Source organism: Misgurnus anguillicaudatus, chromosome 18 (assembly GCF_027580225.2).
Source record: "Misgurnus anguillicaudatus chromosome 18, ASM2758022v2, whole genome shotgun sequence".
NCBI lineage: Eukaryota > Metazoa > Chordata > Actinopteri > Cypriniformes > Cobitidae > Misgurnus > Misgurnus anguillicaudatus.
The window spans coordinates 1,033,250-1,321,607 of record NC_073354.2 but is presented as its reverse complement, the minus strand read 5'-3'; the positions used below and the strand labels follow the sequence as shown (position 1 = coordinate 1,321,607).

The 288,358-nt window shown below is 40.7% G+C and overlaps 2 protein-coding genes across 9 annotated transcripts; one reads left to right on the top strand and one right to left on the bottom strand.

Moving 5' to 3' along the window:
- Positions 1 to 104,102: 104,102 nt before the first annotated feature.
- Positions 104,103 to 273,570, top strand: LOC141350397 (brain-enriched guanylate kinase-associated protein). 7 transcript variants are annotated; one of them, XM_073855486.1, is made up of 8 exons: positions 104,105 to 104,558; positions 188,306 to 188,505; positions 234,502 to 234,575; positions 235,827 to 235,893; positions 236,608 to 236,638; positions 259,674 to 259,781; positions 259,895 to 259,975; positions 269,877 to 273,570. In XM_073855486.1, exons 2-8 carry the CDS (start codon positions 188,435 to 188,437, stop codon positions 271,257 to 271,259), a joined length of 1,815 nt encoding a protein of 604 aa, XP_073711587.1. In that variant the 5' UTR covers positions 104,105 to 104,558; positions 188,306 to 188,434; the 3' UTR covers positions 271,260 to 273,570. The 7 variants fall into 7 exon arrangements, with proteins under 7 accessions (XP_073711588.1, XP_073711587.1, XP_073711586.1 ...); XM_073855487.1 differs by lacking the exon at positions 188,306 to 188,505 and having other exon boundaries at positions 104,103 to 104,558; XM_073855483.1 differs by lacking the exon at positions 236,608 to 236,638 and having other exon boundaries at positions 104,112 to 104,558; positions 234,502 to 234,663.
- Positions 214,113 to 225,130, bottom strand: LOC141350396 (uncharacterized). 2 transcript variants are annotated; one of them, XM_073855481.1, is made up of 3 exons: positions 222,633 to 225,130; positions 220,951 to 221,010; positions 214,113 to 220,832 (listed from the first exon to the last, which is right to left on the bottom strand). In XM_073855481.1, the coding sequence occupies exon 3, from the start codon at positions 217,873 to 217,875 to the stop codon at positions 215,059 to 215,061; it is 2,817 nt and encodes a 938-aa protein (XP_073711582.1). In that variant the 5' UTR covers positions 217,876 to 220,832; positions 220,951 to 221,010; positions 222,633 to 225,130; the 3' UTR covers positions 214,113 to 215,058. The 2 variants fall into 2 exon arrangements, with proteins under 2 accessions (XP_073711582.1, XP_073711583.1); XM_073855482.1 differs by lacking the exon at positions 222,633 to 225,130 and having other exon boundaries at positions 220,951 to 222,231.
- Positions 273,571 to 288,358: the final 14,788 nt, after the last annotated feature.

The window sequence follows — 288,358 nt, the reverse complement described above, 5'->3', positions numbered from 1 at the left end:
ACATCCCGACCACAACCTATTTGACGTAAAAACTCCGAAGCAATTTAAGTTACGACCAGGATCTTGTATCCCAAATGAATTAAAAGAACAGACCCTCTGCTTTTAAACAAAAAATCTGTTTCATCCTACCTTCATGTGTTCTGTTTTTATCACCTCTCAAATATGTGTAGGTTTCATCAAAAGCACCAAATTTTGAGCAAAAAGCTGAGATAATTCCATTTTTGTGAAGGACTTTTCATAGAGATCAGATGCAGAGCGATCTTTAAAACATACACGGACATACAGCTGTTTGCCCTAGGGCAGGGCACCCCCAGGGGTACGCGAGCTGCCACCAGGGGGTGCGCGAGAGGAAAAATTTAATGGCGGTCTGTTTCTTTAAATGGGATTTTCCATACAATAAAAAAATAAAAAATGAACAGTAAACATTTCCTTTGTAATCGCTTTTATTTTAAATAAAAAACTATAATAAATTAGTTTTTGATAGAAACGTAGAAGACAGCTGCTATCTTTTTCTACGCACTGCTCTTCTGTTATGCACTGCAGCCACCATATGCGTGCCAACTCGTTTCATTCATTCCATATATTTTATAAATATGCTCAACTGGCTGAAATCAGGGAAACTGTCAAGTGTGGGACATCTTATGATAAAGTTGTTAGTCACGAAGGAGGAGAGGGACCAAGAGAGAGAGAAGTTTTTATGGCAAAAATAGAAATAATGAAATGTGACGAGACATGGGCACGTCTAATGCACGGGATACGCGAGCAATGTGTTTTCATGCATGGTAAAGAGACCGCCAATTAATTATATAATAAAATACATAAATACTTACAAAGACACTGTAGAGAACTTATTAAAAGCTTTCATTTAATTTTGTTTTAAACTTGAGCTGTTATAATGAATCTGCAAACTATTATACACCTTTTGTGCGAACAGTAAAGGCTTTCGTGAATGATGGGTCTGCACATTACGCACGCATCTAAAAGGAGAGCGCACTGCTAAACATGAGGAAACTCTCATATATCTTCTATTAGCTGATGGCAGTAAGTGTAAATTTTTTACCATAGGAAACTCGAATGGCATCTAAATATCACAGTGGTTAAACGCATACCCAGGGGCGCGCATCTACGCTGAGCATAGCTGCGTCAAAAAATATCCGCATGGCTTCTTTATGTTGCCAGCCCCAAGCTGTCGGCTATAGGCAGGGATGGGCAGTATTTCAAATACATGTATTTAAAATACGTATTTCAAATACAAAATAGTATTTTGTATTTTAAAGCCTTTGAAAAAAATGAAATGTAATTTGTATTTAAATACATTTAAGATGAGTATTTTTGTATTTTTAAAATACTCAAAATACTTTGAGCCAGTCAACCAGTCAGGGTGCTGTTTTCATGCATCAACTAGTTCAAACCAGACACCAGAGTTCAGGTAAGCAAATATATCTGTGCAGCTTTTAGTGGGCAATAATTGAAATGTTGGAGTGGGAAAAAAAGCAAGGGCGATTGAATTATTGGGCGTGATGTGATTTGTGTTATTATAACTGTCGCGAAAGGAAATTCAAATTCACACTTGCACGTTGGCAGACAGTTGCACTTGCACGACTGAGACATGTGGAACGCTGACAAATAGGCCTACACTTTTGACTTAAAGGAAACTACCATTTTTAATATTTTACTATGTTCTTACCTCAACTTAGACAAATTAATACATAACTATCTTTTTCAGTGCATGGAGGAAGAGCACATAGTTTGCAGCATTTCGACCTCGGCGCGCAGTAACATCTTCACATGAGTAATGATGTTACTGCGCCAGAGGTCAAAGTGCTGCAAACTAAGTGCTCTTCCGCCATACAATATAGTTTACTTAAAAATCACGTGTTATTTTGTGCCACCATACTTACTCGTGTAACTACTCATGTAAACAGTCTTTGAATGGGGAAAACATGGAAGTGTTTGGTGGCTTCTAAATTCTTCCCTGTTTAGATCCCAAGGAATAAATGGGACAAGGCTAAATGCTAACACATTCATGACACACTGTGCAAAGATGAAGTGCACATATTGAAGAAAGATGGGCATGTGTTCGTTCATCTAGGTTGAGGTAGGAACATAGTAATATATTGAAAAACTCTGGTGTTTTCCTTTAAAGGCCCTTTCACACGTGACGCGGCAAGTGGTGGAATCAGCACACAGTTGCTGATTTCTTTTTAGCTTTGCGCAGTTGAAGCCTTGTTTACACTTTTGCAATTGGCATGGCTCTACCCTACGGCGTGAACCTGCAGGCTCCTCAGTAAACCTACTAGATTTTTATGCTTGACGTGCTCTCCGTTGTATAGTTCTGTAATTGACAGAGGGCGACTTGTGAGTAATTATTCTCAAAACCATCAAAAAGCAGCGATGAGAGAAAGTAGTTTGCAGAATAATTTAAACACTTCAAACACTCGTCTCATGAGAAGTAAATACTTGGATTTCTTCACATATAAACTGTTTAGGTTGTTGGTCGACGACACATGAAAAAGTTTTTATGATGTTTTTATAAAACATCACTTTACTTGAATGGGTGTTCATAAAGCTGACATGACACATTCATAATCATGACATGACACGTGTCATGAATATGAAGGAGATTTTATGGACGTTTATGACAACTGTCATTGGGTGTATTTGTTCAATTATGTCATTTTTATTGCAAATATGACATTGTTTGAAATGCCTTTGTAATGACAACTTGACATTAACAAATACATTATAACTTGTCAAGACAACTTGACATTAACCAAGACAACATAACTGACCACTTTTTACCAGTGATACAAATTGAATTTGTCATTAAAATGTCATTAAATATTAATACTCTGTTAAATAGTTTTATAACAGCATCATGAATATTCTTCAGTTCATAATGTTTATTTGACCGAGTATTAATAATATTTGATATAGTATTAACACTTAATGACATTTAAATCACAGTTTAATGTAATGTTAACCTACAAAGCTATAGGTAGTTTCTTAAGTTTGATAATTATTGTTTATGATTTAGAACAAGTTGTGTTGTATTGGTTTATGTGTCAAGTTGTCAAAGATATCTCAAACAATGTCATCTTTGCATTAAAAATTACATAATTGAGTAAATGACACTTAATGGCAGTTGTCATAAATGTGCCTAACATCTTCATGTTCATGACACATGTCATGTCATCATAATGAAGATGTCATGTCAGTCTTATGCACACCCCTTCAAGTAAAGTGTTACCAAGTTTTTTTGTAGTTTTTTATTTCCTACAGGGCAGGGGAAATCAAGAGGTACGTAAAACAAAATGAAAGTTTTTTAAGCAGTTGCACAAATCTAAATGCTTTTTGGCGTTCAGAAATAGACCCAGATAGATTTCAGCCTAATAGGGATACTTGCACTGAATCACCAATTTCACATGTATTTTGTGTATTTTCAAAATACAAAATATTGTATTTGTATTTAAATACAGTTTTCCTCACAGTATTTTGTATTTGTATTTAAATACATTTTTCGACACAGTATTTTGTATTTGTATTTGAAATACATTTCCATGTATTTATGCCCATCTCTGGCTATAGGTGCGTCCCACTGGCGGGGATGAAACTTTTGCCGCCAAATACGTCACTCTCATTTGTTGCGAGATGCTGCCAGCATGCAGCCGGCGGACCGACTGCTTAATTTATGCAAAAGCGGCTGCAGCGGCGGTCCGCCGTCAGACCTGTTTGCGATTACGCCCTTATGACGCTTACTGCCGCCAGAGCACTGCCGGTGGTCCGCCGACTCATTGCTATCTGGATAGTTTCAGATGGTGCAACACGTGTAAATATTTTTCACAATGTCAGACGTAGTTGCAACCGGCCCCTGGTTATTTGCGCAAGATTAAACATGAGTCTTTAAAAACAAATCTTTTTAGCTTTTTTTTGAAGTTAAATTCAATTCAATTCAATTTTATTTATATAGCGCTTTTCACAATTGGTGATTGTTTCAAAGCAGCTTTACATTAATAGAAGCAGTGGAAAGCACAGAAAAACGACAGATAGCACAACATAATACACGATAGCACAAGCAGCTAAATTTGCTGCGGCTATGAATCAACATTATAAGCGTGCGTATTGCTAATGTAACGTAAAGAAGAGGGTGCTAAGTTAAGCCCAAGAGGGCTGCCTCCCCGGGTTGAAAAACCCCCTAGGAGAAAAAAAAACCCAGGCTCAGCCGGGGAAGTAAAAAAAAGTCATAGGAGGGAAAAACCCTTGGGAGATATATTTATATATACATTGAAACGATTAAGGATATATTTATATATAATTGAAACGATTAAGGAGATTAAGGAGATTAGGCGGAGGTTAAGCGGGTTCTGCCGGTGGTCGTTGGTCATGCATCAGCTGGGCATCACGTTGAAGGTCTGCCGGTGGGTCAGAGGTGTGCCGACTTTCACATTTACCGGAACTGGGTCTGTTTGTCTCATTGTCCTCGGAGAGAAGGAGGAGACATAAAGAAAGAAAAACAAAACCCAATTAGCGTAGGGGCCATTCATATGTATACACATGTACATATACACAAACATATATCCATATATATCTATATATATCCACACATATCCATACATACATATATACATACATATATACATACACACACACACACACACACATACACATATACATGGCAGTGACACCCTTTTAAGGACTGAAGTCCCGCCCCCGACTAGTGGGCTTAACACCACAAATCTATACCCATCGTGCTTTATTGAAATCCGGACGAGCAAGGGAGTAAAGGGGAGATGGGGACGTGACTGCGCCAGTTATCTCCCTGATGCCTGTCTGGGCTTCACAGTACTCCCCTACTCGACTCAGAAACCTCAGGAGAAGGGCCGAGCAAGTGATAACATAATGCCATACATAACTTTCAATCACTCCTCTGCGCTTGGCAATTAATGGCCCGATTCGGGGATTTATTGGTGTAGTTTTGAAGTTTTGGCCTTGTATTGTGGTTTGTATGTGCACAGAGTAGCGTTTCTTTTCCTTGTATGTAGCCTTTTCTATTTTATACGTGACATTTGTTTTTAAAAGTTTATGCCCGGCTCATGGTTTGCTGCACATATGTAAACGAGTAAGGAGAGATTAAACATTTTTCTTAAGAATATTAATAGCATTTACCATGCTTTGAAGTGTTGACGAAAATGAGGATTTAGTTTATTTATTTATTAGGTTGTTCAAGCTATCTATTGTGAGATGAGTACCATTAATAAAACAATTATGTAAATGCCTTGTTAAAGAGAAAAGTTTTAAGTCTAGCTTTAAAGGTATCTACTGTGTCTGATTCTCAGACAACGGTTGGTAAATCATTCCAGAGCTTAGGGGCTAAGTAGGAAAAGGATCTTCCACCTTTAGACACTTTTGATATTTTAGGGATAACTAAGAGACCAGAATTTTGCGAACGCAGTGCACGTGATGGATTGTATTCTGATAGTAATTCTCTAAGATATGAGGGTGCTAGGCCATTTAAGGCTTTGTAGGTGATAAGTGATATTTTAAATTGTATGCGATAATTAACTGATAGCCAGTGTAAAGATGCCAGAATTGGACTTATGTGGTCATACTTCTTAGATCGAGTAAGCAATCTTGCAGAAGCGTTTTGAACTAGCTGCAGCTTGTTTACCTGATTTGCATGGCATCCCCCAAGTAGCGAGTTACAATAGTCTATTCTAGAGGTCATAAAAGCATGGATAAGCTTCTCTGCGTCAGATGTAGACAGCATGTGGCGAATTTTTGAGATATTTCTAAGATGGAAGAATGCTGTGCGGCAGACGTTGCCGATATGACTATCGAAGGATAAGTTGCTGTCGAACATCACACTTAAGTTCCTAACCGAGGAAGATGGCACCACAGTGCAGCCATCTATGTGCAACTTGTAATCTGACATATTATGTTTGTAGCGATTCGGTTCAATAATAAGCATCTCTGTCTTATTGGAGTTGAGCTTAAGAAAGTTATGTGCCATCCAGTCACTAACATCGCTAATGCAGTCTGCTAGCTTAGAAAACGTGTGGGTTTCGCTGGGATGTGAGGAGATGTAAAGCTGGGTATCATCCGCATAGCAGTGAAAACTTATGTTATGTTTCCTGATAATGTCTCCTAGGGGTAACATATATAACGAGAACCGGATAGGACCTAAAACTGATCCCTGCGGTACACCATATTTGACCAGGGAGTGATATGACTCCTCCTCATTTACATAAACAAAGTGATAGCGATTGGTTAGATACGACCTAAACCAGGCTAATGCCTGACCACTGATACCAACATAGTTTTCTAGTCTATTGAGTAAGATTGTGTGATCTATTGTGTCAAAGGCTGCGCTAAGGTCTAGTAATATAAGGATTGAGATTTCACCACGATCGGATGTTAACATGAGGTCATTTGTAACTCTAAGCAGCGCTGTCCTGTGCTATGGTGGGGCCTGAATCCTGATTGGAACTTTTCATACGTACTATTATTTGTCAAGAATGTGCGTAACTGGCTTGCCACTACCTTTTCTAATATTTTCGAAAGAAAAGGGAGATTTGAGATTGGTCTAAAGTTATTAAGCTCTCCCTGATCAAGCTGTGGTTTTTTAATCAGCGGTTTAATAACTGCTAGCTTGAAAGCTGTTGGAACGTATCCTATTTCTAGCGATGAGTTAAAGATTTGTAGTACCGGGGTTGACACTACAGGGAATACCTCTTTAAGTAGTTTTGTGGGAACGGGGTCTAATATACAGGACGATGATTTGGATGATGTGACTAGTTTAGAGAGCTCATCTATTGTAGTAGGTTTAAATGAATCAAGATGTTCATATGGTAATCTAGTGTGTAGTGAACTAATGGGTAGAGTGATGGCTGCTTGGGTAGTTACGATGTTTTCCCTAATAGCCGTAATTTTGTTAGAAAAGAAGTTCATGAAATCGTTACTATTGTGTTGAAGTTTACTATTGGTTTCTGTTTGTTCTTTGTTTCTTGTCAGTTTTGCGACTGTGCTAAAGAGCAAGCGAGGGTTGTTATGATTTTCTTTAATAAGCGTACTGAGATAGGTTGATCTGGCCGTTTTTATAGCCTGTCTGTAGTGTTTAACACTATCTGTCCAGTGTGGATTGGGGGTGCGCCAACCCGGTTGGGGCATAGAAGGGGGTGCGCAGGAAAAAAAGTTTGGGAACCCCTGCCCTAGGGCAATACTTCCGGGTTTTATAAGTTGCGCCACCTGGTGGATAATAGAGGTATTGCAGATTGACGAGATAACTCGTCAATGGCGGGGAAAGAGCTAATGGGGCCTAAATAGGCTGTTCCTGGACAGCTCGTTAAAAAGAGTGTTAATTCGTCAAAATTCGTAAATGCAATGGTGTTTTTTCGGTCGTACGCGTACAGGAAGGCGTGTCTAACACCATAGGGTAATTTGCATATGTAAATTATGCATAATTAGGCTAAAAACTGCATGTCCAGCAACAGCCTATTTAGTCCCCATTGAATAAGTTAAGTTTGGGATGTACAACAACAGCCTATGTTGGTCTTGTCAAATAAGTTACAGTTGGGATGTACAGCAACAGCCTAGGCCGGTCGCGTCTAATAAGTGGAAGGCGTGTCTGACATCATAGGGTAATTTGCATATGTAAATTATGCATAATTAGGCTAAAAACTGCATGTCCAGCAACAGCCTATTTAGTCCCCATTGAATAAGTTAAGTTTGGGATGTACAACAACAGCCTATGTTGGTCTTGTCAAATAAGTTACAGTCGGGATGTACAGCAACAGCCTGAGCCGGTCGCGTCTAATAAGTGACAGTCGGGATGATTTTTTGAATTTGTATCCCAAATGCAACTTATTTGACATGGTCGATTACGTTGTCATTGGACATCCCGACCGTAACCTATTTGACGTGGCCGAAATAGGCTATTGTTGTCAGTGGCGGATTTAGCAAATTGGGGGCCCAAGGCGAAGGTACGTATGGCCCCCCATCCAATCTATAAAATTATTTTTTAACTCCAAAAAGAAGATGGAAAGCAGAGGTCACACAAAGTAAATGGGGCAAAAACAGCCACGAACAGTAAATGAGGGAGAAATAATTTAAATCTGATGCTGCACAAAAACTTGCAATGCATCAAAGACTGTGATAAAAGGTAAAAAATCCAGTCTACAATCACTTTTTATATTAAAAATATGTTGTCTTTGATGTTTTCTTCACAAACATAAAAAAAGGGTTGTGAATTTCCCCACAGTGTATTGTTGAGTTTTTGAAAAATGTTCAATGCATTTTCCCAAAATATGTGTCAACATAAGATTTTTCACCAAAAATCATTCCATTTGCTGAAAGTTGTGGCCAAATTAAGACTCAACAGCACCCCATAGTGGACAAAAACATCCCCAAAATAACATCAGCAGGGCTCCAGACTAACATTTGAGAGAGGTTGCACTCAATTTGGTGGCACCAGTCACTGGGTGGTGTAAAAACAAAAAATAAACACTAAAACTAAGTCCAAACATGTTTAATGCATTAATAATTCATTAAAACCTAAGTCCCAACATTTTTAATGCATTAATAAATTAATTACAAATACAAATAATTGTATTCTTTATATACATTCATTTTCTTAACTTTAACATACTTTTATTTTTAACATATATTTGCCTTACTGTAAACCATTAAACTTACAATCAACTTTTTATTACTTTGTAAAAGCTTTAGGCTACTTTAACATGGACTTGAGTAATCACTACAAAATGTTTCCATGCACTCTGAAGATATCATTTGGCCAGGACTTGTAATCTGAGGTACTGAGCACAATGTATTACATTTTGTCTGACTTCTAGCGTGAATACGCAGTGTACAGCGCTATTTTTAGGCTTTCATTGATTAAACTAAAGTAGCTGATCTCCGCCTCTTTTATTAGTGTCATTTTGCGAGCGTGTGGAGGTTGTGGGGAGATTATTTCATCAACTACGCTGAAATATCAGAGAAAGCTCTTACATACACATAAAAAAACACTGTGCAGCATCGTTAATTACAACACAAGCACCGGACTCTGACATAATAATATTAGTTCACGTCATTTTAAACCCGTAATTTCTCCCGAAAACGAGAGACTGCTCTCGCCTGCAGTCTCCATAGACCACCCCTCAAAACAATCAGGGCAGAAGCGGTCGAAAGTGGACAAAAGAGACGGATTTAGAGAGGTGATATGCACCTGAGCTGTGATAGAAAGGCGGTGGAGCGGGCAGCAACAGGAAGAGTGACTGGATGCGCTGCAGACGTAATCGCCTGCGCATTATATTAATATAATTGTATTTAAATTTCACAGTTGCGCCAGTGCGACATTTAATAAAAAATAGTCGCATAGGCAGGGAAAATACGACTATTTACTCGCAGTCTGGAGCCCTGTAGGGCTACATTAGTTTTTTTTCTGTAGTAACATTATTTACTTCACCACAAACATTTTTTTATCAATGTAAGTTAGGGCTATTACTAGCCGGTTGACTTACCAAAGCCCAATTTTCGCATTTATATTTATCTTTACGTGTCTGTTCGTGTACTTTCCCAGTCCCCGTGTCACTTTGTGTTTATCTTTCGCGCCGCAGCGCACACCGTTATGGACTAGTCCATTTCATTGTGAAAGAAGGGGGTGTAAGTGTTTAGTGACAGAACATGAACTGGACATTTTAAGTACTATTTCAAAGTTTCAGCATATTTCTTAAGAATATTAATACAATTACAATGCTTTTGAAGTGATCGTGATAAGGGTTTATTTATTTATGTAGAATATTTATTAGGTTGGTTGGGCCGCCTACTTATGCCTCTATGGTAAGACCGCCTCTGATTGTTGTACATCCCGGCTGTAACTTATTCTAATGGGGCCTAAATAGGCTGTTCTTGGACAGCTCGTTAAAAAGTGTTAATTCGTCAAAATTAGTAAATGAAATGGTGTTTTTTCGGTCGTACGCGTACAGGAAGGCGTGTCTAACATCATAGGGTAATTTGCATATGTAAATTATGCATAATTAGGCTATAAACTGCATGTCCAGCAACAGCCTAGTTTGGCCGCGTCAAATAAGTTACAGTTGGGATGTACAATGACAGCTTATGTAACTTAAGCTGAATAAGTTATGACTAGGATGCTGTTTTGGACTTAAGAGCTTTGTTGCACATCATGTACATTTGCAGCTTATTTAAGCCATGACTGGGATGAGTTTTTCAAGTAATCATCTCAAGTAGTAACTTATTAGCCAATAACAAACAGGCTTGTAAAGGGCCAGGAGCCGCGGGACTCCGGGCCCCGACTCGGGGGCCCTCGCCGTTACGCCGTGCTGAGTTTCGGGCCCCTGTGACTTTCGACCCCTGAGATATAGCCCGTTCCGTCTGCCGCCTAATAAGTTACAGGTGGGACTTCCTGTCGCACCTGGGGCTGCGGAACTCAGGGCCCCGACTCAAAACAGGAAACTCCCACCCGCGACTTGTTTGACGCCGAACAGACACGGCTCCCGCCCGAAGGTCTCCAAACTTTACAGAAAGTTGCGTCGCGTGGCCCTCAACGGCATACGGCGGGGTCGCGTCCCGGAGGTGCAAAAGTATTTTTTATTATTTTCCATACGTCTCTCTGCCTTACATAGGCCTCTATGAGACCATGTGCTCGTGTAGGCCTCAAACAGCAGTTTTCTATGAGGTACAAAACAGGCTCGGGAAGGGCCGGGAGCTGCGGAACTTTGGGCCCCGACCCGAGGGCCCTCGCCGTTACAGGCCCCTGCGACCTTTGACCCCTGAGATATAGGCCTTTCCGTCTGCTGCCTTATAAGTTACAGGTGGGACTTCCTGTCGCACCTGGGGCCACGGAACTCGGGTCCCTGACGCTGGGGCCCTAGGCGGTACGCCGCGCCGAGTTCCAGGCCCCTGCGACCTTCCTGCCAAACAGGAAACTCCCAACCGCAACTTGTTTGACGCCGAACAGACATGGCTCCCGCGCGACCCCCGAGGGCCCGACGGCCCCAAACTTCACACAGGTATTCGACGCGCTGCCCTCGACGAGCGGCAGGTGCGAGAAAGCGTCTCTCGTTATCCGCTCTTACACCTCCGCACCACATGGTCTCCGTAGCGCCATGTGCTAAAGTAACACTTTTTTTTGCCACGAGACGCGCTCTGGAAGGGCCAGGAGACGCGGGATGCTGGGCCCCGGGGCGGGGACCCGAGTCGATATGCCGTGGCAAGTTTCGGGCCCCTGCGACCTTCGACCCCTGACATATAGGCCTTTCCGTCTGACGCTTAATAAGTTACAGGTGGGACTTCCTGCGACACAGGAAGGGCACCTAGAGCCGCGGGACCCAGGGACCCATCTCGGGGGCCCCAGCCAACGCGCCGTGCCAAATTTCGGGGCCCTAGGGCCGCCCGAACCCTAGCCCTACCGTCGACGGCCTACCGTATAATGGTATAAGTTGGGCGCGTCCGGGGGTTCCCGTACAAAGAAATCTCTCGTGTGGTCTGACTGCCTAAAGCCTCTAGACCCTTTTGAATGGGAAATTTTCTCAAATTTTAATTTTTCTTAAGAGGCCAAAAATCACACTCGGGGGCGATGCAGACCGACCCGAATTCTGGGGCCCCGCGACCTTCGACCTCCGAGTAACGGAGTGTGACGTCAAGTGCCTAAAATTAAGCTGTTACTGGCTTTTGGGGCCCGACGAACGCTTAACGAACCCGAGGGGCGGCGGAACTTCTGAGGCGTGGTCGGGGGCCCGTGACAAGAAATACGAGCCGAGTTTCGGGCCCCTGCGACCTTCGACCCCTGATATACGGAGGTTTCCCGCCTGCCGCATATTAAGTTACGGTCGGGATCCGCCCCTGACTTATTTGACGCCGAGCGGGAAGTGGCTCCCGTATGGCCCCCGAGGGCCCAACGGGCCCCAAACGTTGCACGGGTTTGCGTCATGCGGCCCTTGACGAACTGCAGGCGCGAGAAAGTGTTTTTCGATAGCCTTTCTTACACCTCCGCACCACATGGTCACCGTAGCACCATGTGCTCGAGTAGCGCTTTTTTTGCCGCGAGACACGCTCCAGAAGGGGAAGGAGCTGCGGGACGCCATGCCGAATTTCGGGGCCCGGTGACCTTCGACCCCCGAGATACAAAGCTTTCCGTCTGCCGCCTAATAAGTTACGGACGGGACTTACTGGGTCACAGGGAGGGCTCCAGGAGCCGTGGAACTCGCGACGTGCCGAATTCCGGGGCCCGAGGGCCTCCCAAACCCTAGCCCTACCGTCGACCGCCTACCGTATAATGGCGTAAGTTGGGCGCGTCCGGGGGTCCCGTTCTGCCCTCGAGTGCCCCGAGGGGCCCCCGACTTTGCGCCCTGGTTCGGCTGGGGCCCCCGCCCGTCATACCCGAGTGCCGGCCTTCTGGAAGCCGGGCGAAAAAAGTCGGACCCGTGCAAAGAAATCTCTTGTGTGGTCTGACTGCTTATACCCTCTAGTCCCTTTTGAATGGCAAATTTTATGGCGTCCGGTGACTGCCTAAAAAAATAGGCTGTTGCTGGCTTTTGGGGCCGATCGAGAGCTTAACGGGGCCCAGGGGCCGCGGAACTTTGTAGGCGGGGTCGGGACGAGAAAAACGAGCCCCGTTTCGAGGCCCAACGATCTACGGCCGCGTAGTTACGCCGCCGTATGTCCGCCGCTCGTTCGACTGTAGACGGGAGTGTGGGGGATGGGTAGGCGGTCAGGGGGATGAAATAGGACGTCTGCGGACCGAGGAAGACTCCAGTGAGGCTAGGGGGTCAGGGGGATGAATAGGCGCTCCCTGGACGAGATGAAGAAAACTAAGCAGCAGGGGGACGAATAGGCTTGCAGCGGGAGTACCCCGAATGACGAGAGCTCCCCTAGTGGTGTCCTTACACAGTGCCTTTGCGGTAAATCGGCCCCTTGCCCGCTGCAAGGGTAAAAAAGCCCGGTCTTAACTTAATTTAGCGCTCCATGGACGTACACGAAAGGTCTACGAGTCCTCCGAGTGACTACGGGTACAATGGCAATCTATATGAAAAGGCTCAACCCCCTACGAAAATGCTAGTTTCCCTTGCACATGAAAGCACCAAAATTGCAACCCGGCCATACGTGCCAACCCATTTGACTAAGGCCGGAAGCCCCACTGTCATGGTAATGCAGGTTCAGTGGCAAACGGGTCTGTATGGCATACTATTCGCAAGAAACAAGAAAGTGCCAAAATCGCAACCCAACCATACGTGCCAACCCGTTTGACTAAGGCTGGAGGCCCCACTGTCATCATTAATGCAGGTTCAGTGGCAAAACGGGTTTGTATGGCATACTATTCACAAGACACATGAAAACGCCAAAATCGCAACCCGACCATACGCGCCAAACCGTTTGACTAAGGTCGTTAATGCAGGTTCAGTGGCAAACGGTGGCAAACCATTTAATGCAATTCATTTTTAAGTGTTCATGCAGATAAGGTTTTTATTTATTTATTTGGTTGGTCTGTGTTATGACCGTGAGTGCTACCTTTACTAGACAAATTATGCGAATGCTTTGTTGAAGAGAAAAGTTTTAAGTCTAGATTTAAAATGATCGACTGTGTCTGATTCTCGGACATCGGTTGGTAAATCATTCCAGAGCTTAGGGGCTAAGTAGGAAAAGGATCTTCCACTTTTAGACACTTTTGATAGTCTAGGGATAATCAATACACCAGAATTTTGCGACCATAGTGTGCATGATGGATTGTATTCTGATTCTAATTCTCTAAGATATGAGGGTGCCAAGCCATTTAAAGCTTTGTAGGTGATTAGTGATATTTTAAATTGTATGCGATAAATTGTATAACTGGTAGCCAGTGTAAAGATGTCAGAATTGGGCTTATGTGGTCATACTTCTTAGATCGAGTAAGTACAACATCAATTATTCTGGTCCCACTTTAGGGTTCATTTCTCTCTATTAATTAACTATTAACTACTTTTGCCTCAATATACTCCAACTACTGCTTATTAATACTAAAGTAGTTGGTTATTTTAAGTATTTGTAGAAATGGGGAGGGTTAAGGGTGTAGAATAAGGTTTTGCAGAATCAGGCATTAATATGTGCTATTTAAGTAGGCCTACTAAAAAACAGTCAACATCTCAGTAATATTAATGCTAATAATCAACCAGTTAATAGTGAGAATTGTAAACTAAAACCATGTTAAATCCACTATTTATTATAGTATACATAATTGTTCTACAGTCCATAGACAGTATTTAGTTACATCAGAAGTAACTGTAATTCGATTACAAGAAAAATAAGAGTAATCCCTTGCATTACTTTTTCAAGTAATTAAATTACAGTAACAAATTACTTAGTAACTAGTTACACCCAACACTGGACAATACAGAGAACACTTAGATTAAAAAATAGTTTATAAAGCTGCCGTTAATGGAGAAAAAATATCAACAGGGGACCAAGCTTTGAAACCCCTAGATTTGGGCTAAGCCCCCAATGTCTACAATGTCTGGCTCCGCCCCTGATAAGTGTCAGAGAGATGTTTTTGCATGCTGCTAATAAATATATCAGTGGCGATATCTCATAACATGTTTTAATAGTCACGTCATGATAAAATAAATGATCAATGTCCACATTTAAAAGGTGCGGTGCTTACCTGCAGTTCCACGGTGTTTAAGAGATATAGCTCCAGAAAAAATGAGTGTTTACATTCCTCTTTCCAAGTGTCCACACGATGTGACAAGACATTAATCCCATTAAGTTTAACGTAACATCCAAGAGCGCTGTTCTTTGAAGGAATAATAACTTCCGATTGGGATTCACAGACTGATTTACGAGCTAGTGAACTAATGAGACACACGGAGAGTGATTCAAAGCAGCGCGTTTGTGTGTGTCCGTGTGTGGGTGCAGTTTTTCCATAGAGATGAGCCTGTTTAGAGGACCTCCATTCACTAGGTGGCGGAATGATACGAAAGGTGAAGCGGTTACTGTGCCGTTATCAGTAGAATATTGCACGCCTCTTAGCCAATCGGATTCGAGAACCAGACAGAAATTATGTGTAGTGCCACTCTGAGCTTTAGCACCACGTCTTATCATTTTGGGTAACCGCGGCTTATTTAATGCTTAAATCTCACTGGACGGGTGCGTTTTATTGCACTGCCATGAGGTAAAAGTCATGGCAGTGCAAAAAACCCCTCAGGTCTGACCGTCTGACCTCGCGCCAGTCTGATGCGCGCAAAAAATCACCAATCACTGTTTGTGTCAATCTTACATCAGTTTAAAGAAACAGTAATATATATTTTAAAAGGGACTCATGTGGACTTGAGAGTAAGTCAGATTCCAAATGTATTCGAGTACGAGTCAAGAATGCTCACGAGTCCATGACAAAACCAAGACCATTAAAATATGGTCTCAAGACCGAGTCTCGATTACTACAACACTGCAAAGATTGCTGCCGCTGGAGGATTAAGATATGAATATTCTGTAATCAAGTCTATTCTAGAAGATATCAACAGCGCATTGATTTTAAAAGAGGAACACAAAGAAACGCGATCAATACATTTGTTGATCGGAAAGATGTTTTTTACCGTCCCTCCTCCGGGTTTCGGCAAAAGTTTAATTTATCAGCTGACTTCGATGGTCACTAAGAAGATGGAACACAATGAAAATGGGCAACGTGGCGTGCACAACAACATGGGCTCAAGCCCCTGGCCCTTTTGTCTCAAAATGTAATGTGCCCCTCTCCAGTAATAGTAAGTAACAATGATTATTATTATAAATATTATAATGAATAACAATACGCATCTATATACAACTGCCACTAACATTAATAATACAAAAAAATAATATAAATATGTTTTATCCTTTGGCGGATGTGGAGTGGTAGGCGGAGTTTCCTTTGCAGCACGCACTACGTAGCAGTTAGCCACGAGTCTTCAAAAATAGCTATACGAGCAGCAGGGCAGCAGGTAAGCTAACAGGGAAAATATACATTTATCCTACATGCTGCTACTGTAAAGGTTGCGACAGGATGTGAGTTATGCTAATTAGTAAAACTAGATTTCAGCTGCTTTCTGTAAATGTTCTCATCATTTCTGTAGTGTTTTCATCAAAGGCCAATGTTACGTTACATCCTCGTGTTATTAGTTTGGAGAAATTCATCTAGTGCAATGAAATCTAAGACCATGTCCATCTCTAAATTGTGAGGAATTTATCTTTGATTTCATGGTAATGCTTAAGTGAATGCTGTATAAGCGCAGTTCTTAGGTTCATGATAACATGTAGTTAAAAGCTCTTACTGATGATCAAATATCCTCGCGAGTGCAGCCTGATTCTTGTTGTTTACTTATTTCATGTAAAAGATTATATCACAACAAACAATACATCATTAAAAAGGGCTAAGGCTCAAGTGCTTGTATTTGACCTTTATTTTATTTTTTTTTTTAATTTAGAGACAGTAATGTCTTAATTTGTGTCACAAGTTATGAAAATGAAAATTGGACTCCATACCTGTAAAATGAAATAAGACCCGCAGTCGCTGTCACTGAAATAAATCTCATGCATGGTCGTCATGAAAGCACTTCACAAAACAACATTCCTCTGGGCTTCTGGTTCAAAGGCATGCATGTTTGGAAACATATTGATTGATTTTATATGTTTACTTATAATTTCTAAAGAAAAGAGTAATATTTATTCCATTTTTATTCCAATCGCGGTGATATGCCACTGGTTCTTAAACGGACCTTTACACGAGTCTGTTCATTCATACGTAAAGCCTGAGGGCGCCCTCGTGCACGATAGCGCAGAGACACTTTAGAATTGACACACGAAGAACGCTTGGGTCCGATTCAGAATTTACTCTTTTAATGGCATTTATCCTGCTGCTAATAACATGCAAATAAAGATGTTCTGATGGATAATACAAGAAGACAATAAACCTAATTAGGATTATATATGGTATATCTGTGTTGTTCCGGTCATGTTGGGTATTTTCATAATACAGTATATTTATTTATTATAATGCAACGCTTTAGCACTGTGCAGAATACCATAAAGAAGGAGTGTATTTTCTGTTTCATTTTGCGATCTGAAGCCACATCAGCTCAAAACACTCGACTTCTGCTATAAAGTCAGTTTGGAGCAAAAATATTAATCCCAATATCTGTCGTGTTTTGATGGTGTGCTAAACTAACAAAGCAGTGTGTTTTAGCTATGAAAAATAGGTTTTAGGAATAATTTCAAATGGTTAAGCCTATTGTAATGGAGGGGCGTGACCTCCCACAATTTAACTGGTTGAGGCGGCAGATATGGACTTGACTCCGGTCAGAGAATCAGGCTCCAGAGGATGTATGTTTAATTAACAGAGCTTTATTTAGTTGCATTGGTATTTGTTTTGTGTTTGAGTTTGTGGTCTACAAGAAAAGATAAACATATAATAAGGTTATCAATTTAAGCTGCAAAACAATGATGTGAAGATAAATGAACTATAGCAATAAACATTATAGCAATACCATATAGCAATAATATATTAATCAACAGTGGTTAATATAGTCACTAATAGCAGAAACAGCAGCTTTTAACTTAAAGTGCACAAATATTAATTGTAGCTGTTACCAATATTACAAATAGACTACAAAATGGAGTATTGAATAAATCACGAGGTGATTAACTGCACATAGCTCAAGGAGAACATAAACAGAGATTCACTTCACAATAATCTCCTACACTATATTGTAACAGTCAACTATAAGATATAAACACTCATAGAACACACAAAGTGATATATACAACAATGTTATCATAAATTATCGGCGATAATTAGCAAAGTAATCTCAATCGAGTGCGCCGCGAAGAAAGGAAAATTAGGCTTTAATGACATCTCTTACATAACTTTGATTCAAATAATGAAACTATACAGTTAAATTAACACACATATTGTTCCTGTATGTAATAATACAACAAACTCTTGTAAATGTTCAAAATACTCACTTTTTTCCTCACGAACGCACAAACCAGACAGAATGATGAGAGGAATAACTAAAAAGTCCGCTGCCTTTCTAAACAGACCTCAAAAACGCAGTAGCACTCACTCAACTGACATCAAACTGCAGTAGCGCCGTCCACCAGCAGGGGGCGTAGACAGGCTTTCCAACACAGCCGCCCCCAAATGTCCATCAGGACATTTGATATCATGAGGAAAGTCTGTCAGCAGGTCCGTCTTCGTCTTCTAATTTGGGCAGTTTTACCAGTCTGGCCACAGGACGTACATAGGTCCTATCTTGACCTGAACAGCAGCAGTCCGGATGCAGCCATCCGATCCTGAATAAGTCTCTGTAACCGTGCCAACTGGCCAAAGGGCATGTGGTAGTTGGGGATCCACAATAAGTACCACTTGTCCATTACTTAGCTCTTTGCTGTCCATCCTCCACTTTTGCCTCTCCTGTAGACTGGGCAGGTAGTTGCGTATGAACGCAGACCAGAAATTGTCAGCCAACACCTGACTGTGTCTCCATCGTCGCTTCCCCAGCAGGTTGTGGGGGTCGTATAGAGCTTGAGGAAGTGATGCATCTCTGCGTCCCATAATCAGGATGTTCGGCGTAATGGGATTCAGGTCAGCAATGTCAGCAGACACGTAGCCTAAAGGTTTCGCATTCATAATGCCCTCAACTTCAGTGAGGACTGTCCGCTGTCTCTGGCACGGACTGCTCTTTGAGGATGACCTTCAAGGCTGTCTTAACTGACTTGACTTCTCTCTCCCAGGTCCCACCGAAGTGAGGAGCACTTGGTGGGTTGAAGCGGAAAGAGATTCTCTGCTCTGCCAATTGTTGCTGCAACTGTGGGCCCATGGTGTTGAATGCCTCTTGCAGCTCCCTGTCCCCTCCGACAAAGTTTGTGCCATTGTCTGACAATAGCTCAAAGGGCTTCCCACGTCGAGCAATGAAACGTCGCAGGGACATCAAGAAGGCATCTGTATCCAGAGATTCCAATAAATCGAGGTGAACACATCTCGTTGTCATACACTTATACACAATGCCCCACCTCTTCTCGTTCCATCGGCCAATCTTTACAGTAAATGGGCCAAAACAGTCCATTCGTGTTGAGTAGAATGGCGGCTTGTAAAGGCGTAAACGTGCTTGCGGGAGGTCAGCCATCTTTGGGATTTCCGGCTTTGCCCTCCAAAACTGGCAGTCTTGGCAAGCGTGCTGGTGTTTCCGTACAGCTTCCCGTCCCCGCAGTATCCAATACTATCGACGTAACTCCGCTAATACCCTCTCTGGTCCAGGGTGATGAAGCTTACAGTCAAACTCTTGGATCAGTAGCTGGTTAATGTGATGCCTGGGATCCAAGACAATAGGATGTATGGCGTCCCTTTCTAGGTGTTCAGTGTGGCGCAGACGACCCCCAACTCGTATGAGTGATGTGTCTTGGTCATATTCCGGAGAAAGAGAGCCAATCCTACTGCCGGGCAGGACAGGTTGATTGGAAGTAAGGGCCTTAACTTCATCTGGAAATTAATCCATTTGGGCCTGTGCCAGAACGATCTTCTCCGCCTTGATGAAGTCAGCTGCATTACAGGACTGACTGGAGTCAGTGGGGGCCGCCCCGTGAAAGGACTGAACAACAGCTTTAACAAGGTCTTTCCAGGTGTCAAATTGACCTGAGTCAGGCAGTTGAGATTTAGATGCCATTGACACAACGCCAATGAAGGCAGACTTCCTGAGCTCACTTTCCTCAGTCTCTGTACTGGAGGTAGGCATGACTGGCCACTCATCTTTAGGTCTATGCAGAAAGTCTGGTCCCTGAGTCCATCTGTGGGGACATGCCAACTCCTTCAAAGTCAGACCCCTGGTGATATCGTCGGCCGAATTTCTTGCTGAATCCACATACCTCCAGTTTGTCACCTCTGTCAGAGTTTGGATTTCTGCTACACGAGTCCCGACGAAAACCTTGTAGCGACACGAATCAGACCTTAGCCAATGTAGCGTCGTGGTAGAATCAGACCAAAGAAAGACTTGTTCAATGGGCAAAGTTTATATTATTATATACTGTGTGTATATACACACATATAATTATTATTATTATATTTTGCTTTGTTTTTATTTTCTGCAGGACATTTTTAGATGTAAATTATGTCCTTGTTTATTTTAATGTGTGCTTTTCACTGGTGGCATAATATTTTTCCTTTGTGAATAATAAAAAATAAATTTCTTCATCTAACCCTGTCTTTTGTACACCAAAGTTATACATTATAGACTTGTGGAGGCGGAATGATTACTGTTATTGTGATTTAGCTGTCATTACTTACTTTACAAAATCATTCGGGTTAAAAATAAAGCTAAACATTATGTTTGTTACAAATTTAGACTTAAACTTAAAAAAAATGCAAGAAATTGCAGTCACTGTTTCTTTAGGCAAATACTATAATGTAGCAACAATAACACAAACCACAAACAATGTGAATTTTAACTTTTTATTAAAAAACATAAACAATTCACACTTATAGCTCATCCTGAGCTTCATCCGTTTCTTTATAGCCGCTTTTACCCGTGAGGAGCTGGATATCTACGTCTGATGTCCTGGGGCCTATACCATGAAGGTAGCTGAACAAACTCGGGGTTACAGGATTGGTTTTGAGTTGACAAAACCAAACCGATGGGTCCGTGTACGTTTTGATAGTTTGTTTTTTCGTTTAAACCAAAAAAACAAAATAACGAGAAACCACACGTTTTTCGTTTGCCGTTTCAAACAACAACAAAAAAAAAAACGCTAAAAAGAGCCGTTCTTCCGTTTTTGGTTTCTGAATCTAAAAACGAAAAACGACTAAACCAAATTCAAATAACGGTCCGATTTTGGTTTTTGGAAATTCCTTTTTTCATTTCTCTGTTTTAAGAACTACATTAAAAGAAAGACAGGTTGGCCCACTGATCTATATAAATGACTGGATTGCGCATGATGTCACAACTGTGAAGCCACCGCGCCGCCATATTGGTATACCCAAATATTCTATCAAATCAATGGACGCGATCAAATTTTAATAATAAAACATCACTTTACTAGTCTTCGTTTTTATATCTGAAGTTACCCTGTACATTATTACAACACAAACGTCCTAAGCATGTACATAGTTATTTACTGAAAGTTGTACATTTTAGTTTTTAATCAGTTATTATACATTCATCTTCATTACAGTATCAGATCAGCAGACAGACCGCAGCATATTTAGTATTAATGACAAACGTGCTCATTCTGAAATCTAAATAAATAATCATACTTTGTACCGTATGTGCATGCAATAATTTGCTGGTTTTATGCTATCTAAACTTACAAGTTACCTAAACTTATGTAAAGAAATAATGCTGACCGTGTAGCTGAATGTCAAAAAAACTTTATTAATACCCGTGTCATTAACAGAACGCAGCAGACACACTTACCTTAACAGTGTTTTATAAATCCATTTCCTGCTCGATTAAATAAACATTGCAAATAACATCAGAATTAACAGTTAATTTACGTACACATATCCTAAAATAATCTTGCATGACTGATACGCTGTAAAGCGGGTGAATTTAAAACATGATTTTGAATGGAAGCCAATGACGCCCTCTGCCGGTTGGGTATACCAAGATGGCAGCTCGAACTCTGCGCTGGCTTTACCTCACGCTGTTACGTTAAAGAGACACAAGGCAGCATTTTTATGTTAATAAATCATCTTCGTACGTCTGTATATGGTTAAATGACTCATTACATGACGAATGAAGACTCTCTTGCCCGCCCCTACCGTCTGTAGGAAGAATACCCCACTTGCAAGTTCGCTGTATCCGACCCGGTGTCCTTCAGTCTCGTCAAGTCTCAGATATAGAAAGCATTTACTCCCAGACACTAGGGGGAGCTAGTAGAGAAATAATACTCAGACTTGCTTTGTGTCCCTTTAAGCGTTCTATGCGCAATCTAGTCATTTATATAGATCAGTGGGTTGGCCACGTGACATGGAAGTTATAGTAAATACAGCCTATCAAAAAAAAGCCAAGGTTTTAAAACGGTCATAATAATATGCAGCACTAACAGAGTAATGTTAGAAGAAAAAAAATCAATAAATAAATAGGCTTATATAAACCTGAACCGAAAGAAATATGTTAGCAACAATAGTTTATTACAGTGATTTAATATCGTGCCTATCCACGTACACATCACCATTCACGTTTAATGAGGGCATTTTTTGATTCAATACAGTACTAAGAACTTATTGTGTGTGCAGAGTTGTTACTGTTAGCGCTATATTATATAATTAAATTAATATTTAATGTGGTTTCCACCGTAATGAACCAAACTGTTCCCCCTTTCTACCAGCAGGTGGCAGTATTTAAACGACTGACTGTATTGTGTCTTTGGTTACAGTGATTTAAATCAAGATTACTGATACAGATGTATTTATTGTTGTTCATTTCATTACCTAGTTATCATTATCGCTATTCACCCCCAGCCCAGAGTTAAACCTGCATGCCCTTTTTGACACGACTGGGATGCAGGAGTGAGGAAGTTAGGACGCATGTGCAAAGTTCAGATGAATAAATAACATTTATTAATCAACAGAAACAAAACACGAGGAGTAAAACAACGGGCAGGTAGGTAACACAGGAACACTCAAACAGAGAACAACAGGAACAGACGTGGAACAGCGACAATGATCCGGCAATGACTGTGACACAAACACTGGTATAAATACACAAAGACTAATGACACACAGGTGGAATGAATGATGTGATAATTAACAAGTGTCCAGGTGATGACAATATAGAACAGACACAAAACATGACACGGATCACCGTGACATAACCCCTCCCTCTACGAGTGGCTACCAGACACTCACATAAACACAAAACAAAAACAAAGTCTGGTAGCGAGAGTCCAAGGGAGGGGTGGAGGGCTTGGGGACCCTGGCGAAGCCGGCAGCCGCCGGGATGAGACCAACAGGACGGTTGGCCAGACTGCGCCAGGAGAACCGGAGCGATCGCTCCGAGAACCGAGGAAGACGAATTACCCCCCTCCTGGGAATCGTCGACGATCAGATGCCCCCGGAAATCAATCTCCCATCCCCTCGCGGAAACGGAGACCCTCCCTCGGTAGCCACCCCGGGGAAATGATCGGGCGTGGTCCGTTCCGGATCCCCCTGCGAGCAGGATGGTGGTCCTCCAAGGGACCGTCGATGACGACTCAACCGTTGGGGGACCGCCTGGGCCGATCCTCCTCACGCAGGAGCGAGCGATCGCTCACGGTGGTCCCCAGAGACATCGGGGCTGATGGGGAACGAACCCCGATGTCACTACTCCCCCTTGACGAAACTCCTGGGGGAGCCGCCCTCCGTGAACCTGCTGCGTCCAATATGGCCGGATCATTCTGTCACGACTGGGATGCAGGAGTGAGGAAGTTAGGACGCATGTGCAAAGTTCAGATGAATAAATAACATTTATTAACCAACAGAAACAAAACACGAGGAGTAAAACAACGGGCAGGTAGGTAACACAGGAACACTCAAACAGAGAACAACAGGAACAGACGTGGAACTGCGAAAATGATCCGGCAATGACTGTGACACAAACACTGGTATAAATACACAAAGACTAATGACACACAGGTGGAATGAATGATGTGATAATTAACAAGTGTCCAGGTGATGACAATAAAGAACAGACACAAAACATGACGCAGATCACCGTGACACTTTTGTTTTAACATTTATTCAACATATACACATATGCTTTCAATGACATTGCATGTGCAATCATATAACATTCACTGTGAAGCCCTAAGGTAAGAACATTTTACAAGGTCCTCAAAAGAAAGTCCAAAAACATAATTGCATTAATAAAAATGCTTAGCGCTCCCCACGCTGAGTACATCAGCAATAATTGCAACAAAACGTTTCCAGTAACTTTTGAACAGTCCTGCTTATTGACTTATTTGCCCATTCCTCTGTACCAGTGGTCTCAAACTCCCGGCCCGCGGGCCATTTGCGGCCCGCCCTCTCCCTCTCTGCGGCCCGCGTCACCTTTCAAAAATATAACATAATCTGGCCCGCAGAACAATTTTCATTCACTTTGTTTTATATTCGTTTGATTTTTGATTTAAACGTTCTAGTGTTCGTTCACATGTCGCGTCTAACAACGCGTTAAAACGAGTCAAAGCATTTACTTTCCAAAGTGCTCGGGAGCGGAAGTTGCGCTCCGTGGCGTGGGTTGCGTCACCCGTTGCTACGTAGCCATGAACCACGCGCTCCGTATGTCGAGGATAACGGAATGCGTGATCGGATTTTAATTCCTCAACTGAACCTCGCGTCAATCATATCATTGTCACCATGCGATCATGTCGGGTCGGGTCTTTGTAGTGTTTGTCCAGAGAAGATTTGTTACTTCCGGGTGGATACTCAGCTGTTACTCAGAGAAGATCGAGCTGCGGTGGGGTTAGTTCACATCAACAAGTCACAGCATCTAATGGAGACACCGCATATGGAGGCAGAGCGGTAGATGTAATGCAACACATTTTAAACTACAGATAAGAAAAGAGCCATCAAAGTGCCCAGGTTAAGAAAAGAGAAAAGATGTTGAGAAATGTACAGAAGATAAAAGTATTTATACTGCTATATATAATGAAGTATAATATATTATCATGTAGTTTACTATTCAATTACACATAGAGCAGTATTATTATAATTTTTTTATCCAACTAGCTTATATAACATGGACTACCCATTCAAAAGTTATGGGATCACTTTCACTTATTAATATTTTCCCACATATAATAGAAAATTAATTAAAACTGAAATAACAAAGAACATAATGAAGTCAATACTATGACTGAAAACAATCCAAAATAAATCAAAAAAGAAACACTTACTGGTGGTAATTTTTTATAATAGTTTATAAATGTATACAGAAATTTAATTTGTTAGTTTAGTGCAAGGTTATAATAGGTCTTAGTTAAGATAAGGTCAAGAACAGATTTACGTACTTTTATAAAGTAATGTATATTAAAAAGATAAAACCACTGCTTATATATTTTCAAGTATTATTATACATTAAATAATAGAAATTAAACATGACATTTACAGAAATATTGTACTTTGAACGTTAAAATAGCACTGCGGCCCCCCGATGAAATTTCTGTCTTAGAAATGGCCCCAAGCCATTTTGAGTTTGAGACCCCTGCTCTGTACAGAACAGCTTTAACACCAATATTGGTGGGTTTACTCACATGAGCTGCTTGCTTCCTCATCCTTCCACAACATTTCAATCATTTTAATGTCAGAACTTTTGACTTGGCCTTTCCAAAACATTCACTTTATTCTTCTTTAAAGTAGGCGGGTAGATTGATTTTGTCACAATATAACAGGTTAAAAGTATAAAAAGTATAATTTTAAATTATAAAATTTAAATTTAAATTTAGTTTGTAACTCCCTTCCGCTACATAGCAGACAATAAACATTAATATAGAAGCAATTATAATAAACCGAAATAAACTATAGTTCATCCTCAGCACTGCTCCACTGGTTAGAGTTTACCAATCTGATAACTTGGGGGGGAAAAGCTGCTCTGCAGTCCGGCAGCAGAAACTTCTATATCTCTTCCCAGAAGGCAGCAGGGTGAACAGGCTGTGGCTGGGTGGGTACTGTCCTTTAGTATTTTTTGGGCTCTGTGTAAAATGAACCATGGTTTTACTACAGTTAAAACTAAAAACCATTGTTACTGTAGTAAAACCATGGTAAACACAAATTACCAAAAAACAGTTAAACCATGGTTAGTGTAGTAAACTCATGATTTTGCTTATAGTAATCATCAATACACCAAAAAAACAACAACACAATAAAACCATGGTTAATTTTTGTAAGGTACAGCACCTCACAACATCACAGATGCTCGGGAGATGGGTAATGATCTTCTGAACAGTTTTAATTTCCCTGAGTAGACTAGGAGGAGTGAGAATATGTGGGAAGGGGGGGGGGTGGACAATGATGTGGAATTGAAAACTGGGGTGGGGGGTATTTGGTCATATTTCAGACCTCTGAATGAAATGCATGGTTGGTTGTCTTCTCTGGTCCAGTAGACTTTCCTCTTTCACATCTGCATACACGCATCGCCCAAATATTAATTCAAATTGTATAATGTGAGGAAGCTAAACTAGACAGATAACATTTTATAGCTATATAGAAGCAATTATAATAAACAGAATTAAGCCTTAGGGCTTCACAGAAAATGTTCTGCAGCCATAGATTGCACATGTCATTGAAACCATGTCTGTGCTATATATGTTGAATAAATGTTTAAGACTTGTATGAATTATCTTCACTTGCATGACACAATGGGGGTGTTGTATGTTATACACACTGGAATGTGTATAGAGGAGAAAGATCAACTTATCAACTTTCTCTGTCAACTCAGGCTTTGATCTTTAGGCTATGATTACTCCACCCGCGCGTGCACATAAAAGAGTGTTGTCGGCACCGAACAACCAATCGGAATAGAAAATAGAGAGAGCACGTACGAGCAGTGTATTTTTTTAGAGGAGGAGCATGAGCTAATTATACAAAATTATGAAGATTATAAAAATGTATTTCAAGAGTGAAATAATATTGCCTCTGCTCTTTTTAATATATAACATGTACATTAACATGTACTTCATTGTATAATTTATTTAGGTACCCAAAGTGAAACATGCTTTTTTTAAGTTAATTTACATTGTTACATTTGTTAATAATCTTACAGGGAATTTTATAAAAGCCCTCTTTTAAAGACATGGTCAGGAAATGTCCGTGGAACACGATGAAGCTCCTAATGTAGGCTTTCTTACAGTGCGAGGACCACATTGCGCATGGTTCGACAAGCCGTGTTTTTCCCACCGACTACATACAAGTATGTACCACTTGCAAAAAAGCGCAAAGCAATACACATTACTGGGCAAGGGAAAACTAAAAACTCTCTCTACGAAGTGCTCTTCTAACAATTTGTGCAGAGACCCCTGAGACTTCTTTCTGCTTTGGATGTTTAAGATTAAGACCCTCACCCTCCTTTCCTTTTTTTTTCTCTTTTTTTTAATGTGGTATCAACACGGAAATAGTGATTGATGAATATGCCTTAATGTTTGTATTTTAATATGTTCAATAAAAAAATACAAATAAATAAAATTTGAGCGGAGACGCTAGTAGTTACTTCACATATATATTTCTTTGCTAGCAGCTGATTGGTCAAACTGCAGTCTCAGATCTCGAATCCAGAACATAACCTGCCCCGGGGCAGGTTAGCTGTGCAGCGTAAGATACCATGGCGACGAACACCGATTAAAGCCGCGCTACTTTCATGGTACCTAAAACCCAGGGTTGGCGCAAACTAATCTTAAACTTACCTGGCTATCCACTTAAACCGGCTTCATGGTATAGGCCCCTGAACAACACAGGCAGGCAAAACAAGTGGATGTCCTTTCCCCAGTCTTTCGCCTTGCAAAACACATTACATGAAATGACGATAGGATGTAAGTCAATATTGTCTAAAAACAGTAAGCACGACGTTAGCAATGCAAGCTATTTTCACATACAATAGGCTAACATAGGTGTAAATATAACAACTATAGCTCAGCTGACGGACATGAGAAACAAAATACTCACTTTATACCTCTGTTTCTCCCTGCGGGCTTTGGCTGGCGTTTCCAATTCACATTCGGAATCCTGAAATAAGTCCATAGGCGCACAGCGAGAGCACGTAAATAACCACACCGCTCCAGCTCGAGTCTGACTGGGCTCTTTCTCCTGACCGCCAGGCAAGTCTCGCACCACCTTGGCTACAGCAGCTGCGAGGCGGCCTCTTGTTCCTCGATCATCCGTAACTGTTCCTTGTCGTATTGCGGCTCGTACAGGTAACCACGACAATCAGATTTGAGCAACAGGTCATCAAAATCCCCTTCTGCCATCCGTTTTCAAAACTACACTCTGCCGTCGTGATTTGTTTACTCGGCTTTCTCCACAAAGCAAGATCCAGGCTAGCTTAGCTTAGCGAAGATTAAAAATGGCTGACTCTCGTTTTGATTCGGGCTTTTCCGAATGGACTCACAGTCCAACCCCTATGGGTGGGGAGAAAACATGCGGAAGTAGCTCGTAATACTGGCTGTAGTCTTTGCCTCTGGCCAAAAACTCCTCCGATGATGCAAAAATCGTCATTTTGCGTCATCGGAGGACTTTTTTGCACAACCAGAATGCAGATATCTCTCCTCTTACGGGGACATGAGGGAGGGAAACACTGTCATTCAGAAATACTGCCAGGTTTCTACTGATACAAAGCTGAATGCTAAATCGGTGAAGTATTCCTTTAAATGCAACTTTAATGAGGCTCAGTGGAGTGCCGTCAGCTGACACCACGGGTGTTTGAACAGAAACTGTCATGTGAGACAGAGGTAGTGATAAACGCGATGTGCAAACATCTTTGTGGTGGCCAATTTTAATTTTGTGGCAGACTGTAAATTCATTAAATCGTAAGCTGTTTACACACAAAAGCAGTTTTGCAGTCAACATATAAAAACTTCCCCTCTATTTACGTCCACTAATAATATGGCCTCTGTTCTCCTGCCCTGTGTAGCCTACTGCAGCGTAGTGATGTGTTGTTCATGAACGATTCGTTCATTTTGAACGAATCTATAATATGACTCGGGACTACCGAGTTGTCTCAGAGAGTGATTCGTTCATTTTGTGTTGACCGCGCATGCGCATTGCGCAACATATGGGTTCTGAATCTGAAACAGAAATGATTAGTTCATCATTCTCTTGAGTCTCGAGTTCGGGACAGGTTTGAGTCTTTTGTTCTTCCTGTCAGTCCCATAGAGGCATGCTACCAGTACCGGAAAGAGAAATGATTAGTTCACCTTTCGAGTTCGGGTTCGGTCGGGTCTGAGTCTTTCGTTCTTCAATAAGATGGAACTTTTATTTTTCAAATAATGTTTTGCACATATTTTGTATTTTAATTACTAAATATAAAACAATATAGGATACATTCAGATGCAATCAATAATACGAATCTAATGTTGTATTTAATGTGATATACCAGCGGTCACGTGACCTTTACTCCCTTGCTTGTCCGGATTTCAATAAAGCTCGGTGGGTATAGATTTGTGGTGTTAAGCCCACTAGTCAGGGGCGGGACTTAAGTCCTTAAAAGAGTGTCACTGCATCCATCTCCAAAAACATTCGCCGTCCCGTGCATTTTTCTCGTTCTCCCTAAACCAAACTGTGCAGAGTCTGTCACTTGTCTGACACGTTGTATCTTCAATACGTATATACAGGGTGCGATTTTTGAAAAAAAACAGAGGGGGGGATGTTTTCATAGGCGTCGATTTCGGCGACGGTGGGCACCCACCATATTTCGTCATGAGTTATTTTGTACCCACCACTAGTTTTTACTTTTTTTTACTGTTTTCAGTGGTTATGAAGAGCAATATGAGAGAGAAATGTGGTAATCATTGTCTGACCTAATAAAAATCCATTATAATATTATTATTATTTTTTATATATTTCTAATTTAAATATTTCTAATATTCAGAAATGCGCTCTCCGCTCACGAGCTCTGATCGGAACAAACCCGAACCTCACTGTCTGCTGAACTTGCGCAGAAACATCAAAATATAACCAGCTTTTTAAAATGGTTTTAAAACTTAACATTTAGACTATTTTAGAGCAAATTATGAGCTTATTGACGATTTTTTATAATTCTTGACATAATGCGTCTCTGTCCACAGCACATTTCAAAACATTTTAATTCATAAAAATAAATAATGAGAACATGAACTCATCACTGCATTTGCAGGAATTGTAAAATCTTTTTTCTTATTAACTCATGAAGCAGCCTAACGCAATATTTTTATTCTAATAGCTTATCTTTCCCCACACATATGAACTGTAGTGTCAACTTAAACATAAATATGAACAATGTCTTGATTGCAAAGTTAAACCATTACAGTAGAAACAGTTTTACTGCTGCTTTTAAAGTAATAATATTAACTTTACACAGCAATGCGGAGCTACAGTGAAATGATAGAAAAGACAGATGCATTATGTGTTAGTCACTTAGCCTCATTTGCGCAAACTGGACGCGCCCTCGCCTCGCTAAACGCCTCATCTGCGTGTAACTTCGGCCATTCTCAGTTGTGTGACTGGGACACTAACTCTGCTTGTCATCATAAACAGATAATCAGATTGTGATGTTTATTCCCGCTTTATTAATATGCGGATGAATATGCTGCCTTCCATCGTTTCGACACACAGCTCCATAACCATCTCGCAAGTGTTGATAGGCTATTACTCGTGAGGTGTAACCAATCAGATAGCGCCGTGGGCGGGACATTGAGCAAGTCTGCAGAGTGGTGAATACAGAGAGGCTGCGCGCGGCAGCTGTATCAGAGCCAGCTAAAGTAGCGCATTTTAAAACAAAATTGACTTTAATCAAACCACGGATCAGTGATAAGTTTTGTGATCCGTCTCGCCACAAGTGTAGTAGCACTGATCACTTTGAGAGGGGGATAAATTTATCCCCACCGGGGATAAAAATAATTAAGCAGAGGCAGGGATACATTGACCAGAAAGGGGGAAATCCCACGCATCCCCCCCGGCAAATCGCACCCTGCGTATATATATATATATATATATATATATATATGTTTGTGTATATGTACATGTGTATACATATGAATGGCCCCTACGTTTATTGGGTTTTGTTTTTCTTCTTCATGTCTCGTCCTCGACCCCGAGGACAATGATACAAACAGACCCAGTTCCGGTAAATGTGAAAGTCGGCACACCTCTGACCCACTGGCTGACCTTCAACATGATGCCCAGCTGATGCATGCTCAACGAACACCGGCAGAACCCGCTTAACCTCCGCCTAATCTCCTTAATCGTTTCAATGTATATATAAATATATCTCCCAAGGGTTTTTCCCTCCTAGGACTTTTTTTACTTCCCCGGCTAAGCCTGGGTTTTTTTTTTCTCCTAGGGGGTTTTTCAACCCGGGGAGGCAGCCTTCTTGGGCTTAACTTAGCACCCTCTTCTTTAAGTTACATTAGCAATACGCACGCTTATAATGTTGATTCATAGCCGCAGCAAATTTAGCTGCTTGTGCTATCGTGTATTATGTTGTGCTATCTGTTGTTTTTCTGTGCTTTCCACTGCTTCTATTAATGTAAAGCTGCTTTGAAACAATCACCAATTGTGAAAAGCGCTATATAAATAAAATTGAATTGAATTGAATTGAATAAGGACTCGGACCCGGCCGAACCCGAACTCAAGACTTGAATGAACTAATCATTTCTTTTTCCGGTACCGACAGCATAGCCTCTATGGGACTGACAGGAAGACCAACAGACTCGGAACCGAAAGATGAACTAATCATTTATCTTTCCGGTACTGACAGCATAGCCTCTATGAGGCTGACAGGAAGAACGAAAGACTCGAACCCGTCCCGAACTCGAGAGAATGATGAACTAATCATTTCTCTTTCCGGCCCTGTGCTGTATATCACACGGCACAGCCTGGCCGAACACAGAGAGTCAGTAAGACAGTGACGAGTTAACAACTAACATCAGTAGACACGAGAGGAGGCGTACAAATGTGATAAATATGAAGTTCAGTTTCTTATAATTTGGCTTTGGTTGCATTACCCTGACTTGTACACGAGGACTGACAGGAGGTAAGCTAATCATTTCTATCTCTTGTGCAGGTTTCAGTTGTGTCAAAAAATAATGAAATAAGGATTTTTATTTCTCATAACTTGTTAGAAATGTCATAATTGTTTGCCTAAGTGGTTATTTTGGGGTAATTTGTGAAATTATAGGTATGAACGAAAAGAACGAAATGACTCAAAAAAAGATTCGTTCATTTTGATGAACGAGATTCAAAGATCCGAATCAGAAAAATGATCTGAACTTCCCATCACTACTGCAGTGTTATGCTTTTTATTCTAACTTTGTGTGCATGTCTTAAAGCAGCTTTGGTTTTACATAACTAACACAGACGAACATGTGTGCTGCTATTAATGTCATGCTGAATTGGTTTGATCGTGTACCTTTTTCATTATTAAAAACATGAAATTAATCAAATTTTCTTATATCTTAAATATGTTTAGCTGTTAAATTTGCGAAGATTCATTTGTAAAAAAAAAATTAAAAAAAAAAATTGTTTCCTATATTTATTTTCTTATGAAATGCAGTCTTTGCCATCTCCTTAGCAACTGCTTGAAAAAAGGTGGGCGGTGAGGGGGATGTGTGTGTGTGTGTGTGTGTGTGTGTGTGCCTGTCAAATAAACCTGCTATGCTCACTTGCCATTTGTAAAAGTGAGGTTTTTAGTCATTGCCAGAAACAACCTTCATTTAAACGCTGAGCTGTTTATTAGAATCAGGGTCCTGGTCAATGTCTTAATAAAGACATTGTATATGATAGTTCAATCTGTCCAACATGTATTACAACATAAGCACCAATATTTTTTAGAACCCATGAATTTGGACTCTTTCATATCATGTATGTGCCTTCCCAGCAAACACGGAACGTTCCCCTAATGTTCCCATATGGTTCCTGTGGAAAACTCCCTGCTGGACTAATGAGCTGACGTCATGGCAAGCTGTTTTAACGTTTATTCGTTGAGTTCTTGATATTAACAATTCAATTTTCACTAGTTACAATTGTAATTCTTGACATCAGAAATTACATTTCTACTAATAACAATAGCAATTGTTGATATCAATAATTACATTTCCATTTGTAACAATGTTAATTCTTGATATCAAAAAATGTATTTCTAATAGTAACAATTGCTATTTTTGATATCAACAATTTAATTTTCACTAGTTAAATTTCACCGTAGGCCACCATTAAAATACATTTTTTGATATCAAGAGTTATATTTCTGATATCTGAAATTAGAATATCTGATATCAGAAATACAATTCTTACTAGTGCAAACCTTTATTTTTTATATCAATAATTACATCTTGATATCAACAATTCAATTGTTACTAGTTAAAATGTTAATTCTTGATATCAATAATTCGATTGTCACTAGAGACAATGATAATTTCTGTTATAATGAATGGGATTGTTACTAGTAAGAATACATTTTTAGATAACATTAATTAGTGATAATTAACATTATCACTAGTGACAATCGAATTATTGGAATCAAAAATTACCTTTTAACTAGTAACAATTAAATTCTTGATATCAAGAACTCGATTGTTGATATCAAGAATTGAATTGTTTATATCAACTAGAAAATGCATTTCCGGAAGAACTGCAAAAGTGTGCTTGCTCTGGTGCCACTGATTTAATTTGTGCATGCTCACATTGGAGTCCCAAGTTCATGTACAAAGTTTGGTTTCAATACGTGAAAGCGTTCCTGAGATATAAACTACTTCCTGTTTGGCGGCGTAAAATTTTAGAAAAAAAATTGTTCTTTTGATGTTGTGCATCCTCACATTGGAGACCCAAATTCATGTACAAAGTTTGGTTTCAATACGTGAAAGCGTTCCTGAGATATAAACTACTTCCTGTTTGGCGGCATAAAATTTTAGAAAAAAAAAGTTCTTTTGATGTTGTGCATTCTCACATTGGAGACCCAAATTCATGTACAAAGTTTGGTTTCAATACATGAAAGCGTTCCTGAGATATAAACTACTTCCTGTTTGGCGGCGTAAAATTTTAGAAAAAAAAAATTATTTTGATGTTGTGCATCCTCACATTGGAGACCCAAATTTATGTACAAAGTTTGGTTTCAATACGTGAAAGCGTTCCTGAGATATAAACTACTTCCTGTTTTGGCGGCGTCTACGCACATTTAGGAAGCAAACGCTTCCGAAAATCAAAAATCCTTCTAGTAACTTTTGTGAGGCTTGGTCCAAGGATCGTGTATGTGGAGTTTCGTGAAGTTTGGACAAAATATGTGACCTGTGAAACTTTTTTAAGGTTTTGTGTTCTATCCAATATGGCGGACGAACGACATGGATCTGTGACTTCATCTTCTCAAGCAACTTACACGGTACTGCCCGAACATTTTAAAGTTTGAACGGTGTCTCTGTGTCAAACGGTCTAGTCGCTAGAGTTGACATAAAATCTACCCGGGAATAAAAATAACTAGAAAATGCACTTCCAGAGGAACCGCAAAAGTGTGCTTGCTCTGGTGCGGTCACTAACGTGATTTGTGAAATGTAACATTTTAGAATGTTTTTTTTATCTTGTGCATCCTCGCATTGGAAATCAAATCCTTGCAGTGTGAAAGCATTGCTGAGACACATTGAAGGACATCCGGGGCTTAGCCCAGACCATTTTATGTAAATACAGGGATCACTAGCCTACACCACCTGCTCTAGCTAGCCTAGAACCAATTATAACGGCTGTGCGGCACATGTTCAGTGTTTTCATATAAAAAAAATTAGAATTGTAATTTAAATAATTTTAATTTTGGGTTGAACAATCCCTTTAAAGTGCCCTATTTTCACACACTAGTTTTGTACATAATATACCAAAATTTCTTCTTTAGTACTTAAGATAATCTTAAAAACATAGGTGTCCTTATCTGTGTTATTTTTAGATGTCATGAATATCAACAGAAATGCATTTAACATACTACACACTAAAAAATACGGGGTTGTTTTTAACCCAGGGTTGGGTAACTATAGGACAGAACACATTTCTGGGTTAAAATTACCCAAATAATAGGTTGTTTTAACCCAACTATTGGGTTGTTTCAACATGGTTGATTAACAATAACCCAGCAGTTGGGTTAAAACAACCCATTTTTTGGGTCATTTTAACCCAGAAATGTGTTCTGTCCTATAGTTACCCAGCTCTGGGTTAAATATTTTTAGAGTGTATCTCGCATTTCAAAAATGTATACCAGTTGAAGTTAACTTGTACTAATCTTTCATACAAAGATGGGTTCAAATTTATTACAAGTGGTACCTAAATACATTTTTAAATTATATTTTAGCATATTTGATATGAATGTACTAAAGAACAAAAAAGTAGGCTATATTAAGTACATGAAAATAGAGCACTTTACGTAGATTATGGAATTGTACTTTTTTAACTTGAGCTTGAGTACATGTGCTCCTAAATGAAAAATGTAGGAGCACACAAAGAAAAATAGGAGCACAGTGAAAAAAGTTGATTAAACTGCCCAATTCATAAACATATTCTATTCCCGCGCTATATGCAGATTTGATGTAGGCCAGAGTTCACGTCACCAAAAGCAGCAGATATTCACCTTATTTTTCACGACAACAAGGGCGGCGCTAGGGCTGGGACAAAAAGGCGGCGCCGTAGAATAGTAGCAGCGCGAGTGGCTTCAGTCCACGCCGGTTTCACACAGCAAGTGTGAGCAGTACGGTAATCACGGTTCGGTGCGTACCCCGGTTTTGAAGCCACGGTTCGGTTCATTTTCGGTACAGTAAGGGAAAAATGCAAACATTAAACTGCAGGTTGTTTATTACTATAAACTTTTTTACAATTTGTTTACACTTTTTTAAACACTTTTTATTAAAATATAATATATATATAAAATGAAAAAATAATAAATAAAATACTACTGCAAAGTTCTTTTTTACATTATTTTATAACAGTAGGTAACTCTTTTCTTAACCTTCTCTTAAACTTTTTCTACTAAAACCTTGAACTAACAAATTCAATTCCTGAATACATTTATGAACTATTAGCCTACATTTTTGCCAACAAAAATTTTCGGTTTTGATTTATTTTGGATTGTTTAACTCACAGTATTGAATTGGCTATGGACCATCTCTGTATAAAAATAATATTACTGCTCTATGTGTAACTGCATAGCAAGCAAAATGATGATATACTTATTATACACTCATTTTGAGATTAGTGAGTTGCATACATAGCCATCTTTGATCTTTTGCACGTTTCTCCTAATCTTTGCTTGTGTTGTCAATGTAAGCTGTGACTTCACTAAAAAACCCCTCCGCAGCTGAGTAAGCCCGGGTAACAGCTCTTCTCTGTCCCGACCAGCTGATCGCATTGTGACAATGATATGATTGACGTGAGGTGCAGATGAAAAATCTGATCACACATTCCTTATTCTCGCTGTCACAGAAAGCCGGTCTCATGATTGCGTAGCAACGAAAGACGCGCAACCTCTCACGCACTTTTGAAAGAACAAAACAGCGCCTTGACACGCGTTTAACATGCGCTTTTAGACATGACACGTAAACGTTTACATCAATAATCAAACGGATATACAACTAAGTAAATAAAAATCTTTCTGCGGGCCGAATTATGTTATATGTTTGACAGAAGACTTGCGCTGAACGCGGAGACTTCCACCACTTAATATGTTCGTGTGGAAATATTATGTTCCGCACAGGTGCACACAAAAGATTGCATTCGGCCTTTCAGTGCACATGTGCACCGTGCCGAAAGCCCTGAACCGAAACGGTCCGGTACGAATACACGTACCGTTACTAGAGATGCGCGGTTGGCGGTCACAGCCGCGGATCGGGCGGATGACGTGACGAAAAATAATATTTTAATTAAATTCGGGCGGGTGGCGGATCGACTGCTTGTTACTAGTTGTGTCCTTCTAAGCATGCGACCTTAAAAGGTGAGCACTCTGTCTTTCAAGGTGGCAGGCTCAGAAGTTCGCGAAGAGAACTGAAATGAGACGGTCTAGCCTTCTGAGGACCCATAATTTGCGTCACCTGTTGCACGCGCCCCCAGTAGCGCCCACCGCGCCTGTCAGCAATAAACAGCGGAGACATTTCTGACTTATTAAAATAAATATGTAATCAGAAAAATATTAATTAATTTTAGAAAATATGACACTGATGTAGATTAAACTATTCAACAGTATATCAAATAATCAACCTTAGAAATATACGCAACATAAACCGAATAATATTAACACAAAACATAACTTATAATACTAAAACAGTGACAATAAAAAGTTTTCTAATACACTTTTATTTAATAAAGGTTTTAATTGTTTGGGATAGCCTCGGCTGTTAAGGATCCATTCGTTCTATCATTAACAGCGCAGAGAAATGAGGACGCATTTTGACATAGCTCTTATCAACGCCGGCGAAGGAGGTACGTGGCAAATGCAAAAAATGAGAATTAAAAACAAAGGAAATATTAGGTCAGAAAAAGGTTGCCTGGAATAAGTTTTACAAAGTGGTAAATCAGGATGACACCAGTGCAGACTATGTAATTTGTGCGTTTAATTTAGGCTATTTATTTATTTATTTTTGTCCCATGTGCGCCGATCGGAGACTGAGTTCACTGCTGATATTCTAGAGCTCTAGTCTCGCGGCTGTCATCAGCAGCGCCTTGCATCGCCCAGTCAGCAGCGGGTGCGGTTTTGAAAACTGGTAAGAAACGTTGGTGCGGATGAATGGCGGACGGATGATGAGTTTTGTGATGCGGTTGCGGATGAAATAATAGCCCATCCGCGCATCTCTAACCGTTACACCCCTATCAGACATGTAAATCAACATGTATAAATTGCTATTAGTTAATTAATGGGGAGATAATCGAGAATCGGACTGATAAAATGAATCGTTAGATTAATCGATGCATCGAAAAATATAATCGCTAGATTAATCGTTTAAAAAAATTATTGTTTATCCCAGCCCTAGGCGGCGCCATTACGCTCATTTTGTCAACGTACTTCCGGTTGCATAGATCATGAGCAGCTGAGGCAGTGGCTGAAGGCGACGCTTTAAACTTAAAGGTCACATATTTTTTAGCTTTCTAGAGTTTTATTTTAGGTTATGATGTCCTTAAGAATATATATTTGCAGTTTAAGTACTAAAAACAATCTCTATATATTTTTTACAGCTCCTCTTTCAGGAGCTCTGCTAAAACCAGGTCGTTTTGGCCTGTAATAAGTAATATTAATGAGCCTCTCTTCTGATAGGCCTGTTATTTTATGAGTGAAATACGCAGTTGAAATAAAGTTACCCATGGAATTACACTAAGTGTTAGTTTCTGGACACTAAATGTTAGGTTAGTAAACCAATAGACACAGAGACTAAGAGATTTTAACCTTACCATGTTTAACTCAATAAACAAACAGACACCAAAAGGGCTTGTGTCTGTAACTTAAGAATACAAACAATGTCTGATTTCCAACAAATATTCTATCAAAACCGGTGGCTACCAAAGACTTTAACGTTACAAAACAACATGTAAGCATCTAGTTAGCAAACACGTTAGCATGGTATAACTGTTTACAATATATAATTTCAGTTTTCTCTGGCTCCATAATGTAACTTAAAAGTTAGGACTGCTGATAAATTGCATGCGATTGTCTCGCTCACCTCTTCAGTAAAGGCGGTTCATAGTAGTAAATCACTATCAGCTGCTTTCAGAAGCGGCAGCCGGTTCTGAGAGCAGGTGATGCCGCTTTACTACTAACAACGAGATTCGTGTGACAATCGCGTGCAAGTTATCGTGCAGCCCTGCTTAATATGTATTTACTTACGGGTTGTGGATTTGAGGTCGGATCCAACAATGTACAGACTGCAACATCTTTCCTGGAGAAACCAGCATTGAACTGAACACCGAAGCAGTCACTTGTGAAAGGTTTAGATCAGACGGCTAAAGTTGAACTAATTGTTGAGGAATTTCTAATTAAATGAATATTAGCCATTGTTCTCGTATATTAATGTTTTCAGAAGCCTTTGCAATGATTTAGTTTCCTGACATCCATCAATTGAACAGCATTTTCTCACGTGGTGTGACATAACTTCGGAGTTTGTTTAGCAACAAGGGGGTGGGGCAGTGGATGGTGGACAGTGCTCGGGGTGGAGACTGAAGGCGGCGACTGTCTCACGGTGACGTAGCAACTTCACGGAAGTACAAACAAAGATTTTAGCTCACAGCTACTTCAAGCAGGCTGTGTGAATTTGACTCTTAAAAGACTGTTTTGAAACTTAAATGGTACTTACATAGCCCCTAGACCTCAGTTATAATGAAAAAAGCCCCAAAGTTTCAGTTTTGGCCATATGTGACCTTTAAAAAGCTCACTCAAGCGCCTTTATGTTTGTTTCTTACCAATGTTAACGGACGGGAAGCCAACTGAGGAACACCCTTATCCCAAGAAATGGTTCAACTATGTTGTTCTGGTAACTTTAAACCACGCCAGGTGTTGAAAAGGTAGCCAGTTTCAGGTAAGCTATCTTAGCTAACTATGAGCTCGTTCGCCTAAAGTTAGATTTGCGAAGTCCGTTTTAATTGTCCACCTATATTTTTACATTTACGATAGTACAACGAGAAATTATAGTACATTACATTCCTAAAGTTAGATTTGTGAAGTCCGTTTTAATTGTCCACCTATATTTTTATGTTTTCGATAGTACAACCAGATATTATAGTACATTACATTCTTACAGTAGCCCACGTGATACCTACAAGTTACTAAGATTTCAGATGCTAGAATGTCAGTTCATTCCTCATTCAGATATTGATAATGACCTATTAAACAACGTATTATTTAACACTGAAGTTAAAGGTTGTGTGTATAATGTTACCGTCTCTTTTTAATGCATCTCTCTAACACACTGTTCTGTTTAAGTATGGGTGCCATTTATATATTAATTCTCATGATGCAAGTTTATTTTAAATACTAACATAAAAATGTTTATGGTTATATTGTTTTCACAGATGCATTGATGTGATGCAGTGGACAACTGTGAGGATGATACCTGTTCCTAAACTGTGATGCAGAAACACAATGGGAGGATCCATCCGTCTCTGACCACAACTACACTTTAAAATCACAACTCAACCTGAAGTAACCTACATCTGATATGGGAAAACAATGGTGCAGTTTCCCGGACAGAGCTTATCCTGGTCCCACGCTAAAATGCATATTTGAGCTACAATAATTTAAAAACACCTTGTACTGACATACCTCAACATGTATGAGTGCCATTGTTTTGTCACAAGATGCGCACCAGTCTTGTTTTTTTGTAGGGATTGTTTGTAAAAACTAAAATGTCCTAATATAATTAAGGCCTAGTCCTGTAAACCTGTCCGAGAAACTGCTCCAATGTGTTGAGCTGGCACAATTGTACATATCTCTGCTGAGAAACAACCATCTTTGTCAGCTTTTGATATTGCATCCATTACACAGTCGCCAAGCACTTTACCAGTACATACACCAACAGCTTCCAGATATACGCTTGGGATCAGCTCCTGATGACTCTGATAAAGCTGTGTCTTAATTTATTGCAGGGTGGTATTGCTGAAAGGTTAAATGTTTCTTAGTCCATAGTTATTTTTATAAACCTTTACAATGTGACCTGATTTTACATGTTGTAAAGTTACATTGAACCTTCATATGTGATCAGATGTCATGCAGTGATATTAAACATTTACAATGTGATCTGTTGTGCATTTATATTAAACCTTTACAATGTGATCAGATGTTACCTGCCATGCAGTTATATTAAACCTTTACTATATGATCAGCTGTTACCCGTCATGCAGTTATATTAAACATTTACATGTAATCAGATATTATCTGTAAGGAATTTCTTAAACCATATGTGAGCTTTTTAGATTCCACTTAAAAGGATTTTAGTCTCCTGATTTGAAGGAATAAGTGTTGGCAAGTTTGCAAATGAATTCTATCATGGTACATTACCACATAAAAACTAAATAGGTGCACATTTGCTTTAAAAAAAAACGAAATCACTGTGTAAATATTGGTAGGCATAAGTACTTTAATAATTTCCAATGCTGCTCCATCAACTCCTGACAGGACGAGGTAATATGTCCCATAGGTTACTTGCCGCGGCCGCTTCATGTCGTCTAACCACGAGACGATTGATGGGACAATATAAGACTATCCGAGCGTCATATGAAGTTTTAACCGTGCTCCTAATTTAAAAAATTTACAGCAGTAAAGAAGTTATCACTGTGCTCCTAAATTATTTTACAAGTTCGCACATAACTATTTTTAGGCGCAAATGCGAGTGAAATACTCGCACTGTAGAGCCATGTTAATGAAATGCATCTCTATTACATGAAAGCTGACTGAAATGAGCCCAGGGGCTTGGTTCGAGGCTGGCGACGCCTCTAACAACTGTTTCTCTGAAATATACGATAAAAGAAAATATTTAACTCAGTGATTGACAGCATAATGCAATCAATCGTGTTCCCCTTCAACAGTAGTTAAGCATACGATTTAGATATATGTACTGTATCTTCTTACCCGAAGATTATGTAAATGGCATATACACAGTCTTCTGGAAAGCTGTGTTTTTAAATGTGCCATAAATTTCTCAAAGTCATGACTGTTTAAATACACTTGGCATCACAGGCATGATTTAAGTTAAAGTGACACTTTTTCGCGTCAATTCACAATCATTTAAACCATGCAGCTGTCATAGAGCCGACGCCAAACGATCACTGCTACGCGAGCGAGGACGCGATCGTACTGACGTGCGCGGATCCTACGCGTCTTTAAAAACTAATATGTTTATAGTGTATTACATTGATGAAAAAGGGAATTAAACTTGTCATGCCATATGTCACTGAAATAAAAGAAAGGGTTTTACGTCTGAATCCCTGAATCATATCATTCCTACCTGTATGTGAAACTGCGCGTTCTCCAGAGAGCTCGCGTTGATTCCTGCGTTCAGAAAATAACATCCATTTGCAGTTTTGTGCTCAAACGTATATGAGAAATATTAATATTCCATCGGATTTAGTATCAAATAATCCTCAGTGAATAATACTCAGGGTAGTTTCTGAGGGAAGTTTCTGTCTAGTCACGTGTGAAGGCAATTAAACACGCTTGGGCTGCCCTCTTGTGGTAAAGTCTAATTTAAATTTCTATTTGTACACAGGTTTCAATTGGACATTTTAAAGTGGAAAAAACATAATATAGACATGTTACTGCAATGTTTTTTTATCTTGGGCATTTTCACATTGGAGTCCAGAGTTCATATAAAACATTTGGTTAAGAAATGTTACAGACAATCTGAGATATGAACTACTTCCTGTTTGGCGACTACGGCACAGGTATATTTTGGGCTGTGATGGGCAAATGTTTCTGTAAATCAAAAATCCTTCTAGGAACTTTTGTGAGGCTTGGTCCAAGGATCGTGTACGTGGAGTTTCGTGGAGTTTGGACAAAATTTGTGACCTGTGAAACTTTTTTAAGGTTTTCTGTTCTATCCAATATGGCGGAAGAACGACATGGATCTGTGACTTCATCTTCTCAAGCAACTGACACCGGTACTGCTCGAACATTTTAAAGTTTGAACGGTGTCTCCGTGTCAAACGGTCTAGTCGCTCGAGCTGGCCAAAAAAATCTACCCGAGAAAGATAATAAAAACTAGAAAATGCATTTCCGGAGGAACTGCAAAAGTGTCTGGTGCCGCCGATTTAGTTTGTGCATCCTCACATTTGAGTCCCAAGTTGTTTCAAAGTTTGGTTTCAATACGTAAAAGCGTTTCTGAGATATAAACTACTTCCTGTTTGGCAACGTAAAATTTTTGAATTTTTTTTTCTTTTGATGTTGTGCATCCTCACATTGAAGACCCAAGTTCATGTACAAAGTTTGGTCTCAATACGTTAAAGCGTTCCTGATGTATAAACTACTTCCTGTTTGGCGGCGTAAAATTTTAGAAAAAAATGTGTTCTTTTGATGTTGTTCATCCTCACATTGGAGACCCAAGTTCATGTACAAAGTTTGGTTTCAATACTATAAGCGTTCCTTAGATATAAACTACTTCCTGTTTGGCGGCGTAAAATTGTTGAAAAAATGTGTTCTTTTGATGTTGTGCATTCTCACATTGGAGACCCAAGTTCATGTACAAAGTTTGGTTTCAATACTATAAGCGTTCCTTAGATATGAACTACTTCCTGTTTGGCGGCGTAAAATTTTAGAAAAAAAAGTCTTTTGATGTTGTGCATCCTCATATTGGAGTCCCAAGGTCATGTACAAAGTTTGGTTTCAATATGTGAAAGCGTTCCTGATATATAAACTACTTCCTGTTTGGCGGCGTAAAATTTTAGAAAAAAAATGTGTTCTTTTGATGTTGTGCATCCTCACATTGGAGACCCAAATTCATGTACAAAGTTTGGTTTCAATACATGAAAGCGTTCCTGAGATATAAACTACTTCCTGTTTGGCAGCGTAAAATTTTTGAATTTTTTTTTTCTTTTGATGTTGTGCATCCTCACATTGGAGACCCAAATTCATCTACAAAGTTTGGTTTCAATACATGAAAGCGTTCCTGAGATATAAACTACTTCTTGTTTGGCGGCGTAAAATTGTAGAAAAAAAATGTTCTTTTGATGTTGTGCATCCTCACATTGGAGACCCAAATTCATGTACAAAGTTTGGTTTCAATACATGAAAGCATTCCTGAGATATAAACTACTTCCTGTTTGGCAGCGTAACATTTTTGAAATTTTTTTTTTCTTTTGATGTTGTGCATTCTCACATTGGAGACCCAAATTCATGTACAAAGTTTGGTTTCAATACGTGAAAGCGTTCCTGAGATATAAACTACTTCCTGTTTTGGCAGCATCGACGCACATTTAGTTTCGGCTGTGACGGGAAAACGCTTCCAAAAATCAAAAATCCTTCTAGTAACTTTTGTGAGGCTTGGTCCAAGGATCGTGTACGTCGAGTTTCGTAAAGTTTGGACAAAATTTGTGACCCGTGAAACTTTTATAAGGTTTTCTGTTCTATCCAATATGGCGGAAGAACGACATGGATCTGTGACGTCATCTTCTCAAGCAACTTACACCGGTACTGCCCGAACATTTTACAGTTTGAACGGTGTCTCTGTGTCAAATAGTCTGGTCGCTAGAGCTGACACAAAAAATCTACCCGGGAATAATAATAAGAAATATAGCTGCAAGCAGCGATGGCGGGCCCTCGCACGTTTTTTACCGCTACACGGTGCCTCCGAGAAAACGACGCAAAGTGGGCACGTGCATCAAGTGGGTAGATATCAGTGGACTATTTTATGTTGCTACTGACCAATTTGTGTACTGTAGGTAAAAAACCCATATTTTAGACAAACGGGGGCGCTAGTGAGCCACTAAATAGACACGCCTTTATCTGACCTTTTTGTCAACACTTAACAGCCGACAACTCTCATGTGTGTGCCAAATTTAAAGTTAATCTAAGCACGCCAAGAGCCTTAAATATGCCTGAAATTAAAGTAAAGTTTGAAGCGTTGCCATGGGAACAGCGTTCGAGATATCAAAAATCCCTTCGCAATTTATCATCTACTATGTTTCAGCATCATGTTGACCACTTTTGGTGTCAATCCCATTAATATTCTTGGAGGAGTATTTAAAAGAACATTACATGGAACTGTCAAAAAAAAAATCCACCTTTGTGACTGACACACTTCCTGGCGATAATAATCCGATAACGATCGGATTAAATTGCTAGGAGGAGTTCGTTAAAGTACGACGCTTGGAAATGTCAAAAAATGTTTAGAGCTTAGCTCCAAGAGACTTTTTTGTAGGTCTTGGGGCGCTAGATGATCCTACCAAATTTCGTATCTGTACGTTTTTCGTAGTGGGGGGCTGTTCTCTTGAAATTTTGCAGGTGGCGCTATCGAGCCATTTCTACACGCCCACTTCCGACGCCTATACTACATGTAAATTTTCACCACTTCTGACGCGTGTGCAAATTTTCATGAGTTTTCAGGTATGTTTAGGCCCTCAAAAATGCGATCCATTTCGGAGAAGAAGAAGAAGAAGAAGAAAAAAATAATAATAATAATAAACGGAGCAAAAACAATAGGGTCCTCACACCCTGGTGTGCTCGGGCCCTAAATATAGCTGCAAGCAGCAATGGTGGGCCCTCGCACGTTTTTTTACCGCTACACGGTGCGTCCGAGAAAACGATGCACGGCGGGCAAGGGCATCAAGTGGGTAAAATATCAGTGGGCTATTTAATGTTGTTTCTGAGCCATTTGGGGACTGTAGGTAAAAGAAACCCCACATTTTAGACAAACAGGGGCACTAGTGAGCCACTTAAGAGACACACCTATGTCTGACCTTTTTGTGCACACTTAACAGCCGACAACTCTGATGTGTTTGCCAACTTTTAGGTTAATCTAAGCACGTCAAGAGCCTTAAATATGCCTGAAATAAAAGCAAAGTTTACGGCGTTGCCATGGGAACAGCGTTCAAGATATCAAAAATCCCTTTGCAATTTATCATCTACAATGTCTCAGCATCATGTTGACCACTTTTGGTGTCAATTGCATGAAAATCCTAGGAGGAGTATTTAAAAGTTCATGACTGACACACTTCCTGGCGCCTAGTGGTGGCGCTATACCTGAGACTCACAATAGGCACATCGATGCGATTTGAATCTTCAGACGAACACATGCCCCGCTTGGCATAACAATAAGACATTTTTTGCCTTAGATATTACACACTACCTGTTTCTCTGATTTCGCCACAACTTTGTTGCCTCGCCATGGCAGGACCGTTCGAGATATCAAAAATCCCTTCGCAATTTAGCAAGTACAATGTCTTTATATCATGATCACCACGTTTGGTGTCATTCGCATGAATCCCCTAGGAGGAGTATTTAAAAGTTCACTGCATGCATTTTTTAAACAATGCAAAATAGCCGACTTCCTGTTGGGCGGAGCTTAAATGTTAGAGGGCGAAAGTTGTTCCGGTTGATGAGATCTATAAGCGTACCAATTCTCGTACATGTGCGTACATTTTTGCCCGATCTGTGCATCAATGTTTTTTTCTGCATTACAGGGGGCGCTACAGAGCCCCTGTGCCACGCCCGTTGTCCCGCCTTTGGTTTTCTGCAATGACGGACGACTCTGACGTCTGTGCCAAATTTCAAGAGTTTTCGAGTATGTTAAGGCACCCAAAATGCCCAAAAGTGTTAAAAAAATAAAAATAAATAAATATAGCTGCAAGCAGCAATGGCGGGCCCTCGCACGTTTTTTTACCGCTACACGGTGCGTTTAAGAAAACGATGCACGGTGGGAAAGGGCATCAAGTGGGTAAAATATCAGTGGGCTATTTAATGTTGTTTTTGAGCCATTTGGGGACTGTAGGTAAAAGAAACCCCACATTTTGGACAAACGGGGGCACTAGTAAGCAAATTAAGAGGCACACCTATGTCTGACCTGTTTGTCAACACTTAACAGTTGACAACTCTGATGTGTGTGCCAAATTTGAAGTTAATCTAAGCATGCCAAGAGGCTTAAATATTCCTGAAATAATAGTAAACTTTGATGCATTGCCATGGCAACAGCGTTCGAGATGTCAAAAATCCCTTCGCAATTTATTATCTACAATGTCTCAGCACCATGTTGACCACGTTTGGTGTCAATCGCATGAATATCCTAGAAGAAGTATTGAAAAGTTCACTGCATGCAACTGAAGGGCTTAAATATGCCTTTAAAATGAAAGTAAAGTTTGACGCGTTGCCATGGGAACAACGTTCGAGATATCAAAAATCCCTTCGCAATTTATCATCTTTGGTGTCAATCGCATAAACATTCTAGGAGGAGTATTTAAAAGAACATCACATGGAACTGTCAAAAAATCAACCTTTGAGACTGCAACACTTCCTGGCGCCTGGTGGTGGCGCTATACCCGAGACTCACAATAAGCACATCGATGCGATCGGAATCTTCAGACGAACAAACAACTTGCGTGTCATCACTATAAGACATTTTTTGCCTTAGATAATAGACACTCCCTGTTTCTCTGATTTCGCCATGACTTTGCCGCTTCGCCATGGCAACACCGTTCAAGATATCAAAAATCCCTTCGCAATTTAGCAAGTACACTGTCTTGACATCATGATCACCACGTTTTGTGTCATTTGCATGAATCCCCTAGGAGGAGTATTCAAAAGTTCACTGCATGCATTTTTTAAACAATCCAAAATGGCGGACTTCCTGTTGGGCGGAGCCAAAATGTTAGAGGGCGAAAGTTGTTCGGGTCGATGAGATCTATATGTGTACCAACTCTCGTACATGTGCGTACATGTTTGCACGATCTGTGCATCAATGTTTTTTTTTCATTACAGGGGGCGCTACAGAGCCCCTGTGCCACGCCTGTGTTCCAGCCTTTGTCTGTTCGCAATGACGGACGACTCTAACGTCTGTGCCAAATTTCAAGAGTTTTCGAGTATGTTAAGGCACCCAAAATGCCCAAAAGTGTTAAAAAAATAAATAAATAATAATAATAATTAAAGCTGCAAGCAGCGATGGAAGGGCCCTCGCACGCATGTGCACCGCTACCCTATGGCATTAGTAAAGCAGTAAACCAGGGGGGTATGATTTAAAGTGGATAAATACAGGTGGATATTCAAAGGGAAACTGATGTGCCACACCGCCTGTGTGCAGCAGGTGGCGCTATGGCGGTACCTGATTATTGTTATATTGACGTGTTCAGGCCGGGACCCTTATCAAACTTGTGAAGTCGCGGGCAGATTGGATAATGTATGCCTGAATTACAACAGCTTCCTGTTTCATGCAAAATATCACACTTTGCCAGGCTGCCACGGACACGCCCTTCAACGAAAAGTCAAGATCTTCGCAATTTATCACCGCAAAGGGCTTAACATCAGTCTGACCAAATATGATGATGATTTGATTAAATCTCTAAGAGCAGTAAATCACAGAGTAAAACATGGCATTTCCTGCTACCTCTAGGTGGCGCTATGACTGATGTTGAATATTGGCATTAAAATGTGTTCAGGCCAAGACTCTTATCAAACATGTGAAGTGTGTGGCAGATTGGACATTGTATGCCTGAGTTATAACAACTTCCTGTTTCATGGCGAAAATGCCGAACTTTGGCAGGCCGCCACGGACACACCCTCCAGCGAAAAGTCAAGATCTCCGCAATTTAGCATCGCAAAGGCCTTTAGATGAGACTGACCAAATATGATGATGATCGGACTAAATCTCTAGGAGGAGTTCGTTAAAGTCCGACGCTTGGAAATGTCAAAAAATGACAGAAAAAATTCAAAATGGCCGACTTCCTGTGGGGTTTAGAGCTTCGCTCCAAGAGACTTTTTTGTAGGTCTTGGGGTGCTAGATGATCCTACCAAATTTCGTATCTGTACGTTTTTCGTAGTGGGGGGGCTGTTCTCTTGAAATTTTGCAGGTGGCGCTATCGAGCCATTTCTACACGCCCACTTCTGACGCCTATACTACATGTAAATTTTCGCCACTTTTGACGCGTGTGCAAATTTTCATGAGTTTTCGGGTATGTTTAGGCCTTCAAAAATGCGATTCATTTCGGAATATAATAATAATAATAATAATAATAATAATAATAAACGAAGCAAAAACAATAGGGCTTTGCACCCACGGTGCAGGCCATTCTGGCCTGCTCCTCGGTGCTCGGGCCCTAATTAAAGCTGCAAGCAGCGATGGAAGGGCCCTCGCACGCATGTGCACCGCCACCCTATGGCATTAGTAAAGCAGTAAACCAGGGGGGTATGAATTAAAGTGGGTAAATACAGGTGGATATGCAAAGGGAAACTGATGTTCCACACCGCCTGTGTGCAGCAGGCGGTGCTATGACGGTACCTGATTATTGTTATATTGACGTGTTCAGGCCGGGACCCTTATCAAACATGTGAAGTCTGGAGCAGATCAAACAATGTATGCCTGAATTACAACAGCTTCCTGTTTCATGGTGAAACATCACACTTTGCCAGGCTGCCACAGACACGCCCTTCAACAAAAAGTTAAGATCTTTGCAATTTATCATCGCAAAGGGCTTAAGATCAGTCTGACCAAATATGATGATGATTTTATTAATTCTCTAAGAGCAGTAAATCACAGCGTAAAACATGGCATTTCCTGCTACCTCTAGGTGGCGCTATGACTGAAGCTGAATATTGGCATTGAAATGTGTTCAGGCCAAGACTCGCATCAAACGTGTGAAGTGTGTGGCAGATTGAACATTGTATGCCTTAGTTATCACAACTTCCTGTTTCATGGCGAAAACGCTGAACTTTGTCAGGCCGCCACGGACACACCCTCCAACAAAAAGTCAAAAGCTCCGCAATTTAACATCGCAAAGGCCTTTAGATGAGATTGACCAAATATGATGACGATCTGATAAAATCTCTAGGAGGAGTTCGTTAAAGTACGAAGGCTGGAAATGACCAAATTTGCACAGAAATCACAGTGAAAAATCAAAATGGCCGACTTCCTGTGGGGTTTAGAGCTTCGCTCCAAGAGACTTTTTTGTAGGTCTTGGGGTGATACATGATCCTACCAAATTTCGTATCGGTACGTTTTTCGTAGTGGGGGGGCTGTTCTTTTGAAATTTTGCAGGTGGCGCTATTGAGCCATTTCTACACGCCTACTTCTGGCGCCTATGCCAAATGTAAATTTTCGCCACTTCTGACGTGTGTGCAGAATTTCATGAGTTTTCGAGTATGTTTAGGCCCTAAAAATTGCGATTCACTTTGGAGAAGAAACGGAATAATAATAATAATTAAAACTGCAAGCAGTGATGGAAGGGCCCTCGCACTCATGTGCACCGCCACTCTGTGGCCTTAGTAAAGCAATAAAACAGGGGGATTGAAATTTCCGTGGATAAATATAGGTGGATATTCAAAGGAACTTTGAAGTACCACTACTCCTTTATGCAGCAGGTGGCGCTATGATTGTAATTGATTGTTGTAACATTGATGTGTTGAGGCCAGGGCCCTTGTCAAACGTATGATGTCTGTGACAGGTCGGACATTGCATGTCTGAGTTACAACAGCTTTCTCATGGCGAAAAATCAAACTTTGACAGGCCACAACGGACATGCCCCTTTAACGAAATGTCAAGATCTTCACAATTTATCATTGTGAAGTCCCTAAGTTCAGACTGACCAAATATGATGATGATCTGAATACATTTCAATGAGCAGTAAATCACAGTGTAAAACATGTCATTTCCTGCTTCCAGCAGGTGGCGCTATAACTTTTACTGAATATTGCCATATTGATGTGTTCAGGACAGGATACTTATCAAACTTGTGAAGCGTGGGTCAGATTGGACATTTTAAAACTGAGTTAGAACAACTTCCTGTTTCATTGAGAAACACAGAAATTTGGCAAGCCGCCACATACACACCCTCCATTGAAATGTCAAGATCTCCGCAATTTAGCATTGCAAAGCCCTTTAGATGACACTCACCAAATATGATGATTATCTGATTTAATTTATAGGAGGAGTTTGTTAAAATACGAAGGCCAGAAATGGCAAAATTTGCACTCAAATTACAGAGAAAATTAAAAAGCTGACTTCCTGTGGGGTTTAGAGCTTTGCTCCAAGAGACTTTTTTGTAGGTCTTGGGGTGATACATGATCCTATTACATTTCGTATCTGTGCGATTAACGTAGCGGGGGGGCTGCTCTATTGAATTTTTGTAGGTGGCGCTATAGAGCCATTTTAACACCCCAAGTTCTGAAGCCTATATCACATGAAAATATTTGCCACTTTTGACACGTGTGCAATGTTTCATGACTTTTTGAGCTCGTTTAGGCTGTCAAAAAGGGGATTCATTTAGCGATACTTTGCGAGGCCGCAACGGACACGCCCTTTAACGAAAAATCAAGGTCGATGCTATTTATCATCACACAAGGTCTTGAGATTAGACTGATGAAATATGATGTTGATATGGTTAAATCTCTAAGAGCAGTAAGTCACAGCATAAAAGGTGGTATTTCCTGCTGCCTCTAGGTGGCGCTATGACTGATACTGAATTATGCCATGTGGATGTGTTCAGGCCAGGACCCTTATGAAACGTGTGAAGTTGGGGGCAGATCGGACTATGTATGTCTGAATTACAACAGCTTCCTGTTTCATGGCGAAATATCACACTTTGCCAGGCTGCCACGGACACGCCCTTCAACGAAAAGTCAAGATCTTCGCAATTTATCACGGCAAAGGGCTTAACATCAGTCTGACCAAATATGATGATGATTTGATTAAATCTCTAAGAGCAGTAAATCACAGCGTAAAACATGGCATTTCCTCCTACCTCTAGGTGGCACTATGAGTGAAGTTGAATATTGGCATTGAAATTTGTTCAGGCCAAGACCCTTATCAAACGTATGAAGCGTGGGGCAGATTGGACATTGTATGCCTGAGTTAGAGCCACTTCCTGTTTCATGGCGAAAATGCAGAAATTTGTCAGGCCGCCACGGACACACCCTCTGACGAAAAGTCAAGATCTCCGCAATTTAACATCGCAAAGGCCTTTAGATGAGATTGACCAAATATGACGATGATCGGATTAAATCTGTAGGAGGAGTTTGTTAAAGTATGAAGCCTGGAAATGACCAAATTTGCACAAAAATCAAGGCAAAAATTCAAAATGGCGGACTTCCTGTTGGGTTTAGAGCTTTGCTCCAAGAGACTTTTTTGTAGGTCTTGGGGCGATAGATGATCCTACCAAATTTCGTATCTGTACGTTTTTCGTAGCGGGGGGGCTGTTCACTTGAAATTTTGCAGGTGGCGCTATTGAGCCATTTCTACACGCCCACTTCTGGCGCCTATACCACATGTAAATTTTCGCCACTTCTGACATGTGTGCAAAATTTCATGAGTTTTCAAGCATGTTTCGCCCCTCAAAAATGCGATTCACTTTGGAGAAGAAGAAGAATAAATAATAATAATAATAATAATAATAATAATAATAATAATAATAATAATAATAATAATAATAATAATAATAATAATAATAAACCGAGCAAAAACAATAGGGTCCTCGCACCCCGGTGTGCTCGGGCCCTAATAATTAAAACTGCAAGCAGTGATGGAAGGGCCCTCGCACACCTGACACCGCCACGCCGTGGCATAAGAATTAAAGGGAACAGTAGTAAATAGGCATTTAAGCATGTAAACATAGATGAACCATTTAAAAGTGTAGTATAATGTGCCACATTTCCTGTTGCTAATTACAAATGACAGCGAGGTAGCATCATGTAAGATAGCATGAGAGAGAGAGAGAGAGAGAGAGAGAGAGAGAGAGAGAGAGTGAGCGAGTGTGTGTGAGTATGAGTGACTACATGTAAATATTGGCACGTAGATGTGTCAGGACTCTTATCAATCATGTGAAGTTTGGGACAAATCCGACATTGCATTATCATTGTAAACATGTTACTTCCTGTTACCAGCTGGTGGCGCTATGACCATAACTGACTATTGGCATCATAAGTGACTATCAGTGATGGGAGTAACGCGTTACAAAGTAACTGTAACTGTAACTCCACTACTTTTAGCAGTAACGAGCATGTAACGAAGTATTTTTTTTTAATCAAGTAACGCAATTACAATTACTGAAATTTAAATGAGTTCGTTACTCGCGTTGCTCTATTTTGTAAAAAATAGAGAAGACATATCTGACGTCACAGGACCGTAGTTGGCGGCGCACTGATTAATTACACTTTATCATAGCTGACAGTGCATATAGAATGAACATTAAAAAATCTAAACGGGACAACATACCTTTGTTTAAAAAAAGTCATAATCCATCCGTTCTCATGTTTGTAAATTATCTTCACCAAGCAATCGCAGTATGACATCAACTTGCATTTGTAGTCCACAAAGGTAATAAATCTAAGAAATGTTCATATATTCTTAGATGTTTACATCGGCTTCATGGCAGAGAACGATCCACGATTGTTGTTTCCACAAAAATATTCACACTGCACTGTACACCCGTGTTAAAACTCCATAGTATGTGTGAGCTCGCTTTTAGTTTTAGTTTCAGTCTCTCTGTATCCGAACAAACAATCCACTCGCTCTGTGTCTGTCTGACAAAACAATCCACTCGCTCTGTGTCCGTCCGACAAAACAATCCACGTAGCCTACTCCGTTTTCTGATTAAATATCTTCCTTTAATCCTGTGTATCATTTAAATCCAACAGAAAACAAACAATATATGACCAAAGAGCGCAGTCCCTGTGTTCCAATGCAAGGGCTGCACCCTACTAAGCATGCGATAAAAGGTGAACACTCTGCCTTTCAAGGCGCTCAGAAGTTTGCGACGAGAACTGAAATGAGACGGTCTAACCTTCGGAAGACCCATAGTTTGCCTCATCTGCTGCACGCGCAATCGCGCCTGTCAGCAGGACACAGCGGAGACGTTTCTAACTTATTAAAATAAATATGAAATCAGAAAAATTATAATTTATTTTAGAAAATATGACATGTTGACACAATTGTCTCCAAGTTTTTAAAGAGACACTACACAATTTTAACACATTATATATTTTTGTAAACATGCAGAATATTTGTCTAAATGGTCTAAATGATATACATAAATAAACTAAGTTTACATATTAATATAATTTCTAACAAAAATATTCAAAGGTTGAATCTAAAGCAAAATAGGCTCCTACAGTATGTGATATATTAGAGTCTTACGTGTAAAATAGCCCATCCATATCATTTTATTGTTTGACTGTTCAGTACTGTTCATATTTACATTTAAAAAGCAGACATAAAAGTAACTTAAAAGTTACTTTTCTAAGTAACTAATTACTTTTGATATACAGTAACTGGTACAGTAATTCAGTTACTTTTAAAAGAAGTAACTAGTAACTGTAACTAATTACTAATTTTCAGTAACTTGGCCAACACTGGTGACTATTGACATGTAGATGTGTTCAGTCCAGGACTCTTATTAATCATGTGAAGTTTGGGACAGATCAGACATTGCATAATCAGTGTAAACATGTCACTTCCTGTTGACAGCTGGTGGCGCTATAACCATAAGTGACTATTGACATGTAGATGTGTTCACTCCAGGACTCTTATTAATCATGTGAAGTTTGGGACAGATCAGACATTGGATAATCATTGTAAACATGTCACTTCCTGTTGCCAGCTGGTGGCGCTATAACCATAAGTGACTAATGACATGTAGATGTGTTCACTCCAGGACTCTTATTAATCATGTGAAGTTTGGGACAGATCAGACATTGGATAATCATTGTAAACATGTCACTTCCTGTTGCCAGCTGGTGGCGCTATAACCATAAGTGACTATTGACATGTAGATGTGTTCAGTCCAGGACTCTTATTAATCATGTGAAGTTTGGGACAGATCAGACATTGGATAATCATTGTAAACATGTCACTTCCTGTTGCCAGCTGGTGGCGCTATACCCATAAGTGACTATTGACATGTAGATGTGTTCAGTCCAGGACTCTTATTAATCATGTGAATTTTGGGACAGATCAGACATTGGATAATCATTGTAAACATGTCACTTCCTGTTGCCAGCTGGTGGCGCTATAACCATAAGTGACTATTGACATGTAGATGTGTTCAGGTCATGACTCTTAGCAATCATGTGAAGTTTGGGACAGATCGGACACTGTATGCCTGAGTTCCAGCAACCTGTTTCATAGCGAAACATCAAACTTTGGCTGGCCGAAATAGACACAAATTTTAATATAGAATCAAATCCTTCGCAATTTAGCATCACAAAGGCCTTAAGATGACACTCGCCAAATATGATGATAATCCGACGAAAACTGTAGGAGGAGTTAGTTAAAGTATGACTGCTGGAAATGAGAAAAACTGAGCCAAAATCTGAGAAATAATTCAAAATAGCTGACTTCCTGTCTGATGTAGGGCGTTGCTCCAAGAGACTTTTTTGTAGGGCTTGTAATAATACATGAGCATACCGAAATTCGTACATGTAAGTTAAACACAGTCCAAGGGCTGCTTCATTCAATATTTGAAAGTGGCGCTAAAACATGTTCCTTCAGGTTGCCAGCTGGTGGCGCTATGGCTATAAATGAAAATTGTTATGTAGATGTGTTCAGGTCAGGACTCTTAGCAATCATGTGAAATTTGGGACAGATCGGACACTGTATGCATGAGTTCCAGCAACTTCCTGTTTCATTGGAAAACATCAAACTTTGTCGGGCCAGAACCGACACAAATTTTTAAGTAGAGTCAAATCCTTCGCAATTTAGCATCACAAAGGCCTTAAGATGACACTCACCAAATTTGAAGATGATCCGACGAAAACTGTAGGAGGAGTTAGTTAAAGTATGACGCCTGGAAATGACAAAAACTGCGCCCAAATCACAAAAATAACTCAGAATAGCTGACTTCCTGTTTGGTTTACGGCTTCGCTCCAAGAGACTTTTTTGTAGGTCTTGTCATGCTACAGACGCGTACCGAATTTCGTAATTGTACGTCAAACACAGTCCGAGGGCTGCTTCGTTGAAAATTTGTAGGTGGCGCTATAGAGCCATTTTCTCACGCCTAATTCTAAAGCATACACCACATGTAAATTTTCATCACTCTTGACATCTGTGCAAAATTTCATGAGTTTTCGAGTATGTTTAGGCCCTCTAAAGTCCCGCTGAAGTCGGAGAAAAAGAAAAAAAATAATAATTAAAGCTGCAAGCAGCGATGGAAGGGCCCTCGCACGCATGTGCACCGCCACCCTATGGCATTAGTAAAGCAGTGAACCAGGGGGATATGAATTAAAATGGGTAAATATAGGTGGATATTTAAAGGAACTTTGATGTGCCACAACGCATGTGTGCAGCAAGTGGCGCTGTGACTGTAACTGATTGTTGTTATATTGATGTGTTCAGGCCGTGACCCTTATCAAAAGTGTAAAGTATAGGGCAGATCGGACAATGTATGCCTGAATTACAACAGCTTCCTGGTTCATGGCGAAACATCACACTTTGCCAGGCTGCCACGGACACGCCCTTCAACGAAAAGTCAAGATCTTTGCAATTTATCACGGCAAAGGGCTTAACATCAATCTGACCAAATATGATGATGATTTGATTAAATCTCTAAGAGCAGTAAATCACAGCGTAAAACATGGTATTTCCTGCTACCTCTAGGTGGCGCTATGACTGAAGTTGAATATTGGCATTAAAATGTGTTCAGGTCAAGACCCTTATCAAACATGTGAAGCATGGGGCAGATTTGAAATTGTATGCCTGAGTTAGAACAACTTCATGTTTCATGGCGAAAACGCTGAAATTTGTCAGGCCGCCACGGACACACCCTCCCACGAAAAGTCAAGATCTCCGCAATTTAACATCGCAAAAGCCTTTAGATGAGACTGACCAAATATGATAATGATCGGATTAAATCGCTAGGAGGAGTTCGTTAAAGTACGACGCTTGGAAATGTCAAAAAATGACACAGAAAATTCAAAATGGCCGACTTCCTGTGGGGTTTAGAGCTTAGCTCCAAGAGACTTTTTTGTAGGTCTTGGGGTGATAGATGATCCTACCAAATTTCGTATCTGTAAATTTTTCGTAGTGGGGGGGCTGTTCTCTTGAAATTTTGCAGGTGGCGCTATCGAGCCATTTCTACACGGCCACTTCTGACGCCTATACTACATGTAAATTTTCGCCACTTCTGACGCGTGTGCAAATTTTCATGAGTTTTCAGGTATGTTTAGGCCCTCAAAAATGCGATCCATTTCGGAGAAGAAGACGAAGAAGAAGAAGAAAAATAATCATAATAATAAACGGAGCAAAAACAATAGGGTCCTCACACCCTGGTGTGCTCGGGCCCTAATTAAAGCTGCAAGCAGCGATGGAAGGGCCCTCGCACGCATGTGCACCGCTACCCTATGGCATTAGTTAAGCAGTGAACCAGGGGGATATGAATTAAAGTGGGTAAATATAGGTGGACATTCAAAGGGAAACTGATGCGCCACAATGGCTGTGTGCAGCAGGTGGCGCTATGACTGTACCTGATTATTTTTATATTGACGTGTTCAGGCCGGGACCCTTATCAAACTTGTGAAGTCGGGGGCAGATCGGATAATGTATGCCTGAATTACAACAGCTTCCTGTTTCATGGCAAAATATCACACTTTGCCAGGCTGCCACGGACACGCCCTTCAACGAAAAGTCAAGATCTTCACAGTTTATCACGGCAAAGGGCTTAACATCAGTCTGACCAAATATGATGATGATTTGATTAAATCTCTAAGAGCAGTAAATCACAGCGAAAAACATGGCATTTCCTGCTACCTCTAGGTGGCGCTATGACTGAAGCTGAATATTGGCATTAAAATGTGTTCACTTCAAGACCCTTATCAAACATGTAAAGCGTGGGGCAGATTGGACATTGTATGCCTTAGTTATAACAACTTCCTGTTTCATGGCGAAAATGCCGAACTTTGTCAGGCCGCCACGGACACACCCTCCAACGAAAAGTCAAGATCTCCGCAATTTAGCATCGCAAAGGCCTTTAGATGAGATTGACCAAATATGATAATGATCGGATTAAATCGCTAGGAGGAGTTCGTTAAAGTACGACGCTTGGAAATGTCAAAAAATGACAGAAAAAATTCAAAATGGCAGACTTCCTGTGGGGTTTAGAGCTTCGCTCCAAGAGACTTTTTTGTAGGTCTTGGGGTGCTAGATGATCCTACCAAATTTCGTATCTGTACGTTTTTCGTAGTGGGGGGGGCTGTTCTCTTGAAATTTTGCAGGTGGCGCTATCTAGCCATTTCTACACGCCCACTTCTGACGCCTATACTACATGTAAATTTTCGCCACTTCTGACGCGTGTGCAAATTTTCATGAGTTTTTGGGTATGTTTAGGCCCTCAAAATTGCGATCCATTTCGGAGAAGAAGAAGAAGAAGAAGAAAAATAATAATAATAATAAACGGAGCAAAAACAATAGGGTCCTCACACCCTGGTGTGCTCGGGCCCTAATAACTCCTTGAAGAACAATAGGGTCCTCACACCCCGGTGGGCTCGGGCCCTATTAATAATAAACCGAGCAAAAACAATAGGGCTTTGCACCCACGGTGCAGGCCATTCTGGCCTGCTCCTCGGTGCTCGGGCCCTAAATATAGCTGCAAGCAGCAATGGCGGGCCCTCGCACGTTTTTTTTCCGCTACACGGTGTCTCCAAGAAAACGACGCAAAGTGGGCACGTGCATCAAGTGGGTAAATATCAGTGGACTATTTCATGTTGCTACTGACTAGGGATGCAGCGATTAACCGGTTTCACTATTAACCGCGCTTTAAAATGTCACGGTTAAGTAACCGTAAAGCCTTCGCTACACCGCGTGTTTTTGTTTCACGCACGCAGACACAAACCAGATCCACGAATCACCAAGAGGCGCGTGCGTCATGATGCACTGTATGACAAAGCTCGGCGTTCAAAAGAATATGTGCGCGTGACGCGTCTCTTGGTTTGTCCGTGCGTGACGCGTCTCTTGGTTTGTCCGTGCACGGACAAACCAAGAGACGCGTCACGCGCACATATTCTTTTGAACACGGAGCTTTGTCATACAGTGCATCATGACGCACGCGCCTCTTGGTGATTCTGCTTTGTATGTGTGTGTGTGTGTGTGTGTGTGTGTGTGTGTGTGTGCGCGCACGCACCTGCACGCGCACGTGAAAGAGCCACACAGCATTAAAAACCTCCTGCTCGCGGATCAAACCCGGGCGGGGCTCCTGGTGTTCTGACTGCATTTCATTACGTTGAATTATTTTAACGCGTTAATGATTAATTAATGAATAGCACGAGTTAACACGTTAATCTTGCCACCCCTAATATTTATATTTGATTTTTGTGTAATATTAATCTACACCTGTCAAAATGACTCTCAGTACCCAGTCCAGGATGACCCTGTGTTATTATTCGTTTTGAGAGGCTCTTATCATTTTTACTAATACTTCAAACAAACCAAAATAATATAACTTTATTCAGTCCAAATGTAAAATTACATTTATTCAAAAGATCATTAAAATGAATAGCCTACAGGTTTCAAAGGCACCTATACTGTTTAAGTCAAAGCCAGCTAAGTTATTATTATTATTATCTTTTGACCAAGAATTGTAGAAAAAAATACACAAACTGAAAATACAGAAGAATTTAGCAATTGTTCAAAAATTTATTCATGTGATTTTATACATTAATGTTGTAAAATAAATGAATCCTTAATAACCGTAATAACCGTACAATCGTGGTTATTTATCAGACTATAACCGTACCATCAAAATCTATAATCGCTGCATCCCTACTACTGACCAATTTGGGTACTGTAAATAAAAGAAACCCCACATTTAGACAAACGGGGGCGCTAGTGAGCCACTAAATAGACACGCCTTTATCTGACCTTTTTGTCAACACTTAACAGCTGACAACTCTCATGTGTGTGCCAAATTTAAAGTTAATCTAAGCACGCCAAGAGCCTTAAATATGCCTGAAATTAAAGTAAAGTTTGAAGCGTTGCCATGGAAACAGCGTTCAAGATGTCAAAAATTCCTTCGCAATTTAGCATCTACAATGTCTCAGCATCATGTTGACAACTTTTGGTGTAAATCGCATAAACATTCTAGGAGGAGTATTTAAAAGAACATCACATGGAACTGTCAAAAAAATCAACCTTTGTGACTGCAACACTTCCTGGCGCCTGGTGGTGGCGCTATACCCGAGACTCACAAAATAGGCACATCGATGCAATTAGAATCTTCAGACGAACAAACACCCCGTGTGTCATCATAATAAGACATTTTTTACCTTAGATATTAGACACTTCCTGTTTCTCTGATTTCGCCATGAATTTGTCGCCTCGTCATGGCAGAACCGTTCGAGATATCAAAAATCCCTTCGCTATTTAGCAAGTACAATGTCTCGGCATCATGATCACCACGTTTGGTGTCAACCCTAATGAATTCCCTAGAAGGAGTATTCAAAAGTTCACAGTATGCTTTTTTGAAACCATCCAAAATGGCCGACTTCCTGTTGGGCGGAGCTAATAGGTTTGATTGTGAAAGTTGTTCGGGTCGATGGGATCTATATACGTACCAACTCTGGTACATGTGCGTACATGTTTGCCCGATTTGTGCACCAATTTGTTTTTTGCATTACAGGGGGCGCTACAGAGCCCTACTGCCACGCCCGTGTTCCAGCATTTGCCCGGTCCTAATGGTCGATGACTTTGAGGTCTGTGCCAAATTCCCGGTGTTTTTGAGCATGTTAAGGCACCCAAAGTGCATGCCAAGTGCTTAAATATGCCAGAAAATGAAAGTAAAGTTTGACGTGTTGCCATGGGAGCAGCATTCGAGATATCAAAAATCCCTTCGCAATTTATCATCTACAATGTCTCAGCATCATGTTGACCACTTTTGGTGTCAATCGCATGAAAATCCTAAGAGGAGTATTTAAAAGAACATCGCATGGAACTGTCAAAAAATTCACCTTTTGTGACTGCCACACTTCCTGGTGCCTGTTGGTGGCGCTATACCCGAGACTCACAATAGGCACATCGATGCAATCGGAATCCTTGACCGAACATACACACTGCGTTTCATTCCAATAAGACATTTTTTGCTTTAGATATTAGACACTTCCTGTTTCTCTGAATTCGCCATGAATTTGTCGCCTCGCCATGGCAACACCGTTCGAGATATCAAAAATCCCTTCGCAATTTAGCAAGTCCAATGTCTCAGCATCATGTTCACCACGTTTGGTGTGAATCGTATGAATTCCCTAGGAGAGGTATTTAAAAGTTCATGACTGACACACTTCCTGGCGCCTGGTGGTGGCGCTATACCCGGGAGTCACAATAAGCACATCGATGCGATCGGAATCTTCAGACGAACAAACACCCCGCATGGCATCACAATAAGACATTTTTTGGCTTAGATATTAGACACTTCCTGTTTCTCTGATTTCGCCATAAATTTGTCGGCTCGCCATGGCAGAACCGTTCGAGATATCAAAAATCCCTTCGCAATTTAGCAAGTCTAAAAATTTATGCTGCTACTGACTCATTTAGGTACTGTAGGTAAAAGAAACCCCACATTTTAGACAAACGGGGGCGCTAGTGAGCCACAAAATAGACACGCCTTTATCTGACGTTTTTGTCAACACTTAACAGCCGACAAATCTGATGTGTGTGCCAAATTTAAAGTCAATCTAAGCACACCAAGAGCCTTAAATATGCCTGACATACAAGTAAAGTTTGACACGTTGCCATGGGAACAGCGTTAGAGATATCAACAATTTAGCGTCTACAATGTCTCAGCATCATGTTGACAACTTCTGGTGTGAATTGCATTATTTCCCTAGAAGGAGTATTAAAAAGAACATTGCATGCGACTGTCAGGCTTAAATAAGCCTTTAAAATGAAAGTAAAAAGTTTGACGCGTTGCCATGGGAACAGCGTTTGAGATATCAAAAATCCCTTCACTATTTATCATCTACAATGTCTCGGCATCATGTTGACCACGTTTGGTGTCAATCGCATGAATATCTTAGAAGGAGTATTGAAAAGTTAACTGTATGCAACTGAAAGGCTTAAATATGCCTTTAAAATGAAAGTAAAGTTTGACAGGTTGCCATGGGAACAGCGTTTGAGATATCAAAAATCCCTTCGCAATTTATCATCTACAATGTCTCGGCATCATGTTGACCACTTCTCGTGTAAATCGCATGAAAATCCTAGAAGGAGTATTTAAAAGTTAACTGTATGGAACTGAAAGGCTTAAATATGCCTTTAAAATGAAAGTAAAGTTTGACGCGTTGCCATGGGAACAGCGTTTGAGATATCAAAAATCCCTTCGCAATTTATCATCTACAATGTCTCGGGATCATGGTGACCACTTTTGGTGTCAATCGCATGAAAATCCTAGGAGGTGTATTTAAAAAAACATTGCATGGAACTTTCAAAAAAATCCAGCTTTGTGACTGACACACTTCCTGGCGCCTGGTGGTGGCGCTATACCCGGGAGTCACAATAGGCACATCGATGCGATCGGAATCTTCAGACGAACAAACACCCCGCGTGGCATCACAATAAGACATTTTTTGCCTTAGATATTAGACACTTCCTGTTTCTCTGATTTCGCCATAAATTTGTCGGCTCGCCATGGCAGAACCGTTCGAGATATCAAAAATCCCTTCGCAGTTTAGCAAGTCCAATGTCTCGACATCATGTTCACCACTTTTGGTTTCAATCGCATGCATCCTCTAGGAGGAGTATTCAAAAGTTCACCGCATGCATTTTTTAAACAATCCAAAATGGCGGACTTCCTGTTGGGCGGAGCTAAAATGTTAGAGGGCGAAAGTTGTTCGGGTCGATGAGATCTATATGTGTACCAACTTTTGTAAATGTGCGTACATGTTTGCCCGATCTGCGCACTACTGTTTGTTTTTGCATTACAGGGGGCGCTACAGAGCCCCCGTGCCACGCCCGTGTTCCAGCCTTTGTCTGTTTGCAATGACGGACGACTCTAACGTCTGTGCCAAATTTCAAGAGTTTTCGAGTATGTTAAGGCACCCAAAATGCCCAAAAGTGTTAAAAAAAAATAAATAAATAAAATAAAAATATAGCTGCAAGCAGCGATGGCGGGCCCTCGCACGTATTTTTACCGCTACATGGTGCCTCCGAGAAAACGATGCATGGTGGGCAAGTGCATCAAGTGGGTAAATATCGGTGGACTATTTATGTTGTTACTGACCCAATTGGGGACTGTAGGTAAAAGAAACCCCACATTTTAGACAAACAGGGGCACTAGTGAGCCACTTAAGAGATCACCTATGTCTGACCTTTTTGTCAACACTTAACAGCTGAAAACTTTGATGTGTGTGCCAAATTTAAAGTTCAACTAAGCACGCCAAGAGCCTTAAACATGCCTGAAATTAAAGTAAAGTTTGATGCATTGCCATGGGAACGGCGTTTGAGATGTCAAAAATTCCTTCGCAATTTATCATCTACAATGTCACGGCATCATGTTGACCACTTCTCGTGTAAATCGCATGAAAATCCTAGAAGGAGTATTTAAAAGTTAATTGTATGCAACTGAAAGGCTTAAATATGCCTTTAAAATGAAAGTAAAGTTTGACGCGTTGCCATGGGAACAGCGTTTGAGATATCAAAAATCCCTTCGCAATTTAGCATCTACAATGTCTCGGCATCATGTTGACCACTTTTGGTAACAATCGCATGAAAATCCTAGAAGGAGTATTTAAAAGAACATCGCATGGAACTGTGAAAAAAAATCACCTTTGTGACTGACACACTTCCTGGCGCCTGGTGGTGGCGCTATACCCGGGAGTCACAATAGGCACATCGATGCGATCGGAATCTTTAGACGAACAAACATCCCGCATGGCATCACAATAAGATATTTTTTGCCTCAGATATTAGACACTTCCTGTTTCTCTGAATTCGCCATGAATTCGTCGCCTCGCCATGGCGGAACCGTTCGAGATATCAAAAATCCCTTCGCAATTTAGCAAGTCCAATGTCTCGACATCATGTTCACCACTTTTGGTGTCAATCGCATTCATCCTCTAGGAGTATTATTTAAAAGTTCACCGCATGCATTTTTTAAACAATCCAAAATGGCGGACTTCCTGTTGGGCGGAGCTAAAATGTTAGAGGGCGAAAGTTGTTCGGGTCGATGAGATCTATATGTGTACCAACTTTCGTAAATGTGCGTACATGTTTGCCCGATCTGCGCACTACTGTTTGTTTTTGCATTACAGGGGGCGCTACAGAGCCCCCGTGCCACGCCCGTGTTCCAGCCTTTGTCTGTTCGCAATGACGAACGACTCTAACGTCTGTGCCAAATTTCAAGAGTTTTCGAGTATGTTAAGGCACCCAAAATGCCCAAAAGTGTTAAAAAAAAAAATATATATAAAAAATAAATAAATAAATAAATATAGCTGCAAGCAGCGATGGCGGGCCCTCGCACGTTATTTTTCCGCTACACGGTGCGTCCGAGAAAACGATGCACGGTGGGCAAGGGCCTCAAGTGGGTAAATATCAGTGGGCTATTTAATGTTGTTACTGACCCATTTGGGGACTGTAGGTAAAAGAAACCCCACATTTTAGACAAACGGGGGGGGGGGGGGGGGCTAGTCAGCCACTAAATAGACACGCCTTTATCTGACCTTTTTGTCAACACTTAACTGCCAACAACTCTGATGTGTGTGCCAAATTTAAAGTTAATCTAAACACGCCAAGAGCCTTAAAAAAGCCTTAAATAAAAGTAAAGTTTGACGCGTTGCCATGGGAACAGCGTTCGAGATGTCAAAAATTCCTTCGCAATTTAGCATCTCCAATGTCTCAGCATCATGTTGACCACTTCTGGTGTCAATCGAATGAATATTCTAGAAGGAGTATTTAAAAGTTCACTGCATGGAACTGAAAGGCTTCAATATGCCTTTAAAATGAAAGTAAAGTTTGACACGTTGCCATGGGAACAGCATTCGAGATATCAAAAATCCCTTCGCAATTTATCATCTACAATGTCTCAGCATCATGTTGACCACTTTTGGTGTCAATCGAATGAATATCCTAGAAGGAGTATTTAAAAGAACATCGGATGGAACTGTCAAAAAAATCCACCTTTGTGACTGACACACTTCCTGGCGCCTGGTGGTGGCGCTATACCCGAGACTCACAATAGGCACATCGATGCGATCGGAATCTTCAGACGAACAAACACCCCGCGTGTCATCACAATAAGACATTTTTTGCCTTAGATATTAGACACTTCCTGTTTCTCTGATTTCGCCATGACTTTGTCGCTTCGCCATGGCAGAACCGTTCGAGATATCAAAAATCCCTTCGCAATTTAGCAAGTACAATGTCTCGACATCATGATCACCACGTTTGGTGTCAATCCCATGAATCCCCTAGAAGGAGTATTCAAAAGTTCACCGCATGCATTTTTTAAACAATCCGAAATAGCCGACTTCCTGTTGGGCGGAGCTTAAATGTTAGAGGGCGAAAGTTGTTCGGGTCGATGAGATCTATATGTGTACCAACTCTCGTACATGTGCGTACATTTTTGCCCGATCTGTGCCCCAATGTTTGTTTTTGAATTACAGGGGGCGCTACAGAGCTCCCTTGCCACGCCCGTATTCCAGCCTTTGCATGAGCCTAGTGGCACGCGACTCTGACGTGTGTGCCAAATTTCAAGACTTTTCGAGTATGTTAAGGCTCCCAAATTAGCACAAGTGTTGAAAAAAAAATAATAATAAATATAGCTGCAAGCAGCGATGGCGGGCCCTCGCACGTTTTTTTACCGCTACACGGTGCCTCCGAGAAAACGATGCACGGTGGGCATGTGCATCAAGTGGGTAAATATCAGTGGAATATTTCATGTTGCTACTGATCCATTTAGGTACTGTAGGTAAAAGAAACCCCACATTTTAGACAAATGGGGGCGCTAGTGAGACACTAAATAGACACGCCTTTATCTGATGTTTTTGTCAACACTTAACAGCCGACAACTCTGATGTGTTTGCCAAATTTAAATTTAATCTAAGCACGCCAAGAGCCTTAAATATGCCTGAAATAAAAGTAAAGTTTGACGTGTTGCCATGGGAACAGCGTTCGAGATGTCAAAAATTCCTTCGCATTTTTGCATCTACAATGTCTCAGCATCATGTTGACCACTTCTGGTGTCAATAACATTATTTACCTAGAAGGAGTATTTAAAAGAACATCGCATGCAACTGTAATGCTTAAATAAGCCTTTAAAATGAAAGTAAAATTTGTCGCGTTGACATAGGAACAACATTCGAGATATCAAAAATCCCTTCGCAATTTATCATCTACAATGTCTCAGCATCATGTTGACCACTTTTGGTGTCAATCGCATGAAAATCCTAGAAGGAGTATTTAAAAGTTCACTGCATGAAACTGTAAGGCTTAAATATGCCTTTAAAATGAAAGTAAAGTTTGACACGTTGCCATGGGAACAGCGTTCGAGATATCAAAAATCCCTTCGCAATTTATCATCTACAATGTCTCGTCATCATGTTGACCACTTTTGGTGTCAATTGCATGATTTTTCTAGAAGGAGTATTTAAAAGAACATTGCATGGAACTGTCAAAAAAATCCAGCTTTGTAACTGACACACTTCCTGCCACCTGGTGGTGGCGCTATACCCGGGAGTCACAATAGGCGCATCGATGCGATCGGAATCTTCAGATGAACAAACACCCCGCTTGTCATTACAATAAGCCTTTTTTTGCCATAGATATTAGACACTTCCTGTTTCTCTGATTTCGCTATGACTTTGCCGCTTCGCCATGGCAACACCGTTCGAGATATCAAAAATCCCTTCGCAATTTAGCAAGTCCAATGTCTTGACATCATGATCACCACTTTTGGTGTCATTTGCATGAATCCCCTAGGAGGAGTATTCAAAAGTTCACCGCATGCATTTTTTAAACAATCCAAAATGGCGGACTTCCTGTTGGGCGGAGCTAAAATGTTAGAGGGCGAAAGTTGTTCGGGTCGATGAGATCTATATGCGTACCAACTTTCGTACATGTGCGTACATGCTTGCCCAATCTGTGCACCAATGTTTGTTTTTGCATTACAGGGGGCGCTACAGAGCCCCTGTGCCACGCCCGTGTTTCAGCCTTTGCATGAGCCTAGTGGTACGGGACTCTGACATGTGTGCCAAATTTCAAGAGTTTTCGAGTATGTTAAGGGACCCAAATTAGGTCAAGTGTTGAAAAAAATAAAAAAAAAAAAAATATAGCTGCAAGCAGCGATGGCGGGCCCTCGCACGTTTTTTTACCGCTACACGGTGCCTCCGAGAAAACGACGCAAAGTTGGCACGTGCATCAAGTGGGTAAATATCAGTGGACTATTTCATGTTGCTACTGTCCAATTTGGGTACTGTAGGTAAAAGAAACCCCATATTTAGACAAACGGGGGCGCTAGTGAGCCACTAAATAGACATGTCTTTATCTGACCTTTTTGTCAACACTTAACAGCCGACAACTCTCATGTGTGTGCCAAATTTAAAGTTAATCTAAGCACGCCAAGAGCCTTAAATATGCCTGAAATTAAAGTAAAGTTTGAAGCATTGCCATGGCAACAGCGTTCGAAATGTCAAAAATGTCTTCGCAATTTAGTATCTACAATGTCTCAGCATCATGTTGACCACTTTTGGTGTCAATCGCATAAACATTCTAGGAGGAGTAATTAAAAGAACATCACATGGAACTGTCAAAAAAATCAACCTTTGTGACTGCAACACTTCCTGGCACCTGGTGGTGGCGCTATACCCGAGACTAACAATAGGCACATCGATGCAATCAGAATCTTCAGACGAACAAACACCCCGTGTGTCATCACAATAAGACATTTTTTACCTTAGATATTAGACACTTCCTGTTTCTCTGATTTCGCCATGAATTTCTCGCCTCGCCATGGCAGAACCGTTCGAGATATCAAAAATCCCTTCGCAATTTAGCAAGTACAATGTCTCGCCATAATGATCACCACGTTTGGTGTCAATCCCATGAATTCCCTAAAAGAAGTATTCAAAAGTTCACCGTACGCAGTTTTGAAACCATCCAAAATGGCCGACTTCCTGTTGGGCGGAGCTAATAGGTTTGATTGTGAAAGTTGTTCGGGTCGATGAGATCTATATACGTACCAACTCTCGTACATGTGCGTACATGTTTGCCCGATTTGTGCACCAATATTTTTTTTGCATTACAGGGGGCGCTACAGAGCCCTACTGCCATGCCCGTTTTCCAGCGTTTGCCCAGTCCTAATGCCCGACGACTTTGAGGTCTGTGCCAAATTTCCTGTGTTTTCGAGCATGTTAAGGCACCCAAAGTGCATGCCAAGTGCTTAAATATGCCTGAGAATGAAAGTAAAGTTTGACGTGTTGCCATGGGAGCAGCATTCGAGATATCAAAAATCCCTTCGCAATTTATCATTTACAATGCCTCAGCATCATGTTGACCACTTTTGGTGTCAATCGCATGAAAATCCTAGGAGGAGTATTTAAAAGAACACCGCATGGAACTGTCAAAAAATCCACCTTTTGTGACTGCCACACTTCCTGGTGTCTGTTGGTGGCGCTATACCCGAGACTCACAATAGGCACATCGATGCGATCAGAATCCTTGGCCAAACATACACAATGCGTTTCATCCCAATAAGACATTTTTTGCTTTAGATATTAGACACTTCCTGTTTCTCTGAATTCGCCATAAATTTGACGGCTCGCCATGGCAACACCGTTCGAGATATCAAAAATCCCTTCGCAATTTAGCAAGTCCAATGTCTCAGCATCATGTTCACCATGATTGGTGTCAATCGTATGAATTCCCTAGGAGAAGTATTTAAAAGTTCATGACTGACACACTTCCTGGCCCCTGCTGGTGGCGCTATACCCGGGAGTCACAATAGGCACATTGATGCGATCGGAATCTTCAGAAGAACAAACACACCGCATGGCATCACAATAAGACTTTTTTTGCCTTAGATATTAGACACTTCCTGTTTTTCTGAATTCGCCATGACTTTGTCGCCTCGCCATGGCAGAACCGTTCGAGATATCAAAAATCCCTTCGCAATTTAGCAAGTCCAATGTCTTGACATCATGATCACCACGTTTGGTGTCAATCCCATGAATCCCCTAGAAGGAGTATTTAAAAGTTCACTGCATGCATTTTTTAAACAATCCAAAATGGCTGACTTCCTGTTGGGCGGAGCTAAAATGTTAGAGGGTGAAAGTTGTTCGGGTCGATGAGATCTATATGCGTACCAACTCTCGTACATGTGCATACATGTTTGCACGATCTGTGCACCAATGTTTTTTCTTGCATTACAGGGGGCGCTACAGAGCCCCCGTGCCACGCCCGTGTTCAACCCTTTGCCCGTTCGCAATGACGGACGACTCTGACGGCTGTGCCAAATTTCAAGAGTTTTCGAGTATGTTAAGGCACCCAAAATGACCAAAAGTGTTAAAAAAAATAAAAATAAAAAAAAAATAATAAATTCGAGCAAAAACAATAGGGCTTCGCACCTTTCGGTGCAGGCCATTCTGGCCTGCTCCTCGGTGCTCGGGCCCTAATTAAAACTGCAAGCAGTGATGGAAGGGCCCTCGCACTCATGTGCACCGCCACTCTATGGCCTTAGTAAAGCAATAAAACAGGGGGATTGAAATTTCCGTGGATAAATATAGGTGGATATTCAAAAGAACTTTGAAGTGCCACTACTCCTTTATGCAGCAGGTGGCGCTATGATTGTAATTGATTGTTGTAACATTGATGTGTTGAGGCCAGGACCCTTGTCAAACGTATGATGTCTGTGACAGGTCGGACATTGCATGTCTGAGTAACAACAGCTTTCTCATGGCGAAAAATCAAACTTTGACAGACCACAACGGACACGCCCCTTTAACGAAATGTCAAGATCTTCACAATTTATCATTGTGAAGTCCCTAAGTTCAGACTGACCAAATATGATGATGATCTGAATACATTTCAATGAGCAGTTAATCCCAGTGTAAAACATGTCATTTCCTGCTTCCAGCAGGTGGCGCTATAACTTTTACTGAATATTGCCATGTTGATGTGTTCAGGACAGGACAATTATCAAACTTGTGAAGCGTGGGTCAGATTGGACATTTTAAACCTGAGTTAGAACAACTTCCTGTTTCATTGAGAAACACAGAAATTTGGCAAGCCGCCACATACACACCCTCCATTGAAACGTCAAGATCTCCGCAATTTAGCATTGCAAAGCCCTTTAGATGACACTCACCAAATATGATGATTATCTGATTAAATTTATAGGAGGAGTTTGTTAAAATACGAAGGCCAGAAATGGCAAAATTTGCACTCAAATTAAAGAGAAAATTAAAAATGGCTGACTTCCTGTGGGGTTTAGAGCTTTGCTCCAAGAGACTTTTTTGTAGGTCTTGGGGTGATACATGATCCTACCACATTTCGTATCTATGCGATTAACGTAGCGGGGGGGCTGCTCTATTGAATTTTTGTAGGTGGCGCTATAGAGCCATTTTAACACCCCAAGTTCTGAAGCCTATATCACATGAAAATATTCGCCACTTTTGACACATGTGCAATGTTTCATGACTTTTTGAGCTTGTTTAGGCTGTCAAAAAGGGGATTCATTTAGCGATACTTTGCGAGGCCGCAACGGACACGCCCTTTAACGAAAAATCAAGGTCGATGCTATTTATCATCACACAAGGTCTTGAGATTAGACTGATGAAATATGATGTTGATATGGTTAAATCTCTAAGAGCACTAAGTCACAGCATAAAAGGTGGTATTTCCTGCTGCCTCTAGGTGGCGCTATGACTGATACTGAATTATGCCATGTTGATGTGTTCAGGCCGGGACCCTTATGAAACGTGTGAAGTTGGGGGCAGATCGGACTATGTATGTCTGAATTACAACAGCTTCCTGTTTCATGGCGAAATATCACACTTTGCCAGGCTGCCACGGACACGCCCTTCAACGAAAAATCAAGATCTTCGCAATTTATCACGGCAAAGGGCTTAACATCAGTCTGACCAAATATGATGATGATTTGATTAAATCTCTAAGAGCAGTAAATCACAGCGTAAAACATGGTATTTCCTCCTACCTCTAGGTGGCGCTATGAGTGAAGTTGAATATTGGCATTGAAATGTGTTCAGGCCAAGACACTTATCAAACGTATGAAGCGTGGGGCAGATTGGACATTGTATGCCTGAGTTAGAGCCACTTCCTGTTTCATGGCGAAAATGCAGAAATTTGTCAGGCCGCCACGGACACACCCTCTGACGAAAAGTCAAGATCTCCGCAATTTAACATCGCAAAGGCCTTTAGATGAGATTGACCAAATATGACGATGATCGGATTAAATCTGTAGGAGGAGTTCGTTAAAGTATGAAGCCTGGAAATGACCAAATTTGCACAAAAATCAAGGCAAAAATTCAAAATGGCGGACTTCCTGTTGGGTTTAGAGCTTCGCTCCAAGAGACTTTTTTGTAGGTCTTGGGGTGATAGATGATCCTACCAAATTTCGTATCTGTACGTTTTTCGTAGCGGGGGGGCTGTTCTCTTGAAATTTTGCAGGTGGCGCTATCGAGCCATTTCTACACGCCCACTTTTAGCGCCTATACCACATGTAAATTTTCGCCACTTCTGACATGTGTGCAAAATTTCATGAGTTTTCGAGCATGTTTCGCCCCTCAAAAATGCTATTCACTTTGGAGAAGAAGAAGAATAAATAATAATAATAATAATAATAATAATAATAATAATAATAATAAACCGAGCAAAAACAATAGGGTCCTCGCACCCTGGTGTGCTCGGGCCCTAATAATAATAAATTCGAGCAAAAACAATAGGGCTTCGCACCTTTCGGTGCAGGCCATTCTGGCCTGCTCCTCGGTGCTCGGGCCCTAAATATAGCTGCAAGCAGCAATGGCGGGCCCTCGCACGTTTTTTTACCGCTACACGGTGCGTCCGAGAAAACGATGCACGGTGGGCAAGGGCATCAAGTGGGTAAACTCGCACGTTTTTTTACCGCTACACGGTGCGTCCGAGAAAACGATGCACGGTGGGCAAGGGCATCAAGTGGGTAAAATATCAGTGGGCTATTTAATGTTGTTTCTGAGCCATTTGGGGACTGTAGGTAAAAGAAACCCCACATTTTAGACAAACAGGGGCACTAGTGAGCCACTTAAGAGACACGCCTATGTCTGACCTTCTTGTCAACACTTAACAGCCGAAAACTCTGATGTGTGTGCCAAATTTAAAGTTCAACTAAGCACGCCAAGAGCCTTAAACATGCCTGAAATTAAAGTAAAGTTTGACGCATTGCCATGAGAACAGCGTTCGAGATGTCAAAAATTCCTTCGCAATTTATCATCTACAATGTCTCGGCATCATCTTGACCACTTCTCGTGTCAATCGCATGAAAATCCTAGAAGGAGTATTTAAAAGTTAACTGTATGCAACTGAAAGGCTTAAATATGCCTTTAAAATGAAAGTAAAGTTTGATGCGTTGCCATGGGAACAGCGTTTGAGATATCAAAAATCCCTTCGCAATTTATCATCTACAATGTCTCGGCATCATGGTGACCACTTTTGGTGTCAATCGCATGAAAATCCTAGGAGGAGTATTTAAAAGAACATTGCATGGAACTTTCAAAAAAATCCAGCTTTGTGACTGACACACTTCCTGGCGCCTGGTGGTGGCGCTATACCCGGGAGTCACAATAGGCACATCGATGCGATCGGAATCTTCAGACGAACAAACACCCCGCGTGTCATTACAATAAGACATTTTTTGCCTTAGATATTAGACACTTCCTGTTTCTCTGATTTCGCCACAACTTTGTCGCCTCGCCATGGCAGAACCGTTCGAGATATCAAAAATCTCTTCGCAATTTAGCAAGTCCAATGTCTCGACATCATGTTCACCACTTTTGGTGTCAATTGCATGCATCCTCTAGGAGGAGTATTCAAAAGTTCAACGCATGCATTTTTTAAACAATCCAAAATAGCTGACTTCCTGTGGGGCGGAGCTTAAATGTTAGAGGGCGAAAGTTGTTCGGGTCGATGAGATCTATATGCGTACCAACTCTCGTACATGTGCGTACATATTTGCACGATCTGCGCACTCCTGTTTGTTTTTGCATTACAGGGGCGCTACAGAGCCCCCGTGCCACGCCCGTGTTCCGGCCTTTGGCTTTCGGCGATCACGGACGACTCTGATGTCTGTGCCAAATTTCAAGAGTTTTCGAGTATGTTAAGGCCCCCAAAATGCCCAAAAGTGTTGAAAAAAAAAATAAAAAAAATAAAAATAAAAATAATTATCCGAGCAAAAACAATAGGGCTTCGCACCTTTCGGTGCAGGCCATTCTGGCCTGCTCCTCGGTGCTCGGGCCCTAAAAATATAGCTGCAAGCAGCAATGGCGGGCCCTCGCACGTTTTTTTACCGCTACACGGTGCCTCCGAGAAAACGACGCAAAGTGGGCACGTGCATCAAGTGGGTAAATATCAGTGGACTATTTCATGTTGCTACTGACCAATTTGGGTACTGTAGGTAAAAGAAACCCCACATTTTAGACAAACGGGGGCGCTAGTGAGCCACTAAATAGACACGCCTTTATCTGACCTTTTTGTCAACACTTAACAGCCGACAACTCTCATGTGTGTGCCAAATTTAAAGTTAATCTAAGCACGCAAAGAGCCTTAAACATGCCTGAAATGAAAGTAAAGTTTGAAGCGTTGCCATGGCAACAGCGTTCGAGATGTCAAAAATTCCTTCGCAATTTAGCATCTACAATGTCTCAGCATCATGTTGACCACTTTTGGTGTCAATCACATAAACATTCTAGGAGGAGTATTTAAAAGAACATCACATGGAACTGTCAAAAAAATCAACCTTTGTGACTGCAACACTTCCTGGCGCCTGGTGGTGGCGCTATACCCCAGACTCACAATAGGCACATCGATGCGATCAGAATCTTCAGACGAACAAACACCCTGTGTGTCATCATAATAAGACATTTTTTGCCTTAGATATTAGACACTTCCTGTTTCTCTGATTTCGCCATGAATTTGTCGCCTCGCCATGGCAGAACCGTTCGAGATATCAAAAATCCCTTCGCAATTTAGCAAGTACAATGTCTCGACATCATGATCACCATGTTTGGTGTCAATCCCATGAATCCCCTAGAAGGAGTATTCAAAAGTTCACAATATGCATTTTTTAACCCTCCAAAATGGCCGACTTCCTGTGGGGCGGAGCTAATAGGTTTGATTGTGAAAGTTGTTCGGGTTGATGAGATCTATATACGTACCAACTTTCGTACATGTGCGTACATGTTTGCCCGATTTGTGCACCAATATTTTTTTGCATTACAGGGGGCGCTACAGAGCCCTACTGCCACACCCGTGTTCCAGCGTTTACCCAGACCTAATGGCCAACGACTTTGAGGTCTGTGCCAAATTTCCGGTGTTTTCGAGCATGTTAAGGCACCCAAAGTGCATGCCAAGTGCTTAAATATCCGTGAAAATGAAAGTAAAGTTTGACGTGTTGCCATGGGAGCAGCATTCGAGATATCAAAAATCCCTTCGCAATTTATCATCTACTATGCCTCAGCATCATGTTGACCACTTTTGGTGTCAATCGCATGAAAATCCTAGGAGGAGTATTTAAAAGAACATTGCATGGAACTGTCAAAAAATCCACCTTTTGTGACTGCCACACTTCCTGGTGCCTGTTGGTGGCGCTATACCCGAGACTTACAATAGGCACATCGATGCAATCGGAATCCTTGGCCGAACATACACACTGCGTTTCATCCCAATAAGACATTTTTTGCTTTAGATATTAGACACTTCCTGTTTCTCTGAAATCGCCATAAATTTGTCGCCTCGCCATGGCAACACCGTTCGAGATATCAAAAATCCCTTCGCAATTTAGCAAGTCCAATGTCTCAGCATCATGTTCACCACGTTTGGTGTCAATTGTATGAATTCCCTAGGAGAAGTATTTAAAAGTTCATGACTGACACACTTCCTGGCGCCTGGTGGTGGCGCTATACCTGAGACTCACAATAGGCACATCAATGCGATCGGAATCTTCACACGAACAAACGCCCCGCTTGGCATAACAATAAGAATTTTTTTGCCTTAGATATTAGACACTTCCTGTTTCTCTGATTTCGCCACAACTTTGTCGTCTCGCCATGGCAGGACCGTTCGAGATATCAAAAATCCCTTCGCAATTTAGCAAGTACAATGTCTCGACATCATGATCACCACGTTTGGTGTCATTCGCATGAATCCCCTAGAAGGAGTATTTAAAAGTTCACCGCATGCATTTTTTAAACAATGCAAAATAGCCGACTTCCTGTTGGGCGGATCTTAAATGTTAGAGGGCGAAAGTTGTTCGGGTTGATGAGATTTATAAGCGTACCAATTCTCGTACATGTGCGTAAATTTTTGCCCGATCTGTGCATCAATGGTTTCTTCTGCATTACAGGGGGCGCTACAGAGCCCCTGTGCCACGCCCGTTGTCCAGCCTTTGGTTTTCTGCAATGACGGACGACTTTGACGTCTTTGCCAAATTTCAAGAGTTTTCGAGTATGTTAAGGCACCCAAAATGCCCAAAAGTGTTAAAAAAAAAAAAATAAAAAAAAATAAAATTATAAAAAAATAAATTCGAGCAAAAACAATAGGGCTTCGCACCTTTCGGTGCAGGCCATTCTGGCCTGCTCCTCGGTGCTCGGGCCCTAAATATAGCTGCAAGCAGCGATGGCGGGCCCTCGCACGTATTTTTACCGCTACACGGTGCCTCCGAGAAAACGATGCACGGTGGGCAAGTGCATCAAGTGGGTAAATATCGGTGGACTATTTATGTTGTTACTGACCCAATTGGGGACTGTAGGTAAAAGAAACCTCACATTTTGGACAAACGGGGGCGCTAGTGAGCGACTTAAGAGGCACACCTATGTCTGACCTGTTTGTCAACACTTAACAGTTGACAACTCTGATGTGTGTGCCAAATTTGAAGTTAATCTAAGCATGCCAAGAGGCTTAAATATTCCTGAAATAATAGTAAACTTTGATGCGTTGCCATGGCAACAGCGTTCGAGATGTCAAAAATCCCTTCGCATTTTATCATCTCCAATGTCTCAGCATCATGTTGACCACGTTTGGTGTCAATCGCATGAATATCCTAGAAGGAGTATTGAAAAGTTCAATGCATGCAACTGAAGGGCTTAAATATGCCTATAAAATGAAAGTAAAGTTTGACGCGTTGTCATGGGAACAACGTTCGAAATATCAAAAATCCCTTCGCAATTTATCATCTACTATGTCTTGGCATCATGTTGATTACTTTTGGTGTCAATCGCATAAACATTCTAGGAGGAGTATTTAAAAGAACATCACATGGAACTGTCAAAAAAATCAACCTTTGTGACTGCAACACTTCCTGGCGCCTGGTGGTGGCGCTATACCCGAGACTTACAATAGGCACATCGATGCGATCGGAATCTTCAGACGAACAAATACCCCGCGTGTCATTACTATAAGACATTTTTTGCCTTAGATATTAGACACTTTCTGTTTCTCTGATTTCGCCATGACTTTGCCGCTTCGCCATTGCAACACCGTTCGAGATATCAAAAATCCCTTCGCAATTTAGCAAGTCCAATGTCTTGACATCATGATCACCACGTTTGGTGTCATTTGCTTGAATCCCCTAGGAGGAGTATTCAAAAGTTCACCGCATGCATTTTTTAAACAATCCAAAATGGCGGACTTCCTGTTGGGCGGAGCTAAAATGTTAGAGGGCGAAAGTTGTTCGGGTCGATGAGATCTATATGTGTACCAACTTTCGTAAATGTGCGTACATGTTTGCCCGATCTGCGTACTACTGTTTGTTTTTGCATTACAGGGGGCGCTACAGAGCCCCCGTGCCACGCCCGTGTTCCAGCCTTTGTCTGTTCGCAATGACGGACGACTCTAACGTCTGTGCCAAATTTCAAGAGTTTTCGAGTATGTTAAGGCACCCAAAATGCCCAAAAGTGTTAAAAAAAAAAAAATAATAAAAAAAAATATATATATATAGCTGCAAGCAGCAATGGCGGGCCCTCGCACGTTTTTTTACCGCTACACGGTGCCTCCGAGAAAACGATGCACGGTGGGCATGTGCATCAAGTGGGTAAATATCAGTGGACTATTTCATGTTGCTACTGACCCATTTAGGTACTGTAGGTAAAAGAGACCCCATATTTTAGACAAACGGGGGTGCTAGTCAGCCACTAAATAGACACGCCTTTATCTGACGTTTTTGTCAACACTTAACAGTCGAAAACTCTCATGTGTGTGCCAAATTTAAAGTTCAACTAAGCACGCCAAGAGCCTTAAACATGCCTGAAATTAAAGTAACGTTTGACGCGTTGCCATGGGAACAGCGTTCGAGATGTCAAAAATTCCTTCGCAATTTATCATCTACAATGTCTCGGAATCATGTTGACCACTTCTCGTGTCAATCGCATGAATCGCATACGAGGAGTATTTAAAGGTTCACAGCATGTAACTGTCAGCCTTAAATATGTGTAAAAATGAAAGTAAAGTTTGACACGTTGCCATGGGAACAGCATTCGAGATATCAAAAATCCCTTCGCAATTTATCATCTACAATGTCTCGGCATCATGTTGACCACTTCTCGTGTCAATCGCATGAATCGCATACGAGGAGTATTTAAAGGTTCACAGCATGTAACAGTCAGCCTTAAATATGCTGGAAAGTGAAAGCAAAGTTTGACGCGTTGCCATGGGAACAGCGTTTGAGATATCAAAAATTCCTACGCAATTTATCATCTACAATGTCTCACCATTATGTTGACCACTTCTGCAGTCAATCACATTATTTCCTCAGGAGGAGTATTTAAAAGTTTACCGCATGCAGATGTAAGGTTTAAATATGCCTTAAAAACGAAAGTAAAGTTTGACAGGTTGCCATGGGAACAGCGTTTGAGATATCAAAAATCCCTTCACAATTTATCATCTACAATGTCTCGGCATCATGACGACCACTTCTCGTGTCAAACGCATGAAAATCCTAGGACGAGTATTTAAAAGTTAACTGCATGCAACTAAAAGGCTTAAATATGCCTTTAAAATGAAAGTAAAGTTTGACGTGTTGCCATGGGAACAGCTTTTGAGATATCAAAAATCCCTTCGCAATTTATCATCTACAATGTCTCGGCATCATGTTGACCACTTTTGGTAACAGTCGCATGAAAATCCTAGAAGGAGTATTTAAAAGAACATCGCATGGAACTGTGAAAAAAAATCACCTTTGTGACTGACACACTTCCTGGCGCCTGGTGGTGGCGCTATACCCGGGAGTCACAATAGGCACATCGATGCGATCGGAATCTTTAGACGAACAAACATCCCTCATGGCATCACAATAAGATATTTTTTGCCTCAGATATTAGACACTTCCTGTTTCTCTGAATTCGCTATGAATTCATCGCCTCGCCATGGCGGAACCGTTCGAGATATCAAAAATCCCTTCGCAATTTAGCAAGTACAATGTCTCGACATCATGTTCACCACTTTTGGTGTCAATCGCATTCATCCTCTAGGAGGAGTATTTAAAAGTTCAACGCATGCATTTTTTGAACAATCCAAAATGGCCGACTTCCTGTTGGGCAGAGCTAATATGTTAGAGTACGAAAGTTGTTCGGGTCGATGAGATCTATATGCGTAACAACTTTCGTACATGTGCGTACATGTTTGTCCGATCTGTGCACCAATGTTTTTTTTTTCCTTACAGGGGGCGCTACAGAGCCCCCCTGCCACGCCCGTGTTCCAGCCTTTGGTTTTCTGCGATGACGGACGACTCTGACGTCTGTGCCAAATTTCAAGAGTTTTCGAGTATGTTAAGGCACTCAAAATTCCCAAAAGTGTTGAAAAAAAAAATAAAAAAAATAATAATAATAATAATAATAATAAAAATAATAATCCGAGCAAAATCAATAGGGCTTCGCACCTTTCGGTGCAGGCCATTCTGGCCTGCTCCTCGGTGCTCGGGCCCTAATAATCCGAGCAAAAACAATAGGGCTTCGCACCTACGGTGCAGGCCATTCTGGCCTGCTCCTCGGTGCTCGGGCCCTAAATATAGCTGCAAGCAGCGATGGCGGGCCCTCGCACGTTTTTTTACCGCTACACGGTGCCTCCGAAAAAACGATGCACGGTGGGCAAGGGCTTCAAGTGGGTAAATATCAGTGGACTATTTAATGTTGCTACTGATCCATTTAGGTACTGTAGGTAAAAGAAACCCCACATTTTAGACAAACGGGGGCGGTAGTGAGACACTAAATAGACACACCTTTATCTGACCTTTTTGTCAACACTTAACAGCCGACAACTCTGATGTGTGTGCCAAATTTAAATTTAATCTAAGCACGCCAAGAGCCTTAAATATGCCTGAAATAAAAGTAAAGTTTGACGTGTTGCCATGGGAACAGCGTTCGAGATGTCAAAAATCCTTCGCAATTTAGCATCTACAATGTCTCAGCATCATGTTGACCACTTCTGGTGTCAATAACATTATTTACCTAGAAAGAGTATTTAAAAAAACATCGCATGCAACTGTAATGCTTAAATAAGCCTTTAAAATTAAAGTAAAATTTGTCGCGTTGCCATAGGAACAACATTCGAGATATCAAAAATCCCTTCGCAATTTATCATCTACAATGTCTCAGCATCATGTTGACCACTTTTGGTGTCAATCGCATGAATATCCTAGAAGGAGTATTTAAAAGTTCACTGCATGAAACTGTAAGGCTTAAATATGCCTTTAAAATGAAAGTAAAGTTTGACAGGTTGCCATGGGAACAGCGTTCGAGATATCAAAAATCCCTTCGCAATGTATCATCTACTATGCCTCAGCATCATGTTGACCACTTTTGGTGTCAATTGCATGATTTTTCTAGAAGGAGTACTTAAAAGAACATTGCCTGGAACTGTCAAAAAAATCCAGCTTTGTAAATGACACACTTCCTGCCGCCTGGTGGTGGCGCTAGACCCAGGAGTCACAATAGGCGCATCGATGCGATCGGAATCTTCAGACGAACAAACACCCCGTGTGTCATCGCAATAAGATATTTTTTGCCATAGATATTAGACACTTCCTGTTTCTCTGATTTCACCATGACTTTGCCGCTTCGCCATGGCAACACCGTTCGAGATATCAAAAATCCCTTCGCAATTTAGCAAGTCCAATGTCTTGACATCATGATCACCACGTTTGGTGTCATTTGCATGAATCCCCTAGGAGGAGTATTCAAAAGTTCACGGCATGCATTTTTTAAACAATCCAAAATGGCGGACTTCCTTTTGGGCGGAGCTAAAATGTTAGAGGGCGAAAGTTGTTCGGGTCGATGAGATCTATATGTGTACCAACTTTCGTAAATGTGCGTACATGTTTGCCCGATCAGCGCACTCCTGTTTGTTTTTGCATTACAGGGGGCGCTACAGAGCCCCCGTGCCACGCCCGTGTTCCAGCCTTTGCCCGTTCGCAATGACGGACGACTCTGACGCCTGTGCCAAATTTCAAGAGTTTTCGAGTATGTTAAGGCACCCAAAATGCCCAAAAGTGTTAAAAAAAATAAAAATAATAAATATAGCTGCAAGCAGCGATGGCGGGCCCTCGCACGTTATTTTTCCGCTACACGGTGCGTCCGAGAAAACGATGCACGGTGGGCAAGGGCCTCAAGTGGGTAAATATCAGTGGGCTATTTATTGATGTTACTGACCCATTTGGGGACTGTAGGTAAAAGAAACCCCACATTTTAGACAAACGGGGGGGGGGGGGGGGGGCTAGTCAGCCACTAAATAGACACGCCTTTATCTGACCTTTTTGTCAACACTTAACTGCCAACAACTCTGATGTGTGTGCCAAATTTAAAGTTAATCCAAACACGCCAAGAGCCTTAAAAAAGCCTTAAATAAAAGTAAAGTTTGACGCGTTGCCATGGGAACAGCGTACGAGATGTCAAAAATTCCTTCGCAATTTAGCATCTCCAATGTCTCAGCATCATGTTGACCACTTCTGGTGTCAATCGAATGAATATTCTAGAAGGAGTATTTAAAAGTTCACTGCATGGAACTGAAAGGCTTTAATATGCCTTTAAAATGAAAGTAAAGTTTGACACGTTGCCATGGGAACAGCATTCGAGATATCAAAAATCCCTTCGCAATTTATCATCTACAATGTCTCAGCATCATGTTGACCACTTTTGGTGTCAATCGAATGAATATCCTAGAAGGAGTATTTAAAAGAACATCGGATGGAACTGTCAAAAAAATCCACCTTTGTGACTGACACACTTCCTGGCGCCTGGTGGTGGCGCTATACCCGAGACTCACAATAGGCACATCGATGCGATCGGAATCTTCAGACGAACAAACACCCCGCGTGTCATCACAATAAGACATTTTTTGCCTTAGATATTAGACACTTCCTGTTTCTCTGATTTCGCCATGACTTTGTCGCTTCGCCATGGCAGAACCGTTTGAGATATCAAAAATCCCTTCGCAATTTAGCAAGTACAATGTCTCGACATCATGATCACCACGTTTGGTGTCAATCGCATGAATATCCTAGAAGGAGTATTTAAAAGTTCACTGCATGAAACTGTAAGGCTTAAATATGCCTTTAAAATGAAAGTAAAGTTTGACAGGTTGCCATGGGAACAGCGTTCAAGATATCAAAAATCCCTTCGCAATTTATCATCTACTATGCCTCAGCATCATGTTGACCACTTTTGGTGTCAATTGCATGATTTTTCTAGAAGGAGTACTTAAAAGAACATTGCCTGGAACTGTCAAAAAAATCCAGCTTTGTAAATGACACACTTCCTGCCGCCTGGTGGTGGCGCTATACCCAGGAGTCACAATAGGCGCATCGATGCGATCGGAATCTTCAGACGAACAAACACCCCGTGTGTCATCGCAATAAGATATTTTTTGCCATAGATATTAGACACTTCCTGTTTCTCTGATTTCACCATGACTTTGCCGCTTCGCCATGGCAACACCGTTCGAGATATCAAAAATCCCTTCGCAATTTAGCAAGTCCAATGTCTTGACATCATGATCACCACGTTTGGTGTCATTTGCATGAATCCCCTAGGAGGAGTATTCAAAAGTTCACGGCATGCATTTTTTAAACAATCCAAAATGGCGGACTTCCTTTTGGGCGGAGCTAAAATGTTAGAGGGCGAAAGTTGTTCGGGTCGATGAGATCTATATGTGTACCAACTTTCGTAAATGTGCGTACATGTTTGCCCGATCAGCGCACTCCTGTTTGTTTTTGCATTACAGGGGGCGCTACAGAGCCCCCGTGCCACGCCCGTGTTCCAGCCTTTGCCCGTTCGCAATGACGGACGACTCTGACGCCTGTGCCAAATTTCAAGAGTTTTCGAGTATGTTAAGGCACCCAAAATGCCCAAAAGTGTTAAAAAAAATAAAAATAATAAATATAGCTGCAAGCAGCGATGGCGGGCCCTCGCACGTTATTTTTCCGCTACACGGTGCGTCCGAGAAAACGATGCACGGTGGGCAAGGGCCTCAAGTGGGTAAATATCAGTGGGCTATTTATTGATGTTACTGACCCATTTGGGGACTGTAGGTAAAAGAAACCCCACATTTTAGACAAACGGGGGGGGGGGGCGCTAGTCAGCCACTAAATAGACACGCCTTTATCTGATCTTTTTGTCAACACTTAACTGCCAACAACTCTGATGTGTGTGCCAAATTTAAAGTTAATCCAAACACGCCAAGAGCCTTAAAAAAGCCTTAAATAAAAGTAAAGTTTGACGCGTTGCCATGGGAACAGCGTACGAGATGTCAAAAATTCCTTCGCAATTTAGCATCTCCAATGTCTCAGCATCATGTTGACCACTTCTGGTGTCAATCGAATGAATATTCTAGAAGGAGTATTTAAAAGTTCACTGCATGGAACTGAAAGGCTTCAATATGCCTTTAAAATGAAAGTAAAGTTTGACACGTTGCCATGGGAACAGCATTCGAGATATCAAAAATCCCTTCGCAATTTATCATCTACAATGTCTCAGCATCATGTTGACCACTTTTGGTGTCAATCGAATGAATATCCTAGAAGGAGTATTTAAAAGAACATCGGATGGAACTGTCAAAAAAATCCACCTTTGTGACTGACACACTTCCTGGCGCCTGGTGGTGGCGCTATACCCGAGACTCACAATAGGCACATCGATGCGATCGGAATCTTCAGACGAACAAACACCCCGCGTGTCATCACAATAAGACATTTTTTGCCTTAGATATTAGACACTTCCTGTTTCTCTGATTTCGCCATGACTTTGTCGCTTCGCCATGGCAGAACCGTTCGAGATATCAAAAATCCCTTCGCAATTTAGCAAGTACAATGTCTCGACATCATGATCACCACGTTTGGTGTCAATCCCATGAATCCCCTAGAAGGAGTATTCAAAAGTTCACCGCATGCATTTTTTAAACAATCCGAAATAGCCGACTTCCTGTTGGGCGGAGCTTAAATGTTAGAGGGCGAAAGTTGTTCGGGTCGATGAGATCTATATGTGTACCAACTCTCGTACATGTGCGTACATTTTTGCCCGATCTGTGCCCCAATGTTTGTTTTTGAATTACAGGGGGCGCTACAGAGCTCCCTTGCCACGCCCGTGGTCCGGCCTTTGCCCGGACCTGATGGCCGACGACTCTGACGTCTGTGCAAAATTTCAAGAGTTTTTGAGTATGTTAAGGCCCCCAAATTGCCCCGAAACGTAAAAAAAAATAAAATAAAAAAAAAAATAATAAAAATAATAATCCGAGCAAAAACAATAGGGCTTCGCACCTTTCGGTGCAGGCCATTCTGGCCTGCTCCTCGGTGCTCGGGCCCTAAAAATTCGAGCAAAAACAATAGGGCTTCGCACCTTTCGGTGCAAGCAGCGATGGAATGGCCCTCGCACGCATGTGCACCGCTACCCTATGGCATTAGTAAAGCAGTGAACCAGGGGGATATGAATTAAAGTGGGTAAATATAGGTGGACATTCAAAGGGAAACTGATGTGCCACACCGCCTGTGTGCAGCAGGTGGCGCTATGACTATACCTGATTATTGTTATATTGACGTGTTCAGGCCGGGACCCTTATCAAACTTGTGAAGTCGGGGGCAGATCGGATAATGTATGCCTGAATTACAACAACTTCCTGTTTCATGGCGAAATATCATATTTTGCCAGGCTGCCACAGACACGCCCTTCAACGAAAAGTCAAGATCTTCGCAATTTATCACCGCAAAGGGCTTAACATCAGTCTGACCAAATATGATGATGATTTGATTAAATCTCTAAGAGCAGTAAATCACAGTGTAAAACATGGCATTTCCTGCTACATCTAGGTGGCGCTATGACTGAAGCTGAATATTGGCATCAAAATGTGTTCAGGTCAAGACCCTTATCAAACGTGTGAAGTGTGGGATAGATTGGACATCGTATAACTTCCTGTTTCATGGCGAAAATGCTGAACTTTGTCAGGCCGCCACGGACACACCCTCCAACGAAAAGTCAAGATCTCCGCAATTTAGCATCGCAAAGGTGTTTAGATGACTCTGACCAAATATGATAATAATCGGATTAAATCGCTAGGAGGAGTTCGTTAAAGTATGACGCTTGGAAATGTCAAAAAATGACAGAGAAAATTCAAAATGTCCGACTTCCTGTGGGGTTTAGAGCTTAGCTCCAAGAGACTTTTTTGAAGGTCTTGGGGTGATAGATGAACCTACCAAATTTCGTATCTGTACGTTTTTCGTAGTGGGGGGGCTGTTCTCTTGAAATTTTGCAGGTGACGCTATCGAGCCATTTTTACACGCCCACTTCTGACGCCTATACTACCTGTAAATTTTCGCCACTTCTGACGCGTGTGCAAATTTTCATGAGTTTTCGGGTATGTTTAGGCCCTCAAAAATGCGATCCATTTCGGAGAAGAAGAAGAAGAATAAACGGAGCAAAAACAATAGGGTCCTCACACTTGTGTGCTCGGGCCCCAATAAGAGTAAGAGTAAACGGAGCAAAAACAATAGGGTCCTCACACTGGTGTGCTCGGGCCCTAATAATTAAAGCTGCAAGCAGCGATGGAAGGGCCCTCGCACGCATGTGCACCATCACCCTATGGCATTATTAAAGCAGTGAACCAGGGGATATGAATTTAAGTGGGTAAATATGGATATTCAAAGGAACTTTGATGTGCCACACCTCCTGTGTGCAGCAGGTGGCACTATGACTGTAACGGATTGTTGTTATATTGATGTGTTCAGGCCAGGACTCTTGTCAAACATATGAAGTCTGTGACAGGTCGGACATTGTATGCCTGAGTTACAACAGCTTTTCATGGTGAAACATCAAACTTCGCCAGACCGTCACGGACACGTCCTTCAACGAAAAGTCAAGATCTTCACAATTTATCATTGTGAAGTCCATAAGTTCCGACTGACCAAATATGAAGATCTGAATTCATTTCTATGAGCAGTAAATCACAGTGTAAAACACGTAATTTCCTGCTGCCAGCAGGTGGCGCTATAACTTTTACTGAATATTGCCATGCTGATGTGTTCAGGCCAGGACACTTATCAAACATGTGAAGTGTTGGTCAGAGTGGACGTTTTAAGTCTGAGTTAGAACAACTTCCTGTTTCATTGTGAAACACAGAAATTTGACACGTCCGCCACGGACACACCCTCCAACAACATGTCAAGATTTCTGCAATTTAGCATCGCAAATGCCTTTACAAGACACGGACCAAATATGATGATGATCTGATTAAATTTCTAGTAGGAGTTTGTTAAAGTCCGAAGCCCAGAAAGAGCTAAATTTGCACTCAAATTACAGAGGACATTCAAAATGGCTGTATTCCTGTGGGGTTTAGAGCTTGGCTCCAAGAGACTTTTCTGTATGTCTTGGGGCGATACATGATCCTACCACATTTCGTATCTGTACGTTTAACGTAGCGGGGGGGCTGCTCTCTTGAATTTTTGTAGGTGGCGCTATAGAGCCATTTTTACCTCCCCCGTTCTGAACCCTATATCACCTGAAAATTGTCACCACCTTTGACATGTGTGCAATGTTTCATGACTTTTTGAGCTCGTTTAGGCTGTCAAAAATGCGATTCATTTAACAATATTTTGTGAGGCCCCCACGGACACGCCCTTTAACGAAAAGTCAAGGTCTTCGCTATTTATCATCACACAAGGTCTTGAGATTAGACTGATGAAATATGATGTTGATATAATCAAATCTCCAAGAGCAGTAAGTCACAGCATAAAAGGTGGTATTTCCTGCTGCCTCTAGGTGGCGCTATGACTGTTACTGAATTATGTCATGTTGATGTGTTCAAGCCGGGACCCTTATCAAACATGTGAAGTTGGGGGCAGATCAGACCATGTATGTATGAATTACAACAGCTTCCTGTTTCATGGTGAAACATCACACTTTGCCAGGCCGCCACGGACACGCCCTTCAACGAAAAGTCAAGATCTTTGCAATTTATCACCGCAAAGGGCTTAAAATCAGTCAGACCAAATATGATGATGATTTGATTAAATCTCTAAGAGCAGTAAATCACAGCGTAAAACATGGCATTTCCTGCTACCTTTAGGTGGCGCTATGACTGAAGCTGAATATTGGCATTGAAATGTGTTCAGGCCAAGACTCTTATCAAACGTGTTAAGTGTGTGGCAGATTGGACATTGTATGCCTTAGTTAAAACAACTTCCTGTTTCATGGCGAAAACGCTGAAATTTGTCAGGCCGCCACGGACACGCCCTCCAATAAAAAGTCAAAAGCTCTGCAATTTAACATTGCAAAGGCCTTTAGATGAAATTTATTTGTTGATATCAACAATTGCCATTGTTACTAGTAGAAATGTAATTTATGATATCAAAAAAATAAAATTTTAACTAGTGAAAATTGAATTGTTGATATCAAGAACTCAATGAATAAAAGTTGAAAGGGTTTGCCATAGACTTCACTCCTTAGACACATACGCAATTTCGCCATTTTACTTTATACTGTAGTTCGCTGCAGACATGATTACAGCTGCTCCTAAGTTGCATGTTATTTGTATAGCATTCTGTTGCATTGCGGTGTGCATTATTGAGAACAAAACCACACTCACACAAACACAAAGCAATGTATTTGCCTTCTAGAATGGGATGTCAATAAATCTGTTGAATGAAAACCAAGGTTGCAGCTACTCCCTTACTGGACTACATAGCCAGCTTGGGTAGCCCCAGCAAATAACGCACATGCACTTCACAGTTCCCATTTGTTTTTTGTTTTTTTGGGGACGCAAATAAGGACGTTCTAGGAACGTTCCCTCTAAGTAATTTTTTTTAGCCTAAAGAGAACCTTCCCAGAACGTTCCCTGTAGGTTATTTTTAGGTAACCTAACGGGAACCTTCCCAGAACGTTCCCTGCAGGTTAATTTTAGGTTTTATTTTATAACCTAACGGGAACCTTCCCAGAACGTTCCCTGTAGATTTTATTTTTATTACCTAATGGGAACCTTCCCAGAACGTTCCCTGTGGGTTTCACTATGTGGTAGTGATGAGCGAGTCACTCGAAACTCGGATCATTTAACCCGATCCCTAAAATGACTCGAGAACCATGAGTCCTTAGTGACCATTAACCCGAGTCAGTTGAGTCCTCTCAGATTTTGCTTTAAAAATGAGAAATTGGATCAAACACAAAGCTCTTCAAATGTTTACAACAGAATCACAACACATAACTCTACATAAGCTGCCATATGTTCTATAACTTGCAACAACGAGTTAATTTACATCACCAAATGTCGACTGGGGTTACCGTAATTTTCTGCAGCTCCGAGTCCGAGTACAAAGGGATGCATGCGCGCGACAATGAGTTGGTCGGCGGCTCGGGGATTCAAACAGAGAGTGACTCAACTCATAGAGCTTGAATCCGACGAGCCTTGCTCGTGTTATTAACCCACTGACTCATGTAGGCTAATCTGTTGCAATATTTGATTGGCACAATGTTTTGGGTAGAAGCTGCAAATGTTTAAAAATTTTAAGTACGAGGACTGTTGCAGCAGTGCTGCTGTAAAGATACGCCACCGACGGACGTACACGGCTCCTCTTGTTGACTGAGTCACTCAGAGTGACGTGAGTGGTTCACTCACAGGACCCGTGCAGGAGCGGGCGAGCGGCTCTGTCTGGGACTCACTCACAAGATCATGTTCTTACGCGGATGAGTGATTGTGTGGCTGCATTAACGGAAGCCTATCATGGATCTTTATCATGTTCCTCTCATGTCCCAATTCAACAAAGCCTCACATCTTTTAAACGTGGTGTTGATATATTTGTCGTTATGAAATGAAACTAAACACACACACCGAACTTTTACAATTATGTTATTGATAATGTTACCAGTCCGGACATGCATGTTTTTTTTACAAGTTCCTCAGGTCACATGAGCCCTTTTTTGCGAGCAGAGGAGTCGTAGACTCGTAGCTGCATGCGTGATCTGATTTGCTTGGTTGCATTAGTATTAGCGATTGGAACTGGGAGATTTTGACCAAGTGATTCAAGTGACTCAAGTGACTCGCACAACCCGGATCATATTAGTGAGTGACTCAGATTAACCCGAATCCTTAAAAAGATCCGGGTTGACCATCACTACTATGTGGGTCACACTATGTGGGTCACATATAGGTATGCCCATGTTGGATGATAATATCGGACACTCATAAGACCTATGTGGGCAAAATAATTTCATCCTTGAAATACATCTTTATTGAAATAATTACTTTTGGTTGAATGTCACAGATAAGACGATCAGTGTAACACTTATTTAAAATAAACAAGAAATAAGAAAAAAGAAAATTTAATTTTAATAATGATAATGTTAATTATAATCTTCACCTGCCTATGAATTTTAAAATATTAATTTTATTTTAACTTGCCCAGCTAAAAATGACAGAACATAAAAAATGTTAGAAAGGTCATCAGTTTGTTAGTGTGTAAATGAAACATTTAAAACATTCTGGAAGGAGCCTGATTAGTGGAGTTTCATATAAGGAGACATCATTATGACCTGCTCACTGCTACAATACATTATGCTTGACATACAGTAATATCCTGCTTTAATTGCAAATTACTTCACAGAATATAATATCAAATTTCATATAACATTTGCTTATTAACATTTAAACTACAAGAATTTCCGCCCAGGCGCAGGGATACAGTTTCTACCGGAGCAGCAGGAGTCCGTCACACCCTGGAAACATTTGTAGCCTAATTTATTCCCAGTTTTGTTTTTAGAAAATGTAAAACTATGGGGCACGTTCACAGTCGGCAGCAATAAATCAAAGCAAACCTGCAAGGGCATTTAAAGGCGCTCTAAGCGAATTCACACGTTTTAGACCATTGTAAGGTTTTGTCTTGTATTTTTTTGTATTTTGTGTATTTTTGTTATTTGTTCTTGTATTTTGATTCTCTGCTTTGTTTGGACTTTTATTTTGAAACTCATCATGCCATGTCACGCTTCACACTTCCTGTTTGTTTTGTATATTAGTCACTTCCTGTACACCTGTTCCCGGCTGTATATTACATCCGTATGCCCAGCCTGTTACCTGTGTTCGTGTTCTGTTAAATCTGTTACCTGGTTCTGTTTTTGTTATCTGCCTATTACCTGACCCACGCCTGTTTATTGGATTATTTGCCTGTCTGCCGCCTGCCTTGATCTATCGCCTGTTTACCTGGATATATGATTGTGACTCTGCCTGCCTTGACCTCTCGCTTGTATTTGGATTACGATTACTGGATTTACCCTGTTTGGATTTGGTTGCTGGCCCTTTATGGGATTTTACTAATAAACACCTTTTGCACATGGATTCACTTCTCACTCGCATCATTTAGAGCATACGTTACAGAATATACAGCCTACACCGGAATCCAAACTTTGCACTATTGTTATGTGGTTCACCGTTCACTGTGGGTGTTGGGGATACACCTCCGGTGAGCACCCATAACATACCTAGCCATGATCTGCCCGTTCAGCCCAAGTCAGTAAATACCATGCCTGTTCATAAAATGGCCGCCACCCTGCCTGTTCCCAAAATGGCCGCCATCCTGTCTGTGTCTGCACCTGCACCTGTTTATATGGAAACCACCGTCATCCCAGCACCTGTTATTCAGAGGGCCATCGTCACCACCACACCTGCACCTAGGAGAGCTATTTTTCACCCTGCACCTGCCGTTAAGATGGCCGCCATACCTGAATCTACCGCTGAGGTATGTCTTATGGACTATAGACTTTCAGAGTTTGCCTTAGCCCTGTGGTACGTTTGGTCTGCCTGCTGCTCGTTTGTCTCTTGTGTTTCTCAAGGCCCTGAACCCGAACCCCTGGACTCATATGATCTGCCTGATTCATCTTACTCATCCGATTCATCTGATTCATCCAACTCATCTGATTCATCCGACTCATCTGATTCATCCGACTCATCTGATTCATCCGACTCATCTGATTCATCCGACTCATCTGATTCATCCGACTCATCTGATTCATCCGACTCATCTGATTCATCCGACTCATCTGATTCATCTGATTCATCCGACTGCTCTGATTCACTCGACTCCAATCATTCATCTGATCTGCCCGACTCATCTGATCTGCCCGTCTCATCTGATCTGCCCGTCTCATCTGATCTGCCCGTCTCATCTGATCTGCCCGTCTCATCTGATCTGCTCGACTCATCCGATCTGCCTGACTCATCTGATCTGCTCGACTCATCTGATCTGCTCGACTCATCTGATCCGCCTGACTCATCGGATTTGTCTGTCCGGCCTGATTCACCATCTGAGACATCGCCACCTGGGACAGTGGGAGCTTTCCCAAGTTTTTTTTTGGGGGGGTAGTACCCGGACACAGGGAGAAGGCAGAGGACACCAAGGCGGAGGCCGAAGTGTGCTCGGACCCTTCCTCTCCTTGTGTGCCAGGTCTATTCCTGCCCTATGATATAGGTCCCAGCCTGCCCCATGACCAAGGTCCCAGCCTGCCCCATGACCCAGGTCCCAGCCTGCCCCATGACCCAGGTCCCAGCCTGCCCCATGACCCAGGCCCACACCTGCCCCATGACCCAGGCCCACACCTGCCCCATGACCCAGGCCCACATCTGCCTCATGATCCGGGACCATGCTGGCCCCACGACCCTGGACCATCCTGGCCTCATGACCCAGGACCTCTTACGAACTGCCCTGCCTTGCCAAGAGGTCCTGGCCCGCCCGCCCACCCTCTATTTGGACTTTGTTTTGTGAATGTTGGGCTCCGGGAGTCGCCCTTTTGAGGGGGGATTCTGTAAGGTTTTGTCTTGTATTTTTTTGTATTTTGTGTATTTTTGTTATTTGTTCTTGTATTTTGATTCTCTGCTTTGTTTGGACTTTTATTTTGAAACTCATCATGCCATGTCACGCTTCACACTTCCTGTTTGTTTTGTATATTAGTCACTTCCTGTACACCTGTTCCCTGCTGTATATTACATCCGTATGCCCAGCCTGTTACCTGTGTTCGTGTTCTGTTAAATCTGTTACCTGGTTCTGTTTTTGTTATCTGCCTATTACCTGACTCACGCCTGTTTATTGGATTATTTGCCTGTCTGCCGCCTGCCTTGATCTATCGCCTGTTTACCTGGATATATGATTGTGACTCTGCCTGCCTTGACCTCTCGCTTGTATTTGGATTACGATTACTGGATTTACCCTGTTTGGATTTGGTTGCTGGCCCTTTATGGGATTTTACTAATAAACACCTTTTGCACATGGATTCACTTCTCACTCGCATCATTTAGAGCATACGTTACAACCATACATTTTTTTTTGTTACATACAACAAACATCTCCTCACTATCTGCTTGCTGCCTGTCTGTTTTTAACTCATTCACCGCCAGCCTTTTTGAGAAAAGTTGCCCACCTGCATTTTTGTGATTTTAACAAAAGTTTCACAAAATTCCTTGCAGGAAAAATCATCTTCTATAAATATATAAACATAAAAATTATATCAAATTAAAGAACACACCCTCTGCTTTCAAACAAACAACAAACAAACAAACAAACAAACAAAATGGGGAAAAAACGTTTCATTATATATTTTTTTCCACTTAATTTGACCACTGAAATATGGATATTTCTCTTCAAAAATACAACATTTTGAGCAAAAAGCTTAAAAAAATGCGTTTTTGTAAAGGAATTTATGTTAGAGATCAGACTCAGATGATTTAAATCTTTTTAACTTCCGTTTTTGATAAATTGGCGGTTTGGCACCATCCAGTGGATAAAAGCGGTATTACACTTTCACTTTGAAATTCGTCCAGAAAGGCATGTTTATTAGTTAAATATTAACTCATAATTGACGAGATAACTCGTCAATGGCGGTGAATGAGTTAAGATGGTTACTGCCTTACCTGCACCTGTTACCCAAAGAGCCATCGCCACGACCACAACTGTCTTGAAGAGGGCTGTTGTTACCCCTGCACCTGCTATCAAGATGGCCTTCATACCTGCACCCGAGCCACTTCACAAGATGACTGTCACACCCGAGCCACTTCACAAAATGGCTTCCTCACCAACCTCTCCAGTTCATCCCAAAACCCGACTATTGAGGTCAAGTCTGCTGGATACCCAGATGGTGTCAGTACAGACGTCTAGGATCTCAAGTCAACTTTTGTCCAGTTCTGTGGTCCCTACAGCAACAAAGGTATGTCATTTGAACTCTGGCCCTGTGGTGTGCGTGGTCTGTTTTCTGCTCCTCTGTTTCATGTGAGGATTCTCAAGCATTTGAATCTGAATAATCTCATACACCTCCTGTCATGGCTAAAAGGTTCAAACCTGTCTCCCCTGCACTTGTTACCACGACTAGAAGGTCCAAACCTAAGCCTCCTGCACATTCCGTCAAAAATTAATTGCCTGGCTTACCTGAATTGCCTGGCTTACCTGAATCTCCTGTTTCACATGAGTCACTTGGTTAACCTGAGTCGCCTGTTTAACCTAATTCATTAGAGTCCTCTGTACTTTCTGTTATGGCTGAAAACTTTGAATCTGAGTCCCCTGAGTTATCTGTTTCGACCAAGTCTGCTGAGCCTATATTTCCTGCATTTCCTGTCATGACCATAAGGCCTGTTTCTGAGTATCCTGATTTCCCCGTGTCCTTTAGGTCAGCTAAGATGGTCACTCCCCAGCTCCATAGACTCTCTGCCCTTGCCAAAAATGGCCGTGTTTGACTCTGAACTCTCTGTCCTGCCCAAGATAACCAACTCTGAACTCTCTGCCTGTTTCAAGATAGCCAACCCTGAACTTTCGGCCTGGCTCAAGATGGACATTAATGAACTAAATTAATTACGTTTATATGCCTGTTTTTTGCTAACCTGGCTATGCCAGCCTCTCTCTCGTCTGTCTCTGTCTCCAGGTCCAGAGCGCCTCCAGCCCCCCCCCTGGTGTCCTATGTCACCTGTACCCTGGTCTGCAGAAGCTCCCCCAAGTATTTTTTTGGGAGGGTAGTACCCAGACACATGGATGAGGCAGAGGACACGGAGGATGAAGCCGAGGTGTCCAATCTTCCACGTCTGCCTCATGACACTGGTCCATTCCTGCCTTATGTTCATGGTCCTCGATCCCGATCTAGGCCCACTGCTGCCTCATGATCCGGGCCCGCTGCTGCCTCATGATCCGGGCCCGCTGCTGCCTCATGATCCGGGCCCGCTGCTGCCTCATGACCCAGGTCCACGTCTGCCCCATGACCCAGGTCCACGTCTGCCCCATGACCCTGGTCCATCCTGGCCACACGACCCAGGACCATCTCTGTTACCTGTCTGTGTCATGCCTCTGCAAGGTCCTGGCCCATGGACTCTGTTATTATGGTTTTGTCTGTGTTCTGTTTTGTGGCCTCCGAGAGTCGCCCTTTAGAGGGTTTGCCAGCCCTACTGGGATTTATAAATAAACCTTCTTGCACATGGATTCTCCTCTCTCTTGCTTTGTGTAAGCAGCCTACATTACATAAACATGTTTACATGTTGTTTGGATTATGGCACAGCACACTGATTTTGCTATTAAAATATTCTGGTATGGACAGTCTGTTAAAGTCATGAAGAAATGGTTGATACTGTATTTTTCATGGGGAATATGTAAATCTAATATTAGTTAGCCAGGAAAGTTTTCTTAACTTAATAGAACATAATAATAATAATAATAATAATAATAATAATAATAATATGTTTATTTTATATAGCGCCTTTCAACAATTTCAAGTACGCTTTACAAAGATGTGAAATACAATCGTACAGAATCAAAAGGAGTAGAAAACATCATTAGACGAATACAAAAACATGTACATAGACGATAGAAAAGGAAACAACCAGTGTTGGGAGTAACGCATTACAAAATATAATATATTACAGTAATATATTAGTTTTTGCTGTAACCCAGTAATATAACGCATTACTAATAAAATTTTGGTAATATTTTACTCGTTACAGTCTTAGTAACGAGCGCGTTACAACAATGCATTTCAAAATTAGACCGTGTTATTTTAATTTTTTTATTTTTGACCAATGCGCGACCAGCATCCACACAGGAAAAAGCTGCGTGGCTGCGTCCCAAACCGCATACTTCCATACTATATAGTGGGCGAAAAGCACTACTTCTCGTACTCTTTGCCTACTATATAGTATGGAAGTAGGCAGTTTGGGACGCAGCGTATGCCTGTTTCCACGTGCTGTATGCAACATGTTCATTTTTACTTTAACTTTGTATTTGAAATGCGATTTGGACGCGGTGCGCGTCAAATATAGACATGTTTCTTAAAGAGCTGAATCTGGGAACTCCGCGGCTTTATAAGCATTGACTAAAGTGGTCGCAATCAGGTCCGGTAGCGCGCATACGCATAATTTTGCGAATAAGAGCACTAAGTAAAAGCAACAGAACGTTTCTATCGGTCTCCTGTGCTGCTTGAACCTCAGAAGTAAAGATACTTTTACAAATCTTGCCAGTAAAATCCATATCACACCAGCAATGACAAGGTAAGCTAAAGTTGCTATGGTTACAGTCCATATACATAATAGATTGCTAGGCTATTCCTATGCTATCTACACTTTTATTACAAACAGCAACCTAAACTAACATAGTGAAGACTTAAACATGGTTATCTAAATAGAACATTTAAACATCACTGGTAAGTTTTTACCAGCCTTTGTATGGGAGCCTATATTCATTGTTTGGCAAAAAGCAGTGTTCCTCTGTTTGTCTGTGTTTTATATGTTAGTCTACATGTAATCCTTATATTGTACTGAAATGAGCTGTATTCCTTGAGCCCTAATCCTCCAATAGCACTTTTTGATAAGTTGTGTCAACCAAGTGCATGCCAGGTTTGTGCTGTGAAATTTGTGAATCTGAATTAAAAGTGAATTAAAGAATAGAAATGAAAAGAGGTTGCGTGTTTTGCCATGTTATTAGGCTATAGGTTGCATTATAGTGGGCTCTAGCTCTATTGTGTTTGGTATGTGTACCATAATTTACCAGACTTTTACCAGATCATTTTATCATCAACATGTTTATGATTCTGACAGTATTGTTACTGCATTTTGCCATAAGTCTTCACTGTGCCTATTCAAAGGTCGAGGCAAACACATAACTTCTAGATTTATAAGCAGCAACAAACTACATTTTAACATTTTATAATGCCTAGTCATACTTCTGTTATTTTGATGAAAGTAACTCAAAAGTAATGCAAAAGTAGTGTAACTCATTACAGTTCAGAGACAGTAATATTGTAATGTAACTAATTACTTTCAAGTGACAGTAATTTGTAATATATAATGTATTACACTTTTGAAGTAACTTGCCCAACACTGGAAACAACATATCAAAACATCCCAACAACAAACATGTAGCTAAGAGCCAAACATTCTAGTAGAAAAAACAGATTGTACATACAGAAAAGAAAACAATAAAAAGAAAAGAACACAAAACCATGTCATTGGACTTAAGAATCAGAATAACAAATTGAAAAGATAAGTTTTCAGTTTAACGTTGCCTTTAGGTTCCGGGAACGTTCTGGGAACCTACCGGGAATGTTCTGGGAGCCTACAGGGAACGTTCTGGGAACCTAAAGGGAACCTTCTATGTACGTTAAGAACTTTCCTGGTTAACCAGCAGGGAACCAAAAACGTTCTGGGAACTAGAAATTAGTTTGCTGGGTTAGACCTTAAGGTGACATACCATGAAGATCTGACTTTTTGGTAACACTTTACAGTAAGGTTCATTAGTTAACATTTGTTATGTATTAACTAATGTGAGCAAACCATGAGCAATACATTTGCTACAGTATTTATTAATCTTTGTTAATGTTAATAGAAATAAAGCTTTTATTTGTTTTTTCATGTTAGTTCACAGTGCATTAACTAACGATAACAACAATTTATTAAAGCATTAGTAATTGTTAAAATTAAAATTACCTAAGATTATTTAATGCTGTATAAATGCAGTTCATTATTAGTTCATGTAAAATAATGTAGTTAAACTAATGAACCTTATTGTAAAGTGTTACAGACTTTTTCAATGTTTAAGTGCTATAATTGGGTCCCCAGTGCTTCTATCAACCTAGAAAATGTGGAAAAGAACAACACAGTACCTTTGCTTAGGTAAACCATTCTCTGCAAGCAATGTGAAAAATCAGGCCATTGAAATTTGTCTCCCTTATGATGTCAGAAGAGGATCTTATTATAATAATACTACCCTTAAATCCAACCACAGCACTTCTACCAGCAGCAACACCTCTACCAGCAGCAACACCTCTACCAGCAGCAACCTGGCTTTCCAAGGTGGTCTCCCATCCAAGTAAAGACCAGGCTCAGCCCTGCTTAGGTTCAGTGGGCAAGCTGTCTTGGGCTACAGGGTGAAATGACTGCTGGATACAAGGGGGTGCTAGGATAAGCCAAAGTCGGCTGTCTCCCGGGGTGGAGAAAAACCCAATTGGAAAAGTCCTGGGAGGAAAAAGCCCTTGGAAGATATATAAATGGATAAAGAGATTAGATGGGTTCAGCCGGCATCACACTTGAAGGATGGCCAGTAGATCAGTGACGTGTTGGCCGTCACTGCAGCTGGAACGGGGTCTGTTAGTCTCATTGTCCTTGGGATTGAGGATGAGACAGGGAGAGAGACAAAATCCTATCAACGTAGGGGCCATTCGCATGTTATGCAATTGTCACACAGTGTTGTGGTTTAATATCTGCTTGGTTCCAGACAGGCTAGCTATTGTGGCATTCGTAAATTACCCAGACGAGTGGTGTGAATGCTTTGTTCCATACAAGCTAACTATTGCAAGATAAGTATATTTTCTAGACAAATTATGTGAATGCTTTGTTAAAGAAAAAAGTCTTAAGTTTAGACTTAACTCTTTCCCCGCCATTGACGAGATATCTCGTCAATTAAGAGAAAACGCTTCCCCGCCAATGACGAGATTTTCCGTCTTTCCGCAATACCGCCATTATCCACCAGGTGGCGCCCTTCCGCAACTTTTTAAAACCGGAAGTATTGCCCTATGGCAAGCTGCTGCATGTCCGTGTCTGTTTAAAAGATCGCTTTGAATGGGATCTCTATGAAAAGTCCATCACAAACATGGAATTATCTCTGCTTTTTGCTCAAAATGTGGTGTTTTTGCAGAAACCTACCCATATTCAAAAGCTGATTACAAAAGAACTACTAAAGGTAGGATGAAACATTTTTTTTTTTTGTTTGAAAGCAGAGTGTCACGACCGGTTACACACCGGGAAGTGAAAACAAAAGGAGAACCCAAACGCAAAGATGTATAAAAATATAACTAAGATTTATTTACAAAATAACAGAAACACCCACAAGGGGGTAAAAACAGAAAGGAACCAAAACACTATGATGAAACACAAAATAAACAGAACACGAGAATAACTCGGATGGGTAACTGGGGAACATCAACACAGTAACTACAACAACGCACGCACACCACACAGAGAACATGAGGGCATTAAATAGACAGCACATCAATGGGGAACAGGTGAACATAATTAATCACTTAAGACACGAGTACGTAAGGGAGTAGGGTAAAAGTGACAAGACACTGGGTGTGAAACACAATAAACACAATGCTGCCCTGGTCTTGCCCTCTGGATAATAACCAAAGTCAGGCAAGACCATGACAGCCACAAAACACTGGGAACACGTGTCACACAGATATGATGTGAAACACACGTGTTCCCACGTAAACACAATGCTGCCCTGACCTTGCCCTCAGAACATAGACCTGAACCTATACTAAGGTCTGGCAAGATCACGACAGCAACAAGACACCGGAAACATGTGGAAGCCACACACACAATGTGATTCCACATGCCCCCACACAGAACATAATACTGCCACGGTCCTGTCAGATGCACTCAGACCTACATCTAGCACAGATGTCTGACAGGACCGTGACAGTACCCCCCTCTTTAAAGACGGATACCAGACGTCACAACAAGAACAAACAAAAACATTAAACACAAGGAACGAAAGACTGCACAACAGAAGACAACCACGACAACATTACCACAAACAACAAAGGTAAACAAACATATGTGACAAACGAATTAGGGTGATTTAACAAAAACAATATATGATGAAGGGGAGGTGGGGCAAAAACAGGGGGAACAAAATGTCCAAAGTTATGAGACTTAAAGTCCCGCGGCTGAAAAGCCGCCTGGTGACGTGTCTCCGGCTGCGCCGGACGTGTCCCCGGCTGCGCCGGCGGGTGACGTGTCTCCGGCTGCGTCGGCGGGTGACGTGTCTCCGGCTGCACCGGCGGGTGACGTGTCTCCGGCTGCACCGGCGGGTGACGTGTTGCACCGGCGGGTGACGTGTCTCCGGCTGCACCGGCGGGTGACGTGTCTCCGGCTGCACCGGCGGGTGACGTGTCTCCGGCTGCACCGGCGGGTGACGTGTCCCCGGCTGCACCGGCGTGTGACGTGTCCCCGGCTGCACCGGCGTGTGACGAGTCTCTGGCTGCACCGGCGTGTGACGTGTCTCCGGCTGCACCGGCGGGTGACGTGTCTCCGGCTGCACCGGCGGGTGACGTGTCTCCGGCTGCACCGGCGGATGACGAGTCTCCGGCTGCACCGGTGGATGACGAGTCTCCGGCTGCGCCGATTCCGAGGCCCTCTTCGTCATCTTCCTCCTCCGTCTCGACGCAGGGAGTGCAGGACCGAGACTGGCCCCGGGAGTAGTCTCCAGCACGGGGAGACGGGAGTCGACCTCTCCAGCCTGGTAGCCCCGGTCCTAATGCCCCTCAAGCTGGCCTGAGTCTGGCAGGATCCGGCAAGTCCGGTTGGTCGCCGCCTGGCGTAAACTTCGGGTCCACATACGAGTGGGTCATAGAATTCGTAACCCGACTCGTATGCGGGACGTGAACCTCTTCCCCGTATCGCCAGGCGGCTACCGGCAAACATCTTCGCTGGGTTCTGTTTTGGTGCGTGCGTTCTGTCACGACCGGTTACACACCGGGAAGTGAAAACAAAAGGAGAACCCAAACGCAAAGATGTATAAAAATATAACTAAGATTTATTTACAAAATAACAGAAACACCCACAAGGGGGTAAAAACAGAAAGGAACCAAAACACTATGATGAAACACAAAATAAACAGAACACGAGAATAACTCGGATGGGTAACTGGGGAACATCAACACAGTAACTACAACAACGCACGCACACCACACAGAGAACATGAGGGCATTAAATAGACAGCACATCAATGGGGAACAGGTGAACATAATTAATCACTTAAGACACGAGTACGTAAGGGAGTAGGGTAAAAGTGACAAGACACTGGGAACACGTGTCACACATACATGATGTGAAACCCACACGTGTTCCCACGTAAACACAATGCTGCCCTGGTCTTGCCCTCTGGATAATAACCAAAGTCAGGCAAGACCATGACAGCCACAAAACACTGGGAACACGTGTCACACAGATATGATGTGAAACACACGTGTTCCCACGTAAACACAATGCTGCCCTGACCTTGCCCTCAGAACATAGACCTGAACCTATACTAAGGTCTGGCAAGATCACGACAGCAACAAGACACCGGAAACATGTGGAAGCCACACACACAATGTGATTCCACATGCCCCCACACAGAACATAATACTGCCACGGTCCTGTCAGATGCACTCAGACCTACATCTAGCACAGATGTCTGACAGGACCGTGACACAGAGGGTCTGTTCTTTCATTTGGTATATTGTATGTTTATATATCTGAAGAAGAACATTTTCTGGAAGGCATTAAACTTTGGTGAAAATCATGAAAAACGCTGGCGCTGACTGGCAACTTTTTTAAAAAATGCTGGCGGTGAAAGAGTTAAAGTGATCGACTCTGTCTGATTCTTGGACATCAGTTGGCAAATCATTTCAGAGCTTAGGGGCTAAGTAGGAAAAAGATCTACCACCTGTAGACACATATATTATAGGTATTCTAGGTATTCTAGGTATAGTTAAGAGACCAGAAATTTGCATGGCATCCCCCGAGTAACGAGTTACAATAGTCTATCCTAGAGGTCATAAGAGCGTGGATAAGCTTCTCTGCATTTGATGCAGACAGCATATGGTGTATTTTTTAGATATTTTTAAGATGGAAGAATGCTGTGCGACATGACGTTGGAGAATTGACAATTAAAGGATAAATTGCTGTCGAACACCACACCTAAGTTCTTAACCGTTGAAGATGACACCACAGTGCAGCCATCTATGGGCAACTTCTAATCTGACATATTTTGTTTGGAGCTATTCAGTTCGATAATAAGTGTCTCTGTCTTATTGAAGTTTAGCATAAGGAAGTTATGTGCCATCCAGTCACTAATATCGCTTATACAGTTTGTTAGTTTACAGAACTGGTGTGTTTCGCTAGGATGTGAGGAGATGTAAAGCTGGGTATCATCCGCATAGCAGTAAAAATTTATGTTATGTTTCCTGATAATGTCTCCTAGAGGTAACATATTAAAGAGAATAGGATAGGACCTAAAACTGATCCCTGCGGTACGTCATATTTAAATGGGGAGTGTTATGATTCTTCCTCATTTACATAAATAAAATTATAGCGATTGGTTAGATACGATCTAAACCAGCCTTAGCCTGACCACTGATGCCAACATAGTTTTCTAGTCTATCGAGTAAGATTGTGTGATCTATTGCAGGGGTCCCCAACCTTTTTTACACTGCGGATCGGTTTCAGCTTTAAAAAAAATCCGCGGACCGGGGGGTGAGGTTGAGGGGGGGGGTGTTGGTCGCTGAGTTGCTGTTCAAACAAAGTGCTGAAAATTCTCTTTTTGAAATGTATAACGTTTTAAACGGAATAAACATAACCTTGCATTAGGAAAATGAATAATTGCTTTATTTATAGTATATTTTCTATAGATGTGTTAAACCATATTTTGGCAGATTGTTTTTTTACTTTCATTGTTTCACTAGTTTACCTGTCCATTTAGTCTTAATAATTAATGGTAAATGAACTTGGCTTGCTGTTCTCGGAGGCAGTTCGAATCTTGGTCGGGCTCGAGCCCCAAGTCCAAGTAACAGAACAAAAAAAAATGCAGTGAAGGAGGAGAGATGCCAGAAGAATTGCGGCTGGGCGCAGAGGCTCATGTTTACCATATGATTTTAATGATGATTGACAGTTTAGGTTCCTTTTCAAACCTACGCTAAAAGCACAGCCGTTAAAATATGATTACTAGTTTATTATGATCATGGTGCCACGATCGCTGGATAATTCTGAAGTTGTTTTAAAGAAGAATAAAATAATTACTTTTCAGTCATTTGCGATGCCCATGTCACACAGTTGAACGTCTCCGCGTATTTACATGATTTGCGAGGTACATTTGCAAATTATTCATAAAGTTATAACTCTGCAATTCTTTGATCGATTGTGTTTTAGAAGTACTTTATGCTCAAAACTCTTATGACAGCAATGTGATCGCTGATGCGCTGGTAGAGAGAGAGAGACCAAGAAAAAGAGAGAGCGCGACTCTGTACAACAGTGGAAATGATCGATGTTATTTGAAGTCGGCTCTTAAAGTACAAAATACCCAATTAAGCTATTACGTGGCTATTATAAAAAAAAATCCGGGACGTTCTTGCGACCCGGTGGCAACTTGTCCACGACCCGGTACTGGGTCGCGACCCGGTGGTTGGGGACCTCTAATCTATTGTGTCAAAGGCTGCACTAAGGTCTAGTAATATAAGAATTGAGATTTCACCACAATCGGATGTTAAAGGGAGGTCATTTGTAACTCTAAGTAGCGCTGTCTCTATGCTGTTGTGGGGCCGAATCCTGATTGGAACTTTTCATATGTACTATTATTTACTTTTTTAGAAAGAAAAGGTAGATTTGAGTTTGGTCTAAAGTTATTAAGATCCCCCTGGTCAAGGTGTGTTTTTTTAATGAGCGTTCTAATAACTGCTAGTTTGAAAGCTGTTGGAACGTATCCTAATTCTAGCGATGAGTTAAAGATATTTAGTACTGGGTTTGACAATACAGGGAACACCTCTTTAAGTAATTTTGTGAGGACGGGGTCTAACATCCAGGACAATGATTTGGATGATGTGACTTATTTAGAGTAGGTTTAAATGACTCAAGATGTTCGTATGGTAATCTAGTGTTAAATGTACTATTGGGTAGAGTGGTGGCTGCTTGCGTAGCTTCCATGTTTTTTCTAATTACCGTCATTTTGTTAGTAAAGAAGTTCATGAAGTTGTTACTATTGTGTTGGAGTTTACTATTGGTTTCTGTTTGTTCTTTGTTTCTAATCAGTTTCGCAACTATGTTTAAGAGGTTGTTATGATTATGTTATGAGGAAGGCAGATTTACAGTAAACAGACGGTAAGCAAATGCTAACTTCAGCCGGCACCGACTGGTGATGCTAGTGGGCTATATGCTAACACTGGGTGTTACTAGTAATAAATCATTTCGCTTAGTAATACAATTCAGTAATTGTCCAGGTAAAGTATTCCTAAGATAAACTAATAAGTATTATTATATAGATAGGAATAAGATAGTGAGAAAATAGGATTTAGACGATAAGCTCAACGGAGCTCTGGGCTAGCGACTCAGTGTCACTCGTCACTCAGCGTTACTCGTCACTCAGCATCACTCGTCACTTAACGTCACTCTAACTGTTGTAAACAGTTTTTAATGCTGCCCTACCCTGGATTTGAACCCACGATCACTGAATCTGATGCCTTATTTGGTTAAGCTTCTGGGAAGGCATACAATCCCTTATTCAGATGTACTCAATAGAGTTTTTGTAGATCAAAGTGATCAAAAGTTGTAACTGTTTGAAAAGTGCATTTTTGAACTGGTGGTGGTGCTTGGTTCACCAAATTACTGCAAGAAGTGCAGAACGTGAAAAACAATCAGGTTGAAAATAATAGGTAAGAATGAACTCAAAACAAAATGTTAATACATAAAAATAACAAACACATCAGACAGGACTTGAACCCACAACCTTTGAGTTTTAATGCTTGTGCTTTATTAGATTGCACTACTCAGTTGACGAAGTTTGTAATGTAGCCACATATGGAGTAGAACTATTTATTAAGGCTGTCAAAAGATTTATCGCGATTAATCGCATCCAAAATAAAAGTTTGTGTTTACATAACATATGTGTGTGTGCTGTGTGTAAATATTATGTATATATAAAAACACACACATTCATGTATATATTTATGAAATATTTGCATTTAAATACTGTATATACATTTATATAATTTCTATTATATATAAATATAAATATTTTATATATAAATATAACCATTTTTTCTTAAATATCTACATGATTGGGAGCGTTTTTATATATAAATAATAATTATACACTGTACCCACACATATGTTATGTAAACACAAACTTTTATTTTGGATGTGATTAATCGCGATTAATCTTTTGACAGCCCTACTATTTATACGCTGTCATAATATTAGCATGTGTTAAATGTCATATAATCTCCACCTGTGCTGTTGATGTCCCTTAGTTGAGCGTTTTACAGTTACTTCCTATTTCTTCATATATGTAGCAGGTTTCGGTGTGAAGGACAGCGTGATTTTCAAATTTTGATTTTATATTTAATATCTATTTAATTTTTTTCCTACTGTACATTTACTAAAATTTTTTAAACATACAAAATGTTTAAGTTGATGTTAAATACAAATAATACTGAATTTAAAAAATTAAGAATTATAGTTTTTAAAACGTAACTATAAAAGTGTGGCATTCTCAAATATATTGATTAAAATTTACACACACACACACACACACACACACACACACACACACAAATATCTGTTCAATTTTTAGTTATTTATTTTGGTTTGTCCAACTCAGAAATCACATACTTTAAGTGGCATTAAGATTTCATTGTTACTTTAATTTCAATGATATTTACAAAGCCAGTGAATCTATTTTACAATGTGGGAACAGGCCATGGTTACTGCTGAACACTAAATCTGAATGAGAATGTGACATAATCTTACTCTTGCATTATTCATGGAAAGGGAGGGGGTAGGAGGTGTAGCTGTAACACACAGTATATTTGAAAACTGGTGTGATTGCCCATCCCTCACCCAGGTTTTTCATCAACAGATGAGCCCACCTGTTTCCCTCCTTAATTTCTCTCTTTTCTTTCTTACCTTTTCTCTCACATTTTTTCTCACCCTCTTGCTGGTCTGCTCTCTGTCATTACATCCTGAGTTAATATAGGGTAGAAGAAAATGGAGAAGAGTAGGTGGTGACAGCATGTATGATATTGTGTATCTGCATTCAGGCTGTGACTGTGCCTACCATTCACACTTAATGCGGCAAGATTTTTCCTTTTTTTTGCACATGACATCGACGCAGAAGGGTACTGGCACTGTGGGTGAGAGAGAAAAAGAGAGAGAGTGAGAAAAAAATTATGAGACAGATGGAGAGAGAGCCATCGAGAGAGAGGGGGAGAGTGTGCCTGTATTTGCCTCAGACTGCGCAGTAATGCCTTTGCAGCTTCAGAACCCAGCCGCTCCTTTGTTTCAGTAAAACCTTTGTTTCTTTTCCACACTTTGGATGAGGGGATGCAGGCCATAAGGTGAGCAGCTTCACTTTCTATAATTTTCTGCTTTTTTACCCTTCTTGTTATCTATCCTCAGTTTCTGTTCATTTTCTAAATGGTTCTAGCAGCAATTTTAAGATGTACTGCAGCTGGGATTTACCCTCATTGTGTTGTAGCAGCAAGATTTCATTCTTCAGTGAACAAACAAATATAATTTGAGAATATATCAGTTGGTGATTAAAAGACACTAGCCTTCTATGAAATCAAAATGTCTTGTTTGGTTATGTGTTGTGAAGCATATCCAAATGTGTTTTTGTATTGTTCATGTCCTTCCCATTTTACAGAACATAAGCTCTCATTTTTGTAGAATGGTTTATCAAATAAGAAACATGGAGTTTTTATCCTGTATTGCTCATCTCTGAATTATCTGGCATCTTTCTATTCACAAGACAATGTTTGGAACATGTGTGTGCTGTCATATGACTGCTGTTCTATAAGGAATGGATCATCAGAGATTATTTATGCGAATGTGAGTGCTGCTGTATATCCTAGTATACAAGTCATGTGGTGGTATGGTATGACTCAATGTCTGTGGGGAAGGCTAGATTAATTTATTGGGGGGGTTCCCCTTCTTCACATGAATTATTAATAGATTACAGGCATGGGCGTCAATTTTAGCTAACAGTGTGTGTGTGTGTTGGGGGGGGGGGGGGGCAATAAACATAACATTTCGCCATACTTGCAGGGATATGTGTACAAAGAGAAAAGCCTAATATTATTCTTCAAAACTTGTTTACAATCAAGCCACCAACCTGATCATGATCATGCCTGCAAAATAATAAAGCTTAAAGCTTAATGTCAAGCGATATATTTTATTGAACAAAATTCGCTCAAGGACTACAGAGAAGGCCAGTTTGGACTACAGCCCTCTACCTTTCGGATGTATACGTTTTTGATTAACTTCCACCTACAGAAATATGCCAGCTAGGCTAAGCTGCTATCGAATCACAACACACTGTACTAGAAACACAATCAGAGCTCGTTACATATTTCTGAACACTGAAAAAAATGATTCATTCAATTTACTCAATTTTTTAAGGTAAGCGGTTGCAATCAATTTATTTAAGCTACATTTAAACAAAAACATTTCGTTGAACTTAATCAATTTTATTTAGTCACCCTAATATAAAAAATTCTTAAATTATTAGGGGTCAAGCACCGAAGGTGCTGTGACACCTATTGGAATTGTTAGTATTATTATTATTATTCTGCTTCTTCTTCTTCTTCTTCTTCTTAGCCATAGGCGTCTATGGCAGCCCTATGAACCGTACATAGGAAAATGATGAAATTTGGCACAGTTGTAGTGGTGGTCTTAAAAAGTCATGTGACCAAAAATGGGGTCTCTAGTACTAACTCTATAGCGCCACCAGCAGTGCAAATATTCAATGTTCAAATGTTTATAACTGCTGATCCGCTTGATCTATGAAAATTCTACTTAGTACCATGTGGACCATGAACTTGGGGCTCATGCCAAATTTGGTGACAGCGCCACCTATGGGTCATGAGATATGAAAAATGGCTTTTTTTGCCCATAACTACCGAATTGTTTGTCAGAAAATTATGATGTTGGTGTTTACGGATTCCTTGGCTCATGCCGAATCTATCTATGTGTATTATGTCGGGTTTGACCACACCACCTGTCTGCCATTTTGAAATTGATCATAAATTGTTATATCTTTTGAACTATTTGACATATTCGTGCAAAATTAGTCATGGAGCTTCGGCATGATGTCCTGAAGGTACCTGGGAAGTCAGAGTACAGCGCCACCTAGGGGTTATAAACTATAACAGTTCTTATAGAACTGCTTATATCTTCAGAATACTTTGTCTGATATACATTTTCTTTGTGACATTTTATTTACTGGTTTTTGCCGATCGCAACAATACCTTGTTTGTCATTTTCCATCATTCTGTTCATGTGTTATTGTTAGGCATATGGTAAATGATTTTTTCGCTACTCCTTTTGCAAATTTTGTTTATTTTATGCCAGGTTCTGCTAGTATAATGTTTGGAGCAATCCGCACAGACGTGACTGAACAGATTTTTCTGCTGCGTGTCAAATTTTTGAGAAATACCTCTGTAAAGCAGACCGTGCCTGTCATGCTGTCCCTTTGTCATATTAAAAAGAATCTGACAAAATTTGCCCATGTTGTTCATTATTGTACAAAATGTTCTTCACGAATTTAGTGCCATTTAAGTTATCTGATTGCCCTACACTTTGTATTTCTGTTTATTTTTGCTTTGTTGTGTTATTTCTGCACTTTCAGTGATTGGCATGTCAATGTTTGCAGCTTTGAAGCCTCTTTTCCACAGCCTTTCGACCCATGACTACTCAGTGGCGCATGCGGAAACTGCCGTGCTTTGGGAACCTGAGTTCATGGGTTCGAATCCCATGTGCAGTGGTTTTTTGTCTTAACTTTTTTTCTCACTTAAGTTTTGTGATTTTCATACTATACATTGTATTTCAGTTATTTGTGCTCTATGTTGTCATTTCTGCACTTTTGGTAATTGCTTGATATCAATGTTTACAGCTTTACATCTCTATTCTATAGCTTGGACACACCAACTCAGTGGTTTAATCGTTTGCTCAGTGGTGCATGCGGTTTGTGCCGTGCTTTGGGAATCTGAGGTTATGGGTTCGAATCCCAGCTCTTACTTTCACTTATTGACATTTGCTTTTGTGTTCCCTTTAACACGTTCTTCTCGACCTGTCTGGTTTTACACACGTGTTATATTTTTGCCATCTTTACTGTTGTCGTTCCGCACTGCGGTGGTTCTGCTCTGCATTTGCTTTGCTTCGGGTTTGGGCTCTGTATTGCACGCTTTCTGCGCTTTGTGAATTTGCTGCGTCGTGTGGTTTTTGCTGTGCTTTGGGTGCTCATTGCGCTGAAGGTGCTTGGCCCCGCAATTGCTGCTTGCAGCTATATTTTATTTATTTATGACTGATGAAAAATTATTATCTGGATTTACACATTTTTTTAAGGTAAGTGGTTGCAATCAATTTATTTTAGCTACATATAAATAAACACATTTCATTGACTAACTTTCAACATTTTAAGGAAGTTGTTTGCAATCACTAACCTTAAAAAACAATATATAAAAATGACCCTTAAATGGCTTTGCAAATACACCAAGTAGTAAGTTTAATGGTTTTTTTTAATGTCAGCAAATGTAGTGCATGTTCAATAACAATTTCTTTGTGTGTACAAGTGTTTAAAACAAGTGCTCACTGCACATTCACAAAATATAAAATAAAAAACCACAGGTGGAAAGAGGCCACATTGTTTGTGAATCAAGAAAACAAACATATTAAAACAGCACAAAAGTCAAAAACAGTAGTGCTGACTTCACACTTTGCACAATAATTAATAAAAAAAGTGTTACATCTTTACAAACAACAGCTATGAATCATTAAAAGCATTATTAAAATGTTTAAAACTACTAATTCCCAGGTCTTAAATGAAAAACAGAGTAGGCTGTGACATCTGGACTAACATTTCATGCTGAGAATGCACATACATGTCTGCTGCAAAATTTCAGTATTAAAACGTTTTTCAGTCCTTGAATTTTTTGGGGAGAGCTTTAGAATCCATCTGCATAATGAATTTTTAAAAATTCATAGTAGTATTTTAGTTCTTTTGGGTACGGCAAATTAAGCACATAGATTGTACCCAGCATCAATGCAGGGTTGTGCCACATATTTGAGCTGCTCAAGAATCATCACTCCATCAACGATTCCAATATCGTCATAGTCTCCAAGAACACCTTCTTTCTTTTTGATCACACATATGCCCATGGTGATGTTTTCCAGGTCTTTTAAGAAGTCATCTTGTTGACTATCCTACACTTAAATAAAAATAAGCTGTTATTAGAGATTGTTCTGATTATTAACACTTTGACAAGTCTACAGGCAAGGGTAATTACAAAAACTATGACACCCCTTTCCCCATATATTATACAGTGCCCTCCATAAATATTGGGACAGAGTGCACACTCTGAGTTTTATTTAGAGGTTATTCACAAATCTCAATTTGTCTTTAGGATTTAGGAAATACAGTCGTTTAAATGGGCCAAACGTAATGGGACAGGTGACTTAAAAGCTGTTTAATGGACATGAATTTTGTATTTGTTAAATAATTTCCTCATAAATGAAGCAAATGAAGTTTGGCATTTGGACACTGTGGCTGTGAACCCACATCAGGTACACAATTCATGTTCATAAAACAGCTTTTAAGCGAACTGTCCCATTACATTTGGATCTGAAATACACTTTTACATATATAATAACATATCCCAATATTTATGAAGGGCACTGCGTGTGTACATATATGTGTGTGTTTGTATAAGCAACTCCGAGAAAGCGAAAACACAGTGGAACTGCAGGTAAGCACTGCAGTTTTAAATTTGGACAATTGATAACGAATTTATTGTGACGTGAATATTAAAACACGTTATGAGATATCACCACTGATATTTTTATAATCAGCATGCAAAAAACATCTCTCTGACACAAAAAAAAGTTTATAGTAGGCTACTGACAAGAATAAAGTCTAATAATAGGCGTGTGTTCGTATCGCGTTAAGATTAAATGGGAAAGCAATAGTGACGTTACATAAATATGGTTTTATTAACTTTTACCTCGCGCAACACAAAACACACTAAATATAAATAAGAAAACAAGTAATAGTTTCATGACACCAAATACTACTGATTTGATCTCATTTCTGACCATTAAAAACAGACAGGGCCAACATCAGAGCAGCGGGGTGAGTGAACACTGACTTCCTAAGCAAACGTTCAAACAGGCGCTATCTTTACTAATCGACTGCATATTTGAATATTATACATGTATATTCTCGACTGAACTAAGCTTTAAATTACACCTTGTGACCAAGAAACTGTAATATTAAAGGTGCAGTGTGTAAATTTTACTGGCATCTAGTGGCGAGGTTGCGAATTGCAACCAAAGGTTCAGTCCACTGCTCACCTCTTGCTTTTGAAACACATAGAGTAGCTACGGTAGCCGCCACAAAGTAAAACAGTTTGTCCGTTAAGAGCTTCTGCAAAAACATGGCGGCACAAAATGGCGACTTCCATGTAAGGGGACCCTCGGTGTATGTAGATAAAAATGTCTCCTTCTAGGGTAATGAACACATAACGGTTCATTATGAAAGGTCTTTATACACCCCTGATAATACAGTTTTGTATATTATTTTGCATTTCTGTCAAGAGATCTTTCTAAAAATTACACACTGCACCTTTAAGAAACGGCTATTCTGTCCATCGAGTTATTATTATGAGATTCAAAGGAGCCGAGTGTTACCTGTCATTTTGGCCGCCCTCAAATCTGTGGCGGAAGGAAGTAGTTCCCAAACAAAGAGGCTTTTAAAATAACTCTGTTGTTGTTTTCTAGTTTTCGTTTTTCAAACTTGTGCCGTCGAACTTTTGTATAAAAGCAATTTCGCTCTCGGAGTCGTGTGGTATTTGTTTACGTTATATCGTAACGGCTGTGATTGTCTCGGGCTGGAGGAGCTCACTTATAAACAGCGTATTTTAAGTTTATAAAAATATTCAATGTAATAAAAGGTGCTGTATTACATGAAATATTACTTACTGTGAAAATAGACCGACTGAGCAAAACTCCAGGGCTGAAATATCCCAACTTCAGATCGACCGTAAACCTGACTGGAAACTTCTTGTAGCACCAGGGAAAAATGTGCATTTGTGCACATGCGCAAAGAACCAACCTATTTTTTTTTACTGAATTTAATTAATTGACATGACTTGGATTTAAAAGACATGCAATTTGCTGAAAACCTATTAATATATATTAATTAAAATCAAAAACTAGCTAAATTGAACTAGAAAATGCACTTCCAGAGGAACCGCAAAAGTGTGCTTGCTCTGGTGTGGTTTTTTAAATTGTGCATCCTCGCATTGGAGTCCCAAGTTCATGTACAAAGTTTGGTTTCAATACGTGAAAGCATGTACTAGTTTGTATATAATATACCAAAAATTCTTCTTTAGTACTTAAGATAATCTTAAAAACATAGGTGTCCTTTTAAGGTGTTATTTTTAGATTTCATGAATATGAACAGAAATGCATTTAACATACTATCTTGCATTTCAAAAATGTATACCAGTTGAAGTAAACTTGTACTAATCTTTCTTACAAAGGTGGGTTCAAATTTATTACAAGTGGTACCTTAATACATTTTTTAATTACATTTTAGCATATTTCATATGAATGTACTAAAGAACAAAAAATGTAGGCTATATTAAGTACAACATTAGTAAATGAAAATAGAGCACTTTAAGTAGATTATGGAATTGTACTTTTTAACTTGAGCTTACTGTACACATACAGTATTGCAGAACATTTAATGATGAAAGGGCAATAATACAGTGCTCTACGCCAGTGGTTCTCAAACTGGGGGCCGGGGCCCCCAGGGGGGCCACGAGATAGTGCCAGGGGGGCCCCAGTTTTATGACATTTCATAAAGTACATTAATTTATCATGAATTCTGTGTAATTAAAACAAAAAAAATAAGGCTATTAACCAACAGCACTAATTTGTATACTTTAATATGTTTTGTCTTTTCTTTTCTTTTTTATTCATGCTTTATCAGATACAGGCTTTAACAGTTCAAGTACCGAGAGCCTATCATGATCTGCAGCTACTCAGGATTGAATATTTAGGATAAGTGACATAATGCATCAGGAAATTACAGTTTTTATTTTAAGGAGGTGTCGTATTAAAATGTTACATTTTAGAACAAATTTGTTATAAAAAATTTGGGGGGCCGCGAAGGAATGCACCATATACAAGGGGGGCCGCACGCTGAAAAAGTTTGAGGACCACTGCGTCTACGCTAACCTTTTTCCCAAGGAGTACATGTGCTCCTAAAAATTAGGAGCACAGTGAAAAAAAAGATTAAACTGCTCAATTCATAAGGATATTCTATTCCCGCGCTATATGCAGATTTAATGTAGGCCAGAGTTCACGTCACCAAAAGCAACAGATATAAGCTGCATTTTATTGATCATTTTTAAAATAAGTGATAGGAGAGAGCGACGGCAGCACTGATAGCCTAATATCATTTCATTTCTTTACTATTAATGAATATGATTGTGTGTTGAGCATCTACAACAGGGCTATTCAATTAGTTTGTCATGGGGGCCAGAGATATATCAGTGATGATGACTACATTTTCCTACATTTAAACATACTCATGTTGTATTTTGAAACTGCATAACAACAAAATCAGTGCATTGTACAATAGTTTTTTTCTACAAACATATATTTTCAAACCGCATACAACAAAACTTGTGCATTGTAATATGACCAAGAAGGCTTTATCTACATCCAGACATGTTAGTATTTTGTGTTTTAAAACTGCATAGCAACATAAGTGCATTGTAAGATACCCGAGTAAGCTTTATTTTACATTTAAAGGGGTAAATAAGAGCCATATCACACTCATTGAGAATTTTACTTATTTAGTCACTTAAGTACACATAACCAAAAGTTTATAATATGGAACATAACATTGTTTTATGCTGTTTTTTGTCAAAGCGAATTATTTCACTACCTCTATTTAAACTACAACCGCCATCTTAATAAACATTAGGCTAGCTTCTAATAAGAGAAATTATACCTTTAGATTTTGCAAGAGCAGTAAAATCAGGTGTATGTATGTCAGCGCGATACACATACACTGTAAAAAATTAGCTGTAATTATGCAGCTGGTTGCCAGTAACTTACTGTAGAAGATAAAAACTGAAAATGTTTCATGTTCATTTAACTTGAAACAAACTGTTTGCAGTAAATAACATAAATGTAAAATCTACAGTAAGTTACTGGCAGCTAGTTGCCAGTAATACCCAGTAATACTGTAATTTCTACAGAAATATTTTACAGTGTACAGAGGTGCGGGTGCTGGGCTGTGAGCGATGGGCGATTAACTGTTACTCGTTTAAATTGCATTCTTGTGTGAGAACGATGACTCGCATAATATTTGAGCCTTTGTCTGCTTTGAACTTCTGAGAAACGCAAGGGTCTTTTTCTCTAGTTCACAAAATCGTTTCAATGCATTTGCTTTATTAAGACATCTAATGTCATTGTGGATCAGCAAGTGATCATTGAGCCGACATATCAGACAACAACTGTCGGAAAAGGTGGTGTTGTAAGCTGGAAATACAATAAAATAAAGTTAAAACAGCCATAGAGTCCATGGTCTCTTAATTCACTACTGTCAATCTTCGTATCTTGACGCGGGCGGACCAAAACGTGAATACGCGTGAAGGGGTGACTTGCGCTCTGCATCTCATGCTGTATGAAACAGATGCACGCGCATCAAGATTGCGACCCTGTCCTCTTGCATGCTTGGCTGTTGTTCAGTGTAATGAGAACAGCCCGTTACTCGCGCACTGTGCTCCTAAATTATTTTACAAGTTCGCACATAATTATTTTTAGGCGCAAATGCGAGTGAAATACTCGCACTGTAGAGCCCCGTAATTATGAAATGCATCTCTATTACATTAATTTCAGGAAGCCTCTAGTTCTTTCCTAAAGCTGACTGAAATGAGCCCAGGGGCCTGATGTATAAACGTTGCGTATGCACAAAATGGGCATAGAAATATCCGTACGCATTTTTCCACGCACATATCGGGATTTATAAAAAACAAACTTGTTGTAAATAAGTGGACACCGTACGGATGCTCTCCACTGTGCGTATGCACTCTTTTTGAGCGGAGTGAAAGAACACAAACTCTGTTCTTGTTTTTATACACATTTAGTTTTAATATTCCTGTTTCATTCATAAAGATGAGCACTCAAATTGCATCTAGGAGTCGTACCTGCCTATGAGTAGCAAATATTTAACAGATGAAAAGCATTGAAAAGACGAAGCCTCTACGGTGAATGGAGTGCCACACACATCTGTCATGAGCTACCCAGTCTCACAAAGTTTCGTGATATAGTCACGTATTTTTTTGATTCTTTTTTCGTGCTATTATCACGAAATTTCGTGTTTTTTCGTAGTCGTATAACGAATTCCTGTTTTCGTGTGATTATCACGTATTGGTTACTCGACTGTTTTTTCCTATTTTTAAACCATTGTCGCTTCGGTTTAGGGTTAGATTTGGTGCTTGCATTAGAATGTCACTTAATATATTGATCTATACTATTTTTCCTGATTTATTTTTTTATATGTCGCCTGGCGTTAGGGTTAGAGTTGGGTTTGGTTAGGGATGTCATTTTATGTAAATCTAACCCTAAACCGAAGCGACAATGGTAAGAAAATAAGACAAAACTGTCAAGTAACCAATACGTGATAATCACACGAAAACAGGAATTCGTTATACGACTACGAAAAAACACGAAATTTCGTGATAATAGCACGAAAAAAGAATCAAAAAAATACGTGACTATATAACGAAATTTCGTGAGACTGGGCTGAATATTGCAGTCTTAAGGCATTAAGTCGCGTTCAATGGTATAATTGATGCACTTGCCGCCTTAGAGAAAGACGAACATGACCCAAAACAATCTCCACCATCCGCTGGTCAAATCTCCCTCTGAGTTTGTTTTTCATTAAACATTTTATGAATATAATGACACGTGTCTGGCCATATGTGAAACCAGTATCAACTTTGATAATGCCAGTTTTTAAGCAGTGTTTTTATAATTTCATAAAAACCCATAAGGCAAAAAAAAAAATTCTCTGGCCAAAAGTATATTTTAAACATATGCTAAATAAGTTAATTTTCTAAAGTATATTTTTTAAGTTGAAACTATTTAATTTTAATCTTCTTAAAACTGTTTTGTTTACAAGTTCGTAACAAAGTTTTTCTTCCAATGTGACGTGAATATATTTCCTTGAATTCAAATATAGGGCTAAAAAACTGTTTTGTTTACAAGTTCGTAACAAAGTTTTTCTTCCAATGTGACGTGAATATATTTCCTTGAATTCAAATATAGGGCTAAATGTATGTTTTAATGCTTTAAAATGTATTTACTTGTGGAAAATATATTTTTGCAAGCATATTTCAAAATATATTTCAGCAAATATATATTTTGGCATTTTTTTAATGATTTTGAATTTAAAAATATATTTCTACAATATTTTCCTTGTGTTTTGTAACGTCAATCCATATTAAAATGATATGCATACCACATTATGCCCAGTAAAACTAAGGGTTGTACGCTCCATATAGGGTTGTTTCGGGGAGGAGATGGGTTTTATACATGAGGCCCCAGGTCATTACATTTCATTACGACGCCTCTGCTTGTAATAACTGTTTTTCTGAAATTTACGATAAAAGAAAATATTATTTCACTCAGTGATTGACAGCATAATGCAATCGATCTTGTTCCCGTTCAACAGTATAAGCATACGATTTAGATATATAGATTTCTTATCTGAAGATTATGTAAATGGCATATACGCAGTCTTTTGGCAAACTGTGTTTTTAAATGTGTCATAAATTTCTCAAAGTCATGACTGTTTAAATACACTTGGCGTCACATGCATGATTTAAGATAAAGTGACAGTTTTTCGCGTCAATTCACAATCATTTACACCAAACCATGCAGCTGTCATAGAGCCGACGCCAAACGATCACTGCTACGTGAGCGGATCCTACGCGTCTTTAAAAACGTCTCCGTTACGGATGTAACCCTCGTTCCCTGAAGGAGGGAACGGAGACGTCACGTCGTGACCGACGAATTGGGAACTCGCTTAGAGAGACCAATCTGCTTCAAATACTACTAAAACGCCAATGAACTTGGGATTGAGATATTTGCATAATGCTGGCGCCGCCCCGCCATGTGCCTTTATAAGCAGCAGGTGCAAACAGGGAAATTAGCTTCTTTTCACTGAGAAAGCCGGGAGAATGTGACCGGCCGACAGCAGGGAGCAGCACCTGTGGCGACGTGACGTGACGTCTCCGTTCCCTCCTTCAGGGAACGAGGGTTACATCCGTAACCGAGACGTTCCCTTTCAGTCGGTCACGTCGTGACCGATGAATTGGGAATCCCTACCAAAACGCCACTAGGGGCTGACCTCTTCCAGTGTCTGCAAAAAATGCTCCAAATTCCCTCAAGGAAATGGAGAATAGGATAAGGCAGAAAGGCCGGGCACTAGATGTTCCTTTAACCCCACAGAGTGCCAGCGACTGAGAAGCGCCCTACCTGAGCGGTATAGGAACACTGCGGAAGCCACCGCCCCTCTTAAGGGCTAATGGTGGACTAAATAAACAGTAATAAGGACAGCCGTGGCTGTGTAAGCAAAGCAGTGCTCTGCTAAGGGAAACGTGGGCTGGTAGGATAACCCCACGGAAAAATACTCACAAAGGAACCCGATGGGACACAATGTGGAGCCCTAGCCAAACACGTAGGTTCGTAAGAATACAGCTAGTGAAAGGCTGACAGCCAATGCTCCGCATCAAAGGCTGCCAAGGCAGCGGAGGAAGAGCAATTCAAACCATTATGCATTTTGCTCTGATGGCCTTCCATACTGAAAACTCAATTTGGAGCCTCAGTCGGAGGCTGCAAGCCGACTTGCGAGTCTGCTCTCCGTGCCCTCCCTGGTGAGGAAAGAACACGAGAGGATACAGGCTTGATACGAACACTGTAAAATCTAATGAACGTATTAGGTGTCCCCCAACCAGCAGCTCTACAGATGTCTGTTAGCGAGGAACCACGAGCAAGAGCCCAAGATGAGGCAACACTCCGTGTGGAGTGCGCTCTCAAATTAAAGGGGCAAGGAATACCCTGAAGATTGGTGGGAACTTTGGGCACGTAGCCTGGTCTGGGTCGCAATGTTACACTCGAGACAGCAGGGCCAAACTGAAGGCACGAATCGTCAACAGTGAATGTATGTAAATCCCCTATTCTCTTCACGGAGGCCAATGCTAGCAGGGTCAGAGCTTTCATTGATAAAAGCTTCAGACTCGCAGACTGCAAAGGCTCGAATGGCGGTCCTTGAAGTGCTTTCAGCACCATGGACAAGTCCCAGGGAGGAATAGAAGGAGGGCGCAAGGGGTTTAGCCTACGAGCACCTCTTAGAAATCTAATAACCAAATCATGCTGGCCAACTGATCTGCCGTTGATAAGTGAGTGATGAGCAGAAATAGCGGCGATATCAACTTTAATGGTGGAGGGTGACAGCCTACCGTCTAACCTATGTTGAAGATATGAAAGCACAACGTTAATAGGGCATTCTCTGGGGTCCTCGCGTTGCGAAGAGCACCAAGTGACGAAAAGGTTCCATTTAAGTGCGTAAGCCCGTCTCGTGGACGGAGCTCGTGCCACGTCGATGGTGTTAGATACCACCTGGGGTAAATCACTTAAACCTTCAACAACCAAACGTGGAGATCCCACAGGTCGGGGCGCAGGTGCCATAATGTGCCCCCTCCTTGAGAAAGAAGGTCGTACCTCAGGGGAATCCGGCAGGGAGGGGCTGTCGCGAGGAGCATTAGTTCCGGAAACCAATTCCTGGTCGTCCAAAATGGGGCGATCAGTAAAAGGCTTTCCTCGTCCTGCCTGACTGCACAGCGTCTGTGCTATTAGGCTCACTGGGGGGAATGCGTATTTGCGCATCCCCCGAGGCCAGCTGTGTGCCAACGCATATACGCCGAGGCTGCCCTCGGTTAGTGAATAAAATAGGCGACAATGGGTATCGTCAGGCGACGCAAATAGGTCTATCTGCGCACGACCGAACATCTTCCAAATCAGCTGGACCGTCTGGGGGTGGAGTCGCCATTCGCCGGGGCGCGCAGCTCGAGAAAGCGCGTCTGCCGCTGTATTGAGCGAGCCCGGGATGTAAATGGCACGAAGGGACCTTAGATGCTTCTGACTCCAAAGGAGGAGATGACGAGCGAGATGCGACAGGTGACGGGAGCGCAAACTTTTTTTCAATTCAATTTTATTTATATAGCGCTTTTCACAATACTCAATTGTTTCAAAGCAGCTTTACATTAATAGAAGCAGTAAAAGCACAGAAAAACGACAGATAGCACAACATAATACACAATAGCATAAGCAGTCAAATTTGCTGCGGCTATGACGCGACATTATGAGCGAGCGTATTACTAATGTAACGTCTAGGAGAAGAAGCTAAGTTAAGCCCAAGCAGGCTACCTCCCCGGGGTAAAAAACCCCCTAGGAGAAAAAAACAAAAACCCCGGGTTGTTTAGCCGAGGAAATAAAAATAAAAAGTCCTAGGAGGGAAAAACCCTTGGGAGATATACATGTATACACACACATATAAACGGATAAGGAGCTTAAGCGGAGATTAAGCAGAGATTAAGCGGATATTAAGCGGGTCCTGCCGGTGGTTGTTGGTCAGGCATCAGCTGGGCATCACATTGAAGGACGACCAGTAGATCAGAGGTGTGCCGACTTTCACATCTACCGGAACTGGGTCTGTTTGTCCCATTGTCCTCAGGGTCAATGGGACCCAGGGACGAGACCGGGAGAGAAAAACAAAATCATATTAGCGTAGGGGCCGTTCACATGTAATGCAAGTGTCACACAGTGATGTGGTTTAATCAGCTTAGTTTCAGACAGACTAACTATTGCGGCATAATTATATTATCCACAGTTGAGGATTTTTGCAAATTGGGGGCCCACTGCGACGGTATATATGGTAACTAAGGGTCACCTTCCGATTTTTAAGAGAAAATGAAACCTGTCGACCCGTTTGACTAAGGCCTGTAACCCCACTGTCGTCGTTAATGCAGGTTCAGTGGCAAACGGGTCTATATTGCATACTATTAACAAGATCACGAAATAACGCCAACATCGCAACCTGACCATACGTGCCTACCCGTTTGACTAAGGCCTGTATCCCCACTGTCGTCGTTAATGCAGGTTCAGTGGCAAACGGGTCTGTATGGCATAGTATTCGCAATATAAAGAAAGCGCCAAAATCACAACCCAACCATACGTGCCAACCCGTTTGACTAAGGCCAGAAGCCCCACTGTCGTCGTTAATGCAGGTTCAGTGGCAAACGGGTCTGTATGGCATACTATTCGCAATACAAAGAAAGCGCCAAAATCACAACCCAACCATACGTGCCAACCTGTTTGACTAAGGCTGGAGGCCCCACTGTCGTCGTTAATGCAGGTTCAGTGGCAAACGGGTTTGTATGGCATTCTATTCACAAGACACAGAAAGCGCCAAAATCACAACCCAACCATACGTGCCAACCCGTTTGACTAAGGCTGGAGGCCCCACTGTCGTCATTAATGCAGGTTCAGTGGCAAACGGGTTTGTATGGCATACTATTCACAAGAACACGAAAGTTCCAAAATCGCAATCCGACTATAGGTTAAGATAAGGTTTTTATTTATTTATTTGGTTGGTCTGTGTTATGACTGCGAGTGCTTTGTTCCGTACAGATAACTATTTCGAGTTAAGTACTTTTACTAGACAAATTATGCGAATGCTTTGTTGAAGAGAAAAGTTTTAAGTCTAGATTTAAAATTATCGACTGTGTCTGATTCTCGGACATCGGTTGGTAAATCATTCCAGAGCTTAGGGGCTAAGTAGGAAAATGACCTTACACTTTTAGACACTTTTGATAGTCTAGGGATAATCAAGAGACCAGAATTTTGCGACCGTAGTGTGCGTGATGGATTGTATTCTGATAATAATTCTCTAAGATATGAGGGTGCTAGGCCATTTAAAGCTGATTAGGTGATTAGTGATATTTTAAATTGTATGCGATATTTAACTGGTAGCCAGTGTAAAGATGCCAGAATTGGGCTTATGTGGTCATACTTTTTAGATCGAGTAAGTACCCTTGCGGAAGCGTTTTGAACTAGCTGAAGCTTGTTTACTTGATTTGCATGGCATCCCCCGAGTAGCGAGTTACAATAGTCTATTCTAGAGGTCATAAAAGCATGGATAAGCTTCTCTGCGTCAGATGTAGACAGTATATGGCGTATTTTCGAGATATTTCTAAGATGGAAGAATGCTGTGCGGCAGACAAAGGCGATAAGACTATCGAAGGATAAGTTGCTGTCGAACATCACACCTAAGTTCCTAACCGTGGAAGATGGCACCACAGTGCAGCCATCTATGTGCAACTTGTAATCTGACATATTATGTTTGTAGTGATTCGGTTCAATAATAAGTATCTCTGTCTTATTGGAGTTCAGCTTAAGAAAGTTATGTGCCATCCAGTCACTAACATCGCTAAGGCAATCTGTTAGCTTAGAAAACGTGTGTGTTTCGCTGGGATGTGAGGAGATGTAAAGCTGGGTATCATCCGCATAGCAGTGAAAACTTATGTTATGTTTCCTGATAATGTCTCCTAGAGGTAACATGTATAACGAGAACAGGATAGGACCTAAAACCGATCCCTGCGGTACACCGTATTTAACCAGGGAGTGATATGACTCTTCCTCGTTTACATAAACAAAGTGATAGCGATTGGTTAGATAAGACCTAAACCAGGCTAGCGCCTGACCACTGATACCAACATAGTTTTCTAGTCTATTGAGTAAGATTGTATGATCTATTGTGTCAAAGGCTGCACTAAGGTCTAATAATATAAGAATTGAGATTTCACCACGATCGGATGTTAATAGGAGGTCATTTGTACCTCTAAGCAACGCTGTCTCTGTGCTATGGTGGGGCCTGAATCCTGATTGGAACTTTTCATATGTACTATTATTTGTCAAGAATGTGCGTAACTGGCTTGCCACTACCTTTTCTAATATTTTCGAAAGAAAAGGGAGATTTGAGATTGGTCTAAAGTTATTAAGCTCTCCCTGATCAAGCTGTGGTTTTTTAATCAGCGGTTTAATAACTGCTAGTTTGAAAGCTGTTGGAACGTATCCTATTTCTAGCGATGAGTTAAAGATATTTAGAACCGGGGTTGACACTACAGGGAATACCTCTTTAAGCAGTTTTGTGGGAACGGGGTCTAATATACAGGATGATGATTTGGATGATGTAACTAGTCTAGAGAGCTCATCTATTGTAGTAGGTTTAAATGAATCAAGATGTTCGTATGGTAGTCTAGTGTTAAGTGAACTAACGGGTAGAGTGGTGGCTGCCTGGGTAGCTACGATGTTTTCCCTTATAGCCTTAATTTTGTTAGAAAAGAAGTTCATGAAGTCGTTACTTTTGTGTTGAAGTTTACTATTGGTTTCTGTTTGTTCTTTATTTCTAGTCAGTTTTGCAACGGTGCTGAAGAGGAAACGAGGGTTATTATGATTCTCATTTATAAGCTTGCTAAGATAGGTAGATTTGGCGGTTTTAATAGCCTGTCTGTATTGTTTAACACTCTCTTTCCATGCTGCACGCCATACCTCTAACTTTGTGCTTCTATAATTTCTTTCCATTTTCCTAGTTGCCTTTTTGAGTGCTGCGGTGTGATGATCATACCATGGAACTGGCGGTTTTTCTTTGATTCTCTTTTTTCGAATGGGAGCAACGGCATCCAATGTGTTAGAACAGACATTGTTTAGGTTTTCTATTACAATATCTAGATCGTCACAGTTATCTGCTACATGTTTAATTTGGGACAGGTCTGGAAGAGTGCTAATAAAGCTATCTTTAGTGGTGGAAATTATTGTTCTGGCTAATCTGTAGCATGTTGTGGATTGAGTGATCCTATCTAGAAGTACAGTGTATGACACAAGGTAATGGTCAGAAACTGCATCACTCTGAGGTGATATTTTGATGTCATTAATATTGAGCCCTTGTGACAGAATTAAGTCTAATGTGTGCTTACGAGTATGCGTTGGCCCTGTCACGTTTTGTCTAATATTGAGAGAATTTAGAACATCCATAAACGCACGTCCTAGTGCATCTTTTGGGTTATCCACATGAATATTAAAATCACCAACGATAAGAGCTTTATCTACAGTGACTACAAGCTCAGAACCCCCTTGACGGTTGATATACGCAGCGGTCGCAGTGTTGTCAGAGCGTACTAGTACATCCTTCCCTCGCAGCTCCGTAGCGAAGCGTACAAGTCCCAGATATTCAGCCCACAACTCGCGGCAATTGATATGCCAATGCAACTGGGGTGCTGTCCACACCCCCGAAGCTGTAAGCTCGTCGCACGTGGCTCCCCAGCCCGTGTTGGACGCATCTGTGTGGACAACAGCACGCCGAGAGGCCTGTCTCATGGGCACACCGGCCCTGAGAAATGCGGGGTCTGACCACGGGGGGAATGTTAGGTCGACACGCAGGTGTAATGGTTACACTCGGGACTCGATCGTGAAGCCAACGCTAAAGCGGTCTCATATGGAGCAGCCCGAGCGGTGTCACGGCCGTTGCTGCTGCCATATGCCCCAGGAGCTTCTGAAATTGTTTCAGCGGGACCGCATTCTTCCCTCGGAATGAACCGAGGCAAGTCAGAATTGATTGGACGCGCTCTTCTGTCAAACGCGCCGATAAATCGATCGAGTCCAGTTCCATACAGAGAAAAGAGATCCTCTGCGTGGGGCAGAGTTTGCTCTTTTCCCAGTTGACCCGAAGACCCAAACGGGCGAGATGCCGAAGCGTTAGATCTCTGTGCTCGCACAGCGTCCGCCGAGAATGCGCTATTATAAGCCAATCGTCGAGGTAAGCCAATATGCAAACACCGCTCTCTCTGAGGGGCTTTAACGCCGCCTCCACTACTTTCGTGAACACACGGGGAGAGAGAGACAGCCTGAACGGTAAAACTTTGTACTGATATGCCCGACCTTCGAACGCAAACCTGAGAAACGGTCTGTGACGAGGGAGAATGGACACATGAAAGTACGCGTCTTTCAGGTCTATTGCTGCAAACCAATCTTGGGGGCGTATTGAATTGAATATTTGCTTCGGTGTAATCATCCTGAAAGACCTCTTCTGAAGAGATCCGTTCAGGATGCCCAAATCCAAGATCGGTCATAACCCGCCGCCTTTCTTGGGTACTATGAAATACGGGCTGTAGAGACCCGACTTCATCTCGGTAAGAGGGACCGGCTCGATTGCGTCCTTCGCCAGCAGGACTTCGACCTCTGCACGCAGTACATGTGCATCGGATGCTTTCACCGTGGTGAAACGTACGCCCGAAAATTTGGGTGTGTGCCGGTTGAATTGAATTTCGTAACCGAGGCGGATCGTGCGTAAAACCCAACGAGACGGGCTGAGAAGTTCCCCCTCCGTGGCCTGGAAGATGTTCTAGCGGGGGGGGGGCAGAGGCAGCCACCGGAGGGCGCCCCCAGCGAGGAGCAGACGGGGCAGCCGGCGTTGGAGGGCGAGATGCAGGTCGCTTGCGCCGGGGCATGATCTGAGCGATCGCCTCCGTCTGCTTCTGGGCGGCGGAGAACTGCTGGGTGAAAGACTCCACCGACTCACCAAAAAGGCCAGCCTGGGACACTGGAGCATCCAAAAACTTATTCTTCTCCGCATCCGACATGTCCGCCAGACCACCATCGTGGACATTGCACGACCAATTGCCTGCGCTGTGACCTTCGTAGCGCGGAGAGCCAGATCAGTGGCAGCCCGGAGCTCCGATAGGACAGGCGAGTCGTGTCCTTCCTCGTGCAGATCTCTCAAGGCCTTCGCTTGGTGGACCTGCAGCAACGCCATAGCATGCATGGCTGAAGCCGCCTCTCCACATGCCTGGTGGGCAGCACCCGTTAAACCGGAGGACTGTCTGCAAGCACGGGAGGGGAGGGTTGGGCGGTCCTTCCAGGAGGGAGCGGTGGCCGGACACAGCTGCATCGCGACCGCACGCGCCACGGGAGGGATCCCCGTATAACCCTTAGCGGCTCCGCTGGTGAGGGAGGTGAGGGGGAAGGGCTGAAACAGCCGTAATCGGGTTGAAAACGGCGACTTTCGGGTTCTAGTCAACTCCTCGTGCACCTCGGGGAAGAATGGCACCGGCGGAGAGGGTTGTAAAACCCTGGCAGCTCCAAAGAACCAATCATCCAGGCGGGACGGTTCGGGCTGAGGGGGGTTAACCCACTCTAACCCTACGGTCTCCGCCGCTCGAGCGAGCATGGCCACCATCTCTGGATCGAACTCCGGCGTCCCAACCCGACCGGAGGGAGGAAGGGCATCGGGGTCCACGTCAGGGGGAGGGGGCCCACCCTCGGATGCTGCAATCTCCGTGGATCCGGAGGGAGGCACAACAGATTCTACAGACATTGTAGAACAGGACGCTGAAGTCTCCATTGGCAAATCTACCGGCTGTGGATGAGGAGGCTGAGAGCTGGAGGACGAATCCCCCGACCGGTTCAGCACAGTGATGCAAAGATCATCCTTTGAGAGATTCACAGCCGCGCCGTGGCGGCGTTCAGCACTCGCAGGACGCGGGTTGCGTTTTTCCTGGAGGAAAGACAACCGTCTCCGCAAATCCACAAGGGACATGTTCTCGCAGTGAGAACACTTACCCCCAGCAAACGCTGCCTCCGCGTGCTCGATGCCCAAGCATGAGAGACAACGCTCGTGACCGTCCTTCGGACCCATGTACTTTCCGCACCCAAGATCGCACGGACGAAAAGCCATCCTGAAAAGGACGCTGATCTCCGGTGTTGTGTAAGATGCAAATTATCCAACCTTTATAAACCAAATAATACACCAAATTTTATATATATTTCTTCTGAGCAATGTAAACTTGTGGTTTGTTATTTTATACTCATTTTACTATGTTAAACTCTTTATGTTACTTAATACGCCTAGGGTTGCTTTGATGTAAAGCATTATAATCATTGAGATAGGAGTATATGCATGACAGCTCTTAAATTGCATGTTTAACAAAGTGACACATATATGGTTTGGATTTACTAGTTTATTAAGAGTAGAGAGATTGATGCATGTATTAGATAGAACAAAGCTTAAGGGGATACATTACAGTTTAAAGCATGATTTAAAGACCTGTCTTCGTGGGAGAAAGCGCAGAGGAGTTCGGAGAAGAACGACAATTTGTCTTCGTCATATATTTAAGATATTAGGGGACTTTCCCAGTAGACGTAAGGATCAAAGGCGTGCCATGAGGCCCTGAATATGATTCCTGGAATTCGGACGCGAGACCGTGCCTATAAATTGATGCTGGTGCAGAGCTTAGGCAGATCTGGAGACCGCGCAGCATCCAGCATCTCCGTTGTCTGACAGCCTGAAATCTTGTGTGCTCTAGACTTAGTACTTTTTAGACTTTGCATTTTTGTATTATTACCTTTAGTTAACTTGGTATTTTTATTTCTTTTCTCTTTGAATTCGGCAAAACTTGTAATCGCAACTAGCTAAATTGTATTAATAAATTTTATAAAAGACAAGAAGAAGTGTGCTTGCGTGAATTAAGCTCAAATAATCAACCACGGGGAAGTCTTCTGACAATTATGTGAGTATAATCTAATCTGTCGAATTCTACCTTATTTAATAATGTGGGATTGGTATACTTAGGGAAGTAATTGTTAGATTTGACTGTCCTTGCCTACCCTGAATAGAAAGAATAGGCAAAAGGTACAAATTTTCGTACCATAAAACATGGTGCCCAACGACGGGGCACGATATGTCCTTGATTTCCTTGAGTTACCTTGCCTAGGGAAGAGTTAAAATAATAATTTAATGATAATTAAAATCCCGTGAGACCTCAAAGAATAGTTCGAAACGAACTATTATACGACCCAGAAAGGGTTGGTGCGCGCGCACAACTTTATATAAACCGCCAGAAAGGAGGTTTATTAGGGCTCGTTAACGTACGGTGGCGTTAAGCTGTCAGGAAGGGCCCTTCTTAAAATGACAGAAAGAGCTCAGACCCGTATTCTCGTGTACACAAGAAGCGATCCTCGTGTACGTGAACGAGAGGGTGCCGCTGAAAATGCTGAAACCTCAGTCCGAGTGAAGGGAGCTGAGGAAATAGCGCTATGACTCTCGTTTAAAGATACATTAGGGGGTATGACGTTCTCAGAAGCCAAAATAGGCTTAGCTGTAGTACGATGGGCACAAACACTAAAGAGGAATAAAAATAGTGGCGTACTTATACAGTGAATGAATTTAGATGTCGAGTTTATTTTGTCAACAGTGAAAGAAGTTGACTTAGGGACCAGTGAATATGGATCGCGTTAAAATGTACCAACAAGAAATAATACATTTCGAAGTTGAGAGAGAGATCCCACCAGAACTTGGAAAAACAGAAAAGCCTGAGAAATAGGCTACAAACTTAAAATAGGCTACACAAAAGTGATAATACACGACCACGATGGTCTAAAAGACACTAGCGAAGGCATGTTAGTCTTAAACGGCAACGAACGAATGATTACGGGAGTCAGAACAGCAAGTGTGATATTTGACAAATTAGCAGAGGACGCATTGAAAGAGATTCAGACCTCTCGCGAAAATCTGGGTAGACAAAGCCCTGGCTGCGCGGGTAAATCGCCATTAGAAGACAAGTTAAAGTAACACATTTAACTCTAATGGGAATTAGACAATATAAACATTAAATAACGAATGTAATTAGAGGAATGACTACAGGAATAAATTAAAATTTAGACAAAGGACCTTTGACTTTAAATCTAGTAATGAATAACAAAAACATAGAAGAGTTTGAACGTATTCTTAATGCGATGAAAAGTGAGGGCGATTTCGAGGTGAGAATTCCAGCTGCCTCAGCCTCTGCAATAAAAGAGACAAAAGGTCAGGAAATGCTAAATAAAATTGAAAGCTCAGACGGAGAAGAAATAAATGAAACATCATACTCTTAAAGTCTAACTTCAGACAGTAAGCCTGAAGGTAAAAGAAAGAAAGAAGCACGATTGCGACAGAAAGATAGCGGAGCGATCTCGTTATTAAAGGTGAGTCATTTAATTTAGAATGACTGGCCATTAATGGAATTGAGAGGTGTATGATTTAAAAAAAAAAACCTTTTCTGAAAAACAAAGCAGAAGTTTAGTCCAAAAAATATATATATTTTTTTTATAAAATAAATATTCCTGAACGTGAACTCACTTATGGACAAGTGAGAACATGCATATCAGCATCGACACCATCAGCCTTGCAAATAGTGAAGCACGACGGATGGAGTAAATCCGCAAAAAACGGCGTTATTTCAGGAAGGATACGATTATTCAAGGAAAATAATTAAAAAGCATTAAAGGCGTTGTAAAAACATTGAGAACCGAAGTGAAACAGTTACGAGAGGAAGTAAAAAATGAATAAATAAATAAATGCTCAAAAGGCAATAGCACCAATGGGGAAATTAGACATTTCCGACAATTGGGTAAGTGAAAAAGAGCCACAGACCAAACCATATGATAAAGTAGGTCGATATTCTCCGGAATTATTGTGTACACCGTTTAGACAATTAGAATTTGAAACTCAGCGTATAGGTAAAGTCAAGCAGACTGAGATATAATTTAAATAGCTGGAATTACAATTGACGGAGGCAGTTCATAAGCAAATAAGGGTTAGGAAAACGTAGAAAATCACAGTGGGTTTATATTTAAAGCGAAAAAAAATGCTGACTTACCAAGAGAGGCAATTACGAGATTGGTACATCCATGCACGGGTCATGCAATCTCAGCCGAGGCAACAGAAAAAGTTTAACAGGAACAGAAGACCAGTACTCACACTTTAAAGGTAGCTTAATACGCGCGGTAAAAGACAAGGTGCCTCTCACCTCAGGATGAAATTCCTATGTCAGACAAAGTAAGACTTTTACGAGATGTAGGAAGAGGAATACAAGGACGATATCAATTAATTACAATCCTGAAAAATGTGACTAACAAACCAATAGAATAACAATTGGCTGAGTACGTGTCATGACACAGGTGGAGTGACAGGACGCAAACGCAGAGTTCAAAATATAAATAACATTTAATGATAAAATAGGAAACCAAAAACACGAGGAGTAAAATGACGAACAGGTAGCAAACACAGGAACATCCAAAATGTGACACGGGGAACAGACAGGGTAGTAATGACAATGATCCAGCAGTGAGCAAACAGAAGACAGAGGTATATATATACACACAGACTAAATGACAAACAGGTGTGATGAGGCAGGTAATTAATCAATAAATGTCCAGGTGATAACAATCGGAACAGAGACAAGACATGACACGGATTAACCGTGACATTACCCTCCCCTCTACGAGTGGCTACCAGACACTCACATAAAACAACAAAAACAAAGTCTGGTAGCGAGAGTCCAAGGGAGGGGTGGAGGGCTTGGGGACCCTGGCGAAGCCGGCAGCCGCCGGGATGAGACCAACAGGACGGTTGGCCGGACTGCGCCAGGAGAACCGGAGCGATCGCTCCGAGAACCGAGGCAGACGAATTACCCCCCTTCTGGGAATCGTCGACGATCAGATGCCCCCGGAAATCATCTCCCATCCCCTCGCGGAAACGGAGACCCTCGGTAGCCACCCCGGGGAAATGATCGGGCGTGGTCCGTTCCGGATCCCCCTGCGAGCAGGATGGTGGTCCTCCGAGGGACCGTTGACGACGACTCAACCGTTGGGGGACCGCCTGGGCCGATCCTCCTCCCGCAGGAGCGAGCGATCGCTCACGGTGGTCCCCAAGAGACATCGGGGCTGATGGGGAATGAACCCCGATGTCACTACTCCCCCTCGACGAAACTCCTGGGGGAGCCGCCCTCCGTGAACCTGCTGCGTCCAGTTTGGCTGGATCATTCTGTCACGACAGGGTTGGAGAGACAGGACGCAAACGCAAGGTTCAAAATTAAATAACATTTAATAATAAAAACACGAGGGCAGACATGGTGAAGGCAGGAACACAGGAACATGAACACAGGAACATTAACACAGGAACAGACAGGGTATCAATGACAATGATCCAGCCGTGAGCAAACGGAAGACAGAGGTATATATACACACACAGACTAAATGACAAACAGGTGTGATGAGGCAGGTAATTAATCAATGAATGTCCAGGTGATAACAATCGGAACAGAGACAAGACATGACACGGATTAACCGTGACAGTACGACTTAACTTCAAAACGTGAAAACAGTGAGGAAAAAGGAGCCAAATAGGCGTTTCAATATAAGTAAAGCAAAAGCGGATAAAACCGAAAATAATACAATGACAAATAGGGCGTATAATGCTCGATTTCAAAAAGAGAGACCATTTTAAAACAAGTACACCTAAAGTACCATTTTGAAGCAAAAGAGGCTGGGAGCGAAGTAAATATGGAACAGAAAGTGAAAGAGATTCGTATCCAACACGCAAAAATCTAATTATGTCCTGGAGGAAAGAGCAAAGAACGAAGTGCCTGAAAAGCGAATGCAGTTTCAGTTTCCTAAGCGCAGAATAGAAAACACAAAACTCAAAAAGGTGAGAAGAAATCAAGCAATGAATGATAATGTAACGGACTCAGAGACCGAAGCAGATCTTAAAACGCATAATTATCAGAGACCGATAAAGACGTCGGAATGACTAAGAGAAAAATGCTTTGTTAAAACAGAATGTCTGTGATAGAAATGTAATAAAAATTTACATATTAAAATATAAGGAATTGATTTTCTAGTTAATTCTGGAGCACTGATATCAATTACAACACCACCACTAAAAGAAAAAAAGCAGCTACTTAACTGGACAAACGGTGTAATAAATGCACGTAATAGGCAGCATTAAGCGAGTGAAAGAAATGCAAATTTCTTTTGGGGATAGACTCAGCAAAAAGGTCAACATCGCTAATAGAGGCGAGCCAGAAAGAAAAAGAAAGCGCTTTCAGTTAACAATAAATTATTGTATATTTCTGCAAGTATTTAAAAAGCTCAGTGGTATTTCAGAGCGTAATGATGGATATATATTAAGACGTACCGGTAGAAATGTATATCGTTGACGTCCTAATAATATATGACAATGAGAAACAACAAATTTAAATAATTTAACAAACGCTGAAGAAACTAGCCGATTCAGGTTTAAATATAAAAATTAATTAAAGCGAATTAATGATGGAGATGGTTGAATTTCTGTGATTTTGCATCTCAGCAGACAACTGTGGAATTACGCAAATGAGCGCATTACCGTCATAAAGACTCCGAACACCGTAAGACACGTTCGAAAAATAATGGGTTGGTAAATTATGTAAAGGATATAGATCCAAAATTTAGCCAAATGGCAAAGCCAATGTATGCCACCATAAAAGAAAACAAATTGCAAGGGGCGCAAGAGGCCGATGATACGTTACGCAGCCCACAGACGGCAATTTATTTTAGACTCAGGCCAACTAGAAGTGAAAACAGATGAAAAAGACTTGGAAGTAGATCTTGAAATAGATCAAATTGGTTATCAATTGATAGCTAGAAATCCTAAAAACAGTATGCCTATAAAAAAAATTGTAACTGGAAATTTAGAAAGGCCAAATTAAAATGTATTTCTGTAGAAAAAGCTTATCAGCACTAGTGAAAAGATATCCCGAATTACCGGATCTAGCGAGAGGAAAGCAGATCTTTGTAAAATTCGGATAAATTAGTCATGGAGCTGACTAAAATCAAAGTTAAGCTTGCGAAAGCATTAAACTCTACACTGTAAAAAATGCATGTGAAATCTACAGTAATTAACTGTGTTCATGCACAGCAAATAACTGTAATAAAGTTCACAGTGGATTACAGTGCATTCAGTGTGAAATTACAGTAGTGTTTTAAAACTGTAAAAATCACAGTAAAAAGGTATGTGCTGTAGAAAGTCACAGTGAATAAAATATCTTGCAAAGATTCACAGTAACCAGCAATGTACTGTAGAGACTCACAGTAACCAACATTGTACTGTAGAGACTCACAGTAGGGGTGAGCAGAAAACTTAATTTTAAAAGATAATGTTTTAGACAGATATATTTTTGCTGTGATCAGTAACTCAAGTGTGGACTCTGAATTCCAGGTGAAATTTTGGAAACAAAATGGCCTTAGACTCTGTCAGCAGGGACGAAAGTAACACACAGGTGGCTCAAAAGTAACAGCACAGAACAAGATAGATTTTTGTGTTACACTTGTTTTTAGTAAATAAACATGACTATGATCTTGTTTATATGTATTTTCGGTTAAATTTTGGTTTCATCAAATGTTTCTAAAGCAACCTGACAGTACAAACTTGAATTGTTGAAAAAAACAAACATTTTTAACAGTTTGAACACAATAAAATTAAATCAAATAAAAAAATATACATTTTCAACATAATGCAACAGTATTACCCAGCTAACAATTTTACGTTATAAAAACGTTCCCGGAACGTCTTACGAAAGTTTGGAAAACGTTTATTTTTTAATGTTCTTACAACGTTAAAAGCGTCCAGTTTTTTAGACGTGGTATTAACGTTAATGTTTGGTTATAAGAACGTTATTCAAAACATTTTTAGAAAGGTTCAGTCTGTTGTTATATTAATGGTCTAATAACGTTTTAAAAACGTTATTGAAACGTTACATTCACCATTGTATTCATGTTCTCAGAACGTTTTTCTAACGTTCGTAACAGGTTATAAAAACATTGTTTAAACGTTCTTACACAGTACAAACGTCCAGTTTTTAAGACGTAGTATTAACATTATTGTTTGGTTACAAGAGCGTTTTTAAAAACGTTTCTAGAATGATTCGGTTTGTTGTTATGTTAATGTTCTAAGAACGTGTTTCAAAACGTTATTAAAACATTCCAATCACCATGATATTACTGTTCTAAGGACGTTTTTAAAACCGTTCTTGAAACGTCCCATTTGCCATTATATTAATGTTCTAGGAACGTTTTGCTAACGTTTGTAACTGGTTACAAAAACATTCGGTTGAAACGTTCTAGGACATTAAAAACGTCCAGTTTTTTAGACATAGTATTAACGTTATTGTTTGGTTACAAGAACGGTTTTAAAAACGTTTCTAGAATGGTTCGGTTTGTTGTTATATTAATGTTCTAGGAACAAGTTTCAAAACGTTATTAAAACATTCCAATCACCATGATATTACTGTTCTAAGGACGTTTTTAAAACCGTTCTTGAAACGTCCCATTTGCCATTATATTAATGTTCTAGGAACGTTTTGCTAACGTTTGTAACTGGTTACAAAAACATTTGGTTGAAACGTTCTTGGAACGTTAAAAGCGTCCAGTTTTTAGACGTAGTATTAATGTTATTTTGTGGTTACAAGAACGTTTTTAAAAACGTTTCTAGAATGGTTCGGTTTGTTGTTATATTAATGTTCTAGGAACAAGTTACAAAACGTTATTAAAACATTCCATTCACCATGATATTAATGTTCTAAGGACGTTTTAAAAACGTTCTTAAAACATTCTGTTCACCATTATATTAATGTTCTCAAAACGTTTTTCTAACGTTTGTGACAGGTTATAAAAACATTATGTTTTAAACGTTCTTAGAACGTTAAAAGCGTCCAGTTTATTAGACGTAGTATTAACGTTACTGTTTGGTTATAAGAACGTTATTTAAAACGTTTTTAGAAAGGTTCAAGTCTGTTGTTGTAATAATGTTCTAAGAACATTTTTAAAAACGTTATTAAAACGTTCCATTCACCATTATATTAATGTTCTCAGAACGTTTTTCTAACGTTTGTAACAGGTTACAAAAACATTATGTTCTAAACGTTCTTAGAACGTTAAAAACTACGTTTTGACATTTTTATAAACTTTGTTTGGTTATGATCACGTTATTAGAAATTTTTTTAAAACGTTCCAGTCTTGTTATAAAAATGTTCTGATAACTTTAAAACATTATAATGTTTCATCCCCATTATATTAACGTTTTCCTAATGTTTGCATTAAATTATAAAAACTTTGCTGAAGTTTTTTTTTTTGGTTATAAGAACATTATTCAAAACATTTTTAGAGGAACATTCAAGTCACTTGTCAGGGACAGAAGACAACAGAGGCAGAGAGTAAAATCAAACAGTTTATTAAAAGTTGTGGTAAATTGTAATGGTAAAAAATGAAAGTCCAGGTGAAGAGCAGGCACAAACACACCACCCAGTCACAGGTGTATTCCAGAGTATCCAAATATCCAACACAGATGATGACAATGACTGGAAGCCTCTGGTAGATAGAGTCAGATTAGTCCATGCAGCATACAAACATAGCTAGCACTGGACAGTGTGTTTGTGTGTGAGAGTCTTAAATGGTGCAGAGATGATAAGGTGTGTCAGGTGATCGTGATTAGTAATTGGGTGATTTTGATCTGGTGAAGTGAGTGAGGGAAAAACCTGGCAAATCCGTTACATCACTCATATAAACAATGTTTTTTTTATATATATTTTAAAAAATAACATTCCTTTCACTTAAATATTCTCAAAGCTTTTGTATGTAAATGTTATTGCAATTATATTTGTCTCTAAAATTCCAATATAGAAATTATAAAATGGAAAGCTAAAAGATTATTCATTAGCCTTCCCACCCCACAGTTGAGTCAAGACTGGAACATTGACTGCGTTTACATGCAGCCAATAACCCGTTCAAATCCGGAATATTAGCAATAACCCGGTCGCGCACGTCCATGTAAACACCGGCAAAAACCCGAATATGCTCATATTCCTGTTTTTAAAATCCCGAATATTACCCCTGGGTTACCTCTTTTCTAGCCCGAAATTTTGGTCATGTAAACGCGCATCGGGATATTCCCATCAAAAGGAACATTGATTTGTGTTCTGCGCATGTTCTATTCGCAAGGAATCTTGGTCTTTTGAGTAGAGGAACTTCTTGTATACAATTTTAGAGCGAGGAGGAAACCAATTGCAACAACCGCGCTTTGCACGTTAAATTAATATATTGCTATGCCCTTCTTGTTTTTCACATCATACATGTATAATAAAGTTCAAATAGATTGTCAATAGTTATGAGAGTAACTTGGTTTTTTTGTGAATTTGAATTCAAAATGTAATACTATGCTATTCATATTTCGTTAAATACAGTGAATGTGTGAGAAAAGTGAAAGATGACAGAATAACTGCATAGCGTCGTCTGCATAGATGCAGTTTCTAAGATTAAAATTACTTTAATTTAACTGATCCACACAAATACAAAGCGGCATAATATAACTGATTGCTGACCAGCATTAAAACCACTTAAACTAAAAACCTTAGGTTTTTTCTTTGTATGCAGCGTCCGCTCTGTGGATTAGGATGTTGCAATAACGGCGGTGGCTTTATTATTAACTGACTGAATACTTGACTCTTACCTGACATTTAGAGTTTACCATCAACAGTACCTGCGCGAAACATTAAACATTGATGATCATCTGCCGACTCGACTGTTTCTGCACGTCCTCAGTCCGCTTAATTAACGGCTTTTCGTTTTATCCGCGTGAGCTAAACATTTTTGTTCTGTACTTTTTTACTTGCATGTATTTCTACATATTTTCGGCCAAGTAACACTCAGGATATAATGTAAGTTATTATAGATAGCATAAAAGCTTGTTCTGAAAGGATGACAATTATAAAAACGATCTTTCCAGCTTAATTTAGCCAAAATAATGATTTATTCGTTTTCATACTTTATATATGTTAATTTATCTACTAATATATTATTGAAAATGCCATAAATAAATATTCATTGCCTTCTGTAAGCTATTGCATTCGTTTTGTACATTTATAGGTGCATAAATACTGTCTAATTAAAATTTCTTTAAGACGTGGTTGTTCTCTATTTACCGATGCTCTGTAAATTTGCACTTAAAAACCTTCTTGTTAGAAAATTGTTCTTCAATTAATTTTTTTTTCAAAAATATATTTAGCTGAAGGCTAGTATATAGCTTGTTAATCTTTTTATCAAAAAAAGGAAAGACTTGTAATTTAGCCTACCCTGCTTCTACATCGGTGCAGCTTGTTCTGGATTTAAATAATACTTTTATTTTAGTAAATGAAGGCAGTAAAACCGCAAAGCGCACTAGTGAGCCACGCAAAATCACCGCATTTACCTTTCAATCACAGTTTACATCGGGATATTGCCAATTCCATGTATACAGGGGTAACTCTCTCTGCTCACGCATGTAAACGGGTTATTCCGAATGTTTCAGAAACCCGAAACCCGACCTTAACTCGACCATAACCCGAATATTGACAGCATGTAAACGTAGTCAGTGAAATAATCAATTAGATTAAAATAAAATGTGACTGAATCACAAAAACCAGTCATAAGTAGCACAGATATATTTGTAGCAACAGCCAACAATTGATTTTATAGCTCAAAATTTTAGATTTTTATTTATGCCAAAAAGCATTAGGATATTAATCCAGGACTAGGCATTTTTATTTATCTCTGTCGAAACCATAACCTTGAGTATTTGTTGACACCTAAACCTAACAAGTTACAAACGTTAGAAAAACGTTCTTAAACGTTAATATAATGACAAATTGAAGGTTTCAAGAAGGGTTTTAAAAACGTCCTTAGAACAGTAAAATCATAGTGATTGGAATGTTTTAATAACGTTTTGAAACACGTTCTTAGAACATTAATATAACAGTAAACCGAACCATTCTAGAAACGTTTTTAAAAACGTTCTTGTAACCAAACAATAACGTTAATACTACGTCTAAAAAACTGGACGCTTTTAACGTTTTAAGAATGTTTAAAACTAATGTTTATGTAACCAGTAACAAACGTTAGAAAAACGTTCTTAAATCATTAATATAATGGCAAATGGAACGTTTCAAGAACGGTTTTAAAAACGTCCTTAGAACATTAATATCATGGTGAACGGAATGTTTGAATTATGTTTTGAAACACGTTCTTAGAACATTAACATAACAACAAACCGAACCATTCTAGAAACGTTTTTAAAAACGTTCTTGTAACCAAACAATAACGTTAATACTACGTCTAAAAAACTGGACGTTTGTACTGTGTAAGAATGTTTAAACAATGTTTTTATAACCTGTTACGAACGTCAGAAAAACGTTCTGAGAACATGAATATAATGGTGAATGGAACGTTTCAATAACGTTTTTAAAAACGTTATTAGACCAATAATATAACAACAGACTGAACCTTTCTAAAACGTTTTGAATAACGTTCTTATAACCACACATTAACGTTAATACCACGTCTAAAAAACTGGACGCTTTTAACGTTGTAAGAACGTTAAAAAATAAACGTTTTCCAAACTTTCGTAAGACGTTCCGAGAACGTTTTTATAATGTAAAATTGTCAGCTGGGATACTGCATGTCGGATCGGCTCACCCCAATTTAAATCCCCAAAAGATAAATTTTTATGATAACATTTTTAGAATATTCCACTATGCAATGGTAATTTTGTAATGCCAACAATACAATTATAACGTTTTCAATGCTACCATTTTAAGAACCTTGCATTGCATACACAATGGTAAACTTTTCAATGCTACAGTTTTAAGAACGTTACATTACATACACAATAGTAAGGTTTTCAATGCTAGGGTGTGTAGAACTTTCTGCTAACAATGCAATTATAATGTTTTCAATGCGACAGTTTTAAGAGCGTTACATTACATACACAATGGTAACGTTTTCCATGCTAGGGTGTGCAGAATGTTCTGATAACAAAGCAATTATAATGTTTTCAATGTTACCGTTTTAAGAATGTTACATTACATACACAATGGTAAAGTTTTCAATGCTAGCGTGTGCAGAATGTTCTGATAACAAAGCAAATATAACGTTTGCAATGCTACTGTTTTAAGAATGTTACATTACATACACAATGGTAACGTTTTTAATGCTAGGGTGTGCAGAATGTTCTGATAACAAAGCAATTATAATGTTTGCAATGCTACCGTTTTAAGAACGTTATATGACATACAAAATGGTAATGTTTTCAATGTTACCGTTTTAAGAATGTTACATTACATACACAATGGTAAAGTTTTCAATGTTACAGTTTTAAGAACGTTACATTACATAAACAATGGTAACGTTTTTAATGCTAGCGTGTGCAGAATGTTCTGATAACAAAGCAAATATAACGTTTGCAATGCTACTGTTTTAAGAATGTTACATTACATACACAATAGTAACGTTTTCAATGTTAAAGTTTTAAGAACGTTACATTACATACACAATGGTAACGTTTTTAATGCTAGGGTGTGCAGAAAGTTCTGATAACAAAGCAATTATAACGTTTGCAATGCTACCGTTTTAAGAACATTATCTTACATACAAAATGCTAATGTTTTCAATGTTGCCGTTTTAAGAACGTTACATTACATACACAATGGTAACGTTTTCCATGCTAGGGTGTGCAGAAAGTTCTGATAACAAAGCAATTATAACGTTTGCAATGCTACCGTTTTAAGAACATTATCTTACATACAAAATGCTAATGTTTTCAATGTTGCCGTTTTAAGAACGTTACATTACATACACAATGGTAACATTTTCCATGCTAGGGTGTGCAGAAAGTTCTGATAACAAAGCAATTATAACGTTTGCAATGCTACCGTTTTAAGAACATTATCTTACATACAAAATGCTAATGTTTTCAATGTTAAAGTTTTAAGAACGTTACATAACATACACAATGGTAACGTTTTCAATGTTACCGTTTTAAGAACGTTATATTACATACACAACGGTAACGTTTTCAAGGCTAGGGTGTGCAGAATGTTCTGCTAACAAAGCAATTTTAACGTTTGCAATGCTACCGTTTTAAGAACGTTACATTACATACACAATGGTAAAGTTTTTAATGCTAGGGTGTGCAGAATGTTCTGATAACAAAGCAAATATAACGTTTGCAATGCTAACGTTTTAAGAATGTTACTTTACATAGACAATGGTAACGTTTTCAATGTTACAGTTTTAAGAACGTTACATTACATACACAATGGTAACGTTTTCAATGCTAGGGTGTGCAGAATGTTCTGCTGACAATGCAATCATCACATTTGCAATGATACCATTTTAAGAACGTTATATTACATGCAAAATGGTAACGTTTTCAATGCTAGGGTATGTAGAACATTCCGCTAACAATGCAATTGTAACGTTTGCAATGCTACCGTTTTAAGAACGTTACATTACATACACAATGGTAACGTTTTCAATGTGGCTGTTTTAAGAACGTTACATTACATACACAATGGTAACATTTGCAATGCTTGGGTGTGTAGAACGTTCTACTAACAATACAATAAAAACGTTTCTAATGCTAACGTTTTAAGGACGTTTATTAATTGCAGATAACGTTAGGGAAACGTTCTACTAATGTTATTGCAAGAACGTTTTTGGATATCTTTGGGAGAACCTTAACAGAACGTTAGCCAAAGTTATAAGAACGTTCCCTGTTAGCTGGGTTGGCAGTGGGAGAAGAGTAACAAGTGTAACTTTCATCCCTGCAGAAAATAATTTCTTCAATAATCTTTGTTGGGAAGACATTTTAAAGTATATTTGATTTTGTATTTTAAGTATTATGCTAGTAATGACAAATTATTTATTTTCAATTTCTTTAAAGGAGAAAGTTCACTATGATTATTGTTTTGTCTACAATATGGTACACACAACATTCCAGCTTCCACACTGAAATAAATTGTAGGTTACACTTAATACTTATACAACTATAAATAACTTTTCAACTATGTCAACCAACTTTCACTAATTTGCAACTATATCTCAACTAACTGTCTAACTGTCCATAGAGTATTAGTAGACTGTTAGGGTTAGGGAAGAGGGTTAGGGTTAGTGGAATAAGTTGACATGCACCTGCAAAGATACTTATAGTCAGGGGGCATCACTTGCTTTTCCCGCAAACTACGCTTGTCACTGGGACACAAAAGCTGAGACCTATCAGACTTTTATAAATAAATATGGTGGCAGATTTTTTTATTTTACTTTAGAAAATATAACACATTGATGCAGATTAAACTATGCAACAGTATGTAAAATTCACCAACCTTAGAAATATACAAAAGCAAAACGCAACACACAACATTGCAGCAATAATATTAATTTACATCACTAAAACATCATTAATAATAGTAAAACAGACACAAGGACCTTTAATTAGCAAAATATACACTTTTATTTAACTACAGTTTTGAATGTTTATTTCAAAATACCCAGACTTCATATTCAATTTTGGGATAGCCAAGGCTGTGAAGGATACATCTATGGATCCTCGGTAGGGCTGTAACGACTTATCGTGCAAATGCGCGTTTTCTCAATTAATGAATTTGCATGAATTACGGGGAAAGGCCGCCACATCCAAAAGCCAGGGGGCGCTCTCGTGCAGAAACTCCCTTTGTGCCACAGAAGTAGTAGGCTAGCATTGCAAACGCTATTCCAGGAAATGTCTACAGGAATATTTGTATTGCTGTTCTTCAAATAGTTTCAGGTATTTTCATGATAATAAAGAATATTTTGAATGATTTTGTTTAACAAGCGTTGCTTTTTAAAATGCACATTATAAACGACTCCGACTCATAATGATTTTAGATTGATAAGTACTGACCAAAACGCCATAGTACACACACAAGCTGCGCATGAAACACAGAATCGCGATGCCGCAATGCATAATCAGGCAGGTCTTTTCAATAGGACAACCTATATATCGTTACAGCCCTAACTCGGTTTCAGGGGGGAAAAGGCCACAGTAAGAGGCTTTTATATGAAGGAGCCTTTCGAATTGTGACAGCCTTCATCACGGCCCGGTGATGTCATTTGCCTTCAGATACGGCCTTCACAGCCCCTGAATTGGGATGCACCCAGTATGTCTGTTCAAGTGCCACACACAAGTACGGTTTTAATAGTGTTGATTGTAGCTGTTTTTTTATCTGCCTGCCAAAAGCTTGTTTTAACAATAAACTGGAATATGGACACAGATGATGGCTTAGATAGGATCTGTTTAGGCACCTAAGAGTGTTGTTGGCGATATTACGTAAGAAAATATTTAAACATAAGTGTTTATGTCCTTAATTTATGAAAAACAATCTTAAATATTTAATTTTAGAGAAAATACACATGGTAGGCTAATAACTTTAAACAGTATTACACTGAAATCATCTTACTGGCCATATGCTGGTGAGACATGAAAACACATAAGCCCTCTGAATGGAGAGCAGTCATGCCCATTAGAGTTTTACCGGTGGCTAAACCTGCACACAGAATAGGAAAAGGTCCATTGTTTGGAGTCACGTTTTGGTGATTCACTTAAACATCTGATAACTAGTCCACTCAAAGCTGATATTTTTTCGTACTTAAATGTTAGCAGGCACGTTTAATGTAAATTAAACAATAATGTGTTGAATAGAATTAAAACATAAATTCTAACTTTTAGTAAATCTTGTAAATATGTTTATTCAAACTGTAGGATCCAGTAGATTACTAGAAATTTAAATGAAAATAGCTTTTCAATCTCTTAACATTGTCTGTTGTGGAATGGTTTCACTGACCTTTTTGGGCATGTTTTAATGTTACTTATACACTGTAAAATTAGGATTCTGAATTTAGAATCATTTTTAGAATCAATGGTTGTGTTGTGCACTAGAACTATTTATTTTGGAGTGAAAATATTGTAGACATAAATTTGTTTTGCATTTCAGTTATTATACTTCACAGTAATATTGTGTTTATTACGAATTGGAGGAAACTTACAGTTTACTTGCAGTGTACTTTTGATTGATAATTAATTATTTTGTTTTATTTTATTAGATTGTCCTGTATATCTACAAAACTGGATTATATTTAGTTATTTTTAGATTGTAACAAAAGTTAAAGATGTTTTAAGATGCATTTTTTGGGAATTCATACTTTTTCATCCAAATTAAAATGTTATTTTACAAATGTTAGCATGCATTTATTGAATGTATTTGACTGTAAAAAAAATGTTAAATTTAGTACATATCTGTGAAACAGTAGCATTTTCCCTCAATTCAGAAAACTTATTGTATTGTTTTGTAATTTAGCATATTTAAATTAGATCATTAACGTTGCGACGTGATCACACAAGATACATGTTTTACCACTCATTATATTGTGACTTATGTATATTTGAGTTTAAATTAGTTTTACATGTTTTCTTAGCCATTTTATCCTTTTGCTATTTTATGTGTGTATGCCTTTTATTTTGCCTCGTCTGCCTGTCATGTGAGGGGTCACATGACATGGAACTTTGTATAAAAGGAAGGAGCAGGAGCACATGGTTAGCTGACGCTAAAGCTAAAACAAGCGGTTGCTGGTGTGTGGAGTTTGTGTATTTGGGTTTACCTGTCCAGTTACGTTTTATGGACTTTGGATATCACTTTCTTGGATTGTATATACACGGTGGAAACTTTGCACATTTAGACTTTTAACACGCTTGGACTTTTATATTGTTTTAGATTTGTTTTTTGTATTTCCTTCTTTTAACAGTCTTGAGTTTTTAAATAATTGTAACTCAACCTTTAAGGCTGACCATTACACCTTTATTTTAACATTGATGAATGTTTACAGAAAATAACTAACCAATCAAATGCTGTAGGGAGAACCACAATGAACTATATATTAAAAATATATAATCTCTGCAATCTACTGTGGAAAAAAAATCACAGTAGTTACCTGGCAGCCATTGACAATAGTAATTTACTGTAGAAAAGAAATCACAGTAGTTAACTGGCAGCCATTGACAAGTAACTTACTGTGGAAAAGAAATCACAGTATTTAACTGGCAGCCATTGACAAGTAACTTACGATAGAAAAAAAACACAGTAGTTAACTGGCAGCCATTGACAAGTAACTTACTGTACGAAAAAATCACAGTATTTAACTGGCAGCAATTGACAAGTAACTTACTATAGAAAAAAAACACAGTAGTTAACTGGCAGCAATTGACAAGTAACTTACTATAGAAAAAAAACACAGTAGTTAACTGGCAGCAATTGACAAGTAACTTACTGTGCTTTTTTAAAAGTAAGTTACTTGTCAATTGCTGCCAGTTAATTACTGTGAATTTCACAATATGTTTTTTACAGTGTAGATGGCAGATATGTGAAATATATACTTTTAGATCCAAATTTAAAAATCAGAAACAGAGGAAAAATGAAATATCAGGAAACAGCTGTGAACCTGTTAAAAAGCATTGTAGTTTATACGGATAGTTCTTAACCACCAAAAGGAGAGAACGCCATTGGGCGTACATTAACCCTCAATCGGTCCTTGGGGTCAATATGACCCCAAACGACATTTCATTGGTTAACAAAAAAGGTTCCCTTCATCTCAGAGATGTAAAACTTTGTGACTTTTCCTAAATAATCTATCTTTACATGCACAAAAAAACTGGGCTTGATTCGGTTGTTCTAAAGGTATGTAAAACATTTTTTTATCAATCTGTCCCTTGGGGTCAATATGACCCCAATTGAAAGTGAATGGGAAATGCAAAAAATTTTACTTTTTTTCCATTTGTCAAAAAATAAATATCAATAAATCCAACATAAATCTGAAAATTTTGACACAGAAATGAAGGCCTGGTACTTGTGCACAAATGCAATGCAAAAAACACATGCTCACACAAACACACACAAATACACACACACACAAACACACACAGGTGTGACTGCCACAGAGAGCATTTGTGTGGAATTTGGCAAATAAAATCAGTCACAAATGCAGAAAATAACACATAAAGGGGTGTGACATAATGCACACACATGTACACTCACAAACACGCTCACACACGCATGCACGCACACACACACACACACACACACACACACACAAACACACACACAAACACACACACATGCTCTTTCTCTCTCCTTCTCATGCACACTCTCTCACACACTCTCTCTCTCTCTCTCTCTCACACACACACACACACACACACACACACACACACACACATGCGCACACACACACACACACACACACACAAACCCACACACACAAACCCACACACACATACAAACCCACACACGCACACACAAACACATACAAACACACGCAGACAAACGCACACACGCATGACTACCACAGAGAGCATTTTTATAAAATTTGGCAAATAAAATCAGTCACAAATGTAGAAAAAGGATACAAAGGGGTGTAACCTAATGCACGAACATGTACACTCTCTCTCTCACACACACAAACACAGACACACTCACATGCTCTCTCCCTCTGCCTCTCACACACATTCTCTCAAGCACACATGCTTGGCTCTCTCTCTCTCTCTCCCTCATTCTCTCTCTCTCTCTCTCTCTCACACACACACACACACACACACACACACACACACACACGTGCGCGCACACACATGCGTGCACACGCACACACAGACACACACACTTACACTCAGTCAAATTTCTATGGCATTTTGTAAAAACAGACATTTCAAAATGCATAAAAAACTATAAAAAAAAATACTATTTGACATAATATTTATTTTTAATATCCTTTCTAATGTTTATATAAACATAAATTTACAAAATGTATCACAAAAGTAATGATTTGAGCAGTTGTACATATCCAGGAAAATGAATGGGTCTCTATGGGAATCTGCCGGTCTAAATGATTTAATTCCTACACTGTAATTCTCTTATGTTTTTTTCTTAAAACCGATGCCTGAATTCAACACCCCACACCTATATTAATATCTAAAAACAATTTAAATCAAATTTAGATAATAATTTATGTGAATTTTCATAAAAATTTGATATTTTTCAGGAAAGCAAATTGTGTAGTTGAGGATTTCAGTGGTAAACAGGTACAAAACTACTTCAAATCTCTCAAAACACAGCTTTATTGTATAGATGAGAAGTAAACAAAAAAAAAAGATATATTATTTGTGTTATTGAAAATGTATATTTTTCTTACAATTATGCTTTCAATTTTGGGGTCATATAGACCCCAAGGGCCAGAAGTGTAAACAGAAAACGAGGAGCGTTTGAGGGTTAAAGCCGGTTGATTGAGGAGGTGGTAACGGAACAATTAGCTGAAGCTATTGCAATCGTAAAATCTTTAGAGAGGTTAAGAGACTTTAAAACCAACTAATTTGTCCTGGGAATAAATAGTGAATAGGTGGGAAAATGCTTAAATGAGGATTTAAGTATTTAGAATAAATTAATACAGGACATAAGCGTAACATCAACACGGCTTTAGGCAATAAAGAAACTAATAGAATGGCTGGAGAAAGAAGAACAATTGTGCTTAGAGAGGAAGGATGAAAATAATATACCGAAAATACCTACAGAAAATTAATCTTATTTTATCACATCTGAGCATGAACTTAATCGGTAAAATCTTAACAAATAATAAAATGCTCGTTTCTAAATGAAGGAAGAAATATCAGCGGATCAGATTGCTATATGAGAATTGTAAGAAAAGGTTATCACAAGTTAAGTAGCAATTCATAATGTAGAATATTGCCAGAGAAATTAATGAGAAATTAATTTGTTGCCGAACAGGGGCGTCACTAGGCTCATTTTAGGGGGGCTTCAGCCCCCCTAAAATTCTGTCCAGCCCCCTTAAAAAAATATTTGATTCATTAATTTGTGATCGCTTCAGTCCCCTATAAAAACTCTTTAGAAAAGGCGGCATGCTGCGTCAAGTTTCGGCTCCTCCCCTGATCTGAGTCAGCATGGATTTAGCGCGTTTTTCAATCCGCAGGGGGGCCGAGCAGAACGAACATCAGTAGTACAGGGCGGACTGGCCATCTTGACCTGGCGGCTGTTCTAACCTGCCGTGCAGTCAGCTCAGGTTGACATGTGAAATAATATGATATGAATGAATGACGGACCTACGAGTCAGCCAGTCGCGGTGAGAAAATGCCACCACATGACCAAACGGCGGCAACCCACTGCTTTTTGGCTTTATCTAACAAATATGCAGCGCAAAGGAGACGCAGAGAGAGACAGACGCAGCGAGATGCTGCAAAATCAATCACAGAAATATTCGCCAAGAAGGGAGCAGGTCAGTCAAGTTACCAGTAAAAGCACGCATCTATATTGCTTATTAACGTTACAGGTTTTTAAGTCAGGTGCTGGCGTGATGCATTGCTTTACAGTTGTTGTACTGAACGCATCAGGCAGATCATTTCATGCAGCGAATACCAGGTTATTGTGAAGTGTATCCTTTTATAAAACTAGTTTTTTTGTGTGGAAAAACTGGATCAAATGTGCAAATCGAGCTTTTAATGGGCAATTCACCTTATATTTGCAGTAAAATAATTTTTTTAAAATCTAACAATATAAGTAAAGTATAGCTTATTAAATATGTTTGTTTCATTTCATTTAAAATATTAATATTTCAACATTTGAACTCCTTCCTTTTAAAAAGTGTAAGGCACCTGTGTATTTGTCTTTGGCATTGTGTATTCCTAGTAAGTTTTTGAGGGTTCAATGTGGTATTTTTAATATAAGCTTGGCTTGGTTTACCTATCTTAACATTTTAAACAATACTAAAACGTATCAACAAGTAAAATAAAATAAAACAACAAGTAAAAGAAAAAAGTTTTGATTAAACTATATCAGAAAGTAGTAAGTACCCATCCAGATAGTTTTATCCATTGTGGTAGCCCTTGCTTATAAAAAGTTTGGAGACCCCTAGTCTCAGCCTCAGACGTCACGCCCACAAACTGTTGGCTGAACGTCTGATGTTTTTTTCGTACACTTTTCTGGAAACCCTGTGAGAATGTTAAAGTCGTCTTTGATTGGTTGAAAAAAAAACGGATTTCCAGGAGACGCGAGTGTCGCGATTAGTTTCAGTCCCTGGAAAACAAAGCTCTGATGTTCCATTGAGGAAGAGAATCAGTCGTGTTCACGTGGATAATAATGAGCAGTTATCATGATCAGCTAAACATTGGATTCTCAAAAATATGCATAGTTCGCGGCATCGACTCTCTAAAAGACGTCCAAGAGTTTTCTTTAAGGCAGTTAGTGGAGTTTAAAAGTTTGGTTCTCCTGAATTGCTTGTATGTGTTAAAAAGTGGAGAGATATGCTTCAAACAGACGTTTAACAGGATCGTCTCATTGGTGTGGCTGTTGATGAAGTGCTCAACGTTGTCCTATGGTGAGTAATGTGGTTTATTTAGATACTATTTGGTTGCGGCTGGTTATTTCAATAACTGACTTGTTGCCAGCCGGCTCTTTATTGTGGGGAGTCCGAAACGTGACGCTAGATGAAACAAACTGTGATTGGTTGTTTGACATGTCGGTCAAACAGCTCGTGGGCGGGCTTTGTTCAGAAAAAGCAGCGAAAAACACCAGACCTTCAGTATTGAAGGTCTGGCTACGCGAGACTAGGAGACCCCTGACCTACAGTATAGACATAGGGGCTGTTTCCCAAACAGGGCTTAAGTCTAGTTCAAGACTAAAATGCCTGTTTGAGTTTTAGTTCTTAACTAAAAGTAGCTTGCACTAACATATCTTAAAATACATCAGTCACACTGTTTTGTCTCAAGATGCACACCTGTAATATTTTTGTAAGGTTTGCTTGTAAAAACTACATAGACATCCTAATATAACTAAGGCCTTGTCCTGGCTTAATCTAAACCCTGTCCTGAAAACCAAATCATACTGCATCTTGACAACTCAGTATTAAGGTAGATCACTTGTTGGTCATTCCCCTTTTCTATATTTTAGATCTGTATAATTCCCAGATTAACACAGTGGCTATCAACTAATAATATTAACCTATAAGATTAGCAAATCCGGTTTATGTTTACATTTATGTTAACACACACATTTATCTTATTTTCTGGTTAAAAGTTTATTTTGTCAAAAAAATCCTTAGCTAAGGTTTCTATGTGAGCATAGAAATGCAAACAGTAAAATGATGTGTTTGTACTGGAAATGTGTACGTGTATTTGCACAGTGAATAATGAATCAGGAAGTCTTCATTGTAAAAAAATCTCCATTCCCAAATGAAAATTTTCTAGTCCCATATATGACACACAGGGAATACAATGGAATAGTGGATTGCAATAAGGTTAGTAGTATACAACCTAATAGTTAAATAATATTTTTTTAATCATACCCTTACTGGGGGCTGAGCCCCCCTAAAATGAAAATCCTAGAATCGCCCCTGTTGCCGAAGAATAAATTAAATAACAAATATATTTTGGTTATTGTTGATGGCTCTACAGAAATTTTTTTTTTTTTGAGATAAGGCACTAACATAAATAAATTCCAGAATAATCATGAAAGCAGTACAGGAGCTAAAGACTGCGGGATGAAGACTAAGCAGTGTAAGGAAAGGATAACACTAGCTATTTTGTCGGCGGACAGTTAGAAAAATGACTCGCAAAGAAAAAAGCACATGAAATTAGCCCGGAGTGTGAAATATTCGCCTGACAATAATGGAACTGCACGAAAAATAAAAGAATATTTCAGGGCAAATGCGAACTAACGCAAGAGAGATTTATTTTTTAGAACAGGCTCTGTATTATATTAATTCAACAAGCGTTGAAAGAAAAGAAAAAACAACATTAGAAAGTAATAAAAAATTGCTTTCCAGGACAGAACGTCTATACAAGGTTAGTTCACAAGGATATGAACAAACCATTTAAAGACACTATTACTAAGAAAGACACGATCGTGCGAGTAATTAGTGATCACACGGTTGAGTTAGAAAACAATGGAATTTGGTTTAAAAAGACATTTGATTTTGGTTGAGAATTAAAGTCTTACCTTAATCCAAATTGTCCCTTGTCCCTTCACAAGCAGACGCCTGCCGTGAAAGACGCGAAATATGTGTCGGTGCTGGGACAAAAAGGTCATAAAAACCCCAGAGAGTTCGCATAAATACGCTATTTTAATGGTACTGGGGCAGGGAATTTGGAGAGCATAGGGTTAAAATTAGCTTTAAAAATAAGTATGAGACCTGGCTGTCAGACAACGTTAAACAAAACTTTAACATCTACAATGAGCCACAAGTATAAAATAAAAAAGGTAATAAAAATCTTTACTAAGTTGAAACTTTGACATATAGTCAACTAAAGACTCCTTGAAGGGGGAAATAGATTTATGATCTTGAAGGAGACTTTAGTTGACCCTGATAACGCGAAATTGACGATGACAAATTGAAGAGTAACAACTTAGCAACTAAATAATTTGAACCATGACAACTTCATTTGACCATGACAAAAGTGAAACAAACTGTTTCAAATTAAAGAATACAAAATGGAAAATGAAAGTAATGAAAGAATAAGAATGGAAAATGAAAGTAGGGAAAGAATAAAAGATGGAAAAGTAGAAGAGACTAAAATAACTCTCTTATAGATGCCGCGGGAGTGCATTTGTTTATTGCCATTGGGAAAGATGGCAACTTGGAAATATGCCAAAAAAGTGTGTAGACACACACTGAAGTATATGTAAGGAAATATACAGTTGGCAAATAGCATAACTTTTGGATACAAAATGTATTAGGTTAATGACAATAAGAATATGCACCCCTAAAACAGGTATAGTGGATTCGATGTAAGTATAAAGTACATTGAATGTAATAAGATAAAAAAGCAATGATGAAATAGAAAAATCATTGGCTAGCATTTGAATGAGTGAAGAGTGAAGACTAAAATAATTTGGAGAAAGACCTAAGATAAAATCGCACTGTGGAACATTTCAGCCTGGTTGAACTTGGAGGTGAAAGTTCACCTACTCTGCCTTCGAAATGTGAGTAGAACAAACAACAACATATGCTTTACTGCAGCTCACAAATGGTTAAGACCACGTGTGGGTTTAAGTTTATCTTTTTGGAAACTTACTATATCTAAAATTTGCCATGATTGTTTGACTTAAATAGAAGCAGTAAATACACAAAACTTAATGAGGCGGTCATGTTCTACGGTGTACTATACTATAGTTATAAGTATATACATAAAATAATTGTCTGCTGATGTGAAAAAGTTTTCATGATAATTAAAAAGAGTTATCAAGATAAAATGCATATTATCATCTTGGAGATCAAATATACCAAGCATGATTTATTTATGATTTGGACTAGAAAAGTAACATTAAAAAGTCTATTTAAACTAATTTGGGTTAAAATACTGACATGATGGGGCAGTGGATAAGACACACGCTTTTGGTGTGAGAGACCCAGGTTTGAATCCACTGTGACACACCATTGTGTCCCTTAGCAAGACACTTAATCCCTAGTTGCTCCAGAGGAGTGCGACCTCTGACATATAGCAATTGTAAGTTGCTTTGGATAAAAGCGTCAGCTAAATGAATAAATGTAAATGATGTAACATAAACAGCAGGAGCATTATGCATGATGGTAAAAAGAATATTTGAATAAAACATTTCCATTGGACATTTGTAACTAAATAAAAAAAATGTTACTTGTTAAATCTGTCCCAGGAGTAGGTAAAAAAAGAGAACTTTCACACATTCTCTGGAGATCGTAAACCAGTCAGAGATGTTGTGAGGATTGTTTCAAAGACACCACAGCTTAGCCTTTTGCTGAGTATGTGTTGGGTGGTTCATAAAGTAAAATTAATTATTTTATGACTAATCTACCTCAGTTGCTACTTATATTTAAGGCTGACACTGATTGTAAACATAACATTGCTTACAAATCTTGTTGAACATAACTAGCCTTGGAATGCTGCTAAGAGTTTTGTTTGTTTTATTGATTGTGTGTATGTGTGTGTGTCTCACTGTTAAGAAATAATATTGAGAGAAGGAGGTGTGGAGATTAATACTTTTTTAATTGACCCTTAGGGAGAACTAAGATATGTAGTGATCAGACGTAATAACAGCACCTATGTTTGATTTAATTTTGAAGATGCAAATTTCAAAATTGTAAAAGCACAGCAGAAGCAAGCCAGATACTCTGAATAAAACTGGGATAGTGGCAAAATGTATAACATATTGGGTGTAATGAAAAATAACGATGGTAAAGTAAGTAATAAGTGTGATTGAATAAAGTATTATACAATATGTTAAGAAACCTAGAAAAAACGCACAAAGTCGATCACAATCAAGACCATACTGTTGTAAAACCAAATTAATGCTATGGCATGAAAATGCTTCTGTTTAAAAGGTCAAAATTTTAATAGGAGATATGTGCAGTTTTGAGCAGTTGGTTTAAGATTATTGGAATGTATTAAAGTTAATTTATGAAACACATTCCTCTCAGCTATAAGGAGTAAAAGCAGAAGAACACAGAGAAGTTCAAATGTGGATCATAAATTGTCTCTCAAAGGACGAGTTAATGTGTGATACAGCCACACACTGATATATTTAAACTGAACCTTTTTGAAACACAGTTAAATGACCTGGAGAGTCTGATTATGGCGGCACTTTCTAGAAACTCAGGAATTGGCAGAAGCGGTAAATGAGGCTAAGACACTGGTAAAATCTATTTCATTATTATGTTATATAACAATGTGTTATCTGCAAAATAAGCAAATGAGTTAAGACTTAATTGTACTCTGTCTAACATTTTAGGAACTTAGGAGAACAGTGAGGGGTCAATTATTAACAAGATGTGGAACAGAATATTGGATTGCAGTTCACAAGGAGGAATGCGTCTCTTGCTACAGGCATCCTGTAATGCAAAGAGTTGAATTAAGTATGGGACACTTCTGTCGAGATTGTTTTAAGAGTGTTAAGATAATGACTTGGGTTAATGAAGATAAGACAACAGAGCATTACTTGACAACTTTTAATCTAATGGAACGCACTAATGCTGCGTTATTTCTGAAGTACCGAGATATACTCAAAAGGCTTCACCCAGAGGTTGAAGAAATATATTATGATATTGATGGACACAAAGATTGGACTAAAGATAACAAAGACCTTGTAGTACATGAGCTTCATAGAAGTAAAACATTGAAGATTGTTAAAGTCGATGGAGTTTTTTATCTCATAGAGCTAAACATTGATGATTGCATCAAAAAGGAAAGGGTCGCAACTTCTGCCCCCCCAATTCTCCAGAAGACTTCAACGATGACTGTGGCTCATGGAGAAGTGCGTAAAATGCAGGAGTCCATGATTCCGTTGATTGGTCATTGTAAACAATGTAAGATTAATGGAAGGAGCCGCCAGTTCTTGTGTCAGAACTCTGAAGGAGAATTGATTGGTGCATGCTACCATGAGATAACTGATAGAAAATTGATAAAAACAGAATTTGGAGGCTATCTGAACATAGTGTTGCAAAATGTAAAACATTGGCCAGTAGGCGATCGAGTAGATGGAACTATAGTGGAAAGTAATTGGGTAAGGCCAATAAATGAAGTTCCCTGGGTTGACGAATATTTGAGTGTATCTCAGCATAGTATTGTGACTGGTAAGAATGAAAGGTATTTGATGCTAAAAAAATATGAAAAGAGGGATAGAAGATATCAGCCATACAGGTTTTTAAAAATGAGAACTTGTATAATTTTGCATAAAGAGGGTGTTGCGTAAGATGCAAATTAACCAACCTTTATCAACCAAATAATACACCAAATTTTATATATATTTCTTCTGAGCAATGTAAACCTGTGGTTTGTTATTTTATACTCATTTTACTATGTTAAACTCTTTATGTTACTTAATACGCCTAGGGTTGCTTTGATGTAAAGCATTATAATCATTGAGATAGGAGTATATGCATGACAGCTCTTAAATTGCATGTTTAACAAAGTGAAATATGGTTTTGTATTTACTAGTTTATTAAGAGTAGAGAGATTGATGCATTAGATAGAACAAAGCTTAAGGGGATACATTACAGTTTAAAGCATGATTTAAAGACCTGTCTTTGTGGGAGAAAGCGCAGAGGAGTTCGGAGAAGAACGACAATTTGTCTTCGTCATATATTTAAGATATTAGGGAACTTTCCCAGTAGACGTAAGGATCAAAGGCGTGCCATGAGGCCCTGAATATGATTCCTGGAATTCGGACCCGAGACCGTGCTTATAAATTGATGCTGGTGCAGAGCTTAGGCAGATCTGGAGACCGCGCAGCATCCAGCATCTCCGTTGTCTGACAGCCTGAAATCTTGTGTTCTCTAGACTTAGTACTTTTTAGACTTTGTATTTTTGTATTATTACCTTTAGTTAACTTGGTATTTTTATTTCTTTTCTTTTTGAATTCGGCAAAACTTGTAATCGCAACTAACTACATTGTATTAATACATTTTATAAAAGACAAGAAGTCTGCTTGCGTGAACTTAGCTCAAATAATCAACCACGGGGAAGTCTTCAGACAATTATGTGAGTATAATCTAATCTGTCGAATTCTACCTTATTTTAGGGAATGTGGGATTGGTATGCTTAGGGAAGTAATTGTTAGATTTGACTGTCCTTGCCTACCCTGAATAGAAAGAATAGGCAAAAGGTAAAAATTTTCATACCAGAAAACACCGGATATACGAGAGAGTGGCTGCCTTTAACAAGGCACAAAGCTCTCCGTATCACTCTTTTAGGGAAATTCACTCAGATGCTCAGTTGATGATGTGCACAGGGAAAGGCAACGCACACACTAAACTCAAAACAAAAAAGATGCAGAGCCGTGGAATACTGCGAAGCGTCCGCTGTGGTACTGCTAGTCCAACCAACTTCACTACGTGACGTCGTAGTGACCGACTGAAAGGGAACTAATAGTTTACAATGTATTACATTAATGAAAAAGGGAATTAAACTTGTCATGCCATATCACTGAAATAAAAGAAAGGGTTTTACGTAAGATATCTGAATCCCTGAATCATATCATTCCTACCTGTATGTGAAACTGCACGTTCTCCAGAGAGCTCGCGTTGATTCAAGCGTTCAGAATATAAAATCCATTTGCAGTTTTGTGCACAAACGTATATGAGAAATAATAATATTCCATCGGATTTAGTATCAAATAATGCTCAGTATATATAGTTTTTCAATAGGCACGCACTCAGGGTAGTTTCTGTCTAGTCACGTGTGAAGGCAATTAAATACGCTTGGGCTGTCCTCTAGTGGTAAAGTCTAATTGAAATTTTTATTTTTACATAGGGTTCAATTGGACATTTTAAAGTGAAAATAACATAATATAGACATGTTACTGCAATGGTTTTTTTATCTTGGGCATCTTCACATTGGAGTCCTGAGTCCATATAAAAAAATTGGTTTAGATATGTTAAAGAGAACCTGAGATATGAACTACTTCCTGTTTGGCGACTACGCCACAGGTATCTTTTGGGCTGTGATGGGCAAATGCTTCCGAAAATTAAAAATCCTTCTAGTAACTTTTGTGAGGCTTGGTCCAAGGATTGTGTACGTCGAGTTTTGTGAAGTTTGGACAAATTTGAGACCAGTGAAGAACGACATGGATCTGTGACGTCATCTTCTCAAGCAACTTACACCGGTACTGCCCGAACATTTAAAAGTTTGAACGGTGTCTCTGTGTCAAACGGTCTAGTCGCTAGAGCTGGCCAAAAAAATCTACCCGGGAAAAATAATAAAAATAATAAAACTTAAGAAGAACAATAAGTGTGCTTTTGCAAGCACACTTAATAATAAAACTTAAGAAGAACAATAAGTGTGCTTTTGCAAGCACACTTAATTACATTTTAGCATATTTCATATGAATGTACTAAAGAACAAAAAAGGCTATATTAAGTACAACGTACATGACAACAGAGCACTTTATGTAGATTATGGAATTGTTTTTTTTTAACTTGAGCTTACTGTACACATACAGTATTGCAGAACATTTAATGATGAAAGGGCAATAATAACAGGGCTCTACGCTAACCTTTTTGCCAAGGAGTACCTGTGCTCCTAAATGAAACTAGAAAATGCGCTTCCGGAGGAACCGCAAAAGTGTGCTTGCTCTGGTGCGGTCAATAACGTGATTTGTGAAATGTAAAATTTTAGAATGTTTTTTATCTTGTGCATCCTCGCATTACAGTCCCAAGTTCATGTACAAAGTTTGGTTTCAATACGTCAGGGGTCTCCAACACGTCGCTCGCGAGCAACTGGTAGCTCGTGTCTTAATTGCAGGTAGCTCGCTCGTGGGTTTATTTATTTATTTTCTGTGGTTATGGCGCATTTGGATGTCTGGTTAGTGTTACAAGCACCTGTGGTAGTAAAAACTGGGTGCGTGTTTTACGTCGCGTTGTAGACCGGCGTATGACATCAGTAATTTAACATGTATGATCCAAAAACAAACAGATGAGTCCGGGCACCTGCGCCGCGGAAACCAGCCGATCGGCGCAACGCTGTGAAGCCTGCAACCGGCGGATCCGCACGCCGCTTTGAAACCGAAAACACCTCGAGTCGAGGCACTATGGTTAAAAAGGATGCCGTGATTTTTGGATACACTTTTGGTAAAACGAAAATAACGTTACGTCGTCACATTTTCAATAGGTTATCATCTCATATTTTAACATCAAATGTCAAGAAATGCCAGAGAGCCATACGGGCATTACATCTTGACTGAGAACAGGTGAGAGAATGACATGACACAGCTAACCTTAATCGCTAAAATGATAGCAAAAGACTGCTTAATATTATGAAGACTGGACGTGTTTAAAAGCATGCTGATGATGCGCATCCACAACAGGAGTTAAACTTTCTCTCCAGTACATAACTTAGTTTAAGTTTTGCATCTTGTGCAGATGCACGTTGTATAATACATTTATGTTGTATCAAGGCTTCATATTATGTTGAGTGCGTCATATAGAAAGCGCATCAGTTTGTGTTTATTAACCCTTTAGGTTTACTTCATCATGCAGCTATTTGCTGTTAGAGGTTTCTGTTAAAAAACAATATTTATTTAATTAATAATCTAGTAGCCTGTGTGTTCATTTTTCTGTCATAGTTTCTTCAAAATTAAGTTTTATTTGAGTGTTGTAAAAAAATCTATTTTCACAATGACGCCCTTTTCATTGCCCCGCTCTCAGTTAATCCAGTACTCGTTTTTCAGACCTATGGCTCAATCGAAATCAGACCTATGGCTTAATCGAAATGAAAAAATTACATACATGCACATCTCTATTATGAATCCAAAAGCAGTAAATACTCTGTGTATGTCTGGATCATCTTTCTGAATCTGGTCTTTTATAAAAATATTTTTTTTTATTCAAAATGTGTTTTTTTTTTAAGAATCGTACCCATATCTAAGAGGTGATAAAGTAAAAAAAAGACAGCATTACAGTTTTTTTGATGTTGTTTTAAAAGGTCTGTTCTTTCATTTGATGTATCGTTTAAAGAATAACATTTTCTGAAAGGTATTAAAATTTTGTGATAAATATTTAAGAAAAAATGCTGGCACTGGTTGGCAACTTTTTAAAAATGTTGTCAGGGAAAGAGTTTAAATCACAGTGATTTAATAGACAGTTGTCTATTATCTCACTAATTTTGGTATTACGTGACACAAGTAGCTCTCTACCACTTTTTTTTTAGAAAGTAGTTCCCTTTCAGTCGGTCACTACGACGTCACGTCGTGACCGACGAATTGGGAACTCGCTTAGAGAGACCAATCTGCTTCGTATACTACTAAAACGCCAATGAACTTGGCATTGAGATATTTGCATAATGCTGGCGCCGCCCCGCCAGGTGCGTATATAAGGCGCACGTGCAAATAGGGAAATCAGCTTTTTCGCTTCGAAAGCCGGCTTTATCTGACTGAGAAGCTACTATCTGCTCTTCTGGGAACGGTTGCTGAAGTTGATTGACAAGCAGTACTAACACAGCGGACGCTCGCAGTATTCCACTGCTCTGCATATTTTTTGTTTTGAGTTTAGTGTGTGCGTTGCCTTTCCCTGTGCGCATCATCAGCTGAGCACCTAAAGAGTGATTTCCCTAAAAGAGTGATACGTGAGAGCTCTGTGTCTTTTTAAAGACAGCCACTCTCTCGTATATTCGGAGATCGGCGTCCTTTTCAGGATTGCTTTTCGTCCGTGCGATCTTGGATGTGAGAGGTATAAGGGTTCCAGTTACGGTCACGAGCGCTGTCTTCATGCTTGGGCATCAAGCACTCTGAGGCTGCGCTCGTGGAGAGTTTTTGTTCTCTCTGTGAGAGCATAACCCTCTTGGATTGCGGAGACGACTGACGTTTCTACGGGAATGCTGTCCGCGTCTTTGCAGTGCTGACACCGCCATGGTGCGACTGTCAAGCGCTCGCATGACGCTCTTCGCATCACTACGCTGAGGAGGACGGAGGATGCGTCCTCCACCTACCGGCCTTTCATCCTCAGCCGGTTGAGGTTCCGGTGGAGACGGCAGAGTCGTGTTCTACGATGTCTGCCGAATCCATTGGACCTCCTTCTGGTCCCGTTCACTTCTGCAGCATCAGAGGGGTGTCCAATTTTCCTCCGAAGTAGAGTCGTTCCGGAGATGGCGGCCGTGCCCGCTCGAGCGGCGGTAACGGTAGAGTTGGAGAGGTTAACCCCTCTCTGCCCGAACCGTACCGCCCACGTGATTGGTATTTCGAGCTGCTCGGGCCTCTCGGTCCTCTGCTCCTCTGCCTTTCTTCCCGACGGCACGAAGAGCTGACGTGGTTTGCGGCCATCCGGCCGTTCAGCTTCAGCTTTCACCCCTCACCTCCCTCACCAATGGAGCCGCTAGGGGCAGGGACCCTTCAGTGGAGCGGGGGGTTGCGATGCAGCTGCGTTCCTGGAGGGACCACCCAACCCGTCCCTCCCGTGTTTGTAGACAGTCGTCCGGTTACGGGCGCTGTCCGTCAGGCATGCGGAGAGGCGGCTTCAGCCCTGCACGCAATAACGTTGCTACGGGTTCACCAAGGATTTACGAGGGAGGCCGCGACCTTCAGTCGTGCGATGTTTACGACAGTGGTTCAAGATCGCCACCTTTGGCTGTGTCTGGCTGACAGACGCAGGCGAGAACAACTTCTTGAATGCTCCTGTCTCACAGACCGGCCTCTTCGGCGAGGCCGTGGAGTCGTACAGCTCCGCTGCGCAGACTGAGGCGATCTCTGAGGTCATCCCCGGCGAAGGAGAGCTGCCCTTGGTAAAAACCACCACGCCGGCTCCTCAGTCTGCCTCTCGCCGTCGGCGTCCTGCGGCGACCACCTCCGTTCCCCTCCTCGGACCCCATCTCGGCAGCGCGGGGGAACCGGTCGTCAGCAGCTCGCCCCGCTCGCTTAGCCGCTTCCCGTGAAATCGGGAGTTTAAGTGGCCAGTAAGCGGGCGACCTGGATTGGCAGAGGATCACTCTTCAGGAGACGGTGATTCGCTCCTTTCCCCGATAGAGGGTCGGGTGGAAAATTCTTGGTTTGCATATGTTCCACCGGCTGTTTAGCCGGTACCCACTAACCACACACAGAGTGCATTCCTCTTCCCTCTCCAGGTCTCCAGAGGATCGAGAGAGCCGTGAGCGGGCACACACCAGCTCACCCTACCTCTCCTCTATCGCCAGCGGGTGTTCTGAGGAGTCCGAGCCCTTCACTCAGGAGACCGGACCACCAGCTACCCCTTCGGAGTCTGCGTCCTCAGCTGAGGAGACCGGACGACCGTTTCCCTCAGCGGGCTCAGGTCAGTGTCACACACACACATACTGTAGATGCTTATGCTGTCACGGCAGACGCACCGGCAGTCCCGCCTGTCCCGCCTCGCTGCCCCGCCACGGGTACACCGGTAGTGTCGTTAATTCTCCTCGTACGGTGCCTGGGTGCTTGGCTTCAGTTCCCAGCCCGTTTCGTTGGGTTTTACGCACGATCCGCCTCGGTTACGAAATACAATTACCGGCACAACCCCAAAATTCTCGGGCTTTCGTTTCACTATAGTGAAAGTGTCCGATGCACATGTACTGCGTGCATAAGTCGATGTCCTGCTGGCGAAGGATTATCGAGCCGGTCCCTCTTACCGAGATGATGATATGATGATAGGGTTTTCCAGCCTTTATCTCATAGTACCCAAAATACGCGGTGGGTTACGATCGATTTGATTTACGCCCGGCTCTACGGAGGTGGTCTTTTTTTGATGATAACGCCGAGGCTCGTATTTCAATATTCAGATCGGTTTGCAGCCTTAGACCTGTAAGACGTGTACTTTGTGTCCATCTCCCCTCGTCTTAGACCGTTTTTTCGCTCTGCGTCGTGGGGTGGGCATATTAATATTAAGTACACCATTCGAGCTGTCTCTCTCTCTCCGTGTCTCCATGAAAGTGCTAGTCACGGCATTAAAATATCAGAGAGAGAGAGCGTTGTTCGCATTCTGCTTTATTTACGTTGACTTATAGCCCGTTCTTGGCAGACGTGCGCGAACACAGAGAGTTAATGCTTCGGCATCTCGCTCGTTTAAGTCATCAGGTCGACTGGGAAAGAGCAACTTTGCCCCGTGCAGAGAATCCTTTTTCTCAGTATGGAATTAGACTCGATCAACTAATTGGCGTGTTTTACAAGAGCGCGCAACTAGTCAGTTCTGACTTGCCTCGGTTTAATTCGAGGGAAGTACGCGGTCCCTCTGAAACAATTTCAGAAGCTCCTGGACATATGACAGCATGCTGCAGCTGTGACGCTGCTCGAGCTGCGTCATATGAGACCGCTTCAGCGTTGGCTTTACGATCGAGTCTCGAGGAGAGCGTGGCGCACCGGCATGCATTGTGTAAACACTACACCTGCGTGTCATTTAAATTTCCCCGTAGTAGACCCAGCATTTCTGATAGCAAGATATGCCTCTGAGGGGTCTCCTGGCATTCTGTAGCATGCGATGCCCTAAGCACGGGATGTTCAGCCACGTATGACGGGCTTGCAGTCTGGGGTGTGCATAGCACCCCAACTGCCGCGAGCGGTGCGCTGTATATCTGGGACTTGTACGCTCCGCTATGGAGATGCGAGGGAAGGATGTATTTGTCGACACCGATAACTTTGCGACTGTTGCGTTATTTACCGTTAAGGCGGTTTTGCGCTCTCGTCACCTGTCGCATCTCGCTCGTCATCTCCTCCTTTGGAGTCAGAAGAATCTGAGGTCCCTTCGTGCCATTTACATCCCGGGATCGCTCAATACAGCGGTACGCGCTTCCCGAGCTGCGCCCCCGGCGAATGGCGACCCCAGACGGTCCAGCTAATTTGGAAGAAGTTCGGTTGTGCGTAGATAGATCTGTTTGCGTCGCCGGACGATACCCACTGTCGCCTATTTTATTCACTAACGAGGGCAGCCTCGGCGTGGATGCGTTGGCACACAGCTGGCCGCGGGGGGTGCGTAAATACGCATTCCTTCCAGTGAGCTTTATTGCGCAGACACTGTGCAAAGTCAGGCAGGACGAGGAGAGCCTTTTATTAATCGTCCGTACTGGACGACCAAGAATTGGTTTTCATAGTTAATGCTCCTCGCGACAGCCCTCCCTGGCGGATTTCCCTGAGGAAGGACTTTCTTTCTTAGGAAGGGGCACATTTGGCACTCGCGCCCCAACCTGTCCATGTATGGTCGTTGAGCGCGCGCAAGGTTTAGGTGATTTATCGCAAGCGGTATCTAACACCATCAACGCGGTTCGAGCACCGTCCACAGGACGGGCTTACGCGCTTAATGAAACCTTTTCGTCACCCGGTGCTCTTCGCAACGCGAGGACCCAGAGAATGCCCTTTAACATTATGCTTTTATATCTTTAACATGGGTTAGATGGTAGGCTGTCCCTCCGCCATTAAAGTTGATATCGCCGCTATTTCTGCTCATCACTCACTTATCTACGGCAGATCAGTTGGCCAGCATGATTTAATTATTACATTTTAAGAGGCGGTCGTAGGCTAAACCCCTCGCGCCCTCCCTCTTTACTCCTGAGACCTGTCCATGGTGCTGAAGCCTTCTGGTCTCATATTTTAGCCTTTGCAGTCTGCGAGTCTGAAGTTTTTTATCAATGAAAACTCTGACCCTGCTAGCATTGGCCTCCATGAAGAGAGTAGGGGATTTACATGTATTCTCTGTTGACGATTCGTGCTTTTAGTTTGGTCCTGCTGTCTCACTGAAGACCCAGACCAGGCTATGTGCCCAAAGTTCCCACCACTCCCTTCAGAGATAAGGTGGTGAGCTTGCAAGCGTTGCCTTTGGAGCAGGCAAACCCAACCGAGGCTTTGTTGTGCCCCGTACGCGCACTGCGATTCTACGTGGTCCGCACGCAAAGCTTCAGGACCTCAGACCAGCTCTTTGTTTGTTATGGTGGCCAGCAGAAAGGGAAAGCTGTCACTAAGCAGAGGATGTCTCATTGGATAGTTGATACTATTGCCCTGGTTTATAATTTGCAGGGCATTCCTTGCCCTTTAATTTGAGAGCGCACTCCACTCGGAGTGTTGCCTCATCTTGGGCTTTAGCTCGTGGTTCCTCGCTAACAGACATCTGTAGAGCTGCTGGTTGGGCGACACCTAATACGTTCATTAGATTTTACAATGTTCGTATCGAGCCTGTATCCTCTCGTGTTCTTTTCCTCACCAGGGAGGGCACGGAGAGCAGACTCGCAAGTCGGCTTGCAGCCTCCGACTGAGGCTCCAAATTGAGTTTTCAGTATGGAAGGCTAACAGAGCAAAAATGCGTAATGGTTTGATTTGCTCTCTTCACTGCCTTGACAGCCTTTGTTGCGGAGCATTGGCTGTCAGCCTTTCACTAGCTGTATTCTTACGAACCTACGTGTTTGGCTTGGGCCCCACATTGCGTCCCAACGGGTTACTTTGTGAGTATTATTCCGTGGGGTTAATCCTACTAGCCCACGTTTCCCTTAGCAGAGCACTGCTTTGCTTACACAGCCACGGCTGTCATTTAGACCTCAACTACGGTTGACTTTCGCCCACCAATAGCCCTTAACGGGGCGGTGGCTTCCGCAGCGTCCCTATACCGCTCAGATAGGGTGCTTCCCAGTCGCTGGCACTACTGTGGGTTAAAGGAACATCTAGTGCCCGGCCTTCTGCCTTAAAACCTAATTCTCCTTATCCTTAAGTGGAACCGGAGGGCTTTACGCAGACACTGGAAGAGGTCAGCCCTCAGTGGCGTTTTGGTAGGGATTCCCAATTCGTCGGTCACGACGTGACGTCGTAGTTCTTTCAAAAAATTCAATTCAATTTTATTTATATAGCGCTTTTCACAATACTCAATTGTTTCAAAGCAGCTTTACATTAATAAAAGCAGTAAAAGCACAGAAAAACGACAGATAGCATAACATAATACACAATAGCATAAGCAGTCAAATTTGCTGCGGCTATGACGCAACATTATGGCGAGCATATTACTAATGTAACGTCGAGAAGAAGAAGCTGGGTTGGGCCCAGGCGGGCTACCTCCCCGGGGTGGAGGGCCCCCTAGGAGAAAAAAAACAAAAACCCCGGGTTGTTTAGCCGAGGAAATAAAAATAAAAGTCCTAGGAGGGAAAAACCCTTGGGAGATATACATGTATATACACACATATTAACGGATAAGGAGCTTAAGCAGAGATTAAGCAGAGATTAAGCGGATATTAAGCGGATATTAAGCGGGTCCTGCCGGTGGTCGTTGGTCGGGCGTCGGCTGGGCGTCGCGTTGGGGGGCGACCGGTGGATCGGGGGTGTGCCGACTTTCGCGTCTGCCGGGGCTGGGTCTGTTTGTCCCATTGTCCTCAGGGTCAATGGGACCCAGGGACGAGACAGGGAGAGAAAAACAAAATCATATTAGCGTAGGGGCCGTTCACATGTAATGCAAGTGTCACACAGTGATGTGGTTGAATCAGCTTAGTTTCAGACAGACTAACTATTGCAGCATAATTATATTATCCACAGTTGAGGATTTTGCAAATTGGGGGCCCACTGCGACGGTATATATAGTAACTAAGGGTCACCTTCCGATTTTTAAGAGAAAATGAAACCTGTCGACCCGTTTGACTAAGGCCTGTAACCCCACTGTCGTCGTTAATGCAGGTTCAGTGGCAAACGGGTCTATATTGCATACTATTTACAAGATCACGAAAAAACGCCAAACATCGCAACCTGACCATACGTGTCAACCCGTTTGACTAAGGCTGGAGGCCCCACTGTCGTCGTTAATGCAGGTTCAGTGGCAAACGGGTCTGTATGGCATACTATTCGCAATAGAAAGAAAGCGCCAAAATCACAACCCAACCATACGTGCCAACCCGTTTGACTAAGGCCAAAAGCCCCACTGTCGTCGTTAATGCAGGTTCAGTGGCAAACGGGTCTGTATGGCATACTATTTGCAATATAAAGAAAGCGCCAAAATCACACCCCAACCATACGTGCCAACCCGTTTGACTAAGGCTGGAGGCCCCACTGTCGTCGTTAATGCAGGTTCAGTGGCAAACGGGTTTGTATGGCATACTATTCACAAGAACACGAAAGTTCCAAAATCGCAATCCGACTATAGGTTAAGATAAGATTTTTATTTATTTATTTGGTTGATCTGTGTTATGACCGCGAGTGCTTTGTTCCGTACAGATAACTATTTCGAGTTAAGTACTTTTACTAGACAAATTATGCGAATGCTTTGTTGAAGAGAAAAGTTTTAAGTCTAGATTTAAAATTATCGACTGTGTCTGATTCTCGGACATCGGTTGGTAAATCATTCCAGAGCTTAGGGGCTAAGTAGGAAAATGACCTTCCACTTTTAGACACTTTTGATAGTCTAGGGATAATCAAGAGACCAGAATTTTGCGACCGTAGTGTGCGTGATGGATTGTATTCTGCTAGTAATTCTCTAAGATATGAGGGTGCTAGGCCATTTAAAGCTTTGTAGGTGATTAGTGATATTTTAAATTGTATGCGATATTTAACTGGTAGCCAGTGTAAAGATGCCAGAATTGGGCTTATGTGGTCATACTTTTTAGATCGAGTAAGTACCCTTGCGGAAGCGTTTTGAACTAGCTGAAGCTTGTTTACTTGATTTGCATGGCATCCCCCGAGTAGCGAGTTACAATAGTCTATTCTAGAGGTCATAAAAGCATGGATAAGCTTCTCTGCGTCAGATGTAGACAGTATATGGCGTATTTTCGAGATATTTCTAAGATGGAAGAATGCTGTGCGGCAGACGTTGGCGATATGACTATCGAAGGATAAGTTGCTGTCGAACATCACACCTAAGTTCCTAACCGTGGAAGATGGCACCACAGTGCAGCCATCTATGTGCAACTTGTAATCTGACATATTATGTTTGTAGCGATTCGGTTCAATAATAAGTATCTCTGTCTTATTGGAGTTCAGCTTAAGAAAGTTATGTGCCATCCAGTCACTAACATCGCTAAGGCAGTCTGTTAGCTTAGAAAACGTGTGTGTTTCGCTGGGATGTGAGGAGATGTAAAGCTGGGTATCATCCGCATAGCAGTGAAAACTTATGTTATGTTTCCTGATAATGTCTCCTAGAGGTAACATGTATAACGAGAACAGGATAGGACCTAAAACCGATCCCTGCGGTACACCGTATTTAACCAGGGAGTGATATGACTCTTCCTCGTTTACATAAACAAAGTGATAGCGATTGGTTAGATACGACCTAAACCAGGCTAGCGCCTGACCACTGATACCAACATAGTTTTCTAGTCTATTGAGTAAGATTGTATGATCTATTGTGTCAAAGGCTGCACTAAGGTCTAATAATATAAGAATTGAGATTTCACCACGATCGGATGTTAATAGGAGGTCATTTGTAACTCTAAGCAACGCTGTCTCTGTGCTATGGTGGGGCCTGAATCCTGATTGGAACTTTTCATATGTACTATTATTTGTCAAGAATGTGCGTAACTGGCTTGCCACTACCTTTTCTAATATTTTCGAAAGAAAAGGGAGATTTGAGATTGGTCTAAAGTTATTAAGCTCTCCCTGATCAAGCTGCGTTTTTTTAATCAGCGGTTTAATAACTGCTAGTTTGAAAGCTGTTGGAACATATCCTATTTCTAGCGATGAGTTAAAGATATTTAGAACCGGGGTTGACACTACAGGGAATACCTCTTTAAGCAGTTTTGTGGGAACGGGGTCTAATATACAGGATGATGATTTGGATGATGTAACTAGTCTAGAGAGCTCATCTATTGTTGTAGGTTTAAATGAATCAAGATGTTCGTATGGTAGTCTAGTGTTAAGTGAACTAACGGGTTGAGTGGTGGCTGCCTGGGTAGCTACGATGTTTTCCCTTATAGACGTAATTTTGTTAGAAAAGAAGTTCATGAAGTCGTTACTATTCTGTTGAAGTTTACTATTGGTTTCTGTTTGTTCTTTATTTCTAGTCAGTTTTGCAACCGTGCTGAAGAGGAAACGAGGGTTATTATGATTCTCATTTATAAGCCTGCTAAGATAGGTAGATCTGGCGGTTTTAATAGCCTGTCTGTATTGTTTAACACTCTCTTTCCATGTTGCACGCCATACCTCTAACTTTGTGCTTCTATAATTTCTTTCCATTTTCCTAGTTGCCTTTTTGAGTGCTGCGGTGTGATGATCATACCATGGAGCTGGCGGTTTTTCTTTGATTCTCTTTTTTCGAATGGGAGCAACGGCATCCAATGTGTTAGAACAGACATTGTTTAGGTTTTCTATTACAATATCTAGATCGTCACAGTTATCTGCTACATGTTTAATTTGGGACAGGTCTGGAAGAGTGCTAATAAATCTATCTTTAGTGGTGGAAATTATTGTTCTGGCTAATCTGTAGCATGTTGTGGATTGAGTGATCCTATCTAGAAGTACAGTGTATGACACAAGGTAATGGTCAGAAACTGCATCACTCTGAGGTGATATCTTGATGTCATTAATATTGAGCCCGAGTGACAGAATTAAGTCTAATGTGTGCTTACGAGTATGCGTTGGCCCTGTCACGTTTTGTCTAATATTGAGAGAATTTAGAACATCCATAAATGCACGTCCTAGTGCATCTTTTGGGTTATCCACATGAATATTAAAATCACCAACGATAAGAGCTTTATCTACAGTGACTACAAGCTCAGACAGGAAATCTGCTATTTCTTTAAGGAAATCTCCATGGTGGCCCGGAGGTCTATAGATTGTAGCTAATGCAAAAGAGAGCTGTTTGTGGTTACGATCGGGTATTTCCATATTTAACAACATTAGTTCGAATGATTTAAATTTTACTTCAGATTTTTGGTTTACTTTAAAAATTTTGTTGTATATTGTAGCTACACCACCCCCTCTCCCCTTTAATCGAGGTTCGTGTTTATAATAATAGTCTTGTGGGGTGGTTTCGTTTAAACTAATGTAGTCGTCTGCTTTAAGCCAGGTTTCTGTTAAACAGAGTGCATCTAAGTTTTGGTCTGTAACTATTTCATTGACAATAGGTTCTTTATTGGTAAGCGATCTAATGTTAAGAAGGTAAGCGATCTAATGTTAAGAGTGACCGACTGAAAGGGAACGTCTCGGTTACGGATGTAACCCTCGTTCCCTGAAGGAGGGAACGGAGACGTCACGTCCCGTCGCCACAGGTGCTGCCACCTGCTGTTTAGGCCGGTCACCTTCCGGCTTTCTCAGCGAACAGAAGCTGATTTCCCTATTTGCATGTGCGCCTTATATACGCACCTGGCGGGGCGGCGCCAGCATTATGCAAATATCTCAATGCCAAGTTCATTGGCGTTTTAGTAGTATACGAAGCAGATTGGTCTCTCTAAGCGAGTTCCCAATTCGTCGGTCACGACGTGATGTCTCCGTTCCCTCCTTCAGGGAACGAGGGTTACATCCGTAACCAAGACGTTCTCCAATGAAAAAAGGTTAGAGACCCCTGCAATACGTGAAAGCATTCATGAGACACACACACACACACACACACACACACACACACACACACACAGAAATTTATACAGACTTATAACAACTGTTTCTCTAAAATTTATGATAAAAGAAAATATTTCACTCAGTGATTGACAGCATAATGCAATCGACCGTGTTCCCGTTTAACAGTAGCTAAGCTTCAGGGACTTGCACAGGAATTTTGAGGGGCAGTTGCTCTGACCTAAAAAAAGGGCACCCCCCAAAAAAAATCCAAGTCACTGATAGATTTCTTCAAATTTAATAACTGAAAATGTGTTCGTCTGAAAAATGATGGACATATGCATCTCGGACAGCTTAGGGGTGACTAAATCATGAGTTTAATATTATAAACATGGCAAACTCAGCCTGGATTCATGAAGATTTTAACAGAGGTGGAAAGATTATTCAAAAACTAGTAAAAGTACCTAAATAGCAGGGGCGGGGCCAGGGGGGGGCCAGGGGGGGCACGGGCCACCCCCACAATTTGATTGGCCACCCCAAGTGCCCCCCCCTCCCACTCTATCAGTCTCGTCAGTATTAATTATGTACTAGTGGTTTTGCTTTTCTTAAAATAAAACTTCATATTTACAAGGCTTTGATTTATTTATATTACATTTTTTTATTAGCTTAAAATATTAAAATGCAAGTCCGCATTGGGGAGGAACCACTCTACCATGACATGTTGTTATCGGAGTCAACTAGTAGGCACACACTTAGAGTAACAAACGGTGGTGGCACCAAGAAAAACAAGGGAAAAAAACAGAGGACGGAGAAAGGAGTTTTATGCAGATGGTGAAAAAGGATAACAAAGTCATTGGTAAGTCAGCTGAGTTTTATATGTTTCTTTAAATGTGGAAAGCTACGATTAGTAAGTTAGAGCTAAGTCCTCTCTGTTACTGTCGAGAATGCTCATTACTAAAGTTGAAGACAACCTAACGGTACGTTAAAATTATATATAAAGTCACGTTTGCCTTTACGTTTGTAATAAATAGTGTAGGTATGTGACAAAATGACGTAATACGCACGAGCGCTTTGTTCCCATGGCTGTGTTCCCAGCAGGTATTCAGCGCCAGACGCGTTGGTGACTTAGGAAATCTGTCATATCTTTGCTTTGTGAATACTTCTAAAGCCCATATACTAGTGACATAAATTACTTCCTCACGTTGATTCTCACGTTCGAATTTCCAAGATCGCTGCTGTAAAAAGAAAGTTATAAGCGAAGCAAAATTTCTCTCGTGTTTGGCATCGAAATCCTCTATGAAGGCGAGTATTTTTTTGTTTCAAACCAAATACTTTTGATAGAATATACATTTAACTTGAATGAGGTGAAGTTTGGGATTGATTGTAACATTCGCATGTGCTTTTTTAAGATCCGCAAGTGACGTTGTTGTCAAAAGCAGAATCGCCCATTCAATCATATTGGCTTCCAAAACTTATCAGTTTTCATCAATCCGTGCATTATTTTTCAAAGTAATCATACAAAACGAAGGATTAGAATCTCTAGATTATATTATTGGCATGATTTTGTCAAACATATAAATAAATACATGCATGCAACATGCATGAATTTATTGATTTATTAATGATAAATAACATAATCATCAATTAATGTATTAATAATATCTGACCATTTAAATTGCTCGCCAGCATTATTAGTCAATTAAGAAATATTAAAGAAACAATGAAATGTTTCTTTAATATATAAAAATATAGCTTTTATTTGAAAGGGCTTTGATTTCATATGGAAAGATATGCGTGGATTGATGCTCTCGGTTTCATTAATTAGTGGTTAATCAAAAATAATAAAATTTGTATATCTTTTAAAAAGATGTCATCGTAATCTTGTTGGGCTTTTAATTACCTACAATGTGGTGTTTGAATTATGCAAATAGACCAAGAAATGAGGAAGTTATGATATTTTAAAGTGTTTGGTCAAGCGGAAGAGGTCACAGTTTTTCATAGTTTTATTGTTTTAATTGGGTACAAAAATGCCCCCTAATTTTCGAGTTAAAAAATTCCATAACTTTCTTAATAATTATCCGATTTTAATAATTTAAAAACCATGTTAAAGTTATTTTTATTATCTATCATATGGTTATAATTATATATGAATTTTCTAGTATTTATTTTTTTTGTCACATACCTTAATAGTGGTGTGACAGATCGCAGTTTATCCATACGGATCACAACCCACGTTTCGACCCGCATGCGATTCGATCGCGAGAGTTGCGCTATTTTGTCTCAGTGTATGGAATAGATCAATGAAAAACAACGTAACGTTTTTATGTGGAGTGACTGTTAGATGCGGCGTCTGTGTGTGCGCGGGTTTATTTAAGATGACAAGTGCCCTCAATAGTCAACACGGAGAGAGCTTTGCATTGATTCGGCGCATGCAAAAACATTAACATGTCATACGACTATGAATAAGCGTTTGCAATTTCCTCGGCCTCTAAACTTTCATTGCTATTAACTGTTTTCCTTTTGTTAAGTACATTTTCTGTTGCATGAAGCTGGTTTCACTTTCAGGTGCACAGGCTTTGCAAACTCTGGATAAAACACAAAGTTTAAACCAAGCATTGTCCAACATCTGATCCTGATCTAAACCAGTTTGGATTTATCTGGATTTGTCGACTCCAAACTTACTCTGAATTCTAAAAATTAAGAGTTTGTTGTTCAAATAGCTTCATGCAACAGACCACAGCCTCAGTAGCATATTTAAAGAAAACAGCATAGGAAACATTATTTTTTTCTATACATTAACTCACTGGGGCTCTGTGCAATATGCCATTTAATACAACCAAATGTAATATCTTTATTAAGATGATATGCGGACAACATTCAACTTTAGGAAATAATTTAGTTTATGACTTGACAAAGTAACTGAGAAAAATGCATTATTATTTATTTAGGGACAGACAGACAGTCAGATACAGGCAATAGGACCAATGAAAAGGTCTCAAAAAAGAATTTCTTTATTTTGAAGAAAAAAAGAGATAGAAGCAGAAAGGCATGAGGAGAGGGATGAGAGGAAGACGCAGCATCAGTCCACTGACTTTTCTGCAAACCAAGGTATGTGTATTACATGCAGAGACCAGAGGGAGGTTAAAACAAATACACATCAGGAGGTTTAAATGTACTGAATGTATCAGGATACAGTATACAGTATTATTACCTTCAATGTAGGGCAAGTTACACTAATTCACTGTTTATATGTATTTAAATGTGCCACCCCTCTCTAAGTCTGTGCCCCAGTCCGGCCCCCTCATGAAAAATTGTCTAGACCCGCCCCTGCTAAATAGATAATTACTAGTAAAAGATTTTAACATTTATTTGTGTGAAAGTTAAAAAGTATGCAATGAAAAAATACTCAAGTAGCGAGTTACTTGTTACTTTCGAAAAAAAAACCCACACACACACACACGTACCATAGCAAAAAGGTTCACTCCAGAAATTATATATTATTTGTTAGTAGAGTAATGGTAAATGCTGCAGGTGTAGAAATGTACATAAACCAGATATTTACTTTGATGCCATGGCTAGATTACAGCATGAAACCTGCTGTGCATATTAATAAATTAAATTGCTTAATTGTTGGCACTGGCACTTATAAACACTAAATGGGTAAAATTGAAATAAGTAGGCTTATTTTTTGGAGCCAAATGTCAATACCTCTGTTTTTTTTAGAAATAAAAGCCAAATGCTTGATCATTTTACAGCCACGTCCTTTTCGTTGTGCATTGTTGGTTTTGGTTGTTTAAAAACACATAAAAAATTTGTATCCGATTAATCGATCGATTCAGTGCTAGATTACTCGATTACAAGCATTGAAATGGGTGGGCTCTTATTTGGAGAATAGAACGCAAGTAATTGATATTGGGGGCAAAATGTCTCAACCAAAAGGCATGGATTGTGGGGTACCTTAGGGAAGCATTTTATGTCCACTCTTCTTTTTTTATATATAAATGACCTAAAGTCTGCATGTTCATGTAACCTTTTTTTGTATGCAGATGATTCTGCATTAGTTGTCTCTCATAAAGATAAAAATATGATTGAAAGCATACTCAGCGCAGAACTGCTAAAAGTTAGTATGTGGTTGGCTGATAACAGATTATCCCTTCATTTAGGGAAAGCGGAATCTATATTATTTGGAACAAAGATAAAGTTAAAGAAAGCCTTACGTTTTGAAGTTTGTGTTGTAGAAACAGTAATTACTGCCAAGGAATCAATCAGTTACCTTGGATGTATGTTAGATTGCCACATGTCTGGAGTAGGTCAGGCCTTAAAAAGGTTATCACCAAGGTAAACCAGAAAGCCCGCTTTATGGCCAGAATATCAACATTTTTGGACGAAAAAACTAAGATAATTCTGGCAGTAGCGTTAATACAACCTTATTTTGATTATGCATGTGGCTCATGGTACAATGGTGTCACAGGCAACCTAAAACATAGGCTTCAGACATCTCAAAATAAATTAATAAGGCTTATTTTAGACCTCCCTATAAGAACTCACCTGGAAACATGCCACTTTGAAAGGGTGGGATGGTTGAGAGTTGAGGATTGAGTACATCAGTTGCAGCTAGGTATGATACATAAAATTGTTTATGGGGATGTTCCCAAATATTTCAGAAATTATTTTAATAATGTAAATGAAGTTCACAGGTATTCCACAAGGGGTAGTGCTACAGATTTTATACCACCAAGAGTCAAGACTAATCTGGGCAAACAGTCTTTTCTTTATGTGGGAGCTACCCTTTGGAACAGGTTACCTGGTACACTTAAGACAGTTGGAAGCATAGGCAGTTTTAAACAGGGTTTGAAGGTGTGGCTTAGGTGCCGAACATAGGTATTATGTTTTTGTGGTATAATATTAATGGTTGTGTTTAATGCATGATGAAATGATTTTTGTGAGATATGTTGCCACTTGTCTTTTTCCCTTTGCCCTTAGGGACCACAATGGAAATAAGTCTTTGGGCTTTATTGTGTTATCCCTGACTATTTATGTATTTTAATGTATGACTCAGAGTACTGTTTCATATTTTTATATTTAAGTAGTCAAATAAAATCAATCAATCAATCAATCAATTACAAAAAGAATTGATAGCTACAGCCCTAATATATATATTAGTAGTAAATATGAGCGACATACTGTCAAAATGATTGATGGTGACCTTTGACCTCAGGGGAGGGGCTAACCTTTGACCTCAGGGGGAGGGATGACCTTTGACCGGACCACCCACGTCGTGAACTTTTGACCGGACCGCCCACGAAGCGCTGAACTTTTGAACCGACCGCCTGCGAATCGTTGAACTTTTAACCGGAACGGTCACATTGCGTTGACATGTTTATGACCGGGGTTATCTCCCGGGGCGCGATAAATCATCATGTCTTCCTACAATAAAACAATAAAAACAGTGTTTACACAGGTGGTCATCGTTAAAACCGCATTCCATGCTCCCATCATAAATTATGTAAGGTGGGGCCCCAATATGTATAATAAAAGCTGGGAAAATCACAGTTACGAAAATCACAAACATGGATACACCATGCAGCTAGCACGATACACCGGTGAGTGCCTGAAAAAAATTTAACTTTTAACATGCTCCATCATGGAATGCGTGACATCGAATAGTTTCATTAAACACAAATTTGTAAGCGAAAAGATTAAAGAAATAAAGTGTTCTTTCTTTAAAAAGTCATACCGGTTTCTTAAGCTATATTCATGGTAAAATTAAACTGTAATTAAATAAAGTAAGCCTAGAAACAATGTTTAAAATTAAATTCGTCTAAAAATCTTAGCACTATGTATGGATTCGACTGATTAAAAAACCATTTCAATAGTACCAAAAGAATAAAAAAGGTTTCTCACAGAGGTAGATGAAATACATTCTAGAAGAATAATGAACAATGAATTCTGTCAAGATAAACATTTTTGGTGGATTTTTCTCTAGAGAGTAAAAAACAATGCGTAATTTTTGAATGTTCTATTATGCATTTTGTACAGATGACCTGATTCTCAAAACAGAAATTATGTTTTTTCAAATAAAGTGTTCAATACACTCTGTGATAATACAGCCACTTACACACAGATCGTAGTCCATGAAGCTGTATTCCGGAGAGATGCTTACGCTCCCAATTGTAAATCGTTATGGCAGTGCCCGGTGGCTGGCTGGGGTTATTTGAACAAAGATGAAATGTTTTTACTCAGATTTACCTCCAATGGCATTGGCCATATGGCACTCATTTATAATGAGTTAATTAAAAGCAGGCTTTTCAGAGCGCCGCATACATGTTTTAAATCATAAATCAATGCCGTCCTAACTGTGGATTTTTTACGGTGATCTGATGACCCTCTAACCTATAATCATTAGTCACGGTCTCCATGGATCACCAGTGTCATCAAGTTACAACAATCATAACGAGTTAGTTAAAAGCCTGCATTGCTGCACGTCTCACATGTCGTTTTAATGTTTTAACTCTTAAATCAATGCCGTCTTAACAACTTGTTTTTACGATTATCTGAAGACCCTCTAACCTATATTCATTAGTCACGGTCTCCATGGATCACGAGTGTCATCAAGTTACAACATTCCTTAGCTACCGTTATGCCTGTGCCAGTAGTATGTAAACTGTTAAGTTTAATTTTTTTATAAAGTGTATTAAACTCATACTACTCTTTACCCAGAATAACATCTACTTCTTCGGTGGTGACAAAGCAAGGTACAAGATTTATTTAATGTATTAAAACACAAGTAAACTTTTTATCATAAAATGGTCAAATAAAGGAGTAAGACAATCACTAAAGACATAACTGATGATTCTTGCATATGAAATACCCCCCCACACACACACACAATCATCTAGGTATATTCTTAAAAAAGCAACATTGGTTTTGTTACACCATAATATAAGACATATAAATCAGTATATACTATAAAGATACACTTTACTATCATATGCAACTAATGTTGATTTATTGTGTTGTACGCAAAACATCTGAACTTATTAATTTACTTTTTAAAGATTCCAACCAGTTGATTTTTAACCCTTACCTATACATGTTGCTTGGCTCACTGTAAACCCGGCATGCTTACCGTTATGTTTACCTTTAAATGACAACAGACAATATAATAGTACTTACAGCATAAAAAAATGACATCACAGAAAACAATGTGTTAGAAATGTGTTAGTTCAGATAAAAATACCTCACTTTATTATATACAGCTCCACAAGACAAAACAAAGATCTCACGTAGTCCATCATGTTACACCGGCAGTTTGATTATCATTATCGTGACTTTAGTGCACTAGTGGCATTATGGGAAATGTAGTCATTTTCAAGGCGAATCGAACGCTGTATATGTTAAAGGTGCATTGTGTTACTTTTAAAAGGATCCTTGAAAAAAATGCTAAATAATATAAATAACTATATTATCAGTGGTGTATAAGGACCTTACATAATGAACTGAATTGTTTTTATTACCTAAGAACGAGCCATTTTCATCTCCATACACCGCGGGTCCCCTTATATGGAAGTCACTGTCATATCTCTACAGTAGCCCTAAACGTACAAACTGCTCTACAGAGCATGTTTTTTCCCTACGTTGTCTCAGACGATGACATGTTTGTCCTGCGACAGCTACCATATGAGTTTTAAAATTGAAGAGTGAGTTATCTGTGGCAATTCTCAATCTCACCACTAGATACCGCTAAATTCTACGCACACCACCTTTAACTGGTTACTGTTTCCAAGATGCATTACGATTTAAGCTATCGCACTGGGAGAGAGAGAACATAGTGAGACATATAATTTACCATTTTATTTGTATTTGTTGACACAATTTAATGTAAAGTGTAAGATCTTATTCATTTATAAAAATATAACAACTCAAAGATAACTATTAGGACTGAAACTAAAAACCCTCATATTAGCTGTGTACATTATGAAACCGATTTTATTTCACGTGTTTTACAAGTTAAGAAAAATTTAAGCATTCCACATAAGAAGCAAGAATTCCTTTTCCTACGGGTTTGTAGAGCGAAGAGGATGATAGAGAAAATACCGGGAAAGACCTTTCCCACTGACACTTTAATATTCTATAGCTTCATGACTCACACCGCTGACTTCCTGATGGGGGGCGTGCGAATTGCTGTGTTTAGAGGGGACGGGTCAGAATTTTTAGGTTTCAAATCAGACCCTGAAACTTAGAGCTCTCACACCTCAGATACGACGCTCTGGCATGTTCGTTTAGCAGCAAATTTGAAGGCTACTTTCAGGAATTCTCCAGTAAATTGTTTAAAGCAAAGTTTTTAACACGGCATAGCTCAACTTTGCGGGATTCAAGGAGTTGCAGACGCTATTTTGAGGACGCTACAAGGACGACCGGAAGCTTAACAAAATCAGGGAGAGACTTGTGGACATACATTGCGTAAAGTTGTCTACGACGCTGTGGATTCTTGAAAAGAGAGCACAAATATCACTTGAGCGTGATCACCAACGCAAGATGCCGTACGTGCGCGGTCCTCCAGTTTTTAAAGAAATGCTTTCAGAGCACTGCAGGAGTGAGCTTGTTCATCTTTTGTATGCGGTAATATCTGCAAATGCTGATGTGTGCTTGCTGCAAAATTACTGCGAAACTGATGCTGAGCGTGTAACCAACCTCAAGAAAAAAACAGATGTCGTGAAAAGTCTGGACAAGTCTTTTGATAAGATGGTTCAAGTGTCTGTTAACGCCGATGAACCAATCAATGTGTTCATCAAAAAAGCCCTAGATGCTATGTTTGAATGTGCTGATGAGGAGTTTGACATTGCTAACATCCTTCACATGTCTGCATATGTAATAGATGTATGTGTTGCCGTAGCGACAAAGAAGGACCAAACCAATGTGTGTGAAATAGTTGAAACTGCTGCTGACTTTATGATCGAAAAGGGTCTTGGCGCATGCATACACTTTCTATTGTATCTAGACAACATCATAACCTTTGATGATGATTGAAAACAACGTGAGTCCCTGGGGCACCTCGTACACCTGAAAACACATTCACTTTTTTCACGACCTAACTTAAAACATTTGAACATGATCTTTTAATTTTTCTTCACCTTCTTTCCATCTATAGGCTGTTTATTTGATAAGTTCTGGTTTCAGCTCTTAGAAAGTTCGTGATGAATGTTTGTGTGAAATGTTACCTCTACATTCCGTCATTTGGACATGTAGACATCTTGTTCATACAAAGTGTGACACTTGTTATGTTATGTAAAAATAAAAGTGACTTGCATCAGTATGAAAAGCTAAATCAGCATGCATGACCTGATACAAATTTGATGATTTTGTTACTTAGTGATTTTTACATAGACACGTCCGTTACTTTGCATAACCTATATAACTCTATGAAACCTGGGCTTCAATAACAGAATCATGCCAACATTTTTACTCAAGAATTTCAATACTTATCAGGACCATTTTATGCACATTACAATATACCTTCATTTATTTACCATTCGTAAAGCATGTGTAGTTGCAACAATACCATTCAGTTAGCAGACCTGCAAACTTGTCGCTTTTCGGCGACAATCGCTGTTTTCTTGGTCAATTGGGTCATTCACGTGAATCACGTAGAACCGGAGAGTTTTTTTTTTGAGGTGGTGGGGGGGGGGTCGGGAGGCTGCCCTTTATCTGAATGCCATGCGGGCTAGAATTGCCAAACATTATTGGATAATTCTTATAATTGACACTTCTCTGGGCCAATCGGAATCTTAGCACTTCCTTCAGAATCTTGAAGACAGCGCGCGAGCGCGGTCCTTTGGATGAGAGACACACCTGGCTACCACGCGAGTCTGGTGGACACTTTTAACGTGAAGGAACCATCTTATTCAAGGTAAGTCAACTTTTTTGGACCAAAAACAACAACTATTTGTTTGCTTGATTTAAATTAGCGTTAGCTACCGCTTATATTGTATTTTTAGGAACGAGTCTACGCCGAGTAATGCACAAACGTAGACCTTGCATAAAGTTTGCCTATGCTTCGAGCAAAATGACTAATGTTAGCTAACTTAGCAGGATGATTGTTAGCTAGGCTTATCGTTACCCGGGTGCTCTGCCCTGAGTTCCGAGATATACGGCTACTACTCGAATTCTGAGCTAACTTTACCCTGAAAGACGTAATTACGGTGGCTGGCGTGCGCGCTTGCGCAGGCAGTCATTCGTGATGTGGGTAAATGTTTACACAATAGCTGATACGAGAGTAATGTTAAAGGAAAACCCACCGTTTTTCAATATTTTACTATGTTCTTACCTCAACTTAAACGAATTAATACATACCTATCTTTTTTAAATGCATGCACTTAATCTTTGTACATCATGTTGTGAATGTGATTTAGCCTAGCCCTGTTCATTCCTGGTGGCTGTATACCTGGTAAACAGTCATTTTTAACAACAGGGCTGTTTAGACAAAACAATCTGGCGAGCGTGTTGTCCTAGGCCAGTGTTTCTCAAACTTTTTCTGCCATTCCCCACTTTGGAGGTAGGAAAGGGTTCCGAGCCCCATCTGTCCCCAATCGCCCCAACAAAATGGTAATCAACTAGGCTTTAAGTTAAACTTTTGAAATGTGTTTAACTACATCAATATTTTAAAACATTACAACATTAAACACCTCCAATAAAGGTGCAAATGTATTATCACTTTACCATATTCCTACCGTTTTTCATGCCCTACTTGTAATGTTCCTATTCCCCACCAGTGGGGCCCGCCCCACACTTTGAGAAATGCTGTCCTAGGCTAATACACCAACAGCAAATTTCTGTATAATAAAGGGCTACATTTTGCATCAAAGTCTGTCAATGAAATCTTTACATTGTGTTGTAAGTTGAATTTACATTATGAACATTAGCACTTTAAGATTGTTTATTCAATGTAAGGAGCCCTACATATAAAATGCATTATTCTTATAATTATTGAACAGAAATGTATGTTGATATTCTCTGCATATCAGCCATACAGTATGGAGACACGTGTTTTATCATATTAGTCCTATGTATGATAGTTTGCAAGGTTATATTTTAATGATTTTAATTTACTTTCAGGCAATGGTTCTGGGCACTTTGGTGGAGCACTCAGTGCCATTCACAATGGCCCGTCATCGTCATCCTTGCACAGATGCCGGCTGAGGACAAAGTGGCTCTGTCGCACGAACATCGGCAAAATATATATATATATTTTTATTTCTGTCTGTCTCTTGTTATTTTTTATTTCAGTGTCATGCTTCACAACACTTCCAGGCGTTTCCGTGAGTTGTAAATAAAAACATTTGTAAAATATTGAATGTGTCATTCCCCTTAAGCTTCAAGGATGTTTTAACATTGATTTTTGATTAAAGTATGGTGATTTTTGTTAAGTCACGTCCAGAATCATATTAAAATCACACAAAAAATAGAGCTGGGGTAACCGCCCCAAAAGTACAACCCCCCCCCCCAATCAGGCACCCCCCCACCCGGCTCGTGACACTGTCACTTTTTTTTTTAAGGAGTTTGCAGGTCTGGCTGCCATACTGTATTTTATTTGCCAATGTGGTTCAGAGACATTGACTATATAGAATACATTATTTCATTAGGTGAGTAGCAAAAAAATTTGAAATACAATTTTTATTTAAAAAAGCAATACATCATTTTTCAAAAACTTTCACGTGTGCCTCGGACACGGGTCGGGTATAATAATAGCTGCATCGGGTTTTGGGTAAATTAAAATGAATGTGTTTTTTTTTAACTGACCCGAAGACCCGAACTCTCTCGCGTGTGTGCTGTGCGTTAATGTCCTTTTCAAACCTCTTCTCTGTTTGACAAAAGTCAACATTGTGTGTGTTGAGAATTCTGAGGTAGCAGGGTGGGAGGAGCTATGTCTCCACAGCTGCATTAAATTGTTAATTAGTGGCTCTTTGTTCAGTGTGGCATTCAACAGCTCATGGGGAGATTCAGAGTCGATGAGTCCTTGAATTTGTGAGTTATATTGTATTATTGTTGTCTTTAAATATATATCCAAGTAATTTAATGTTTAGTAGTATTGTTTGGTTTATATTTGTAATCTGTGTGATTTGATTTAAGTTGTAAAATGTTTGTTTGCTTTGTTTGATTTAGAAACCATACAACTCTGGTCTCATGATTGCTTGACTGACAATAAATGTTAAGGAACTGGATTATTTGGAGCTTCTGTGTTTTAATGGGCACACCATCCTGGTAACACTTTGCCTGAACTAGCTTCTATCCTTATCAGTAATTTACATGGTCCTTCGAGCTGGATAGGTTGCTAGGATGGAGAAAGATGATGTTGTGAGACCTAAACGGACAGTTAGACCTCCTAAATGGCATCAAGATTATGAACTCTCTCAGCCAAGCATACCAGCTTGCACACAAAGACCAATGTCTGCTGATCATGTGTCTGTGGAGATGACAGAAGGAGCTTCCATATCTGATACTAGAGCTGAGATGAGAATTCTGTCTGAGGATGTGCAACAAATAAAGGGAATGTTATCAGAACTGGGACAGTCAATGAGAGCTATGCAGCTAAGAGGCCAAAGTTCTTCCTTTTCTATTAGTTCCGATTGCAGTTCTACTAAAGCATCTCCTGTTGTTAACCAGACTAAGGAGGATGATATTAATAAAGTTCCTCTTGTCCTTGAATTGGGTGAATGTCTAAGACAACATGAAGCAAATAGAGATATTGATCCATCCACATTACCTCCTCGACTTAGTAGACAAAGTACTTTCCCTCCTCCGCCACGATCTATGTTGCCTACACCATTGCCACCAGATGGAAGAGTATCATTAGAGACTGGTTCCTCACAATGTCCTAATTTACCCATGTTAAATGAGTCTGCTAATTCTGTTCACTCAAGGGCACAGCCTTTAGAGAATCCTGTTGTCACGAGTATGAGTCAAGTTCAGTTTGGTAATGGTCTCCCTTGGCCATCTTTACATCAACAGCCATTTAATCCAGTTTATCTGTGTAATGATCAAGCAATACGGAGCTATGGGCCTAGTTCTAGTCAGATGCAGAGTAATGCATGTTTTCCATGGATGCTCCCAAACTATCCTGCCCCCTTTCCTCCTCCTGTGTTGTATCCACCTTATGGTTCATTTGTCCATCCAAACCATGCTTTTCCAATGTCAGTACCCTCATATAGTCAAGCTCCTTTTATGCCACCAACTCAGATTACAGCAGGTGCTCCCTTTCAGGGGCTTCCACAAATGGCTACTAGTAGTAATACTCCCCTACCTCAGATGTTGTCAGGTCCTCCATCAACAGTCCAAATTGGACATTTAAATGCAAGTCAACCTATATCAGCCTGTGTTCAGTCATCTTCAGCACTGGGCCCTCCTAGAGTCTCTGCGGTAGAAAGACCATCATTTCCGTATTTCAAAACTGATGATCCTCAAGAATTTGCAATGCTGAATATGGCCTTGAGAAATTTGCTGCCTGCTGAGGAAACTGAACAGTATAAATATCATATTCTTTTGGATCACTTAAAGTTGGATGCTGCTCGTCATTTAGCCCTTACATATGCTCATGATCCTCAACCTTACACTACTGCCCTAAAAGCCCTCCAAAGAAAATATGGTCAGCCTCAACACCTAGTGTTACAGGAGATAGCTTTTATTCAGAGCTTACCAGCAATTCGTTCTGGGGATTCTACTGGATTCAGTCAGTTTGCACTACGAGTCCAGGCCTTAGTAGGCATGCTTCAGTCATGGGGGCAGAATGAAGGAGCTAATGAATTGGCGTGTGCTTCTCATGTTCACCAACTATTAAGTAAACTTCCAGCAAATCATGTGTCCAGCTTTGCTAGACATGCTCGAGCTGTTCGCCCAGATGTTCCTTATAATTTAGTGGATTTTGCAAAATGGCTAGAGGAGGAAGCAGAATGCCAAAGCTTGGTGGTTCAAGTATCTGACCAGTCTAAAGGAGCAACAAAGTTTCAAAGTAGAGATGGGAGACCACTGAAATCTTTATCTTCTACAGCTACCTTTTTGCAGGGTATTAATCAGGAGGGAAATGGGAAACCCTATGGAATAGTTAATCAATCTAACAATGCAAATAGCAAGCAACCAGTAGAATCCCAAATCTTTTGTGCCTTCTGTGATAGAACCCATCATTTCAATCAGTGTCCTGAGTTCTTACAGTTTGATGTAAATTCAAAGAGAAAATGGATCTTGGATAACAATCGTTGTTGGAGATGTGGACGGAAACATCATTCTTCTAACTGTAATTTGAGGAGAGATTGTCCATCCTGTAAAGAATGTCATTTAGCAGTCCTGCATGAAGTTAATGCTTATAAACCTGACTCTGGCATATTCTACTTAAGCAAACCAAGTGGCCTAAATTCTGTGCTTTTGAAGGTGGTGAAAGTCATTCTGAGTGCTCAAGGGAAGACTTTAGAAACGTATGCAATTCTTGATGGTGGTTCAGAAAAGACCATGCTTTTGTCTCCTGCTGCTGAGATGCTGGGCCTGAATGGGGCGGCTGAGTGCTTGAAGGTGCGAACGATTCGACAAGGTATTGAAGAGATTGATGGAGCTAATGTTACCTTTTCTGTCTCTCCAGCAACTTTGAAGCACAAGAAATATCAGATCAAGGCAGCATTCACAGCTAAGATGTTGGACTTACCTGAACAGACATATCCTATCCATAGTCTTCAACGTTGTTATCAACATATTAAAGACCTCCCTCTGGAAGAATTCCATAAAGATAAGCCTCTGTTACTTATAGGTGCAGATCATCCCCATTTGTTATGTTCTACTGAAAGAGTGGTGCTGGGCCTTCCCGGAAGCCCAGCTGCATTGCATACTCGTCTAGGATGGGTATTACAGGGACCCATTCCATTAGTGAAAAAGCCAGCTCTGTTTCTCAATGTCACTTCTTAGCTTCTTCATCTATGGATCAGCTACAGATGGATGTAGAAAAAATGTGGCAAATGAATGTAATTCCATATGTCCAGATGTCAAAGAATACTCACAGGTCAAGGCAAGATCAAGAGGCTCTTGAGTGTTTGGAAAAGAGAACAGAACGAGTTGAGGTAAATGGGATGACAAGATCTGCTACTCTCTTACTTTGCGCTAAACTTGCACCAAAGGAATTCCACACCAGTGGTGAATCCAGTCAGGATGCTGCACCTGAAGAATCCAGTCAGGAGGCTGCACCTGAAGAATCCAGTCAGCAGGCTTCACCACAAGAATACAATCAGGACGAACAACCAGAAGAAACCAGTCAGGAGGCTGCACCTGAAGAATCCAGTCAGGAGTCTGAACCTGAAGAATCCAGTCAGGATGCTGCACCTGAAGAATCCAGTCAGGATGCTGCACCTGAAGAATCCAGTCAGGATGCTGTGTCACAAGGTGACGATCTTTAGGGGCGGAACCAAAGATTTGGGAAGTTTGGTTCCGCACGGAAGGGTTCCACCCGGACCGGAAAGAGAGAACACCGGAACTTCCGGTAGCGCCGCGAGGAGGAAAATCGGCGAATTGAGTACAGCTGTGCCTAGTTAACAACAGCGGTCGGTGATTGGAGGATACGCCGAACAAGACGGTATTTAAGATCAACTTAAATCACAGTTGGGGTGCCTTTTGTGACTGTTGGACGTTGTGACTGTTGTCATTGTGTGGGTTCACTCGACGCGCTACTGGTGGCGGTCAGACTCTCTCTCTCAAGCTGAGGTTATATATTAGAAGTAAGTGGAAGCCTTAAGGGCTGAAAGACGAATGTAAACTATGCAAATGAAGATACATTAAGAGGAGAAGAAATGGAGTTGTGTGAGTACTAACTGTGAAGAAATTGTGGAAGCATTTGGAAGAGACATACTGTTGCAGTATCGACGTTGCTGGTCGAGGGGATTAGAGAAAAAGGAGAGAGACAAACACTTTAAAGTATCGAGTGAGTAACAGTATTGTTGTACAGACACTGTGTATTTACTAACCTGTCTTCTAGCAAATACCTCCGGGAGAGCGGCCCTACCCCTAAGGAAGCGTGGTGGGTGAGCCGAGGAGATTTTGGTTTGAAGCCAGCCACAGTGACGAGACCACCACTGAGGCCGCGAGATCCATCGCCTATCGGACTCGGGCAAAGTGGGCGAAGACGGGCGTCCTTTGTGTGCACACGATTGTGGTGGGTGAGTCTTTGTGCTGTGGAAACTTTCACTTTAGCGTGGTGCTGTGTATTCTGCTGTGTATTGCTGTGTGTGTCTTGTCAGACAAACCCCCGCCTTCATACATTTTGTCTGGGAGAACGAAGAGGCTGTCGGCCCTGGTGGAACATTATTATACTGTATGTTGTGAGTGTGCTTCTAGCTACGAGTGACGGAGTGGTGCCCTGAAACGAGTCCTTTTGAGACATCTGGGGGTTGCTGAAGAGCGGCGGTGAAGAGCTGGGAAACCAGTGGATATGTGAGTACGACTAGAGAATGTCATTGTGGATATTTTGACCTACGAAATACTTACTGTGCAGAGAACGTGGTGTAGGGAATCCCGCCCGTCCCAAGGTCCCTACAAAGGGGCGCCCCTGTCCGGTGGAAGATCGCCTTACGGTGACGTGAGAGGGCAGCCCTCGGCCTTGGTGTGACGGTGCGACGTGTACACCCCTCTGTGACTAACGCGCCCGTCGAGAGGGTTCGTCCCCGACGTTGCCTGGGAAACTACATGTCCCATCTGACCCATTGAGAGAAATCCAGTACCGTAAGTCCGCCGAGCTAACCTGATTCAACTAAATAACCCCCAGGTCTGTTATCCATTTTGAACAGGAGGGCATCGCACCCAGCTGCTGTCTGTGGAGAGAGAAAGAGAGAAAGTGAACGCCAGAGAAAACGAACAGAACAAACCTCATACTTACCGTAGGCTGTATGCAGTGAAGAGGTGAGAAAGCCAAGTTGAACTAACTGTGTCTTGTGTCCCAGCTGCTGTCTGTGGAGAGAGAAAGAGAGAAAGTGAACGCCAGAGAAAACGAACAGAACCAACCTCATACCTACCGTAGGCTGTATGCAGCGCAGAGGTGAGGAAGCCAAGTTGGATTAACTGTGTCTTGTGTCCCAGCTGCTGTCTGTGGAGAGAGAAAGAGAGAGAGTGAACGCCAGAGAAAACGAACAGAACAAACCTCACACTTACCGTAGGCTGTATGCAGCGAAGAGGTGAGAAAGCTAAGTTGAACTAACTGTGTCTTGTGTCCCAACTGCTGTCTGTGGAGAGAGAAAGAGAGAAAGTGAACGCCAGAGAAAACAAACAGAACAAACCTCACACTTACCGTAGGCTGTATGCAGCGAAGAGGTGAGAAAGCCAAGTTGAACTAATTGTGTCTTGTGTCCCAGCCACTGTCTGTGGAGAGAGAAAGAAAGTGAACGCCAGAGAAAACGAACAGAACAAACCTCACACTTACCGTAGGCTGTATGCAGCGAAGAGGTGAGAAAGCCAAGTTGAACTAACTGTGTCTTGTGTCCCAGCTGCTGTCTGTGGAGAGAGAAAGAGAGAAAGTGAACATCAGAGAAAACGAACAGAACAAACCTCATACTTACCGTAGGCTGTATGCAGCGCAGAGGTGAGAAAGCCAAGTTGAATTGACTGTGTCTTGTGTCCCAGCTGTTGCCTGTGGAGAGAGAAAGGGAGAAAGTGAACACCAGAGGGAACGAACAGAGAAAGGTACGCAAGCAGCGAAGAGTCCATTCACCAGTCACACAAATATTTATTCTGCCTCCAGGAAGGAAGAAGGAGGGCGCCACTGCTAGCAGGGACCAGGTTGGTGCCTGACGTTCCCTTCCCCCGGCTTATGGTGGTTTACACCCCCGTTGCCCCTTGCCCCTGCCTGGCCAAGTACTACAGACCCCCTGGAGGGAAGAGCCAGAGGAACATTTAGTTTTAAATTGCCCTTTCCCCAATTCCCCATTCCTTTTAAATATTTAATAAATAAAGATTGTTTTACCTCTTCAACCCTAGGACCCTTTCCCGGGTCCAAAGTTTCTCATTTTGACTTATTATAAAATATTCTTTTAATTGTTAATGGTCTGTCATGGACCCCAGTAACACATATGAGATACTGTTTGAAAGCTTAGAGTCTCTACTTTCTGCAGATATGCATCACTTTGAGAAATCTTTTACTGTAAGAAAGTTATTTACACTTAATTTACACTATCACCCCCCCATAATTTTGTATATGATTTAATATTCACATATTTCATATTTTTAAAATATGACAAACATGGGCAAGTCTTATATCAAATGAAAGCTCTCATTCTTAGGAATAGCGTTATTTTTGTTCTATTATTAACACATATCCAACAATAGTTGAATGAATAATAAGGTAAAAAATCGTCTTTTGTAAACGTATGTGAAACTTGAGCATGAACTGCCTCAGATAGCACATATAGCCACAAATGATACACCATCTTTTATATTAGGTCCTACTCTAAAAAATGAGTCCATTCACAGCATTTTCTTTGGTTGTGTGCATGAATAATCCCTTGTTATTTATTATATGTCCAAAACAAAAAAATAATATTTATATGAAAAATGTATTTTCGCACACTTCAGTAAAATAAGAATAACTTTTGAATGCGACATGATAAAGAGATCATTCTTTTTTTCTTTTTTTTTCTCATTCTTTTGTTTACTGTCTGCTGCTGTTAACAACCAGAACTGTTTGCAGTCTGCTAGAGCACACAGAACCAGAGTTATACACTATCAAAGGCAGTATTTACAACATAAAAAAAGAAAATTTGGTGTTTCATCGTATGAAAAATAACATAAATAACAATAGTTTTCACAAACAGCAGCTTTTTATGTAACTTTAAAGTGTTTTCTTTAAAATGATATAAAGCAATTGCATTTATTCCACTGTATGTGCTTATGGGAGCACTTCAAATATTTTTAGGTGGAAATTAAATACAAAAATGGTATTATTCCTCCCTTCAGTTGGAGTAAAATAACTTTTGTATAGATTATGATCGAGAAAAAATTCCTTTTTCCTCTGTAAGCTGGCAATGGCTGGAATCAAACAAAACTATCTGCAGGGAGCTGAGGCACCCAGGGCCAGAGTTATACACTTTCAAATAAAAACTTTAGAAAAAAAACATCAAAAAGCGCCTATTTATTTTTGTGTTTATTAGAGGACTGACATCACATACAACCATGTTTAGCACTTTCAACAGTGTTTTATGTAATTTCAAAGGGTTTCCTGTAAAATGATACCAAACATTTGTATGTAAACCTCTGCATGTGGGTATGGGAAGCTTTTGAAATTGGGTAGGCCAAGTCCAGACGAAAATCACCAAAATAGCTTCAGGATGGAAGAAGTTAAATTTTACCTGCTCTCGTTGTTGTCTGGTCATTGGGTTGGCTTTGGGGACCTCCTCGAGGTGGAAGTTGAGAAGGGGCGTGGCTTTAGTCAAAGCACAGCCAGCCCCTGGGCGTGACAGCTGCACCTGAAGAATCCAGTCAGGATGCTGCACCTGAAGAATCCAGTCAGGATGCTGCACCTGAAGAATCCAATTACAAAAGTTTTAATGCAGATTCTGAGATTCTCATACATGGGAAATGGAGGCATAGCCAAGTTCTCATTGACAGATTTTGGGCAAGCTTTATTAGAGACTATATATCTACCTGGTTTACAGACTCGCCAGAAGTGGAAGGAGGATGGAAGAGTCTATTCTGTGTACCAGCTGTAGTGATGGTAGTTGATCTTCAACTCCCACGAGGGCTTTGGCCTATAGGAACTATCTCAAAGGTCCTACCAACTTCTAATGGTAGAGTAAGAGTTGTGCATGTACTTATTGATTCTAAACACTATGTTCGTCTAGTCAATCGAGTGTTCAAATGATTTATGATTGTACAGAATTCTCTATGGGCAAATATGTTTACATATTTGGGGGCGGCTGTTGAGAATTCTGAGGTAGCAGGGTGGGAGGAGCTATGTCTCCACAGCTGCATTAAATTGTTAATTAGTGGCTCTTTGTTCAGTGTGGCATTCAACAGCTCATGGGGAGATTCAGAGTTGATGAGTTCTTGAATTTGTAAGTTTGTTGTATTATTTCTTCAAATATATATGCAAGTAATTTAATGTTTAGTAGCATTGTTTGGTTTATATTTGTAATCTGTGTGATTGATTTATTATGTGTTTAAATTGTAAAATGTTTGTTTGTTTGAGAAACCATACAACTCCGGTCTCATGATTGCTTGACTGACAATAAAATGTTAAGGAACTGGATTATTTGGAGCTTCTGTGTTTTAATAGGCACACCATCCTGGTAAAACTTTGCCTGAACTAGCTTCTATTCTTATCAGTAATTTATAGTGTGGCTGGCGGTACTTTTTGTTGAGACAAACATGTCAGTCAATTTTAAATGTACATTTTAGCGGATACCTTGGTGTCGTCATCCACTAACAAAGTAAAACAAATGGAGCAGCTCGCCAAATTGGTTGCAAGACAAGCCGGGTTTCTTTCTGTCTGACTGCTGCGTGCAGGGCTGATTATCTCGGGTTTGTCTCTGGTTGGGTCTTTCTTCTGAAAAAATTAATTATGCAAGTCGGGTTTGAGTATAAAATGATTCGGGCCATTTCGGGTCGGATACAATCCTTAGCACCCGAGAAGAACTCTATTTGACATGTTGTTCCTTTATAAGTACGTACTGTAGAAGTACTCTTTTTTTATGCAATACCTTGCGGGGTGTAATCTATAGCATTACCAACCTATGCTCCCTAATGGAGGAAATGAGATATTGTGTCCCTCCTGAAAGATAAAATTGCTTTTAATAAAACCTCTTAATGGTTGAGCTTGTTTTTCAAGATAATCAAAATTCAATTATTAGGACCCGAGCACACCGGGGTGCGAAGACCCTATTGTTTTTGCTCGGTTTATTATTATTATTATTAGGGCCCGAACACACCAGGGTGTGAGGACCCTATTGTTTTTGCTCCGTTTATTATTATTTTTCTTCTTCTTCTCCGAAATGGGCCTAAACATACCCGAAAACTCATGAAAATTTGCACACGCGTCAGAAGTGGCGAAAATGTACATGTAGTATAGGCGTCAGAAGTGGGCGTGTAGAAATGGTTTGATAGCGCCACCTGCAAAATTTCAAGAGAACAGCCCCCCCACTACGAAAAACGTACAGATACGAAATTAGCACCGTCATTATCTAGCACCCCAAGACCTTCAAAAAAGTCTATTGGAGCTTAGCTCTAAACCCCACAGGAAGTCAGCCATTTTGAATTTTCTCTGTCATTTTTTTACATTTCCAAGCGTCGTACTTTAACGAACTCCTCCTAGAGATTTTATCAGATCGTCATCATATTTGGTCAATCTCATCTAAAGGCCTTTGCGATGGTAAATTGCGAAGATCTTGAGTTTTCGTTGGAGGGTGTGTCCGTGGCGGCCTGACAAAGTTCAGCGTTTTCGCCATGAAACAGGAAGTTGTTTTAACTAAGGCATACGATGTCCAATCTGCCCCACACTTCACACGTTTGATAAGGGTCTTGACCTGAACACATTTCAATGCCAATATTCAGCTTCAGTCATAGCGCCACTTAGAGGTAGCAGGAAATGCCATGTTTTACGCTGTGATTTACTGCTCTTAGAGATTTAATCAAATCATCATCATATTTGGTCTGACTGATGTTAAGCCAGTTGCGGTGATAAATTGCAAAGATCTTGACTTTTCGTTGAAGGGCGTGTCCGTGGCGGCCTGGCAAAGTGTGATGTTTCACCATGAAAAAGGAAGCTGTTGTAATTCAGACATACATAGTCCGATCTGCCCCCAACTTCACACGTTTCATAAGGGTCCCGGCCTGAACTCATCAACATTGCATAATTCAGTATCAGTCATAGCGCCACCTAGAGGCAGCAGGAAATGCCATGTTTAATGCTGTGACTTACTGCTCTTAGAGATTTAACCATATCAACATCATATTTCATCAGTCTAATCTCAAGACCTTGTGTAATGATAAATAGCAACGACCTTGACTTTTCGTTAAAGGGGGTGTCCGTTGCAGCCTCGCAAAGTATCGCTAAATGAATCCCATTTTTGACAGCCTAAATGAGCTCAAATAGTCATGAAACGTTGCACACGTGTCAAAAGTGGCGAATATTTTCACGTGATATAGGCTTCAGAACTTGGGGTGTTAAAATGGCTCTATAGCGCCACCTACAAAAATTCAATAGAGCAGCCCCCCCGCTACGTTAATCGCACAGATACGAAATGCGGTAGGATCATGTATCACCCCAAGACCTACAAAAAAGTCTCTTGGAGCAAAGCTCTAAACCCCACAGGAAGTCAGCCATTTTGAATTTTCTCTGTAATTTGAGTGCAAATTTTGCCATTTCTGGCCTTCGTATTTTAACAAACTCCTCCTATAAATTTAATCAGATAATCATCATATTTGGTGAGTGTCATCTAAAGGGCTTTGCAATGCTAAATTGCGGAGATCTTGACATTTCAATGGAGGGTGTGTACGTGGCGGCTTGCCAAATTTCTGTGTTTCTCAATTAAACAGGAAGTTGTTCTAACTCAGGTTTAAAATGTCCAATCTGACCCACGCTTCACAAGTTTGATAATTGTCCTGGCCTGAACACATCAACATGGCAATATTCAGTAAAAGTTATAGCGCCACCTGCTGGAAGCAGGAAATGACACTGTGATTTACTGCTCATTGAAATGTATTCAGATCATCATCATATTTGGTCAGTCTGAACTTAGGGACTTCACAATGATAAATTGTGAAGATCTTGACATTTCGTTAAAGGGGCGTGTCCGTTGTGGCCTGTCAAAGTTTGATTTTTCGCCATGAGAAAGCTGTTGTAACTCAGACATGCAATGTCCGACCTGTCACAGACATCATACGTTTGACAAGGGTCCTGGCCTCAACACATCAATGTTACAACAATCAATTACAATCATAGCGCCACCTGCTGCATAAAGGAGTAGTGGCACTTCAAAGTTCCTTTGAATATCCACCTATATTTATCCACGTAAATTTCAATCCCCCTGGTTTATTGCTTTACTAAGGCCATAGAGTGGCGGTGCACATGAGTGCGAGGGCCCTTCCATCACTGCTTGCAGTTTTAATTCAGTATTGTTTCTGTTTAGAGTATATTGATACGGTTTTAAAGTAAATTGCAGGCTCCAAGATGAATATCACTCTTGAAAAGTCTGATGACACATTCTTATTTGCTGTTGGTATCAATTTCTGATGTGATTGCAAGATGCCACCTTTAACTGTCTTTACTCTGTTGGCAGGATCTCCAGTTGTATGTTGGGACTGCACAGAAAAAGTAGCAGACTGAACAAGGATTAAGTGGGACCTCTGTTAGGAAGTGGAGAATTTAGACACAGACCTTGATGAGGGGTGGCCTGCTGTGAAAAATCATGAAAAAGATTTATATTGGGAAAACAGCTCTTAAAACCTCTCGAAATGGTTGTAAACACCAGAAAAAAAGGTAAGTTGTTCTTTTAATCTTGGCATCTGTCCACCGGAGAAATCTCATGAACCATCTGAAATCACTTTTAGATCACTGACAGATTGGGCAGCCTAATCTTACCATCATGAATTTTACCATAAGTGCTATTACTACAATTGTTGACCAATAAATGTGCCATACGATAATTATCTTTAAACCACCAGAGGAAACTTTTACTTTGTTACACTGTGAGGCTTTGCTTCTTTAATGTATTTTAATTAATTTTGAAATGTTTTATTTTAAAATTGCCTTTCTGTGTTTCCGGGGGTTTCACAAATTAATGACTTGTTTGAGTCACTTCCTAATAAAGTATTGCAAATAAATGAGTCTTTTGAGTCGATTCTTACAAAGCAAATGGGCCAAATGTTTTAAATTGATGAGCAAATCAGTTTGAATTTTATGAGTTTGTTGCATAAACTGAATCGTCTGATGCTGGTTTTCACACATATCAAGAAACACACAGAACATAGTATTGAATTACATGGATTATATAAATCTACTATATCTAAAAGCAAAACTTCACACATGTACTATACTATACACAGTTAAACGTGCACAACCTCCAGAAATACTGTATACACTTGAAGCACATTATGAAGAATATCCATCGATGATTAACGTCTGATTTGCTGTATTCTATACTGTATGTTCAGATGTAAGTGCTTCTCACAACAAACATGTGACATGAGATTCACAACATGAGAAAACACGAGTTTTGTCACGTAGGTGTACACTGTTGATGTCCTCAGACCATCTTAGGAAATTCTCTGTGTTTAGTTAACTTTAATATGCATAGTGAATGCAGTTTACTTTAATTTATGGATATTCCAAATAAGCTGTATACATCAACATTGAGACATTGAGAGTTAATTTCACATAAATGCTTGTCTATTCTGTGTTTGTCTAAAGTATTCTCTAAAACACAGATAAGCATTTTAGCCCCCCTAACTGCCTTGGAGAAGGGTGCCCTACATTGGGACTGGATTTTGGTGAGCAGGGTCCATGATTTCTGAAAGCCAATGTTGACATTTGAAATCACCTAAACAAACACGTAGCCTGGCTCCGCCCTCCTACGTGCTTCCACTTAATTCTCATTTCGCTTCAGTACTACGTCTGGCACTGCTCTGTAGAGTTTCATTTTCTCCTGCAAAAATCTGCAGGACCAATCAGCGAACAGATGGGGGTGGCTAAGAACGATGACGTTGAGGTCGTGCGTCAGTTTGAGTAGTAGTTCAGTAATGGCAGCGGAGAAAGACGTGAGAAAGCTATTCGGTCCGTTGTTGCAAAACTGCCGAATATACAGAAGCCGGAGCAAGAACCAGGTTTGCTAAGTTTTGTTTGTCTGATTCTTACTTGTTGTTTCCGGACCGTTTCGGTGCATGATATACGTCACGACCAAACGTTAGCGATTGGTTATGGCAGATTCAGAGTGACTCTGGGCAGATCCAATAGTTTTAAACTTCAACAGAGGACCCTCCTTAACGGAAGTAACGCTTTGCAATGGAGCGTGGCCAGACTCTCTGTACAAATGAAATGAATGTTCGAGAGTCTGGTTGGACCAGGCTAACCAACATGCCCCTACCCTAATAGAATCTGGACTTTCTTTTGATAGACCCCTCCCACACATACACAACCCAGGCAACTATGTTGTTTAGTAGACACGCACATTACTGCTGATTTGCTACAAGTGTGTTTTGGTAGTCGGCCTGACTCACTTTTTCCAAAGCATTTTTTTTTAAATCGTGCACTCTGTCTTTAACACAAACAAATGCCCAGTTCCATCAAATAAGGCTGTTCGGACAACTGACAGATATCTTTCATGGCTGACCTCAGTGCCAAAGCTGAGAGGAAGAGGACATTTTTATTGAAATTTTACCATTTCTCCTTCTTATCATTTCAAACCCCCTACACCCTCATCCGAAGCCAGGGTGATCATAAAAACTCCATAAAGAAACAGCATGGCTATGCCGAAGTATATTGGCTAAACCTAAAGACAAATCTTTAAGTTCTTCCACCAACAAAATAATAAAACCATTACCTATTGACTTCTTACTTGTTTAGAGACATTGGCCCTCATTTATCATTCTTGCGTAGAAACAGGCGTATATGTTGGCGTAAGATTATGCTTACACTCCTCTCAACGCCCGATTTATGAAGCTGTGCTTACCTTTGAAATTCAGGTATGCAACACCTGCCCTTTATAAATGCCGCGGGTGAAAACAATCGTCGTAAGAATAACACGCCCATATAAATTCAAGTCTCTGCTTCCCCCCACGTCCCCATTTTACGCCATGGGCACATGAAAGACGGCAAAGAAGAAAAACCAAGAAAAAGGAAAGAAACAAAATTTTTTTATTTTGGAGTTTAAAGACACATTAATAATTGCATGACAATTTGTAATATTCTTATTCTTATTTTTATTATTAATGACGCTTATTGATATTTAGAAGAAAATCCAGATGATTTTATTATTTATTATTATTATTATTATTATTTATTATTATTATTATTTACTGTTGCCTACATCTAAATTCTATGTCTGTTTTTTTAATAATATTTCAAAATGGTGTAATAACTTCTGTAGTGTGTTGTTCTGTATTTACATACAGTTGTTTGTTAGCTAGATCCAGTTTGATACGGAGCTCCGCATATAATTCTAATTAGGGCCCGAGCACACCGGGGTGTGAGGACCCTATTGTTCTTCAAGGAGTTATTATTATTAGGGCCCGAGCACTGAGGAGCAGGCCAGAATGGCCTGCACCGTGGGTGCAAAGCCCTATTGTTTTTGCTTCGTTTATTATTAGGGCCCGAGCACACCAGGGTGTGAGGACCCTATTGTTTTTGCTCCGTTTATTAGGGCCCGAGCACCGAGGAGCAGGCCAGAATGGCCTGCACCGAAAGGTGCGAAGCCCTATTGTTTTTTCTCGTATTATTATTATTATTAGTAGTATGATTATTATTATTATTATTATTATTATTATTATTAGCCCTATTGTTTTTGCTTCGTTTATGAGGGCCCGAACACCGAGGAGCAGGCCAGAATGGCCTGCACCGTGGGTGCAAAGCCCTATTGTTTTTGCTTCGTTTATTATTAGGGCCCGAGCACACCAGGGTGTGAGGACCCTATTGTTTTTGCTCCGTTTATTAGGGCCCGAGCACCGAGGAGCAGGCCAGAATGGCCTGCACCGAAAGGTGCGAAGCCCTATTGTTTTTTCTCGTATTATTATTATTATTATTATTATTATTATTATTATTATTATTAACACTTTTGGGAATTTTGAGTGCCTTAACATACTCGAAAACTCTTGAAATATGGCACAGATGTCAGAGTCGTCCGTCATCGCAGAAAACCAAAGGCGAGGCGACAAATTCATGGCAAAATCAAAGAAACAGGAAGTGTGTAATATCTAAGCCAAAGAATGTCTTATTGTGATGACACACGGGTTGTTTGTTCGTCTGAAGATTCCGATCGCATCGATGTGCATATTGTGAGTCTCGAGTATAGCGCCACCACCAGGCGCCAGGAAGTGTGTCAGTCACAAAGGTGTATTTTTTTGATAGTTCCATGCAATGTTCTTTTAAATACTCCTTCTAGAATATTCATGTGATTGACTCCAGAAGTTGTCAACATGATGCTGAGACATAGTAGATGATAAATTGCGAAGGGATTTTTAATATCTCGAACGCTGTTCCCATGGCAACGACCCAAACTTTACTTTTATTTTAGGCATATTTAGGGATCTTGGCATGCTTAGATTAACCTAAAAGTTGGCACACACATCAGAGTTGTCGGCTGTTAAGTGTGCACAAAAAGGTCAGACAAAGGCGTGTCTCTTAAGTGGCTCACTAGCGCCCCTACTGTGTAGCGGTAAAAAACGTGCGAGGGCCCGCCATCGCTACTTGCAGCTATATTTATTAGGGCCCGAGCACACCAGGGTGTGAGGACCCTATTGTTTTATTATTATTATTATTTTTATTATTATTATTATTCTCCAAATGGATCGCATTTTTGAGGGGCTAAACATACTCGAAAACTCATGAAAATTTGCACACGCGTCAGAAGTGGCGAAAATTTACATGTAGTATAGGCGTCAGAAGTGGGCGTCTAAAAATGTCTCGATAGCGCCACCTGCAAAATTTCAAGAGAACAGCCCCCCCACTACGAAAAACACAGATACGAAATTTGGTAGGATCATCTATCACCCCAAAACGTACAAAAAAGTCTCTTGAAGCTAAACCCCACAGGAAGTCGGCCATTTTGAATTTTTGCTGTGATTTCTGTGCAAATTTTGTCATTTTCAGGCTTCGTACTTTAACGAACTTCTCCTACAGATTTTATCAGATCGTCATCATATTTGGTCAATCTCATCTAAAGGCCTTTGCCTTTGTGGAGCTTTTGACTTTTCGTTGGAGAGTGTGTCCGTGGCGGCCTTACAAAGTTCAGCATTTTCGCCATGAAACAGGAAGTTGTTATAACTAAGGCATACAATGTCCAATCTGCCTCACACTTCACATGTTTGATAAGAGTCTTGGCCTGAACACATTTCAATGCCAATATTCAGCTTCAGTCCTAGCGCCACCTAGAGGTAGCAGGAAATGCCTTGTTTTACGCTGTGATTTAATAAAATCATCATCATATCTGGTCAGACTGATCTTTTACAGTAAACAGACAGTGAGCAAGTGCTAACTTCAACCGGCACGTTTGTTTATGCTAGTGGGCTATATGCTAGCACTAGGTGTTTACTAGTGATAGATCGTTTTACTTATTAATACTGTTCAATAATCGTCACGGTAAAGTATTCCTAAGATAAACTAGTACGTTATATTATATAGATAGGAACAAGATAGTAAGAAAATAGGATTTAGATTGTGAACTCGACGGAGCTCCAATGCACGGAGTAGCGTTTCCTCGTTTGCTGATGCTACCGGGCTATATGCTAATACTGGGTGTTTACCAGTGATAAATCGTTTCACTTATTGAAACTGTTGAATAATCGTCACGGTAAGGTATTCCTAAGATGAACTAGTAAGTTATATTATGTAGATAGGAACAAGATAGTAAGAAAGTAAGATTTAGATGATGAACTCGGCGGAGCTCCGATAACAGTGTTGCCACTCCCTTGCGTCTCTCTCTTGCGTCTCTCTCTTGCGTCTCTGTCTTGCGTCTCTGTCTTGCGTCTCTCTCTTGCGTCTCTCTTGCGGACTTAACAATAATCAGGTACAGTCACAGCGCCACCTACTGCACACAGGCATTGTGGCACATCAAATTTCCTTTGAATATCCACCTATGTTTACTTTAATTCTTATCCCCCTGGTTCACTGCTTTACTAATGCCATAGGGTAGCGGTGCACATGCGTGCGAGGGCCCTTCCATCGCTGCTTGCAGCTTTAATTAGGGCCCGAGCACCGAGGAGCAGGCCAGAATGGCCTGCACCATGGGTGCAAAGCCCTATTGTTCTTGCTTCGTTTATTATTAGGGCCCGAGCACCGAGGAGCAGGCCAGAATGGCCTGCACCGTGGGTGCAAAGCCCTATTGTTTTTGCTCCGTTTATTATTAGGGCCCGAGCACCGAGGAGCAGGCCAGAATGGCCTGCACCGTGGGTGCAAAGCCCTATTGTTTTTGCTCTGTTTATTATTATTTTTCTTCTTCTTCTTCTTCTCCGAAATGGATCGCATTTTTGAGGGCCTAAACATACCCGAAAACTCATGAAAATTTGCACCCGCGTCAGAAGCGGCGAATATTTACATGTAGTATAGGCGTCAGAAGTGGGCGTGTAAAAATGGCTCGATAGCGCCACCTGCAAAATTTCAAGAGAACAGCCCCAGCACTACGAAAAACGTACAGATACGAAATTTGGTGGGATCATCTATTACTCCAAGACCTACAAAAAAGTCTCTTGGAGCGAAGCTCTAAACCCCAGAGGAAGTCAGCCATTTTGAATTTTCTCTGTCATTTTTTGACATTTCCAAGCGTCGTACTTTAATGAACTCCTCCTAGAGATTTTATCAGATCGTCATCATATTTGGTCGATCTCATCCAAAGGCCTTTGCGATGTTAAATTGCGGAGCTTTTGACTTTTCATTGGAGGGTGTGTCCGTGGCGGTCTGACAAATTTCAGCGTTTTCGCCATGAAAGAGGAAGTTGTTATAACTAAGGCATACAATGTTCAATCTGCCACACACTTCACACGTTTGATAAGAGTCTTGGCCTGAACACATTTCAATGCAAATATTCAGCTTCAGTCATAGCGCCACCTAGAGGTAGCAGGAAATGCCATGTTTTACGCTGTGATTTACTGCTCTTAGAGATTTAATAAAATCATCATCATATTTGGTCAGACTGATCTTAAGCCCTTTGCGATGATAAATTGCGAAGATCTTGACTTTTCGTTGAAGGGCGTGTCCGTGGCAGCCTGGCAAAGTGTGATGTTTCACCATAAAACAGGAAGCTGTTGTAATTTAGGCATACATTGTTTGATCTGCTTCAGACTTCACACGTTTGATAAGGGTCCCGGCCTGAACAAGTCAATATAACAATAATCAGGTACCGTCATAGCGCCACCTGCTGCACACAGGCGGTGTGGCACATCAATTTTTCTTAGAATATCCACCTATATTTACCCACTTTAATTCATATCCCCCTGGTTCACTGCATTACTAATGCCATAGGGTGGCGGTGCACATGCGTGCGAGGGCCCTTCCATCGCTGCTTGCAGCTTTAATGATTATTTTTCTTCTTCTTCTTCTCCGAAATGGATCGCATTTTTGAGGGGCTTAACATACCCGAAAACTCATGAAAATTTGCACACGCGTCAGAAGTGGCGAAAATTTACATGTAGTATAGGTGTCAGAAGTGGGCGTGTAAAATGGCTCGATAGCGCCACCTGCAAAATATCAAGAGAACAGCCCCCCCACTACGAAAAACGTACAGACACGAAATTTGGTAGGATGATCTATCACCCCAAAACGTACAAAAAAGTCTCTTGAAGCTAACTCTAAACCCCACAGGAAGTCGGCCATTTTGAATTTTTGCTGTGATTTCTGTGCAAATTTTGTAATTTTCAGGCTTCGTACTTTAACGAACTCCTCCTACAGATTTTATCAGATCATTATCATATTTGGTCAATCTCATCTAAAGGCCTTTGTGATGTTAAATTGCGGAGATCTTGACTTTTCGTTGGAGGGTGTGTCCGTGGCGGCCTGACAAAGTTCAGCATTTTCGCCATGAAACAGGAAGTTGTTATAACTAAGGCATACAATGTCCAATCTGCCCCACACTTCACATGTTTGATAAGAGTCTTGGCCTGAACACATTTCAATGCCAATATTCAGCTTCAGTCCTAGCGCCACCTAGAGGTAGAAGGAAATGCCTTGTTTTACGCTGTGATTTACTGCTCTTAGAGATTTAATTAAATCATCATCATATCGGGTCAGACTGATCTTAAGCCCTTTGCGATGATAATTAGCAAAGATCTTGACTTTTCGTGGAAGGGCATGTGATGTTTCACCATGAAACATGAAGCTGTTGTAATTCAGGCATACATTGTTCAATCTGCCCCAGACTTCACACGTTTGTTAGGGTTCCTGGCCTGAACACATCAATATAACATTAATCAGGTACAGTCATAGCGCCACCTGCTGCACACAGCCGGTGTGGCACATCAATTTTCCTTTGAATATCCACCTATATTTTCCCACTTTAATTCGTATGCCCCTGGTTCACTGCTTTACTAATGCCATAGGGTAGTGGTGCACATGCCTGCGAGGGCCCTTCCATCGCTGCTTGCAGCTTTAATTATTATTATTATTATTATTATTTTCCGAAATGAATTGCATTTTTGAAGGCCTAAACATACCCGAAAACTTATGAAAATTTGCACACGCATCAGAAGCGGCGAATATTTACATGTAGTATAGGCGTCAGAAGTGGGTGTGTAGAAATGGCTCGATAGCGCCACCTGCAAAATTTCAAGATAACAGCCCCCCCACTACGAAAAACGTACAGATACGAAATTTGGTAGGATCATCAAGCACCCCAAGACCTACAAAAAAGTCTCTTGGAGCTAAGATCTAAACCCCACAGGAAGTCGGCCATTTTTAATTTTCTCTGTTATTTTTTGACATTTCTAAGCGTCGTACTTTAACAAACTCCTCCTAGCGATTTAATCCGATCATTATCATATTTGGTCAGTCTCATCTAAAGGCCTTTGCGATGCTAAATTGCAGAGATCTTGACTTTTCGTTGGAGGGTGTGTCCGTGGCGGCCTGACAAAGTTTGGCATTTTTGCCATGAAACAGGAAGTTGTTCTATCTCAGGCATACAATGTCCAATCTGCCCCACACTTCACATGTTTGATAAGGGTCTTGACCTGAACACATTTTGATGCCAATATTCAGCTTCAGTCATAGCGCCACCTAAAAGTAGCAGGAATTGCCATGTTTTACGCTGTGATTTACTGCTCTTAGAGATTTAATCAAATAATCATCATATTTGGTCAGACTGATGATAAGCCCTTTGCCGTGATCAATTGCGAGGATCTTGACTTTTCGTTGAAGGGCGTGTCCGTGGCAGCCTGGCAAAGTGTGACATTTCGCCATGAAACATGAAGCTGTTGTAATTCAGGCATACATTTTCCGATCTGCCCCCGACTTCACAAGTTTGATAAGGGTCCCGGCCTGAACACGTCAATATAACAATTATCAGGTACAGTCGTAGCGCCACCTGCTGCACAAAAGCGGTGTGGCACATCAGTTTCCCTTTGAATGTCCACCTATATTTACCCACTTTAATTCATATCCCCCTGGTTCACTGCTTTACTAATGCCATAGGGTGGCGGTGCACATGTGTGCGAGGGCCCTTCCATCGCTGCTTGCAGCTTTAATTATTATTATTTTTCTTCTTCTTCTTCTTCTTCTCCGAAATGGATCGCATTTTTGAGGGCCTAAACATACCTGAAAACTCATGAAAATTTGCACACACGTCAGAAGTGGGCGTGTAGAAATGGCTCAATAGCGCCACCTGCAAAATTTCAAGAGAACAGCCCCCCCACTACGAAAAACGTACAGATACGAAATTTGGTAGGATCATGTATCATCCCAAGACCTACAAAAAAGTCTCTTGGAGCTAAGCTCTAAACCCCACAGGAAGTCGGCCATTTTGAATTTTCTCTGTCATTTTTTGACATTTCCAAGCGTCATACTTTAACGAACTCCTGTTGTAACAGGAAGCTGTTGTAATTCAGGCATACATTGTTTGATCTGCTCCAGACTTCACACGTTTGATAAGGGTCCCGGCCTGAACAGGTCAATATAACAATAATCAGGTACCGTCATAGCGCCACCTGCTGCACACAGGTGGTGTGGCACATCAATTTTTCTTTGAATAGCCACCTATATTTACCCACTTTAATTCATATCCCCCTGGTTCACTGCTTTACTAATGCCATAGGGTGGCGGTGCACATGTGTGAGAGGGCCCTTCCATCGCTGCTTGCAGCTTTAATTATTATTATTTTCCGAAATGAATCGCATTTTTGAAGGCCTAAACATGCCCGAAAACTCATGAAATTTTGCACACGCGTCAGAAGTGGTGAAAATTTACATGTGGTATAGGCATCAGAAGTGGGCAAGTAGAAATGGCTCGATAGCGCCACCTGCAAAATTTCAAGAGAACAGCCCCCCCGCTACGAAAAACATATAGATACGAAATTTAGTAAGATCATCTATCACCCCAAGACCTACAAAAAAGTCTCTTGGAACTAAGCTCTAAACCCCACAGGAAGTCAGCCATTTTGAATTTTCTCTGTCATTTTTTGACATTTCCAAGCGTCGTACTTTAACGAACTCCTCCCAGAGATTTAAATTCGATGCTCATCATATTTGGTCAGTATCATCTAAAGGCCTTTGGGATGTTAAATTGCGGAGATCTTGACTTTGTAAGGCTGTTGTAATTCAGGCATACATTGTCCGATCTGCCCCCGACTTAACACGTTTGATTAGGATCCCAGCCTGAACACATAAACATGGCTTAATTTAGTAACAGTCATAGCGCCACCTAGAGGCAGCAGGAAATGCCATGTTTAATGCTGTGACTTACTGCTATTAGAGATTTAACCATATCAACATCATATTTCATCAGTCTAATCTCAAGACCTTGTGTGATGATAAAAAGCAACGACCTTGACTTTTCATTAAAGGGCGTGTCCGTTGCGGCCTCGCAAAGTATTGTTAAATGAATCACATTTTTGACAGCCTAAATAAGCTCAAAAAGTCATGAAACGTTGCACACATGTCAAAGGTGGCAAATATTTTCATGAGATATAGGCTTCAGAACTTGGGGTGTTAAAATGGCTCTATAGCGCCACCTACAAAAATTCAATAGAGCAGCCCCCCCCACTACGTTAATCGTACAGATACGAAATGCGGTAGGATCATGTATCACCCCAAGACCTACAAAAAAGTCTCTTGGAGCAAAGCTCTAAACCTCACAGGAAGTCAGCCATTTTGAATTTTCTCTGTAATTTGAGTGCAAATTTTGCCATTTCTTGCCTTCGTATTTTAACGAACTCCTCCTATAAATTTAATCAGATAATCATCATATTTTGTGTGTGTCATTTAAAGGGCTTTGCAATGCTAAATTGCGGAGATCTTGACATTTCAATGGAGGGTGTGTCCGTGGCAGCTTGCCTAATTTCTGTGTTTCTCAAAGAAACAGGAAGTTGTTCTAACTCGGATTTAAAATGTCCAATCTGACCCATGCTTCACAAGTTTGATAAGTATCCTGTCCTGAACACATCAACATGCCAATACTCAGTAAAAGTTATAGCTCCACCTGCTGGAAGCAGAAAGTGACATGTTTAACACTGTGATTTACGGCTCATCTAAATGTATTCAGATCATCATCATATTTGGTTAGTCTGAACTTAGGGACTTCACAATGATAAATTGTGAGGATCTTGACATTTCGTTAAAGGGGCGTGTCCGTGGTGGCCTGTCAAAGTTTGATGTTTCGCCAAGAGAAAGCTGTTGTAACTCAGGCATGCAATGTCCGACCTGTCACAGACATCATACGTTTGACAAGGGTCCTGGCCTCAACACATCAATGTTACAACGATCAATTACAATCATAGCGCCACCTGCTGCACAAAAAGAGCTGTGGCACTTCAAAGTTCCTTTGAATATGCACCTATATTTACCCACTGAAATTTCAATCCCCCTGGTTTATTGCTTTACTAAGGCCATAGAGTGGCGGTGCACATGCGTGCGAGGGCCCTTCCATCACTGCTTGCAGTTTTAATTAGGGCCCGAGCACCGAGGAGCAGGCCAGAATGGCCTGCACCGAAAGGTGCGAAGCCCTATTGTTTTTGCTCGGATTATTATTTAGGGCCCGAGCACCGAGGAGCAGGCCAGAATGGCCTGCACCGAAAGGTGCGAAGCCCTATTGTTTTTGCTCGAATTTATTATTATTTTTTTATTAGGGCCCGAGCACGGAGGAGCAGGCCAGAATGGCCTGCACCGAAAGGTGCGAAGCCCTATTGTTTTTGCTCGAATTTATTATTATTTTTTTATTTATTTATTTTTTTTTCAACACTTGTGCTAATTTGGGAGCCTTAACATACTCGAAAAGTCTTGAAATTTGGCACACACGTCAGAGTCGCGTGCCACTAGGCTCATGCAAAGGCTGGAATACGGGCGTGGCAAGGGAGCTCTGTAGCACCCCCTGTAATTCAAAAACAAACATTGGGGCACAGATCGGGCAAAAATGTACGCACATGTACGAGAGTTGGTACACATATAGATCTCATCGACCCGAACAACTTTCGCCCTCTAACATTTAAGCTCCGCCCAACAGGAAGTCGGCTATTTCGGATTGTTTAAAAAATGCATGCGGTGAACTTTTGAATACTTCTTCTAGGGGATTCATGGGATTGACACCAAACGTGGTGATCATGATGTCAAGACATTGTACTTGCTAAATTGCGAAGGGATTTTTGATATCTCGAACGGTTCTGCCATGGCGAAGCGACAAAGTCATGGCGAAATCAGAGAAACAGGAAGTGTCTAATATCTAAGGCAAAAAATGTCTTATTGTGATGACACGCGGGGTGTTTGTTCGTCTGAAGATTCCGATCGCATCGATGTGCCTATTGTGAGTCTCGGGTATAGCGCCACCACCAGGCGCCAGGAAGTGTGTCAGTCACAAAGGTGGATTTTTTTGACAGTTCCATCCGATGTTCTTTTAACACTCTGGGGTCGACGGCGGCGCGGGCGCCGCAAACTCTTTGTTTTTCAATCACTCCACAAAGAGACTTAAATTACTCTGCTGATTTTTGACATACAGATATGATTTATACATCATTTAAAACGTTACAGTGTCTAGTTTTTTTCTGTCCACTCCCAATAAAAAACAGAATGTTGTGCTTTTCGCAAAATTACGAAAATAAACATGATGCGCGTTTTGTTCTCTCTCCCTCAGTGAAGTCCTTTCAGAAACGCGTCAGAAAAATAAACTGTAACTTAACGAATATTTGTCGTAGAGACAAAAGATAAATGTCTACATAATGCTTGGAATGTCTCCTTTTAAATGATGTAAGTGAGATTGAAAACAGATATTGTCATTCGGTGTAAACTGTATGAGAAGGTGGAGAAGGACCGTATTTCTCCAGTTACCTCATTATCTGTAATGAGAAGAGATCGCCACACCCCCGCGCCATTGAAGTGAACGAGCAGAAACATCCATATGCATGACTCGTGCCTTCTGCAGTCAATGGATACGCAATCCACAATCCAGTCTCTCCATTCCTTGTTGTTCCATCCGATTGCACCAAACATGACATCTAAATCCTTATTTACTTGCGTATGTGTGTCAGTATCTCCAGACGCGAGTGTTTTCTTTGTCTTCAGTCAAACAGTTGACGCGATGGGAACGCACATACACAAACACGCGAGGGAAACTGGACGCGCTTTTTGGTATTCTTATAAAATACGCGATTACAAACAGTACAATCCTTATTTAGTTGCGTCTAAGCGCATATCTCCGCACAGCATGTTTATTAAACACAGGATCACTCGCGTGTGCACACATTCACTGCATTCATGATCAACACGTGAGGTAATGGCGGCGACTGTAAACAAACATTGATAGGTTTATCACGCGTGTCCCTTGTTGTGTTTCTAATGATTACAAAAACACAAATAAGAGTCCAGACACCGATAGGCAGTTGTTCTTTTGAGCTTTTTACTGCACAAAAGTAAACCTCTCGTTGGCCAACCAAACACTAACCCTGTGTTGAAGTGTGTTCACTTTAAGATGGCCAAACAGTACCTTTACCATGATTAGGCTACTATGGTTTTTAAAAGGTAACTTATACTTGTGAAATTAATAGAAAATATTTCAATAGAAATATATATATATATATTTATTTATTGTGTGTGTATTTACATTATATTGAAAAGTAAACCTTATCATTACTACAGAGAAAGTTACATTCCTGTTGAACATCCCCACAAGGCTCATGTGGCTCATTATTCAACTCTTTTGTCTCTCAGCTGTCAATCACTGATTATTCAGGAGCTGTCCCGCCTCCACGCATACAGCCTTTCCCAAGCAAAAGTGTCTTAGAAATTGTAAATCAAAATCTTGCTTTATGTAAATGAGTAGGCCATATGATTTTCACATCATTTTGAAGAAAAAACTCTAGACTACTAGATCCTGTTTTGAAAAGTCTTGGGAAAACATGTTTAGAATGAGTTTTGTGGAGTTATATCAGTGACTTAAAAATTTAGCTTTTTCAAAAACCACGCATAAACATTTTTCTCTCAAAAATACAAACATGTACATACATGTTGATTATATGATATTGTAGCCCAGTTTGTGATGAACACAGTGTTATGAGACTTTTGCCATTAATATGTTTTTAAGCAACTGAAAAAAGCACAAATGTCAGTGCATGTCAAAACTTCCCCAGGGCCCTAAAAACCCCTTAGACCCCAGAGGGTTAAATACTCCTTCTAGGATATTCATTCGATTGACACCAGAAGTGGTCAACATGATGCTGAGACATTGGAGATGCTAAATTGCGAAGGAATTTTTGACATCTCGAACGCTGTTCCCATGGCAACGCGTCAAACTTTACTTTTATTTAAGACTTTTTTAAGGCTCTTTGCGTGTTTGGATTAACTTTAAATTTGGCACACACATCAGAGTTGTTGGCAGTTAAGTGTTGACAAAAAGGTCAGATAAAGGCGTGTCTATTTAGTGGCTGACTAGCCCGCCCCCCCCCCCCCCCCGTTTGTCTAAAATGTGGGGTTTCTTTTACCTACAGTCCCCAAATGGGTCAGTAACAACATTAAATAGCCCACTGATATTTACCCACTTGAGGCCCTTGACCACCGTGCATCGTTTTCACGGACGCACCGTGTAGCGGAAAAATAACGTGCGAGGGCCCGCCATCGCTGCTTGCAGCTATATTTATTTTTATTTTTTTTTACACTTTTGGGCATTTTGGGTGCCTTAACATACTCGAAAACTCTTGAAATTTGGCACAGACGTTAGAGTCGTCCGTCATTGCGAACAGACAAAGGCTGGAACACGGGCGTGGCACGGGGGCTCTGTAGCGCCCCTTGTAATGCAAAAACAAACAGTAGTGCGCAGATCGGGCAAACATGTACGCACATTTACGAAAGTTGGTACACATATAGATCTCATCGACCCGAACAACTTTCGCCGACTAACATTTTAGCTCCGCCCAACAGGAAGTCCGCCATTTTGGATTGTTTAAAAAATGCATGCGGTGAACTTTTAAATACTCCTCCTAGAGGATGAATGCGATTGACACCAAAAGTGATGAACATGATGTCGAGACATTGGACTTGCTAAATTGCGAAGGGATTTTTGATATCTCGAACGGTTCTGCCATGGCGAGGCGACAAAGTTGTGGCGAAATCAGAGAAACAGGAAGTGTCTCATATCTGAGGCAAAAAATATCTTATTCTGATGCCATGTGGGAAGTTTGTTCGTCTAAAGATTCCGATCGCATCGATGTGCCTATTGTGACTCCCGGGTATAGCGCCACCACCAGGCGCCAGGAAGTGTGTCAGTCACAAAGGTGATTTTTTTTCACAGTTCCATGCGATGTTCTTTTAAATACTCCTTCTAGGATTTTCATGCGATTGTTACCAAAAGTGGTCAACATGATGCCGAGACATTGTAGATGATAAATTGCAAAGGGATTTTTGATATCTCAAACGCTGTTCCCATGGCAACCTGTCAAACTTTACTTTCGTTTTTAAGGCATATTTCAACCTTACATCTGCATGCGGTAAACTTTTAAATACTCCTCCTGAGGAAATAATGTGATTGACTCCAGAAGTGGGCAACATAATGGTGAGACATTGTAGATGATAAATTGCGAAGGGATTTTTGATATCTCAAACGGTTCTGCCATGGCGAAGCGACAAAGTCATGGCGAAATCAGAGAAACAGGAAGTGTCTAATATCTAAGGCAAAAAATGTCTTGTTGTAATGATACGCAGGACGTTTGTTCGTCTGAAGATTCCGAACGCATCGATGTGCCGATTGTGGGTCTCGGGTATAGCGCCACCACCAGGCGCCAGGAAGTGTGTCAGTCACAAAGGTGGATTTTTTTGACAGTTCCTAGCGATGTTCTTTTAAATACTCCTTCTAGGATTTTCATGCGATTGACACCAAAAGTGGTCAACATAATGCCGAGGCATAGTAGATGATAAATTGCGAAGGGATTTTTGATATCTCCAACGCTGTTCCCATGGCAACGCGTCAAATTTTACTTTTATTTCATTCATATTTAGGGCTCTTGGCATGGTTAGATTAACCTAAAACTTGGCACACACATTAGAGTTGTTGACTGTTAAGTGTGCACAAAAAGGTCAGATAAAGGCGTGTCTCTTAAGTGGCTCACTAGCGCCCCCGTTTGTCTAAAATGTGTTTTTTTTTACCTACAGTCCCCAAATGGGTCAGTAACAACATTAAATAGCCCACTGATATTTACCCACTTGATGCACTTGCCCGCCGTGCATCGTTTCCTCCGAGGCATCGTATAGCGGTAAAATAACGTGCTTGCAGCTATATTTATTGTTATTATTCCGTTTCTTCTCCAAAGTGAATCACATTTTTGAGGGCCTAAACATACTCAAAAACTCATGCATAAACATACTCAAAAACTCATTTTGCACACACGTCAGAAGTGGCGAAAATTTACATGTGGCATAGGCGCCAGAAGTGGGCATGTAAAAATGGCTCAATAGCGCCACCTGCAAAATTTCAAAAGAACAGCCCCTCCACTACGAAAAACATACAGATACGAAATTTGGTAGGATCATGTATCACCCCAAGACCTACAAAAAAGTCTCTTGGAGCTAAGCTCTAAACCCCACAGGAAGTCGGCCATTTTGATTTTTTGCTGTGATTTCTGTGCAAATTTTGTCATTTCCAGTCTTCGTACTTTAACGAACTCCTCCTAGAGGTTTTATCAGATCGTCAACATATTTGGTCAATCTCATCTAAAGGCCTTTGCGATGTTAAATTGCGGAGCTTTTGACTTTTCGTTGGAGGGTGTGTCCGTGGCGGCCTGACAAATTCAGCGTTTTCGCCATGAAACAGGAAGTTGTTATAACTAAGGCATACAATGTCCAATCTGCCCCACGCTTCACACGTTTGATAAGAGTCTTGGCCTGAACACATTTCAATGCCAATATTCAGCTTCAGTCATAGCGCCACCTAGAGGTAGCAGGAAATGCCATGTTTTATGCTGTGATTTACTGCTCTTAGAGATTTAATAAAATCATCATCATATTTGGTCAGACTGATCTTAAGCCCTTTGCCTAATGCCATAGGGTAGCGGAGCACATGCGTGCGAGGGCCCTTCCATCGCTGCTTGCAGCTTTAATTAGGGCCCGAGCACACCAGGGTGTGAGGACCCTATTGTTTTTGCTCCGTTTATTATTATTATTATTTTTCTTCTTCTTCTTCTAAAAAAATGACACACACCAAATATTTCAAGAGAACAACCCCCCCACCACGAAAAACGTACAGATACGAAATTTTGTAGGATCATCTAGCACCCCAAGACCTACAAAAAGCCTTTGGAGCGAAGCTCTAAACCCCACAGGAGTCGGCCATTTTGAATTTTCTCTGTCATTTTTTGACATTTCCAAGCGTCGTACTTTAACGAACTCCTCCTAGCGATTTAATCCGATCATTATCATATTTGGTCAGTCTCATCTAAAGCCCTTTGCGATGCTAAATTGCGGAGATCTTGACATTTCGTTGGAGGGTGTGTCCGTGGCGGCCTGACAAAATTTGGCATTTTCGCCTTGAAAGAGGAAGTTGTTATAACTAAGGCATACAATGTCCAATCTGCCCCACACTCCACACGTTTGATAAGAGTCTTGGCCTGAACACATTTCAATGCCAATATTCAGCTTCAGTCATAGCGCCACCTAGAGGTAGCAGGAAATGCCATGTTTTATGCTGTGATTTACTGCTCTTAGAGATGTAATAAAATCATCATCATATTTGGTCAGACTGATTTTAAGCCCTTTGCGATGATAACTTGCGAAGATCTTGACTTTTCGTTGAAGGGCGTGTCTGTGGCAGCCTGTCAAAGTGTGATGTTTCACCATGAAAAAGGAAGCTGTTGTAATTCAGTCATACATTGTTTGATCTGCTCCAGACTTCACGCGTTTGATAAGGGTCCTGGCCTGAACACATCAATATAACAATAATCAGGTACCGTCATAGCACCACCTGCTGCACACAGGTGGTGTGGCACATCAGTTTCCCTTTGAATATCCACCTGTATTAACCCACTTTAATTCATACCCCCCTGGTTTACTGCTTTACTAATGCCATAGGGTAGCGGTGCACATGCGTGCGAGGGCCCTTCCATCGCTGCTTGCAGCTTTAATTCATTATTATTATTATTATTATTTTCCGAAATGAATCGCATTTTTGAAGGCCTAAACATACCCGAAAACTCATGAAAATTTGCACACGCGTCAGAAGTGGGCGTGTAGAAATGGCTCGATAGCGCCACCTGCAAAATTTCAAGAGAACAGCCCCCCCCACTACGAAAAATGTACAGATACGAAATTTGGTAGGATCATCAAGCACCCCAAGACCTACAAAAAAGTCTCTTGGAGCTAAGATCTAAACCCCACAGGAAGTCAGCCATTTTGAATTTTCTCTGTCATTTTTTGACATTTCTAAGCGTCGTACTTTAACGAACTCCTCCTAGCGATTTAATCCGATCATTATCATATTTGGTCAGTCTCATCTAAAGGCCTTTGCGATACTAAATTGCAGAGATCTTGACTTTTCGTTGGAGGGTGTGTCTGTGGCGGCCTGACAAATTTTGGCATTTTCGCCATGAAACAGGACGTTGTTCTATCTCAGGCATACAATGTCCAATCTGCCCCACGCTTCACATGTTTGATAAGGGTCTTGACCTGAACACCTGTTTTACGCTGTGATTTACTGCTCTTAGAGATTTAATCAAATCATCATCATCTCTGGTCAGACTGATCTTAAGCCCTGTGCGATGATAAATTGCGAAGATCTTGACTTTTCGTTGAAGGGCGTGTCTGTGGCGGCCTGGCAAAGTGTGATGTTTCGCCATGAAACAGGAAGCTGTTGTAATTCAGGCATACATTGTCCGATCTGCCCCCGACATCACACGTTTGATTAGGGTCCCCGCCTGAACACATCAACATGGCATAATTCAGTAACAGTCATAGCGCCACCTAGAGGCAGCAGGAAATGCCATGTTTAATGCTGTGACTTACTGCTCTTAGAGATTTAACCATATCAACATCATATTTCATCAGTCTAATCTCAAGACCTTGTGTGATGATAAATAGCAACGACCTTGACTTTTCGTTAAAGGGGGTGTCCGTTGCAAAGTATCGCTAAATGAATCGCATTTTTGACAGCCTAAACGAGCTCAAAAAGTCATGAAACGTTGCACACGTGTCAAAGGTGGCAAATATTTTCATGTGATATAGGCTTCAGAACTTGGGGTGTTAAAATGACTCTATAGCGGCACCTACCAAAATTCAATAGAGCAGCCCCCCGCTACATTAATCGTACAGATACGAAATGCGGTAGGATCATGTATCACCTCAAGACCTACAAAAAAGTCTCTTGGAGCAAAGCTCTAAACCCCACAGGAAGTCAGCCATTTTGAATTTTCTCTGTAATTTGAGTGCAAATTTAGCCATTTCTTGCCTTCGTATTTTAACGAACTCCTCCTATAAATTTAATCAGATAATCATCATATTTGCTGTGTGTCATCTAAAGGGCTTTGCAATGCTAAATTGCGGAGATCTTGACATTTCAATGGAGGGTGTGTGCTTGGCGGCTTGCCAAATTTCTGTGTTTCTCAAAGAAACAGGCATTTGTTCTAACTCAGGTTTAAAATGTCCTATCTGACCTAGGGTTGTGCCGATAGACGATAGTATCGTGTATCGACGATCTTCAGACATATCGCCAATGGCAGGCTTTCATGGCGATAGTAGTCACGACGATAGTTGGCGAATGGTTATTATTATTATTATTATTATTATCATCATCGTTTTATATTAACACCCACAATACATGCTTTTCCTCACATCAGGGTTTGGCTTCACTTTACGTGGAGAGCTTGTAAAGAGAGAATTCCTTCTTGCACGTACCTGCATTAATGCGCACGTCTTGGTCTCCTTCTACCACTAAATCCAGCGCGCCGCGTCATGACCAGCTGCGCTTCTCTCTGTCTCAAGTGCACGTGCTCTCGCGTCTGTCGGAAGTCTAAACATAAACTAAAGTAGTAATCCTTATGTATTTGTTCAGTTTAATGCGTTTCATGCGAGCTGAGGCAAACTTTACTTTTTGTTTAAAATATGACCCGCCGCATGACACCTCTCTCACTTTCGCGTACGTGCAGAGAGCTGTGCTCTGTCCGAAGTCAGATCACTAGGTATTAATCCTGTTTATGATATGCATTTCAATGAGTTGTAGCAACACGTCCCTCGTGTTTAATATATGATTGTGTTTAAAATATGATAGCGTTCCGCTGGACTGATGCGTTTAAAAAGGCACCTCATGAGAGCACCGCTGCTTGACACGTGTAGTCTTCTGCAACAGCACTAAACCAATGCATTGAATTGTTTATGTGCGCGCACGTGTGTGTGCGTGCGCAGATGCATGTTTTTACAGTTATGAAGTAATCATGATAGGGTTTTAATGACGCGCTCGCATTAATGGTATCAGGTTTAAGAAGGTTGCGGTCATGACGGTGTTGCTCTTGTTTTTTTTTGTCCACCCATCAAGTGACTTGTTATAATGAGTAAAAAATTAACATATAAAAAATGAGTAAACTACTGCCCCGCCCCCCGATAATATCGTGTATCGCCGATCTCACAGGCTGACGATAGGACGATCTGAAAATAGGGCATATCGGCCAACACTAATCTGACCCACGCTTCACAAGTTTGATAAGTGTCCTGTCCTGAACACATCAACATGACAATATTCAGTAAAAGTTATAGCGCCACCTGCTGGAAGCAGAAAGTGACATGTTTTACACTGTGATTTACTGCTCATCTAAATGTATTCAGATCATCATCATATTTGTTCAGTCTGAACTTCACAATGATAAATTGTGCAGATCTTGACATTTCGTTAAAGGGGCGTGTCCGTGGTGGCCTGTCAAAGTTTGATGTTTCGCCATGAGAAAGCTGTTGTAACTCAGGCATGCAATGTCCGACCTGTCACAGACATCATACGTTTGACAAGGGTCCTGGCCTCAACACATCAATGTTACAACGATCAATTATAATCATAGCGCCACCTGCTGCACAAAGGAGGTGTCGCACTTCAAAGTTCCTTTGAATATCCACCTATATTTACCCACTGAAATTTCAATCCCCCTGGTTTATTGCTTTACTAAGGCCATAGTGCGTGCGAGGGCCCTTCCATCACTGCTTGCAGTTTTAATTATTATTATAATTATTTTTCTTCTCAGAATTCAGTGGGCCTTTAGAGGGCCTAAACATACTCGAAAACTCATGAAATTTTGAACAGATGTCAAGGGTGATGGAATTTATGTAAAAATTTGTGTCTTTTTTGGCCTGACAAAGTTTGATGTTTTGTCATGAAAAAGGAAGTTGTTGCAACTCAGGCATACAATGTCTGATCTGTCCCAAATTTCACATAATTGCTAAGAGTCCTGACCTGAACACATCTACATTCCAATTTTCATTTATAGTCATAGCGCCACCAGCTGGCAACCTGAAGGGCCATGTTTCAGTGCCACTTACAAATATTCAAAGAAGCAGCCCTTGGACTGTGTTTAACGTACATGTACGAATTTCGGTGTGCTCATGTATTATTACAAGCCAAACAAAAAAGTTTCTTGAAGCAATGCCCTAAAGCAAACAGGAAGTCAGCTATTTTCAATTATTTCTCAGATTTAGGCTCAGTTTTTCGAATTTCCAGCAGGTCATACTTTAACTAACTCCCCCTACAGTTTTCGTTGGATCATCATCATATTTGGCGAGTCTCATCTTAAGGCCTTTGTGATGCTAAATTGTGAAGGATTTGATTCTATGTTAAAATTTGTGTCTGTTCCGGCACGCCAAAGTTTGATGTTTCGCTATGAAACAGGTTGCTGGAACTCAGGCATACAGTGTCCGATCTGTCCCAAACTACACATAATTGCCAAGAGTCCTGACTTGAACACATTTACATGTCAATAGTCACTTATGGTTATACGCACAACCGGCGCAACGTCATAGAATGTCTCTGAACAGGTTCACGCCCACTTTTGGGGGAAAACAGTCTAGACTTCCCATTGACTTCCATACAAAATAGCGGAACAAAGCAATGTTTGTACACAGCCGGCAGGCGTAAATAACTTATGAAATCACTCAGATTTAACATGTTGAGTAGATATCTGTCCACCCTGCCTGCCATAGAGCGCGAAAGATACATTAATACATTTGATTTGGTCAATATGGAGACATGTCCCTTTCATTCTCACAGCGTCAAATTTGTGTAACAACGCTCCCTATTGGCCAGAGGTGTCTTACCCGGACATTTACTCGTACCTCATCGAGTCAACAGGGAAGCAAGTGAATGATTTTACTTTGTATTTTAAAGTTACTTCGTATTTATATATTATGTCTTTATATTTAGAGTAATGAGTGCACTTTTCCGTCCAGCCATACAACTAGCCTTAGTGATTTTCCAGCAATGACTGGATGACGTTGTTGCACGGATTTGACGCTGGGAGAATGAAAGGTTTTTATATTGACCAAATTAAATGTGTTAATGTATCTTTTGCGCTCTATGGCAGGCAGGGTGGACAGATAATTACTCAACATGTTTAATCTGTGTGATTTCATAAGTTAATTACGCCTGCCGGCTGTGTAAAAACTTGCTTTGTTCAGATATTTTGAATGGAAGTCGATGGAAGGTCTGGTTTTTATCCCCCAAAAAGGGGTGGTGATGAAATTTACAGTCAAGTTCCCGGATGTGCCGGTAGTCAGTATAGCACCACCAGCTGGCAACATGAAGTGACATGTTTACAATGATTATGCAATGTCCAATCTGTCCTAAACTTCACATAATTGCTAAGAGTCCTGACCTGAACACATTGACATGACAATAGTGACTTATGGTTATAGCGCCACCAGCTGGCAACAGGAAGTGACATGTTTACAATGATTATGCAATGTCCGATCTGTCCCAAACAACACATGATTGCTAAGAGTCCTGACCTAAACACATCTACATGTCAATAGTCACTTACGGTTATAGCGCCACCAGCTGGCAACAGGAAGTGACATGTTTACAATGATTATGCAATGTACGATCTGTCCCAAACTACACATGATTGCTAAGAGTCCTGACCTGAATCCATTTACATGTCAATAGTCACTTATGCCACTTCATGTTGCCAGCTGGTGGCACTATAACCATGTTTACAATGATTATGTAATGTTCCATCTGTCCCAAACTTTACATGATTGACAAGAGTTCTGGACTGAACACATCTACATGCCAATAATAATAATAATAATACATTTTATTTATAATGCACTTTACATCACAGATCTCAAAGTGCTACAGGATAAAAAAACAATAAAAATGAGAAGAAACAGTTTAAAAAAATACCTCTAAAGAGAACTAAAAGCTTTGTTAAAAAGAAAGACCTTTTTTAAAACAGTCAGTGGATTGCGGCGCCCTCAGAGTGTCAGGGAGGGCATTCCATAGACGTGGGGCAGCAGCACAGAAAGCCCTATCACCCATAGTCCGGAGTCTAGTTCTGGGTATGTGAAGGAGGTTCGAATGAGTGGAGCGGAGGGAACGTGTTTCGTGTTGTGGGTTGATAAGTTCTTTGAGGTAGGGTGGGGGGCATGTCCATGGATGCATTGGTGTGTGAGGAGAGAAACCTTGTACTCAATCCTGGAGGAGACGGGAAGCCAGTGGAGTGAGTGGAGAATAGGAGTAATTATGTTCATGTTTCCGCACTCTCATCAGGATCCTAGCTGCAGAGTTTTGGATGTACTGAAGCCTCTGCAGATTCTTGGAAGGGATCCCAATGAAAAGTGCGTTACAGTAGTCCAATCTGGTGGAGATAAAAGCATGAATCAGCTTTTCGGCGTCAGGGAGGGAGAGAATGGGGCGGAGTTTGGAAATGTTGCGGAGGTGGAAGAAGGAGGTCTTGCAGAGGTGATTTATATGGGCTTCAAATGAAAGTTGGGAGTCCATTTTTAGACCAAGATTTGTGACTGTTGATGATAGGGGGATGTTTGAGCCAGAAAATGTGATGCTGGTTATGGGTGAGGATTTTGTCTGGTGAGGAGTGCCGATCAGGATGGCTTCGGTTTTGGAGCTGTTTAGTTGGAGGAAATTATGCTCCATCCATACGTTTATCTCCTCTAGACAGATGGTAAGTTTAGAGGGTGATGACTGTGAGGATGGGGTTGCAGCTGTGGCCTTTACATAGAGCTGTGTGTCATCAGCATAGCAGTGAAATGAAATGTTGTGACGATTAATGAGTCACTTATGGCCATAGCGCCACCTGCTAGCAACAAGAAGTGACATGTTTTACACTGATTATTCAATGTAAGATCTGCCCTACATTTTACATGATCAATAAGAGTCCTGGGGGGTATTGCACAAAAGTAGAATTAAGATAGCCAGGATAACAGAAAAGGCCCAGCTTGACCTAGTTTAATCAGCCCATCCTGGCTAAGTCTGTTGCACGATTGCTAAGCCAGGATGAGAACGTTCAGCTATGTCAAGCCAGGTGTAGCTAGCTAGGATAAGTGCACGTTCACGGAATTCTTAAACAGACCACGGGATTGATCACAGAATCACTGATGAAAAAATTGATAAAACTCATAAAAATTCATCATGAAACTGCAAACACTTAACTACTACTATGTGTATCTACAGTATTTGATGCAAAAAGTGTGCATTATCTTAAAAAGCTATTTATTTCCTATAACAATTTATATTTGGTGGAACTAAACAGAAATCATTGAATTATTATAAGATTTAAGTACAGGATTTGACCATATGAAGAATTTTTTAAGGAAAATATGAGGAAAAGGCAACAATAAAAAATGCCACTGCTAAAAAGCAAACATGCTGGTGTCTCTGTAATACCAAGAAGCCCTCAATATGGGATCCTTCAGTGCATACAAGTGGATTTCAACCCCACCCCCAAACTAAAGCTTCCAAAAATACTACATTTACTGTGATTTTCATAAAGTTTTTATAAATTTGTATTCATTGTCATGATATTTAACTCTTAATAGTATATTATGTATTGTTTGTAAATAGCCTCCATGTTAAAACAAGTCTGGTTTGGACTGGAATATTGGGAAGTAAGATGGTAGGTCCCTTGAGGGGGCCAAAAGGACATCTGGAAGATATGTAGGGAAAAAAATTGGAAAAAAATGAATCATGTCTTCTGAAATTAATTTACTTTCATGCAGGATAATACACTATATAGCATGCTGCAAAAAAGCAACACTGACTATTTTAATATGGCCATGAAATAAGAAAAAAAAATAAGGTACAGTATGAATACTATCCGCTGACCTCTTTATGGACTATCATTATATGAAAGATATGTGAGGTGGACAGCACTATAATTGATATTCAAACATAAACTCTGGGATGCAATACTAGCATCTTCAAGTGAAATAAAGACAAAAACTGTAGACTTACAAGTTTTATAAATGGGACAGTAAAAGTCATGTCAAAAACATGCTCATATATTATTATGTAACCTGTCTTAAATACATTATTTGATTTACAATGATTTTTTTATTATCTGTCTAAGCAGCACATTTGACACATATCTGTTTTGTGGATTATTTTAACACACTGAATTTTGATAAAGTGCATTTTGCATAATAATTTGGAAAAGCATAATTTGCTATTTTTTTAAGTAATAAAGTATCCTTTGAGATTTTAAATACGTCAAATTATGTATTTAAATAGAATAACATGCACAATGTCATATAACTATTGAGATTAAAATACAATTTGTAAAATTACTGACTTTATTTTAAAAAACAAACAAAAACAGCATGTGCATCATAATTTGGACCATCCATCACTTTCAGAAAATCAAGATCAAGGACATTTTGCAATGCTGATGACTTGATTGCAGAAATAAATCTACACATAAGGTAGTATCTGCTGACATATTTTATTGTCTGTACTAAGTTTAACATTAAAAAAGTCTTATATATCTGTCACAGGGGTGGGTGCCATCCACTGCATCCAAAGAAAATAGGGAAAGCTGTTACACAAAATAATGCCTGTTCTACTGTGACTGCCCTTATGTAACACTTTATGGAGTAATCTGTTCCTGTTACTTGCAATCTTGTAGAAGTGATTTATCTGAAATGGTATAGTCTGCTATTGTCACGAAGTGCACACAGGAGAGATGAGGATGGATCCAAATGCAGTTAAAGAATTTATTTCAACAGGTAAACAAACAAAACACGAGAACACTGGGCAAAAACACCGTAACATTAACACAATGGACCGTGACAAGGGGTGAACAGGAAGTGGATATATACACAACATTGACCAATGAATTAACCAGAACAATGAAACACTATGACAACAAACAAGGGGAGGAGCATGAAGACAATGAGTAACCAGGGTAACAAAGGACTAGGCGGAGACAATAAATCAACACGAGGAGAAACAGGCAAGACTCAAATACAAACATAATCAGAAGAAATAATACTTTAACCACAGGGACAAAACTACTCAAATACAAAGACAGGGTAAGAAACAAAACAAGATATAATGCAAATCAAAAACCATAATCAAAGACCCCAATCAAAAACAGTACATAATACAGTAAACAAGGAACACAGGAATTAATAAACCAAAACATGACAAGGAAATAATAAATCTCAAAAACACACAAACCGGATCCCAACAGTACCCCCCCCCCCTACGGAAACGGATACCAGACGTTTACAAGACAAATAACAAATCAGGTGGGAGGTGGAGCGGAGGCGGAATGGGGGAGGGATGGAGGGCCAACAAAAGTCCAAAAAACAAAACCCAAGGCGGCGCCGGCAGAGCAGGGGGCCAAGGCGGCGCCGCGGGCAGTGACAGAGTCCAAGGCGGCGCCGCGGGCAGCGACAGAGTCCAAGGCGGCGCCGCGGGCTGCGACAGAGTCCAAGGAGGCGCCGCGGGCAGCGACAGAGTCCAAGGCGGCGCCGCGGGCAGCGACAGAGTCCAAGGCGGCGCCGCGGGCAGCGACAGGACGCCAGGGCGGCGCAGGCAGGGCAGGACGCCAGGGCGGCGCAGGCAGGGCAGGACGCCAGGGCGGCGCAGGCAGGGCAGGACGCCAGGGCGGCGCAGGCAGGGCAGGACGCCAGGGCGGCGCAGGCAGGGCAGGACGCCAGGGCGGCGCAGGCAGGGCAGGACGCCAGGGCGGCGCAGGCAGGGCAGGACGCCAGGGCGGCGCAGGCAGGGCAGGACGCCAGGGCGGCGCAGGCAGGGCAGGACGCCAGGGCGGCGCAGGCAGGGCAGGACGCCAGGGCGGCGCAGGCAGGGCAGGACGCCAGGGCGGCGCCGGCAGGGCAGGACGCCAGGGCGGCGCAGGCAGGGCAGGACGCCAGGGCGGCGCAGGCAGGGCAGGACGCCAGGGCGGCGCCCGTGACACTCTGGACCTGTACAAAAGGACAGGCAGAAGAGAGGCTGGCAAAGCCAGGAAACAGGACACAAGACAGGCAAACAGACACTGAGCAGCTTAGACTCTTTTAACACAAACATGGCGAGTTCATGAAGTTCAGTGACACCCATCTTAGGCTGGGCAGAGAGTTCACTGGGCAGCGCACAGGGCAGTTCACTGGGCAGCGCACAGGGCAGTTCACTGGGCAGCGCACAGGGCAGTTCACTGGGCAGCGCACAGGGCAGTTCACTGGGCAGCGCACAGGGCAGTTCACTGGGCAGCGCACAGGGCAGTTCACTGGGCAGCGCACAGGGCAGTTCACTGGGCAGCGCACAGGGCAGTTCACTGGGCAGCGCACAGGGCAGTTCACTGGGCAGCGCACAGGGCAGGACATTAGACAGAGCACAGAGTTCAAAAATAGTCATTTTAAGTGGGGCAAACAGTTCAGAGTCAAATGAGACCGTGTAGATGGGTGCAAAAAGTCTATGTGATTCAAAAGCCATCTTGGCTAGGACTGAAAGCTTATGAAGCTTAGGTGAGCACATGAAAACTGGCCTACATGACGCAGAAAGTACAGGATTAACCATCTTATCCTTGACAGGAAGCACAGGAGGCTCGGTGACAGGCTTTATGGTAAAATCAATACACTTGGAAACAGTAGGCTCAGCAAACTTAGTCAAGGCACTTAACTCAAAAAACTCAACTTCAGTCCTTACATTTACCATAGAAATTGTCTCAGACTCACATGACTTTAGTGACTCAGGTGGATTAATGGTGACAAAAGACTCAGTGATGTGCTGGGTATGAGGTTCAGGTTCGGTCCCTCTAGTCGTTGAAAAAGGTGAAGACACAGGTCCAGAACCTCCAACCGTGACAGGTAGCACATCAGTATCCTCCAACGATTCAGTCTCAGGGGCTTGGGAGACATCACAGGAGAAAGACGAACAGAAGACAGACCACACACACCCCAGGGCTACGGCAAATGTAGACAGAGCAGAGTTCAAAGGACATACCTCTGTTGCCTCCTTGAGAACAGGGGGAGGCTTGACAACAGCTCTTCTGAGAGGTATAGTCCTAGCAACGGCACGCTGGAGAATGGGTGCTGGAAAGGGTACAGCTGTCTGGAACACTGGTGCAGGAATGGCAACTGCCATACTGAGGACTGGTGTAGATCTGACAAGTGCCCTTCTAAAAACAGGTGCAGGATAAAGCATAGCTCTCTGAAGAGTGGGTGCAAGTATATCGGTGGCCATTTCAACCACTGGTGCAGACTTAACCATAACGCTGGGGACAACTGAAGACTTAACGGCGGACATCTTGACAATAGGTGTAGATTTAACTGGCTCCGTAATAAAAGGTGTTCTTCTGATAGCCAGTCTAGAGCCTCTTCCAGGCCTAGCTGGTGTGATGGATTCAGATAAGGCTGATCTAGGAGCAAACGTGACAACAGCCTCCCGTACAGAGATCAATGGAGTATCAGCTAGACTTGAGATCAACCGCTGCGTCTGGGCACCAGCTGAAAGAACTGGAGAGGCGACCCTCTTGTGACGCGGCCCGGGTGTGGTGGCTGCCCTCTTGTGGAGAGACTCGGACGTCTTCGCCGAACAGATGGGGAGAGAGAGATCAAAGTCAACGCTGTCAACGGACTGCTCGTGTGTGGATCTCCTCCCTCTCCGCCGACTGCGCGAACAGCGCGAGGAAGACGCGCTCACCGGCTCAGCAGTCATTGACGAGGAGTTTGAAGACTTCGCCTCGGGCAGCTCCGGCGTGAATGAAACACGCCCTCTAAGACGCAAATCTGCGTGACGAGCAAAGGCGAAAAAATCCAGCACATCAAGCTCATAAATCTCACTCATAGGAAACGGCTCACCCAAACAGTGGTTAAACCACACTTTCATCTCTGTGTGGTTGAGACGAAGATCGCGGGAATCCGCCCAGAATCTACGAGCGAATTCCTCCACAGATTCATCCCGCGGACGTAGTGAAGCTAGTTTGGTGCGTCTCTTCCTGAATTCCTTCTCCGACATGGCAGGAGACAAACAGACATCAGAACAAACAACTCCTTTAGCGGAGTTCACAAAAACTGCTGGATCCTGTGATTGACGGTCCATTCTGTCACGAAGTGCACACAGGAGAGATGAGGATGGATCCAAATGCAGTTAAAGAATTTATTTCAACAGGTAAACAAACAAAACACGAGAACACTGGGCAAAAACACCGTAACATTAACACAATGGACCGTGACAAGGGGTGAACAGGAAGTGGATATATACACAACATTGACCAATGAATTAACCAGAACAATGAAACACTATGACAACAAACAAGGGGAGGAGCATGAAGACAATGAGTAACCAGGGTAACAAAGGACTAGGCGGAGACAATAAATCAACACGAGGAGAAACAGGCAAGACTCAAATACAAACATAATCACTAGAAATAATACTTTAACCACAGGGACAAAACTACTCAAATACAAAGACAGGGTAAGAAACAAAACAAGATATAATGCAAATCAAAAACCATAATCAAAGACCCCAATCAAAAACAGTACATAATACAGTAAACAAGGAACACAGGAATTAATAAACCAAAGCATGACAAGGAAATAATAAATCTCAAAAACACACAAACCGGATCCCAACAGCTATACCATGCTGTGGATGTTTTATGAGTCTGTGGTGTCTGGGGGTCTGTTGGGTGAGGTATGAAAGTGGCGGACAGAAATAAACTGGACAAATTCATTAGAGGCGCTGGACTGTACTTGGTATGGAGCTGAACTCTGTTCACTCTGTTCTGTTGTGGCTGAGAAAAGAATACTGTCAAAACTATATTCAATTTTGAGCAATCCCTTTCACCCACTACATAGGGTGCTGGCCGAACAGAGAAGTACATTTAGTCAGAGACTGATCACTGCTAAGTGTTCTACTGAGCGTTTTAGCAGATCCTTTATACCTGTGGTCATGAGGCTGTTTAACTCCACTTTGTAAGTGCTGGGACAATGCACTATTGAAGTAAATTACCTTTTTTATATGGGAAAAATTATAGTTTTTTTTCTTATCTATTAATTTTTAAATCATGGATGAGCAGTTGCGTTTTTATTTCTTTTTTCTTTAATTTCTTTCTTTTCTATAATTGTAACATTTAAGCAATTTTCCCCTGGGATTATTAAAGTTCTTTGAATTAAATTAATCACTAGGATTAATCTTAGCCTGGTTGTTAGCCTGCTCTGGAGCAGGCTAGCTGCAAAGAGTAAATCTCCATAGTAACTTCATCTAGATTAATTTAGCCTCCCTTCATGCAACCGAGTCAGGGCTAAATTCAGCCAGGATAACTGGAAAATCCCAGCTTAATCCCTTATCTTGCTTTTGTGCAATACCCCTCTGGACTGAACACATCTACGTGCCAGTATTTACATATAGTCTCTCTCTCTCACTCACTCACTCACTCACTCATTCACATACACACAATCACACACACACACACACATTCTGGTTTCCATGTTTTGTGGGGACATTCCATAGACGCAATGCATTTTATACTGCACAAACTGTATATTCTATTCCCCTAACCTACCCCATTCCCTAACCCCAACCATCACAGAAACCCTTCTCCTACTTCACATTTTCAAGAAACATCATTCTGTTTGATTTATAAGCTTGTTTCCTCATGGGGACCTCAAAATGTCCCCACAAGGTCACATAAACACTGGTATTCCTATCTTTGTGGGGACAATTGGTCCCCACAACGTGATAATTACCAGGTACACACACACACACGCACACACTCTCACACACACTCACTCACTCACTCACTCTCTCTCTCTCTCTATCTCTCTCATGCTATCTTACACAATGCTACCTCGTTGTCATTTGTAATTAGCAACAGGAAATGTGGCACATTATACTACACTTTTAAATGGTTCACCTATGTTTACATGCTTAAATGCCTATGTACTACTGTTCCCTTTAATTGTTATGCCGCGGTGTGGCGGTGTCATGTGTGCGAGGGCCCTTCCATCACTGCTTGCAGTTTTAATTAACAATTTGTTTTCACAACATCCACATGTTTTACTAGGCTAATTCATAATTTGAATTAATAATAATTGTAATAGTAATTACGAAATATTATAATGATTCATTCCAAGGAACAAACTGTTGAATATTGGGAACGAATTCTAAATTTATGGCCATACTTCAGACTAAGCAAGAAAAATTATTGTTAATTTGTGTCCATAATGTAGCTTAATAGGTGAACGATATTACGTAGCCAGAATTGTGTCTGCATTTCATCCTGATCGTATTCACGTCTCCATCTTACCTTCATGTCTCTATTTATCATCGAATATTTGCTACCTCTCTCCGCACTCCCTTTCAATTTCTTCTCCCTGCTCAATCTTAACTTAGATTTTTACTTTACATTTATGTATAAGGCTTGAATTCCATAACTTATTGCTAAACGTTTTCACAGATTCTCGAACTAGCAAATTATCAAAGTGTGTTCTGGGTTGCTGAGCGTAATGAGGGAGCGGATGGAATATTCGGAAAGGTGCTTTTGCGCTCTCAACGCTCCGCTCCCGCTAAGCTCTGCTCACATGCTCTGCCCTGAAACGTCAGGTAAAGGGCACAGGCTCTCAACTGAAGGAATACATATGCCTACAAATCAAATGCTTTGGTAAAGTCACACAAATTAAACATTGAACACTGAAGTTTATAATTACTATGTTTTAGGTTTTTTACAGTGGGTCATACTCAGGGCCGTTTGAAGGAATTTGGGGGCCCCAAGCAAAATGGACATGGAGGGCCCCCCCACACGCACGCAAAGCCTACAGGAACCACAGCAGCCATACAGTTTAAGGTTTATTTACACAGTTTGGTGGGAATTCAATAGTGATTTGCACTGTTTTTTTTTCTAACAATATGACAGTACACACTTATCAGTTTAAACTCTGGGCTGGGCATGATATCAGCTAAAATTATAGAGCTTGTGGTACCTTGTGCTATAGAGGAAACATCAGCACTGAGAAGTGATGCATCTGTTGATGTTGAGGATGACGTTGATGGTGTAGCTGGGAAAATAATTGAAAAAAAATCAGAAATTACCTGTTAAGTATCACCATTTCACTGTTAGCATATTGAAAGAGGTCACTATAAACAGCTCAGCTCAGTGAGAGAAATTTACTCTACCTTCATCAGTGGATGTATCCTTAGGAAGAGCCTGCGCGCTGAGAAATTTAAGCAAAGCACCTTAAGAGAGAAGGAAAAGATGGTAACACTTTATAATAACAATCATATAAAGATGGTAAATTGATAGTTAATTAATCTTTTATTGTCATTTAGCTGTTGGCAAACAGTCTTTTTACTGTTAAAGATGCAGTGTGTAATTTTTAGAAGGATCTCTTGACAGAAATGCAAAATAATATACAAAACTATATTATCAGGGGTATATAAAGACCTTTTTATAATGAACCGTTATGTTTTTATTACCTTAGAATGATACGTTTTTATCTACATACACAGAGGGTCCCCTTATGTGGAAGTCGCCATTTTGTGACGGCATGTTTCTACAGAAGCCCTTAATGGACAAACTTTTTTACTAAGCTGTCTCCAACGATGACATCTTTTTCTGGTGTTGGCTATCGTAGCTTCTATATGCATTTCAAAAGCAAAGGGTAAGCAGTGGACTTAGCCATTAGTTGCAATTCGCAACCTCACCACTAGATGCTGCTAAAATTTACACACTGCACCTTTAACAAACAATGAAATTATAATTAAATGACTAATTATTAGTAGTGTTGTTGTAAATTAACAGTTTATTGTAACACACATATCTATCATATAATATATTAGGTATCGGGTAATGATTAAAAATGCTTGTAGATCTTTAAGAAACCATTTTTAAAACATCTATAAACATTACATAGATAGACGGACCAAATAGTCCTAATACTTTGTTAAGGGTTACTAACTTAGTTGGTTTGTAAACTGTCTATAAACATAGACAAAGTTGCAACAAATGACTATAATACTTTGTTAAATAGTTAATAAACAGTACCAGTAAAACATATGGGTTGTCCTGATACTGTACTTGTAACAGTGTAAACATTGCTACACAGAATAAAGTAACTGTTCAAGATCCATTGGTAACTAATGTCATATTTGCATAAACTGTCACTACTGTATATCCTGACACTAGCACATTAAGATAAGCTATGAAAAAATAATGTTCCTCTGCCTCTTTCTGGTAAATAACGTATAGATTGTTTACAAAGTATTTATTAAGTAAAACGATCGGGTTGCTAACAGTTAAATGACAATAACTAAAGATTAAATAACTAATAATTTACCATCTATTAATGATGGTTATTATAAAGTGTTACCGAAAAGATATGTTAGCAATAGCATTTCCATATTTTGATATTTATAAGAGATGCGGCTGCTTTCACAACCACCAATGCTTAAAAACTTCCCAAGCTATAGTTTGATGCACAGAATTTATCGTGTCGTTTTCATAACCCCATTTGGTAAATAAATTATTTTGTTAAATAGATTATCTGGGTGTGGAATAGTTCGTTTCATTAGCACTTTTATTAAAACCTATTACAAAGCTACAGCAACGTCATGGAATTAAACAGAGATTTTTGAACCGATCTTAGTCTTCCTTATCTCGTTAAAAACATATTACAGTATGTAACCATATTCCATTTGTTCGATAACAAAGTTGACTAACTGTTCGTTACAAGCAGCATTTGCCATCATGCAGGTATAGCTAACATAAACAGATTTTTGCTACTGCCTACCTGCTGCAAAATTACATCATTTGCACAAGACAAGTAGAGCTATTTCATCCAATGTAAATTATTACTTACCACTATCTTGTTTTTTCATACTCCTCTTCCTTTCTTTTCTTTCTTTTCTGGCTTCCAAAAGCATAAATCCGCTTGATGATGACTGCCGAAGTTTTGTATTTTCCCGGCAGCAGAGATCACATGGTTGGCTGGCTGCCTGTTGTAAGCGACTAGTACTGAGAGGGGGCCCCCTTGAGGGGGATTCCGATAATAACAGTGTCATTGCACTTTACTGCATTGCATTGACTATCAAAGGGACACAGTTTGTCGTTGCATTTATTCTCAACCAGTCGTTGTCTTGGGGCCCTAAAAAATTCCGGGGCCCCAAGCAATTGCTTGGTTTGCTTGCCTTGTCGCGACGGGCCTGGAAGAAGCCTAATGTAATAAATAAATGACGGTGGATTATGAACTCGCCAAAACGAAAAAGAATGCCCAACTGGATGCAGGATCAGTTACTGCTGCTGTCATAGTTGGTGCTGGAAAAAGAAACATAATAAAAGGGAAATTCGGCACTGAGATATCAAGCAAAATTAAGCGTGAGTAGTGGGAGACAGTGATGCGCGGGTCAATGTACAAAACAACCGGCACCCGACCAACGTTTTCAAATAACCCCCCCGCAACTCGGACCGCAAAAAATAAAAAATAAATATAGGCCCGCATTTTTTTAAAAGTAATAATTGTTTAAAATAGTTAACTGGCATTTTTATTTCAAATGACCTGACCGACCGCGACCCAAATATCATAAAAAATATTTTTGGATGACTCATAACCGCAGGCACCCGCTCATTTCGGATCAACTCGCACATCACTGATGGGAGAGGATTTGTTTGCCGATCAATGCAGCATTCCCGCTTGTGTCGCGGACCCCGGACGACTGTGAGAGGCAGTGGTATGCATTACAATCGCAGTCAAGGGTTGAGATTGCAGCCTTTAAGCATGGCAACAGGTTGGCGAACAATATTAAATATATAATATCATTATTGTTTCATGTAATTCTAAAAACTTTCTGCTTGTCATGAATGTAATGAATTATGAAAGAAATGTCATAAAAATATGCTTACATTAAAGTGTGCTTTTAAGTCTAGGCAATGCTTTTGAGATGGTGAAACTGTCCATGTATGTGTTAATCAGCACCTAAGCCATTCTAGGATCCTTTGTGAATAGGTCTTAGTGAGTTAGGAGTCCTCTCGACTTCTTTTAAGCTGTCCCAGACTTAGGTGCTACTTTTAGGGCTAAAATGCTTCGTGAATTGGAGTGACACGCCCATTATTTTTAGAAGTTGCTCCTAAATTCGCCAGTTAGGAGCTACTTTTAGCCTTAAAATTCTTTGTGAATACGGCCCCTGGCCCATAGAGTTTTTAATTATCTTTTTCAGTTCAAAGGCATCACCACATACCTCCTCATCAGTTATACAGAGTCCCATCTCAAAGTCACTTTTTCCAAATTTGGATGATATCAATGGCATTATACACATTATAGATAAAACACTACTGTCTGGTAGCATCCTAAAATGAAGAAAACCCTGATCACATTAAAATCACAATAAATTATGAAAAGAAAACTTCAACAGGACAACAATTTGTCAATCAATGGAGGAAAACCCTGAAAAAATACAATATACAATAACAATAAAATAATTTCACGGGATATCACATAAAATGAAGGGACCAGCTGAATTTGGCCTGCGAGCCTTGAGTTTTACACCACTGAGCTAATCAATTTAAGGCGTTATAGGTGATCAGCAATATTTTACATGTATGTGATACTTGTAGCCAGTGTTGCTAGAATTGGACTTATGTGGCTATACTTCTTGTAAGAACTTCTGCACTCCGGATATCCATGACACCCCAGCAATGAGTTATAATAGAGTTGTGGGAACCTCGGGCATGTAGCCAGGCCTGAAGGCACAAATCGTTGACCAAAAATGCATGGAGGTCCCCTATGCTCTTAATGGAGAACAATGCAAGTAGTATTTCAGTTTTCATTGTGAGAAATTTGATACTCACAGTATACAGAGGCTCGAAGGGGGCGTCCTGAAGGGCTTTCAGCACCACCGACAAGTCCCAAGGAGGAATAGAGGCAGCTAAGCGGCCATTCCCAAACTGTGGTCCGCGGACCACTAGTGGTTTGTAAGGGTACTGCAGGTGGTCCGTGTGAAGGCAAAATAAGAATATGTATATTTTAAGAATATGCAGTGTTGTGCCTGAACAAGTTCATTGAACAAAAGTTCATAAACTCCTTCATATTTCGGGCGAACGTGAACTGAACGTACTGTATTACTGCATGATGAATGTTACTGTGAACTCATTCATTCTGGTGCCTGTGAACGGCACGCTCTCTCAGTTTAACATCGTTCAATAGGGTGCCAGGTTTCTATAGAGTCTTCCAGGCGAAAACCCGACTAAAACACACTGTAAACATGCCTTAATGTGTAGCGGAAAAAACACCCAATCTGGCAACACCGCCACCAGTCAGTGTTCACCAGTCACACTGCATGCGTCATCCAAACAACACAGACGCTGCTGAAATTCCTGCCGCGCCACTCAAATAGTTTAACATTAAATAACATCATATTTGTCTTAAATCGTTAACGATTAACATAGGCTGCTAACGCATATTCTGGATCTTGAAGTAGACTTTGACTGAGCTCACACTATTTAACGTGCGGTATGCAATACCTGCGAGTTGTCATACACGCAATGCCTACCAGCACTTCTCGCCCGGGGTGCGACCCCCACCTGGCTAGCCTTTCAAGGTATATGCAAGCAAAAATAAAAATTAAAAGACAGTCAATGCTAATGTAAACCCTGGTTGGATAAGATTTAAAGTTGGATATGAAGATGAAATCTGAAGCATTTAGCTTCAGAGTTAAAACTTAAAATAATTGCTGTCTGTGGTGGTTCTAGATGGGCTAGAATGGCAATCATTTAAAAATAATAATATGGGAAAAAAAGAATTATAAATTAGTTCATTTTTGGAACTGTGAACTAGTTAAATTTTTTTAAATATGAACTATGAACTGAACTAGTTCATTTTAAAAGTTGTGAACTGTGAACTAAACTAGTTCATGTAGAACTTTCCCAACACTGAGAATATGTATTTAAATAATACTGATATAAGAATATTGCTATACATTTTAAATTAAATTGTCAAGTTATTGTGTGATTACTAAAATAGGCCAGTGGCGCTTGGCTGTGACGTTCAAGTTCAGTGGCGTACAAAATCGATTGGTGTATGAATATGTGGCAGCCGTTTTGTGCACTAAACTTTCTTTTAAGAAACCTGTTGTACTTATGTGATGACCGGTTATAGTTTTAGTGCTAGTAAGACTATTTAGATGTGCAGATTAATTCAGGACTTTGTGTAGACATATTTTATAATAAGTATTATGAGGTGGTCCGCGAAAATTCTTGATTACAAATAGTGGTCGACACACACAAAAAGTTTGAAAACCCCTGGCGTAAAGGATTCAGCCTTCGTGCACCTCTTAAAAATCGAATGACCAGATCATGCTGAACCACTGATCTACTGTTTACCGGCACGTGGGGTGCGGATATTGCTTTTCCAAACGATCCTGGAGATATAAAAGCATAATACTGGTTTCATTTCAGCAAATAAGCCTGTCTCGTAGATGGAGCTCTTGCTGCAGATATAGTGTTTGATACCGCTTGCGGTAAATCACCGAGAACCTCCGCGTCCTGTCCAAAGACTACACATGGAGGTTCCACCGGTTGAGCCCGGGTGCCAAAATGTGCTTGAGAAAGAAAGCTAGCCCGAAATGTGAATGCCACGAAGAGACCTCAGGTTCTTCTGACTGCAGATTAGGAGGCAACATGCGAGATGCCACAGGTTATGAGAGCGTAAACCGCCCTGGCGATTGAAATATGCAACAGTTGCATATATCAATAATGCCCGCAAATTTGGGGGGGTGCCGAGCGAATTGGATCACATAGCCGAGACAAATCGTGCGTAAAAGCCAACGTGATGGCAGGGAAGCTCTTTTCATGATTTTCTCTTTTTGCACGATCTGTGTATCCGCTGCGAGCGGAGGGTTGGTGGTTGCCAATGAGCTCTGTGTGAACAAACCGACCGTGGTGTTGTGTAAAGAAACACTCACCTGACTAGGGATGTCCCAATCCGATCACATGATCGGAAATCGGCCCGATCACGTGGTTTCAGACTCGATCGGAATCGGACGTTACCTCCCGATCAGGACTCGGCTACATATGCAGGGTTTAAAGGTCACGTTCTTCCTGATACCATTTTTTAAACCCTAGTTAGTGTGTAATGTTGCTATAATAGCATAAATAATACCTGTAAAATGATAAAGCTCAAAGTTCACTGCCAGGTGATATATTTTCTTCAATAGAATTCCTCTTTAAAAGCCTACAACGAACGGTCGGTTTGGACTACAGCCCTCTATTTCCTGCTTTAATGACATCAGTAAAACAGTTTGTTGACTAAACTCCGCCCACATGAATACGTCAGTCACCAGCTTTGGCTCAAATGGCTCTGCTAAGCTAAGCTGCTATCGAATCACAGCACACTAAACAAACTACACAATCAGAACTTGTTACGTATTTCTGAAGGAGGGACTTCACATAACATGGAAGACATCAGCCTGTTTTGAGGACAGTGAAAACAGTGCTATACAATAAGTAAATTGTGTGAAAAATACCGCGTTTTTTTACATGTGAAACATGAACACATGTTATATTGCCCACTATAAACACAATCAAAGCTTCAAAATCACAGACAGAGCGGGAGCTTTAAAATCCGGCGTCAATGTCTCGCTCTACTCCGCGGCAGTGTACGCGCTGCGCTGGTGCGTGTGAACTGACGAGAAGAGAATAGGCTTGTTCGACTTCATGCGGCGCCACAAGAATCGGCAGCCAGATGACGTCAAAGTTTTGCGAGAGCGATTTAAAAGCAAAGTCCTCCTTTTGCGGATCACTCTCGCGGTAGTTTGACTTCACCCGGCTGTCGATTGTTGCAGCGCCGCATGAAGTCGATCAAGCCTATTGACGTCTTTTCTTTCATAGGCTTTACACTCGTGCGTGAAGGGAACCCACGACAAAACTGGGTTTTACCGCTCATATATTCAATTCAATTCAATTTTATTTATATAGCGCTTTTCACAATTTGGTAATTGTATCAAAGCAGCTTTACATAATAGATGCAGTGAAAAGCACAGAAAATCGACAGATAGCACAACATAATACACGATAGCACAAGCAGCTAAATTTGCTGCGGCTTTAAATCAACATTATAACAAACGTATTACTAATGTGACGTATAGAAGTTAAGCCCAAGAAGGCTGCCTCCCCGGGTTGAAAAAACCCCTAGGAGAAAAAAACCCGGATTTTTAGCCGGGGAAGTAAAAAAAAGTCCTAGGAGGAAAAAACCCTTTGGATATATATATATATATATATATATATATATATATATATATATATATATATATATATATATATATATATATATATATATATATATATATATATATATATATATATACACATTGAAACGGATAAGAAGATTAAGCGGATATTAAGCGGGTTCCGCCGGTGGTCATTGGTCAGGCATCGGCTATAAAATAAACGACGCTTTGATAGTTTTGTCATCATGTGCTCAGACGCAGCTCCGCGTCTCACTCAGAACCTCAAGAACGCACATTCGCGCAGGATCATTTAACATGGAAATTTGATATGGCTGCCACGTATCCCTGCAAGGTAGATTCCTTCAAACCATCTTCTAAAAGAGACTGAAGAAAAGACAAGACAACAGGCATGCCACACGAGACTGGGTCCACACCACTGGGATGACACCAGCGAACAAACCTCTCACACCTACCAGCATAGAGGGCCCTGGTGGAGGGTGCCCTTGCTGCCTGCAAGGTTGTTAAGACATTCTGGTCCAGACTGCCTGGCTGACGCTGTGTAATGGTCAAACATGCAGTCTGAGTAGCAGGGTTCAGGTGGCAGAGCTGTCTGCAACCCTGTGTTATAATAGTAGAAAAGAGACCGCACTCAGAGACTGAATAAAGTACAAAAACTGTATTAAAGTACCTAATAATACTAACAGGCCATGACAAACAAAAGACAAACGTTTCGGGCTTAGCCCATCAATGTGACACTGATGATGGGCTAAGCCCGAAACATTTGTCTTGTGTTTGTTATGACCTGTTAGTATTACTCAGTACTTTAATACAGTTTTTGTACTTTATTCAGTCTCTTTTCTACTATTATACTATTTTATCTTGGTGTTATGCACCGGCATACTATTTGGACATTAGGCGCAGACGCCACTTTTCTCATGTGCAACCCTGTGTTAACATATCCCACCTGAGGGGAAGACACCACTGAGATCCCGCAAGCAGAGCCACCAGATCAGGCATCCATGATCAATTTGGCCAGTCTGGTGCCACAAACAGCACCCTGGCTTGGAAACTCCATATCTTGGCCAGCACTGCTGGGAGTAACCGAAACAGAGGTAAGGCATAGAGGAGGACTCAAGGCCACTCATTCGTGAGGGCATCTATCCCCAACATCCCTTTGGGACCTGTCATGGAGTACCAGAGAGGGCAGTGCGTTGTTTCCTGGGACGCAAATAGGTCTACTGATGCCTGTCCATACCTCTTCCAGATCTCCTGCACAATGTTTGGGTGCAGCCGCCATTCTCCTGGCCTCGGCCCCCCCTGGACAGAAGGTCTGCTGCCACATTGTCCACTCCTGACAGATAGACTGCCCGCAAGGACAGGTTGTGCACATGAGCCCACCGAAGGAGTTTGTAAGCCCTCTGATGGAGGAACACAGAACGTGTCCCCCCTGGGGGTTGATGTACGACACCACCATCGAACTGTCTGTCCGAACCAGGACATCCCGTGCCTGCAGACTTGGTCAGAAATACACCAAGGCTCAACACACAGCCTCGAGCTCCAGCAGATTTATGTGAGCCCCCTGCCATGTAGATTCTCACAGACATTGGGCTGGAAAGCCTCACCACATGGTTCCCCAGCCCAGACTGGAGGAGTCCATAGTCACGGTTTCCCTTAAACACTGCTGGCCCAGAGGTACACCCTCCTGCAGGTCTAGGGCAGCCAGCCACCAGTGTATGCCTGGAACTCAGCCTGCATTCAGCTGCAGAACACGTTGCCCGTCCTCCTAGGGGCTCACCTTGTTCCTCAAGAATCACTGCTGAAGCGGCCACATATGAAGCAAGCCTAGTGGCACAACCTGAGCTGCTGCTGCCATTAGGCCAAGCAGCCTCTGACTGGACTTTACAGATATTTGCTTTGCCCCTAGAAGTTGGGACAAGCTCTTCCTCAACACAAGCTGTCTCCGAGGAGACAGCCAGGCTCTCATTGTGGTAGAATTTAGCACCAGATCCAGGTACTCTATTGTGGTGCAGGGAACCAGCACACTTTTCTCCTTGTCCAACACCAAGCCCAGCTTGAGGAGGTGTGCCAACACCACCCCTGTGTCGATCTTTGCCTGCTCTCTGGTTGGGGCACAAATCAACCAGATAGTTCAGCACGCAAAGTCCCTGGTGCTGGAGCGGGATGAGAGCCGCATCCATGCATTTGGTGAAAGTGCGAGGCGCCAGAGACAGACCAAAAGGGAGAACATTGTACCGGTATGCTGCCCCTTGAAAGAAAAAACGGAGATACTTTCTGTGGTGTCTGTGGATTGGGATGTGAAAATATGCATCCCTTCTGAAGGGGGCCCAAAGAATTCACCTGGCACCACTGGAGCCACAACCACTGCCATGCAGTCCTGGTCTGTTATATTGGCCTGAAAGAGCCAAACCTGATGTTGTGCTTCGACCATCGAAGCCATGGGCTGACCCAGAGCCTGAGCATGAGCACTGGTTCCTCGAAGCAGTATGTCCATAACTCGCAGCATCTCTGTAATCTCACCCCCTGGGGCAGAGGATGCCATATCTTGCAGCAGCCCCTCCAAATACACCAGCAGAAGGGAGTTGGTGCATGACAACCTGCCAGCCAATGCTGAGGCCTAATAAGCCTTCTGCAGTTGGAAATCAACAGCCCTGCAATGCTTGTTTGGATGAAATGCATCCCTGCCAGCCTTAGCTGTTTCTCTTCAATTCAATTTTATTTATATAGCGCTTTTCACAAGTGTTAATTGTTGCAAAGCAGCTTTACATGAGAAGATGTAGAGGAGAACACAGAAAATCAATAGATAATATAAGAAGTAGAGATAGCGGTTAAACCGTACAAGCGAGCATATTAATAATGTAACGTATACAGTAAAGTGCTAAGTTAAGCCAAAGTTGGCTGATTCTCCCTGGGACAGAAAAAAACCCCTAGGAAAAAAAACCCAATGGGAAAAACTCCTAGAAGGACAAAAACCCTTGGGAGGAATTAATATATATTTATATATATATATAGATACAGTAGGGATAGGAGGCGGGTAAGCGGATTAAACTGGTTTAGCCGGTGGTCGTTGGTCGGGCATCGGCTGGTCATCACGTTGAAGGACAGCCAGTGGATCAGTGATGCGATGATCTTCACAGCAACAGGAACTGGGTGTGGTGGAGGACGAGACAGGGAGAGAAAAACAGAATTTCTATTAGTGTAGGGGCCGTTCGCATGTAATGCAAGTGTCAAACATTATAGTGGTTCAAGTCAGCATCGCAAAGGTAGGCCCCACCACAGGAGCCGCAGCCAGCCCCCAGGTTGCAGCCCCAGCCAAGGAAGCCAGCTGTGTTCTGGGCAGTGGTCTTGACCTCTGGGCTTTCCAGGAAGAGTGCAGCTCCACCATAAAATCAGGCAGGACTGGAAGCCCTTCAGACTTGCGTCAACGCGGACCTCTGTCAAAGACTGAAGCCCCCGTGGCGGAGGTCAGAGGCGGCAACTTAGCATGATCTGCAGCTCTCACAATCACAGCTCTGCTCAAACTCAGAGCAGTCACCAGGGCCCTCAGAGACCTCGAGGTTTGGCGAAAGGATTCCATGGGAAACTAAGACACCTGAGGCTGCCAATGACAGCTCATCAGGGCTGAGACGCCGACGCCGAGCCGCTGACTCGCTCCAACCTGCTGGACTCTGCACCTTTTACTTCCTCCAATTGACGCCGCAAGCACTGCACATCTTGTTCCACATGCTTGCGTTTGTGGGTGCGCTTTAACCCAGCAGCCTTTTGCACAGGGACTTAACCTTTGGCTTGCATCTCCTGGCCACTGGGTGGGATGCTCTCTTCCTTCGACATGTCACCAGCTCAGAGCTTGTACGTGTATTGAGGGGGGTTTCACTTAGGTAGCTTTTGTCCTCACAGACAAAGAGGCTCCCAGAGGCACATAACTACCAAATAAGTATGTATCAAATAAATATATTTATTCAGGTAGCTTTTGCCCACTCAAACACGAAAAATCAAAACTTGCTCCACTCCATTGCGCCACAAGATCCTATGGAAAACCATGACACACTGGCTCAAATCTGCTACACTACGGTGGCTATGTAACAATCACTAATCGAAACAGGAACACGTTTTTAAGCAGTGACTTACTCCCTCTCAGGGGCAGAGGCCCTACTTTAGCAATAATTTCCAATATAGATGAAAAACCATCACTAACTTATATTATGTCGATGTTCTCTGTGCATGTGGTATGTGTTCCCTGTTTTCAGAAAAGCAAGTGATATACTCACATTCAACAACAACTATATTATTGCAAAGTAAAGATAATACTGCATGTTTTGGCATTCGGTAGCATATTGCAGTAGTTTATTTGTTACAGAATGAGATGCACAGTGTTCTTTTAATGTTCTTTTTCTTTAATTTTCAGAAAACTTATCAACAAAATATTGATTAAAATTAAGAGACAAATTATATTAAACAAAATTAAACTCGAAAATTATGTCTTATGACCCATTCCATTTCTACCTTCATATTAGCCTTCAATCCAATACAACGACCAATATATGGCATTTATGATTACAGTCTGTCTTGTAATAATCGAATGAAATCGAAACAAACATTAACAACTTTACAACAATATTTAAACACAACAATACTCAAACATAAATATAAAACAGTCATTCTCTATTAGGATACATGTTGAAAACAATCTGATATAGCGTTTATAATAGTTGCACTAAGTTTACTATTTTGGGCAAAACCTCCGTTGCAAAACTGAATAAAAATTAATCACTTTCACTTTGAAAATGATGCCCTGTCACATTAAAACCACCATTTAGTCGTTTCAAAGTTAACTGCACGCTGAAAAAGTTTGGGAACCACTGCCCTAGCGTACTCATGGGCCAATATGCCTGGCATACTCTGCACCCCCCCAACGGTGCCCCTGACTTTATAGTAGACGAAAAGCAGTAGGTGATGCGAGTAGTGTGTCAAATTTATAATATTCCAACAGTAGGCGAAAAGTACCCTTCTACTACTAGGATGACCTACTAGTTCCGGCAACGTCCCGAAGTGTTCATTCAAAGAACCCTTTACTATCCCATGAGCCCCCCAGAGAGGAGTTATCCAACAAAAAAGAAAAAGGAGAGGCAGTGTTTTATTAAAAAATGTACAAAAGCGGTAAGGCATACATATATTAAACAGCTGTTCCTTGTTATTCCAGTTAACAACTAACTTTTTGTTATGATGACATATGTCATGTGATGTATCAACATGGCGGATGTAGTACGCCTGAATTCATTCATACTATCCATTTTCATACTATAAAGTACCTACTGTTTTAACGGTCAATGAGTAGGAACCTCATCTACCTACTGACACAGTATGCGATTTCAAATGCAGCCAAGGTCTTCAGGACTGCTAGATTGCTAGCTGGTTGGAGCTAAACTCTGTGGTCTTCCAGGAACTGAGTTTGATATCCCTGGCCAAGAAGACAATGTATCAAAAAACAGTCAGGAGGTGTTGTTCCCAGTGCAGCAACCCTGTGTGCAAGGAACACAAGTGTGTAGTTGTCATTCGTGTGGCCTGTTTACACTGAGATGGCAATTTGATGTTGTGCTGTATCTGTGTGATTTTTTTATTTATCCGTTTTCTTTTATTTTGTCACATTCACCACAATTCACTACTGGTTAATTTCAGTGTCTTTGCTCAAAATATGTGTATATTATGTGTGAGTGAAAAATACACATATTTCAAATTTAGATAAATGAGTTGGTGTAAATAATTGTGAACATGGTTATTTTAACAAAATGTTGCCTTTATCTTTTTGTTTTATCATGTTTACAAATATGGGTCACTTTGACCCATTAACCGGATGTAGTAATACAAAACCTAGGAAAAATTTAATAATAATTTGTGGTCATTTAAAACAGTAAATTGTGAACAGATAAGATAAATGAAAGAGAAAGAACAAAAATGGCTAGTTGAATTATAGAAAATAAAATAATAGCTTCCATTTCTAGATTCCCTATACTGCCCTACAAAGCCAAAGTGCAATAACTACGCATTTGGTCAAAATTGAGTTAAGGATTGAAATGGGCTTTGTGAGATCTGTTGTGTCGTGTGACAAAGTCTCCTGGTTCAATTTTGTCCCATTTCAGAGAAACGTGTGTGCCAAAATTACAGTAACATATTTGACTGGCTGGTGTAAAAAACTTTAAGGGCATTTTTCTCGGTTTCAGTGTCTACGTAGTTACTGCACTTAGCCTTTGTAGGGCAGTATATAGATTTTGTATTTCTGTCAGATATGTGTTGAAAAGAATCAAGAACTGTTTTAATTTTCTTGGTCATATATATATATATATATATATATATATATATATATATATATATATATATATATATATATATATATATATATATATATATATATATATATATATATATATATATATATATATATATATATATATATATATATGAAGTGAAAATAATTACACCCATGTCTGTATGCAGCTCTCTGCAGGAACAGAAGGAGGACCTGCGGAAGCGTCTCTCCTATACCACTCATAAGCTGGAGCTTTTAGAACGTGAGTTTGACTCTACGAGGCAGTACCTGGAGACTGAGCTGCGACGGGCTCAGGAGGAGCTTGACAAGTTTACTGAAAAACTACGCCGGTAAAGAAGCTTGTGCATAGTTGCATCTGGCCTGAAAACAGCAAGGCATTCCATTCACCTTAAATAGTTAAATAAACTGTTAATCAAACAGGACCAGTATACAGACTTCTTAACATATTAAAAATCTTTTTAACATATTAAAACAGTAGTGTACACGAAGCTTATAATTATTTAATAAACATATGTTCAGCTGGATTAAAAATAATGTCAGTACATCATAACTTTTTAATATTTGAAATGGTCCCTTTCATAACAGGATCTCAGCATGATTTGCAAATGTTTTAAACAGTACGGAGCCAAAGGAATGTGAACCTTTTGTACAAAACAGTTTGCTTACATTAGATTAATGACCTAGAAAGTGCAGAATCATAAATTGTCATTTTTTATTATTTGTGAACTTCTGCTTAATTGTTTTACATTTTTCTACATCATAAAACATTATAATTTACAGATTTAAATGGCAAAATCAGAGTTTATCAATTTTATTACTTTCCCAAAACCAATGTGAAAGACCTAGCTTGAATTGTACCACATTATCATTTTCATAAAATTACCAAAGACCCCTTTGTCTGGTGTTTGCATGCAAGTTTTAGATAAATTAAAGTTATCAGTTAATCTTAATAGCTAGGACAGCTTCAACCTCATAGTCCTTGTCATTTATTTCTCAGCTGAAAAAATATTCAAGAACAGTCACAAACTTCTTTTCCAGTGTAGAAATTTTTGTTGGTAATATTGACCAAAAAATCATGCATGACTAACAACTTTTGCAATCCACAGGGAAATGCAGAACTGCCAAGCACTTCTGTCTTTTTAAAATACTTTGATCAACATAAAACAAACACTAATTCTTGCATATTATTTTGTTGAGTGGTATGCAATTTGAAGCCTAGATATGGTTTCACTAGAGAAAGCAACTGTGTAGTAAATCAGTCCCGCAGTTCTTGCTTGTGCCTGTGTTGGGTCTCCTAGGTCCACTGTAAAATAAAAGTTATGAATCGAGATTGTAAGAGATACTGTAATATATTGTTGAAGATGATGGACAGGGGAGCTGGTAAAAGATTTAGCAAAATATTATAAAAAATGGAATTTACTAGGTAAAGCATTTAAGACCTTCATGTGAGTGCTGGATTAAAAGACATTTTGTTATTGTGTGTCTTCCTTAGAATACAGAGCAGTTACTCAGCATTGCAAAGGATCAACCAGGACTTGGAGGATAAAATCCACAGAAATGTGAGTGCATACCAAGGCACTTTTTTTAAGTCAAAGAGCAAGTGTGCATGTGCTGGTGTGATGTTGTTTGCATCTTTGTTTATGAGCACTTGTTTGCATTTGTCCATTTGTGTTTTGAATGAAAGGGTTTATATTGCTGTCCACACATTTACTGTATGTATTTTTGCAGTTTTTGGTGTGACAAATTAATTCAGTTAAATTAATTTTTTTTAAATGCAGGTACATGACAGTTTCAAAGCAGCTTCAAAATAAAAAATATTAAATATGTAATAAATATAGTATTCCATTGTATAGGTATTATTGCAAATTGTACTGTCCTCATAGATTGTAAACTTTTTCTACCAATATAGGACATTTAGGGTCAGTTTCCCAGACAGGGTTTAGATCAGTGTTTCGCAATCCTGGTCCTCGGCACCCTTTCCCAGAAAGTTTTAGATGTTTCTTTATTTAACACACCGGATTTAACTCATCAGCTTGTTAAGGAGACATGTTTACCATTTTGGAAGGAGGCTGATGAGTCGAGTCAGGTGTTTTAAATAAGGAGACATCTTTCTGGGAGGGGGTGCCCGAGGACCAGGATTGGGAAACTGGTTTAGATCATTCTAGGAATAGGCCTTAGTTATATTAGGACATATAAAGTAGTTTTTACAAACATACCTTACAAAAAACAGAGTACTGCGCATGCACCTAATTGGGTTCATTCGCTGTAACCAGGCAACCAGCAATGGATGGTGGCAAAGAGAAGGTAAGTGCTGCATATGTCGAAATTTCAGTCAAAACCATTCTATTTCATCATAAACAATCTGAAAACAGGGCTTTAAGTGTAAAATACCGAACTTGTCCTTTAATAAATGTTTTAATTATTATTTAATTAAAGCATGTTTTTCATTGTAGGACTTACAATGCAGTGGTTCTACACTGAAAAAAATTATTCATTGAATTTAATCTTTTTTTTTAAGGTTAGTGGTTGCAATCAATTTATTTAAGCTACATTTAAACAAAAGTTTTATATTTTATTTTACTTTACTAATCTTTTTTGTTTAAATGTAGCTTAAATAAATTGATTGCAACAACTTACCTTAAAAAAATTGATTAATTTCAATGAATACTTTTTTTTCAGTGTAGGAAGTTTTTGTTACATACTGCTGACACTCTTCTTCATTCTATGACATGAGATGAAGAGCTAAAGTCTCTCGCTCTTCGTCCTTGTGCATACAGCAGATACACTGCTGTCTCTCATATGCTGCATGGTGTTTAGGATGTCTTGAATTTAAAGCGCACCTATGGTCCAATTGATGATTTTACACTTTCTTTGGTGTGTAAGTATGTATTAGTTAATGTTAACGTTATGCAAAAGGTACAATCCCCAAAGAAAACGATGAAACAAGTTATTGTCTCCAATGTAAATCTCTTTCTTTTGGACTACAACAAACATACAGATTGTAGGCAACAGTTTACTTCATGCGATTGGTGATGAAGACAAGACCGACTTTATCATAATTCCTCTTGCTTGGACTCTGAGCCTGCAAGTTAATACCTGTCAGCATTGCATTGTGAGTAAATCTTTAAAACATGGTAAGGAGCGTCGCATGTCCGGCTGACGTCAGAGATATTCAGGCCACAACGTACAGATTAGCTGGCCAATCAGGGACACTTTTAGGGTGCTTTTAAATCGATGAGTTTTGTACAAGGAAGAGAGGGAAAACTGGAGCTACAAAAATGTAGGCTACAGTATGTTGAAAATAATGTGTTTTTTAACTATAAACCACGCAAACACATTGTATTATACCAAATACACAAAATAACGCTGTTTCTAGCAATGAAAGGTGCTCTTTAAATGACATAACAAGGTATAAATAGGCATATACTGTAGAATATTCATATTCATACAAACAAGTATGAATATACACAAACCAGACAGGGCAAATATGAGATCTTTAGATATGGAGATTATAAATATGTCAGGTGATATAAGGTGATGATCATGGAGTCTGTTTTGAAGTGGTCTTGTCCATCTTTACTTTCTTAGACTTGCATCTTAACTGTTGCATCTCTTTACATTTACATTTAGCAGACACTTTTGTCCAAATGAGGTAAACAATAGAAGAATTTTAGCAGATTCTTAAAGGAACACACCCAGATTTTGTGAATTTAGCTTATTCACTGTATCCCCCAGAGTTAGATAAGTCCATACATACCTTTCTCATCTCCGTGCATGCTGTTACTTTGTCTGACGCAGCCCCCGCTAGCTTAGCTTAGCACAAAGATTGGAAGTGAATGGCTTCAGCTAGCATACTGCTCCCAATAAGTGACAAAATAACATGAACATTTTCCTATTTATGTGTTGTGATTTGTATAGTCACACCGTGTACAAATAACAAGGTCATATGAGACACAGCCATCTTTTAACAGTATATATACTGGGAACTATATTCTCAAGGCGAAGCACTGCTACTTGGGCGGATTGATTTGCACAACTCTGACTGAACTCTCTGCTCCTCACCAGGGGGCTTCTCGGGTGCTGTGAGCAAGTCACTCCGCCCAAGTAGCAGTGCTTCGCCTTCTGAGAATATACATTTAAAAAACTTTGATGAGCATTCAGTTTAAAGCTAATCAGTGAGTGGCAAATTTCAGCAAGTTTGTATGTTCCAAAATCAATATAAACATAAAGCTGAAACATATATACCGTTACTATGAAATAAAATGACAAATTGTTTGAAATGGATTTTGTCATACCGGCCACCCCTAAATGCACTATTATGGTGCTTTTCCATTGTCAGCTTACTTTTGGTGGCTTTTCCACTGGGTACAGTACGTAATTTTTAGTACCACCTTGGCTGAAGTTCCAAGCAAGCTGAACTGATACAAAAATGGGACGGAAAAACACTATAGATCACTGATAGGTCTAAAAGAATCGTGACCAGCGTGATGCTAAATGGAAGATTAGCTTTGCCTTCATGCTTGCGCTGTCTCGAGCAAACCTGTTGTCATCTGTGCTTTGATGTAAGTTCCCAAACTTCTTTTTAGCAATGAAAAACTTCCACAGGTTCAGAATCAGGAACACAATAACAGTGTTTTCCACACTTGCGGTTTGTGGTGGCACATTCACAACGCGAATGTCCGCATTGACAGCATTACTGCAACTTAAATCAGGCTCAGCAGAGCGCGTCAACTGAGGCCAGGGGTGTTTGTAAAAAAACTGTTACGTGAGACAGAGGTAGCGATAAACACTGTGCAAACATTGATTTTGTGTCGGACTGAGAAATAAATTAATGTAAGGGAACGTATAGCATTCAACAACGCTCTCACTTGTATGATGTCACAAAAGTAGGCAGAGCAAATATAACGACGCGCCTATAATCCTTCCCACTCTGAAGTGTTACTAAACTCGATGGAAAAGCTAATCAAACCAAAGTGAAGTGAGCTGACTCGAACTGAACCATGGAGTACTATGCAATGGAAAAGCACCATTAAGGTGCAAAACCCCTTTAAACATGAAACAGTTAAAATTACATCCTGTTATATATAATATATACCTACAAAATAAAAACTTAAGAATTACGTTACCATAACATCTTCCCTCTGAAGAATCACTCAGCTTCTTCTAACTCAGTCAAGTCTTTTAGAGAGAGTGATCACAAACATAAGCACAAACACTCTTGCTAAAATATCTAAAAAGATAAAAGAATAACTGTTACATAAGTAGATAATTATAAGGAATGTCAAAATACATTAGAACCTTTAAAATATATTACTAAAGTGCACCACCTGTTGCCAGAAATCTGCTTTTTCTTACATGCAGATGTAACAGTTATATAAACAATGTCTGTGAAAATGTCTGTGCACATTCTTTTTCTAGAATTATTTTTTAAGTAGGCTAAATAGTAACTCGTATTAATCACCGTTCCTTTAAAACAATAACAAGCTTCATAAGGTTAGCCAAAACAATATAAATAAACTGAACAGTTCTGTGCAATAACATTAAATTAAGACATATTTACAAAAACACCCATGAAAAATAAAGCATCAACAAACCATAGTAAACCGCAATTTAATGCTACCACACAATTACTAAGAGATAAACTTCCCCTAATGACTAATTAAGCTGTTACAAACTACACAGCAAGAAACTTATGCCAAACATACTAAATATTTTAAACGAAGGCTACATCTAAAACCCCACTGTCGTTATCCTCCTCTCAGTAGTCTACCCTGTCAGTGGGCATTTCTCAATGTCAAGGATACTTCCTTGGCAGGACTAGTCCTTACAAGTCACTTACTTCAGAGGCTAGGCGAGGCTCCTCTTAAGCATTCGGAGAACACGTTAAATGGAACAGGCTAGCAAGTGCACATCATTGCGTCAATGAAAGGTGTGCTTTCGGTGCTGCACGCATAGGATTGTGGGTGATTTCAGCACGCGAAGAGCGCGAAGGATAGACATATGCATCCTTTCCTGTATATTGGATATTTCTCGAACGAATGACTCAGTCCTTGGCTGAAATTCCGAGGACCCTCGACATTGGAACAGTCCTTCGATGGACGTCGATGACGTAGAATCCTCGAAATTCTGGCTTCCGAGGATCCTTCCTTGACATTGAGAAACGGCTAGTTTCGCGCTCAAAGTTCGTTATTCTACGCTTTTAACATGAGTGGCGGTTGGAAACTGAAGGGTCATTACCGCCACCTACTGGACTGGGTGTAGCGCATTTAATAGTCTGTGGGGGAATTTATTTATTTATTATATACTGTGTTCCCTTTCAGTCGGTCACTACAACGTCAGGCCGTGACCAACGAATTGGGAACATGCCTTGCTGGACAAATCTACTTTGAGAAAATACTAACACGCCAATGAACTTGGCATGCAGATATTTGCATCTGCCGGCGCTGCTTCGCCGCTCGGGTATTTAACGAGAGGCAGGTGCAGAAATCAAATCAGCTTTTTACGCTTCGAAAGCTGGCAGTTTCTGCTCACGAGAAGCTACTCTCTCTCTCTACAAAGGAATAGATCTCTGCGTGTCGAGTTAGTTGGGGGAAGGCACCACAGCGGAGGCTCGCGAGTGTTTCCACCTCTCTGATTTTTTCTTTTTTTCTTTCACTCTCATTGAGTGTGTGCGTGTAGCCGCTCCGCTGTGTGCTTCATCAAAATCTGCACTAAAAGAGTGTTTCCTCTAAAAGAGTTTGCTGTGTTTTGCATCTTTTTAAAAACAGATGTCTTTCTGTCCCTGTTCGACTCCTGGATGTGAGCCTTTTTTACCAGAGTACCAACACATCTCTACTGTGTCTATTCCTCGAACAAATAAATACAGAGCACCGTTTACCTCGTCTCGCATAAATCTTATTAACATAAAATTAGATCACAATACATTAACAGATGAAACTCAAATGTTAAAATTCGGCCTTCTTAACATTAGATCGCTTACCAATAAAGAACCAATTATCAATGAAATAATTTCTGACCAAAACTTAGATCCACTCTGTCTAACAGAGACCTGGCTTAAAGCAGACGATTACATCAGTTTAAACGAATCCACCCCACAAGACTATTACTATAAACACGTTGCTCGTCTAAAAGGGAGAGGGGGTGGTGTAGCTACAATATACAACAAAATATTCAAAGTAAACCATAAATCTGAATTAAAATTTAATTCGTTTGAAATAATACTGTTAAATATGGAAATAACTGATCGTAACAACAAACAGCTTTCGTTCATCTTAGCTACCATATATAGGCCTCCGGGCCACCACACAGATTTTCTTAAAGAAATAGCCGACTTCCTATCTGAACTCACAGTCACTGTAGATAAAGCTCTTATCGTTGGTGATTTTAATATTCATGTGGATAACCCAAAAGATGCATTAGGACGTGCGTTTATGGATGTTCTTAATTCTCTTGGTATTAAACAAAACGTATCGGGGCCAACGCCTACTCGTAAGCACACATTAGACTTAATTCTGTCACTCGGACTCAATATTAATGATATCGAAATATCACCCCAGAGCGATGCCACTTCAGACCATTGCCTTGTGTCTTACACGATACTTCTAGATAGGACCTCTCAGTCTACAACATGCTACAGATTAGCCAGAACAATAATTTCCACCACTAAAGATAGCTTTATTAGCACTCTTCAAGACCTGACTCAAATGAAACATGTAGCAGATAACGGTGAAGATCTGGATATTATAATAGAAAACCTGAACAACGTTTGCACTAGCACATTGGATGCCGTTGCTCCCATTCGAAAAAAGAGAATCAAAGAAAAAACGCCAGCTCCATGGTATGATCATCATACTGCAGCCCTTAAAAAAGTAGCCAGAAAAATGGAAAGAAACTACCGAAGCACAAAGTTAGAGGTATGGCGTTCAGCATGGAAAGAGAGTGTTCAACACTACAGACAGGCTATTAAAACCGCCAGATCTACCTATCTCAGTACGCTTATTAAAGAAAATCATAACAACCCTCGTTTCCTATTTAGCACAGTTGCGAAACTAACTAGAAACAAAGAACAAACAGAAACAAATAGTAAACTCCAACACAATAGTAATGACTTCATGAACTTCTTAACTAACAAAATTATGTTTATTAGGGAAAACATTGAAACTACGCAAGCGGCCACCACTATACCCAATAGTACATTTACCTCTAAATTTCTATACAAACATCTTGAGTCATTTAAACCTACTACAATAGAAGAGCTCTCTAAATTAGTAATGTCATCCAAATCATCGTCCTGTATACTAGACCCCGTTCCCACAAAATTACTAAAAGAGGTATTTCATGTAGTGTCAGACACGGTACTAAATATATTTAACTCATCCCTAGAATTAGGATACGTTCCAACAGCTTTCAAACTAGCAGTTATTAGACCGCTTATTAAAAAACCAAACCTTGACCAGGGAGATCTTAATAACTTTAGACCTATCTCAAACCTACCTTTTCTCTCCAAAATATTAGAAAAAGTAGTGGCAAGCCAGCTACGCACATTCATAGCGAATAATAATACATATGAAAAGTTCCAATCAGGATTCAGGCCCCACCATAGCACAGAGACAGCGCTGCTTAGAGTTACAAATGACCTCCTATTAACATCCGATCGTGGTGAAATCTCAATCCTTATATTACTAGACCTTAGTGCAGCCTTTGACACAATAGATCACAGAATCTTACTCAGTAGACTAGAAAACTATGTAGGCATCAGTGGTCAGGCGTTAGCCTGGTTTAGATCGTATTTAACCAATCGCTATGACTTTGTTTATGTAAATGAGGAAGAGTCATATCACTCCCCAGTTAAATTCAGCAATCTATCTTTCGATAGTCATATCTCCAACGTCTGCCGCACAGCATTCTTCCTTCTTAGAAATATCTCAAAAATACGCCATATGCTGTCTGCATCAGATGCAGAAAAGCTTATCCATGCTTTTATGACCTCTAGAATAGACTATTATAACTCGTTACTCGGGGGATGCCATGCAAATCAGGTAAACAAGCTACAGCTGGTTCAAAACGCCGCCGCAAGAGTGCTTACTCGATCTAAAAAGTATGACCACATCAGTCCAATTCTGGCATATTTACATTGGCTACCAGTTAAATATCGCATACAATTTAAAATATTACTAACTACCTACAAAGCCTTAAATAGCCTAGCGCCCTCGTATATTAAAGAACTACTATCAGAATACACTCCACCACGTAAACTGCGCTCACAAAATTCGGGTCTCTTAATTATCCCTAGAATATCAAAAGTGTCTAAAGGTGGTAGATCCTTTTCCTACTTAGCCCCTAAGCTCTGTAATGATTTACCAAATAATGTTCGAGTATCAGACACAGTCGATCAATTTAAATCTAAACTTAAGACATTCTTCTTTAACAAAGCATTCACATAAAATATATCCAGTAAATGTACTTTTCCCGCAGTAGTGATTTTGTCTAGAACAAAGCACTCACACACCTCATATGGGTAATACACTATTGCCGCAATAGTTAGCCTGTCTGGAACCGAGCTGACTTAAACAACCATAATGTATGACACTTGCATTACATGCGAACGGCCCCTACGCTAATAGAACTCTGTTTTTGTCTCCCTGTCTCGCCCTCGGCCCCGAGAACAATGACACAAACAGACCCAGTTCCTGTTGCTGTGAAGGTCATTGCACCACTGATCTACTGGTTGTCCTTCAACGTCATGCCTAGCCGATGCTTGACCAACCACCACCGGCTGAACCAGTTTAATCCGCTTCCTATCCCTACCGTGTCTATATCTATATATATCTATATATATCTATACACATATTAATCTCTCCCAAGGGTTTTTGTCCTTCTAGGATTTTTCCCACCAGGTTTTTTTCCTAGGGAGTTTTTAGTCCCAGGGAGAGTCAGCCAACTTTGGCTTAGCTTAGCACTTTACTGTATATGTAACACTATTAATACGCTTGCTTGTACGGTTTAACCTTAGCCGCTATGTTCTACTGCTTATATTATCTATTGATTTTCTGTGTTCTCCTTTACATCTACTCATGTAAAGCTGCTTTGCAACAATTAACATTTGTGAAAAGCGCTATATAAATAAAATTGAATTGAATTGAATTGAATGTGGCAAATATATGGGTCCTGTGATGGGCATGATCGCTGCGTCTCGTGCCTTGGCATACAGCACGCTGAGGCGGCATTCGTGACAGTTACATGCTTTACTTGTGAGGGCATGACTCTTGTGGATCTGCGAGGTCGGTTGCAGTTTTTCTGGGATGCTCACCTTCCGGTGCCTAGCGCCCCTAAGAAGGTGGCTGTGAAGCTCCGGAGAGATGACCTTCGCATCACGGTGCTGGGAAATTCAGCTGGATCTGTGGAGCCCAGATAGATCTGTTTGCATCTCCAGAAACAACCCATTGTCGCCTCTTTTATTCTAGAGATGTTCTGATACAATTTTTCTCTTTCCGATACCGATTTCGATACCTGGGCTCAGGGTATTGGCTGATACCGAGTACCGATCCGATACCTGGGTGTGTATCTGTATAATATACAGCTGTACATACTACTAGCCCTGTATGAATGGATATAACTGTTTTATGCTGTGCTTCAGACTTATTCCTGTATAAAACATGAACAAATACATAGAATGAACTGGAGTATTTTTATTATCTGAAAGACATTTGACAGTAGAGCTGGGTATTGGCAAGGGCCTCCCGATACGATACGTATCACGATACTTGAACACCTGCAGCTTTCAAAGAGTTTTAGAATTTAGTTTTAGGATAATTGGAAAAATCTGTGGAATTCTGCGGTATGATTTTACATTTTTTTAGAAGAAATAAGAGAATTTAAGCTATTCAATATTACAAAAAAAGACTTACAATTAAAATGCAATTCAATTTTATTTATATAGCGCTTTTCACAAAAGTTAATTGTTGCAAAGCAGCTTTACATGAGTAGATGTAATGGAGAACACAGAAAATAAATAGATAATATAAGCAGTAGAACATAGCGGCTAATGTTAAGCCGTACAAGCAAGCGTATTAATAGTGTTACATATACAGTAAAGTGCTAAGCTAAGCCAAAGTTGGCTGACTCTCCCTGGGACTAAAAACCCCCTAGGAAAAAAACCCGGTGGGAAAAATCCTAGAAGGACAAAAACCCTTGGGAGAGATTAATATGTTTATATAGATAGATAGATAGATATAGATACGGTAGGGATAGGAAGCGGGTAAGCGGATTAAACTGGTTCAGCCGGTGGTCATTGGTCGAGCATCGCCTAGGCATGACGTTGAAGGACAGCCAGTAGATCAATGGTGTGATGACCTTCACAGCAACAGGAACTTGGTCTGTTTGTGTCATTGTCCTCTGTGCCGAGGACGAGACAGGGAGACAAAAACAGAGTTCTATTAGCGTAGGGGCCGTTCGCATGTAATGCAAGTGTCATACATTATGGTTGTTTAAGTCAGCTCGGTTCCAGACAGGCTAACTATTGCGGCAATAGTGTATTACCCATATGAGGTGTGTGAGTGCTTTGTTCTAGACAAAATCACTACTGCGGGAAAAGTACATGTACTGGACATATTTTATGTGTATGCTTTGTTAAAGAAGAATGTCTTAAGTTTAGATTTAAATTGATCGACTGTGTCTGATACTCGAACATTATTTGGTAAATCATTCCAGAGCTTAGGGGCTAAGTAGGAAAAGGATCTACCACCTTTTGACACTTTTTGACACTTTTGATATTCTAGGGATAAATAAGAGACCCGGGTTTTGTGGGCGCGGTTTGCGTGGTGGATTGTGTTCTGGTGGTGGTTCTTTGATGTGCGAGGGCGCTGGGCTGTTTGGGGCTTTGTATGTAGTTAGTAGTATTTTGAATTGTGTGCGATGTTTGACTGGTGGCCAATGTAAAGAAGCCAGAATTGGACTAATGTGGTCATACTTTTTAGATCGAGTAATCACACTTGCGGCGGCGTTTTGGGCCGGCTGTGGCTTGTTTGCCTGATTTGCATGGCATCCCCCGAGTAACGAGTTACAATAGTCTATTCTAGAGGTCATAAAAGCATGGATAAGCTTTTCTGCATCTGATGCAGATAGCATATGCCGTATTTTTGAGATATTTCTAAGATGGAAGAATGCTGTGCAGCAGACGTTGGAGATATGACTATCGAAAGATAGATTGCTGTCGAACATTACGCCTAAATTCTTAACCGTGGAAGATGGCACCACCGTGCAGCCATCTATGGACAACTTGTAATCTGACATACTATGTTTGTAGCGATTTGGTTCAATAATAAGTATCTCAGTCTTATTGGAGTTTAGCATAAGAAAGTTATGTGGCATCCAGTCCCTAATATTATTAATGCAGACTGTTAGCTTAGCAAACTGGTGGGTTTCGCTAGGATGTGACGAGATGTAAAGCTGGGTATCATCCGCATAGCAGTGAAAACTTATGTTATGTTTCCTGATAATGTCTCCTAGAGGTAACATATATAACGAGAATAGGATAGGGCCTAAAACTGATCCCTGTGGTACGCCGAATTTAATGAATACACCAAACCAATGAGTCCTCTGAATTAAACTGGACCTACTTGAATCAGATAATATGCATGTCAAGATAGAATTATAGTTTGTAGCCTATATAAAATGATATATATATTATTGTTTATATATTATAGGTTACTGGTATCAGAATCGGAACAACTCTATTTTATTCATTAACTGAGGGAACTCTCTGTGTGGATGCTCTGGCACACAGCTGACCACATGGTCTGTGCAAGTACGCATTTCCCCCAGTAAGCTTTATTGCGCAGACACTGTGCAAAGTCAGGGAGGAAGACGAGCGCATTCTATTAGTTGTGCCATACTGGACAACCAGGAATTGGTTTCCAGAGCTCACTCTCCTCGCGACAGCTACTCCCTGGCGGATTTCCCTGAGGAAGGACCTTCTTTCTCAAGGAGGGGGAACATAATGGCACCCACATCCTGATCTTTGGAACCTCCATGTGTGGTCACTGGACAGGACGAGGAGGTTCTTGGTGATTTACCACACTCGGTATCGAACACCATCTCTGCAGCGTGAGTGCCGTCTACAAGATGTCTACATGCTAAAATGGAACCTGTTCGTTGACTGGTGTGCTTCTTAATGAGAAGACCCACAAGAATGCTCAATCAGAGTCGTGCTTATTTATCTCCAGCATCGCTTGGACAAAAGGCTGTCTCCCTCTACCATTAAAGTAGATATCACTGCAATATCTTTTCCTTTCCCTAGCGGAGCTCGCAGATTTCTATAGAGTCTTCCAGGCAAAAACCCGACTAAAACACACTGTAAACATGCCTTAATGTGTAGCGGAAAAAATACCACCAGTCAGTGTTCACCAGTCACGCTGCATGCGTCATCAAAACAACACAGACGCTGCTGACATTCCTGCCGCGCCACTCAAATAGTTTAACATTAAATAACATCATATTTGTCTTAAATCCTTAACGATTAACATAGGCTAAAACATATATTCTGGATCTTGAAGTAGACTTTGACTAAGTGTAACGGTTGTTTTCAGATGTGAGCTTAACAAACGTCACAAACTTTGGATGGACACAATCACACAAGACTCTGGTTTTTCTTTTAATTCTCCGCAGCAACAATCTGAGAAACACTGAGAAACACATCACAATGTATCACAAAATAGGGTGCAGACACTGCAGACATAAATCACCACAGCAGTGTCAGCCATTTTCTGCTGAACTACGTATAACAATTAAATGTTAACAAAATAAAATAAACATGAAATACACATACATGAGAAACACATCACAATGTATCACAAAATAGGGTGCAGACACTGCAGACATAAATCACTAAAATAATAAAAACATAAAATGAACAAACTCAAATTTGTGTGTTTTCCATTTAGCATACAATGCTACATCAGTAGCAGCACATGTACAACTTTAGTATAGCTGTAGTTTACTCAACAAATTTTCAGTCAGACATATAAACTCATTCAGCTCATTGTACACTTGTTTGTATAATCATTACAAACATTTACATTTGAGAAACTCATATTAAAACACACTATTATCGTATTTTTAAACAAACTAAACTGGAGAGAAGAGAAACACACTTACCCACAGCAGTGTCAGCCATTTTCTGCTGAACTACGGTGGGGGCAAAAGGACAAAATAATAGATGTCTGCAATGTTTTAACCACTAGGGGGCACCAAAACACAATTTTTTTAGTTAATCCACTAATTTCATGTAATTCAACACCATGAATATCATTAGAATGAATGTTCCTTTTTTAACTCCGTTACATTCACCCCCACAGAATTACATGAAACTTAGGCATCACCCAAGGTACAAAGACAAAGTCACATAATAAACATTTCACATCAGAGAAGAATCTCCCATAAAAGGATGGTCAATATGAAAATTATCCCATAAGGATGAATTGAAATGAGAGTAGCGCTAAGCTCCCATATCAACGAACGACCGCAGAATGTCCACATACATTCCACATTATTCTTCAACAATCTCATATTCTCAGAATACACCAAGAAAGTAGAAGGAAACAAGGTACATTTATGATCAACTAAATAAAGAGGCCCCTACAGCAGTTTATTAAGGCACCCATCATCCTCAGGTATATAATTTCAACAGGAACTTTATCCCAGTCCAAAAAAACTAGGAAAGAAAGAAGAAAAGGCAAATCCAAATGTACCATAAAAGTAAATATACTTTTCTAATTGACAAAGGCTCGAAGTACTGACTTACAAACACCCTCAACATTATGCTTTGCATCTTGTATTACAGCCTGGCCTGACATTGTTTGAATCAATCTGTCAACTGGCTTGATGACACGGCCAAAGCGTGACCTGATCGGTCTGTTGGAACCAGCTTCAACTGGCGTACATATGGTTGGAGTCACACCAGAGATCTCAGAGTGTGTTCGAGCTGGCATAAGAGTACATGCAGATTCTATGCTTCCTGAATCTGAATGTCTTTCATCTTCAGTTACATTCACGTCAGCTGTCACAACATCTGACTTCACACACTTATTTCCAAAAGATGCTGCTGGAGCAGCTTGTGGAGTCGGATCATTTAAAACATCACTCGAGACTACAGATGCAGTAGGTTCTTGACTCACATCAGGTAAGTGAGAAACCCAACTCAATGTTCTGTCAGTTTCATCATCCACATGACTGGTCAGAGCAACTGTCTCACAGGCAATTTCATCATCCATGTGTGTAGGTAAGGTCTCACTCATCACTGAGCAGTTTATCTGGCTTGATAAACTTGATAGCATGTTACCATGGGGTTCACTCCCAGGTGAAACCATACAATCCACAGATATCTCATCAGGCACAGGTAGGAAATTAACCAGCAAAAGGAGATTGCGATGAACCATCCTCTTTTGACCTGTGGTAGGGTTTTGAATTCTGTAAGTGTGAGTTTGAGGCTTGGGGTCCACTACAGTGTAGACAGTAGACTCCCATCGATCAGCAGTTTTTCTTTTTCCTCTCTCGGCCTTATTTGCTAACAACACTTGGTCTCCTATGTTGATGGTGAGCCCCTTCACTCGACGATTATACAGATCAGCATGTCTCTTCTGTTCTTTGGTGGCATGTTGTTGTGCAATCATCATGGCCTCTTTTAGATCTTTAACAAATGTTTCAACAAACTTGCTGTAGCTGATTACACTTTGATCATTCAAAACTGAACGGAAGAGAATGTCAACTGGAAGGTGTGGTACCCTTCCAAACATCAAATAAAAGGGTGCATAGCCTGTAGACTCGTGTGTTGTGCAATTGTACATGAACGTCAAGGTCTGCAAACGTCTCGGCCAATCCCTCTTGACATTCGGAGATAGGGCACGAATCATGTTGCCCAGCGTCCTGTTAAAACGCTCCACACTTCCATTGCCCATTGGGTGATAAGGGGTGGTGTGTGATTTCTTCACCCCTGAAACTTTGAGAAGTTCACCTATGAGCCGACTCTCAAACTTGCACCTTGGTCACTGTGGACACGTTCAGGTAGGCCATAGATACAAAAATATTTGTCCCACAGGACCCTGGCAACTTGCTTGGCAGATTGATCTCGGCAAACAAAAGCCTGGGCTACCCTTGTAAAATGGTCGGTCACCACTAAGACATCGATGGACTTATTCTTAGCATCTTCTGCCGACCAAAAATCAATAGAGACCAGCTCTAGTGGTCTTGTAGACTTTATGTTCTCCAGAGGAGCTCTGCTGGAAGGGTCAGGACTTTTGCTTATGATGCAGCATTGACAGTGGCGCACATAATCACATACTCTTTGCTCCATGTTTAGCCAAAAGAAACGCTGCTTCGCCAAGCTAACACTCCTGAATTGACCTTGATGGCCACTTTCATCATGAACACTTCTCAGAATTACATCCACCAAAGAGTCTGGGACAACATATTGGAAGCGCTTCATCCTTGATGACTGGTCATGGGACACCCTGTACAGGACACCATCCCTCACAATCAATTTCTCCCAATGTTTGAGGTAATAAAGCACCGCCGCTGATTCCCCTGCTCTTTCCCACCTTGTGGGTCTCCGGCGTCTTTCAATGTAAGACATGACTTTTGATAACACTCTGTCATTCATCTGTTTGTTACGCAGGTCCTCCGCAGAAAATGCTGGCAATGTGTCCTGGCCTGTAGGAACTAACTGAGGCAGGTGATCCACGACTGCCATTGCTCGTGTATCAGCACCAAGTTCCCATTCTTCATGTGAAGTCAAGACAGCAGAGACATCCAAGCTTGTAGTGGTAAGGTGATCCATGTCAAAATCATATAAAACAAGATTTGACTCAAGCACCAGTTCTCTTATCACCCAATTTCGAAAAGTCATTTCGTGTACAGACAGATGCAAGCGAAGTAGGATTGGGTGCAGTACTTGCGCAAGAGATGGAAGATGGAGAAAGAGTAATTTCATATGCATCCAGACTACTCAGAGGAGCAGAGAAGTCCTACTCTGTATCTGAGAAGGAGTGTTTAGTAGTCATTTGGGCAGTTGAAAAATGGAGACCATATCTAGAAGGGAGAAAATGTGAGGTCATAACGGATCACAATGCACTAACTTGGGTATTCCAACATCCGAAGTTGTCATCCAGACTTACCCGATGGACAATACGGCTTCAAGGCTATGATTTTACGGTCAAGTATCGTAAAGGTCATTGTAACGTTGTTCTTGATGTGTTATCCAGATCACCAGAACAACTTACTCCAGGGATCATTGCAGTTGTAAAAGATTCCAAGTCAAGCAACTTGCCAACCAACTTACCAGTCGAGATATCTAGTATTTTTGCAGCACAGGAAAAAGATCCAGAGATCCAGGAGCTGATTTTGAAAACAGTGTCACATACATCTCAAGACATGTCTCGTGTACATTATGTGGTGGAAAATGGTTTGTTGTTCAGGGGCATTCCAGACAAACACACAGCTCAGAAATTGCAACTTGTCATTCCATTAGAACTTCGGAAAGAGTTTCTGCACTATGCCCATGACAACCCTTTGAGTGGACATTTGGGCAGACTGAAAACGTTACTTAGACTACTAGCCATGGCCTACTGGCCAAGTGTAAGTTCTGATGTTTGGAAGCAGTGCAAAGAATGTATCACGTGTCAAAAATATAAACCATGTTTGTGTAAATTATCTGGGTATCTGCAATCCACACCTATCGTTGAACCAGGTCATATGATCGGAGTAGACCTCATGGGACCATTTCCAAAGAGCTCTCGACAGAACGAGCATCTCTTAGTTGTAGTGGATTATTGTGTCACAGGAGTGACGATCTTTTAGGCGGAACCAAAAGTTGGGAAAGTTTGGTTCCGCCCGGATGTTTCCGCCCGGACCGGGAAGAGAAAACACCGGACATCCGGTAGCATCGCGAGGGCTGTAATCAGCCAAACTATGTACAGCTGCGAGTTATTAAGAGGAGCGCCAAATGATTGGATGATGGCAACACCTAGGAGAGGATTTAAGGGCAGTTTTAACCACAGTCTAGGTTGATGTTATCCCTGTTGGTGGTGTGTATCGTAGCGCTGAGTTGGGCTCGCCTGATACGCTGTTGGATTGCTGTACTTGCTCTCTCTCTCGTTTGGATTGTAGACTTACATTAACGAAGATATCGAAGACCTTATAGGTTGAATATTAGACGGATACTGATGCTGGACGAGAGAGACGAAAGAAGAGGAAACTTACCATTGTGAGTATACATCTGTGGAAAAGTGGTGTTGGTGGCTGGAAACCGCCCTGTCTATGCATCTGGAGTCATTGCAGTGTGAAGTCAACCTAGGGGAACGTGGGACGAAGAAAGTACAGTAATTGTGAGTAACAAAATCCCTTGATGGAAGTGTTTTGCATGTACTTGACCTGCATATCGTTTTGAGTGTTTCCAAGAGAGAGTGAGTGGCCCTACCCCTGAACCAGCGTGGTGGGTGAGCCGAAGGGTCCTTGTGTTTGAAACAGCTTCAGTGACGAACAACAAACACTAGGCCGTGTTACCATCTCCATATTCTCCCCCAGAGCGAAGTGAAGGAAGACGGGTGTCTACGGTGTGCACTGAGCGTGGTGGGTGAGTCTTTGGATGTAGAAATTTTCACTTAAAGTGGTGCTGTGTAATGCTGTGTATTGCAGTGAGATTGCTGTGTCTTGTCAGACGTAACCCCGCCTCCAGTCACTCGTCCCGGGACGAAGAGGAAAGCGGCCCAAAACCTGTATATGATTATGCTGTGAGTGTGTTTCAGTCTTAAAAACCACGGAGTGGCATCTCGAAGTATTTCTCGCAGCCAACTCTTGGCGGACTTGTGTTTAGGAGTGGCGGTGAAGAACTGTGCGATTGGCGGTGTGTGAGTATCACATATAATATTGTTACCTTACCTGTGTCTTTTCATCATCACAGAGCTAGAGGCGAAGGAGATCCGCCGCCCCGAGGTCTCGACGAAAGGGCACCCCGGTCCAGTTTTCGATTGACCAACGGGTATCGAGGAAAGGGCAGCGCTCGACCCGGCGTGCCGGCGTGACGTTCTCGCCCCTCTGTAAACCAACGAGCGCCGAGAGGGTCTTGGTCCCCGGCGTCCCATAGAAACCACTGTCCAGTCGACGCATTGCGTAGCCAGCCAGCGTAAGTCCGCCACCTTGTAAGATACTACATAACCTGTTAAGTCTGCTGATTAGCAGGGAAGAGGAGTGTGTCGTGAGAGCTGTGCAGAGAGCCATACCTACCCAGGAGCTGTAACCAGCGCAGAGGTGAGAGAAACCCTTGAAAACTATTCACTGTGTCCCTGTGTCCCAGCAGTCGTCTGTGGAGAGAAAGAGAGCTAGCGTGAACGCTGAGATACTGAGCTGTGAAGAGAGCCATACCTACCTAGAAGCTGTAACCAGCGCAGAGGTGAGAGAAATCATTGAAAACGATTCACTGTGCCCTGTGTCCCAGCAGTCGTCTGTGGAGAGAAAGAGAGCTAGCGTGAAAGCGGAGATACTGAGCTGTGAAGAGAGCCATACCTACCCAGGAGCTGTAACCAGCGCAGAGGTGAGAGAAACCCTTGAAAAAGATTCACTGTGTCCCTGTGTCCCAGCAGTCGTCTGTAGAGAGAAAGAGAGCTAGCGTGAACGCGGAGATACTGAGCTGTGAAGAGAGCCATACCTACCCAGAAGCTGTAACCAGCGCAGATGTGAGAGAAACCATTGAAAACGATTCACTGGGTCCCTGTGTCCCAGCAGTCGTCTGTGGAGAGAAAGAGAGCTAGCGTGAACGCTGAGATACTAAGCTGTGAAGAGAGCCATACCTACCCAGAAGCTGTAACCAGTGACGAGGTGAGAGAACCACTGAAAGTCGATTCACTGTGCCTTTTGTGTCCCAGCTGTCACCTGTGAAGGAATAGAGAGAACAAGTGTGAGTGCTAAAGGAACGAGTTAGGAAGGAGAACCATACTTACCAAGGAGCTGCAGTCGGTGGAGAGGTGAGCGAACCCTTTGAGACCGATCCACCGTGCCCTCGTGTCCCAGCTGTAGTCTGTGGAGAGAGAGAGAACAGGGAAGGAGAGTGAGTCGACAAGCAAGGAGCTGTGTGAGATAGGCGGTGAACCGCCGGGAGCTACAGACCGGTACACGGATAGGAGAAATCTATACCAACACTGATTTTGATTTATTCTGCCTCCAGGAAGGAAGAGGAGCGCGCCACGGGCAGAGGGAACCAGAGGCGGGAGCCTGTTCCTCGACGAAACCCCCCCACCCTCTGTCATTCATTCGGCCGTGGCCCCCTGGAGGGCAGAGCCTGGCATTAGTTTTAATTACCCCTTCCCCAAGCCCCAGTACATTTTAAATATTTAAATAAATAAAGAATATTGTTTTATACTTACCTGTCCTCGTTGTTGTCTGGTCATTGGGTTGGTTTTGGGGACCTCCTCGAGGTGGAAGTTGAGAAGGGGCGTGGCTTAACCACTAGCAGCCAGCCCCTGGCTTGTGACAATTGCTCAAAATAAGTGGAACTTTTCCCACCGAGGCAGGCCAAAGCACCACGAATTGCCCAGATATTAATAGAGGAAATTTTCACAAGATGGGGAACTCCTGCCTACCTTGTTTCTGACAGAGGGGCTCAGTTTACTTCAAATTTACTTGGACAAATATGCAAGCAATGGGGAGTGGTCCAAAGGCTCACGGCTGCTTATCATCCTCAAACCTATCTTACGGAGCGCATCAACAGAACCTTGAAGACAATGATGGCATCTTATGTAGGAGAACAGCATAGACAGTGGGACAGATGGTTACCCGAGTTCCGGTTTGCTATAAATACTGCGTGGCAAGAGAGTACTGATCATTCCCCAGCACAAATTGCTTTGGGTCGAAACCTAAAAGGCCCAGTAGAAAGAGCAATTCTACTACACAAGACACCTGATCCAAGTAGTCCCATCTATCAAACACTTGATCGTCATCAGCACCTCATCCATCTGGTAAAGAAGAATGTGGAAAAAGCACAAGGTAAACAGCAACAGTACTACAATCTACACCGCAAGCAAACACAGTATATAGGTAATGCGGATTTCGCTCCCCCCATGACGTAGGTTAGGGAACAGGTAGTGACCGGCCTTCTGCATTTCGCCTTAGGTTCCGCCCCTTTATGTGGAGGGCGGAGGGCTTTTGCAGGCACTGGAAGGGTTCAGCTGCAGTGGCGTTTTGGTAGGGATTCCCAATTCGTCGGTCACGTAAAATGTGGAGCCATAATGCGTTTGCATCCTTTAAAAGCCTGAGAGGTGGTCACAGTCTACTTCCATTGTAACTGGAAAACTTAAAACATCAAAATTTTATGTTTACGGTCAAAGAAAATCATTGTGTTTCAATTATAAAATTATAATTTTTGTATTAACTAAACCTGTAATCGGAGTTATACGTATGTATGTTTATAATTTGTGTTATTTTAAATTTTAAATATTTTAAAGTTATTACGGCAAATGATTTAAAATGTGTATGTTTTAAATTAAATTTTGACAGAACTTTTTAAAGTATTTGTTTAGTTTTAAATAAAGGCTTAGATATTTGAAATTGTGTCTCTTTGGATTAAATGTTAGCAGTATCCGTAGGTTATCTAAAAATTATAGCTAATTTAAATATAGTACAAATTAATGTATAAAAAAATGAAAAGAATAGTAGTATAGTATACAGTAGTACACTGTAAACCTGGGTTTTTTACAGTAGCACACTGTAGCCTATTACACATTTACAGTAGCATTTAGATACTGTAAAATGGAAATACAGTTTAGTACATCTTATTCTTGAAAATCCTTGTGTAGTTTTTTACAAAAATACAAAAGTTTGAGCAGAAAGCTCAAATAATTGCATTTTTGTGAAGGAATTTTGTTAGAGATCGTTTTACATTATTACAGTATTTTGCTGTACAATTCTGATGTCATTTTTGATCATTTCTTAAACCTCACAACATAAGCTATAGGTAGCTGACGTAGTGTGTCTATCTAGTGATGATTCAGTATGTTATTTCTAAAAAAGGAAAAATTCGCCCAGTGGTCTGAGTTAAATAGTAATTATAATAATAATTATGAGTGCACTGCAAAAAAGCCCTGCATCGCACGCTGCGATATTTTAGTCTGGTTGTTTAATGAGAAAAGAGATTATGTGTGTTTTATTGTATAACAGTGTGTGTTTTTTTTAAATTAAGCTGTAATTGGGCTGGAAATTTGTAGTACAATCTGGCAACACTGCTCACTTTATAATCAATGAGGTTATTGTATTAAACAGGCCTGTATTGCTAAATACATTTGTTTTGTTTGGTATCATATTTTCCAACTGCAAATATACTACTGTATGTTATAAATGGTACATGTTTATAGATTGATATGTTTATACTGTTACATGGTAAAACAGTCAAACTAAACAGGGCCTGGTTCCCCAAAACGTTCTTATCACTAAGTAGTTCTTAACCTATTCCTTAACCTCTCTCTTAACCAGGCGCGGAGCTTTGGGCGGGCCTGGACGGGCCTGGGCCCGCCCAGATTGACAGCTGGCCCGCCCAATCAGAAATGTAAAAAAAATACTACTCTGTATAGTTAGACATGGATACTACTTCATATGGTACATTTTATCTATTGCATGTTATGTTAAAAACAGTAAAATTATAAGTAAGCCTGATAACTATTTAAAAACTATTATAAAGAAGTTGAATGTTGCGTTACATTATGGTTCTAATGAGAAAAATATTCCCGAGAACTTTTTTTGCAAGCAAGTGGAAAACGTATTTTGAATAACACGTTATAAATATGTGCTGCGCGCTTTCCTCTCAATAACATAAACACGCAACAAATATGACAGCGGGGTAAAACATAGAAAGAAAAGATCTGGGGCCTCATTTATAAAATGCTGCGTAAAAAACATCCTACATTTGATCTTATGATCATTTATCAAAAATGCGTACGTGTGATTCATAAACCGAACAGACACGCAGAAAACGCGTGTACCCCTTTCAAATCTATAAATCGCAAATGAACTTGAACTTGTGCGCGCAGCCGAGCAGTTTCAGATCTCCGCCTTTAAACAATGCCTAATTAATGTCATGGACATATAAAAGAGCGCTTGCCAATGTTTAAACCCAATTTCAAACAGCAAGAATGGTTTATATTTCCAAAAACCTGCAGCAATCAGACAAGCAAAAGTGCGTACGTCTGCTCAGACCCTGATGTGGCGCTAAGCACTTTTCCATGTCAAAGACAGTTTTTATAAATATGAACTTTGCCGTGGATTTTTGCGTACGCACGTTTTACGATCAAATCTGTGCGTACACATGCTTTATAAATGAGGCCCCTGATCACAGTGATGTTGTTTGATATAGCCTACAAGCTCTCTAACTCAGCAATATAAGTCACGCCACGTTTATTGCTACACTTTATACAATATAGCCTATTGCTTTTAAGCAACAAATAGCCTATCATAACAACCTATAAGCCTACTGTGTAATTGAGACATTAATTTAAGAAATGCTTTCAAAACAGAAAGACGTAGGCTGCGGAAATATAGTGGGTTCACTATAATCCACACCACAGACGTTCTTGGTTTGCTTCTTATTTATTAAATCGATGCAATTGTTTGATTAAACATTGATTAATATTAAGATACAATTTATACAAAACGAAATTCACTTTAAAGAAAGTCTTTCTACAAAACAAACCTATGCAGGGCTCGCAAAATCGCTACCCCGACGTCCCGGGGCTATGGCGAATTCCTGTCGGGCTACAAAAATTTATCTGCACCCTGCCCGTCGGGCGGAGGAAAAAATATTGTAATGTGTTTGCATTCTCTCAGATTTAGTTAGGTAATTATATTGTATGTAATTCAGTGTCATCTTGTTAGTCATCACTATCCCCACTAACAAGTAAAACTGTCGGGAAATGAAGTGAAAGCATAATTAAACCCATTATTCCTTTCGTGTTACGTCTGATATGCGCGCTCCTCGGCTCTGCTCTTCACGAGTAGGCTACCCGCTTGCTCTTATGCTCATCAAAAAGTATATTAAATGTTTATTTATTTGTCATTTCGTTTAACCTCAGAGTCAAACATTATTCTAGCAATTCCCTTTTTCTTTCTTTATTTAGTAAGTTAACTTAAATATGTGAGAACAAAAATATATTTTTAGTGATTTGCATGAAGAAAATATGATGTTAGAAGCTTCATTTTAAGCATTTAGTAGCTTAATTTATTTAAACAGTTTTAATAGGCTATTTTAAAAACTATTAGGTTGTTTGTGTTCATTTATATTTCTTGTCACTGTGTGCAGGTTCTTTTTTTTGTAGGCTATGACAGCCCAATAATTTTTTTAACCAAAAAGGCTTAATTAATGTCATGTTGCATTACAATTTAAAGTATATCAATAATGTCAAAAATATGACGTGCAGTTCGGGTGTGTGTGAATGCTGTTTAAATTAGTGTTCTCACCAATACGCTTGTGATTCCTGAAGTTTTGACTAATTTTATAGACTTGTTATAGTTTCTTATTCAAAAGTGACACCCATAGATTCAGGCCCACCCGGACTTAATCCATGCCCACCCATATGTAACGTTCTGCATCCGCCACTGCTCTTAACCCTATGGCACGATTCCCGACACTTTCGTACGCTAAGTATATCTTCTGTAAGTCGCACTTTCGTTAGTGTTGTTTGAGTCCAAGACGCTAGTCGCCCCACTGTGCAACAGTCTTTACAAATCAGCGCAGTGCAATACAAGTCAAACTATGATATGTTGACAATGTTTTTATGTTATGGACATGTTAAGACTAATAAAAAAAATGTTTGCAATGGATACAGGCCTATTTATGAAGTTGACTTTATTTGGTACCAGAACTAATATGGTGGTTATTAGCCTAGGCTATTTAGTAATGTCATTAAAGTGGTGGTGGTTGAGGAGATTCCCCCGTTCATATGTAAAGCGCTTTGAGTACTGAGAAAAGCGCCATATAAATGTAAGGTATTATTATTATTATTATTATTAAAGCGTTTAAATTGGCAATCACTTTTGATCATTAAAATCTGGCAAACAATTTGGCTCTAAATGGCTAAGATCTATAAATGGGCAAGCCTGGTGGTGTCCAGTAACCGACCAACTATGGCAGCGATCCAACGTGTCCTTGTATTGAATCAAAGTTGCCGTTATATAGAATCAAAATAACATACTGTAAACTACAAAGAGGGCCACATGAGGCCCATGGGCCATGTATTGTGTAATGTTAATCTCTACCAGGGACTAAACACAAATTACATAAAGTATGAAAATGTTTTTCCTCTACCAGTCAGAGCACCATGATGATGAGAAACGGGCTCTTAGCAGAGAAATCATCGTCCTCAACAATCATCTAATGGAAGCCAAGATGACCATTGAGAAACTGAGAGAGGATAATGTAAGAAAAATCATGACAATATGATTTCTTATACATACTGTGGCAAAGTGGCAGTCACTTGGAAGACTAATTGCTATGACCTAATGTTCTTTTTATACCACTCTTTTCACTAGGACCTATACAGGAAAGACTGTAACCTAGCTGCCCAGCTCTTGCAATGCAGTAAGTCTCACTACAGAGCCCAGTTATCTGAGGTAAGCTAGCATGTAACAGAAAACAGTTAGATCATTAATATGCAGACTGCACCATGCAGACGATATATCAATAAAAAAGCACTTTTCCTTCATCTAAATTTTTAAATTGATAATTAAAATCTGCCTATTCATATGTAACTTAATAGCTGTACTTTGTATTTTACCACAATTGTATTTTACCACAATGTATTCACATTTGCATTATTACTCATCCTTACCTCCAGCTGTAATTTACTAAGATAATTATCACAGTGTAAGTCTTATAAGACTTTCCTTTGATGGATAAACTCTAATTTTTATATTTATATAATAATATTTTTACATTTATATTTTGTATTTTTAAATAAACCTCAGTAAATTAATCCTACTATGACCACTAACTCAGTTAGCTAGGTTAATATATCTTTATCATTCTTTTTCTACTGAGAAAATGTAACTTTTGCAGCAGGGCCTCAGTAAAAATATGTTTAAATAATAGTGTATGCGATTAGAGCTTTGCAGTGTTGACCAAAACCAACCCTGTTGGTTTTAATGAACTCAAATGTTTGCTTTGTATAAACAACCTCTATCATGGTTCTAACATTAGCAACGTTTGGCTAACTGGCTGCAATTTACATTATCTTGTTACTATGGTGACTGAAAGGTTAAAAGAGTCATATTGGATTTATGCCTAGTGTTTTCCATATAGTGTCAGTGTGGTTCTGAATAACTCAAATAGTTGAAGAGTTAAAGGAATAATATATTTGTGAGTTACAATATAAAAAATCACTAGCACATTGTTATATTTTTGTTCACATGTGTAACTACTACAGTGGCCGATAAGTGCAAAACAAAACAACAAATCAAAAATCAAAACAACAAATTAAAAACACAAATGCAAATCTAAAAACAAAATAACAATTAAAAAACACAACAACTAATCAAGTGACAAAATAACAAGTCAGAAAACAAAATAAATCAGATAACACAACAACAAATCTACAAACCAAAAAGAAGGTACATTGCGTGAATTTAATTGTTACTGCTGATTGGACGACAACTCTGTCAATCAAGATGCTCAAAATCAACTCACACACTACTAATGCTTTATACTAGTTCCCTTTCAGTCGGTTACTACGACGTCACGTCATGACCGACGAATTGGGAACCGTTCCACGGCGACCTATCTACTTTGAGAAACGTACAAAACACTAATGAACTTGGCATGCAGGTATTTGCATAATGCTGGCGCCGCCTCGCCAGGTGCGTATATAAGTGGCAGGTGCACAATACCAAATCTGCTTTATTGCTTCAAAAGCCGGCAGTATTCTGCTCTCAAAAAGCGCATCTGCTCTTTGTAGATCCTGTTCTGGGAAAATCAGCACTGCTTGCTGAAGTTGGTTGGACTCACGGCACCTTAGCGGAGGCTCGCAGCTTTTCTCTCTTTTTCTCTCAGTTTAGGACTTGAGTTCGAGTGAGTGCATTGCCTCTCCCTGTGTGCTTCATCAACTGCACAAAAGAGTAATTTCCCTAAAAGAGCAGCAACATGATCATTGTCTTTCGTGTCTGGGGCTCCAGCACGCAGAGGTAACGTTTCATGATAGCTTGTGCCCCATCTGTAAGGGCATGCTATGGTGGATCTGCGAAGACGGGTGTTGTTTCTCCGCGACGAAGCTTGCCAAGGATGATCTCCATATAACGGTGCTGAACCGGTCTGCTGGTTCATCCAGCGACCCTCAGCGCCCTGGTCTGTCGTCAGCGGAGGTACTAATGGAGACCAGTGGCCCATGTTTTACAATGTCTACCGTCGGGTAGTGTTGCAGAGCCCACGTTCGAACCTGAAATGGCAGCCATGCTTGCTCGGGCGGCAGACTCAACCTCCCCCAACTGAACCGTCCCGCCTCGACGATTGGTACTTCAGGGGTGCTCTGGCTTCTCAGTCCTCACCCACCGTGCCCTTCTTCCCTGAGGTGCATGAAGAGCTGACGCGGTCATGGAAAACCCTTTTTTCCCCCCGGAACCGGCCGTTTCAGCCTTCACCCCTCACCTCTCTCGATGGTGGGGCTGCCAGGGGGTATACTGGTATCCCGTCAGTGGAGCGGCCGGTCGCGATGCAACTGTTTCCGGACGGTGTCGCTTCCTCCTGGCGGGATCAGCCTACTCTCCCCTCACGGGCCTGTAAGTCTTCCAGTCTGACCAGTGCTGCTTACCGGGGGGGAGGCAGCCTCAGCCTTGCATGCCGTGGCATTGCTGCAGGTCCATCAGGCCAAGGCTCTGAAGGATCTGCATGAGGGAGGTCACGACTCTGCAGCATTCACCGAACTCACGCTTCATGTGACCAAGGTCACTGCACGGGCTGTCGGTTGTGCTATGTCCACCTTGGTGGTCCAGGAGCGCTGGCTGTGCCTGGCGAACATAAAGGATGCCGATAAATCCCGGCTCCTGAATGCTCCAGTTTCCCAGGCCATCGTGTTCGGAGAGATGGCCAAGGAGTTCACACAGCAGTTCTCCGCTGCCCAAAAGCAGACTGAGGCCATTGCCCACATCCTGCCGTGTCGGAAGCACTCCGCTCCTGCCCCGTCTACGTTGGTGCCTCAGACTGCTCCTCGTCCTGTAGCAGCCACCTCCGTTCCTCCCCAGTGCTCTTCTCAGAAGTGAGGAACCGGTCACCAGCAGCCGCCCCGCCTGCTTCCAAGGGTGGAAAACAATGCGCAGATTGCCGTCCTACTGGCGAAGGACGTGATCGTGCCAGTCCCTCCAGCTGAGATAAGGTCAGGGTTTTACAGCCCTTACTTTATTGTGCCCAAGAAAAACGGTGGTTTGCGACCGATCTTTGACCTGCGTATGCTGAACTGTGCACTCCGCAGAATGCTGTTAAAAATGTTAACGCCCAAACGCATAGTTCTATGAATCCGTCCAAACAATTGTTTCGCATCCATCGACCTAAAGGACGTATACTTTAACATATCGATTCTCCCGTGATTCTCTCTTCACCAAAATAGTGGAGGGGGCTTTAAAACCTCTGAGAGAGAAAGGTGTGCTCATTCTCGCGTATATAGACGATTGGCTCATAATAGCTCTATCACCTCAGACGCTGTGCGATCACAGAGACTTAACTCTCAAGCACCTCACTCATTTGGGTCTTCAAATCAACTAGGAAAAGAGCAAACTTTGCCCTGTGCAGAGGATCTCTTTTCTCTGGATAAAACTGGACATGGTTGATTTGACAGCATGTCTAAAAGATGCGTGTGTACAGTCAATACTGACTTGCTTCGATACATTCAAGAGCAAGAGCGCGGTCCCGCTGAAACTATTTCAGAAGCTCCTGCGGCATATGGCAGCAGCAGCAGTGGCTGTGACACCGCTCAGGCTGCTCCATATGAGACCGTTTCAGCGTTGGCTTCACGACCAAGTCCCAAGGAGAGCGTGGCTTCATGGTGTTGTTATCATTACACCTGGGTGTCTTCGCACTGTCACTCCGTGGATAGACTGTTAATTTCTCAGAGCCAGTGTGCCTCTGAGACAAGTCTCCATGCCTGCAATAGTATGCACAGATGCCTCCAACATGGGGTGGGGGGGTCACGTACGACAGGCTTGTGGCTTCGTGGATCTGGATGACACCCCAGCTGCATTGGCACATAAACTGCCTAGAAATGTGGGCTGTATATCTTGTGCTCGTCTGTTTCAACAACAAGTTACGAGGCAAAGACATATTACTTTGCACAGACAACACTGAGACTGTTGCGTATATCAATTGCCAAGGCAGTTTACGCTCTCGTCACCTGACGCATCTCGCCCGTCATCTCCTCTTATAGAGTCAGAAGCATCTGATGTCCCTTCATGCCATTTATATTCCGGGCCTGTTCAACATAGCAGCAGATGCGCTCTCTCGTGCTGCGCGCCCCAGCGAATGGCGACTCCAGAGACTTCCCATTGTCGCCTGTTTTATTCATTAACTGAGGGCACACACTGTGTGGATGCCCTGGCACACAGCTGGCCGCGGGGTCTGCGCATATAAGCATTTTCCCCAGTGTACCTTATCGCACAGACGCTGTGCAAAATCAGGGAGGACGAGGTGAGCATGCTCTTATTTGCACCGTATTGGACAACAAGGAGTTGGTTTCCAGAACTCTCTCTCCTCAAGACAGCCCCTCTCTGGAAGATTCCCCTGAGGAAGGACCTTCTTTCTCAAGAAGGGGGCACTTTATCGCGGAGGTTCTGAGTGATTTACCGCAAGAGGTATCTAACAATATCGCTGCAGCGCGAGCACCGTCTACAAGACAGGCATATGTGCTTAAATGAAACCTGTTTGTCAGCTGGTGTTCTTCCCAAGGTGAAAACCCCCGAGAATGCCAGATCAGTGTCGTGATTTCATATCTCCAGCACCGTTTGGAGAATAGGCTGTCACCATCCAATATTAAAGTCAATATCGCTGCAACATTTACCCGTAAACGGCAGAACTGTGGGTCAGCACGACCTGGTCATTAGATTTCTCAGAGGCGCACAAAGGCTAAATCCTTCACGCCCTCCCTCTATTTCTCCTTGGGACCTGTCCTGGGTGCTAAAGTCACTCCAGGATGCTCTCTTTGAGCCTCTGAATACTGTGAGTATTAAATTTCTCACAATAGAAATTCTAACTCTCCTCATATTGGCTTCTCTTAAGAGGATAGGGGACCTTCATGCATTTTCGGTCGATGATGACAGAACGCAAAGCTTTAGAACCTCCAACCAGCTCTTTGTCTGTTACGGTGGTCAGCAGAAAGGGAAAGCTGTCACCAAACAGAGGATGTCCCATTGGATTGTAGATACTATAGCCCTTGCAAGATGTCCCTTGCCCATTTAATTTACATGCTCTACATGTAGTGTGGCATCATCTTGGGTATTGGCTCACGGTTCATCGCTAACAGACATTTGTTGAGCTGCAGGCTGGGCAACATCTAATACGTTCACTAGATTCTATAGGGTTCGTATTGAGCCGGTATCCTCTCGGGTTCTCTCTTCAAACCAGTGAAAACACCATAGCTCAGCTCGTATGTCGGATTGTAGCCTCTATTTTGGTGCTGCACATTTGCATCACTATGGAAGGCCATTAGTGCAAAAACATCTAAAAAGTGTTGAGATGTTTTTGCACTAATGGCCTTGACATCCTGACATGTCAAGGTTTTTGTTCTCCTCCAGACTCTCACTATATGTATTCTCTGTAAACCTGTGTTAGGCTAGGCGCCCACATTGTGTCCCCTACGTGGGGTTACTAAGTGTGTATTGTCTGTGGGGTTCGAATCCTCCACGTTTTTACTTAGCAGAGCCTGCTCTGCGTCTCTGTGTCATACCATGTTTCAGCTTTCTCAGCAATAATTTGGCTGATTTGGTGTTGTGCACCTGCTTACTTGTGTGCGCACCTGGCGAGGCGGCGCCGGCGTTGTGCAGGTGCCTGCATGCCATTTCGTTAGTTTCTCGAAGTAGAATTTCCCAATTCGTCTGTCACAACGTGACATCTCCGTTCCTTTCATTCAGGGAACGAGGGTTACATATGTAACCGGGACGTTCTATTTTGAGTATTTATAAATACAATACAGTAGCTAAACTATTGAGCTAGCCTATAATAATACCTACAATCAGAGTTTGCTTCACTGTGGGTTCACACCAGCCGCGTTTGAGGCATCAAAATCTCATCTACCACGTCTTGTTTGCCGCTTGAACATTTGCGTTATGGGAGGGGCTTCTGCAACTCCGCTCGCTTTCTGTAATCACGTCACTACTAGAGCAAGCTTTTGGTTGTTTAACCAAATTTTTTTGCCGCGGCAACGCTCAATTCGCGCCATTTGCACGAACTAGACATGCGAATGAGGCAGAATCGCATCTACCGCACCGTGCTTAACGCCTCATTCGCGCCGCGAGACCTCACATTGACTTAACATATAAATCACTCGCGTTTGATGCCTCTACCGCGCTGGTCTGGACGCAGCATCAGACTTTTCATGTCTCACTTTACATGTTTAACACCATGTAAAGCCAGCAGATGAATGAATGATGCAGATTTGCCACCAACTGGACATGGGTGAGCATTTCATTTACAAGTTACAATACATAACCCTCAGTGTAATGTCAAAATAACATATAGCTATCAGATTTTTCCCCCTATTGAGTGGCAAAACATTCAACAAAATGTCTGGTTTTCAAAGCAGCTGCTGTGAAACGCCAGTAAAATTGACTATTATCAGCTTAGATTAAATTTCTTTGGCCTTAACAGTGACCATAACAACTTGCCAAACAATCAGCAGTCTGTGGACATTTGGCATATGCCCAGACATTGCTTTTCTTGGCATATATGTTTGTCTTGCCTAACACTAATAAACCATCCCACCTTTGTAGAACACAAGGCACATCATAATGGATGTTTTTTAATAAAGGCTCACTGATAAAACTTTGCAATTACACAGAATAAGAGTATTTATTGGTGTATTTTTATAGGATTTTTTTCCCCAAATTTAACTAACCTGACATATGACTACTGCTACTGATTTTCTTCTCCTTGTTTTTTGCAGTCTGGAAAAGACTGCTCCAATTTTTTGTTGAATCTGTTAGCACAGTTGATCACACGACTACTTTTCCCAGTCACTTTTGCCGAAGGTGACTTCACGTACATAACCTCTATTGATACGAGATAAATTGTTCTCTAAAGACATTTGTATTTTGTACATAAACCGCAGATTGATAGGCAAATTTAAACCCACAGTAAGGGCAATACATAGTGTTTTAACACTGTGCTACCAGCTGCACTGTACTTTCAGTGTACTTTGATTGACAGTCAAGTGTCATCCAATCAGCAGTAACCATTCCATTTGTGCAATATACCTTCCATTTCTGGTTTTTAGATTTGTTGTTTTATTTTTTATTTGTTGTTTTGTTTTCTGACTTATTTAGTTTTCTGACTTGTTATTTCGTTTTCTGACGTATTTTGTCACTTGATTTGTTTTCTGATTTGGCATTTTGTTTTTAGATTTGCATTTTGTGTTTTTAATTTGTTTTGATTTTAGATTTGTTGTTTGTTTTGCACTACTCTGTAATCATAAACTATATTACTCCAAATGTTTTTAACAATGTTTGAATTAAATAAAATTGTCCAGCACTCCGCCCCTGTTTATAGGGTCCCCTGCCAGTGGTGTCATGTCCGGGTAATCCCTATTTTTTTAGCTTTTGCTGTCATAGAAACAATAGATGCTGTATGTGAAAGTAGTACTTAAAGCATCTGGCATGCCACTCTGTTGTTGATTCTGTCAAGCTACACTATGGGCTTACATTAAAATGTAATGGTCTAAACTTTATTTCAACTTTATAAACTTTACATCCATGAATTCAATTCAATTCAATTTTATTTATATAGCGCTTTTCACAATAGTTAATTGTTTCAAAGCAGCTTTACATTAATAGAAGCAGTAAAAGCACAGAAAAACGACAGATAGCGCAACATAATTCAAGATAGCATAAGCAGTCAAATTTGCTGCGGCTATGACTCGACATTATAAGCGAGCGTATTACTAATGTAACGTCTAGAAGAGGAAGCTAAGTTAAGCCCAAGAAGGCTGCCTCCCCGGGGTAAAAAACCCCCTAGGAGAAAAAAACCCCAGGCTGGTTAGCCGAGGAAATAAAAAAAAGTCCTAGGAGGGAAAAACCCTTGGGAGATATATATGTATATACACACATATAAACGGATAAGGAGATTAAGTGGAGATTAAGCGGGTTCTGCCGGTGATCGTTGGTCAGGCATCAGCTGGGCATCACGTTGAAGGACGACCAGTAGATCAGTGCCGACTTTCACATCTACCGGAACTGGGTCTGTTTGTCTCATTGTCGTCGAGGACGAGACAGGGAGAGAAAAACAAAATCATATTAGCGTAGGGGCCGTTCACATGTAATGCAAGTGTCACACAGTGATGTGGTTTAATCAGCTTAGTTCCAGACAGACTAACTATTGCGGCATAATTATATTATCCACAGTTGAGGATTTTGCAAATTGGGGGCCCACTGCGACGGTATATATGGTAACTAAGGGTCACCTTCCGATCTTTAAGAGAAAATGAAACCTGTCGATCCGTTTGACTAAGGCCTGTAGCCCCACTGTCGTCGTTAATGCAGGTTCAGTGGCACACGGGTCTATATTGCATACTATTTACAAGACCGCGAGAAAACGGCAACATCGCAACCTGACCATACGTGTCAACCCGTTTGACTAAGGCTGGAGGCCCCACTGTCGTCGTTAATGCAGGTTCAGTGGCACACGAGTCTATATTGCATACTATTTACAAGACCGTGAGAAAACGCCAACATCGCAACCCGATCATACGTGCCAACCCGTTTGACTAAGGCCAGAGTCCCCACTGTCGTCGTTAATGCAGGTTCAGTGGCAAACAGGTCTGTATGGCATCCTATTCAGAAGACACACGAAAGTTCCAAAATCGCAACCCGATCATACGTGCCAACCCGTTTGACTAAGGCCAGAGTCCCCACTGTCGTCGTTAATGCAGGTTCAGTGGCAAACGGTGTCAAACTATTTAATGCAATTCATTTTGAAGTGTTTATGCAGATAAGGTTTTTATTTATTTATTTGGTTGGTCTGTGTTATGACCGTGAGTGCTTTGTTCCGTACAAATAACTATTGCGAGTTAAGTACCTTTACTAGACAAATTATGTGAATGCTTTGTTGAAGAGAAAAGTTTTAAGTCTAGATTTTAAATGATTGACTGTGTCTGATTCTCGGACATCGGTTGGTAAATCATTCCAGAGCTTAGGGGCTAAGTAGGAAAAGGATCTTCCACTTTTAGACACTTTTGATAGTCTAGGGATAATCAAGAGACCAGAATTTTGCGACCGTAGTGTTCGTGATGGATTGTATTCTGATATTAATTCTCTAAGATATGAGGGTGCTAGGCCATTTAAAGCTTTGTAGGTGATTAGTGATATTTTAAATTGTATGCGATATTTAACTGGTAGCCAGTGTAAAGATGCCAGAATTGGGCTTATGTGGTCATACTTCTTAGATCGAGTAAGTCACTAACATAGCAAATGCAGTCTGTTAGCTTAGAAAACGTGTGTGTTTTGCTGGGATGTGAGGAGATGTAAAGCTGGGTATCATCCGCATAGCAGTGAAAACGTATGTTATGTTTCCTGATAATGTCTCCTAGGGGTAACATATATAACAAGAACAGGATAGGACCTAAAACTGATCCCTGCGGTACACTGTATTTAACCAGGGAGTGATATGATTCTTCCTCGTTGACATAAACAAAGTGATCGCGATTGGTTAGATACAACCTAAACCAGGCTAGCGCCTGACCACTGATACCAACATAGTTTTCTAGTCTATTGAGTAAGATTGTGTGATCTATTGTGTCAAAGGCTGCACTAAGGTCATAATTTGTGAGTCCTGTCAGAACGATTCATACCAATAGTAAAGGTTACAACTCCCATTGTTCCAAGCTCTTTTACAGTGAGTGGTGGCTGTTGACTTCTTTGCCGAGGGGCATTAATTCAAAATATGTGTTTGGAGTGTCGTGTGTTGCTCATCATTCCACAATATGTGTTCGGCGCGTCATGTGAATCATGTGCATTGTGCATCTTATCATAGACCCGCATTTGCAGCAGGCACTTATTTTGACAAGACACATAATGCACATGGTTCACGTGATGCACTGAACACATATTTTGAAATGACAAACCACACACAGACTATGTTGTTACAAGCTTCGCATCGTGCGCCCTCGAAAAAGATATCACCAGCCGCCACTGTTCACAGTATTATCAAGCTATGACATTGTTGTTTTGCAACCTCTAGCAGCCAAAATTACATATTGTGCCTTAAAATATTTAATTGGATTGATTTCTAAACCCTTGACATTATTCTCTCTATGTCCCATTTTTTCAGCTGCCTGCAGAGTTTCAGGAACGTGTAAGCATACACATGGAAAGTTCTTCCCTTTGCCATTCTCCATATGCTGACACAGTACCTGCCTCTGTCATTGCCAAGGTCTTAGAGAAACCAGACGAGGTCTGCAGCAGTCAAGCCTCTCGATCACCTAGCCCACAACCCCAGAAACGCCAGGGATTTCTTGTGGGCACCAACCTTGTAGGTAGCACTGAACGTCCTGGTCTCCGAGCTACATACAAGTTTGACCTGTACAGCAGTGACACAGCACTTTATTGCCCTGAAGAACGGAGGCGAGAGCGCAGACCTAGCATGGACCTTCATGGGCAGTGGAAGGTCTATAAGCCCCAGAACTCCACTGACAGCAACCCAGAAGAGGGTTCCATGTCCCTACAGCCTACCTTCTCACAAGACCATTTCCGAAAGTTTGCCACCTCTTTGGGAGGTGGCTCTAGCTCTTACTCCAGCTTTAGTGGGGGAGGGTCAGAGGATAAGGGTCAGGATCCCCCTAGTAGTGCTGCGTCTTCTCCACGTCATCATCCCCTTTACATGGACTGGAGGGATGGTGGGGAATATGAGCACAAAAGCGACTCATCCTGGGAGAGGGAGAGTCCAAGCGCCTTTACTAATGCCCATGTTTTTCAACCACCTGAGTCCAGCCACCATAAGAATGGTAGCTCACCCATCTACAGCAGAACTATGTCCTCCTGTTACAGTGAACCCTTTGAGCCCCTGCCACCCTCAACCTCACCCAGTATTACTTATGGTGATAGTCGTCGTGGAAGTGGTTTTGTTCCTGAGGAAGAGGAGCTGATTGGTCGATGGCGGCAACTAAGTGTCGAGGACCTAAGTGCTCACACATACCGCAGTCCTGGTCGGGCCTCACCCTACAGCTTCTCTGAGCAGCACTTTTCAGTCAGGCCTGCCAAAATTCGTCTTGGTCCTCTCTACAGTAGCTTCCAAGAGGGTACTGATGTATACCACCATGCAGGGGTCCTAGACCCCTTCTCTAGCCCCAGCCCTGAGTGCAGCCCAGGTTTACATCAACAGCAAAGTCAGCCTCACTTGTACTGCTCCAAAGAGGACAGCCAAGAGTCTGAGCACAGCCTCTATAGCCCCAAGGAAGGTGGAGTGGCAGCTGGAGGCCAGACAACAGAGTATGTTGACATAAGTACCAACAGCTCAAATGAGTCGCTGAATCATGGATCTCTTGAGATGGCTGCTGACCTTCAGCATTTTCAACCTGAGAGGTGCAGTGTGTCCCCTCAGGGAACCACCCCACCACCCCCTCCACAACAACAGTACCAAAAATTTGGCACACTAGGACTGTCACGTAAGGACAGTCTCACAAAGGCACAGCTCTATGGTACATTACTAAACTAATAAAAGGTTCATGATTGCCCCCTCTTGTGAGTATGTTTTGAATGTGAAGCTACAGTTACACCCAAATGCATCATGGGATCTCAAGTATTTTTGATGTGTTAACTCTTACAGTGTTACAGTGTTTTCTAAAGATTAAACATGATTTGGTCATGTTTTTACAGTTAGTATGGATCCTCTAACAGTCAGTACTATTTGTATAGCCTATTTTGAAAGTTAATTGATGTTTTGTGTGGTTTGTAAAAGAAATTGAAGGGCATAAAGGTTAAAGTTTTTTAAAAAAACATCTCTAGTTTAAGTGTAACAGGCCAAATTTTGTTTTACCTTTCTATCCTCACAATAGTGTAACATTAATAAACAGCACATATGTATAAATGCTATATAAAAGAAATGTTAATTTTGACAAAGATATGTTTTATGTAATTGAGGAATAGCTTTATTTATAATTATGTAAATATGATATCTCAATCGTTTAATAATTTTAACATTGTGGGGAGAAACGGAATTGTCATAAACACAATTCTACAGAATTGTAAATCATTTATATTGCTAAAAATATGGTAATCAGCACAATTGTACATGCTGCATAAAAATATGCATATAAAATGCCTCAAATTATTTGTCATGATTACAATTTGAGATTATAATGAAATCTTTGACAATTTCATTTGCAGTGATGAGCAAGACATTTTGAAGATATTTTTGGAAAATAAACCCTGCATGGATTTATATTATCCTCACTCCCTCAAGAAAACAGATTGCAACCAAAGCGATACTTCAAATGTATTTCTATAGATTGTTTCAGCAGCAACAACATAAACAAATGGCTTTTGTGGACTAAATGCAACTTCTGGTAGACTTCCACATAGAATCAATAACAACAGAGAATTACATTTACAGTTTGTTATTTCTGATAACAAGGTAACTAAATGACAAGTAAATTACTATTGTTCATACATCATATCTAACACGTATGAACTATTACATTGAGCTTACATTACTGTGTAAAATTAATGTATACAATCTTACCTAGGTTCTTGAATTTTTGCCTGGCTGCCAAACCTCTCTGCACAATTGTTATCCATCCTCATTGTATCTCCTTGTCTACATTTATAATAATTGTATGATTAATACTAAGATTTCCTCCTAACTCCTCGTTCCTCGCCTTCTTGTGGTGCAATTAAAGAATTGAGATGTCCTTCAAGAAGCTCAATCAGTTTCCGGGTCAAAGGATGTCGGGTGAGGAAACGAGGAAGCATATTGAGAAGCACCCAGTGTTGTTCTGAAAGCTCTGTTGTTTTATTGCCACTGTATTGATTGTCTGCAGGCCATGTTTTAGGTCTATGCTAGTTGTCACTCTGTCTAGCGTCATCTAAAATCAAAAGCTGCTGATTGCACTGTTCCATCAATTTGTGCATTTTTCTTTTTTTGTGCCCCACTATTCTGCTTTTTAAAATCTGACATGTTTCACACTATGGCTGCATCCAAAACCCAAGGCAGCTTACTTGTTGCCTTGCTCCCTCATGAGGCAATGACTTTGGTGGCAGCCTTCATAGACATCGTAATGGAATTCTTTTTTCAAATTTAAACAGAAAGCACATTTGTGATAACTAATCCCATATTTAAAAATGCAAGACTAATTTCTCGCTAGAAATGCAATCATAGGGTGTAAAAAGTGAAAATATAACATTATTTAGTGTAAATTTGTACTCCAGTGTCTTTCATGGCCGCCATTTTATTTTTTGCAAACTCGACTATGTTCGACCAATCACATTTGCTGCATGCACATATGCATAGAATTGTGGGACAAATGATAATGATATCTCAGGAGTCAGGAAGTAAAGCAAACATTGGTTTCGGATGTGCCTTGATGTCTTCCTGCCTTGATGCCTTCCTGCCTTGGAATGCTTTCTCAGAAGGCAGCTTTTTATTTTAGGTTTTCTAAATTTTTTCAACAAAAGATTTTTTGTTGAAGTCCATTTAGTAGACCCCTCCCCAGCTACAACTCATGTAAGCCCATGCATTAATGCGCTCCAGTTTGTTACTGCTGAAACCATCAATACAATATCTTGAAAGCACTGAAATATTTTTAAACTACTGATGTGTTTTGTTGGCCAATTAAATTTCTGAGGTGATGCTGTGTTTTCGCTTTTGTTCCTCAGTGTTGTAAATCCCTCACTCAGACCCTCTCATGATTCAGTTCCCCTTTACTCTCTTAATCAGCTGGGTTCCTGTATCAACTGACATAATAATGCATGACTGCTTTTTTTCTTATTTGGCTTTCTATATCTAATAAAGCACAAACGTTGCACCATGTCTGTCTCTTTAACTGCCTGTTGGAATGCAGGGCTATTCATATCATTATTTAGTCTGTATAGCAGGGGCATGTTCAAGCTCAAACTGGTGCACAACACTTTGCTTCTGGGTTGGAACTGGAAGGTATAAAAGGGAAGTAAAAAACATAGCATATTAGCGTCAAAACATGAAGCAAGCTACAGGCACATGGAGTTATGGCAAAGAGACGCAGCACCTCTTTCCCTTTCTTATGGAACCAAGGTTACATACGTAACCAAGTTGTTCACTTTCATGGGAACTTCAATTCTGCGTAATGAAATGACAATATGGAACCTGTGTACAAGTAAAAATGGGGAAGACCACCCTGCTGCATCACACACATCTTTCATAGATACCCCCAACAAGAGGGCATGAGATGAAGCAATACTCCTGGTTAAATGTGCTCTAACTAGCAGAGGTGAAGGCATACCGTGCACCTCATAAGCTATTGATATAGCTTATATTATCCATTTACTAATGGATTGTTTAGCGGCTTGACGTCCTCTATTAGCAGAACCAAAACAAATCAGTAACTGATCTGATCTTCTTCATGAAGAAGACCTACAGTATTAATGTACCCCTGCAAAGCCCTAACTGGACATAGCAGGTGCAGTCTTTCATGGTCCGCCGACTTGCAAGGAGAAGGATGGAAGGGCTTTACAACTGTCCTAGCTGGAGAGGTATCAAATTGTAGATGGAGGCCCCATCCTCAAAGTGCCACGTAGAAAACGTTAAAGTATAATTCTGGTATTTAACACTTTGAGTCTCATTTCTGGTTTGTTTTGGATGAACTACAGTGATGGACACTGAAATTTTGACAATGGGTCGTGTCTTGACTTTTTGACTCATTTAGAAGCGTCTCTTGACTGCTTCAGAATGGAAGTCAATGACCATGCACAAACATGTCATTAAAACAACACTTAACGTTCATTTTCAAAACTGTGCTACTCACCGAGTGGTTCGTGGTGTTCGTTGATGATTAACTCATTCACCGCCATTGACGAGTTATCTCGTCATTTATGAGTTCATATTTAACTAATAAATATGCCTTTCTGGACGAATTTCAAAGTGAAAGTGTAATACCGCTTTTATCCACCAGATGACGCCAAACCGAATTTATAAAAACGGAAGTTAAAAAGATTTAATGATTTATTTTAACTGCCTTTATGTTTGATAGTCATTCTGAGTCTGATCTCTAACATAAATTCCTTTACAAAAACGCAATTTTTTTAAGCTTTTTGCTCAAAATGTTGTATTTTTAAAGAGAAATATCCATATTTCAGTGGTTAAATTAAGTAGAAAAAGTAAATATATAATGAAACGTTTTTTCCCCATTTTGTTTGTTTGTTTGTTTATTGTTTGTTTGAAAGCAGAGGGTGTGTTCTTTCATTTGATATAATTTGTATGTTTATATATTTATAGAAAATAATTTTTCCTGCAAGGAATTTTGTGAAAATATTGTTAAAATCACAAAAATGCAGGTGGGCAACTTTTCTCAAAAAGGCTGGCGATGAATGAGTTAAAAACAAGTTGTGTAGCGAAATACAGTTTCTGTCGTGTTTTATTTGGCATTCAATAGTTCGCCTGCGCATTCAGATCTTAATGATTAATGGTAAACTAACTTGGCTTGCTGTCCTCGAAGGGAACTCTACAGCTGAGCTCCGAACTTTTAGAGAGAGAACCTGAGGCCGGGGCTCGAGCCCCAAGTTCAACCCCCCCTTGCAACAGAAATGCACAGAGGAAGAAAGACAGCAGTGAAGGAGGAGATGGGGAGGAAGAGGGGTGCCGGAAAAACTGCAGCTGGATGCGGAGGCCGGAAGGCTGCCTCATATACGCCCATAATGATGATTGACAGACCTGAATGTTTAGGCTCCTCTCGAAACTACGTTTAGAACTACAATTCAATAGTTCGCCTGCGCATTCAGATCTTAATGATTAATGGTAAACAAACTTGGCTTGCTGTCCTCGAAGGGAGCTCTACAGCTGAGCTCTGAACTTTCAGAGAGAGAGAAAAGTGTGGCCGGGGCTCGAGCCCCAAGTTCAACCCCCAAAAAGGAATGTTTGAGGGACAGCAAGCTAGGCAGGTGCCTGCAAGTAATTAAGACGTCTAAGATAAGTATTAAAATCCTCTAGATCTCCCCCCCAAAAAAGGTAGAACATCATCAATATTACGGCTTATGACTTCTGCGGAAGTTAATAGAAAGTGCATGACATGGGGCTCCTGCGGGAGCGAAGGTGATTCACTAATGTGTTTGTGTGAGCGTGAGGAAATCACTGCTAAGGCAATGAGCAAAGTTGTACAAAATAATGCGGTGTGAAATTTTCGGCTTATGACTTCTGTGGAAGTTAACGGAAATCGTGCGACCTGGGGCTTCTGTGGGAGTGATGGTGATTCACTAGTGCGTTAATGCAAGTATGATGAAAATCACTACTGAGGCACTGGGCAAAGTTGTACTGAACAATGTGGTGTGAAATTGTTTGCTTATGACTTCTGCGGAAGTTAACGAAAAGCGCGTGGCCTGGGGCTCCTGCGGGATCGAAGGTGATTCACTAATGTGTTTGTGTGAGCGTGAGGAAATCACTGCTAAGGCAATGAGCAAAGTTGTACAAAATAATGCGGTGCAAAATTTCAGCTTATGACTTCTGTGGAAGTTAACGGAAATCGTGCGACCTGGGGCTTCTGTGGGAGTGATGGTGATTCACTAATGCGTTAATGCAAGCATGATGAAATCACTGCTGAGGCACTGGGCAAAGTTGTACCGAATAATGCAGGGTGAAATTTTAGCTTATTACTTCTGCGCAAGTTAACGAAAAGCGTGTGGCCTGGGGCTCCTGCGGGAGCGAAGGTGATTCACTAATGCGTTAATGCAAGCATGATGAAAATCACTACTGAGGCACTGGGCACAGTTGTACTGAACAATGTGGCGTGAAATTGTTTGCTTATTACTTCTGCGGAAGTTAACAAAAAGCGGGTGGCCTGGGGCTCCTGCAGGAGCGAAGGTGATTCACTAATGTGTTTGTGTGAGCGTGAGGAAATCACTGCTAAGGCAATGAGCAAAGTTGTACAAAATAATGCGGTGTGAAATTTCGGCATAAGACTTCTGCGAAGTTAACGGAAAGCGCGCGACCTGGGGCTCCTGGGGGAGTGATGGTGATTCAATAATGCGTTAGTGCAAGCGTGATGAAAACACTGCTCAGGCTGTGAACAAAGTTGTACCGAATAGTGTGGTGCAAATTTTCAACTTATGACTTCTGTGGAAGTAGAAGGGAAGCGTGTGTCCTGGGGCTTCTGCGGGAATGATGTTGATCCACTAATGCGTTAGTGCAAACGTGATGAAATCACTGCTCAGGCTGTGAGCAAAGTTGTACCTAATAGTGCGCTGTGAAATTTCAGCTTAAGACTTCTGAGGAAGTAGACGGGAAGAGTGTGGCCTGGGGCCTTTGCGGGAATGATGGTGACTCACTAATGCGTTATATGCAAGCGAGATGAAATCACTGCTGAGGCAGTGAGCAAAGTACAGAATAACGCTGTGCAAAAATTTCAGCTTATGACTCCTGCGGGAGTTTATGGGAAGTGCACGGTCTGGGGCTCCTGCGGGAGCAAATCACTACTTTGATAGATCGAACGGGATAAGGTCACTGTTGCAGCGGTGAGAGAATGTTGCAGTGACTGTTGACTGAGAGCACGAGCCGCTAGGATCACTAAAGCTGTAATGAGAGTGGGACAAAATGACTGAAAAGGGTTAATAACTAGCCAACGTATTCCTTTGATTTTTTGTTGACAAATAACTCGCATGAAACAAACAAACAATGGAAAAACGAACAAATTATTTATCAAATTTGTTCTTGCAGATGAAAAAGAATACATCAAATAGACATCTCTGAGATGTATGTGAGCTATCAGTCATAGCGGAGTGGCAATCGGGAATGTTGGGACTTTGCCAGAGGGCCGGTAGTGTTAAACATTGTGAGTTATATTAGCTACATCAACTGGCAGACTGATGTGCGGCCGTTTCCCGCCGGTCAAACTGTGCAGCTTCTCTGCTCAGTACAGTATATAAAAATGCTCAACCCGTTCGGCAGGTCCAAACATGTCCAGAATTTTTAAAAATAGATGGGAATCAGTGAGCGTCCGCTCCCCAAATGGCATAGCCTGTTGGCCTTTGATGTAAAAAGCCGCTGAACGCCTGTTTCGCACATATACCGTATGCAGTGCATTTGCGGTGGGATCCGTCAAACACCCGTTGTGCTTTCAAACATACGCTGTTTTGCAGTGCGCTGCTGACCGCTGATTCGGTGTATAAAATGATTGTGTAATTGACACTTTCTGTGGAAAAGCAATAAACAATATAACAAAGCATCAAGATTATTACAATCGCAAGAGCAAATCACATTTTGACAACTGCATATCGACAGGTATGCGGAGACGCACACACGTACACAAAAGGTGAAGATCAGCCATTATTGATTGACTGTGCCCTGGTTACGGCTTTAACTTGTTTGCCTTAAAGAACCAGTTCGAGAGAATGATTCGTTCACAAACTAAACAGACATCATTAGTCATCACAAATAGTATTTTGGGACGGGGGCTTTCAACATAGCCGGGTTTAACCATGCTATGCTTCAACAATGATTCACGGTTTCGAAGCACTATAAAAGCCTAGATATGGCGTCACCTGCTGGTGAAAATTTAGTATACGCTTTATACAAACTGCAACAAGTAGAGGCAGGCTCTCGCTTAGGGGGCAAGAGAATAGAAGAAGGGAGCTGAGGAAGAATATAGGGCATCCAAACTTGTGCCGGTAGCGGAGGCAGCCTCGCGCTACAGTTTTTGTCAGGCCACAAGCTGGAGGACAGGATTAGAAGGAGAAGCCTGTGCCACTAGCGGAGGCATGCTCACGCTTGGGAATGGCAAATAATGGAAGAAGGAAGATGAGGAAGAAAATAGGGCGTCCGGGCTTGTTCCTGTAGTGGAGGGAGCCTCACACTACAGTTTTTTGTCAGGCCACGAAGGATCCTGAGTCTGAGCCGCTAGCGGAGCCATGCTCACGCTGCAATGTCAGCATGTGTTGCTAAAGGCTGTTGCTGTGCTCATTCAAAATTTGGATTTATAGTATAAAAATATAGACACAAAACCTAGTAGGTGCATATGAATGGATAGTAAAGTTTGCCCTCTTGTAACAGAAGGCTGTTAAGACTAGTTGCAAGCAGGAAATTTGCTGATAAAGCATACAAAGATCGCACGGATTATCTTTCATCAAAAGCGCACGGGGGTAGCGTCAGTGACTTTTTTGACCGGGTGCAGGCGTAGTGGAACATATGTGCGGCAACGGAGTGGGTAAGATTGGAAAACAGCTAGCCAGCGTAGGGCTCTACTATATGCTTTATAAAGATTACATTCAGTCCATGGCACCCTCAGTGTAAATTACTTAAGGCATGTTAAGCGTTTTTACTCATGTTGTTTTGATGCATCTACTGACTCAGAAGCAGTCATTCCAATGTTGGACAAACACATTCCGTATTCGCTGGTCAAAACCTTTTAAAACCCCTTAGGCGTCACCACACTCTATTTGAATTAAATTTACACTCTTGGAGCTTTCAAAGGATATCCTGTCTGTCATTAGAATAGAAATTCACATGCAAAAACACTGAAGTAAACGTAAGCGTCCTGCTGGCAGGACAGTGATATTTAGCAGGATATAAATGTTTTGAGGCACACTCTCTTCATAAATGAATCAATTACTCTCCCTACATGATTCATTTTAATAAAACACTGTTGAAATGTCTATTCTAGAGGCTTAGACCTTTCCAACGATATATAGTTTGTTGTGATGGATTAAGAATTACATCAACAATATTGATATAAACTTAGGTGTCCCGTAGTCGGGACGGCGACGCTTAACGGTTTAAATTCATTTAAGCTTGTTTGATGATGAACTACTTGTATGATGGTTGTTACACTCGTTTTCATTTAAACATTCATGAAATAATGATTTTGCTAATAGGTTAAGTAAAATATAATGATTAAAATTGAAAGTCGTGCGTCACCTGGATGCGATTGAGATTGGGAATCAACATAGAATGGCTAGTATGTCTGCCGTGAGGCTGGACAGCTCTCTATTCGCTCCATCATTAGAAAGCAAAAATCGGTATGCATAAACGTTACTTTCAGCAATTCATTAAAGCTAGCATAAATTACCCTAACGATATGCTCTCTGTACGTGTGGGTGTTGGAGCCACAGTTTTAGGGAACGGGGAAACAGTGATTGTGACCATTATGATAATTTTTTTACTCCTGATAAAATTCTAGTAGAAACAGCCATTTAGCAATGAAGTCCTGCAGTTTGGCTACGAGGTAACCTATGAGTTACTCCAGACAAGTCTTCTTTAGTACGTAAAGTCTATAAAGTTTGTCAGCATGATAACTCCCCGGCGTGATATTGCTTAAATGACCTGGTATCAGATTTGTGATGCGGCGATAAACGATACCGAAGAACCATTTAAAATTGTGTATCATGCTTAAGGTTTTTTAAAAATACTCTGTGGTTTGTCTGTCGGACAAAAGTTGTGAAAGGCGATAAGATCGGTGTTATAATTGTTCAGCTTGCCTGCCAATCAAGTTTGTGGCGATGGGTCGATTGCCCAAGCATGGATGACAGTCAAATTCATTGAGCATCGACCAAACCATGTTTCTTTTATGTAATAATCAACTTGAAATTATATTGAAAGCAATGTCTAGGCAAAACATTAAACAAATAAAACATTGTATAATTATTAGGCAGGCCTGTTGATGAAAGTGGGCTGGCATACTGCGTTAGTGCGAGTGGCGATGAAATCGCTTCAGTAACAGAGAAAAAGATGGTAATAATTGGATTATTGCAGGCTGAGATCCCTACTGCGGTAGAGATCACGACAATGCAGCCAAAAGATCAGCGTTTTAAACAATACTTAACCGAACTCGAGGCGATTCTGTCTGAGCAGGCAAGCCTGTAACGTTAGTATCTCTTTGATCAATCCATGCAAAACAATGCACACTATTTATCTGACATTCTTAAAGTATGAAAATTTGCATTAAAAAACAAATTCTTTTACGGATGACTCAAAATTAATGTATAATATTTGTATAGAAATGTACCAGTGGATGAGGAATAAAATACAAACCTTAAGATTTCTGCATGGTTTGTTAAGTAAAAACGTAAATAAAATGATAATGTTTATAAAGACATAAGTGACTGTGGTTTAATTCATGTTCTCAGTTTTATATATTAAGCTTTGAAGTTACAAGCACCAGGGTTGTTTTAGCCAAACGACTTCTTCTATCCTTTTACTTTGTGTTGGTTTTTGCAATGTATTGCTCGAGTTGCCCCCTGTCGGGTCAAATAGTGCAACAGCGAGCGCGTCGACTACGAACGACTTCCGTTTGTTGACAGCGAGCGGAGGATCGCGATCAGCAGAGCAAAGCGCGAGTATCCTCGCCCATTCGCGGAGACCGTATTAGTATTATCAAGTATGCAGGATAAGGCAAATGAGGTGCGGTATTACCTTGAATAGAAGAACCACGCGAGAGTGCATTCTTCCGCGGAGCTGTGAATAAACAATTGATACGGAGAAAAACGAGCAGTTTGATTACATTGACAATGAGGTAAGTTCCACTACAATTGAAAATCTCCGGTATTTGTAACTTTGGTGAAAAAGGGTATAATTAAACACGGAGTCGAGGGCAGCAAAGTCCTGTAGTCCGCCATTGTTGTTTTGGTCGATCGTGCGTGCCTAGATTGAAATAACAGATGCACCTGATCGCCGTTGTCAAACCCATTTTGTGTTTGCCATTGTCGAGTAAAATGAACATCCGGAATGCATAAAAGGATATGTACACTGCCCCTGACATCACTACTATGGTAGTGAGAGCAGGGACTAAAAATACTGCTGCGGCAGTGGTATTTAAAAATATTTCCCAGTTGATCGGAGCACTGGAGCTCGTCATGTGGAGACGTGATTCCGGGATGGGCGGGGCCAAATGTTTAGGCTCCTCTAGAAACTACGTTTAGAACTACAATTTTGTAAAATTCCATTGACTTCTCTTGGAAGACTCATTGCTCGCTGATATATCACTCCGCAGCCGGGAAACGGAAAAGGGTCTGTTTACATGTGGTTGTAGTTTTTTCGCTCGGTTTCTCTCAAAATAAATTTTTCCCATATTTGATGGCTCAGTGACCAGCCTTAGATTTGAAGTTGAGCTCGATTGTGACTGTCTATAAGCTAGACACCGAGTTCGGTTCAGCGTCCTTGTACGGCAAAGTGGTTGTCGCCATCAAGTGGTCCGGGGTGTGCTAACGCTTCAGACTCAAATATAGAGCGGAAGTATATATGCGGTTGTGAGGTATCTGAAAAAATAGTTCCACTATAGCAAATAACACGGATTCAAATCATACATTGCGCCAATATATTTGTTTTTAATCATCAACAAACACCACGAACCACTCGGTGAGTAGTACAGTTTTGAAAATAAACGTTAAGTGTTGTTTTAATGACATGTTTGTGCATGGTCATTGACTTCCATTCTGAAGCAGTCAAGAGACGCTTCTAAACAAGTCAAAAAGTCAAGACACGACCCATTGTCAAAATTTCAGTGTCCATCACTGTAGTTCATCCAAAACAAACCAGAAATGAGACTCAAAGTGTTAAATACCAGAATTATCCTTTAAACAAGAGGGTGATTCCCTAAGGAGCCCTCAGATAGAGGTACGTGAAAGTCTGAAATAGCTGCAATGTAAACCGTTAAAGTAGACGGTGCAAGACCTGATGAAAAAACTTGAAACTCCAGAACTGAAGCCACTAGTTAAAGCTATGGTCTACGATTTCAAAGATTGTTCATTATTAATAACCTCGTTTAGATGCTGGTTATGGTTCTACAGTAACATCCTAACAATATGAAGAGAAAAAAGAATTTAAAAAATCCATTCAGTCTATTGGGTGTATGGTAGCTTACATTGGTTAACTGCTCTCATCCAATCCCTGCTACATTTGAAAATCCACCTCGCGCTCGCGTCTCCACCCCATCGCACACCACCCCGCCCCTCTCCTGCCTGCGACATGAAATTTGTGTCAGTGTATGGTAGCTAGCGAAGCAGCAACATCTCAATAATGGAAAAAAAACTAAACGACAGCAGCAAGCAGCCCCTGCTTGTCCCTACAGTAAAGGTTGGAAGAAAAAGGAAGTCTGTTGAAGAAAGAGCAGAGGTTAAAAAATTTTGAAAAACGCCGGACTCTAAGTAGAATCAATATATGGTCCGCCATTGACCGTTGGAGGAAGCTTCAGGGAGATTTGGGGCTGAAAACCGGCGCCGACACGGCAGACTTTTTGTTGAACAGGTACGCACTTATTTATACTTTTATTGTGTGAGGTGTTACATAAATATCTTTTTATGAGTACATGCTGTCGTTCGGCATCGGAATGTTAGCCGTTTAGCATCGCGTATCACGGGTCAAAGTAATTATATTTACTAAGATTGTGTGAGGTGTTATATAGTATTATCAATCTGACTACATGCTGATGCTGCCGGTCGGCATCGGAATGTTAGCCGTTTAGCATCGCGTATCACGGGTCAAAATAATTATATTTACAAAGATTGTGTGAGGTGTTACATAAATAGTATTATAATCTGACTACATGCTGATGCTGCCGGTCGGCATCGGAATGTTAGCCGTTTAGCATCGCGTATCACGGGTCAAAATAATTATATTTACAAAGATTGTGTGAGGTGTTACATAAATATGATATTATCAGTCAGTCTGACAACATGCCTATGCTGCCGGTCGGCATTGGAATGTTAGCCGTTTAGCATCGCGTATCACGGGTCAAAGTAATTATATTTATAAAGTCATTTCTTGAAGCTCATTAGGGGAAACGTATGCCAAACGTTGTTGTGAAAGTAAATAACGTCAATTACAATCATAATTGTAATTGTTCATTCCTTCAAGCCTTTATGTGTTTACTGCTCTGTAAATCTCTGTTCTGATGTTTACTACCAGTGATCACAGCTTGAATGAGTGACGTTGTTCAGGTGGTTTCCCGGTGGGAGGGATCAGGTAGCACAGAGGGGCGGGATGAGTTTTTTAAAACTTACTAACCGTCTCAGGCTTTCTAGACCGATTTTCAACATCGTAGACTACAGCTTTAACTGGATCTATATGTCTGTAACTACACCAAATAGTGAAAACCCTCCATTTTATTTGTATAAAGTTTCCTGGTGGATGGAGCTTGAGAGTTCAAAATGGTCTATACAACCTCAGTAGAGAGACCCTGGTCTAGAAGCTCAAAGATCCCTCTGGCGGGGAATCTACCAAGGCAGGCCTGTCATGAGGGGTAGGTGATTCGAAAACAACACTCGGGCCAGCCAAAATGGGGCTACCAGAATCAAATTGATCCCTTCCATACAAACTCTCTCTAACACTCCTGCAGTGATGGGAGTACAAAGTAACACGTTACTGTAATTCCACTACTTCTAGCAGTAACGAGCATGGAACGAAGTATTTTTTAAATCAAGTAACGCAATTACAATTAATGAAATTTAAATGAGTTTGTTACTCGCGTTACTCTATTTTGTAAAAAATAGACAAGACATATCTGACGTCGCAGGACCACGGTTGGCGGCGCAATTAATCATTACACTTCATCATAGCAGTGCATATAGAATGAACATGAAAAATCTAAACGGGACAACATACCTTTGTTTAAAAATTTTGCGCAAGTCATAATCCATCCGTTCTCATGTTTGTAAATTATCTTTGCCAAGCAATCCCAGTATGACATCAACTTGCATTTGTAGTCCACAAAAGTAACAAATCTGAGAAATGTTCATATATTAGATGTTTACATCGGCTTCATGGAAGAGAACGATCCGCGATTATTGTTTCTACTAAAATATTCATACTGCGCTGTACACCCGTAGTATGTGTGAGCTCGCTTTTAGTTTTAGTTTCAGTCTCTCCGTATCCGAAAAAACAATCCACTCGCTCTGTGTCCGTCCGACAAAACAATCCACGTAGCCTACTCCATTTTCTGATTAAATATCTTCCTTTAATCTTGTTTATCATTTTAATCAAACATAAAAAATATAGAAACAATATACGACCAAAGAGCGCAGTCCCTGCCGCAAGCTTCACAACCTGTGTTCCAATTCAAGGGTCATGCCCTACTAAGCATGCGATAAAAGGTAAGCACTCTGTCTTTCAAGGCGCTCAGAAGTTCGCGAAGAGAACTGAAATGAGACAGTCTAACCTTCAGAGGACCCATAATTTGCGTCACAGCGGGGACGTTTCTAACTTATAATTTTTCTGATTCCATATTTATTTTAATAATTTATTTTAGAAAATATGACATGTTGACTCAATTGTCTAGACAATTTTAACACATTATATATTTTTGTAAACACAGAGAATATTTGTCAAAATTGTCTAAATGATATACATAATTAAACTAAGCTTATATATTAAGATAATTTCTAACAAAAATATTCAAAGGTTGAATCTAAAGCAAAATAGGCTCCTACAGTATGTGATATATTAGAGTCTTACGTGTAAAATAGCCCATCCATATCATTTTATTGTTTGACTGTTCAGTACTGTTCATATTTACATTTAAAAAGCAGACATAAAAGTAACTTAAAAGTTACTTAAAAGTTACTTTTCTTAGTAACTAATTACTTTTGATATACAGTAACTGGTAGAGTAATTCAGTTACTTTTAAAAGAAGTAATTAGTAACTGTAACTAATTGCCAATTTTCAGTAACTTGCCCAGCACTGCACTCCTGGGTCATTCTATGAAAATGGTGGCTTTTTGAACAGACAACTTTTTAAAAATGTAATTCTTTTTCATATCAAAATTTATAGTCAGATAATAGTTAACCTCTTAACATTATAAATCAACTTAAATGACAGCTTAATGTATTTTTATATTTTTAATACATAACATAAAAAAATGCTTGTGCTGCTTTTTGTCACTGATATTACCTATATTTTAGATGACAATTCAGGCTTCCCAGAATGTATTTTGACTATTTAATTTGCATACATAATCAAAGACAGAAAAGGTTAATGTAATATTAAGAAATTGTCTTGATTAGTAATAATTATACTTTAAACAGGCATGCATAAAGTTCTATTGTGTGACCTTTTTCTATTTCTACCATTGTGTTTTTTGTTGTAACATTAGAAATAATTGAGGTTGAGTGATCAAAATTGAATGATGTTATCAATTCAATTTTTTATTTATATAGCACTTTTCACAATACTTTATTGTTTCAAAGCAGCTTTACATTAATAGAAGCAGTAAAAGCACAGAAAAACGACAGATAGCACAACATAATACACAATAGCATAAGCAGTCAAATTTGCTGCAGCTATGACTCGACATTATGAGCGAGCGTATTACTAATGTAACGTCTAGAAGAAGAAGCTAAGTTAAGCCCAAGCTGGGTAACTCCCCGGGTTAAAAACTCCCCGGGTTAAAAAAACCCCTAGGAGAAAAAAAAACAAAAACCCCGGGTTGTTTAGCCGAGGAAATAAAAAATAAAAAGTTCTAGGAGGGAAAAACCCTTGGGAGATATACATGTATATACACACATATAAACGGATAAGGAGATTAAGCGGAGATTAAGCGGAGATTAAGCGGGTTCTGCCGGTGATCGTTGGTCAGGCATCAGCTGGGCATCACATTGAGGGACGACCAGTAGATCAGAGGTGTGTCGACTTTCACCATATCCTTAACTCATTCACCGCCAGCCTTTTTGAGAAAAGTTGCCCACCTGCATTTTTGTGATTTTAACAAAAGTTTCACAAAATTCCTTGCAGGAAAAATTATCTTCTATAAATATATAAACATACAAATTATATCAAATTAAAGAGCACACCCTTTGTTTCAAACAAACAATAAATAAACAAACAAACAAACAAAATGGGGAAAAAACGTTTCATTATATATTTACTTTTTCCACTTAATTTAACCACTGAAATATGGATATTTCTCTTCAAAAATACAACATTTTAAGGAAAAAGCTTAAAAAATAGCGTTTTTGTAAAGGAATTTATGTTAGATATCAGACTCAGAATGACTATCAAACATAAAGGCAGTTAAAATAAACCATTACTTCTTTTTAAGTTCCGTTTTTGATAAATTCGGTTTTGGCGCCATCCAGTGGATAAAGGCGGTATTACACTTTCACTTTGAAATTCGTCCAGAAAAGCATATTTATTAGTTAAATATTAACTCATAATTGACGAGATAACTCGTCAATGGCGGGGAATGAGTTAAAATGATTACTTATGAAAGCAGCAACAGTAACACCAGTGACAATAACACCAGTGACAAATCTGCAGACACAATGGCATATCTAAGATTGCGGCCACAGTAGCTCAAACCACACTTCTTAAATTGTAAATAAATTAATTAATCATGCAATTTGAAAAATTATATTGATAAAACAATAACAATCATTTTTGTTGGAGCTGCGTGGCGTGCGTCCTCCAGGAGCTGCGTGGCGTGCGTCCTCCAGAGGCTGCGGCGGATTGAAGACAAACTTTACTTTGTTTGAACACTGTTTATTCCGGTCACTGCCAGAAGTTGCTTAAATAGAATAGCCAGATATAGTAACAAAAGAGTGTGTGCGCTCCAGGAACAACAATATATAGGCCATACTGCAGTTGGTGGTAGTCAGATTAAACATTCAATTAAGGTCAGTAATATTTGAATAAGTTACATTGCTTTATACATGTAGCTTGTATATGACATTAGTTGTTTTTGTTATTTTTTCCTTTGATATAGGCACATTGCATTTTTGCAGTTGCATTACAAGTGTTTTCGCTCTGTTTTCTGTACTTCTACCTGGTACTTATATTAACATTTGGATACTATTACAGCTAGTTTGGCTGTAAAACATAGATAATTAACATTATTTCAGTACCTTACTGTTATACCGTTATAAAATACAGAGTGCTCTTGCTCTGTACTATAGCACTACTGTGTCAGTATGGAACCCCTTAGCCTGATATGCACTGTTTGCAAGGCCACTTTACAGCAGGACAATGGACATGACTGCTGTCCATCCTGCTTAGGCTTGTTACACTTGAAGCAGGGCCTCACTGAGGATGCCTGTATGAATTGTAGCATCATGTCGTTGGAGCAGAGAACTTCCAGACTAGCGGGAGTAGAGGCACTCTTGACCTCAGACAAGCCTCGGCATGGGAAAGTGTCGGCTAAGCGGAAAATTGTGGAATCAGTGAGTATCTCCACCAGTAAGAGACATAGAGAGGATTCTTTAGCCAATAAAGTGGAGGTGTTGGCTTCAGAGTTTGACCAGATTAAGGCTTTATTGCTAAACCTGCAACCAAAGGAGGCTCCAGCACCGATGTTGGCAAATCCCAGTGCAGAGTTACCCGTTCCTCAGGACCCGTTCCGTGAGGAGGGGAGTGAATTCTTATCAGAAATCCACTCTCAGTTCTCTCATGATGATTCTCAGAACACGGCACAGGGTTCAGCAGAAGGAGTAGAATCGGATCAGGATGTTGTAAGACAAGCCCTCCAGTTTGCGTTGGCACGCTTAAGCCTTGACACTGCTCCTACAGTGGCAGCCCCCTCTTCAGGGGAACGGCAAAACCATCTGCTCTTAGCATTCCCCCATCCAAAGACTATATTGAGGAACTACATAGGTGTTGGGCTAATCCCAAATCACTTACTCATCATACCACAGCAAGCAGGGCCTTGGCAGCA

Coding starts and splice junctions, on each gene's coding strand:
- LOC141350397 (XM_073855483.1), top strand. CDS start 188,435: ATGAAAAAGATTTATATTGGGAAAACAGCTCTTAAAACCTCTCGAAAT. Junction 235,894..259,673: donor AGGATAAAATCCACAGAAAT/GTGAGTGCATAC, acceptor TTCCTCTACCAG/TCAGAGCACCATGATGATGA. Junction 259,976..269,876: donor ACAGAGCCCAGTTATCTGAG/GTAAGCTAGCAT, acceptor CCATTTTTTCAG/CTGCCTGCAGAGTTTCAGGA.
- LOC141350396 (XM_073855481.1), bottom strand. CDS start 217,875: ATGGACCGTCAATCACAGGATCCAGCAGTTTTTGTGAACTCCGCTAAA.